This window comes from Talpa europaea, assembly GCF_964194135.1.
Source record: "Talpa europaea genome assembly, chromosome: 4".
In the NCBI taxonomy this organism is placed as follows: domain Eukaryota; kingdom Metazoa; phylum Chordata; class Mammalia; order Eulipotyphla; family Talpidae; genus Talpa; species Talpa europaea.
The window spans coordinates 96,231,560-96,506,753 of NC_140070.1; the positions used below are offsets into that span (position 1 = coordinate 96,231,560).

Here is a 275,194-nt window from a genome sequence, read left to right on the forward strand (position 1 = left end):
TGCTTCTGGAACAAGAGAAATTTGTATGTATTCTTGGAACAACCATTGCCTTTAAATGTTTCCCTTTTTTAGAGTCACTTGGGATTACTAAAGTCATTTTTTGAGATGCCTGCAGAGAATCAAAGTATTGACTCGGTTAGAGGGAAAATGGGCTTTTCTGGATGAATCCCCATAAGCCTACCTTGGGGTACCAGTGTACTTAGGGACTTTTTGATGAAGATTTAATAAGTGTCTGGCTGTGAGCAAGCGACTGCTTTAAAAACTTGAACCCTTGTTCTTTGTGAAATTCACAAAAATGAGTGACAAGTTGAGTATTTTTGTGATGCTTCTTTAAAACTTGTACTTCATAATATACCTCAAAGAAAATTACCAAAATAGTTTATAAATCAAGACTAAAAAATACACAGAATTTAATTAACTGTATGAGTGTGCAATACTGAACAGCAATAAATTCCACAATGTCTAAGTTGTAGTTTTTTCTTCGTTTTCTGTTTAACCCCCCCCCCCAATTATTTAGAAAACCTGCTGTAGTGAAAGTATGTACATGGGCCCACACTCCACAATTTTGTGCAAAAAAGAATTCTCATCTTAAAGCAATGTCATTTCAAATATGCTAACTGCTGAAACAAATGCACTAGATAGGCCTGCTGGTCTCACGTGGAGACTCGCCAGAAATCACGACTATGAACAAGTTGGATAAATGAACAGCTCAGGGACCGTGATGGGCCTTTAAGGGAAGGTTAGCGAATTTGGGGGCGGTACCTCGGTCACAATTTACGGTGGCGAGCACCCCCAACGCCTGTTGCCGAGGTCTGACCGAAGACTGGCCAACCTACGGGTCTCGCGTACTCTGGAAATCCTCGGTGTCCCCGAGTTTTCCTTATTAGGGTCCCCACCTCCCCCGGCCTAGGGATTTGGAGGCCACCCCACCCCCGCGCCGCCCGCAGGCACCCGCGGGGCTGGGCTGGGGCCGGACACCGCCTCTGGGCGGGGCGGGGGTGCGGGGCTGGCTCGGAGCCCCCGCCGGCAGCGCCCGCTCCGGGGAGCCCTCTCCCTCCGGGCTTCCGGGGGCCCAGGTGGGGAGGGGCTCGTCGTCCGACCCCGCCGGGCGGCGCACGTGCGGGCGGGCGGGGATCCCGGCGCCGGGGGCGGGGCACCCGGAAGCGCGCGCGGACTTGCCTCGCCGGGCGGGGCCGGACGGGGGCGGCGGGGACGGCGCGGGGAGGGCGCTGCGCCCCGGCGGCTACCGGCTGTGGTCACAGGTGGGCGGCGGGGGCGCAGGGGTTCCCCGACGCCAGCCTTCGGGCCGGGAGCCCCGCGCTGAAGACCCGTCCACGCCTCCGGAGGAGCCCACCCTTCTCCCCCTCCTCGCTGGCCTCTGGGGGTGCCGGCACAATTCGCCGCAGGAGCTCAGGTAACTTACCTTCCAAGGTCATTCTTCGGGTGGGGCCAAGCCCGCGGCCCGCCCACGTCCTCGGATTGGCAGGGGCGGGGAGGGAGTGAGAAGCTGGGCTGGACGGCGACCTGAGCGCTGCCCCGGCGCCCGCTGATCTCCGCGGAGCGGGACGCTGGTCCCGGCAGCCCACGCCTGGTCTCTGCCTCCAGTCCCGGGGGCGAGTTTCCACCCGCGCTTCGGACGGGGACGGCTCCACCTTCCGAGCCGGTCCCCGCAGGTGAGCGCAGCCGCCCGCGCCGGGCTGTCCCGGGCCGGCCCCGCCGCGTGGTCGGCTGTCGCTATGGGAACGGCTGGTGCGCCCAGGGCGCCTGCCTCGCTTGCAGAGGGACTGTGAACGCTGCTCGCGCCCCCAGAGTCACCCCTAAGCTCTCTGTCGGGCCAAGCCGGGCCACAAAAGCCTGGTAAGAACGGACCCCCTCCCCCTCCTCTTCTCGTTTTTTTGATTTCTCAGGCGTTGGCGGTAAATCAGAGGCGTGGATGTGTTTACAAGATGTAAGTTGTGTTCTTTACCTTCTGAGGGCTTCTTACGCCTCGTGGTGACAGGTGCAAATCATGGCACAGAAGAGCAGCATGAAGCCAGCGAAGAAAAACAGAACGGAAGAGCCTGAATTGGAGCCCCTGTGCTGTTGCGAGTACATAGATCGAAATGGAGAAAAGAACCACGTGGCCGCTTGTTTGTGTGATTGCCAAGATCTGGACGAAGGGTGTGATAGGTAAGAGCGAGTGTCTCTAGATGCTTAACTCCACTAGCCCTTTGGAGAACCACCGTGTATACTTTCAGCTCAGCATTCTAAAACACTAGAACGTGCCCTTGATTCTATATCCAAGGGTCTGAAATGCAGAGTTAGACGTCTATGTGAAATATGAGGATTTTTCAAACATGTATTATGCGGTTGTGTACAGCTATCTGTTCAGCTTAGGCTACTGGGACATTATTATTTTATTTAAACATATGATGACGAGAACAGAGAAAGGCAAGTTAATGTATTAAAAAATGCAGATTAGCAGAACCTGTAAGTTTAAAAAGAACACGTTAAGATGACCAGCCAGAAAGTTCGTACTTCTTAGTGGTCTTGGCATGTAGAGACTTATTTGGGACTGGATTGCACCTGGCCACAGAAGGCTTTGAGGTTTGAAAGACAGTTTTCCTCCTCTTGGAATTGTCTCATCCCTTGTTTCTGGGGCGGAATTGCAGTCAAAAAGCTTGTGCCTCCCCTGGACTGTTTTCAATGTGAAGGCAACAGTGTCTTCACTGATCTAATTGTATTTATTCATTTCCATCCCAGTGATGGAAATGACTAACCAGAAAGATTATTGTTAATATCACAGAAAAAAATTTTATACCAAACAGTAGTAACCTGGTTTTCATCCTTGTTTTAATTAATTACTTTTAAATTGTTGTCATGTGGAAAGAATAAGGTGGAAAGAATAAGAATGTCGGAAACTTGGGCCTCCCTGGCGGTGCAAGGGGTTAAGACACAACCTGTGAGGCAGTCACAGCCACTGCAGCACGAGGTGGATTCCCAGCCAGGGAGCTGCCCATGTGGAGCAGCAGGCCTCTCCTGACTTCCCCGCTGCTCCCCTCAGCAGTGTATTTTGGTCAGTTTGCCTGTTCTGTTCCCCATTCTCTCTGGTGATCCTTTCACCCCCCACACCTCTGGCCTGCACACCAGTTCTTGTATGCATAAATAAATAAATGTGAAAAAAAAGAAAGTTGGAAACTTGCTTTCCCATTAACCTTACTTCTGGTTAAAATTACTGCAATCGCAAATTCTATCGTATAACTTGGTGTGTTAATTTAACCATGAAAAGCTTTCCTTGGGGACTACTGCAGTCTAGTACCAACCTTGACCTCTGAAGACCCTAGAATCCATTTGCAATTCTTCCTTGATAGTGACCTTAGCCTTTTTTTAACCCCCACAGGTATCTTTAAATACAAGCTTTATAGATATAGTCTAAAATTCGTGCTAAGTAAACGGAGAGCTTTGCACTAATAAATGGAGGAGTGATGTTTTCACAACCTCCACCACTTGAGACTTCAGCACTTCCACTAACCTTCTAACTTTTCCTCTCTTCTAGCTTTTGGGATCTGGGCTGTCCCTGAGTTCTCCCTCTGCTCTCTCCATACCCTTCTCTGGAGACAGGCTCGTGATAGTTCCACTGTCCTGCTCTATATGACTCCCATAAGTTAAACTCCCACTCACTTCCAAGTTCTAGCCCTACTTTTTCTTATTGTCTGTCTAAAATCAAAGTTATCATTCCCTAAACTAGCCTAAGTGTGCAGAAAAATGCAACAGGTCATATGTGTACACAAAGCTGTCATTGACTCCTACTGGTTTGACCTCTGTTCTTGCTGATGAGACCCATGCCCCTTCTAGATCATTTACCCCTGGGCCCAGGACAGGTTTTGTGCTGCACACATCTCTCTTCCACTGGGTCGCCTCCCTCCTTTCCTCCCCACCTGCACATATGCTTGGCAGCCATCAGGGTCAAGCACAAATCCCACTTTTTCCATAAAGACCCTTCTGTTGCCTCTACCCAAAGCTTCCCTCTCCTCTGGGCATTCCCTACAGTGTTTGACCAAAATAGTTCACTGGGTAATTTTGCCGTTTTGTCAGTTAACTCATATTTCTCAAATTTCACATGTTATCTTTACAACTAGATTGTGAATATTTTTAGATTGTGTTTGAGTACCCACCCAGGTTCCATACCGTACTCGTGTGGAGTATGTGTGTATTCCTCTATATTTGTTTTGTAGAGAAATAGCCTTCATGTTAAATTTCTACACATTATCTTCTTGTACATATTAAAAAGTGATACATGAATCTGAGAGGCTCATGTTTAGTAATAAGGAAGTAGAATACTTGACTGTCGACCTCTTATTCATCCTGCCGTTTGGCCTGCAGTATTCAGTGGTATTTAATTCAACAGACCCATATGAAGTGCCTTCTCTGTGTTCTTTCTGAATAGATGGATAACGTGTAAATCTGTGCAGCCAGAAACTTGTGAAAGAATCATGGATACAATCTCTGATCGCCTCCGAATTCCTTGGCTTAAAGGAGCCAAAAAAGTCAACATTAGCATCATTCCCCCACTCATCCTGCTGCCTATCTTCCTCCGCGTGGCTTCTTGGCACTTCCTCCTGGGCGCAGTGGTTTTGACCTCCCTTCCCGTGCTGGCTCTGTGGTACTACTACCTCACTCACAGAAGGAAAGAACAGACTCTGTTTTTCCTGAGCCTGGGACTGTTCTCTCTGGGCTACATGTACTATGTGTTCCTGCAGGAAGTGGTCCCCAAAGGGCGTGTGGGGCCCACTCAGCTAGCTCTTCTTACCTGTGGGTTATTTCTGATCCTCTTAGCCTTGTACAGAGCCAAGAAGAATCCAGGCTACCTCAGAAATCCAGCCAGCGATGGCAAGTCTCTAAGCAGCAGCCAAATCGAATGCCTGAACAGAAAAGGGCAGGAGAAGACCATAGGGTTCCCTGGATCGGATTCATCAGGAAGTCTCAACAACCGCTCGCTGAAGGATGAATCCAAGGGCTCTTCCAGGATGTTGGCTGGAAGCCCTGCCAAGGTGAAGGAGGACTGGTGTGCCAAGTGCCAGCTGGTGCGACCAGCCCGGGCATGGCATTGCCGCATCTGTGGCATCTGTGTGCGGAGAATGGATCATCATTGTGTCTGGTATGTTGGAGGCTTACAGCATGCACATTCACTAAGACCGGCGGGTATTTGGTCTTCCTTTGTACATTCCTAAAATTCTCTCCTTCCCAACTTTGCACCTTGTAGATATTTGTGGGCTGTTATGATGTTCCCACTTAGTCATCAGTTTTTCGAGTTTCACAAATTTAGTTCTTTCAGTCATTTCCTGAAGATTTTTTTTTTTTTTTTTGCTGTTCTCTTTTGAGCTGCCCCTCATTTATCTTCTAACAGAACTGACTATAGTTGATTTTTTTTTTTTAAAGAATTTATCAGATTCTGCATAGGAGTGTTCCCCTCTGTATTCCTTTGAACACAGTGAAAGAAAGTGTTCCACGTTTTCCATATATTTTTTTAAAGATTTATTTATTTATTTCTTTATACAAGAACTGGGATACAGGCCAGATGCACGGGAGGGTGACAGAATTCACCAGAGACAGAGCGGGGAACAGAACAGGCAGACTGACAAAACACACTGCTGAGGGGAGCAGCGGGCGCGACAGGAGAGGTCTGCCGTGCCGTGTAGGACCCTCACCAGCCGGCTGGGATTGAGCCGGCGCTGCAGAGGCTGAGGACAGCTTCACAGGGCTGCACTCAACTGCCTGCACCACCAGGGGAGGCCCCATTTTCCATACTTTTATGTGACCTTTGTCCTCTCAAGGGTCTTACATCTATATGGACTCACATCTATAGTCATTTGTGATGCTACCAGTGATTTCTAGTCTACAGGATTGACTTCAGGCCCAGCAGACAACTCCTTATTTGGTTATTTGTGAAGGGATGAGCTCTTTTGGTACCTCCTGACTGGCCAGTGACAAATGAGAACATGTAAGACCCATGAGATAAGAAATGCAACTTTTAAAGATAATAGTGCAGCTTTGAGTAAATCTAAACTAAAAGGGGGAGAGTTGTTTCAGATGTGACTGCTGTAAGTAGCGTGTTTACAGCTTTATTGCTTTTCAGGCAGATATCGTCAATGAATTATGCTTTTTAAGGCTAGGCTTCTGGCCATGTAGCTCCCTCTCATAAGGGCAGGTAGGAGAGGATCCAGGTGCTGAAGGGACAGGAGGGTAGTGGAATGGACCTCAAGTACAGCACTCAGTCCAGGGACCACTCTTTTCTGGACTTTTATCATTAGGAGTAAAGAATTATTTTCATTTTTAGATTTTCCACATCTCTATCTTTGTCATTTTTTTCTCATACATATGAGTTGGCCCACTTATAGGTGCAAGTTTGCAGAAGGCCTGACAGCCTCTCCTAAAAGATCTCTGCCTACGGGGCACCCCCGTTCCCATGTGTCCTGCCCTACAAGGGCCTTGGCATGGACAGGTAGTTTGCGTATTACTGAGTTGGCCTCCATCCCAAACCATCTTTCTAACCTCTTAGGATCTTTTTATTAGTATATATATTTATTTAACATATATTTTCCCAGTCTGTAATACTTCTGATTTAGCACTGATTTGTTTTGTTTTGTTTTTATTACTCTGATAACATTCCTAATCATGGTGATTATAATACTCTTCATAGCTGCTAATGGACTTGCTTGTTAATATCTAGGAAGATCTGTTAGCCAGGTTATGCTTTTTACTCAGTCTTGTTCTTAAACTAGTGATACAATTTCACTTTACAAAGAGCAGAAAATATGAGACTATGTCTCTGAGCAGACAAGGTTTTAATCCCCTAAAATTAAAAAATAAGAGAACTCACTTTAGTAATTGAAATTCACACTATCCTTGTTTTAAGTTTTCTTGTTTACTGTGTGTTAGAGGACTTTTAAAAACATGTTTGTTTCCCTCCCCCCGCTGCTGTTTTGAGGATAAATAGCTGTGTTGGAGAATCAAATCATCAAGCATTTATACTTGCCCTTTCGATCTTCTTGCTTACCTCGGTGTACGGGATAACGCTGACCTTGGACACCATTTGTAGAGATAGAAGTGTCTTCACAGCTCTCTTCTATTGTCCTGGAGTTTATGCAAATTACAGGTGAGAGTGGATAATGGGGTGCCGAGGTCAGGGGAAAAGGAATGGCTGTTGTCATTAATGCCACGGGCTATCATTTGCTGTTAGGTGTGCCTTCTCAACCTAAAGGCTGTAAGGATGCTGGGTATTCTTGAAATTGGCAACAGAACTGTGCAGTGGAGAGGTGCATTTTTGTAGGTTGATATCAGAAGGATCCTGGACCCTCAAAAAGTGAGGAACTGGTGTTCCCCAAGTAGGACCAGACTTTATTAAGGATTTCCAGTGAGGACTCTCATGCCCACGGTAGTGACAGTGAGGTGAAAAACAGTAAGCTAGCAGCCCCAGGGTCGGTGTAGTCTGTGTTGTTATCAGCACCAGCGAACTACTCACTTTATTGTTGCCCAATCTCAATTTACTGTTTCCCCCCTTTTTATGAAATGCTACAATTTCTATAACCTTTCTTCTCTTTATAATCTCCATAGGTTTTTCCTGTTCTACTTTTTTTTAATCACCACTCATGATTACTGTGGTATCTAGGTCAACATTCCCTTAGGTATTGTCAGATTGGAGCACATTTAGATAACGTGAAAGTGTCCACGCTTTGGCAGAAGCTGGGAGTGTTCAGCATTGGCTCCCCTCCCCTGCCTGCCCTGGACTCTCCCTGCCTGTGTCCTCTGTTCTCTTACTTCCACCATTTTCCAGTGACCCCATGGTCCTTTTCTTTCTTCCCAGTCTTTGTTTTCAGAACAATCTCTTTTATCTGCATTGTATCCTTGCGCAGGCATTTGTTTTTATTAGTTGTGGACAGATCTCCCCATTGCGACTATAGAGAGAGACATTTGTGGGCATTATTAGAATTGATTGGCTCTCCTTTTCAGGGTAATTTCCTTTCTGTTGATGTGGAGAAACACATGCATCCTAAAGTGGAGTGTGTCTAAATATTAATAAGCATGGATTTTGTCGACTTTCTCAGAGACCCTTAAACAGAACAGGGGACACAGTCTTGCTGTTGATTTTCCCTGCTCTGCCCGGGCAGTCGTGTTCTAAGACATTGGGCTTCCTCATCTTTATGGTGAGGACAGAGATCTGTGAGGTCCCTTTCAGTTTAACAATTGAAGATAGTGGATGAGTGATTTCCAATTAACTCTTCACTTGCAAACTGTTTGAATGAAAATAATCATTCAGCAGACACTGATTGGCAGCCTTCCCTCCCAGTGTTACTGATGAGATGCAAAGAACTTTTTTGTCCTGTTTGGCTTCAGAAGCTGAGTTTGAAATATGATGATACGCCTACATAGCTAATGAGTGAAATTGGCTTCTTATTTGTGTTCATCAGCATTGAACTGAATGGAGATTAGTAGCTCTAGCAGTGTCCCTGGGCTCCCAGCCACAGCGTCCTTAAACACATGTGTAGAATCTTACGGCACCGTCCTTTTCTTCCGAGTTCTTAAGAGCTATTCAACACTCAGATCCTGAACACTGTTATTTCAGGCACTGTGTTGGTTGTTGGTTGTGTGAATACAAAATACAAGGGAAAAAACTCCAGTCTTTATTATTCTCATATAACATACTAGAAAAAGAGACACCAATAGAGTAAAACAGAGCAAGTTAAGTCATCCGTTAAGCAGGTTGTTGTGCTGTGGCTGGGAAGGTATCTTACAGTGGGATGATTGTGGATGGTGCCAGAGTCGCTAGTAATTAGTACTAAGTGTGTAAAATCTCTGAGAAAGCCAGCGGTCCTGACCAGCCCTCTCCCTCATTCCAGCTCCGCGCTGTCCTTCACCTGCGTGTGGTACTCTGTGATCATCACTGCGGGCATGGCCTACATCTTCCTGATCCAGCTGATAAACATCAGTTACAATGTGACTGAGAGGGAAGTCCAGCAGGCCCTTCGACAGAAGACGGGACGCCGGCTCCTCTGTGGGCTCATTGTGGACACAGGCCAGTACAATCGGGGCTTCCTGCGGAACTGGCACCAGTTCTCCACCCTGGGCACTCACCCGTTCCACCACCCTGCTGAGGACATTGTCTGAAGTGCCTTCTGTATGGCTCCTGGGAGGGACGGCTCCTCCTCTGCTCCCTCCCCCTGTACGTTTCTGTGCCCTTGCAGGATGTTCGTGTTTATTCCCAGTTTCTTAAAGGCATTATAGGGCCATGCTCAGGTTTAGAGACTGGACTGGGAAGAAGTTAATTTTTCTGACTTCACAACTTAAGAGATTTTTATATCGAAGCCGTGAAAGTAGAGCCATTCCTTTCCAGTCACCTTATTAACTAATTCAGTCACCAGAAACTGAAAAGGATGCGGATTGCTAATGCACAAACTGATAGAAGCAATACCCATCCACTGGTCTGCGAGAAAGAGTTTGGGATTAGGATAGTCTCTAGTCCTCTTTCCATTCCTAATAGCCATGTGACCCTTGCGGGGTCACTTCCTGAGTCTCAGGTTCACCTGTAAGTGGGATACCGAGCCTGCCCTGGCTGTCTCACTGCGTGGTCGTGAGGGTCACATGAGGGATGAACTGTGTGTGGAAAACAGCTCAGCGCAGATAATATGAAGTATTATTCAGAAAATGCTAGGACTGAAAAAAAATATAAGTCAGGATACTGAAGCCACTAATACTTGAGTAGTCAGTTTTCAGCATTTCACAGTGAAAAAAAGAATCCCCCCAAATGCCATGTTGTACAGTTGGGGGAATTTTTTTCTGAAGTATTAACAACTCAGACAGGGTAGAAGAGGCCAGATGGACTTATGCTGTCGCCTGATCTTGAAAGGACAGTAACAGCTGTAAAGATATTCGTGCTGGTAAACTGTACAGTGGTCATGAGTTTAGGTGAGGAGTTCTCCTATTTTTCTTATTATCTGTTTATTCTGCTTGGATCTGCTATAAATACCCCCCAAAGGCATTACTGATCCTCCCCCTCTCTATGTTTCACCTGGTAAGCACACTTGTGATAATGGCTGGAACAGGAGAACAGACTCTCCTCTGGGAAACACCCTCTTTCCTGAGTAGTATGGCTGATTAATATCAAGGGCTTTTGTTGTTGTTGTTGATCTGAGTATTTCAAACTCAGTTACAGCTCTCAGTTGAAAGAATCACTCCCCCGGCCTCATATCATTCTGGCATGAACTCCTTTGTGCAGCTGATGGCATCATCCCACAAAACCTGCACATTACTTCATTCACCTTTCTATAAAGCATCTCACTAGGAGAGAACAAACAAGGTATATGTCGTTTCTACTAATAAATGGATTACTGTTCTTCTTTCCCTAGCTGTGCCTAAAAAAAGGTTGTTTCTTTAATTATCTCAGAACTGAAAGTGTTATAAAGGATTAAATATTTATATAGAATAGGTCTGTTTCCCCATAGAATTAAAATGAGGGAATTTTGGATGGGGGTAATACCTTCTTGAATTTTTTGGGTTGTGTACTTGTCCTTTTTCTTGCAATCCCAAAGGTAATTCATGAGCCCTTAAATTCACCTTGGCTTATAGCTTAATATGGGAAAATGTTGCCAGCTTTTTCAGTCTTTCTGTGCATGCTGCTGTAGCGAGAGGTTTATAAATGTTGAGAGGAAATAGTGCTACTTTCTGCAGTTCTCCCTTCTGCAGCTATCACCACCCCTTGTTCTGCCATTAATTGAAACTCTACTTGGGCTAGTCACTGCATTTTTATTTAGCCTTGTTGTTGCTCTCCCCAGAGATTGATTGTTTAGCAAATGATAAACTCTCCTATCCACTGGGATGAGCCAAAGAGCAAGCCTGGGGATGTTAGAGGCTGTGGTTTCTACAGTGATGCCCTCTCCCTGGTCCAGAGTTGAACATTCGTTTGGAATTAATGTTGGATCTGATTTAACAAACTTCTGTCTGTAGATTTGAGATAAGAGAGAGATCATGTTAAGGATGGCGTATGTGGCCAGAAATCTCTAGTTGTAGTGTCTCTTGAATGCCATCTATACTTAACTCTGATTGTCTTGCAACTGATAATAAAATTCATAGGAATGTTAGTATAGTCAGTAATTTTAGCCTCTCACCAAGTCTTTAACGACAATCAAAATGTGGTATGATGAAAATGAGTAGTACCCAAAAGACCAGAGTAATTTGGGAGAATTAGGCAAGATTGCCATCTTTATAACAACCCTAGTAGTGTTACCTGGATGGGGCAACTTATTAGTTCCCCCACTTGGCTAAGGACTCTTTGTAGACTAATATGGCTTATCAGAATTAAGATGCTGGTTTTAAGTTCCTTCAGAACTTCAAAATGGACAGTTTACGGAAGGAAACTCAACTCTTTTTTTTTTTTTATTTATTAGAATTTTTTTATTTTTTAATTCATTTTTTTTTATAAATTTTATTGTTATATTCCCCATACAATTGCAAACCCCCCATTCTGACCCCAATCCCTCCCCTCCCACCCCTGCCCCCCTAAAAGTGTCTCGGGTTCATAGTTTTTTGTTGATTTTGATTTTCACTTTCTTATAGTTATTCATTTTCCTGGTCCCTTATTTAAGTTTTCTAGATTCCTGCTATGAGTGAGACCATCCGGTATTTTTCTTTTTCTTTTTGGCTTATTTCGCTGAGCATGATCCCTTCCAGCGCCATCCATGTTGCTGCAAATTGCATGTGTTTATCTTTTTTGAATGCTGAGTAATATTCCATGGTGTATATGTACCACATCTTCTTGATCCAGTCATCTATTTTTGGGCATTTGGGTTGAGGAAACTCAACTCTTTGATGACATCTGTGGTTTCTGTGGGATTACAAGCCTACTAAGGTATTTGCACCAAAAGCAGCAGCCAGGAAGGAGCAGTGTTCTGTAGGCTCGCGGTCCTTCTTGGACTATTTTCTAAGTATTCTGGGATTTTTAAGCATTTTAATTGGTCTGGAACTATTTGAGGGGATTGCGTCCTTTGAAAGGACAGGGCCTCTATGAAGCAGCAATCCTGGAGAAACATTTTGTTGTGGTGGCAGTGGGGAATTGCCTTACAAACCTATGAACAAGAAGTCTCTTGGCCATAGGAGCAAGACCTCCTACCCCATAATTTTAGGCAAAAGGGACCTTCCCCCCACATTCTCAGCCTCTGTTAATAAAGATGTAGAACTTAGTAAATTATCTACTGGATTCTGATGGCTTGCATTGCTGTCATGTCACTGTGCACTATTCCTGGGGAAGAGAAATGTGTCCATTTGAAATTCCTGGGAGAAATAAAGATGAGGATTGCATGAAAGGAGAAAATCCTTCAATATTTAAAATGTTTCCTTATGATATTTAAAATGTTTCTTATAATACCCAAAGAGTGCTCTGTAGTTACAGCTGTGAAGAAATGACCAGGAACATGTCTTGGGTGAGTTTCCCTGGTGTTGCTAGTCAAGCCTTAAGTATGTTCCAGGGACACTGTGCTGTTCTCTCACCTCAGCCATAAAAGTATCTGTGTTTAGGATACTGTAAACCTTTGCTATTCAAGTAGTATTTCCCTTTGGTGAATGAAGTAATTGTTGTCTTCCATTCTGCCATCTGCCTAGCAGAATGACTACTACAGAGATTCTATTATGCAATAGTCCTTGGTATTTCTAATATTTTTAGCAAAAGAAAATTTTCTATACTAGAATTGTCCACTGCCAAAAGACACAATGCCAGTAAGTTTCTCTGTGCCGCTGCCGTCTGCTTAGCCCCTACTGCCTTTGGATGGGACGTTGGCTTTTATTATAAAGCGCCATTAAAATAAGGAAAAACATGACATCTAGAAGCACAGTTTTAACCAGGATGTTTACAAATTAATGTTGTTTTGTGGAGTTCAGGGTTTCTTAAACTAATAAGTAGGTTTCTATGACTTCATTTTATCTACACATTGGTTACCTGCACGTTAAAAGGAGAATTTCCTTAAACAAGCAACTTTTGCTTGAGGCACCTGTTGAGAATCTGGTTTTCTCATCTTCAAAGCATGCGGTTTTGTATTAAACACTGTAAAGGTGAGGCAGGGGATGAATGTGAGCTATGTTTAACTTAATACCAAGTAAATTCTACTATGTTGTAATGGAGGTTTGCTGTGATTACCAGAAACTTTTTGCAAAGTCAGCCAAATTTAATCCTGTTGCTATTGTCCCTCATCCTCACTGCAGTTGGCACTAAGTGTTTCACTATAGTAGCAGCAGCAGGCCAAAGACTAAATGTTTAATGGAGACAGAATCCTTAGAGGTGCTGGCTGTTTCCAGGTGGGGCTTGTCACTTATTATTACTCCAGCCTTCCTGATGGCACTTTTTACTTCTAGACAATTTGTATTTAAAGGCAAAGCTTTAAAAGCCAGAGCTAGCCTCATCTAGTTATTGATGCAGCTAAAATTCTGTATTTCTCCAGATGGAGCCACTGACAAAATGCCATGTTGTGGAACTTGCAAGCTCAGCTTTTTGTGATCCTATGCTTCAGGTGGTTTCATGGTTTGAGTCGTTAGGGCCTTTAAACCCTTTTGTTTCTGGGTCTGATGTTAAACTTAAAGGAAACTCAGAATATTTATTTAATATAAAATTTCATATTTAAGGTAACTGGCCTGACAACATTAAAGGGGATTTCCGAAGCCAACTCAGCTGTGGGCTAAACTTTTGCACTGTTTCTATATTTGTATCCATAGCCTCTTCTCACCTCAGACTCAGACACAAAGCCTTTTAAATGGAAATGTTAAAAATGACTGCTGTTTATGTAAAATAATGTACTGTGACTGATTGTTTAAATGGAAAATAAAGTGCTTTAACGAAAATAGTTGGTGTTTGTGGTGTGTTTCCTGAACTCTTAAGAAAAGCCTGCATTGTAGCTGAGCTGCCTCTTTGGCTACCTAGATTTCCCCACCAGGTGGACCTTATTTTCCTTACCCCTAAACTATCCTTTTCCTAGGAGTTACTTTTCTAGTCAGATCACTCGTTAAATCCTTAAAGATACACAACGACAGGGACATTGTTAAAGTTCAGTTTCATAATGTTTCGTCATACCTGAGTAAATCATCACACGTCTTCCATAGAAAACTGGTGTAAGTCACTTAGTTGGAGTAGCTAGATATCTCTTCTAGTAAGGAAGAAATAGTAACAGAATGTATATACTGAATAACATGCAGAATTTTATTTTACCAACTCAGATATTCAACTTACCAAATAGTGGTAGTTACCTTTGGACTACAAAGGCCTTTCTGGTTTTACTGTGAGCATTTATCACTATTTGGGTATATTGTAATATGTATTTTGTAATGAAAAATTTTTTTTCTGTTAATTCTCTACAATAATTAACAGGAGGGAGGATTTTGCCAATTGTTACAGTCTTTCAGCCCAATAAAGCTCAAAACATTCTTTGAATTCAAGGTAAGTATGGCAATATATAGATCAAACTCCAATCAAACTGAGCTGAGAACTAGAAGATTGATGGAATGTGTTATTTAAAAGATGCATTTGGGAGCATGAATAGACATTTTAATAAATTCCTAGATTGCTTTGATAGTTATTAGCTTTTGGAATTCTGTACGTGCTTATCAAGATGCACTGAAGGGAGGTGTCTTTGGAGCTTCAATTTCTCTAAAATCAGGATCCCCTCTGCCCTTTGTAGTGGCTGCCTGGAGTACCTTTTGATAGGCGGTTTTCCATGTGGGGTGGGCAGAAGGGACAGGGTTGGCAGAATCCCTGTTGTGATGATCAGTTACTGGAAGACCGACCACTCCCATGCCTCCTTTTCTAAATACTTTCTAACTACTTTTAATTTGTATTTAATTAAATTTACATTTGGCAACAACCTAAGCTATAAGGACACATTTTCTGTCACAGACTCAGGCAGGCTTGGCCTTCTCAAAGTTTACAGTGCTAAAATTATATAGGAGACATTTGAATGGCAGAATTCTAGACTTCCTTTGGATGATCCTGCTGTAATGCATGCTTTAGCGAACTGACTGGTAATTCAAGAGAACTCAAGGAAAAAAGTACAAATTCTCAATTACTTCCTTTGATGCAAGAAGTATTGGGTGAAAGATAAGACAGGTATATGCACATATGTACGTGGGTGGGTGGAGGTAACACATGTAGGGACCAAAAGAGAGTCTATTCTAAGCAACGCACTGGCTTGTGTTCACTGGCCCACCAAGGGCGTGTTGTACACAGGGCCATGTAGCCAGTGATGGGGACCGCTAAGAGTCACGGTGCTGCCAGCACCTGAAAGTCTGGAAGGATTTCAGTCACCTTCCTACGGAGTTGCTCTCGCCTTTCTTCTCTCATTCTTTCCTCTTTCATAAATCTTGTGAATTTCTTCCATGTCTGAAACATGCTCCAGAGAATCTTCCTTTAAGAATAAAAAGGGAAAAAGTGAAACACTAAGGAAAACTTGACTTTCCAACTAAAGTACATGAAAAACTTCACAAAAAAATGATCCTTATGTGCATGAGGCTTTATATAAAAGGTATGAAAATCACAGTTGGGAGTCAAACAGTGAGAAATGCTGTGAAGGAACAAAGCAACAAAAGAGGATGGGAGTGACTAATAGCTCATTTTTATTTTCCATCACTTGGTCAGGGAAACCTTCAGTGAGAAAGTGACATGTGATCCTCTGACACAGCCGTGAGGCACCTCCTCCTCTGGCGGCAGCTGCACTTTGTGCGCAAGACAGGACCAGGACTCAAGGGCTCCAGCAGCCGAAGTACTCAAGGCAGAGATGCTGGAAAACTGCGTGGGGCCTATGCCACAGCTACAGGCACTGAGGCCTGGTGCTTGGATGAATACTGTTTCAAACGCCACGGGTTACCAACCACAAACAGCGGTCTTGAATTTTAGTTGACAAAAGAATAATGTCAACCATGGAAACCAGGGTTCTGGAGGGGTCGCATGCTGAAGCTTAGAGTGTCTGCTGTCATAGGGAGACACGCGCTGGCCTTTTAGGGAAACACAACCACTATCAGTGCCACTGCACTGGGTACTGGGGGTGTAAATGTAAGCAGATAGTCTCTGCCCAAGGAGGCAGTTGACCTGGTGAGCAATCCCCACACAGCAGTGGGGAGCGCCAATGGTGGACATAAACATGGGGTGCTATCTGCTCCGGTGGTGAGGAGCATTAGAGGTTTTTGAAAGATGGTGACTGAACGGAATTTTTGTCAGGCAAGGAAAGGTTTTCCTAGAGTGGTTACTTCTTGAGTAAAGGCAGAGGCAAGAAAAGGTTGGTGTGTGTAAGGAGTAATTATGTATGAGCGGAGTTACATTGTTGAAATGAGTGCAGAGTAAGTAAGTTTATATTTTCACGGTTAGAGGCATAGATGGCATTTATTCTGGCTTCTTTCCTTTAACAAAGTCCTAGAATGCATCTCAGTCCCTGCTAATTTTATGGTTGGTATTGATTGGCTGTTTCTGATTATGTTGGTTTTGATGGTGGAAGTATTACTAGTAAGAAAAACGAAATGGCTTAAGGAATGGAGCTACTTCATTTACTTTCTTCTTTCAGCCACTCAGCCCACCATTCATAACTTCCTGCACTCAGCTATCTGGCCCTCTCCCAGTCCTACATCCCTCACTCTTACCTGCTATTCACACCTTTCTCCTGGTTACACTCCTCCTGCTCTCTGACTTCTACGTTTAATTTCCAGCTGTTCTCTCTAACTCAATGCTCTATCGCCTGGGAGAAATCTTAGATCTTCGGAGATCATCTTTGCCTGCATTTATCTTTCCTTTCTCTGAACTAAAAGGACATGATCACAATCAGTCACTGGTTTGACCTGTTTATAGTATGCAGGAATGCATGTGTGCCTGTCTGTGTGTATATATCTATTTAGTCTGTAATGTTTTCTATTGAATGATGGGGGCCAGGAACCACGTTATTAGTTTTTTCTTGTGCTTGGTGAATAAGTCTTGTGTGTGTATTATGTAATAAGTGTGATTTAAGTCACCAAGGTAAGCATTCCTATCTCAATGTCTACAAACTCCTTGACATTTTGTGTCAACTGTATGTGATGTACTTATGTGCATTTTCCCAGGTGCAGGTACTGACTATCCATACCACCTCAGAGGGGTCTATGCCTCCAAAAAAAAAGAACTACAGAATCAAGGCAGTATCAGAAATATGAGAAGTGCTGGTTCAGCTAAGAGAACTGAGTAAGTGCATAACTGAGTCTAGCTACAGGACTACAAGATAACTACTGATAATGATAGACTTAGGTCTGGAGACATCTCTTAGTCCCCCAAATATAAAATACAGATTTATAAAATTATGAGTCCTTATCTATTTATGAATTATGTCTATTCCATGCCTGGAATAGACATGTAAAATTAAATCTCATATTCTTATTAGGAATTACCTTTCTCAGTGTTACTACAATTTAAAGATTGGGCCTCAGACTAATAGATGGCTCTCCTTCCTTCCCTTTCACCCATAGCTTATCTATATAATATTCTTTAATTCACATAAAATTGAATAAGAATTTGCAATATTTTTTTTAAATTTTTTTTAATTTTTTTTATTTATAGAGGCATGTTTTATTTATTTATTTGTTTGTTTGTTTGTTTTGTTTATAAATGCACTGGGTACAGTCAGAAGCACGGGAGGGTGAGAGAATTCACCAGAGCCAGAGCGGGGAGCAGAGCAGGCAGAAGGACCGAAGTACACTGCTGAGGGGAGCAGCGGGCGGCAGGAGAGGTCTGCGCGCCATGTGGGACCCTCCTCCGGTGGCCGGGGAGCAGCCGGGGATCGAATCGGCGCTGCAGAGGCCGCGGGCAGCTTCGCAACCCAGCGCTCAACCGCTGCACCACCGGGGAGGCCCAGAATTTGCAATATTAAGGTTTAAATGTTAAAGTTCCCTTTAAGAGACCCTGACTTTAAATGATAATGTCACTCACGATAAATCCATCCACTCATTCCTGCACAATATCCACTGCATCCCATGCATTAGGCACTTGTCATCTACAGACAACACAGGAGTGAGCAAGATGTGGCACTTCCACTCTGTTGGCAGGGACAGATGATAAACATGTAAATTATATAGCTTCAGTTCTTCAGTGCCATGAAGAAAACAGGGCAGGTTACTGGAAAGACAGTGATGGAATGTCAGGCTGGTCAGGGATGTGCGTTTGTGCAGAGATCTGGCAATGAGGAGATCCAGGTCTTGTGAAAATGCTGACGCAGGTGTGAGCTTTGAATTCTGTTGGCTAGAAAATATAGCCTGAAGAGACTGAAGCAGGGCGGACAGAGAGGCAAGTGCGAAGAGATGAAGTCTCAGCAATGCTTTTACATCAAAGAGACACTGGCTGAGAATTTCTTAGTGAATCATGGATTCCCATGCTGATTTTATAATTCCAAAATCTGGATAGGGGTACACTATCATACTGTTGTAGTTCACAGTTTACAAATGAGAATGAATTAGAAAAAGAAGAGAGTGGTTTGGAGTCGACCTGACGTGGAATCCGGGTTCTATCATTTCTTTTTTTTTTTTTTTTTATTCTTTTTTTTCTTTTTTAAAAGATTTTTATTTATTTATTTACACAAGAACCGGGGTACAGGCCAGATTCATGGGAGGGTGAGAGGATTCACCAGAGACAGAGTGGGGAACAGAACAGGCAGACTGACTGAAATACACTGCTGAGGGGAGTAGCGGGGGAGACAGGAGAGGTTTGTCGTGCCATGTGGGACCCTCACCGGCCAGCCAGGATCAAACCGGTGCTGCAGAGGCTGCAGACAGCTTCACAGTACGGCACTCAACTGCCTGCACCACCAGGGGAGGCCCTCTATAATTTCTTTGTGTGCCCTGAGCAATCCATTAATTCATGCAAGCATTTCTGCAAGGGCAAGTCTTCTGAACACATTCACTCGTGACTCTTTATTTTAGGACAAAATTAGAACCGATTTTGCTTATATTTTCTAGCCAACAGAATTCAGTACCTGTAAGTTAACAAATGAGCAGATTTTGATGGATTTAGAATCCTGGTGGCAACAAGGTAGAAACACTTTTCTAAAAAATGGAGACACACACACATGCACATACACATAAATGAAAAGAGAGCAACCATAAACGAATCTGAGTGTAGTCAGAAAAGGGGTACGTCTACACCCACACAGCAGTCTTCATACCTTGGAACTTAAAGGCTTATGCCCACTGCATTATGCTATAAGGGATGGCACTTGAAGTACATGATGACAAATTTAGAACATTTCTATCCAAAATGCTTAACTTAGAAAACAAAGGAAAAAAATTACTTATAAGGAATTCCTTGTGCCCCCCCCCAAGAATGCTGCAGTAAGACAGACATTACCGTATTATAAATATCAATATGGCATACAGTGTGAATCCAATTATATAAAGTTCCAAACCAGACAAAACTATAGCTTCTAAGGCTGCATACTTAGGAGGTAAAAACAAACAGAAATGCAAGGAAATGTTCCTCACAAAAGTTGGGAAGGTAGTTTACCTTTGGGAGGGAAGGGCAGGACTTGTGACTGGGAAGGAGCCCCCAGGCCTTGCGGGCACCAGCCCTGTCCTACGATTCAATCTCAGTGGTGCCTTCCGCTTTGTAGAAATTCACTAAGCTGTATGTGTATGATTTACGCAACCGTCTATATTTGTGTTATATTTCACAATAAATGTAAAAAATAGAAACTGAACTTAAAGGATGAATCTATATGACTAATAAAAAATACAGTACGTTTGCTTAGGTTGTATTTCATGTATTCCATCTGCACCATTTATTCTCTTGCCAGTCCCCATGAGGCTGAGAGGACAGGCAGCATCCTCCTCATTTTAAAGATGGAGGTTCTGGAGTTCCAGAGATTTTACTATCTTGCCTTCACCCATGTGATCAGTGTGTAAGCTGGAACAACACCCCTGCCTACTATCTCCAGTGCGCAGCTAGCCTCCACCACATCTTTTCGGACACATTACATGCATGGAACATATTACCAAGCAATTATGTAGTCAGTGAATGAATTTCTTCAGAGCTTAAAACCTCACCTGTTATTATACTCCACAGCAATCTCGTGCTTGCTCTGAGAATCGATGTTGGCCTCCTTGACGATGTTAAACCAGGTCCTGAAGATCTTCTTCTGAAGAAAATGTCTATGTAGTTCTTGTATTTCTATCTCCAAATCAGTCAGGTACTGAGAATGACAGGAATAGAAGTGAGAGAACATCACTGACAAAGAATTAGAGCAAATAGAATAAAAGAGGGAGAGTCGAAACAAACATAAAAAGAGGAACAAAGGGAAAAGGCTAATGTGGCAGCCAAGATAATATCCTCTTGTAATATTAAAAAGTAGTAATGGAACCAAGGGGTAGAAACAATTATAAGACTTGGGGTAAGTTTCTAGTAATTTCAATTAAAATCACTTGAACCATTAAGGGGTAAGAAGCAAGAAATTAGTATAAAAACAAAAGCTGATGCAATGATAGGTTACAGTTTATAGAGATGAACACTGAAAGAAATGTGCTTCAGATTACACACAAACAAAAAACTGATCTGACATTTTTGAATTCCTTTCAAAGCAATGAATTGGATTGACTGTTCAATATTCTTGAGAAAGCATAATGACTATGGACGTTCTGAATTGATTCTAATTTTCTTATGTGGTACTAAGCAGAGTCATTTATTGAAAGCTCCCTTTTCTATGCCCTTACCTGCAGCCAGCTCCGGATGACTTTCCTAAGCAATACTTGGGAATAAAACTGATCAGCCTGGGCTGTCTTCTTAGCCAGACTTTCCTGGCTCTGCAGGAACCAGGTCAGCAGGCATTTCCTCTGTAAGGCCAAAGAGTGATGTTCTTTGGCCACCTGGACATTTTTTTAATGAGAAAAGGAAATTAATTCTTTTATCTTAAATCATTTACCTTGGCAAACAATGCTGTAAACCACACGTAGGCAGTTACCGGAGAATAATCTTTTAGGATATTCGGCCTATGTCCTAAAAGCCTTGACTACTGACCCTATTAAATGCTGGTTTTAGATTCATGTCATGCATAGTCTTTCAATGCTGACTCTCCAAAGACCACAGGGACTTGCTGGTTATTATGGAAATGCCTCCAAGGCCATTATTTCACTTGCAATGAGTTTCAAAGTGGGTGGTTGGCAATATTCTTGGATTGTTCTCCTGGAGCTGGGACAGCAACTCCATAACAAACCTCTCTTTATTATGTTCTTAACCACTGTCTAATTGAAGAAATGCCATTACTTTCAATTAGTTTTCCAGAATGAGCTGTCACCAGCATTGAAATCTAGACATTATCAATAAACCACAAAACCATTTGATAGAAAAATAACATGATAAATTATTTAATGTCTTACCAACTTAAAAGGCTCACAGTATCATTCTATCAAAATAAACACACAACTCAGTTTATAGAAAGCCCTTCTCTCTTAGTGCTCTCCAGACAATTATACATTTTCCTAAGCCTTGTCTAGGCACCTGGCACTGAGTGTGATTGATCCTAGTGAGCCTCTAGGCAGTGATAGTTTTTGGCCAAAATGACCATCACAGGTTGTCTATGTGGCACCCGAGACGAATGACTGTCCTGACTCATCCCAGTCTGGGATCCAAGAGGCTCCAGAAATGCATAACCTTATCCTTTCCCTCCTCTTCATCCTCTAGGAAGCAGAGCCAGGAAGAAAGATTACCAGAAGATTTCTTAAAATTCTAAAGTGGTTAATGGAATAAATGACATAGTATAGGTGAATTTAAGGGAATGAATTAGGGAAAATCCTAATAAGTCTTTTTTAAAAACTGTTATAAATAAGCCAGGGACTGTCTAACTGACCCCTTCTTCCTTCTTAATTTTTTCTCTTCCTGGAAGTCATCTGTGATAGGTGAAGGAGCTATCCGTTCCTCTTTACAGTTCTCTAGAACTTTTGGTTTTATTCTTTTTTTTTTTTTTCAACTGGTGGTTGGCATCTGCACACACCTCTGACTCCTATACAGTCAGACATGCCAGAACTGGGCAGGCTTCTTCAAGGAGGGGCTGCTGAGTTCCATTCTAGCTTTGTATTACCAGGGTCCTTATAACCTTAAGCAAATCAGTTCTCTCTTGGGCTCAGTTCCTTACTTACACAAAAGATGGACAGGACTGTCAATGTTCTAAGAGTCTACTATTTTGCTATCCTAGGCTGAATAATGGTACCTCAGTGATGACCACGTTCTAATTCCTGGATCTTATAAATATCACACCTTATGTGATAAAAAGGATTTTGCAGATGCAATTAAGGATCTCAAAGTGGGGGAGAATGTCCTGGATTATTTGAGAGGGCCTCAAATGTAATCAGAAGGGTCTTTAGAAGGAGGAGTCAGGAAAGACCAGCATCAGTATGAAATATGAGAATGAAAGCAAGAGAAGGATTTAAGGAAGGGGCCATGAATGATGGAGGTGGAAAAAGCAAGGAAACAGATTTTTCTCTTGGGAGCTCCAGAAGGAACTTGCCCTGCTGACACTGAACTTAGCCCAGTAAGTCTGACTTTAAACTCTGACCTTGATAATGAATTTGTGCTGTTTCCAGCCACTAAGTTTGAAGTAAGTTGTTAAAACAGCAATAGGGAACACAAATACTTGTTATTAACTAGTCAAAATGCGGTGCTCAGAAAACCACTAGAAACACCTGACCTGCTTTTTAAAAATGCAGATTCCCTACCAACCCTCACCCCCCCACTCCCTGCCCAGTGCTCCCCCATCAACAACCCAGTTCTGCTGGGAATACCTGGAGGTAGGACCAGAAATGTACAATTTTATAAGTTCTCCAGATGGCTTTATGAAAAGGAAAATTTAGAAATGCTAGTTTTAGATTTGTGTTTTCCTGTTTTATTTTAATTAAGGTTTTCTATAATTGAGTCTAATTATTTTGAGTTCAAATTTCTATTTTTACATTATTATAAATTAAAAAAATTAATTTTGTTATTCACCCATAGATCCTAACTTATTTCTAAATTTTATACCTTTCTTGACTTTACTCAATCAAAAAATAAGGACCCAAAAAAAGAAAAGCTGATAAGAGTGTGAAAGTGAGTCTTTCTACTTCCTGTCTGCTTTTCCTTTGTATATTAATAATTAAAAACAAGGAAACAGATACAATAAAATTAAAACAAAACTGAAGCATTCAATTGGATTGCAAACTATCTGATACAAGTACTTTTCTGGTCGGATACTGTAAATTTCCAGATTTATTCACTCAAAAGCCGGAAGAGTCAATACTCCCATCTCATTACTAGGCAAAAGCCAAAGTAAAACAGCAATGGCCGGGGAAAAGATGGGTCTAGTCCTCCAAATAGGATGGTTCTTTCTATTTGCCTTTACGCCTCCTGTCACAAACTGGCTTCCTCAGCTAGTTTGGTACACTCAATAGTTCTAGAACCCCTGGTAAAGAGGCTGAGAACAAAAAAAACAGGGACGGATTAAACAGTAGGGGAGGGAATTTAGGGAATATAAAAAGAAAAAAAAAGTGAAAATAGGAAGAAAAAAAATGGTGAGTATGTCGCCAGAGTGGAAAAAAAAAAGCCCAAGAGATGCTCACAGAGGTAGAACCTGCAGCATCGCAGAATTCAGCAGATCTCTCCGGAAAGGAAGCAATACTGCTCATCTTCAATCCTGGTTTTCATAATCAAAAACACTAGTCTTTTTACTATCAATCTTCCAAAAATGTCTAAATAAGGATAGTCATAACAGGTATGTATACTGAGCTTATTATTAAAAAGAATTTTAAAGATAACATTTTATCTACTTTGAACTTCCTGATCATTTAGTTGAATGGTCCATTCCATGCAATGGACAAATTTGAATTGCAATGGTGTTTGAGTTCATATATCTGTGTGGTACAGCGAATTACTATCATAGGATTGTACACCCATATTTCTGCATGTGATTTCAGTGTCTCCCAGTAGATTAAGTAGATGGAGCCTCTTTCTCTCCTAAATGACCCTATGGTCCTATGACTTGCTTTGGTCAATGCAATGTAGTGGACATGATATAAGCAGAGGTTTCATATAGGTTCACATAATTTGATATGGCCTCTGTGGGTCTGATATTTGCCAGGTGAAAAGCATGCCCTGATTAACTGCTGGAACCAGAATGAGAGGCTGTGGGAAATCTTGAACCCAATCCTCAAATGCCTGACAGGCATGTGAATGAGAAATAAATGTCTGAGCCATTAATATTTGGGGGCAGTTTGTTGTGCAGCTTTATCACAGCAGAAACCTAAAATGCCTTACAGTGATTATTTTCTCTTTGTTAATTCTTATAGAATTGAGAGAGGCCATTTCTCTTACCTTAGAGGTCTCTAATCAAAATTTGACTTTAGAGTTTTTCCAACCTGATTCAAGTATAGAAGTCTTTCTCTACTTGGAAGACAAAATGTAAACTGTTATCCCCAAATACACACACTCAATTCATTTATCTCTTTGATTTTTAAATTACCAAACAGCTCCCAGAGTCTAACTGGGTATTTATCCTATTTGAAAAGTCCATTTTCTAATTTGGGGGGGTGGGGGCAAGAGTATGACACTGTACCTGCATGTTTTGCTTGCTTTGTATTCTCAATCTCTTCCAAGGCTCCAGACCATTTTTTCTTAGCAAGACCCTTTCATAATGTTCTTTGGCTATTGCTTCCATCTGCTGGTTTCTCTTAATTCTCTTCTGCTTCTCTAGTTCTTTCTGTGGGGAAAAAACAAAGCAACACACACATAAAAATGCCGAGGAGGGATGGAGGGAACAAGATGGTGACAGGAGCTCCTGAACTTTCCTCCTCCCTCAGATGCATTAAATTGTGAAGCTAGACATGGAGAAATTAATTCCTTCTGAAAGCAGTTCAGCAGCTAGCTGAGTGACTGATACATATTGAGCAAAACAGAAAATTCCCACCTAGAAATGGGTAGAAAAAACTAAGACACATTCTTGCCATAAACCACATCCCAGGCTCTGTAATGAGAGGGCAACTTCAACTCCCTGCTTCTCCCTGAGAAGTAAAGGATTTAGACTGCACATTTAGCATCCCAACTTTTGAGACAAAATTCCTGCCTCTGAACATCTAATTCTGAAACACCAAACTCTGAACACTAATGCTTGTGTCTGTGAAACACACAAGATTACAGCAAGGAATCACTTCTTAATGGGTGTGTTAGTACTAGCTTTGCATATGCCCTATCTAGGTCTCAGCTTAGAAGGATCAGGGAAAGAAAAGCCCCCCTCCTAGTCTTTCCCTGAAAGGAGTTTGACTAGATACTTTACAGGCTGCTGTCTGAGAGCCGGGCTTCTAATTCAGTTCCTGTCTGAGGGCTGACTGTGATCCTCCCTAGAGACAGGAAAGCCACTGAACACTTCCCTACCTTTTTCCAGCTTGCTTCAACAATTAAACCAAAAAACACATCAAAACAAAAACAAACAGACAATTATAAATCAGAGACATCCTGCAGGGGAGGAGGAAGGAGAGGGATCAGAGGGAGGGAAGAGCACAGGGGACTGAGGTGATGGTGCACGGGTGCATTGGTGAAGAAAATTCTATGAGGACTAACCTGGTGTGGGAGGGAACCAAACATTGTTTAAAAATGAGCAGTGATGTAAAAAATATATAAAATAAATTAAAAAAAAAACCAATTAAGCCAGATTGTCATCATCTCTCTGGCAGGAGCTTGTGCATACTTCTGATGCCCCAACTTTTGTAGCTGCCACTTAAGAGATAGTTCCTTGGATTGCTTTGCTCTGACAGCCAGTGACGTGTGTCGTCACAAGTCCCGCAGACCACAACAAAGAAGCAATCTTGACATGAACGCAGCAGCATCCCGCCCTGTGGCTCTAAACCTGGGCTCAGTGCAGAGGAAACAAGCAAAAATGTACCTCTCCTAGTTTCTCCCTGGAAGGGGTTTAACTACATTTCAGCTGCTGCCTCTAAGCAGCATCCAATCCATACAGGTGCTGACTATAATCCTGCCCTTGGGACACTGTAGGCTTGGGCATATGCTCAACTACTGGAAGAGACTGAGAACAATGATAGTGATTTGGACAATCACAAATGATTGCGAGACAACCAAGAGCTTGGGCCAGGTTTAACTATAAGGTTCATCTCCTACATGAGACCACTGTCAAGACAGGGAGGAGGGCTGTTTCATCTCATGCACAGAAACCAACACAGGGTGTCAAGGAAAAGAAAGAAACAGGGTAATATGTTTCAATCAAAACCAGTCTTTATGATATGGAGATAAGTGATTTACCCAGGAGTTCAAAATAATGGCCTTAGAGATGCTTGCTGAGTTCAAGACATAAATGCATGAAGAAAAAGAATTTCGACAAGGACAGAGAACCAAGCAGTTATCAAACACAACAAACACAACGTGTTCACACAATGTAGGAGGACAAAATGACACTGAACTGAAAAATTCAACAGAGGGATTCCACAATGAACACTGTGTAAATTATGGTAACAGAACTCTGAAACTTGAAAAAAGGGGAGCAATTCCTCCAATTGTGAGGAAAAGTTAAAAGTTGGTCATAGCCCTATAAGAATTAGGATTATGCACATTCTCAGATTTATTAGTCACTGTCCACAGACATGATTTATGTCTCACCAAGCAACTAAAAAATAAAATAACCAGTTATAATAGCAGTCAGTATTTTCCCTTCAGCATTCATGGAGAACTTAGCAATGCAGACCCTTCCTTTAGATTCTGGGGTAGAGATTTATATGCCACTGCCTTGTTCGAAGTTAAAGACACCTCACTAAAAGTCTAGAAAAACATTCTTACACCAAGTTATTTAAGTGATGAACGATAAGTCAATATACAAGTTAAAGGCATTTGATCATTAAAAGGCCCTTATGCCCCCCTCCAATCTGAAACATTATCACAGATGACAGAAGATCTCATGATGAAAACTGTGGTAATGAAAGGAGAAATCTGCTCAAAATATGAAAGCAGAATTCCTGATTATAGGGAATAAGTATTATATAGAAAGTTTAGAAAATCAGGAAAAATACAGAAAAGGAAACGCCATCTCTCATCCTCCAACCTATAGCTAACATTTTGACATGTTTCTTTTGGGCCCTTTTTATGCTTATTTTAACGTAATTGTAAAATTTTGTGGTGTTCCCCTCTGTTTCACAATAAAATGTGAGTACTTTCCTGCACTGTAAAAAAATAAAAATAAAAAAATAAAAGCTGCTCCCTCCTCTAGGAGGAGAAAGTTAAACCATTCCAGATGATGCACTCAGAACAGATAACCCAACAGAGATATCCTAGCTACCCTAAAGCAGAACTCCACCCCACATAGGCTGCTTGAGAAATAGGACAGAAACTTAATAGTCTACTACACAGATGCCATTTCTTTCTCTTTAATGAAAATAGCCTAAAATAAAGGTGAGAGGAAAAGGATACTACCTAAAAATGGTAAGTGGTAGCAATTGACAACCATTATGAAAGTCACACAGAAAAAGCAGAGATTTCAGACTGCATTCATGCCAGGGGCCTCTAGGTAGTATGAATACAACAACATCGAATTTAAGCTGCTGCTTCTTTATTTCCCATAATTTCACTTCAGGAAAGGGACAGTGGTGTATTACTGATTCTGACAAGCTCCGTAATTGCCTGAGCTTTCGGGGGGGGGGGGGGGAATAAGACCAAGAACACTGTAACATTTCTAATATGGAAGGAGATTTACTCTAAGCTTCTAATCAAAATGATGTATTTCTGGGCAAATTTATCAAGATGAAATATCCATATTCTCTAAAACTGTAAGCCAAAATTACCTTTATAGTCTTTATTTCAGACACTTGAGATGTGGAATTGAATGGCCAGAAATAAAAAATTATGTATAAGAATTTTCTCGTGAGTAGCAAAGGGAAGTCAAGGGCTAAGGAGGAAGGAAAGTAGAAACATCCACTGGGTGTGCCTGTAGCACCCAGACAGCACTTGCGACCTGCGGACAGGAATAGAACACACACCATAACCCTCTGGAGAAGCTCTTTGGCCAAAATAACACTGTTCACAGGCACGGCTAAGTTATGGTGTAACTATCTTCTTAGAATTACATTTCTACGGCTGGTGTTGTAAGTTCCAAAGGAAATTTTTGGATGGATTTGGGGAAAATAACATTTTTTAAAGTTTGCTTTACCATGAGAAAACAGAAAAATATTTAATAAATTAGAGATCTGTTTGAGTAAAACTTGTAAGCATATTTCCTCCCTTAATTAAGGATTCCCCAATAGAACCGACTGTATTTTGTTGTTATTCCCACGTTTTCCATTACCTTGTATACAATATGTCTGTAATAAGACCTGCAAGGTTTTCTGGGAGGACCACATGAAACGATGCAGACTGCTGTGAGACAGCATTTTGTTCACTTAGGCTAAACATGGATACAAAATCACAATTTGTTAATGGCATACCAAAATCTGACTCATTCGAATGTGTACCTATAATCAGTCAATTCTGCTTTGGAAGATCAGGAATTATAGCAACAATTAAGAGTAAAGGGCTTCCCCTAACTCTCTGGCCTCTGTCCATTTACGCACTCTCCTCTCCCCCCTTTCCTTTTGCTCTTGACTATATCTCCACTTATGCAGTCCTGTAACTTACACATTTTGGTCTCTCATATCACAAATTTCTCCCAAACTACTGGCTAATCAATAAGCAAATATGTGCTGCTATCTCTCATCTTTAAAAAACAAAACAAAACCCCCAGTCACCAACAAACAAAATCCTTCTTTGATCCAATGTGGTCCCTATCTGTAGTAATGGTCCCTGCTTCTTTGCCTCTCATGTTCTCCTCCACTCACTGGAATGGAGCTCCTTTCCCAGCATTCCACAGAAAACACTCTTGTCTAGGTCACAAATAACCTCCATGTTGCCAAATCAAAGAGTTTGTCTGTCCTTTTTAAATACCACATAAGCTAGTAAGGTAACTAATGCTGAAATTTTGGTGAATTGCTTGAGGCCAAGGGTGAGTCAGGATGAGAGGGTAGACCTCCTGGGGGTCTCAGTCCTCAGGGACTTCCCACCTTTTTGCCAGTTTTTGCTCCAGAAATCCTACCAGGCTCTCACAGACAGGATTAGGAAGATAATCCCAAGTAAATAATAAGTAAAATAATCCCAGGTAAAGTTCCCACCATGGCTCTGGCTGGGGAGAGGAATAGAAGGTATTATAAAATCTGCTCAGGTCATTCTCCCTTAGGAGACAAAAGGTTCCATCTGTAAGCAGGACCATCTGTGGGCACCAGTGGAATACACTACAGCTGAGGGAGGGAACTTGACTTAGACCCATCCCCCCATCACAGGGAAGGATTTTAAGGTTACAGACTGAAAGTGGTAGATACTGAAAGAAGGGCATGAAGGGGAAGGGAAGAACTCCACCCTTGAAGCAGTAGAAATTCTTGTGAATATCTAATGCTTTGTACTCCACAGACTGAAACTAAATCAAAACTTTAGAGAATGACCCCCGTCATTCACACTAACAAACCTCCATAATAATAGTGCAGTATAACCTGGAGAGCTGTAAGAGACAGACTCTCTGGGGAGCAACACAAAGGGAAGACAAAAAGCCAACACAGGAGACAAAAACAGAGTCGATAGAGAACTGGAGTCTGTGATGCCCATAACAACAAGTCTCAACATGGTAGCCATAGCAACAACATATGTCCTACTAGAAGCTAGATTAACATAAATCTCCATACTAAAGTCCTACTTATCTCAGTTGTATTACCCTGTACAACATGGTTTTCAACAAGAAATAGCGTCTGAAAAGATAAATCAATCATCAGAACAAGACTAGATATGGCAGAGATGTTAGAACTATCAGAGAGAGAATTTTAAATAACTATTAAAGGTTCTAATGGATAAGAGAGTCATCATTAAAGATCAGGGAGGTAGTTTTAGCAGGTATGGAAGCAATGATAAAGATTTAAATGAAACTGACTTCTGTGTCCCTTTGACATGCCCCATCCTCATTTTTTGAGTATTTAACTTTCTGACACTATTCATCTTATATTTTCACTATCTCAACCCTAGAATCAACATTTCTCCAAGCTGCCCTGGTTCTAAATGGTACTTGGAAAGCAAGACCTGAGCAGTGAGGGTGCTTATTGCTACTAAGGTATCATCATTTCTAATGTATACTAAGCCATGTATACATACCTATCTATATTTATTTCTGTATCTATATAGATATATTAATTTAGGTATGAGTTCATACTTAGATGAAGTAAACAGGTGTCAATCTTAAAAGCTTCCACTGACCCAAGATAGCAAATCTGAATAACAAAATAGATTTTATAACTCAAAGTTTAAATAAATATATATATAAGTGCATTGATATAAATGATTAAATAAATGAGTGGAGGAAGAGAAATAAGTCTACCTCACAAAACAATTCCAAATACTATATATTAGACACTCCTCCCTTCAAGAGTCAGAGCTAAACATTCAACTCTTCCCTGCTTTGAGAGTTGTCTGGACTTAATGAATGACCTTTAAAGAATAGAGCATGCAAAGGGAAGAGGAGACACGTCACAGAGGAGGTACTTGTCTTCTGATACTGAGACCATGGCCTTAATCAAGTAATCAAGGTTAACATCACCAGAGATAAGTCATCCTGGGATAAGTCATATATCTGCTATGAGATTGGGAGAGTATTTTACTTAGGGAGTATTCTTTAAAAAACAAAAACAAACTGTAACCCCAGAATACTTATAAGAAAAACATCAGACCAACACAAATTGAGGGACATTCTATAAAATGCTTTGCCAGTGCCTCTCAAAATTAACAAGGTCATGAAAAACAAGGCAAGACTAAGTGCTATGGTCTGGTCTGCATGTGTCAAAAATTCACATGTTGAAATTCTAATGCTCCAATGTGACAGTATAAGGGGGGGGGGTGGCGCTTTGAGAGGTACTTAGATGGAGCCCTCATGAATAGAAAGTGCTGCTAGAAGAGACTCCAGAGAACAGAACTCCTTAACCCCTTCCATCATGTGAGGACACAGCGAGAACTTGGCAGACTACCACCCAGAAGAGGGTTTTCACCAGAATTTGACCATGATAGCATCCCAATATTTGACCTCCAACCTTCAGAATTGTGAGAAATAAATTTGTGCTGTTTACAAGATACCCTGTATTTTGTTACAGCAGCTTCAACAGACTAAGATACTAAGAAACTATGACATGTTTTAAAGGAAATATACTTCAGTCCATAAAGGGGCACCTACCCCAATCTTGGGTGAAGAGGAAAGTGAGGTGCAGTAGGAAAGGCTAATGTAGAAGTCATGTTTGAGTTAAGATCTGAAGAATATGCAGGTTTTCACAAAGGTAGAGAAAAAAGAATGAAGGTGAGGGAAAAGTGTTCTAGACAGAAGTTCTGGGGACGGGAAGGTGTGCAAGGTCACAGTATTACACACAATAAACTTCAAGAAAGAGGTGACTTGCCCAAATAGATACTACTGACCATTTTCTTCAGTTTCTTCTCTTGTCGCTTTTTCTCAAGTTGAGCTTCCTTTTCTTCTGCCTCCTTTTTCTGACGCTCTTCTTCTAGGGCTTTTAACTGGGCCTGATCAAGATTAAAATTCGTAGAAATGAGAACCTCAATTTTTACAGAAATGAGAGCTATACTAAGAAAAATCAAGCATCTACCAACATACCTATCCCGTTCTGGAAGAAGCCTACATTTGCAATAAAAGTAGGAAACCTGACCAACGGTGGTCAGTTGTGCAACTTAAAATCTTATCTAGAAGAATCCTAGTCTACTTAGGAGAAGGTAAGACTAAACATGAATAAGATCATTAATTTTTCATCATAAAAGAATTACTTTTTAGTTCTTATTTTCACCTGAGAAGTATTAAGCCCCAACTATATACAATATGGGAAAATTTTTTTTTTCCCTTTCACTTCACCAAGCCAACCAACCAACCAAACAAAAAACAACCCAACGCCAAACTGTTGGCATATTTACTTTTTCTTAATAGGTGCAAAATTTACATTTGACAGTCTAGGTCAAAATTTACAAAGTATCAGGTTGGACATCAATCTATAATACAAATCTTCCAATTTGTTAGCTCCCTTCAATTCTTCCTTCCTGCTACACTTAGGATGATGAAGATGTTTTCCCCCTTTATTTTTCTAAAATTGTCATAGAGAGTTCAGGTCAGCAGGCAAAAAGCTATTTTCAAAGTTGGTCTAACTCTGTTGTCATAAGAGAGCTAAACAAGCAAGTTTTCATGTTTTAACAAAGACCTATACAACTCCTTTTTCTTGCCTCAGTTTGCATTCTTGATTTATTACCAATTTCTCCTCTTCTTGTTTTTTCTTCCTCTCTGCCAAGATCCGCCTACGTTCAGCTCGCTGAGCTGCTCTCTCTTCCATGGCTAGAAAATAGTAACAGAGTTACAGTATCAAAGATATAAGGAATATTGAAAAAGAAATTTCTCCATTTTACAGTAAAAATTGTTATTGTTAGGATTTTCTTATAAGTTGAGTGTTCACAATTTCAGAAATATACGTAGCTACACATACATGTCTATATACATGTCCGTATATATCATATGTATTTATTTAAATATGTAAATATATAAATATATTAAATACAGCTATATAAGATATAGATACTTATACCCCTATAAATTAAAGAACTATAATCTCATCCTCACTAATGATGATCAATTTTCAAATAAATTATGTTTTTGGTTACATTTCTATCAGAAAAACTGATTACTGGTTTAAATAAGATAATGTATCTAGATGATACTTGTAGTAAATAAAACTTAGACTCCAGGCTTTTAATTTGATGCTCCTGTAACACATGTAGAAAACTTTAATTACATCTAAAAAATATTTTGATAATAGTCACTTCTCAAATCCCATTAAGTTTGTTAATTTTTCCTAAGTCACTATACATATGTCTGTATATGTAACAACAACAACAAACAAACTAAAGTTTGGGGTCACAATGAATACATTTTAAACTAGTTTTAAGGGCTGTATATCCAGATGGGCAGGAAATGGAATTGTACTAGGCATTTGGAGAACTGGCATCTGAACAAATTTGAGTGTCAGACTCCTGTTCTTGACAGTCTATTAAATATCGATCCAAAAGAAGCAAATGTGCAAGATGGTCTGATAATATGACTCTGTCATCAGTCGGGGCTTTCATAGGAAGAGGGGCATGGGTGGGAGGAGTATCAAGTTCTGCTCACCTAAGTCAGCCAATAATTACTTTCAATTCTTTGTGCCATGTTATAGAGAAGAAAATGTAAGTCCAAGTTTTAGGAATTAGTAAACAAAAAACTCGCCAGGCTATTTCTTGCAGATATTAAGTGTCTGCTTTGCTGGAAAAAGAATCGTGGGGGTGCCAGAGAGAGTGGGAATGAGACCGTCTTTAAGGAGGCTGAAATAGACTAGAGGATTAAAGTGAAAGAGTCCTAAGCAGAGTCTCTGGTCATAGGTCCTTTTCCCATCTTTTCTACAGCTACATGAAGGACTACTTGAAAATAGACTGGGGTTCTGAGATATGCTAACTCCTTGATCAAATAGTAATTTGAACTGGGCATTTTCCAATCATCCTCAGAGATGGAAAAAGATGGCATAAGCTGATGTCCTGGAAGTTAATGCAAAGACTGCCAGTCTCTCCATTAGTAGGAACTGAGCAGGGACAGTGTCCTTCAAGTGACATCATTTCTTGTAAGAACAGAGATCTTGCCACAAGTGAAAAATCAGATTTATAAACCACAATATAATTGTCAAAGTACCTAGCACATATTACAAACATGTATACTTTGTGACTATAGCAATGAGAACAATTAACAAATTCAGAAGATGAGTTGTAAAGATGTTTCAAAGCATTATTTGATACAAAAAGGGATTTCTACTAGGTGCATCAAAAAAGCTATTAAAATGTCTGGCATATATTTCATTACTAAAAGCCTATGACCAAGACACAACTCATTCAAAATGATATAATAATGATGTAAATTGCTACAAACTGATCAATACTTGTATATTAACAAAGCACAATGATAGGTGATTATTTTCAGTGTTTATCCTTAGCAGTTTCTCTGAGTTTTCTCATTTGTGTTATTGTTCCATTTTGTTTCTACAATCCAAATCTCAAATTTTAGAAAAATGACACCTTTCAGAAACGTGTGTGTGTGTGTGTGTGTGTGTGTGTGTGTATGTTGGCTGAGAAGGCCAAAAAGTTTGGCAAAAGGGGTAGGAAAAAAGTCTTGTTTCTCTCTGGTAATTCCATTCCTCATGTGTTTACCCATCTCAAGTCTGACAAGGCTCTGCCAAGTCTCAAACCAAAGAGTTGCCAGAATTCAGTCCCAGCTACTCAAAGAGGGAAGACAAACACTGCCAGGCCACCCCCAAGACAGCCCTGCCTTTCAGTATGGGATGGGGTGCCATCAGCTGCCTTGGGTTCCTTCTGGATCCAGAAAGAGAATTTCGGGAGTCACTTCCACTGCCTTCAGTCCCAGGGGAAGTAACAGGCGAACTGGGGAGAAAAAAGCAAAAGAATTCAGACCATAACCAGATTTCTTCAAAGCCCTTTCACCGGAGAAACTCAGAGTTTTCATTAATCCTCACTCTCAGAGATAACTGTACACTATCACACACATTTTATAAAACTGATATAAAGAAGCAGGGAAAGTTGGTTGGCCTGTGTTTACAATGGGAGACAGGTGGTCTAACTCTCCTGAAGTACTTCAAACCAATAGTTACGACCCCTCCATATCCTACGCTTTATCACACATATTATTATGTCTCTGAAACTTTCTTAAATGGCTCTTGAGAAACTTGGACTCTTATTCCAGGGGCAAAGATGTTTACTTTTATCTAAAACAACTACAAATTTAAGCTAGGTAATTGGCCAGCCCAGGGGTGGTTCTATTTGGACCTGATATTTGTTCCACCTGGCTTCTCAGAACTAATATCATCAGAAAATCAGCAATCTAATTGGAGCAAGCAAACCTTTACTGGTATAATAATAGAACTCCTCAGACAAAGACAAGCACAACAATGGTAGCCACTTGCCACTTGTATCTGGCATGAGCAAATCACATTTGCTTTAAGGATTCGCAATAAAAGGGGAGATTATGAAATCTGGAAGGCAGGCAAGAGAACCTCCCAGAGCTTCTTTACCAAAAAAAGGAGAAACCCCTAATAAAGAGTCCAAAGAATGTTGTGATACAATGGACATACTTTGGAAGTAATTGAGGGGTTCTTTTTGGTTCTTCTTCTCTGGGGTTTGATAATAGGCGGCCCTGTGCCTCTGTGACTGCTGCAGCACGCTCAGCTGCCCACCGAGCCTCTGCCAACCGCTGGCTTTCCTTCAATTCCAGAATTGTTTTCTGTTGTTCCTGAAGTTTCTTCTTTTGTTTTTCAATCAGCTGTTGCTGGAAGATATGGCGATTGTGGAAATGACCCATGCAAATAGGTTCTGATTTCTGACTGGTAGTTCTGAGTTTCTCACTGCTGCCAGGCTGTTGGGAGGGCTCAACATCCAGGGTCTCGTGCTGCTTATTGTCAGATGTGTTCTGAGGGACATTTTGGAGGGGAACCTGTACGCTGCTCTTTGTTGGTCGTCCCAATGGAGGGCTGAGCATAAAATCATTGCATTCTGATGGAGGCTTTTCCCACAAATGGGACATGGCAGTCACCTGAGAGAAGAGGAACACATTATAGCTTAGCCAGTTAAAAGGCTATGCTGATGAGCTCCAACTCCATCTAGTCAGCACTGTTCTCTTCAAACAAGTGCACCCCAGAATTGCCCTGTGTTCCTGGCCTGGCTACCTCAGAAGCACTGGTCTTAGCTCTGTGAGTCACTCTTAGCCTGTGCAGTTCCACTCACCGTGCAAGCTGGGTGGGAGGGTGGTTATAGCTGTTCTCAGCATTGCTGTGGGTCAGGACATTTGCAAGAAGAAAAATGTGCTCTTATCAATTTCTAATTTGGACAGTATTTTATTTGTGAATTAGGTAAGATCACTCCAGATATATATTATAGGAGTTTAAATCTGTATGAATTAACTTTGAAATTTGCAGAGAATCAAAAATTTTTTTCTTAAAAATACTTGAAAACTAAGGAATCCTTTTACAGATCAATAATAGCTCTGTTCTTTCAATGACTCTCCTGCTACTGGAAAATTAACCATAGGGTGTTCAGTTATTTCAGGGCCAAGGCCTAAATTAAAGCTTACAACTTCCAGTTATTCACAAATAATTTGGGGGAAGTATTTGCAAGCCCAGAATTATAGGCAAATATCTGTATTACTCAAGAATAATGTTATCTAATAACATTTTGTCTTAGCATATGGTTTAATCATTTTTAAAAACTCTATCATATAAATCTCATTTAAGAGAGACCGAGGTATTCAACTATAAGCTCTATACAGAAGGGAAGAGAACAGAATTCTTAACCAGAAAACTTATCCTGGCCAAAATAATGTCATAGTTAAAATGTCTCTTTTAAGAATGGTTTGATTCCATGGTCTAGGATCTGACCAGTTTTTGATTCTGCCATCTGCAGTGGCATAAGGAGAGAAATACTATGAACTATTTTCTATCTTAGAAACTTCTAGCTTTAATGAGGTGCTATACTGAGGTACTCAAAAAATATTTTCATGATGATGGAAATATTTTCTATAGACTCAGTTAAAGTGAGAGAAGTGATATATTGAAATTCGGACAAGTTGCATATTTTTAAAAATAACCTCCTATTTCAAAAATGTTGGTGGACATTTATTCATGAGAATGAACACCTGCTTAAGTAATTTAGTGTCAAGCAGGGTATATGTTTTAGGCCATTTTAGACTCTGTGGTGGTACTACATTATTACCCCAGCAAGACTAAAAGCCTTGAATACAGGAACAAGATTTCCTTTGGATCATGTTAACTTCTTAAGGTAAAAATAAGAGAATGAAAGAAAAGCTTAATGATACAGGCTGTACTTAATGGGATAGGACTGACCATTCTGGTTTAATTGAAGAAAATCACCAACTAGCTAAGTGATAATTTTGAAAAAAATTCAAGGTATATGTGTTTCTGGTACATGAGTTCCTATGATTGTATAATTAATGAGCACCTGACTAAAGATTTTATATTTTCATTTGTTCATATTATATTCAATACTCTGGAAAAGACCAGACTTTAACTTGTAACCTATGGAGTCTATTATAGCCCTTTATTTTCATTTGCTCTATTTTTTACAATATTATCCTTTCTTGATAAAACTATTTGCTCTCAATTTCAGCAATTTAGAGGCTTTTTTCTTTAGCTTAATACATGTAATAATTTTTCTATTTTATGTAAGTAAAAAAAAATACTTCCTGCTGACTTTTTTTTTTCATATAAAGCTAACAACAGTAGACCTTTGTAAGGTAAAAACTTCCACACAGCTATTTCCTAAGATAGAATATTTGCTTGACTCTCAATGGAAACAAAATTATCTAACTGACATAAAATATAGGTGGAGAAATTGCCTTTATTTAGGGGAAGAGAACAAAATGTTACATAAATCCCAAGAAGGATCCTCACGATCCCCCTTTGCTGGGATACTACGCTTAAATTAAAACCACCCTGCTTGCTAGTAGTAATGAGGATAAACAGCAAGACTGGAGAAACTCTACTGCCCAATTTAACTTCACAAGTCTGAGTTAAGTACTTAACAGTATCATGTGAAAGGATGGAAGGTCTAGGATAGAGGTGAGGGCATAGAGGACCTTCTCCAAAAGGCTTTTCAAACAAGGTAAGTATAATAGTGAAAGGAAAAACTGATAGGATTGATTTTATAAAAAGCTAACTGTGTATACTAAATACCATATATAAAACAAAAAGATAAGTGACCAAAAAAATCGCAAGGTATATAATAATAAAAGCATCACATCTTCGAAAATATAAAAAGCTCCAGTAAACAAGAAAAAAAATATACAATCATGTAGAAAAGTTACAAGGGGCACCAGGAAACAAGTCACTATATATCTATCTTTCCATATCTATTGTCATATATATATGTAAATGGACAATACCCTCCCTGATAATCAAGGAAATGCAAATTATGAATCAATAATAAAATTGAAAATATTTTACCTGTCAACTTGGCAAAAATAAACATATGTCATCAGGTAGGAAAACAGGTACTTCTTTGGTACAGCCTTTCTGGAAGGGCGACTTGGCAATAGCCTTTAAAATGTGCATTCTGGACCTCCCCAGTGGCGCAGCGGTTGAGCGCTGGGTTGCAAGGCTGCCTGCAGCCTCTGCAGCGCCGGTTTGATACCCGGCTGCTCCCTGGCCACCGGAGGAGGGTCCCACATGGCGCACAGACCTCTCCTGCTGCCTGCTGCTCCCCTCAGCAGTGTACTTTGGTCCTTCTGCCTGCTCTGCTCCCTGCTCTGGCTCTGGTGAATTCTCTCGCCCCCCACTGTGCTTCTGACTGTACCCAATGCTTGTATAAATGAATAAATAAATCTTAAAAAAATAAATAAAATGTGCATTCTATTTTCAAGGATTTATCCTAAATAAAGCATTATGGATATGTGCAAAGATTTAGCCACAAGGATGTTCACTGAAGCTTTGTTTACAAACATCTTAAATGTTCGCCAAAGGAGAGAAGGTAATAACATGGTAGCTTATGGTTTATGACAGTGTCATGCAACCATAACAAAATGATGCACAGAATGGCAGTCTTTAATCAGAAGCTGTTCATCAGCTTCGTCTGTGAAACTTAAATTTAAATACAGGTGCCCCACACCCAGAAAATCTGATTTAGAAGGTCTGATTCTGCAGTATACACTCAGTTGTGAATTACTGGTATGGAAGCAGATTTGGTAACATGGAGAATTCTCATGTTACATTGTGAAGATGTAAAAAAAAATTAGAAAAAATGACAATTATATTTTTAAGAAACAAACATGGGGGCCTCCTTGGTGGCACAAGGGGTTAAGAAGCTATCAGCAGCCACTGTAGCACGAGTTCGATTCCCGGCTAGGGAGTTAACCCACATGGCCCAGCAGACTCTCCTGTTTCGCCCGCTGCTCCCCTTAGCAGTGTATTTCAGTGGATCCACCTATTCTGCTCCCCACTCTGTCTCTGGTGAATCCTCTCACCACCCCAACCCACCCCCACCTCTGGCCTACACTCCAGTTCTTGTATGCATAAATAAATCTTTAGAAAAAAAAAGAAACAAACATAGCTTTCCTTTTTCAGTACTGTAGTAGACTAGTTATCCTCAATGGCTTGGCTGAAGAAAATTTAAAAACTGAATGAAATATTAAAGAGGAAAAAATTGCATATGTTTGAGTAAAGACTGGGTGGCTACACAACAACATATTATCAGTGGTTATCACCAGCTGATGTATTTATAAGCTATTTTTCTTTTTAAAGTAATTTTCTTCTACTAAACTGCTACAATTAAGACATGATTTTTCTCACTAGAAAAATAAAAAAACTTAAACAACCCCTTCTTCTAAGCCACAAGCTCATTTAGAAAGGAAGTGTCTGATGATCAAATCATAGGAGTTCAAGAGTTGTGAACAATGCTTTATATATCTGTTCCTGAGCCTTTCACTTATTTAAAATTCCTTCTCTATATTATGTCCCTACCAAGTTTCAAGTATACTAAAGTTTAGATGTGCTTATAAAAGCCCAAGATTCAGGTCAAGAAAATAAACACTGCCTGAAAAAGAAACCTTTGTGCATTTATAGCCCCTCCCATCCTTTGGACAGACTAGGCAAGGCAGCTGGACAAAGGCTATCACACCCTAGGCTATACAAGAGCAAAGCTAAAATGCAAGTGTTTATTAAGGCAGAAGAACAAGTAAAGGAAAAACCGTACCTCTCCATTTCTTATAGGTGGATCCACTGTGGATGTTGCCTCCTCAAGTATACAGAAGCCCGATGACCCATTTGCACTGAGTTTCCCCAGTGATGCTGCCTTCAGCAGCTCATTCATTTTTTTCCTGGTTTCTTCCTTTGCTAGAGTTAGCTCTCTCTTTAGGATCTCTGCGCGATGCCAACGCTGCCATTCCGCAAAGCGCTGTCGGAGAACTTGTTTCCGGTTATACTCAGTGGCCAGTTGTTGTTTTCTAAGCAACAAAGCACTTCCATTAAAAAAGGGGAATCATTTATAGGTTGATAGTAAAAATGAAACAAATCTAAAGGAGTCCCAGAAATGCTCCATTTTATCCTTTTAGTTAAGGTAATAAAATACCCCACTGTACAGGGCTTTCTCTTAGAAGGCATTGATACCTGAAGACATTACCTCAGAAAAAGTCATATTCAATTTTTTTATTATAACAAAATTGTTTTTGAGAGCTTTTGGGAGGGAAGAAGCAAAAAAGCAAAGGTATATAAATACGGATACATGAAGGAAGAAGTTAGTTATGCTAAGAAATCTAAGGAAGACAGAGGTTTGGGGAGAAGAGAGGAACAAGACAAGTGAATGATCAATAATTCGGTACAAGACTTTTAAAAGTCAACGTCAAATTATGAAGGTGGATATTGCCAAAGAAGGGCTTGATAAGGGAAAGGATCTCTAAAAACAAACACTCACTTACTAAACCCATAAACAGAATGAATGAAAGAACTGCCTTCTGAAAACACTTGCTAAACACTAGACATGTGTAAAAGGCAAAGACAAGGCTCTCGCTCTCATGGAACTCACCCAGAGTCTACGGAGGGATAAGGTTCATTCTCTCCTACAGAAGTGTCCCTTTTGATTCCTGGGAATTTCATGAACATTAGGAGACATGACTGAGTGGAGTCAGGAACTGCCAACTACATTCCCTTCCTATTGGAATCTCCATTGGAACCACTTTGATGGCAGCCAGTAGAAACTTCAAGCATACAGGTCCTCGGTCTAACTGTAAGTTGATAATTCTGGCCCTGAAGAATTGAGCTAGAGAGTTTGGAACTTATGTCCCATCAGGGGTCAGTTTTGAGGTTAAAACCTTAATGTTCAGATGCGTGCTTGATTTTATCTTGTCAAAGATGACTTGAATAAGTTCTCTATAATACTATTTGCATATTTATTTCTGTTAAACATATAACGCTTAACTGTCCTCATGGACTCTTTGGGGTCATATAAAAAGTGATAAAGTTCTTAAGTCAAGGAGCTAGGAGAACATTTCTAGAGTTCTTTAATGTTTAAGTGACTTTTAAATATTTTTGATAGCCACTACATTAAAAATTTTACCCTGTGATTCAATACACAAGTTTATGTGTGTATGTATGTATGAAACAAATGCATATCAAACTGAAGCAAGGGCCTCCCCAGTGGCGCAGCGGTTGAGCGCTGGGTTGCGAAGCTGCCCGCAGCCTCTGCAGCGCCGGTTTGATCCCCGACTGCCAGGCAAGGGTTCCACATAGCACGCAGACCTCTCCTGCTGCCTGCTGCTCCCCTCAGCAGTGTACTTCAGTCCTTCTGCCTGCTCTGCTCCCTGCTCTGGCTCTGGTGAATTCTCTCACCCTCCCACGCTTCTGACTGTACCCAGTGCTTGTATAAATAAATAAATAAATCTTAAAAAAAAAAAAAAGAAAAACATTAAAAAAAACCTGAAGCAAAACTTTTACCAAACAATATTTGACCTTACTAACAGAGATGTACTCTGGTAAAGTTCATCTTGAGCCTGACTGATTTCAGGACCTAAAGATGGATTAAAATTCTTAGTTTGAAAAAGACTACTATTTATATTTAACATGGTAAGTTTTATGCTATGTATCTTTTAACAGGATTAAAAATAAAGGTAAATAGAAATTTAAAAAAAGACTGCTTTGAATCACAGAATTTAACCTATCAGAGGAGGTGGATGAAACAACCAATTCGTGAGAGTAGAGTCAATTGAAATAGTGGTTTTTATGATAATCACTAACAGCAACTCTGACTGCAGCATATTTTATTATATTTAATTGCTTCTTTATAATGCATTAATGGTTGGCACTCAATAAACAAATACTTGGTGATTGACCAACTGATGGATTTTGTAATAAAAACATACATGGCAATAAAGATAAATATATATGCACACATATATAGCATTTTACTTTGATGCAAATAAGAAACTGAATAACCTTGAAATAAAAATTTAGAAGAAATAAGAGAAGTTAAGTCAGGTAGCAACATAGGTAAGGACAAAGGCCCACAAACATCAATGTATAAATAGTGAAACAAATGAAAATCCCTAGAACACTTTACTTAGGTAATGGACAATCATAAATTTCCACAGGATAGACGATGTATATTGTTCTAATGTGAAATTCAATTTTCATCACTCTGCTCAGGAAGGGGGAGTATGAAATTTACCTGTTGTGTTAACTTCATGTTTTTATAGCATAAACAAACAAAAGCAACCCTGGGAGGTTTAACTGTCAGGGAATAGATTATTTGCACACTATGGAAGAGACAAAGAGAACAGTATTTCCTTAAGCCTCACAAAAAGACTCAACAGTAAAAAGTGGGTAAAAAATTGTATGTTCACTCCGTAATGGTCAAGGAGGGGATTTAAAAATGTAATTAAGATATCTATGTCTGCGGGTTGAAGAGGAAGGGGGGAAATTCAAAAGCTAGGTTCTACCTCTACTTCTCTGCCGTTCACTTCAGCAGCAACAATATTCTAGACTAGCCAATTTCTATATTTTCTAAAAGATGACCCTAAAAACATAAATACTGTTGAAAAGGATCAATCACTTAAACTTCTTAAAACCTAAAGAAATGGTTCCACTGGTCATAAAATGGACAGAGTTCCCATGTGGAAAATATCCTGCCTCGATATGCTTCCAAGCTGAAATTAGGGGGACTTTCTGGCAGGAGTATGTAAGTTTATCATCACAATGATATAACTTCATGCAGAGAAAGGCTTCTCTAAAGACCTAAGAATATAAAGTATAACAGGATTCGATGGGAATTTAAACATGGACCATGTTGCTCAGAATCAACACCTCAAAAGATACTTGGTGACTGGTGCATATTCTAAAGCCTAGAGGCTAGAAGAACACTAACTCAATCTCACTATATATGGGGCAATGGCAAGCAGCTGCAAGTTTCTAAGCCTCAGATACTTCCTCAAAAATGGTTCTTCCCTTTATAAAAAAAGGTCCTACACTGCCTATATTGCAGGGATTTTTTTTTTTAATGATCTAGTATAAAAGAAGCTATTAAAGAAAAAGAACCTACAAACAGAACAAATTCACACATAGGTATTATAATACCTTAGGACGAGACCACCAGATATCTGAAAGGTGTTTTGATTTTTTTAAAAGGAAATGAGAAGTGATAAATAAATAACCACATACTAGTGATCTGGTTGAGTGCCAAAATCTGACGCTGAACATAAAAACAGCAGTAAGGCTAACAGCTACCTGAGATGAGCAGGTTCAACAGGAATAAGATTGAATAAGCTAATGCATTCAATAATGCACCAGGCAGCCCCCAGAGAAATAGTGGAAGATAAGCGAATTCTGTTTTGTAGTGTGTCAGGCAATGCAAGTCTGGCCTTCTTGCTTCTCTGATAGATGTAGCAGGAGCTTTCCTAGCCTCAGACGCCATGCAGTTTCTAGCCTCTCTTGTGTATACGCAGGTGAGCACAGAAGGAAGGGCAATGGCACATGATTAATAGAAGTGCTCCAAAACTGATTATACAGAAGTATCCTGAAATCAGGAATGCCAGAAATGGGGGATACCTGACAGTCTATTTTCAACCCAGCCTCCACACCTCCATGCTAAACCTGTCAGGTTCACACCAGTCTGCCCATGTGTTGGTTTCCCAGTTTTTCTCTAGAATGAAAAAAGCCTTCTCTTGAAAGGTGGAGCCCATGAACTCCTATTTTTAAGAAGCTCTTTGGGGGATGGTAATGCATGAGATCCAAGTTTATGTCATTCCTAAGTATTTATGGTGCTTTCTGTTGCAATTATTTTTAGTATTTGGGAACAATCTTTGATTTCTCCACTTAGATCAAAAGCTCCAAGAAGGCAAAAATGTTTAGCACTTTTGTAGTCCTCCTCTTACTTAGGAGTCTAGTACACAGGAAGCATCAGTAAAGCTGGCTTAATGAATACACTCTATCAAACAGAATGAGTGAATGAATGAATGAATGAGTGAATGTCAAGGTTTGAGGGATGTCAAGGTGCTATTTTTTCCACTGGCCTGCCACAGTGCTCTCAAATCCCCATCATTTATATTTTGGGTATTGTTTCCAGCAGCTGATTGCTAAAGTGTAAGTTTCCTAGGAGAAATAAAGTATCCCTTTACAGTAACAAGGCATGAAACTCTTTAGGAAAAAGGGGAAGAAATAAAATGCATCTCACATGACAGCATAGAACACTGGGTGCGGGACTGAATGGACAGTGAAGGTCACTACATGAAAGGACAGAGATGCTTCCTGTCCTGAGAAATAAGGGAAGTGAGTCTTAGGAAGGGCTCATGGAGGATGATGAACACAAACCCTGCTTCTTCCCAATTTTGTCTAGGGTTTGCTGTACATCTAGGAAAGAAGGGAAAGGGGAGGAATGCAAGATATGTAAGCAACTTCCAAAGTGAATATGCTGAGGAAATTCAAAATACAGTTCATATTTCAATACCACCATGGCAAAGGGCCTAACATAGTGTGTGTAGCAGAATTTTGTTGTATTACCTAAGTAAGGGAAGCCTCAGTTAGGGCTTGGGATATTTGTTAATGTTGAAGTTGTATTACAAAACTGAATTGAAATTTTATAATACCATTACCATAACTATATATTTTTAAAAGATAGATAAAAATGGAAGGAAGGGAGGCAGGAAGGGACGAAGGAAGGAAGGAAGGAATTAAGCAAGAAGCCCCAAAGGTTCGGCCCTGCATAGGGGACATGCCAGTGAGGAGAAACCCCAGATGGCAAAAGCAAATGTAGATGCAAAAGCTGGAGGATGAGGATACAGTTGACATCTGAGTAATGGACATAGCAAATGATTGCAAGTTGAGGTAGATGAGCCACAGAACCAGCTATGTTTGGTCAATCTGGTAAGAGCTGAGTTACTACAATAAGTAACCAAGTATATAAAAATGCTCTCTAGCCCTTCAGCATGCTAGAAAAAAAAAGTGCTTGAAAACACTATCAAGTTGAATTGCAGAAGAAAAAGGACTGGCTCTTCATTCATTCACTAACACACTTAAGTTCAGCAAGTTTGTATTTGGTATCCATTGAGGTACTGGAAGAAATCCTGATGAGCATGGTAATCCTGGCTCTCTTGACACTAACAATTCCACTGGTATTTGTTGATTTCTACTTGCAGTAACTACCTTTGAGTTTTTCTCTCCACTTCTAATATCCCAACCTTCTCTGAACAAAATCACCCAACTTAATTTCCTAAGCCAATCTCCAGAACAAAGAAAAACATGCAGAAAGCCAGGGATTTTAGGAAAGCAGTACAAAAGACATTTGTGTTAACAGCTCTTTTTTTTCTCTCCTGTGTTTCTAGTATGATGTATCATTTGCTAATTATCATGTCTATTTGTCATCTGTAATCATCTGAAGTAAACTGCAATATAATTGAAAAACATGGCAGTCTTATAGGACCATCAATATTTGTTATTTGTCATAGGAGTAAGGGGTATAGGAAAAAGCATCAGACTCAGAATCAAAAGACCAGCCTCTAGTCCTAGACTAGCTACTCTTAACTTTATGACCTTGAGAGAGTTATTTACCATTCTCGGACTTACTTTTATCGTCTGTAAAATGATGGACTATATCAGATGATCCTTGAGGTGACTTCTTTTTTTTTTTTTTAATTTTATTTTTTAATATTTTTTATAGAGGCATGTTTTTATTTATTTATTTGTTTGTTTGTTTGTTTGTTTATACATGCACTGGGTACAGTCAGAAGCTTGGGAGGGTGAGAGAATTCACCAGAGCCAGAGTGGGGAGCAGAGCAGGCAGAAGGACCGAAGTACACTGCTGAGGGGAGCAGCGGGCGGCAGGAGAGGTCTGCGCGCCATGTGGGACCCTCCTCTGGTGGCCGGGGAGCAGCCGGGGATCGAACCGGCGCCGCAGAGGCCGCGGGTAGCTTCGCAACCCAGCGCTCAACCGCTGCGCCACCGGGGAGGCCCTTGAGGTGACTTCTTGTTCTAAGAATTTTTTTTTGCTTTAAAGTTTTACAGTAAAAAAATTTTTATAAGTTAAATATTTTCTAGCTCCAGCAGTTTAAAAAATGTGTACCCATTCCGAACATTTAAAAATAGACACCTGAAAATAATTCACAGATATGAGACATAAAGTTCTGAGATCTTTAAAAAAAATTGGCACATCATGCCATTATGAAATCCCCATTTAGTACTTTTATTTTAAACAGTTTAATTGGGATGAAACCTCAAGTTCTTCAGGTTTTTCTTCTGCAAGCTTCTTTTGGCATGTAAATCTCACAGGCCACTGTTAACTTGAACACTGTTAACTTGAAATATTCTAACCCTTTATGCCTGTCCTCAAGTTACTTTCTCTTTATAACACCTTCAGTTTCCTGTTTATTTAATGAATCCTGCCCGCCACTCCTTTTCCAGTTAGCTATCATCTGCAATTCCTTTATCAGTCACTAGGATCTTGAGAATTTAGAAATGAATTATGGAAGAATTTTCTATTTTGAGCTCTTTTTTTCACTTAAAATTTCCCCCAAGCATACTTAGGAAAATTGACTCAGTCACTCTACTGCTTAAAAACCTTCAAAAATTCACCTTCATTTACCAAAGAAAACCTAAACTCAAGGCCTTTCACAAATTAATGAACTTGACAAGCACATGCTTAATGATCTCCAGCTAATCAGGATGGCTACACTTCATGCCTTCACTTCATTTGCCTGTCTCCACCCAGGAACATTTTACTTATTACGCAGAACCTAGCTCAAGTCCCATTTCTTAATAAAGCCTTCCTGACATTTTATAGGAACCTCCTCAGTCACAGCACAACTTCCCTCTACTAAGTTCTCAGCAGAATCACTACACAGTTTATACTGCTACTGAACACCTGTACTATTTCTACACCTGTACTATTTTTGTACCACAAAACTGTGAGTTCTTGGGGAAGAAGGGGAAATGCACCAGTCTCCTATGTATTCATCCCAGGGGCTGATTTCATCAAAGGGCTGTACAGCTCCAAGGGGGCCATATCCTTCTATAGAACAATATTCCACATATCATTCAATCACTTTCCCACCCTGAATGGAGTTGCTGGTGAAGAACTGATTATGCATAAGAACATGAACCGGTGCACTCCTCATCATCCCAAATAAACAGATGGTTCCTTCTACATCTACAATTTTGGTTCAAGAATGCAAAGTTGAACTTGGAAATGAAAAGAAGAAAATGCATTTAATTTTAAGATGCTTGAACAAAGAAAGTTTTTTTCTGTGTCATTCACAAGAGACAGCATAAGAACTGATACAAAGGTGTCAAAAACCTCTAAATAAGGTGTGGTACAAAAGACAGGGGTGTGGGAGGAATCACTCTTGGCAGATCTGCCTTCCCAGATGGATGTTCCCTGTGTCCCTAATTAACATTCTGTGTGCAGACAGTGATTTCTATCAATGGGAATTACTGACATATAAACCAAACTGTGTCTTTGAAATGTAAGACAGTCCGAGGTACAATGCTACTAAATCAGAGGACAAGGGAAAAAGCATAATACTTGCTTTCTTTTAAAATGGGAAGTATATACATTAGTATATTTTAATCAAAATGTTTTTGCTTATAATTTTCATGTAATTTTTCTAGTTTGGGATGTAACATAGAAAAACAATGATTACCACATGTAAGTGGATGAGATGATTCTAGTGAACAGCATTTTTAGAATTTATTTCAGGATATTTCAGGAGGGAAGATATCCTTGGTAAACATAATAGAAGAATTTTCATGGTACAAATAATAATACCTGTTTTCTTCCCTAAGCTCATTTTCTATAGCTTGCGTTTCCCGTTCCAGCCTCTGGGATCTTGTGTAATCTCTCCAGGCTCGCAGGACCTTCAGTTGAAACTTCCAGTCGGACAGGGTTCCAGCTTTCCCCAGCTTAATCCTGTGATCAAGAATCAGCTTGTGCCAGGCAGAGAAATAGCGTTTCTGACACTGCAATGGAAACATTTGGAAAATCACCACTGATTTACGCTATAGTGTCTAATATCTAATATCAAAACCCTTCTCTTCAGATTTCCTCCTCCCACTTTTCCGAACAAATCTAGGAACTGTTGTCTTAATGCAAGAGAAACAAACAAAGCACAACTGCTTTATGCTGATAATTACAAGAAGTCTTCAAGTCATGCCACTGCATGTCAGCCTCACCACTGACACTAGAGTACTTAACTCTCACTGTCAGGCACCAGTCATGTTGGGAGCTGGGGGAACAGTCACATCTAAGAACTGAGTTAAAGGACTTGCTTGAGAGGCAATGAAAGACCTGCTGCCAATAGGATTTCCCCTGCCAGGTTATCTAGGAGTTTAAAAAACAAGCATTTAATTCTTGGTATTACTAATATCAATCTTGTCCTGCACAAACGAATATGGGAGATCCCATGAGGATGGAATGGGGTCTCTGATCCTTTCAAACAATACAGCTAAAAACAATAGCTTCGGCTGGGTTACACTGACCATGTTAGGATTTTGACGAGCCAGCCTAGAGAGACAAGGTAGGATGCCTGTAATCTTCCACTCCATGCATCTGACAACAAATCAGACAAGGTCTACTGAACCCAAGGATAACCCCAGAGAAGTACTTTATTCACAGTCCTAAGAAAAAAAAAAGAAAAAAAAAAAAAACAACTTTGAGATCTAATCCTTTCTACATCTTTCTTCACAGCAAACTTTTTGCTCATACTATATCAAATTACTCTCAGCTCTTGGCCTTACACCACTGCACTCTTTCAACTTCGCTATGTTCATACTAATTTCTCCATCCTTCTTCAGCCCTCTCTCTGCCTGAGTACTTTGGGAGCCATTTCTCTCAGGAAGTCCTGCTATTACCAAGTCTCTCCTCAAATATAAGTGCCCTTCTCCTGTGTTCCCAGAGCAACATGAGAACTTTGGTATGAGAACTTTGGTGGAAGTTTAGGAACTCTGAACAAAGTTGTTTTAAGATATAGTCTCTTCTTTTGAGATGTTATAGGAAGAGAGAATATATAAATAAAAAGACCAATAACGTAAGGAAGTACATGTTAGAAATCTTAAAAATAGTATATTTGGCCAGAAATATTTACTAGATAGGAGTCCATCTACAGTCCTATTTAGGCAAATTACAAAATCTTCTTTATTATAATTTCTCACCAGGAGAAACCACAGCAAATTTATTTTAAAAAGTTACTCCCTTTTCATTATGTCAAATGAGGGCACATTTTCTAGACAGTCACTTTAGATCCCATGAAATGAAGGGAAAGAGAGAGAGGGAGGGAACTAGGAAGGAAAAGTAGGATAGAAGAAGGAAAGGAGATTTGTTGAAAACAGGATATGCCTTTAGTGAAAACAAGGAAAAGACATACAGCTGTCAGGTTGAGGGAGTATGCTGTTTGCATTACTATTTACTTATTTATCCCAAAAAATACCTGGAAAAAAAATGTTACTGACCTGTGTGTCATACTAAAAAATATCCTGTGTCTATTTACCAGATTCATATAAAAGACTTCTTGAATGAACTATTCTAGCTATAGCTACCTCTAGTTTTAACTCCTGGAATATTGCTACAAACATAATTCATAATTCATCTTAGTAATAATAACTATTAACAGTGTCCTCAGATTTCTACATTTCTTTTCTATAAAGTTCAAAGCACCTTACATACACTATTTTATTAATTTGTAGACCACCATTATAAAACAGAGAGTCTACAGATATTACCATGATTTACCTTACCAAACTAAATTTCATGAGGAGAAGGGCTGACAACAGAGCCCACAGGGTGGAGAGTCAGGGGTGCACCTGAGGCAAAAACTGAAATATCCTGTTATCCTGATGACCCTAATCTATTGTACAAAAAGTCTCTCCTGGAAAGGAAGAGCTAATTCTTTGCTTTTTTAATAATGAAAAAGAAAGAACATGATATATAACTTGCTACAGTAAAAAAGCACTTCTAGAATATATCTGAATTTAAGAGGGAAAAATCTGTGTTTAAACTTCGAGAGCAAAATGATCAGTTTTTAAGGTCTATAACTCAGTTTCACAATATAGAAGTTAATAACAGCAAAGTTACGGACTTATACAGCAACCACTTTCTTGAAATGTACTTGATATTTGTTTTTTCCTATCTATTCAAAAGAACAATCCCATCAAAATTTAAATAGAAAAAGAAAGGTATGAATCGCGAACAGTCATAGCTATTCTTGATTCGTTATAAACATAATTTAGCAAACAGGTGTTCCATAAATGTGCTTGGAGGAAAATATTTGAGAAAGAAATACACTCCCTCTTTGGGTCTTCTCTGGGAGATAATTTTGTTTAGAAGGCAGAAGAAGGGGCACACTTGCATACTTCTGATCTAGTCTTTTTTTTACTCCTTCCCCTGGTGAGTTCCTGCCGCTCCCAGGTCTGCGCCTCTTCACTCCTTCATTCTCTCCCTTTTGCTCCTTGAAAGAGGAACTATTATTTAATATCACAACTGGGGTGGAAGAGGAACACAGCCTGTTTAAGCCAGAAGAATTAATATTTTAACTAGCTAGACAACTAGTTTGACCTCCCTCCATTTCTATCGTCTTCATTTATTTCTGCACATGTTATTTCTAAAAGATGGTCAAAATACAGTCATGCATTCTTTTACTCTTCCATATCTCTGTCATAGCTATGGTGATAATCAGGCTTGGTATAAATAAATAGAATGGAAAAAAAATTGCTGTGGAAGAATTGTTCCCAAGTATAAAAAATTTATAATAATTAAAAAAATAAAATACTACAAAGTGAAATTTTAAAAGTTTTTTAAGTGAAAAAGCTTTTCTTGCTCAAAATCTTTCTCAAGACATTATTTGGTTGTTAAAGATTCCACTCGAGAGAAGAAATGACAGCTCGCCCTGTTAAATTTATTACCTGCACTGGAGTTGCCCTCGTTTTGTTGGCAAGAAAAGCTCTTTCCTGAAGTGTAATCACACTGCTGTCACTGGGAATGATTGACGTTAGGTGGAACAGCAATTTGCTATCTAATCTTCATTGTAATTCTAACCCTGTCACTAGAGATGCTTCTTCTGATTAATGAAGTGGGTAACTCATCAAAATTCCTCAGCTATTTTCCTTTTGTCAGAAAGCTCAGTGATAATTGCATCAAAATTCTCAGTCATGAAAAAATAAACAATGAATTGTAAAGAGGACAAAAATGTCAACAAGTTTACAATTTATTTTTTCCAAATGGAACTAACTGTAATACAACTAGTGGTCTCAGGGAATTGGGTAAGACTGGAATGTTAGAACTGAAGCTGCACCACGGCCCCCCCAACCGACCCTCTGCTACTCTCAGGTCAAAAGGGACAAACAACCTATTGCTATAAAAGGGAGCAACCCCCAACCCCCAACTTTAGCTAGGCAAAAGACCCTGCAGACCTATGAAGTAGCTGGTGGTGTAAAGTGGACATTTATCTTGGCAAATGAATGCCCCTAGGAAGAAGCAGCACTGAAAAGTAGTACCCCGAAGACCCATCCCATCCCTGATCTTCATAATTTTCTCCAAACAAAAGAGAGATCATTGTTCCTCTTACCCCCAAACACATATACTCCTATAACTAAGTCTATTAAAGAAAATCCATTCAGTTCTCAGTACAGAGTGCTAAGATCTGGACTTGCTGTTGGGGCACAGGAAAAGCCCAGTAGCCTAAACTGTGACAATCATAGCTGTATGTTCATTGGCTGCAGACAAAATGCTACTAATGCTATATCCTGGAAGATGTGATGGTCATTCTATTTCTGTAGTTAATTTTTTTCTCCTTTTTCAAACTTAAAAAAACACATTATAGAAATTTAACTAACATAACCAAAAGTAGAACAGCCAAACAAACTCCTTTCCCAGCTTAAAAAATTATCAACATTCTACTAAATGTTGATTTCATCTCTCCTTTACCCACATTTTTTATTTTCTAGAGTATTTAAAAATAAATCCCAGATACGAGATATTATATCATTTTACTACAAATGTGTCACTTTGTATTGCAAACCTAAGGGCATTTTATAAATTCTTCTGAAGTCTGTTAAGCAGTTCAATTAATAATATTACTTTAACTAATACTGTTTCAACCCAGAAAAACTTCAGAAAACTATTGCTTAGTAAATTCTTAACCAATAAAACTCTCTGGACTCTTTTAATGAAGAATGACCATAAGAGTTCCTATAAGCTGATTATTTATTAGAGTTCTTTCTCAATAGAGCTTTGACCAGTTTCCATGGCAGAGCGGACAAATCTACAGCTACCCATTACCTTGTCAACCCTTTCCTCTTCCCCATCTAGACTTTCCCCATCTCTACTGATCCCCATCCTGACCACTCTCTCCCATCCCTAAGCCACCCCCCACCCCCACTATGCCAAAAATACAGTTTATCTCAGACTATATTAAATAATTGCTAGGTTCACATCTAGGTAGTCTGACACTAAGACAATATGGTATCATTTGTTCCTCACACCTATGGTTCTGAAAAGCCGCATAAATATTCATCTGAAACATCTACTATATAGGAGAAAAGATACTCTACTCTGTATAATTTTAAAGGAAGGGCTTGATTTATGCCAAAGGTTTTTTCTTAGATTTTCAGAAGCAGAGTTTAATCAGTATTTATTTTTCAAAAGACAAAAAAAAAAATCACATATATAAGAATTGAAACCCTGGGATCGAAAAAGATTTCCTGGCACTCTGAAAGGCAAAACAGCAGTCTTTTATTTTGGTAAACTGGCCTTCACTGTCCCTTCTGTGAGAATGGGAAACCCAGATTACTCACAAAGTGAGGAAGAATATAACAACAAAATAAACAACAGCCTCCCTACCAAAATGGTAAAATTTTACTTGGAAAAGGAATAAAAAAATTTTTTTTAAATTATACTTGGAAATTTTCCATGCAGTTGGCTGTCTGAAGTAATATATACTAATGCTTCAAACGCCTCCTAAAAAGCATACCACACTTTGTTTCTTTTCTTTTCTTTTTCTTTTTTTAAAGATTTATTTATTATTTATACAAGAACTGGGGTGCAGGCCAGAATCGCAGGAGGGTGAGAGGATTCACCAGAGACAAAGCGGGGAACAGAACAGGCAGATGGACGGAAAGCACTGCTGAGGGGAGCAGCGGGTGAGACAGGAGAGGTCTGCCACACCATGTGGGTTTCTCCCTGGCTGGCCGGGATCGAACCCACAGTGCAGAGGCTGCAGACAGCTTCACAGTGCGGCGTTCAACCGCCTGCGCCAACCAGGAGAGGCCCCACACTTTGTTTCTTGACAATAGGCTTACATGAATCCCAATATTCTTCACATATGTGCCCAATGTCTCTCTTTCCTTGTACTTTTACTTGCAAAAAGACTCTTCATTCATTATGTTCTACAAATATAAGCCAACCATGCTAAGAGGACAGTTGCTATGTTTCAGTCCAGAAATGCTTTTTCTTCTGTGATGTGTAGGCAGTCCTGATAAAGCTAAGATTGTTGGGAAGGGACCATGCTATATAAATGATGTTCCTAACTAGAGTTTTCATCATCTTGTGAGGGGAAAAAAAAAAGCCAGTCTTCTTTTTAATATCATCTCCAAATTCTTCTAGTTTATTTTGGGGTAGCCTTTTGGAATGTTCTATGCCACAGGATAACATCAACAATGAATTGTTTGAGGCATTATTATATTAAAAAAAATAAGCAAACCAAAACCACTCCCCATAGAATCAAGATTTAGGTTAGTGTCAACCTATCATTCATTGTTCTCTCCAACTTTCACAAGTGGAAAAGATCATAGACTTTCTTATCTTATTAAGAAAACATTAAATATTTTTCAGAATAGGGTGAGAATTAAGAAGGCCATTTTTCCAAATAGTATAAGGATTTTAGTAGTTAATCCCTTGTTGTTTCTGCTAATTAGCAATGACATGTTGACTGCTCAATCTCCCCAAGAGATTTCACTGTAAGATCAAAGAGAAAATAGGATAGACTAGAAGTACAAAGTTTCTATGCAAAACAGATGCTTTTGATAAAACAAAGCAACCAGGCAATGAAATACATGGAAAAGGTACATGAATTGTACTGCACCTGAACTTGTGTTTTGATAAGAGCCTACACTATTTTTTCTCAGGAAGTCTCCTATTAACTGATATGGTCCAAATATAATATTAAGAGACTGTTTGGGGGGAACAAATATAATCCAGAGCCAAAGTGCAAAGAATAACATTGCTAAAGCAACTTCTAGAAACAGATTTTTTTTTAAGATTTATTTTATTTTATTTATTTATTTATACAAGCACTGGGTACAGTCAGAAGCGCGGGAGGGTGAGAGAATTCACCAGAGCCAGAGAGGGGAGCAGAGCAGGCAGAAGGACCGAAGTACACTGTTGAGGGGAGCAGCGGGCGGCAGGAGAGGTCTGCGCGCCATGCGGGACCCTCCACCGGTGGCCTGGGAGCAGCCAGGGATCGAACTGGCACCACAGAGGCTGCGGGCAACTTTGCAACCCAGTGCTCAACCGCTGCGCCACCGGGGAGGCCCTAGAAACAGATTTTTAAAAGTCATTCTGCAAATACTCTACATAGCTGCTTTGGGTTTGAACCAGTAAATGATTTTGAGGGTGCTGACGTGAGCTTCCTACTATCCAGCCACTCACTACAAGCCAGTAAGGCATTTCCCCCCTTTTGATCCTATGGTCATATTTAGGCTGCTGAGTATCCAAGTTTCATTACCTAAGGGCAGCTTTCAGGCTCCTTTAGTACCAGGCTAGAAATGTGGGCTGGGGACAAAATAATGAGCCCAGAGGGTCTGCTACTTCTTGTGGCATTTACCAGAGCACTATCCTGTCTCTGGTCAAGACTATGCAAAAGGGTAGATGGATTTACCCCATGTCTCATTTATACCAATAAGCACTGGAGAAATCTAAATTAGAGGTATACTAACAATCTTACAAGTGAATAACATGAATACTTTAAAGGGGAAGGGGAAGAACAGAACTAATCTGAGCAAAAATAGTTTGTTTAAGGTTGAAAATGAAAATAACTGTACAAATATTTTACTTAGTAAATCTGTTTCCATAGTCTATGGGTTAGCAATTCTGAAACTACTTTTATAGCAAACTAGGATTAAACAAGTAAATATATTTTAGATAAATACTTCCAGGTTTCTCACTGTCAGCCAAAGAAAATACAAATAAGCAAGGGGGAACTTGCAGTGCTGGATTAGGAGTGAAGTCATTAAAAACTCACATTTAGTTCAATATATATATTTTTTCTATATATATATATTGCCTCATTTTTAAAACTGAGCAATCTGTTTTAGGTAGGTCACTAATTTTGTGTGTGTGTGTATGTGTGTGTGTATATATATATATATATATATTTCTGTATCTTGCTTTATATACATATATATATATATAAAGCAAGATACAGAAATAGTTACAAATAAGGAAGTGGAAGGTTAGCATGACCCCATGTTGTTACAATGGAATTCGAGATGTATGAACTCATGGATTTTAATACCTATATACATAGACATAGAAATAAATAAAATGTGTGGTTTAGTATACATACATGCATATATTTCTCAGTTCTGCCTGTGGAGAGGGCTCAGAAACAATGACACCCCAGGAGGAGTGCACACATCTACTACCTGGATCTTGGTTCTTAAATACTATTCTCCAAGTAAAAGGAACCAGGGTTCCCTATAGAAATGGTTGATTCTAGGGCTTGAGCAGGGAAAATGCAAGATGTGGCTGGTGATGTTCTAATAAGGTCTATAGTTTATTTTAGTTAGTAATATTTAATGGTATTGTACTAATGATAATTTCCTAGTAATCTGATAATTATACTATACTTATGTAAAAGTTAATATTGAGGAAAACTGGATGAAGGGTATTAGGGAACTCTATACATTATTTTTGCAACTTTTCTGTATATCTAAAATTACTTCAAAATAAAAACTTAAAAACAATAAAGTATAGGTTCAAATCAAGCAGAATCTGTTACAAAGCAGAGATAATTTGTTCATAGTCTCTCATTTTTAAATATACTAATCTCTCATTTTTAAAACAGAGTAATCTGTTTTAGGTAGGTCACTAATTTTGTAAAACTCTTTACAGATGTCTAAAATTCACACTGAGCACTTACACCCAAAACATATTTTCTTCTGGACAAACCAGACTTTAATAAAATTTAGAATTAATCTTATTGGGAACAAGTGCCATTTACCTCTCTGACTTTGTAAAATATCATGGCACTTTTTCCTATACCTTTTCAAAAACGATCCCCTAAGTAGTTACTTTCCTTCCTAGTTTCTTCTAGAAATCTTAAGGGTTATTGCAGGAGGACCCACTACCTTCATCTGTCTCATGAGGAATGTGGCATCTAAACATCTTTACTAATCTTTTACTGAATGTTAATCCCAACTCTTAACATTTCCTCCTACCACACTTCCTTCTCTCTTCCTAAAGCTACAACTCTGGCCAAACTTATTTCATATCTGAATAATCACTTTTTACCCATCAGTCCAAATGCCACCATCAAATGTGAGGTTTTTTTTTAAAAGTTGCTTTGATCATTTTTCCCCTCGCAGCTTAGTTATTAGTAACACATGCAAACTCCTATTATTAATTTTCAGGGTCTTTGTAAGTCTAACCTACATTTATAAAGCTCCTTCAATGTCTTCCTGACATTCTCTTGCTAAATCCTTTCATGCACACATTCATGCCATTAATCTTCACTAATTTCAGCAATGCCTAAGGTCCTGGGGCAGATGTTGTAAAAGATATACATATATTTATCTTTTTACATCTGACCTCATTTATCAATGTTCCAAGTAATTTCTTTCTCCTGAAATATTATAAGCCCCAAATTCATACTATTATCAGTCTCCCTTCATTGAAAAATAAATTCATGCTTCTGTTTACATGGTCTGGGGAACATGCTCATTTGTCAATTAAAAAATTAGACAGTTAATTTTATGAGAAGTGAAAGTAAAGAGGGAGAGAAGGTTAAAATCCAGAATATTAAAAAAAGCACAAATGTAAGTTTATCATTGTTTTAGTATCTGAATTACCAAAAGACAAGTGCCTTTCTGAATAATTCTTTCGAATAAACCAGAACACAACAGTCCATCAAACTCACTATGGATGCTAAGCTTCTGCCAAAGATCTGCTTTAGCAGCTGAACACTATTATGGAAAGGGTAGTTTAGAATGACTAGAATGACTAGAATGAATCCCAAATTCATACCCTGATTTCCAGGATCACACAAAGTGTATATGAATAGCTTCTGAACAGGGAAGTGGAGCATTATTTGTGTGGTAGGTAAGGTGGGTAGCACAGAACCAATGGTGTGGGCAATTTTGGTATCTGTGATGAGGCTTAGTTGGGCTTAGTGTTACTCTGTCCCATCTCTGAGGGAGCTCTTTGTCATTTATGTTGCAGAATGCTGAATAAAGGGATATTACAACTCTTACCTGCTGATTTTCCTTGAAAGTTTGGATTAATAACTCTTTCAGTTTCTTCTTTCTTTCTTTTGCCAATTTTCCTTCATCCAGCAGTATAGGAACCCTTTCGAACATGCCTTTTTCTGGATTTTTGGGAGAATTTTCTTCTTGCCTTTTCTTTTCTCTATTAATAACAATTTAAATATGCATGTATAAACAACAGACTTAATAATGAATAATTACAACCTACCATATTGGAATGAACACTGACTTTTCCCTCATAAGACACAGATTTTTAGATCTGGCTATAAAAGCAGATAGCAGGGTGTTTTTTTATGAGCATTAGTTTATTCCTTTATGAACACAAGTTAAATAAAATTGTTATGATGTATACTGAAAAGTAGAAAGCACTACAGATATTTTGGTAAAGCATTTTTATAGAGTTTAATAAAAAGATATTTTGGTAAAGCATTTTTATAGAGTTTAATTTTGTTCTAAGTAACTTAGAACAAAATTTGAGAACTGATTTTTCTTTAATGTAGATGTAAGTTCTCTTTCTTACAAGGGGAGGGGGACAAAAGAGGACCCTCAAGTAAGAAAGTAATGAGGTTCTTAGAATAAAGTTTCTCAAGATTTCTAGAGAATAATAAACAGGTATTATTGGGCAAGAAGAGAACGGAATTTACACTAACTAAAATAGCTGAAAAGAGATAAAACAGAACCTACTGACAAGAAGGAAAAGGCCTTCAGACTAGGACCTTGGTCTTTCTGGTCATTCTCTTCCTTACCCATCTAGCTATTTATTCCTTCTTACCCAGATCACCTCTCTTATAGTACTTCCAGCAAGCTCACAGCCACTGACTTCTTACTGAGAGGTATTAAACTATTTAAGTATCTGTATGTGTGAAAAATATATATACTATCAATGATATAGTAAAGATAACACTTAGTCAGGAGTCAGGATTCATGGGCTCTGGCTGCAAAACAGCTGTGAAAACAATGAAACTCACCTCTCTATGCAAACTTCACTTTACAGTTGAGGAAACTCAGTTTGAGAGGGATACCAGAATACCCCATAGACATTGTTATTAATTCTCTTATATCATACAGAGGGCACACAATATTATACCTTATTATTGGTGTTGTTAACCATCACTTGGCTAAGGTTGCATCTCTAATTTAAAGTTACTATTTTTCCCCTAGTAATTAATAAATTGAAACAACACAATGTAGTAGATTTAGGATAGCTTACAAGTAAGTTGAAAGTCATATCAACAATAAAATTATACTGCCTCTCTCCAAACTTACTAATGCCATAACAATGTTATATTTGACGGTTATAGGCAGATCATAGAAGGCATTAAAAGAAATACAGTTCTAATGCCGTCGATATGATTTTTAAAAATAACATTAAAATATGCATCTGTTATGAAAATATTATCTGCTCATTGTAAAAAAACTGTGGAGGTCAAAATGCCATCTAGAAAAAAAACACTGATAACATGTCAGTACTGTTCAATTACACAACCATTTATTAATTTCTCCAATATTTAATAATGTCTGATTATAAATTAAATTATTTAAATTATCTTTCTGCACAAATCTTTGTCTGGATTTCTGATCATTTTCTTAGAGTAATTTTCCTAGCACTGGAATTCACAGGTCAAGATATAATACTATTTTTTATAGCTTTTATTATTTATCACCAAATTGCTTTCCAGAACACTTAAATGAGTTCATCCACCTCGAAATGTAGCATATTATCTGCCTCACTGTAACCACGGCGGTAAGATTTTTAACTTTTAAAAGAAATGAGTGGTGAGTGAACATTTGCTGAGTGCCCACTGTGAGCAGAGCGTCTTGCTACCATCAAATGTTACTTGTTCTCACAATTTATTTTAGGTCAGCCTAGATTTTTCAGGGCTTGAGAGGAATCTGAAAAGCAAGGTTAACCTTAGCAAGAACTCACTAAAACACTGGTGATTGCTTTCTGAAAGAGAGAGCGTCTGGAGGAGGCCTGAACCTGACACTTGAAAGAGGGAAATGCGTCCACTGCCGAGCTGTTTTAAATTGGGTAGAATAAGAGCAATCAAGAACACAGGGGAGAAAAGCTGTGTAGGCTGATGGGGGTGAAAGGGATTATCTAATAGGCCTTTCTGGCCTCTCAGTTTGAGTATTCAGTCACTTCAGTCACGTTGTTCCAAGGCTTTTGCAGTTCATGCATCAGTGCTGTTGCTCAGAATAAATACGTTAGTTATTTCTTTTATAAAGCTCATTTTCTGCTGAGGATATATAATAGTACTACATTCTGTGAGAACTATTTTGACTTCCCTCTTCTGTCAGGTATTCTTTTTCTTTATCAGCGGCAGTAAGGCAACGGTGACTTTCAGAAGATAAGACCGCGAACAATTCACATCAGGATGAGGCACAATTAGTGAATGTGGATACAGGCACATGTTCAGTGTTAAAAATGTTTAGGTAACCAAAGAAATGGATACTAGTCAATATAAGACCAATGAAGAGTGAAAAAAAGATTGAAAAGGATGATACTCTCCAATGCTGAAAAAAGTATGGTAAATTGGGCCACTGTCGGTGATAATGTAAATATATAAACCCATTTGGAAGGCTATTTGGCAACATTTCAAGAGTCATAAAAGGGCCTATATTATTTAGCTCAGTAATTAAACTCCTAAGAATACAATTCAAAAGAATGGGAATGCTTAAGTATGTTCACTGCACTATTATATTGGTGAAAAATTTGAAATAGCTGAAATGCTTACCAGTACGGGGAGAGGGAGTGATGACATAAAATGATGGTACAGGAACTTAATGGAGTAACATGCAGACCTCAGGACTCCAGGCAATGCATTAATTACAATCAGCAAAATAACAAATTAAATGTACTTTATGATTATAATTAAGTATGTAAAGGGACCAAGACCAAGAGGAAACAAGGAGAAATGAAAATAATTAATTTGTTAAGATGGCAGAATAGAGAGTGATTTCTCTTTTGTGTTTTGTTATTGCAATGTTTGTGCACTTAAACATTTTTAAAGCAATGCAAAATGACTATTTAGGAAAGAAAATGCCACACAGCTCATCACAGCTGCTTACATTTTCCATGCTTCTTCCACAGTGCGTTTCCTCTCAATTATCTCCCTCCGAAGCTTCACCATCTCCCTTTGAATCTCCTCTTCCTCTTTCTTGGCCTCCAGAGCCTTTCTTTTTTTCTCGCCTTGCACCAAATACTGAGCCTCTAAGAAGACTGATTTTTTCAGGGTTTTTTCAATTCTCTGCCGCTCCTGTTCTTTCTCACGTCTTAAGCGATTTTCTTTTACCTTAAAGAGAATACAAGGGTGAAGTGCAGCCTTTCAAGTAGAAAGGGATATGCAAAACCCTAGAATGCATTTTGGTTTTATTTTATTTATTTATTTATAAAGATTTATTTTATTTATTTAGGCATCCAAGAGCTGGGGTGTAGGCTGAGGTGTGGGGGGTGGGGGGTGTGTGTGTGTGTGTGTAAGAGGATTCACCAGGGACACAGTGGGGAGCAGAACAGGTGAATTGACTGAAATGCACCACTGAGGGGATCAGCAGGTGAGACAGGAGAGGTCTGCTGTGCCATGTGGGTAGCTCCCTGGCCGGGGATCGAACTCGTGCTTCAGTGGCTGCCGACAGCTTCATAGCGCTGAGATTTAACCCATTGTGCCACCAGGGATGCTCCAGCCTACAACACATTTTGAATTTAGATTGAAAGATTCTCGCTCAGAACCCTACAATTTATCAATAGAGTAGGAGAAATCCACTCACGGGGTAAGAACCAATACAAAATTTTAGATGAAGTCAGGTGAGTCTGAAACAATTTGGAAATGATTTGCATTATGGGAAAGCTGAGAATCTAATGGGTCAGATGTCCAGTCCTGGATTTTTATTTAGTAATGATTTCCCATTCATAAGATTTTCCAAAATGTACATCGCTATTATTTACTTAGGCCCTGTCTGCATATTAATTATAATTTTAAAAAGAAGCACAATAATTTTTACGGTCTACACTGTGAAAGACACAATAATTTTTACGGTCTACAATGTGAAGAGTGATTTATTGCCTTAAGGAGCACCACAACCCTTTATTTATTTCTATAATTATTATTTAAATATATCTGTGATTCTGGAACATATTTGGAAATCAAAAACAAACTTCAAAGAATAAGCACACTTTTTTCAAACCTATTCATTCTTCAGAGTTTGATTAGCTACAAATTAAGGAGTGGTTCTTTCTCTCCTACTTAATTTAACTCTACCCTTATCTACTCTCCAGTTAAAAGACTTCTAGACAACGATTCTCTCTTACTGAACTTTCTTTCCTCCCGTTTGTCATAAATCCAAGCCATTTCTCTAAAATTTGCAGTGCTGACAAGACACACCTTAATGATGTAAAGCAAGCAGAAATTCAGTATTTGAAAAAGATAGCACACAGAAGTATAGACATTAATTCATGCTCAGCCTTAGTTGTGGACATGTGGGAAAGATTCAGTCATTTTAATTTTCTGAAATTCCTCTATAAAGTGATGAAATATAATTTTTTCCTAAAATTTCCAACATAAAAATCTTTTCCTATAACCTATTCCCTTTGAAGAAAAGAAACTTCCCATATGCCTTTCTAATTCAAAACAGCTGAAGTAGATTTAATTCAGATGTCCTCCCTTTCAAATTATAATCACAAAATGAGTAAATTTTTCAGTTGTCTAGAAAAGTATTATTATAACATTCACTAGAATATTCATGACATTAATATATTGATGTCACAATTCAAAAATCAAATTCAAGCAAAACCCAACCTACATATTTAGAATAGGAAATTCCATATCCAAACTAATGAAGTTTTAGTTCACCACTCTGTTGGTCAAAAATCAATTATTCCTCTTTTTTAGTTTTCTTAAATAAATTGTTTCCTATCCTCAGTTTGTGAGCATTATTTTTCTTCTGAAGTTCTTATATTTTATTTTTATTCTTTCTAACCAAACCACAGATGGCACCCTTTTTCATAATAAAGCCTAAGTCTTTATTTAAGCCTATTAAATGTGTTACACAAAGATTGCTTCCTGTTATCCATTTTAATTTTGTTTTTCCCTCCCACCTGCTTATGTCTCATCTCCATGGTAAGACGAGGATCCTTCTGCTGCTTCTTGTCTTGGTTTCCCTTCATTCCAAGATCTTCCAACATCCCAGAATCTACCACATCTTTATGGAACAGATGGTCTATAAATTTTTGAACGGTGGTACCTTCTTCTTCTTCCTCCAAATATCTACATAAATCTGAGGGAAACAGAAAAACAACAAAACAGTGAAAATCAAAAATTTAATTTTAGTATAATTTCATATTTGTATAAATAATCCTGGTACAATAAAAATATAAAGCTGTGAGTGTTCAATAAACAGTAACCAATAATGCCAACCAATACTGGATGAGTATAACCCTCAGCAATTATCTTCAACTGTGAAGATAAAACCTCATAAGGAATTGCTCTCACCCAAATCACGGAAAACCCTCTGACTGCCAAATCTAAAGGATATTACTTCATTCTGAACAATTCTGTTGCTTTTTTAAGGAAATGCCTTTACTGCAATATAAAGTTGCAGTAAATATAATTGACATAAAATAAACTGCAAATATTTTAAGTCTATAAATTTTGACACATACATGCACTTGGAAAACCATCACTATACCGAAGATAATGAACATGTCTGTCAGTCTCAAAGGGGTCTGCATGTCAATTTCTAATCTCTTCCTTCCATTTCTCCCTATGCTTTTTGTCTTATCTCAGGCAATAATAGACCAGCTTTCTGTCACTATAGATCAGTTTACATTTTCTAGAATTTTGTTATCAATTAAATGATATACTATGTACTCATTTTTTTGATTAGGCTTCTTTCACTCATCATAATTATTTTGAGATTCATCTGTGTTGTATCAGTAACATAATCCTTTTTGTTAGTGGTTCTGCCACCTATGGATGGACATTAGGGCTATTTGCAGATCTGGGCTATTGCAAATAAAGTTGTATGAGCATTTGTACAAGTTTTTATATGAACATATGTGTTTTTTTTCTCTTGGGGAAATGCCTAATAATGGAATGGTTGGAACATATATGTTTAACTTTCAAAGAAGTTGTCAAGCTTTTTAAAAGAGGTTGTACAATTTTGTATTCCCACGAGCAAAGCAGGAGTGCTCCAGTTCTAGTTCCTCCACATCTTCATCAATATTTGATATCGTCAGTCTTTTGGATTTAAGCCATTTAAACACATGTATAATATAAAGACTGTCACATGATAAAAAAAATAAATAAACACATGTATAATGGTGACTCATTTTCATTTTATTTGTATTTCTCTAATGACAAATGATGTTGAGCATCTTCTTTATCAATGTTCTGTTTTGTTCCATACATGATTCAAACTGGGGTAATGAAGTCTTCAACAATTACTGTTGAAATACCTATTTCTCCTGTCAATTTTGTCAGTTTTTATTTCACATATTTTGTGGCTTTTCTGTTAGCGTGTGTATTATATATATGTTTATAATAATGATTTCTTAAGGTATTGATACTTTCATTATTATAAATGTGCTTCTTTGTCCTAGTAATATTTTTTTGTCTTAAAGTCTATTTAAAAAATTTTAGTACAGGGCCTCCCCGGTGGCGCAGCAGTTGAGCGCTGGGTTGCGAAGCTGCCCGCAGCCTCTGCAGCGCCGGTTCGATCCCTGGCTGCTCCTCGGCCACCGGAGGAGGGTCCCACATGGCGCGCAGACCTCTCCTGCCGCCCGCTGCTCCCCTCAGCAGTGTATTTCGGTCCTTCTGCCTGCTCTGCTCCCTGCTCTGGCTCTGGTGAATTCTCTCACCCTCCTGTACTTCTGGCTGTACCCAGTGCTTGTATAAATAAATAAATAAATCTTTAAAAAAAAAAATTTTAGTACAGTAGCTCTAGCTCTCTTTTGGTTACTGTTTGCATAGTGTATCTTTTTTCCATCCTTTTGCTTTCAACCTATTTGTGTCTCTGAATCTAAAGTGTGTCTCTTATAGATAAAAAAAAGTAAGGTGTATTTTTTAATTCATCCTGTTAATCTCTGTCTTTGATTGAAGTATTTAATATATTTACATTTAATGTAATGCCTAATAAGGTAGGACTTACATTTCTAACATTATTAGTTTTCTATTATGTCTTAGGTAAATGCCTTTTGTCAGGTTGAGGTATTTACTTTCTATAACTAGTTTGCTGAGAGTTTTTATCAGGAATAGATGGTAGATTTGTCAAGTGCTTTTTTTGTGTCTTTTAAGATAATCACACACCAGTTATTATTTTTGGTAAATATCCTTTTTTAATGATTGCATAATATGGTATGATATTAGATGGTAACAGCCAATCTAACTAAAGGGGTATTACTAGATCTATTAACATATAGAAGGAAGTAATATATATAGTCTGCAGACAAATACAAAGTACTAAAATAACTCACTTTAAAAATGACATTAATAAACTATAAATTATGCATAAGGTAGAAACCAGGATGAAAAGATCTAGAAATAATGTGATTTAAGAACTTCTGTGAGTGCAGTGCTATTAATTTGGGAACACTTATGTATATGAGGAGTCAGATATAATTACAACTCCCATAAAAAAATAAAAAACTGTTATTGAGAGATAATATTTTCTATTGCACTAAAAGGTAAAAGTTAATGAGAACAAAATCCTAATTTTCCTAATTAAAGGAGAATCCCATGAAAATTAGAGTCTCACAACAACTTAATGGGATCCTCCTAAAATTTATGCTCTCTATCCTGGGAGATATTTAGGCTAGACTGCATCACTTCATGTTAGGGACACTCTAGAAATATCTCTACCTGAGAGGGGTGAGGAAGAGTTGAAGAGACTAGCTGATATTGAAGGATTCCTAGGCGTTCATGACTTTGTGATTCCTAACATTAGGATTTTATAGGGCCCTAAGCAAGGGGAATGCCATCAGGTGAGTTCACCAAGGGTATCTAAGTCATGCACAAGGATATGCCACTATCATTACCACACCCTATCAGTATGTTCAGGGAAAAAGTCTTCCATTATTTCGGCACATCTGAGAAATCCTCACAAGTTATTTAACTTGTCTGACACTAGCTTTGTGTACAAGTAATAACCTCCCTTACAAAGATATATGAAGCATTTACTAATACAAAATAATATACAAATGTTTAAATATAGTCTCTATCAAAGCAGTCATCCAACAATACATAGGAAGAGGCATCCTTAAATAGCATTAACTGCCATCATAATTGTAAGAATTACAAATAGTAGAATATTTTAATTAAAAAACATGAATTTACTGAGGATATAGCATAAGCAATTCAAATTGAATAGAGAAAAATTAAAACTAACTATAATTATCATGTAAGTATCATTATTCAAAAAGTTAAAAGACTTCCTTTTAAGATCATTAGATTTAAGAATTGGAACACTCAGATCAATCCTTACCATCAAACTTGTCATATTTCAAGTGGTCATTGGCTTCTGACAGAAAAGGGATACTTGACACAGGGTATCCTTCATCATCACCTTCTCCATCACTTGCTAGTTCCTGTTTAAGTTTGGTATCTAACCAGTCATTGATCAGCTCCTGAGCTATCAATTAAAAAAACAAAAAACATCTTTCCAATAGTTCAACTACTTTAAAGACTTCTTTATTCATTGTTCTTATGCATTCAGTAAATATTAAGTAAGCAGTTATCATGTGTCAAATACTGTTCTAGAGGCTGGAAATGTAGCAATGAATAAAACAGGGAAAATAAATCTTACTAACATGAAGTTTATATTCTAAATAAAACTGGGAAAATAAATCTTACCAACATGAAGTTTATATTCTAATTAGGGAAGAGAGACAATAAGGAATTCAGAGGAAAAAGAAATGGTATTCAAGGAAGGGAAGTTGAGTGTTGATGGTTATACATTGGGTGGTCAAAAAAGACCTCACTGAGAAGATACTTGAACAAAAAGAGGGCAAGAAAGTGAGAGAACAAGGCATATAGCTATGAAAGGAAATTTCATTCTAAGGAGAGAAAAAACAAATACAAAGGCCTTAAGGCAGGAGTGTCTAGAGTGTTGGGGAAAAACAATACAGTGGGTTGGAGAGGGGTCATGGAGGGAGAAAATAGTGGATGAGGTAGAAGACATAATTTGAGTATTAGGTTTAGCGCAGTGGTTCTAGATCAGGGATGATCCCCCCACCCCCCACCCCTGATCTCTTCATCCTTAAACACAGGGGTTCCTCAAGGATATCAGTAATTAAATACTAAATTCCAGAGTTTATGCTTTTGGGAGGTATCTTAAATTTTAGAGTGTATTCACAAGGAACAAAGTTGATTTGTAAACTAGTGGTCAAATTATCTGTAACATAGTAGGTCAAATTAACATGCTGCCCTCTGTGCTTCAGGACTAATGCTTACAACACTCACTAGGTAAATGTGTTACGTTAAACTGCCTCTTGATTCAGTTCTACTCCAGGAGACAAAGTGGACCTTAAATATAGCCTACTTTTAATATTGGGGTGAAATACAGAGTAAATTAATTTTGGGACAGTAGAAAGAAATGAAAATTAAGAATAAGAGAAAAAAAGAAGCTTCCATTCTCTATTGTGAAGTGCATTATGGGTTTTGCTTTATTTAATAAGCTATATACCAAAGAATTGCTAACATCACAGCAAAAATTCATTTCTCACCTTCTGCATAGACTTCATCATGATCCTCTGTTTGTTCAGATGTTTCCATATCTGTGCTTTGGTACCAAAACCTGGATAAATCTGAATTTCCAGCACAAAATGCTTTTGAAACTGCAAATTCTGAGGCTTTCTCCACTCTCTTCAATATAAAAGGGAAAAAAATCCATTAAGATGACAACTTTGTTCAGAGTTAGAGAATTTCTCTCCTATTCAAGAATCCAACTTTCTATCAACTAGTAAGATATTTTCATTTTTCCATTTTTGAAGGAACTCTAAGGTTTAAATATCAACCCCAAATGATTTTCTGGTGTTATTTGTTACTACCAAGTGTTGTTATTTTTTATTTGCTACCAAGTTTTAACTAGTATTTAAAATGTTTACATTCGAAGGAACAGGCCCTTAAGCTTCAGCTAACTTTTGTTGAGAATATTAGTAATGGGATACTGAAATGGGGACATCTTATTTTAAATAAAAAGCATAATACCTTACTAGTTTCCATGCCACTAGGACTTGCATATAAATATGAGCAACAGGGAGAGTGACTAAACTTCCTCAAATTATTACTCCTGTAGTTTCAGTAAAATTGGGGTAGAGTCATTGAACTGCAGTAACCCAGAATATTTTAACTCAGCAGTAAGAATCTAGTAAAAACATGGCCAAATTCATGGGGTTGGGGAAGAGATTGGTGGAAATGATCAAAACTGTCTTAGCATTTTGGCTTATCTAAGCACAAAAGAAGTTATTTTACAACAAAACCCCTGACTTCTCTCCCCACAAACTGTTTTCTGTCACGCCTTCTGTGCTCCCAGTCTTCTGACTTAGGCAGTGATAAGAGTACTCTTCCAGTTACTCTGGACAAAACCCTTGGAATCCTCATTGAACATGTTCCCTCACCCCACCTAATATCTTCCAGGAAATCTCTTGATTCTATGTTTCAAATGTATCTAGAATCTGCCCCTTCTTGTCACCTCTGTTGTTATCACCATGAGCCCAAGGCAACACAATTTCTTGACTGTTTATTCTATAAGAGCCTTTAACCAGGGCAGCCAGAAAGACCCCTTTAAAATGAAAGGTATATCATGTCATAATTCCATTCAAAACCTCTCTCAGAATAAAAGTTGAAGTCCTTACAAGGTATTCCAAGGTGCTACACATAGGCTCTCTGTGAGCTAACTGAACTCCTGCCTGTTCTTCTACCTGACTTGCTCTCCTTCAGCCACATTGACCTCCTTGTTATTCCCCCTTAAATATGCCAAGTATGTTCCTACCTTACTTCCCCTCTGCAGGACTGTTCTCCCCAAGATATCCATGATTCTTTCCCTCACCAACTCAAGTCTTTACTCAACTGTCACCTTCATAGTAAGGCTTTTTCTGACTACATGGAACTGTAACCACCGTCCTCCGGGCAATCCCGAGTCTCCTTCTCTGTTCTGACATTCTTACAGCATTTGTGACTTTATAGCATACATTATCATTTATTGTCTCCCCTAAGTAGGTTGGAAGCAATCATTTTTGTCTTCTTCCTGACTGAAACCTCTAGCATCCAGAACAGTGTTTGGCACAAAGTAGGTGCCCCATATATGTTTGCTAAAGGAATAAATAATATTTAAATATAGTTTAAAAAACTCCATGTTTCCATAATTTATATTGTTGCCTCAACTACTTTGAAAATTATTTTCCCTTTTCACAGGAAGATTGGTAGTATCTCTGCCAAAACCTGCCATGGGCTCTACTTTTTAAATTATCAAATATTTTGAATATTAAGTTTAAATTAGACAGAAGCAAAAGAATATAGTAGAAAAGCTGAGGGTAGCTTGAAAAAGACATAGAAAATAGAACATACAGGCAAAATAAGAATCAGAAGAAATCAGATCTAATCGGGGTTAGAGTCAAGAAAATATTCACTCTGGAGAGATCTGTTTTCCTACATTATTCCTCAGTTTCTGATGAGCCCAAATTTATGATGCTGGTAGATATGTCCTTCATCGGTCAGTCACAATATGCTTACTATATAGTCCTTCCCTTTAGAGTTCTTTTTTTGCAAACTGCCCCCCATCCCCTGTAGGGTTCTTAAATTCTCTGTGTGTGTACATACATTCATGTGTAACTAATATATAAATAAACCAACTTAAATTTTTTTTTTTTAAAGATTTATTTATTTGTTTGTTTGCTTATTTATTTATACAAGCACTGGGTACAGTCAGAAGCGTGGGAGGGTGAGAGAATTCACCAGAGCCAGAGCAGGGAGCAGAGCAGGCAGAAGGACCGAAGTACACTGCTGAGGGGAGCAGCGGGCGGCAGGAGAGGTCTGCGCGCCATGTGGGACCCTCCTCCGGTGGCCGGGGAGCAGCTGGGGATTGAACCGGTGCTGCAGAGGCTGCGGGCAACTTCGCAACCCAGCGCTCAACCGCTGAGCCACCGGGGAGACCCTTAAATTTTTTTTTTAAAACCACAAACAAAGGAATAAATTAAAAAAACAGGATGTAGACTTAGTTTCTCAGACTGTGAATGAAAGAAACAATACTGGGTGATATGTCATCTCTCCTGCATTGAAATTTGTTCAGGTTCTTAACAAAGGAGGTAGAGAGCTTAGAGACAGGAAAAGGAAGGCTGATTTTGGTACTAAAGAAGGAGTCTGGTACTGACAAGTAAGGGAGTAAGGGGTAATGTTTGCTTGGCCTTAACAAGTGTTTAGGATATTGCTTAAAATGAAGATGGGGTGTGGGGAGGAGTATTAGGTGATACTAAGAATTAGAAATAATCTTGGAATTTCCTGTTTTAAAATATTATACCCTATAGGCCTCCCTGGTGGCCTGGGGGGGTTAAGATTCAACACTATCACCGCTATGCCTGAGTTCCATCCTAGCCAGGGAGCTAACCCACATATGGTGCAGCAGACCTCTCCTGTCTTGCCCACTGCTCCCCTTAGCAGTGTATTTCAGTAAAACTACCTGTTCTGCTCCCCATTCTGTTTCTAGTGAATCCACTCACCCCCACATACCTCTGGCCTACACCCCAGTTCTTCTACAAAATAACTAAATATTTGGAAAAAAATAAAACAGTATACCCTTTGTAGGAGGTATGGTCCTATGCCTCTGAATCACATACAATGTAGCAAACCATTGTTAACTCTATTAAAAAAATTCAGGGGGCCTCCCTGGTGGCGCAAGGGGTTAAGACATAACCTATGAAGCTATCCAAAGCCAATGCAACAAGAGTTCAATCCCCGGGCAGGGAGATACCCACATGACGCAGCAGACCTCTCCTGACTCGCCCGCTGCTCCCCTCAGCAGTGTATTCCAGTCAATCTGCCTGTTCTTCTCCCCACTCTGTCTCTGGAGAATCCTCTCACCACCATCTCCCCACCCCCACGCCTCTGGCCTGCACCCTGTTCTTGTATGCATAAATAAATAAATCTTTAAAAAATTTTTTAAAAATTCAAAGAAGAGAAACAATGTATATAGCACAGAGTTAATGGAGGGATGGTGGGGATGGTCAATGAAAGCAATAAACTTGTCAAATAGTGTAAATAAATAAATGAATATTACATTCTTACCATTTTTTCCCAAATAAATATGTAAATAACAGGAGAAGTCTATCTAAAATTATATCTTGGTAGAATAAACATTGTATCAATTTAACAACTTAGAGAGGATTGGGGAGGGAAGCAGATGGGGCACAGGCATGGATCATTTGTTGAAGGGTGAGTGGAACATGCACGTGTGGGAAAAAAATATATAAAAAAAATTAACAACTATTCATTAATCAAGTAGACTGTAGGTTAGTTTTGCTGCCAACACTACAGGGGACCTTAAGGGGAAAACACAAGTAAAATCTCTGATTGCAAAGAGTTCACCATTTTTTTCTGGTGTGTGGGTGGGGGTGTATGGGGGAGGCAGCATCAAATGCCAGGTATACTCAATAAACAGCTCAAGAACAGTTCTTAAGCAATTTGTAAAGGAACTATCTCAGTTATTCTCATGATCTTATAAATGCTCAATATGTGATCCACATATGCCATGTCACACAACCCCATTGTCCACTCTAGATCTCTGTAGCCTATCACCTCTGATGGCAGAAACAGCAGCAATGACACACTTCTTCATTTCCCCAAGGCTGGCAAGTACAAATACTAATTTCTTTATATACCCTCATGTGCAAATTGCATGATCATCTGTAAGTTTTGTGTTGAAGTATTTTTATATATATTCTTTTTATTAAAGTTTTTAATCACTCCATATAGGAGCAAATGCTACAGATATGTATGAATACCAAAATAATTCCAAGGAGAAGAATTTTAAAAGATTGGATTGGGTGACAGAGGCAGATGGTAGGGAGTTGTTCACTGAGAAGGGGCGTCAAAAGCTAAGCTATAAGGGAAGGATCTGGATTCCCCTCCCAGAGAGGAAGGGCACTGGAGTCACAGAGTACCAGTAAAGGGACCATTACACGTAGATTAATAGAAGGCCTTAAATGCTCATCCAGAATTTATAGTTTCATCTGATGGCATGCAGAATCAAGATTCAAGAGGCGAGAACTACATGATGATAATGTTTAGAAAGCTCAAAGTAGCAGAATGCACTGGAGTAAGAAAATGAGTCAAGTCACAATGTCACTCTCAAGTCACAATGTGGGTTAACTGTCGATCATGACAGGCTATTACATTTAGGTGAGCTGACCCAGGAGTCACAATTCTACCCAAGCATCCAAGCATCTGTCTGATTCTAAGTGATTTCAATATTTATGAGGATGACTCACCAATATTTCAGCTTCAAGGTCTGCTCAATCTCCTTGAATCCACTCAATTGCACTTCAGCAACCTATGGACATGGTCATCCTGATCCAGGTCATACAGAATTTTCTACTGTTCAAACCACATACTGATAGCCCTCTCTCCAACAGCAATCTCCTCCTGTTTCTTTTGCTCCCCCTACTCCCCAAAACTGGTGTTGCACCTAACATATAGTTGCACCTCCAGTCACTATATGCTTCTTCCTTCTCCCAACCTATAAGTCCTTTCTCAACCTTTATCATGCTCCACATCTTCCCATATACTTCCCTGCTCTTCCACATAATAAGGTCTTAGCTGATTTTGAGGGGTGGTAGTCCACTCAAGTGGCTTTGGAAGTCTTAGGTCCAGAGGATATCATTGTTGAGAATACACCTGTAGTTGGGATTTATTGGGAATGAAATTAGAAAAGAAGTTAAGGAAGTGAACAGAAAGGTAGTAGGAGAAGCAAGAGAAACAATATTATAAAAAGATAATGGAAAAGAGGATTTCCAGAACAAAAAAGTGATAACTATATCAAACTAAACTTAAAAAGCTTAGGATGGGCAGCACTCCCACTGCCCACCTGTGACTCTGCAGGTGCTACTTTTCACCAACTCTCTCCTCCGCAGGGCAGCAGCCTCCTGTCTGCCCGTGACCTGTCCCATGCCAGGGCTGATCTTCACTGACCTCCCTTAGTGGTGGCAGCTCCCCTCAAGGCTGCCCACCTGCAACCATGCAGGCCCCTCTCAGCAAACCAGTCCCTTTGGGGCAGCTCTTCCTGCCTGCTTGTGTCTAGGCAAGTGTCTTACTCTTTTGTTCCTTTCCCTAATATACCTGCCCTTTAAATATAACAAATGTCTCTGTCTTGTGGAGAAACTCGCCTGGGGAACTCACCGTGAGTTGCTGAAACTGGAGCTTTGGTGAAACCTTTCCCAAAGTGAACCCGCACTCCAAACCCACAGACACCAAAGATGACAACAAAACCAAGAACAATGAAGGAGCGGTTTGGGAGAAAGATGGATTCGAATTCAGCAATAGTTCACGCTCTTGCAGTGTGTGCCTCAGAATCTGGTGGAGGAAGTACCTCAAACTTTCACAGGGCTTGATATGACAGTGAGTGAATTTACATCATTTATATCCAACTTTTGCATTATTCTCATAAGAATTAAGGTCAAGTTTTACAGAACAAGTTTTACAAAACAATGGGCTTTGCAATTACTGGAAGAGGGAATCTGTGGCTCTTGAATTAAAGTTTTTAAATCAAGGTGAAATTAGAGGCTACAAATGACATGTCAAGGTGGCAAAGTTTCACCTGAAGGGGGAATATGATGCCACAAAAGCAAAAACTGCAAGAAATTTTTCTGCAAGAAAAGTGCCTGGGGCCTCCCTGGTGGCACAGGGATTAAGTCGCAGCAGTAGCAAGCTATCATGCTGGCAGCATGAATTCTGGCAGCATGAGTTTGATCCCCAGCCGGGGAGCTACCCACATGGCGCAGCAGACTCTCCTGCCTCACCTGCTGCTCCCCTCAGTACTGTATTTCAGTAGATCTGCCTGTTCTGCTCCCCACTCTCTCTAGTGAATCTATAACAGGGTGGTCCCCAGGAAAAGGGGAAGTTCCAGGTTCCCTGCCCCACCCAGAGGAGAGTGGAGCTGAGCAGGGAGAAGAAGCTTCAGAGGAGACTGAGGAAGGAAGCAGGATGGAGAGCAAGGAGACCTGGAGGAGGCACATGGAGCAGAGACATGTGAAGAAACTGTGCTTGCCTTTTGGTTGTGGACTGGTTGAAACAGATGTGGGTGATTGACCAGTGGGGAGATTAATAATGCCAGCTTTTATCTTGATTTTGATTTTGCTTTTTTCCTCCCAGACTTGTCTGGTTGTTTCTGTTCCTTCTCTGTGGGTCCCCACTGGAAGTTGCTTTAGACCTGTGGCCGGCTTTCAGGCCTTGCTCTGGGCCAGTCCCATTTGGGTGAACTTTCACCCACGAGGGGATGGGTAACTGTGGGTGCTTGATCTAGAAACTATATTCTTTGTCTTTTCTGTATTGTTTACTAATTGTATTAAAGTTCCTTTCCATTAAAAAAAAAAAAAGCTTAGGATGAAGAAAAGACCTGAATTATTTAAATTCCTGAATTTGGTCTGGAAGTCTTTCATGATGACAGTTTCTGTGGAGTGGTAAGTAATAGAAACTGCTGGAAAGTAATTGTAGACATGAGAGAATAATAAAAACACAAGGCAAGGGCTCCAGGCTATGTATCCAAAGACGTTAAAAAAAAAAAATTGTACTGCGATCAGAATGGACTGCAGGGTCAAGTGAGGACTTAGTGATAGTTTTTCTCAAGACAAGGGAGATTAGAGGGCATATAGCGAAAGCGCTGCTGGAGAACTTATGGAGCAATGATAAATGATAAAAATCTAACTGAATCAAGTTGGCTGAACCTAGAATATAAACTGCTGAAATAGGAAAAAGTATAGACAGGCACAGCAGAATCTTATCTTTCTGTTTTACTTAAATCTTCCTTCCTGGAGAAGACTAACTAAATGTGAATGGGTTTGCTACTATAATACTGACATGTAAGCTATGCTTAATGGAAGCTGAGGAGTGATCTTCCCAGAGGCTCACCCTTACCATGGCAATGGATCCATTTCAGGTGCCTTGTAAGCCAAGCCTTCTGTAGGAGCCAGGAAGCCTTCCTGGTGCCAGCTGTATAAGGACTCCCACATGCTTCATTACATCCTTAATTTCCCCATTAGTTTTAAGTAAGCTGAACTAAAAACTGTGGGAAGGCAGGGACTGTGTCTATCCTGTGCACCGTTTTCTCTCCAGTACCCAACACAGTGGGCTAGAACTCAGTAAGTATTTGAATACTGGCTGGGTGAATAGTCGGTTGACAATTGTTACATCTGGCCTAGGGTCCATGTGGCCTGGTGCTCATGTCAATTTCAATAAGAAATAGCTCTTCAAAATACCACCAGGCAGAAGGATATTTTCCCAGGAAAAATGCTGCATGATTTTGGAACATGTGGTACACAAATGAATTGAGTATGGCAGGATGCCAAAATGACACTCAGATGCATGCACCTGAAGTGGATTAATGGCACTTTCAACTTAAATGGTACTTGCACTCAAAAACATACATCTCAGACCTGGATGATATCTCAGGGGTTATTTAACCAAATCCTCCTCTCATTGAATGCTCACATTTATTCTTCATTAGCCCTAACATTAAGTGACTATTTAGAGTCCCCTTAAATACCCCCAGTGATGGAAAACACATCTCTTTATGAGAATGCTCATTCTGTTTTTGGATGGCTCTACTCAGCAGAAAAGGCTTACTCGGAATGCGTGCATAGCTTTTACCTATGCATTGGCCCTACAGGTCAATGTAACCACCACAGTTTTTCCAAAATCTGAGGAAGCCCACACAATTCTCTTCTAAGGCTCTTCCTCCCCATTCATGTGATCCTCATGGCATTTGAAAGGGCATGTCTCCATCTGTTCTCTCCCCACTCATACTGTAATGAACAGCAACAAAATAATGAAAAAAAACAAAGCAAAACAAAACCCAAGGCAACATATATAGTCACACGGGAAGAAAAACAGCAAAATATGTGTACAATAGAACCCTATTAGTATTCCTTTTTCATCTGATTATATCCAATTCTTAATTTTTAAAAAAGATTTATTTATTTACGCATACAAGAACTGTGGTGTAGGCCAGAGGTGTGGAGGGGTGGGGTGAGAGGATTCACCAGAGACAGAGTGGGGAGAAGAAGAGGCAGATCCACTGAAATACACTGCTGAGGGGAGCAAGGGGCGAGACAGGAGAGGTCTACTGCGCCATGTGGGTAGCTCCCTGGTAGGAAATGGAACTCGAGCTGCAGTGGCTGTGGATAGCTTCATGGTGCTGAGACTTAACCTTTTGCACCACTAGGGAAGCCCCAACTCTTAATTTCTTTCTATCATAATTATAAAACATCCTTACCTCAACCCAGTGTTCCACATTGTCAGGGTCAAAAGCAGGCTGTAGAAAATATATACAGACTATTAATACAAGATTAACACAAGGAACATTTTTATCAACTTTGCCACTCTAATTTTTCCTTCTCATGGTAGCATATGGGAAAATGGCCTTTATTTTTTCCCCTGAAGCATGTCATTAACAAGTTCAACAACAATAAAACACAGAATGATGGCAGGAGGATGAAATATGAAGACTTCTCAGGGATACCTTCTACCTGTTTTTATCACTTGCCTAGGCCAACTCAAGGTTCTGATTCAATTGGTCTGGGGTAGGATCCTAAGCATTTTTTTTAAAGCTCCTCCAGGTTAAGAGCCGAGGCAGAGAAATTCTAGATGTAACATTCCTTATATTAAAAAATAAACAACCAAGAATTAATTAATTCATTAAATTACTCAAGTTTCAGGGAAGCAAATTTGCTTTGAGCAGGGTGTGCCCCTCTCATTAGCCCTTTTTTTCAGGGGCTACCTGTAATAAGCTTTCCTATCTTACCTAGAATAGGGATATTGTTTGATCCAATGAGAACTAGGGTGTGGGGTGAGGGATAATCAAGCTTCCAGCATTTTACAAAGAAGAAAATGAGGTAGAAGTCGCATAAATTTCTGCTCAGTCCAGACAGATATTAACCTGAAATTGGAAATCAGACCAGTAGGACATCTCTTTTCTTCACTGTCTGTAACTCTCATAAGCTTACCGAATTCCTGCTAATAGTCATGTAACAAATAGAAGTATTTGCTTTGATAATAATTGAGGTGGGCTTTTTAAATAAATTAGAGACTATCTGAACCAGCACAATGACACATGGGAGAGGTAAGGAATAATAATACACCTTTTCACTTACATAAGACTTCAACTGCAAAGTCCCTTACAGATAACCAATTTATGCAGCTGTACTGCTGAATAGTCCTGTCACTGCAACAAAGAAAGTGCTGAACCTATTAAAAATATAACTAAACTTCAAGAAGCTCTTGTGTTCTTACCATTTTATCCTCTAGGCAGTTGCAATGAACACTAGCAGCAAAATCCTTCCTTGTAGAGTCCTAACAAATCATCCTAAATTCCTACCTTTCAACATCAAGTCTATACTTATAACCAAAGGATTCAATCCACTATGGAGCTGGTACAGTACAAGAAGAATTTTTTGCTTGTTTTTAAAAGCTCCTAAGGGTTAAGAACCAAGATAAATGCTAGATATAATATTCTTTATAAAATGCAAACTCCATTTCCAAATCTCTCTAATGCTCCTGTGTGGGCCCTCTAGTAACTGGGACAAGGTATTCACCGGTGGATTATGCCCAGTGCATTATTTATCTGGTACAGTTAGAATAAGCAGCAAGCACAGTTGCCTAGGGCCCTCAGGAAGGCCACATGTCTACAGGATATTTTTTAAGAAAGTGTAATTTAGGGGTGAAAACAGCTGGTGAAACTGCTCTGGATCTGAAAGCCGAGAAACTGCATCATTTTAGTATTCATTTACATTTAAAACATTTATTTTTGTTAGTGTTAAAAAGGTAGTCTGTGGAAAGCACACACCGTGTGACTCTGACTTTGCACATATCATTGACATGATTCAAGTTTAAAATGGGGCTATCCGAGTCTTTCTTTGGATGCTACTGTAACGTAAGTGGTAAAAGATACGAAGTACTATTTTTTGAATGTTGCTTGAATTTAGAAATTTTCAAGTGAATTAGTATAAATAGATTTCCACATCCACTTACATTTCCTGAATTCATTTTATTGAATGTAAAACTGGGAAGGGAGGGCTATGAGGCAGAGAATTTAAAGTGAAGATCGCCCATCAATTAAGCTCAGAAGATCCTCTATAATTTGCATAACAAAACGAGAAAGAAAAAAAAAAAAAGAAATGTGCGGGTGAGAAGTGGGGAAGAGCTCGCAAATTCGCTTCACCTGGGAGGGCACTACAAATCTCTCCGGTTACCGAAAAACGTCAGATGAAAACCGTTCTTCCATTTTCCACCAAAGCCGTAACGTACCCAAGACCCCAAAGTTCCTAGACCTTTTTCATTTAGGGGCAAAACTGGGGGCAAAGGCAGTCAAGACAGGGGCATGCTAGATAAGGATGCCCCTGCGGGAAGAGGGAGGAATGGAAGGCGGGGCTGCGGCGGGCCTCCGGGCTGGTCCCCTTTCCCCAGAGCTCCCGATAGGGATCCATCACCTTGGGACTCGACTTCCTTGTAAGTCGTTTCCAGCGACTCTGCCCCGTCCTCTTCCTTGAGGAGGACCTTTCCTGGGGCGCCAGCAGCATTGTCCAGGTTCAGGCCCGGACCTCGGCCACAGCTGCAACAGCCGCGCGTTGCCGAGGTTGCTTCCGGGTCTCCCTGGGAGTTGTAGTTCCATTGTCTGCAGGGAAGGCAGGTGTGATGTACCATGGAACCACTACTCCCAGGAGGCTTTGCGCAGGCAGAAGGCGTTAGCTCAGTTACCTAGGGCAACGGCAACAGTCTTGCAGCACCAGAGCGCACTTTAATATTACTTTTGTCTTTTCTGGCGCCCGACGATGACGCAATGCTCCCTGATTGGCTCCGCGTCAAAGGCGGAGGTTTAGGGTACCGGGAATTCTACAAACACGACACGTGGTAGCGGACAGTGAGGAGTTATAGGGGGGTCTTCAGGTCAAAAAAGTTGAGAGGTGTGCAGGTAAGTGCCCCCTTCCCTTGTGGTGGAGGGCTGCAAAAAGTTGGGGAGCCGCGTCGCGCCCAGACTCTTCCCGATTGTTTTGAAGAACTCCCGCCATGTCTTACCTTCCCTTTTGTGGGTCACCAGGTGTATCTTGGCTTCTGTAGTATATGGTGTCCCCAAATTTGTGAGCTTCGCCATAGCTTTCAGAGAAAAGGACCTCATTTCAGCGGGTCTCTGCTCGAGGGTCAAGTTCTCTACCGGAAGTTTGTTTTTTCTGGACTGCCCAGAATACTAGGGAGGTTTGGGACGATTTCGAATGAATGACTGTGCGCGGGGGTCCCTGGGGATGACCCATGGAATAAAGGTAAATCTATCCTATTGATTGAGCCTAGGTTTCCCGGGGACAGATCCTTCTGGGATACATGGGTTCGATAGGTAGAGAAGAGACTTTGGAACGAGCTACATTGTAGTTGTACGACCTTAGCAACTAATTTAGGTAACTTTCTATTTACTCTTCGGAACAATGAGGGCGATAGTACTTAAGTCATTGGGGTGTTTTACTGATTAGAAAAAAAATCAATGTATACCTAGCATTCTGCCAGGAAACTTAGGCCAAAGTAGACTTGAGATAGATGAAAATAAGGTTAGAGAAGCTAGTGCCCTCACAATATTGCAGAGATCATAGAATCTGCACTTGAACCTTGTCACTTGAATGTCCCTCAGAAGGGTGATAGTTTAATAAATTGTGTTGTATCCAAACTACAATATCATGAAGTGGCTATTTTAAAAGGGCAAGTAGGCTCTATGTCTCTTCTTCAGGAAATATATACATTTTGTATTCCTGGGACAAAAACATTGCAGAAAATTGCATCATGTTTAAATGTATGTTTAAATGTTGAGTGAGTATGGAGATAGGTTGTAGAGGCTAAGAAGATGGATAGAGGCAGAGAAGGGAGATAAGGGAAAACAAGAACAGTAAGAACACTATAGTAAAATGAAAAATGTCTTTATAAAATTATGTCTTAACATTACAGTTAATAAGTAAACATTGCATGTGATTATGAACCAGATGGGACTGTTAATAGGCTGCTAGCCTATTAGAGTACAGCTTCAAAAGCCAGATACCTGGTCTTGCCACTTCCCAACTCTTGACTTTACTAGCCTCAGTTTCCTCATCTGTAAAATGCACAAAATAAAAACATCTAACTTATGAGGTTGATTTAGTAATGCATATTAATAGTTACTATATAAAATGGCCAGTAATTTTTAGCTGATACTATTGTCTTTTTTATTTAAGATGACTGAAATTAATGTGTTAACTTTTACTGTGATTACTGACATATTTGGACATATTTTGTATTTCTATTTTTGATGTGTTTTTGGTTTCTTCCTCTTCTCGCCTCTTATTGTATTAACCAATTTTTCTTTATTCTCCCCCATTCCTCCATAACCTAAAGAGTGGATGGGGAAAAGAAAACTTGTTTTTTCTAGCTTTGGACAAAGTTTTATTTTTTAAAATGTTGATATCCAACTGAAGTACATTCTCTTTAATTTCTTCAGATTTCGTAGTATTTGTATTCGTCTTTTTAATACATAAAATCACACCATTTACCTTTCACAAAACATCTTCTGAAACACAGTCATTTGCTTTTTCTTGCTTTCATGACTACCATAGGCAGTCAAGAAAATTCAAACAGCAGAACGTGAATACACAGACTCAGAATTACACACTATGGAGAGAACCAAGTGTTATTTTTCTCTCCAGCTGACCTAGTGGATTCAGATACTAAACTGAAGATTGTGAATTTCATCTTAAAAGATAGGTGGATTAAATTTTTATACATTGCATCACTGGAGAATCCATCTCTTCATCTAAGATTATGGTAACGACCAAGAATTTAGAATGACTGTCCTTGAATTGAAAGTGAAGAAGATTCTGTCTCCATTAAGGAAAGAGTGGGAAGAGGAGATATGAGAAAATGCTTTCAGGATTGAGTGGATGATTAATCACAATAGAGGCTTTTCTGCTAAAAGATAGAGGCTCCTAGAACATGTTCATTCTTTCCTTCCACAAGGATAGAACTGAGACGTTCCCGAGACAAAGATGAGTCTTGACAACCAAGAGTCTAGACTTCTAGGTCTACCTGCTTTTCCCTTCTTGAAGAATACTTCTATGTCCTTAGAGAATCTGATTTTGGTTATATTAAGAGAAACAGTGGGTTTCATTTTTTTGCTTTTATACAATTGTTAATTACATTTCCTATTCTAGGTTCTGTGCTCACACTGTATTACATTTGAATGTTCATGTAGCATCCTGTAGGGCAGAATGCACTAAATGGTCCATTTTCCTTTTTTGTTTCTCAGAGTAAATATGTGCTTTCTGATTTTGTTGTAGTTTCTCAGGTTGATTTGTTTGGGTCATCCTGAAGAAGAATCTGTGCCATATGTGGACAAGATCAAGCTGCAGGGTTGACTAGGCAAAAGGCTAGATCCCAGCCCACCAAGCAGTGCATGCCTATGAAGCAGTGACCAGCGCACCAAGCAGTGCATGCCTCTGAAGCCTTTAAGAAAATAGCAGGAGGCCATTCTTTGAGCCCTTCTTTGAGTTCCATTCTCTTGGAGTAGATTGAAGGGCTTGAGAACCAGTTCCTTGATATTCTACAATATATTTCAGAATAAGGAAGTTGTTCCACAGATTTCATATACAGTTTTGAAAAATTTAATTAGTGGTCATGGTATGCTGCAGGATGTTCTTAAAAAAAAAAGATAGACTGCATCTTGTAGCATGTTTGATTTACTTTCACTTAAAAGATGTACTAAAAAGAGCATAGTAATAAAAAGGGCAAGAGACCTGGGTTCTGGACTAAGATTGAGATTAATCTTGCCTAAACTCAAATATGTTATTGTAAATGACAGAGGGCATTATGATGGTGATGAGGTGTTCTCAGGTTGGGGTCTGTGTTAAAATGGTGGGACTCTAAACTATTTTCAGCTTTGCTGAAGTCTAATGACAATTATACATTACTGGGATGTTAAACAGAGGTTTACTAAAATACTGTATTTATTATTATACTTTGAATTGTGTTAACTCAGCATAGAAAAGCAGACTATCTCATGCTCTTCACAATCTTTGGTTGTCAATCTCTTATGTTACTAAACTGGAAAATCGAAAGTATAGGTTTGATGGAGAGAGATAAATATAAAAATTGGTAGCATTTTAGAATCCTAAACTTTACTTTTCAAACATATTATTTAGTTTTATCTTGTGAAGGCTCTTCCTACTGTTACATGAACTTAATTTCAAAAATACATCTTGAGTATAAATTTCAATGCTCTGCCAACTTTAAACAATTCAGATGAGACAGAATTTCTGGAGAAAGGGAAGGATCCAGCAAATTCCTATCTCTAACCCTTGTGAAATAGCTCCAGACAATACTGTTTCTTCCATTCGCAGGTGTGTGCGAGGGTAGGAGATGATTCAGTGATTGCAGTATTTAATACTTCTGGTCCATTGAATTTTTATTACTTCGTATTTATGTTTCAAGAAGTGAGTGTTCCATATTTGGTTTATTCTAGAATAGCAGTCATATTCAGTCAGAATAACAGAATATTTATTCTGAGAAACAAAAGAGAAAAATGGACCATTTAGTACATTCTGCCCTACAGGATGCTACATGAACATTTCAGATGTAATTAACTTTAAAGTTCATTTCTTATTTCTGTGTTCCCCCTTCTCCCTGCTTCAATTCCCAGAGCTTACTTAGATTGCAAAATGTGGCCTTTAATTTTGCTAAAAATGGTTTTAAAACTTATTAGTTTAAAAAATATTTTTATCACTGGAAATAAGTATATGTGTAATATCTGATAAATCAACATGGAATATCCTTGTGTAAATAATGATTCTTGTATTATATTTCTAGAGTATATTCTTATTAGCTTATAATTGTATTTGTAAGTTTTTTTGGTATAAGCTTTTTTCTTTTAATGCATAATAACATTTTTTAAATAGTTTATTTTTTTAAAGCATAACTTCTTTACCTTAACAGTCTCCATTTCTGTGATTTCCAATAACTTAGTTTTATGTCTCTTATCTTTGCTAACTTGAAATAGTAAATAAAGCTATAGTCATAGAAAATTGATCAGACTTTCCTCAAACACTTAATTCATGTTTAACATGAAATATCTTATTGAACTGTGCAGAAAGTATTATTTCTAAAATTCCAAAACACTGTATTGACTATTTTATTTCAATATCATAATATATGACTCCCCCAGAAGGTAATATTCTCATTCTAGAATATTTTGGATTAATGATAGATGATGCTTATTTGTTTGGTAGCATCTTACACAATGGTGACTTTCAGAGTATGGTAGAGTATAAAACTTAAGAGGACAAGATCTAAGGTTGGAGTCTCTTACATAGTTGTAATAACTTATCTGCTAATAAAAGTGGACTGAACCCAAGTGACAAGAAGACCAAGCCCGGGGTAGTTCCAGCTGTAGATGTGCAATGAAGTATTTGTAAAATGTTGGTATATACAGTGACATTTTGTCAGTATCTGCCAGGCATGGTTACCAAGGTTTGTAGTGCACTTAGAAAGCAGGCCCAGGAATTGTTTCACTGAATGATGATTAACAGCATCCAACGAAGTAACTGATAGTGTTTCCTGATTTTTCCCCCTCTGTGTATCTTTGTAAGTTAGAAAGTATATCTTTATAGTCTTATTTAAACAAATATTTTTCCCTCTTAAATATAGAAGTAATGCTAACTTGTTTATGAATTGCATGTATACTCCAGGTGGTTTCTCACCTCTGTTTGGACACCGTACAAAAATAACTAGAAAATAATACCACCCCTCAGAGATGATGTTTACATTTTGGTGTATATCCTCCTATATATTTTAATAAACCCCAGAATGCTGTTTGGGAACCTGTTTTCTTCATTTAAATAATTAGGAAAATTTGCTGTGTTGCTTAATTTTCTCCGAAATTAAGGAGAGAGGATCAAATCAGTAATCGTTGTAACTTAAGCAGTGTAACTGTGGCTTTATGGTACTTTTTACATGGTTAGTCTTTACTTTTATCCTTCTTTTTGTTTTTCATCAGCTCTGACAAAAATTCCATGACTGAATGTAGATTTGGTTGATGTCATCCTATCGCCCTGGGGTTGTGGGGAAGGCATCATATTCTCTCTTGTGTCTTTTCCCATTCCCCTGTTTCTGATATCTTAAAAAAAACATAGACAGAAATTAATAATAAATGTGCTATCATTTTTTTTAATTGTTTGCTTTCTCTGTACAATGCATAGCCTTTAGAAGCCCTTTCTGAAATGAAACCCCTTCTGAATTAATGCGCTTCCCTTTTTTTTTTTTTTTTTTAATCAGGCCCTAGAGAAATCTCTTAATATGAAGCTGAATCTTACCAAAGTAGTTAATGGCTGTCGTCTAGGGAAAATAAAAAACCTGGGCAAAACTGGTGACGGCACCATGGATATTCCCGGCTGCCTTCTGTACACCAGGACTGGCTCTGCCCCACACCTCACCCATCACACACTGCATAATATCCACAGGGTTCCTGCCATGGTTCAGCTTACACTGTCATCACTGTAAGTAGTAGATTTGATCATTCAATTATCAACTCTGGAACCTTAATAAAATACAGTAGAAAGAATTTTTGCTTATATATACAAAATTTGTAGATTTTTAGAATGAAATCGAAGAGAAATATTAAATATTACACACCATCTGGCCCTAATCTGGAAGTCACAGGCTGCCAGAACTACATGTTAGAACTACTTTATTTTTTTTCCAAAGCAGTGATCCCCTTCTGCCTTCATTGCCATGTCCTCAGGGGTGACAGGGCAGAGAGTGCTCCAGGACAGCTAAACTTGGCATCTAGGGGGCAGTCTTCATGCACCAATGTCAGGGTTTCTTCGGCCTCTGCACAGGTGTTAGTATTAGTTGTTGCTAGTTCTGGAAATAGAACTAATAGAGTTAAGATTATTTTGTGTAATATGCATACTGACTTTATACTTAATTGAAAAAACTAGTTATGATCAAATAACAGCATAATTGTGTTAATGATTTTAAAGGGGTAAGGGGAAGAAGAAAATCCATATATGCTGAAGCAGTTGATTTTTGTCAGTTTCTTCCTTTACAGAGTAACTTGCAATTGAAGACCAGTGCTCTAGCTAATAAACCCAGCTTAATGAGTTGGGATTCTTGAATTATGGTGTATTTTGTTGTTCAAGACTACATTTACTGTCACGTAGCTTGTGAGTAGAAGAGGGCTTCAGTTGTTGTATAGAGTACTTGTAGAATGACTCATTATTATGTTTTTTTTCTGTTTTGCTTAACAGAGCAGAACATCATGAAGTCTTGGCAGAATATAAGGAGGGAGTTGGAAAGTTTATAGGTAAAAATTAAATAACTTATTTGTTATATAACTTAAACAGTATCAATTTGGAGTTTGGAGGTGCTGTTGATTTTGATCTTTCATTTATTCATTAATAAGTATTGAGCATTCAAAAAGTAGGCATGGGGGATTGGAAATTGAAGAGGAAACAGCTGTTGCCCTCATATAACACAGAGCCTGGGTAGAATGGAGATAAACAGGTCATTCTAGTGAAGTGTGGAGACTGCATTTGCAGGACTAGGAGATATATATGTACTGTGAGAGCCCAAAGTGGGGAGCACATAACCTGCTGTTGGATACCTGTCCAAGGAGGTCAGACTAAAGAATGGATTCTTGGAAGAGAAGATGATACCATATCTGAGTCAAGGAAGAGTAGGAGTTAGCAAGGTCAGGAGAGGGGTGCAGTGGTGGTGTTGACAGGTGTGGGCAGAGACTCCAAGCACAGAGCAATGACCCAGAGGTGAAAAACTGCAGGGAAGCATGCCTAAGAACCATAGCTTTCTCATTGTTTTTGCACCTAGAGCAAAAGGCAGACGATGAAGAGTTCATATATTTGATATGTTAATATTATCTTTAGTTCCAGAAATATGCAGATTTTATATGCAGATGTACATGTCCATTTATTTATAGGAAAAGCTTAGCAGTGACAGCTAGAGAGCCAATTCTAGACCACTTTCTGCTGAAGCTTTTTCCCAAAAGTAAGGCTCACTTGCATGAATGAAAATCCAGTTTCCATTGGTTAAGTCCTCTGCTTCTGAAGGAAACTGCATGAAGACTTGTTGGTTGTTAAAGGCCCTATATTTCAGTGGAGGAATTTATGTGATACCGTTTTCCTTTATCTAAGACCAATTTTAATAACCATCTTTAAAACATACAAACATATAATTAAGTGACAATAGCTAATATAAAGCTCTCTAGAGTTAATTATAATAATTGAAATTGTTCAAAATAAAGTGGAAGACTGCAGAGGTTTTCTCTTTTAACATGCTTTTTTTTTGGTCTTTTTTCAGTGAAACCCTTTTTTTTTCTTATGATAATACTGGCTAGCATATGAAATTTAAGCACATATGGTTAGCTAAACATCTTTTTGGATTTTAAAAAAATGATTATCTTTTTGATTGAAGAATCTAAAAAACTGTCTTCTTAAATCAATGAAACTTACTAGAAGTGAGGTCCATTTGCAGTATCTTACAGCTTCCCTGGATTCCCTGGGAACCCATGGTATGGATGGCCTTACTGTTAGTGAGATCACCTTTTAGCCATGTCACTTCATCTTTCTAGTAGCTCATTGCCTTTGAATGGTATCTAGAATGAACACAGTTGACACTAAATTCTTCTTTAAAACAAATCAAGTAGGGACAATGTATCATTCAACACTTTCATCATGGTTCATGCTTTAAGATATACCTTTTGTGGAAACTCATCATTAAACATGAACTTTTGCATTTAATTCTTTTAGATTTATAGGTTTTTAGTTTTTTCATTCATGTTGATATGCTTCCTTTAATTCTAAGATCAGGTAGGAGAAGTTTTCTGGGCTTAGAGTTGCTTTATCCTGTATACACATTATATACCTGCTCTCTGTTATAACACAATGTAATTATTAACTTAAGTGCTTTCAATTGTTCTTTTTTTATTTTATACAGGCATGCCAGAGTCACTGTTATACTGCTCCCTGCACGATCCAGTTAGCCCTTGTCCAACTGGTTATGTTACAAATAAGGTGTGTTCTTGGAAGGCCTCTAAGGCTGCAGCTTTGAACCAGGAAGTCAGCCTTCTCTATCCCTCAGATGCTGGTCTCTGCTGACTGGGATGCTGGCCCTTTCTTGACCCCTTTATGCCTTCTCTTTATTTTTATGAATATAATGGGTTGGGTGGTTTATAGGTATGAGGGTAGTGCTGGCTGAGGATGGGGTTAAAGTAAGGAATGTATCCTCAGCTTCTCAGTTGTTGCAAAAAATTTTGGGGTGAAGAAGGGTTAAGTACATTCCCAAAAAAGAAATTGCAATGGTGGTAGAAAACAAGTCTTTTGCTGCCATGCTTTATTTTCAGTTTTAACAACCTCAGGAAGAGTGGAGAAAGTTGCTGATGAGTGTTATCACATGTATAACTATATATAGTAGAACCTCAATGTAATATTGCTTGCTTCTAGAACAGAATTTGAAAAAGCTGGGTTCACAGCCAAGAGAGCTTAACTAGTGAAGAATAATATCAAAAGGCCTTCATTAAAAGTTTTCACTTTTAAATAAAATGGGGAGACATGGCCTCATTTCATTGTCCCCAGGGACAACATTCTGACAGGGGTTCAGTGTATACTGCTATTTTACAAATGCAATTACTTTTCCGGCACACACTTTATTGATGTCAACTAAATCTGTTAATCTTACCTAAGATAACTTTTAAATTATTCTTCTGCCTTATACTCCTTTTTATTTTATAATTTGAATTCAGGAGGAAATATTTTAACCTAATTTATCTATCCCATTTGTAAGGGAGAAAGCATTTATTTAAATAGTATTTTTTACTATTTATATTAGGACAGAATTCAAAAATGAGATGCAACCTCCCCATCTATTAAACAATATTGTGTGAGACCTTATATTCTGCTTTAGGGGCACAGATATGAACTGGGATGCTCTAGTAAGACAAATATACATTAGTGCGATAAAGACTTTTTTTTTCTATAAAAGAAATAAGCACACATTTATGTAAGAGCTTAAAAGAGTGAGTGATTTGTTTTTATCCATGAAGATTTGCAAACTCATTAGATGATATATGAACTCCGTGTCTTGAAGGATGCATAATATTGTACCAGGCAAGGAAGTAGGGGAAGGGTGTTTTATTTGAAAATTAAAATGTTATTAAAGGCCTCCCTGTTGGCACAGGCGGTTGAGCACAGCGATGTGAAGCTGTCCGTAGCCTCTGCAGAGCTGGGGAGATACCCACACGGCACAGCAGACCTCTCCTGTTTTACCCGCTGCTCCCCTCAGCAGTGTTTTTCAGTCAGTCTGGCTGTTCTGTTTCCCGCTCTGTCTCTGGTGAATCCTCTTACCCTCCCGAAATCTGGCCTGTACCCCAGTTCTTATGCATGAATAAATAAATCTTTAAAAAAAATAAAATAAAATGTGATTAAAGACTGAAGAATCCAAGTCTGTTGTATATTGAGGAACAGCAAGTGTGGTGAGGTAAGGGAGAATGGAAGACTGAACTAGAAAAGTAGAACAGAATTCTGAGGTGTCAGTACAGAAGCAGGCTTGTGCAGCCATTGAAGGATCTCTGAGCTGTGACGTTTCTATAGAATTTGGAATATGGTACAGGAAACCTTCTATACCCACCATGTTTAGGATACTCAATTGCCACCATCTCTCCAGTTGCAAAGAGGAATTAAATTCGGTATTACTTTATCATTTTATCTTCTTTTTATTTGCATTTTACTCTTTCTGATTCCTCATTATCTTGCCAGTCTGTGTCGGTTTGGGGTGTTGGAGGACGAGTAGAAATGACTGTTGCCAAATTCATGGCAATTCAGCAAGCACTACAACCAGACTGGTTCCAGTGCCTGTCAGATGGAGAGGCATCTTGCTCGGAAGCAACTTCCATAAAAAGAGCCAGAAAGTCTGTTGACCGATCACTTCTATTCCTGGATCATTGTCTTCAGCTACAGGAAAAAGCTGAGGTAAGTCTGCACCACTTACTACTGCTCCTGTTTCTTAGAAACTCTCCATAATTGACATTCCCTAGTAGCACTTTTTCTCTTCCTCTGCCTAGTTCTCTGCACTTCACTTCTTGCTCTCTCTTGCTCTCCTAGTTTTCCTCCCTGAATTGTCAGGGTTGCTACTCTCTAGGTTCGGTCTTAGGCTCTTTTTCTATTCAACTCCCTGTATTCTTCCTGGAGCCTCCTCTTGGTTTAACTGTTGACTAATTCTAAAGTTGTATGTAATCAAGTTCACGCTGCTAAACTTCATAATTATATAAAAGGGCCTTAGCATGTTCTGTCACTAGACTATCCTTCATACGCACCTCAGATTCAGAGGTCACCAAATTCTCTCTCTTGTCTCCTCAAACGCTTCCTTTCACTCTCCATCAATATTTTCTCAGCTCATGGCATCTGCTAAGTTCCTCAGCCCAGAAATCTGAGTCTTTCAAGATTGCTTTTACTTTATCATTGTTTAATTTTTTATATTTATTTTCTTACATTGTTGTTAATTTTTGGACAGTATTTGATTTCTCCCCTCAGATATAGTCCTCCACCACAGCACCCAGAATCCTTCTCCACGGTCCCTTGTGCTCTTCCCTCCCCTGTTTTGACCCCTCACTTTTGCTCTCCCCTGCTGTATGCCTTGGATCTATGGTCAGCTTGCTTGTTTTGTCAAGACTATCTTTAATATGCAATTTATTCACTCCTTTGATTCTATCTACCTAAATATATCTACAGTCTGTCCCCTTCTCATCCTTCTTACTAGCACCTTGAGGCATAATAACACCATCATCTTTCATATAGACAGTTACCATTCTCTTGTCCGTACTCCCTCTGGTCTCAATTCTATCTAATCCGTCTCTGGGCCTGCTATCAAAGAGATCTTTGGAAAGCACAAATATGAGTGTCCTGCCCACTTCCCTAAAAGAATTGAATGATTCTCCACTTTGGTTTTTCTGCAGCATGGGCAGCCTCCTGTGACCTGGCCTCTGCTCACTCCTCCAACCCAGTGCTGGTTGCTTTCTCTTGTTGCCAACACTGTGGCCCGTCTGAGTTACTTACAGTTCCCTGAGGTCTTATCTGATTTTATTTCTTCGTGCCCGTACACAGACTTCTTTCTAAACTGTTTCTCCTTTTCTCATCTCCAGCCATTTTCCTTTTCTTGCTTTAAGATCCAGCTTATTTCATCCCATTCATCATTCTTGGACTCTATCCTTGACCCTTCCTGGAAGTTCTGTCCTCCCTTTGCCACCCCTTTAATTTGTATGTAGCTATAGAGTAGCCTCACTCTTTATGTACTTATCTTCGCGTGACCTCTTAAGCTTAATTTCTGTGTGTCGTTTTTCTGTCTTTATCACATAACAGAATGCCTGACACATCCTAAGCCCTCAGTATGTGCTGCTGATGGTCAGTTGTTATGGTGGAGTGCAGATGATGAAGCTGTAGTGGTAAATAAGGGATCCTGATAGCAGAGTTAATGAATTAGGGAAAGGTTGTGTTCATTAGGAGACAACAAAAGTGGGAGAACAGAAGACAGTCATCAGGAGGAGAGTTTCAGTATCTGAGATCATTCACGTGGCACAATCCTGAGCATCAGTTAGTTCCCACTGTGGCAATGTGCTTTGAGTTGAGGAATATTGTTTTCTTTGCGTTTAGCAATAAAAATTTGGGTAGTATAGCTAATATACATGAAATAATTAGAAGAAACTTAGTTGTTATTCTGAATAGAATGCTTAGTAGCAATGTTGGCTTAGTATGGTAGCATTCTGAATTGTTAGTATTGCTTCTGGCAGTTGTTTTCAGCCAGTAATTATCCTAGTAGCATGAGTGATGTTTGGATACATAGAAAGGAGGATGGAGTGTGACAGAGCATGATTACAAGGATGGCCGGATGAGTTCCTCTTCTGTGTTATAATCAGTGCCATCATTTCACACAATTTCTGTGTATAGGTTGAATGTTGGGGCCTTTCTCTCTGTTCCCCTTGCTTACATTATTGTGTTGACAGAATGCCCTCCTTTACTCTTCAGTGTGTTCCATTTTGGACAATACAATATATGATCATACTTCTTTCACATATGAAAAGGAAGTTCCCAGATAGGGCTGTGCCATGTAAAGAGGCATGTCTGTATAACTGTTTGCTTTGTGTGTCTGCATACATCTTCCTTCTTATTCACTAGATCCTCTTGTTGATTCCCCTAAATTTTGAAGTTCCCTAAGGCTCTGTAGTTGGGTTCTGTTCTCCATATATTCCCTAGACCAGTGATAGCAAAGTTTCATATCTCCTCTTCACCCTATTTCCAGCCACTGCTTTCATCCTCATATCTCACCCAGATTATTCAAGTTGTTCCTTAGCCCACCTGTTAGCCATACTTACCCATAATTCATTCTCTACACAGCCGCCAAATGTTCTTTCTGGAGAAATAGCCTGATTGTAGCCTTCCTGCTTAAACTAAGAAATGAAATTGTCTCTTCACAACCTGTCAAGCTCCCTGCTCATTCCTGTCTTCTACCAGAGCCACTGTTCATTTGGGGTTTTCCTTGCAAACTTTATTTTTTGAGCTACATACATATGGTATCACATATATAGGAATACCTTTATGTAGTTTTAATTATAGGCGTGTGATTGTATTTTCAAGTATTTTCTTGGGAAACCAAACTATGAATATACCATGATTTATTTAAGTCTTTGCGCTATTGATGGGTGTTTAGATTGTTTCCATTGTTTTGTTATTCTAAAAATCTTTGTAAGTATGCCTTGGTGCATATGAATGAATTTATTTGTAGGAAAGTGTCTTAGAAATGGAACTTTAGGATATAAAGATAAAAGCATTGACATTTTGATAAGTGTTGTCTAGTTGCCCTCCCAAGAGGCTGAACTAATTGTACTTTCAAGTTATCAGGGTGTGTAAGTGCTGTTTCTCTAATACTTTCACCTCCACTGTGTTGTTATCTTTTTTAACTTGTTTCTCACTGTGATGGGCACAAATGGTATCTAATTGTTTTCAATTTGCATTTCCTTACTGGTGAGGTTTAGTTAGTTCTCCATGCGTGTACAGGGCAGTCACATTTATTTTTCTGAAGTTCTACTCACATATCTGCCTGGATTTCTATGGGGTTGTCATTTCCTTAGAGGATTTGTTGGAGTTTTTTCTGTGGTGTAGGCCTTTATCTGTTTCTCCAAAAAGTAAGATTTCTTTCGCTTTTGTTGATGGCATAGTCTACTAGTGAAGTTTTAATACTTAACAATGTTAGCTTTTCCTGTAAGCTAGGAAGGTCTTTCTTATCCCAAGATTATACAAATATTCAATATATTCTTCTAATATTTGTATAACTCTTTCTTTTTTATGTGTAGGTCTTAGTGCCATCTGAAATTTATTTTTGAGGATTGTAGCTGTAAATGGATAGTCAATTGTCCTGGCCAGACAATTCCCCAGTTCTTAAGGTTATCTTTGAAGAGACTTGAATGTAGGCCTGGGCAGTTACTTAAACAAGTTAAAACCCATTCCTTTTGTCCCTGCTTAGTGTGCATTTAATGTAATCTCAGCTAATCTAAGCTAAAGCATGACTACAAACATCAATTGCCTCAGTTTCTCCCCAGTCTTTTCTGTTTTTTTTTTTTTTTTAATATATAAGTTTTTTTTTTTTAAGATTTATTTATACAAGTACTGGGTACAGTCAGAAGCGCGGGAGGATGAGAGAATTCACCAGAGCCAGAGCAGGGAGCAGAGCAGGCAGAAGGACCGAAGTACACTGCTGAGGGGAGCAGCGGGCAGCAGGAGAGGTCTGCGCGCCATGTGGGACCCTCCTCCGGTGGCCGGGGAGCAGCCGGGGATCGAACCGGCGTTGCAGCAGTTGCAGGCAGCTTCGCAACCCAGCGCTCAACCACTGCGCCACCGGGGAGGCCCTGTTTTTTTTTTTAATAATACAACTTTTTTTTTAAAAAAAGATTTATTTATTTATACAAGCACTGGGTACAGTTAGAAGCGCGGGAGGGTGAGAGAATTCACCAGAGCCAGAGGGGAGAGCAGAGCAGGCAGACTGTCGAGGTACACTGCTGAGGGAGCAGCGGGCGGCAGGAGAGGTCTGCGTGCCATGTGGGACCCTCACCCAGCGGCCAGGGATCGAACCGGTGCTGCAGAGGCTGCAGGCAGCTTCTCAGCCCAGCACTCAACCACTGCGCCACCAGGGGAGGCCCTCCCCAGTCTTTTCTTACCTGTTTGAGTGGCTTTCAAACTGTGTTCTTTGGAGCTCTTATTTTTCTTGGGGTGGAGGGAGTGCCATTCCCCTGAACCCTGCAATTGCAGCAATTCTGAGGTCTCTTCTGTCCACTGGGCATCCATGTAAGGTTCATTTAAACAGGCTTCTGCTACTGGAAATGGTTCAAAACAGCCTATTCTTTTGTTTCCCTCAGGGCCTACAGAAAAGTACCATCATTGGCGTGATTGAAGGTGGAGACGTGCTGGAGGAGAGGCTGAGATCAGCACGTCAGACAGCCATGAGGCCCGTAGGTGGCTTCCTTCTGGATGGCTTTCAAGGGGATCCAGCAACCCTGGAGACCAGACTGCACTTGCTGTCATCAGTCACGGAGGAGCTGCCAGAGGACAAACCAAGGCTAGTGTTCAGTTAGGATGCAGGCCAGGTCTTGAGGGCTACAGAGCAGGAGTGCTGAGGATAGTAGTGTGAGTGTGTCCTTTCTAGACTGAGGCCTTTCTGCTGAGGCTGACTATAGGGGGAGTTTCTCTCAAGGCCTTCCTGCCCTTGATTTCAGACAACAGGCCAGAAGACAGTTGCCATGTGTTCCTCATTGTAGGTGAAAGCAAGTATTACACTGATTCCCCTCAATTTTGTAGCAAACACAATGCTTGTTCTTTCTCCCTTATGATGTGGTGCCTGGGGACAAGTATAAAGTCATGAGGAATTCTGGCCTTAATCAGGAAAGGTTGAAGACAAATCTGGGATGCCTTAAGGAATGAAGATGGGCTCCACTGATAAATCGGACTTTTAAGAAATTCTTGTATTTGAGACAAGTAGTGAGTGGTGTCATTTTTTTTTTTTTTTTAAATCAAGGGAACTGGCAGCACTAGGAGGATTGTTTCTTTCCATAAAACCCAGATTCACAATGTGAGAGATGATCTGTGAGATTCAAAGCTACAAATTCCAAGTTTCTGAGTGTGGCTGATATCCTATTAGGCTACCCAATTCTTTCTTCTTTTATTTAAAAAAAGACTAGTCTTTTATACCACTTGATGTGAATATACTTGCCTTTTCCTGCAGATATATTAACATGTTTAATTAAGAGGTGCTACTTTATAATTTAGGACTAGTGTGTAGTATTATGTCATTTTATTACTTTTTTTAAAAATCCTTGTATAATTTACAACAGAGTATGTGAATCTTACCTATAGCTCAGTGAATTCTGACACATGCATATGCTTGTGTAAACAGCAGCCAGGATGATATATTTCTATCATCCGAGCCAGCATCTGCCCCCACTTTTAACCTAGTTCTCTCTGCTTATTTCTCCCGCTCCTGTGCTTATGTCTTTCTGGTGCAAACAACAATTCAGCACTAGTGTTTCTAATCATTTTTTGCACTTCTTTTAGGTAAGTGCTCACAGATGTTTGTTACTGGATTTGAAAGCTAGGATTGTTTTTCTTTCTATAAGTATGTAGAAAAGCCAGTTTCAGTTGGAATGGAGTCCTAGAACTGTAGTTAAAAAAAACAGCATAAATTTAAATGTTATGGTTGTTTAATATTACATAAGCCCTTTCTTTGACTTCTTTAAGATATCAGGAAGTTGATAAGTTTTTCTCTTCCAGTTCATAAAAAGGGATTGTGGATGGGTAGAAAAATAAGCATTAAAAAAACAGTACCAACTGGCCAACCCTGATTTAGTGAATCTCCCCATTTTGTGTCGGTGGCAAAACCTGGTTGAGTGTTAATAAAACTCTCAGGATGCTTTACCCATTACCTCTGAGAAAACCATTTCATTCTACTGTGCAGACTTTTTTATTCAGGGAGAAAATATAAAGGAATCCAACTACATTGTTAAATCCTATGGCCAGAGTTGAAATTTGGAGAACAAGAGTTGCTTTGCAAATAAACCTATGAGGAATACAGTAGATAAAACTGACTTTCCTGAACCAATTATTAAAAAAGAATTACAGGGGCCTCCCCGGTGGCGCAGCGGTTGCGCGCTGGGTTGCGAAGCTGCCCGCGGCCTCTGTGGCGCCGGTTCAATCCCCGGCTGCTCCCCGGCCACCAGAGGAGGGTCCCACATGGCGCGCAGACCTCTCCTGCGGCCCACTGCTCCCCTCAGCAGTGTACTTCGGTCCTTCTGCCTGCTCTGCTCCCCGCTCTGGCTCTGGTGAATTCTCGCACCCTCCCGCGCTTCTGACTGTACCCAGTGCATGTATAAACAAAATGAACAAACAAACAAATAAATAAATAAATAAACATGCCTCTATTAAAAAAAAAAAGCCTATTTAAAAAAAAAAAAGAATTACAGCAAGATACAGCTAAGGCATGGAAAGTATTTGAAAGTGAAAAAAATCACACAGCTTTGCACACTTAAAGGAATCTATTCTTTGGGTACATAGGCTGTATGGTTTAATATAAGACTAGTGTGAAAAAGAAATTAATTTTTTAGGAGTTTCTCTTTGGGGGCAGAAGCTACACTACACTTTTTCAAATATCTCATTAGTCCTTAGAATGACTCTATGAGGTATGTATTATTACTTTTGTTTTTAAAATGAAACAACTGAAATTCAGAGAGGTTAAGAAACCTTCCTAAAGTTAACACAGCAAGTAAATAAAAGGGCAGAGCTAGGATTCAAATCCAGGTCCTTCTATCTCCAAAGCCCAATTTTCTTTCCATCACACCTTATGATTTGCTATCTCACACACTAACTAACCATGACTGGATTTTCATTTATTATTACTTTTATTAATAAGATCCTCTGGGAAGACTCTTAAGAACAGAAGACAGTGATTAGGAGGAGGATTTTAGTGTCTGAGATCATTCATGAGGCATTGTCTTTGTGTCACTGTTCTTGTTATTTTCACAGGCTCATCTGTGGAATTAGTCGGCCAGATGAAGTGCTTGAGTGTATTGAAAGAGGAGTGGACTTGTTTGAGAGTTTTTTCCCTTATCAAGTGACAGAGCGGGGATGTGCCCTAACTTTCAGCTTTGATTACCAGCCGAATCCTGAAGAGACATGTAGGTCTTTTGAACTTAATCACTGTGTTATCCTTGAGTTTCTTCTATTTCCTCTTAATTTTTGGCTTCAGTCACAAGTCAGAAATATGTGCATACTATAAAGCCAACCTTTTATAAAATAACATCTTTGTTTCTTATCTGTACGCCCTGGCATGTTGGCACACAAAAGTAGGTACTTAATACTATACATGTAGCTCATCAGTATTAGGAAGTGATTTTGTAGTGAGCAGAACCAAGAAAAACAAAACCTCTTCTATTAACAACCTGAAAAAAGAACATTCAAAAGTGAATAGTGATGAAAATCTTAGAAAAGAAAACCTTTGAACTGCTTGGTAAAAGTTAATTCGTTTTTCTACAAGAGAGTTCTTGTTTGCTTTTTGCAAACCCCATGCTATTAAAATACAGGGAGTCTCATTCCCTCTGATCCCAGCATTACTTTGGGTTTTTTTACACAATGAGATGTAAAAGCTGTTTTCTTCTATTATTTCTTTGAAGCACTGCCATTTTCTTTTATTGTTTAGTTATTCTGAACTCAGGAAAATCAGTTTCAGATTCTGACATTTAAAAGGCAGCAAGAAAGGAACTGGGATACAGACTTTGGACTGAGCGCTCTTGAAATTTCTCCCCAGTTTTTCAGGAGAAAGTAGCATGCCTGTGTTCCTTTTGGGCCTCATGGGACTTTTCCTGCTGTCCTTTAACTCTTCCTCTGTCAACACCAACCTTAAATTCATGCAGAGGCAGAGACTTCTTTAGAGGTCCATTTTATTCCCCACAAGTGATTACAGTTTCATTCAGAAGATTCTACACTTTTATAAAGTAATTTAACCATTAATCTTAGTTGAATTATCTCTAGAGTTAAATCACGTTGATGAAATTCTTACACATAGGTCAATTTTACTGTTCTGTAGGCAGACCATTATATAATGTGTATGTGTAGGCATACCATGGACACTTTATAAATGTTAATAGCTTCATTTACAAGCTTAATCATTTCCACCAGGACATAGTAACTGTAAGTCATTGAGTTCTCTGTAACAAACCAGTTTTTTTTTGGCCAGAGAATGCCACTTTTCTTTTCTTTTTTTTTTTTTTTTAAAGATTTACCTATTTATTTATTTATACAAGCACTGGGTATAGTCAGAAGAGCGGGAGGGTGAGAGAATTCACCAGAGCCAGAGTGGGGAGCAGAGCAGGCAGAAGGACCGAAGTACACTGCTGAGGGGAGCAGCGGGTGGCAGGATGGGTCTGCGCGCCATGTGGGACCCTCCTCCGGTGGCCGGGGAGCTGCTGGGAATTGAACCGGTGCTGCAGAGGCTGCGGGCAGCTTCGCAACCCAGTGCTCAACTGCTGCGCCACCGGGGAGGCCCAGAATGCCACTTTTCTTTATGATTATAAAACCTAAAATGGTCTGAACATTTTTTGAAGTTCAGTCATATTTAGGTGTGTGTTTGTATATGTAAATCAAAGACCTTTGCCAATTACAAAGCAAAATTTCCAAAGGCATAGATAACCTAATATAGGCAGCAATTCTACCTAGTTAGTGATAAGGATTTTCCAAACAGTTTATTATGCTTTCCCACATCAATATGCAAATGCATGGTGGCAAAATTTTAACAGCTCTATGCTCAGTGCCCCAGACACTTCTCTTTTTCTTTTGACCTGGACAGAATTACTTTCCTAGGACTGTGTGTCCATTCTCTGTGTGCCAACTCTGAGATTGTTATAACTTGTTCCCAGAAGTAGTTCTTATCTACTTGCCCCTGTTCATAGCTGCCGGCTCTTTGTATAGTGATTGATGCTTCTTTTGCGGCTTCAGGAAGGTTCTTTCTTAAAGGGGAAGGTTCAAGGGAACAACTTGAATCCTTGTTTAATTCTGGATAATCTGCATTTCCTTGAGGTCCAGATTTTCCACAAGGAAGACATAAATTAAAACCATATTCCACTCTAATCTAATTGGAACATAAGCAGTTCTAAAGCACAGTTAATTTGTACATCATGATGAGACATTAACTCTAACACATGCTCATTCTCTCTCACATACATACACAAAAATATACACACACAACTGTTTTATAAAATTATTCTTTAATAGTAAGATATTCTTATGTACTGGTAACTATGGTTTGCTTAGGTATTGTCGAATCTCGAAGTTTTGATATTATCCACATTAGGTCCATATTTCTTTTTTTTTTTTCTTGTGTCATTTTCTCAGGTTAAATTCTCAAGAGTGAAATTAAAGGGTCAGAGAGCATGAAATAATAATTAACATTTCCCAATGGCCACTCTTTCTGATCTTCATTCAAGGCTTTTGTTGGTTTGTCCTTTAGTACTGCAACAAAATGGAACACAGGGAGAAATACAGTTTGTGGATCAAACAAAGAAAGTTAAAACAACTGATTACAACCAAGAAATGACATCATTTGAGATTAATCTGAAGGAAAAAAAGTAAGGAGATTTTTTTAAAGTTTAGATTTTGACTTCTGATCTTTTAAAAAAGTTTATGTAACTATTCTCTTTTTGGTTGATAACTTCATAAAATATTTACAGTGGGATATTATTGGGGATTTTTTCAATTCAATTCTGGAAAAACTTTTCTGCAGATGGATTTGTATACTTTGTTTTGAAAGAAAACTAATACTAGATAACTATTTTTTAGAAAAGTTGTCAAACATTAAATGAAATCCATTGCTTGGTGTATTTTACTGTTTCTGATTGTTTTAATGACAACAAAACAAGGATTTTAAGATAAAAAATGATAAAGTTTTTAAAATTTAAGGAACTTAAGCAGGGTGTTTTTTGTATATAGATACTCATACATATAAATGTATCTAAATAAGTCTAAAATATATGCTTCTCTAAAGAATGAACTGTGTATTTTATAAATTTGCATTTGGCCAAAAGTGGTAATAATCAGTGAACCAGTGCATGTTTTTTGTGCTCGGGTGTTTTGATCTTCTATGACTGGACATTGTAGGGATTCAGACTGGTCTAACTAATGAATGGAGTTGAAAATTTGTCAGAGAATGTGACGGTCCTCGTTCTTAACTATACAGTTGCAGAGTAGATGAAGTTATCAGGCTTTTTATGCCCTCCCACTGTTAGCATCTATGACCAGCACCTGCAGTCGCACACCTGTAATTATGGACACCTGGGCCCAGAGAGCACAGGGCATGCACATATGTAAGTGAGGACACCTGTGCTCAGGGGCTTTAAGGGTGGCATCACTCTGAGGTGGGACTGCAGACGGGAGGAGACAGCCAGGAAAATGCTGAGAGAGATGGCTGGTCTGCCCCCTGATTAAGCAGCAAAATCTACCAAAGGCTCCAAAGCTCCAAAATTATCTTGCTATCGGCAAGAACTGACAAAGAGTTGTTTTTGTTTTTTTTTTAAAGATTTATTTATTTATTTATTTATTTATACAAGGACTGGGTACATTCAGAAGCGCGGGAGGGTGAGAGAATTCACCAGAGCCAGAGCAGGGAGCAGAGCAGCCAGAAGGACCCAAGTACACTGCTGAGGGGAGCAGCGGGCGGCAGGAGAGGTCTGCGCGCCATCTGGGACCCTCCTCCGGTGGCCGAGGAGCAGCCCGGGATCAAACTGGCCGCTGTAGAGGCTGCGGGCAGCTTCACAACCCAGCGCTCAACCGCTGCGCCACCGGGGAGGCCCTATAGGGGCTTCTTGATTGTAGATCTGAAATGGTGATGTTTACCATATTTAACTTCTTGAAAAGTTGCTAAAGTGATTCATTTCTTCTTTTTGAAATGGTAGGCTAATATAAATGGCTACTACTAAAATTCCTCTTCCGTTTTAGATTTAGCTGGAAATTGCATTTTTTGTATGATCAATACCTGATGTGAAGTTGGACGGTCTTGGAGTTCAGATCCTAACATTGTTCATACGTCAGTGACCTTGGCCATTATTTAATTCCTTTTTTACGCTGATGACAGGCAACACATATGTAGTGCTTAGTACATGCTCAGCAGTATTTAAGCCCTTTACTATATATATGTATATTAACTCAATTCTTGCAACAACTCAATAAAATAGGCCCTTTTATTACCCTCATTACAGTTGAGAAAATGAAGGCGCACAGGGAGGATAGGGACTTGCTCAAGTGAGTATTGGAGCCAGGAGTCAAATCTTGGCATTGTAGCTCCCTCTTAACCTCTTTAGTAATCTTCATCAGTAAAAAGACAATAAAAATGCCTATCTCCAAAGGTGGTTGCAGAGATAGAGTGAGACTGTGTTTGTAAAAGTGCTTTGTGCATTCAGAAAGCCAGCAAGAAAAAGGTTGCACCGTATCTTCTGATGCTAGTTTTGGTGGCAAGTCAAAGAGAAGTGTCATTTACCGGAACACCATTTTCTGACGTTTTGTGTCTTTACAGTGTTACTAACAATGCTCCACATAAGGGACCTGAGCATATGACCTCTATGTAGCTCTCAGTCAAGGAGACTGTCATCAGAAGACATCTCCTGAGTCACCCTGCTTTGTTAACTTTTGACCACAGTGCTATCACATTTGCCAGTGATGTTTTTGGCTATTGGTTACTGCACCAACAGAATAGATAGCTGAGGATGTGGATTTCTTGTGTTTACTTCTGGAAGGTTTTTGTAACTTCCTTTCTCAGGTACCAGGAAGACTTTGACCCGGTGGTGAAAGGGTGTTCCTGTTACTGCTGTAAGAATCACACTCGTGCATACATCCACCATCTGCTAGTGACCAAGGAGCTGTTGGCTGGGGTCCTGCTCATGATGCACAACTTTGAACACTACTTTGGATTTTTCCACTCCATCCGGGAAGCACTGAAAAATGACAGACTGGCAGAGCTGAAAGAGCTCATTCGCAGGCAAGCATCTTGAGATGCTTGAGATGAGACTGGTGGCTGCAAGTCTGACTGTCACATTGCACCTATACCACTGTTGCACTATGGGAAGAAGAGGTCACAAAGTGGTCTTAGCTTTAATCATTCATATTTGAGAATAAGGTCTGTTCAAATCGGGAATATTTGTACATGTGGCTGAAGAGATTTCCTCTTGGGACTTAAATGACCTGCATTGATCAGAAAGAATGAATCCTGATCTTTAATATTTCTGTGCTCTTTTAGTCAATAGAGATTCATTGAGTCAAAGACACTAGATGTGAAGTGACACCCTTGAAGTAAGGGTGATGAGATTCTTAGGGTTCACTAACTTGAACTGGAACCTGAAGGGAGATGAATTGATGAGTAGCATGGCTTCTCTGGACTTATGTTTGTTGACTGGAGAAGGAATCTGATTCAAGAGTTTATTGTAATCTTTATATCCTCAGGAGCTTCTTTTGGACACTTCTGCCTTCCAAGCTGCCCAAGCAGTGCAGTCAATCAGAAATGACTCTTGTGACTTCACCAGCATTGCATTCCTGGTGGAATATGGGGCTTACACTTTGCCCCTATGACCGGTTGGTCCAGGGCACACTCTTTTACTTGGCCACATGGCCTATGCAGTTGCCGTTAGAAGCTGAAAGTTTGCCTAACTACTTTCCTCTAATCATAGAGATTCATTATGGTCTGCCTTTAATAGTTTAACCACATGATAACTGTAGCCCCAGCAATTGGGGAGATTCATTCATATTGCATTCACTTAGATGGAGCCCTGGCCTGGCAATCAGAGAATCAAATTTCAGTTCTACTCAGCTGTGACATGTAGGCAGATCATTTAACCTCTCCATCCTGTTTCCTCCTGCATGGGACATTCATGATGGATAGGACTAAATAAACTTCTGTGTTTCTATCTAGTTCTAATATTTGGGAAACATAGAGTTTTAGATGAGGGACATAGCCTTACTTGTCCTTATTTATTGATCACTATTGGCTTGATGAAAAATGAAGCAATGTCAGGGATCAGACAACAGTAGTGGCACTTGAAAGCCTGAATAGGTTTGGTTTGTAGATTTTAAAGCAGTTGCTAAATTGGCAGCAGCAGATCTGGAGGGTGGAAGACTTTTCCAGATCATCTCTGATTCTATAAAATTTTCTGCTCTAACCAATGGAATAACATTCATGTTGATGATGTGCTAGGTGATTTTTATTTTCTTGTGCTTTTCTATATTTGTCAGATTTTCTATACAAAATACAAATATATATACACATGTGTACAGTTTTTTTAAAAACAACAAAACCAAAAAGATGGCTTGTTTGTCACGTTTATGTCCCACTTTGCTGTTTGTTCATTTTAGTGGCCATCATTGAACATTGCTTGTAATTGTTATGTGGTTACTGTATTTTAATGTGTTGAGTGTCCATCTGATGGTTTTCTCTTATTAGTGGCTTAAGAAAGTGCATGAATTTTTGAATCTCCTGGACATTCTTATAATCTCTCCACCAATGGCAAGGGGTACTTATGGAAGACAGTTTCTATTCTCAAAGATCTGATTGTTTTGAAATATACTGGATTGGGCTTGTCCTGTGTTTATATTCCTGTTTAATGCCAAATCCACTGTTGAAGGGATAATAATAAAAATCCCAGAATACATATAAAATTGGTGGGTTTTATTTGTGTTTAAAACACTGAAAATTCTGCCTAATATTGTCCTTTTTTCCAGGTCTTATTAGAACATTTGAAAAATATTTCTTTCCTATAATGTAAGTTTGTTACAGTCAATATCCAATAAGCATTTTTAATTAAAAAAATACTGTTTTGCTTCCTCTAAGTAGTAGCAGGTCTATTAAACAATATTAAATTTCCATGGTACCAGAAATGTTCTAGAAATTTCTTACTGGAAAATTTCTTTTTCTACATTTATCCATCAGCTGTCATTGTTTTAAGAGCACTCACGCTAAGTGCAGAATCCAAAAAGGAAATGTTATTCAGTAATACAGCTTTCTCTTTAAATTATATGATTTGGGGCCTTAAGGCGACGGTGACACATAATAAGAATAATAATAACCACAATCTGGAGCATTTTTTAATGGGCTGGGCCCCTTAATAAATGCTTCCCATTCATCTCACTGACCCTCAGAGCTTGCTGTGAGGTTTAAGAAATGTTTCAGAATAATCTTTTCTCCTATGCTAAGAACTGAGTTTCAGGAAGTTTGAGTATCCTGCTTGAGTGCCTCCCAGGAATTTCTGGAAGAGTGACTAGTTGCCTAAAGGTCTATCACAAGTCAGCTTCCAGGTTAGACTTCAGATCCTCTGAAGCTGGGACTAAAATGCAACAGTTAAGCACTCAATAGCTTCTTGTGACTTGCTTCTGGGTTGAAAGGGCTAAGAGCCATGAGAGGGCCTCCCGGCCCCCAATGAAAGGGTGCTTCTGGAGTTTTCCTGCAAGTCAGCACTGGCTCTCAGCCTCCAGTGGGGAATAGCTGGCACTGGCGTGTGTAGCCCATGGCATTGTAGGTCTGTCGTGCTAAGTGTGAGTTTCCATTCCATGTCCCTAAATCCTTCCCAGTCTCAGAGTAGGGACTAATCATACCCTGAGTGGTGCTGAAAGGATTTGGGTCTGTGATAAAGTGGATTTGGGTAATCAATAGGCTCTGAGGTCTACTTGCCTTGGGGGAGGGATACTTTATTATTCTCTGGGAATAAAGGGAAAAGATTATTCTAAAACATTTCTTAAACCAAATACTTTGTAATCAAATCATTTTAATAAAAATTTCAAACAAAGACCATTGAAAGGTCAAGATTAGAGTGTGTAAGCAACCACGTTAGCCAGAATCATTTTTGTTTTTTTTCTTCTGCAGAGGCAGCTTGGAGCTCACTGAGAATCCACAGAGTTAAATGATTATCCTATGCCTTCCTGATTAAGAACAGGCTGCTCTCTGCAGTTTGATTAGTCTCGCTCGTAGCTACGGGATTACAGCTTATTAAAACTGACAGTGCTGTTATAAGGCAGGGAGCCAGGAAGGTCAAACTCACATGCTGAACCAGTCACCAGAAAACCTCTGCAGTTACCTAAAGGTTTGGTGTCACTGGCATTCATTTCAATATTCCTTTTTCCAAATTTCCTATCTTTTCCTGTTTTTGTGCCTTTTCTCTCTCTTCTTGCTCCTGAGATCCCCTGTTTTATGATCTCATTCCCCACATAACAGTGAACAAAGAAAAATGAAGCAACTCACAGTGTAAGCAATGTGAATTAGGGTAACCCTACATCCTCATTGCTTACGACAATCCTGCTTTATACCTGTGGTCCAGGAGTAATTATTAACACTATCTCTTTACTCTCAGAAGTGCCCTAGTTTGGATAATGAGTTATTGGTCATCTAAGGTGAGGTAGAGGTGGCCAAACTAGAAAGCAAGTGTCCATTTAAATGGGACAATGGCCAGTCAACCACCCACCTCTAGCTCATTGCTGCTGTGGGGCCTGTGTTGTCAGATCTCCCCATCTGGATTTTCAGGTGAAATGTCATGATTTAAAAATGCTGTATCATTTTAGAAATATAATCTAGCCAAATAAAACCTAGGTGTGTTTGCAAGCTTTGGTTTAGAATCTGGAGAGGAGGCTTTCGCTTCTTTAGCACTTAATTTCTCAATGACTGTTCAAGCTATACGGAAAAAGCCCCTATTGTTGCTGGCTACTGCCCTTGATTACAGATTACCACTTTTAAGAGAACCCCACGTTGTCCTAACTCCATGGCATGATCCCTGGATAAGTCCCAGAAGCATTCTAAAGCTGCCCAAGAGGGAAGTTATGCATCATCTTGTTCAACCTTCTGTTTTATGGGTGAGAACTGTTCAGCCTGGAGCAGAAAGACTAGCAATGTCTTTCCTCTTAAGGAGTTTAAGTAGCAACCCAAGTATGTGTCAGTTACCGTTTTGACTCTCATACATTTTACTTTAATTTCTGTTGGCCTGTGCTCTTCCAGGGTCAGCAATGATTTCCCAGTACTCTCCAGTGGTCCTGTCTGACTTCGTAAAACCAGTTGGATATGTTATTGTAAGCGCTCCTATAGCACCTTCCCACGTTAATAGCAACAGTCCTGACTGACACAGTGAGAACTCAATTACTGTTTGTCAAATGAAGGAATATTCTCAGAGCAGCTGAGGCATTATCTTCAGATTTTAGCCAGCTGAGTGTTGGTTAGAAGTGACTCGCACAGCAGTACGTGGCAGGACCCACGCTGAATGTCCTGTCAGTGGTGGTTTTACCTCACTTTAAGCCAGGCAAGCTCCAGGTGACCTGACACATTTTTTTTCTTCTTTTACTGGCATCGGTTCTGCTTTCTACCATTATCATCTTCTATTGTTGTCCTCAAAGCAATTCCCCTGCTCTGACAAGAGAAGAAAAGTGAACTTTTCTTTTGTTCTCATTCCTCACCATCCACTTTGAGACCGGGCCCAAGTTGCCAAGGAGTTCAAACGGCCGCTGCTCAGCCAGTGTGATTCACAGGGATTAGCACGTCCTCTCTGCACACTCTCCGTAATGTTCTTCTCTTTCCCTGAACCAATGTCCCCTGCTGTCTGCTCCTTTGTCTGTGAAACACATTTTCTCTTATTATCGCCTTGTTCCCTGCCTGTTTCAGATGGCTTCAGCTTACCTCTTAACAAAATCAAGATGTTGCTATTAATGGTCTTCTTTCGTAACAGCTTAAGGTCCTTTTCCCCTTCTCTCCCACACCATATAATAATCTCTGCTTCAAATAAGTTCAACAACCATTTCATAATCACTGCTTTATAGTTGCTACCATAAGACACAAGAGGGAGGCGATAAAAATAAAAGGAGAAAACCCAAAAGGTAGAGTGAGGGTTACTCAAGTTATTGAGGAGCAGGGCAAACATCTTCAGGAGCCTTCTTTTATGAAGAAATTAGGTAAGCTTAGCCTTCAGTGAGACTGGGTGTGATAAGCTGAAGTTCTCCTCTAACTTTTGTGACTGGATGGGAAGCTGGTCTCCCCTTTGTCGATCTGTACTTCCAGGCAGCTAAAATATCACTGGGAGCCATTCCAGTACCATTTATGTTGCTCATAAAAAATCCTTCCATAGACTCCAACTACATAGATATAAGAGTTTTTCATATCACATCCCCAAAAGCTAAAATATTTACCCACATTTTCTAGCATTTTCCATTTCCTATTCATTTTTATTTTGGTTTAACAAACATAACATTTCCATCACAATTCCATTTATTGTTCCCCATAAAGCCAACTGAAGAAAACTATGCAAATATACTCAGTTCCACACACAGTAGTATGCATCAAAAGAGAGAAAAAAGCAAGTGACATAGTATGTCCACTTTTTTCTTCCTTTTTTTAAAAAAAGATTTTTTATTTATACAATAGCTGGGGTACAGGCCAGGAGAGGTCAGCCACACCATGTGGGAATCTCCTTGGCCAGCCGGGAATTGAACCTGCACTGCAGAGGCTGCGGACAGCTTCACAGCACTGTGTTCAACCCGCTGCGCCACCAGCGAGGCCCTGTCCAATTTTTTCTTTTTTAACCTTGTATCTGATTTTGGTTAGATTTTAATTTCACTTTGTTTCAGTAGAAAAGTCACTTCCTGTCATATTCAAAAAGTCAGTTCGACTTTACTTTTCTTCTTGAACATTCAGCTATTACTACAAATCTAACATGTCAAGAATCAGATTAATTATCTATCTTCCTTCAATTCAACTAGTGTTCCACTTCAACTTCCTTGCCTCTGTTAATGGCACCTGTCTGGCAGTCAATCTGACTGGATGACTTATTCCTTGAATGAATGATATAATTCATAGAAGACACAGGTATAAAATACTTCAAGGGAAAGATTAAGAAAACTTGATGATTGGCTCAGAGGACGCAGTTAAGTGATGATCTAAGGCAAATTAGCACTTATCCGGCCCTCATATTTTTCTTGTCAGTCGATCTGCTGTCTTCCTCCTTTCATTTTACTCTTCACTGCTACTAGACTAAGTTGTCACAAACACGATCTTCTTTGGGATCCTCCCTGACTGAAAGCTTTTGATGGCTCCCCAGTGCCATTCAGAGCAAGACTAAACTGGCTGTGGGAATCTCTAAGCCTGTCTTTCCCTATCTAATCACTGGGGCTTTCCTGCCTTTCCTCTATGGTCATCTTCTAATCCTTCTTCAAGTCCAGCCCAAGAACCAAATCTTCTATTAAAACCTTGCTTTTCTTGAATTAGAAGAGGAGAGGCTTCTATTCTGGCTTCCTGTGTTCATAAAGGCACCAACAACCCATGTTGTAGGCATTTGGTTTGCTCTGTCCTTCAGTTCTGTAATCCTCACCTCCCAACCAGACTATCAGCTCTGTGAGGGAAGGGTAATTCCCCAATATTCTCCCCATGTGTTCGCTCGCTTCTGACCCAGCTCACAACAATGTCTCCACTGAAATTATTATTATTATTATTTTTTTAAATAATAAATTTTATTTTTATATTCCCCCATACAATTGCAAACCCCCCATTCTGACCCCAATCCCTCCCCTCCCGCCCTCCACCCCCCAAAAAGTGTCTCTGGTTCATAGTTTTTTGTTGATTTTGATTTTCACTTTCTTATAGGTATTCATTTTCCTGGTCCCTTATTTAAGTTTTCTAGATTCCTGCTATGAGTGAGACCATCCGGTATTTTTCTTTTTCTTTTTGGCTTATTTCGCTGAGCATGATCCCTTCTAGCGCCATCCATGTTGCTGCAAATTGCATGTGTTTATCTTTTTTGAATGCTGAGTAATATTCCATGGTGTATATGTACCACATTTTCTTGCTCGGGTCATATTTTTGGGCATTTGGGCTGTTTCCAAAGCTTAGCTATTGTAAACAGTGCTGCTATAAACATAGGGGTGCAGGTGTTCTTTGGAATTGATGTTTCTGTGTCCTTTGGGTAAATACCTAGGAGTGGAATTGCTGGATCATATGGAAGCTCTATGTTTAGTAGGTCCAGAAATCTCCACACAGCTCTCCATAGTGGTTGGACCAGTTTGCACTCCCACCAGCAGTGCAGGAGAGTTCCTTTTTCTCCACACCCTCGCCAACATTTGCTGTTGCTAGTTTTTTTAATATGTGCCATTCTCACTGGTGTAAGATGGTATCTCATGGTAGTTTTGATTTGCATTTCCCTGATTACAATCCACTGAAATTATTAAAGGGGGGGTGTGTGGCTGGTTTTCTTCTCCTACCTGCCTATAGTGCTCCCTCTGCTCCTCTATCTTTAACGCATCGTTTGTTCCATTCTCTTTTCAGTATAATTTGTTAACATGTCCCGTGCTTTAGCATAATGCCTTTTTACTGTGCATGGTAAACCTCTGAATTTGATGTTCTCCCAATGACAGAGGAGAAACTGGGATCAGAAAGATTAAGTGACTTGCTCAAGGATACAAAGCAGGAGATTCAGGATTTGAGCAGGGTACAATGACTTGAGAAAGCTTAGGATTTTCCCACTCACTCCCTGACCTCCCTAAACCATGTTTTTCTTAAGAGTATCTCCTTTCCTCCAAGAACAAAGGCTAGAGGTAGGTGGAGACCGTGTTAGACAAAGCTTCCTTGTGTGGTCACCTCTCCTGGTTGCCCTCTGGGCCACCCCCATAATTACTCTAGGACACTAAGGCAGATAAGTCAGGGTGATTTAGTATCTGTTTTCTTTTCCCCTTTTTGGTCCCTTAAGTCTGCAGTTGCATTTTAATGATGAGAGGCTGAGGAGTGACCTAGAGATGGTAATTTTGTTTTGGTCAAAGGCTCATACATTTACATACAAATGAAAAGCAAAGGATATTTAAATTGTAGAAAGGGGGAAAATTAATTTAGCCTTTCTCCTTGTCAGAAAGAGCATTCTTCGGTGACTCAGAAAATATAATTTTAGAGCCATAAGGAAGGTCACAGATCATCTATCCAACTCCCTGATTTCATAGAGACTGAACCAAGAAACTGTGTGACAAACTCAAGGCCCAACAGGAAACGAGAAGCCAGGCTGGAAGAGGAGTCTATGTTTTCTTCTCAGTCACAGCCCTTCTCCACACCCCTATCTCTTGTTCTGCCTCCATGCAGCCCCAGTGTTCTCAAGAAGCTCCTTCATCATATGCTTGTGATGGTTATTTTGTGTGTCAACTTTACTGGGCAAAAGGATGCTCAGGTAAATGGCAAAACATTTCTGGACCTGTCTGTAAGGGTGTTTCTGGAAGAGATTAGCATCTGAATCCATAGACTAAGAAAGATAACCCTCGCCAGTGTGGTGGGCATCATTCAATCTACTGAAGGTCTGAATAGAACAAGATTTGAAGGATAACTTCAATCTCTTGCTTGAGCTGGGATGTCTGTCTTCTGCCCTCTGACATATGCACCCCAGATTACTGGGTCTTCAGATTCGGATTGCATTTTACAACATTGACTCCCTTGGTTCTCAGAACTTTGGGTTTGGACAGAAAGTGCACTACCAGCTTCTCTGAGCTTCTGGCTTGCAGATGGCAGATCAGATTGTGGGGTTTCTCAGGCTCCATAAGTGTGTGAGCCAATTCCTATAATCTCCTCTCTCTCTCTCTCTCTCTCTCTCGTTGCTTCTACCTCCATGGAGAACTCTGACAGACATTATTTTACCAATTTGGCTATGGCTATAGCCACCCCAGTAGGTGAGAAAATACTCAACTTCTAGTAATTTACTAAAACGTATCAATTCAGGGCCTCCCCTGGTGGCGCAGGCGGCTGAGCGCAGTGCTGTAAAGCTGTCCGCAGCCTCTGGTGCCGGTTCTATCCTGGCTGGCCAGCCGGTGAGAATCCCACATGGCGCGCAGACCTCCTGTCTTGTCCCTGCTCCCTTCAGCAGTGTATTTCAGTCAGTCTGCCTGTTCTGTTCCCCGCTCTGTCTCTGATGAATCCTCTCACCCTCCCGTACATCTGGCCTGTACCCCAGTTCTTGTACGCATGAATACATAAATCTTAAAAAAAAATCCTTTAAAAAAAACATCAATTCAGAGTTCCTACCAGTTTATGTTATAGTACTTTCTGCCTCAGGTAATATCAGCTGTGATTCTCTGGATTGGCCTCAATTGCTAGAATTTTAGGTGGGACGCTGCCCAAATTTCTGATGGGTCCGACAATGTTGAGTTTTAATTTGTTCAGGTTTTTTCTTGTTTGAGAGTAATATCTTTCAAGCTGTTTACATATTAGAGCAAAACCGTAAGTCTTTCCACATTTATTTTAAATGCCTTTATGATCATTATATGTCTTGGTTTGTATAAAACCAAGATACAAAAAAATCTAACACTTATTTACCATTAGGCTATTCCCATTTTTTTTTAAACATTTTTTTTTAAACATTTATTTATTTATTTATACAAGCACTGGGTACAGTCAGAAGGGTGGGAGGGTGAGAGAATTCACCAGAGCCAGAGCGGGGAGCAGAGCAGGCAGAAGGACTGAAGTACACTGCTGAGGGGAGCAGCAGGCGGCAGGAGAGGTCTGCGCGCCATGTGGGACCCTCCTCTGGTGGCCGGGGAGCAGCCGGGGATAGAACCAGCGCCATGGAGGCCTCGGGCAGCTTCGCAACCCAGCGCTCAACCACTGCGCCACCGGGGAGGCCCTAGGCTATTCCCATTTTATGAAAATTCCTCATGAATTATATTTTAATTATTTTGCAAATCCCTGAATATTCTCTGGACCAGTGTAGAGAAATAGAACTTTCTTCAGTGAGGAAAATGTTCTAATGTAGCTTTTCCAATATAGTAGCCACTGGTCATATGTGGCTATTGAAGAGTTGAAATGTGACTTGTTCAACTGAGGAAATGGAGTTTTAATTTTATTTAATTTCAACTCATATAAATTTAAGTAGATATATGTAGTCAGTGGCTGCTTTATTGGACACCATAAGTCTTGACTCACTAGTCTTCCCTCTGAGTTTTCTGCAAAGCTTGAAGTTACACGTGTGTTTTCCCCTAGGCACCTTCATGTATGTTCTTTGCTTTGTATAGAACAATCTTCCCCAGGCTCATTTTGTGGAAAACTAATTTCTATCTTGGAAGCCTCTCTTAAGTATCCCTTCTTCAGATTGGTCTTGCTAGATCTCTCAAACTGTACTAGATTAGCCTACCCTATTATTCTTGCTCATAAAAGCCTCCTAGTTTCTTTCATAATATCCCAATTTGTAATTATACATTCGTGTATAATGCATCTTTATGTAATGTCTGTCTCACCCTGATGTCAGCTCCATGAAGACAGAGAGCATACTATCTCTATCATTCATCACTCTATCTCTGGGACCCAGCACAATACCTGGCAAATATTAAATTTTAAATAAACAAAGGCAAAGTAGTGAGTGGGGCTAAAGCCATAGATGCTCTGGGAATAGACAGTGGCATCTGGGACCTTCAACAGATGCTCCTTACTTTTTTGAAAATTATGAGGGAAACAACTCGGTTCATTTTATGAGGCTACTATATCTTTGATAACAGTTATTTAGGGAAGAAAAGTATATCAATCTCATTTGTGTAAACCAGACATAAGCATTCTAAATAAAAGTAAACTGACTGTGCATATGTATGTGTGTATATACATATATATGAAATCTATGCATATATATATATATATACTCCTGACCAAGAAAAATTGACTCCTAAGAATGAAAAATAATTTCACATCAAAAAAATCTCTTAATGTATATTATATCACACAACAAATTAAAAGTGGAGCAAACACATGATCAACTTAGTAGATATAGAAAAAGCACATCTGACATAACTAAACATTTGTGCGTTCTCTTTTTTCATTTGAGGGGGCAAATGTAGCTAATAGAGTAAGTGTTAGGCAGTGAACAATTGCTATTTTATATAAAGTTTGGCTTTTATAGATGATATTTGAATCAAGACTTGAAAGAAGTGAAAGAGTTCATCCTGCTGAATTTTGGGGGAAGAATGTTAGAAATGCAGGCCTGAATGGGCGCATATGTAGTGCTTTTTAAATCATAAAGAAACAAACAACTAAACTCAACACCTGTAAATAGAAGGAAACACTTTTTTTTCCCAAAGATTTATTTATTTATGCATACAAAAGCTGGGTACAGGCCAGAGGTGTGGTGGGTGAGAGGATTCACCAGAGACAGGGTAGGGAACAGAATAGGCAGATTGACTGAAATACACTGCTGAGGGGAGCAGTTGGCAAGTCAGGAGAGGTCTTCTGTGCCATGTGGGTTGCTCCCTAGCTGGCCAGGAATCAAACTCTTGTTGCAGAGGCTGTGGACAGCTTCATAGGTTGCGTCTTAACCCCTTGAGCCACCAGCGAGGCCCCAAAGGAAATACTTTTAATTGGACAACAGGTATCTATCAAAATTGTGCAGAATGCTAAAGATAAAACTTTAACAAACTTCTGTTTCACATTCTGCTGGACATCCTAAATGATGCAAAAAAAAAAAGTTACAAAAATTATAAAGATGTTCCAAATCAGATCTTATTTTCAGTAAACATGTAGGGAATCTAACGGAATCTAAAAACTACAAGTGTTAGTGTCATTGAAGGTTGTTGGATACAAAATCAGTATAGAAAAATCAATTATTGTGACCCTCCCTGGTGGTGCAAGGGCTTAAGCACAGCACTGTGAAGCTACCTACAGCCTTTGTTGCACAAGTTTGATCCCTGGCCAGGGAGGTGACACATGGCACAGCAGACCTCTCCCTCACCTGCTGCTCCCCTCAGCAGTGTATTTCAGTCAGTCTGCCTGTTCTGCTCCCCACTCTGTCTCTGGTGAATTCTCTCACTCCCTGCACCTCTGGCCTGTACCCCAGTTCTTGTATGCATAAATAAATAAATCTTTAAAAAAAAAAGAAAAATCAAATTTCTATATACCGATAACAAGAAAATTACAAATTGCAACAGATGTCTTATCATTAATAACAATAAAATTATAAAGTGACTAGGAAGAAATCATATTTGTGAGGTTTGCAAATTAAATAGTTAATAACTCAAAAAATTGGAAGGAATGTGGATAAATTGGAACTCTTATACACTAGGAATGGAAAAGTAAATGATATAACCACTTTGGAGAAGAATTTGATAATGTCTACTAAGGTAGAAGAAGTCCAAAATTTTTTGCCAACAATTTCTCTTGTAGGTTTATATTCTAGAGAAAATTCAGCACACATGCTCAAGGATATACGTGTAAAAATATGTATTATAGCTTTTCAAAACAATAGAGATTTGAAAACAAATTAAATGATTAGCAACAGGAGAATGATATGTTTATACAGCAGTTAAAATGAATGACTGAACTAACCTACATGTATCAATTTTCGTGAAACAAGATTATTCAGAAAATAGTACTTATGTTTATCTTGAAAGAATAAAATATAATACTATATACATGCCTATGTGGCAAGCATAAAACATGCTGAAAATGATAAACATTTAATGCTAGGTAGGGATTCCTTCTGGGCATGGAAGGGCGATATGATATAGCGAAGATTACTTTAAGTGCATTTGTAATGTATTTTTCGTTTTAGAGATCTGAAATGAAAATAGCTGCATGCTAACATCTGAAAAAGCTACTAGGTGCAGGTATTATTCTCTAAAGTTCTCTGAGTGTTTGACACATTTTATGATTTTTGTTTTCAAAACTGAAATAAATGATTTAAGAAGACAACATTTTAAATCTTATTAATCACTCCCAGGGTGGCAGACCTTGGTGTTTCTTCCAATTGGAGGTTCCAACTCCCCTCTCTTATTAGTTCTTTGTCTCCCCTTGAGGAGTTAGTGTGAGGTCTCGTGTGTATAACTACCAGGGCAGCCTAAAAACCAACTACCGATTTGTTTTCCTGATGTTGGGTTTATTTTTCTGATAGAAATTAAAGTTCATTTTCTGATTTCCACCCCCATGATTTTGCTCACCCATGGACATAATTAAACAAATATTTTAAGGAATTTGATATTGTGCTTACATTTCTTGAGGGTGTGAAACTGGACAAAGGTTTGAAGGTGATGGTAGTGGGCGTGGGTGCAAAGATGGGTGGGAGTGGAGCTTCCATGCAAACTTTGTTTTCTTAATTGAAAGGAATGACTACTCCTTGCTTTCTAGCTTCTCACTGAATTCTACTTACTTTCTCACTCATAACTTCTTGCTCATTTTTTCTAAACTATATTTTCACTTGATAAAGCCATGCTCCCATTTTCTTTCTATTTCCTCTCTACACAGAACAACTTCACTTATCTCCCAGAATCATTGCTCCCTCACTTGACTTCCCTTTGCAACTCCTGAGCAAATCTTACCTTTGCCTCTAGTTCCCTTCCTCTGTCCCAGTCTTCTCGACTGTCTTTATAATATTTTCTAAAGTGAAATAAATGACCAAAGAAGACAGTAACATGTTATCTCCTGAAGCACTCCTGATATATATATTTACATCATTGTTCACTTTTAAACAATGTTTGCTTCCCTCCCCCCTCAGGTGTAGACCCCCCAGTGTTCCTTCCCCAAAGCACCTGTGTACCATTAGCACTCCTGCTTTTCAAGCCTTTCCACTTTGCCCATTTGTGTGGGGATAGTGCAGTTCTTGGTTAGAAAAACTCAGTGCTCAGTGCTCCCGGATCACTATGAAACCAAAAACAATTTGATCTCATACTCAAAAATCCTGGGCTTGGTTTTCAGGCAATATATCTATTTTTAAGCACAATTAGTAGATAATATTCTTTTATAGACAGATCTTGTTTTACAATTGAGATTTTCTTACATATGATTTCCCTCCAGTAACTCTGTAAACAGAGATCATTGCCTTCATTTTAGTCCTGAGAAAGCTGAGGACTAAACAGAGGCATAGACAGATCACTCCTTAGAGTTTGCCATCTAAGAAGGTGGACTTCACTGAGTTGAAAGGAGAGTTAGGCCATGGAAATGCCCAACTATAGACAGAGCCAAGGCCTGGTAGGAGTACTGTCTTTGCTTGGCTCTGCTCATGGACTTCTTTGGAGGCAGGCAGTAGGTGAGTTTGGCTGGCATAACAAAAGTTCCCTGTCCAGCACATGAATAGGAAGTAAGTATTTCAGTTCTACCAAGCAGAGTCTGTAAACCCCCAAAGCCCAGGGGGTTTACACAGATCCTGAAGAAAGCAGGATAAGAATCAGAGGGGAAAAGGACAGAAGGAAAATGGGAGGGGAAGGAGAATGAGCGACAAGGAAGGGAAAAGGTGTGAAATAATTTGCCCCTAATTTGTCTTTATGAAAATTTGATATATGAAAATTCCTACTTGAAAATGAGATAAATAAAGAGGTAATTATTTGCATTACAAATTAACTCTTCACTTCAAAAGAATATTTACCACAGGTGTGATTCTGTGATGTGAGACTTTAGAAAGGGATATATCTTGGGGGAGGTGGGAAATTTAAACAATAAAATCCCAATTATAATATAATAGAAAATAATCCAGTGATAAAGGGGAAGACATCTAAAGCAGGAGGAGGTTGTACAGGGAGCTCTCTGCAGAGCTCTGCATGTTCTTAAAAGGACATGAACAAAAGACAGAAAGGGGATTATAGATAAGCTTGAACACAAAAGACTATCATGAACCTTCAAGAACAGAATAAAGGAGACTAGAGTCAGGAATAAACCTAGCTTTACAAAAAATGCCAAAGGCTGCTCCGAGGCCTATAAATGCTTTACTTGGAGTAAGGAGAAGTACAAGGAGCAACTTACTCTTTGAATAAGTAAGGTGGAGTGATGTTAACAAATTAAATAATTCTTACTATTTTCTGTTGTTTATTTTGCTTTTGTCTTTTCCAAGCTACAAAAAATGGAGAAAATGTATTTCTTTTTAGAGATGGCATAAAAGGAATATTGATATTAATCCACTTGGGTAAGGAACAGAAATCCCCAAGTTCTGTGCATCCAAGGTAGATTTGGGATTCCCCAGGCCAAATTTGGGAGAAAGATGGTAAGAAAATAGAGGCAAAGCCAGGAAGACAGTGATGTGTTCCGCTTCCCCTTCCCAACCTTGCTCAAATCTTTGGTAAATTACACTAAAACTTACAAATTGCTTGGTGCAAGTGGATTTCTTATGGAAATAGAAGATGGAACTCAGTTTACTCCCTACAGAGCCTGGAGAAAATGAAAGTCAACTTTCAGATGCAGAGAAAAATGACACCAGGATATGCTTAACCTTTGATTGAGGCTATGCATGGAGTAAAAATATGGGTTCCCAGTTGCTTAGGGTGATCTGCCACTGTTGAATATCCAGTCTGTTAGTCACAGACAGCGGCACTCCACTCCTGATGTGGTGCCAATTCTTGAAGACAGAGCTGGCACTTTTATTACAATGCATACTTCCATCTTGTGATTCATTTTGATAGAAACTGGCCGGAATGGACACATTCCAGTATTGGCTTGTCTTTCCAACTCATACAACCTCAATCAGACCATGTTCATGTAACATTTGATCCACTGGAATAGACTCCTGTCAAGCACTGCATCAGATCAAGGTAACTGCTTATATTAATGGAGGTGTGGCTTGAGCATGTGGCCATGAGATCCTTTGCTTCTATCACATATCATGCCCACTAGAAGCTGCTAGCATAATGGAAAGTGCAAAAGCTTTTTGGATGCACATCCGAGGCATCAACTTGGAGATGATACCTTCTGATAATGCGAAACAGTATGCAATTTAAAGTTAAGACCATTATTTGGTGCTGACCCAGCAAGTAGAATACATGAATTTGGGCAACAAGATGTGGAAATAGAAGTGCCCCTATTTTGGAATTTAAAAAAAAAAATTTTGTTTTTGTTGAGAGTTATTTATTTATACAAGCACTGGGGTACAGGCCAGAGGCTCGGGAGGGTGAGAGAATTCACCAGAGACAGAACAGGGAGCAGAACAGGCAGAAGGACCGAAGTACACTGCTGAAGGGAGCAGTGGGCAAGACAGGAAAGGTCTGCTGTGCCATGTGCGAGCTTAAGCTCCTAGGCTGGCAGGGGATTGAACTCGAGCTACAAGGGCTGTGATAGCTTCATAGCTCTGTGACTTAACCCCTTCCACCACCAGGGAGGCCCAGGGTTATTTATTTTTAAGTAATAGCTTTATTGAGGCATATTTTACATAACATAAACTCACCTATTTCAAGTGCATATTTTACATAGCATAAACTCATCTACTTCAAGTGCCTAATTCAATGATTTTTGCCAAGTTTACAACCATTGCAGTAAATGAGTTTAAAAACATTTGTTACTTTCTCAGTTACTTCTTGTGTCCTTTTACTGCTGATTACCCATGACAGGCTACCCCTAACCTATTTTCTATCTCTAGAGATTTGCCTTTTCTGGATTTTTGAGAAAGACTGAATTAAATACGTAGCTCAATTTGGAGAGAATCACCATATTAACAATACTGAATCTTCTAATCTAAGAACATGGAAAGTTTACCTGCTTGTTCTTTGTATTTTATATTTTTTGATTAAAAAATTTATTGAGGGCCTCCCCGGTGGCGCAGTGGTTAAGCACTGGGTTGCAAAGCTGCCCACAGCCTCTGCAGCACTGGTTCGATCCCCAGCTGCTCCCCGGCCACCGGAGGAGGGTCCCACATGGTGCACAGACCTCTCCTGCTGGCCGCTGCTCCCCTCAGCAGTGTACTTCGGTCCTTCTGCCTGCTCTGCTCCCCGCTCTGGCTCTAGTGAATTCTCTCACCCTCCCGCACTTCTAACTGTACCCAGTGTTTGTATAAATAAATAAATATTAAAAAAATAAAAACGACTGACAGGCTGCCTGTGAGGGCTCTTCAGGCTTGCCTGTATTTTAAAAAAATAAATAAATAAAATAAAAATAAAAAATTTATTGAGGTGAACCTTATATAATAGAAAACTGATGATTTTATTTTATTTTATTTTTAAAGATTTATTTATTTACACAAGCACTGGGTACAGTCAGAAGCATGGGAGGGTGAGAGAATTCACCAGAGCCAGAGTGGGGAACAGAACAGACAGACGGACGAAATACACTGCTGAGGGGAGCAGCAGGCGCCGCAGGAGAGGTCTGTATGCCATGTGGGTCCCTCGCCTGGTGGCCGGGGATCGAACTGGGGCTGCAGAGGCTACGGGCAGCTTCGCAGCCCAGCGCTCAACCGCTGCGCCACCGGGGGAGGCCCCCAAAACTGATGATTTTAAAGCAAACAATTCAATGACATTTAACACATTCATAATATTGTGCAAATACACCTCTATCTAGTTCCAAAATATTTTTATCACCCCAAAAGAAAATCATGTATCCATTAAGAGTAATTCCCCACTCCCTTTTCTCCAAACATTGGAAACCAACATGCTTCTTTGTGTCTCTGTGGATTTATCTATCTTGTCTGAGTTTTTTCATTTAGCATAAGGGTTTCAAGGTTTGTCAACACTGCAGCATGTATTAATACTTCATTCCATTTTATGGCTAAGTAATATTCCATTGTCCACACATACCACAATTTGTTTATCCATTTATCTGTGGGTGGACATTTGGATTTTTCCAAACTTTTAGCTATTGTAAGTAGTACTGCAAGAACATTTGTGTGCAAGTATTTGTTTGAATACTTAGAAGTGGGAGTTGCTGGAGCATATCATGATGCTACGTTTAACTTCTTGAGGTAAGAATCCTTGTTTATGAAAGGAGAAATATATGCTGTGTATTGTACTGTACTGTATTGTACTGTAATCAAATAAAGCTAAGATCATTATCCTGACAAGGATAATGGAACACCATTCATCATGGGAAATTAGGGGTGTTGTTCCACAATGGGGTCAGATACATTTGGGAAAGAATACTTTGGGATCTTGGTGATCCCTGAGACGTCTCTGTATTCCCTTGTGAAATTTTAAAGTATATGGATGAATGCAGCATGCAGAGCCTGAGAAGGTCACCATGTCCCTCAGGGTCACTTCATTAGGTAGACCACCCAGACTTGTTTTTTAGAGCAATATCACCATATTTTATGGATTTATTTGTATTTTTTCCAAAGAAATGTTGAAATTTTGCCTTCCAGAACCTGTAAATGTGACTGTATTTTGAAATAAGTTTTTGTACTGTAATCAAATAAAGCTAAGATCATATTGGATTAGAATCTCATCCAATAATTTAGAAAAAGAGGGATATTTGCACCCAGACACACAGGGGGAGCACCGTGGGAAGATGGAGGCAAAGGTTGGAGTTTTGCTGCCACAAGCTAAGGAACACCAAGAATGGCCAGGAAACGCCAGACAGGAGCAATGAAGGATCCTCCCTAGAGACTTCAGGACAGTACGGTGCTGCCAGCACCTCAGTTTTGGACCTCCAGCTTCTAGAACTGTCAGAAAATAAGTTTCTGTTGTTTTAAGCCACCCAGTGTGTGGCACATCAGCCTTAGGAAGTGAAGACCCTGAATCCCACGCACTTCTCTCAAGCAGGAAATGATGCAGTAAAGAACATTTGGTTCAGACATCAAGAGGGAAACAAATGCGAAGTCTTGAGGAACACAGGAGCCGAGGAGCCAGGTCACTTTTAGAAAGCACTTGCCATCAGCATAGTGTGAGATCAAGCTTTTTTGGGTACTCGGCAGTGTGAAAAGGAAAAAGTTGCCCTAGGAGGACAATCCAGTTGCCTAATAATCTGACTGCAAATTTAACCAAGTATCCTGGCATATATTTTTTTAAAGATTTATTTTTTGTTTATACAAGAGCTGGGGTACAGGCCAGATGTGCAGGAGGGTGAGAGGATTCACCAGAGACAGAGCGGGGAACAGAACAGGCAGATTGACGAAATACACTACTGAGGGGAGCAGCAGGGGATACAGGAGAGGTCTGCCGTGCCATGTGGGATTGTCACCCGCCAGCCGGGATCAAACCCACGCTGCAGAGGCTGCGAACAGCTTCACAGTACAGTGCTCAACGGCCTGCGCTACCAGGGAGGCCCTCCTGGCACATTTAGAGGCTAAAATACAATAAAAAACTCAGATTTTGTGTGGGAAACTGAACAGCCTAGTAACTTGAGACAATTAGGAAATAAGTGAAGAGAAGGAAAGGTAGTCTGTGAACCAGAGTGGTGTGAGAGAAACAACTGCTTAGGGGGGAAATAATAATAATAATAATAATTATTATTATTAATATTCTTTTTATTCATTAAAGTTTTACAGCTGACAAAGCACTCCTCTTACACATGATATCTAATCTTTTAATCATTTAATGAGGAAGGTCAGACCTTTCTCACTAAAGTTTCCCTTTTCACCAATGAGAAAACAGAGGCTCAAAGCGGTTAAATTACTTGCCCAAGGTCACTTGTCTGGCTGGCGTCAGAACTCCAGTCCCTGACTTGCTTCTGTCCTTTGTCTTTCCCAGAAGACAGCAGCACCACCTTGAGTTGAGCCCAGCTCACTCTGTAGGGCACAACTATCTTCAGAGGCCTGGGCCGCCTCTCCGCTCCTGCCAGTACCAGCAGGCTCTGCATAAAGCAGGGACTTCATGCACAGTGATGGAAACTGGGTGATTAATTGAGGTGAGGGTGGGGAGAGCAAGAGGTCCCAGGTCTTGTGGTTGGCACAGACTCCTGGTGCCGCCTCCGCCAGTGTGTGCTACACAGCGGAGCTGACACTGGCATCACCCTCAACGGAGTCTCCATGTCAGGAGGTAGTCATGGAAACTCACTCCCTTTGTAAGCTGATGAGGAGAGAATTAGGTGGAAAGGAGGAATCAAGTTAATTGCCTGTCATCCCCTCTCTGCTCTCTGTGTGTTGATTCAAATTAAGCTTTTTCAGTTTTCTGATGTCAGCAGATACCAAACGATCAAAGTACAGGCCTGGGAATCAGGACCACCAGGAAATAACCAGTTCTGTGCAAATTACTTCACCTTTCTGCGTCTTTGTTTGGTTGTAACCCACACACACATTCAGGAAAGCAAATCTTTGCATGACCTCCCTTGGTTTCTGACCCGAACTCTCTGAACTGCCTTAGTTTTAACTATCTCTGACTCTACAGCCATTCAGCTAGCCCTTCTAACTCTTAGGAGCAAAACCTTCACATTAGATTCTGCATATATTTGGATTCATAGTAGCTCAGATAGAAGTAGCAGGGTCAGGCAGGGATAGTTGTTCTGTGATGGTGTTGACCACATGAAGGGAAGTACAGGCAAGATCAGGAGGTCTTTTTTGAGTGGTGTCACCCAATTCACTGCCACCTGAGCAAACTGGAGAAAGATTCCAAAAATGAGGAGGCCCTTTTCCTTCCTAGGGTCTCTTCTCTACAGATTGAAGCTATAATTTGAGATTCCTTGCATGCTCTTTGCCTGTTTTACTCTTTAAGCTCTTCAGAGGTTTTTTTTTTTTTTTTTTTGCCTGGAACACCCTTCCTTCTTTTTAGGTGTGTCTCAACTCTATTAATATTGATCGATCACCTTCCATGTGCCAGGCACGGTACTCAGTGGTGGGAAGTATGATTGAAGAAGAGAGTCCCTGTCCTTAGAAATATGTAGTCCTGTGGAGAGGTTGAATTTATGTGCACGGTGATCACTTACCTGCTTATTATCAACTCTATAATGCTCATCTGGGACACCTTCTCAAAACGGGAAATGGGACTTCCAAACACATGAACTTCCTTTAATGTAGATAGCAAGCAGGTGATCATGGTGCACATAAATTCTACTTCTCCACGGGACTACATGTTTCTGAGGGCAGGGACTGTGTCATCCTCAATCATACTTCCCACCACTAAGTACCATGCCTGGCACATGGAAGGTCATTGGTACTAATAGAATAAGGGATTCATTTAGCAAATGAATAATGAACAGAGTTTTGGAGGATGGTTTTCTAAAATACGGAAATATTTACTTAAGTTCTTGAGTGGAATGTTGGTTATATTCTATTTGGATTGCCATACTCTCTGCTCTTCACCCAAGTAGTATGGGTGACTGTGAGGCTTCTTTGGATTCCAGAACTGCTTTGTTCCAAGAAGTCTTCTGCTGCATTCATTCATCTCTTTTAGAAATGCTGGCTCCGAAAATAGAGCACTCTAAAATTAAATGTGCTGGTTCCAGTCAGGAACTATAGAGTTAGGAGAGGTAGAATGAAGAGTCCCTGGATGAAAGAATGAAGTGAGTGTGTGGGAGATGTGTTTGAGATTGTCTTAGGAGATTCTACCTGGACTGGGAGAAAATCTGGGGAAGAAGTTCTGGGAGGGAGGTACTGTCTGGAATTAAGGATAATAGACACTGTCTAGGAAAAAGACGTTTTAGTTTAAAGGTGGAGTTGACAAAATGACTTTTTCTTTGTATCTGTATGAAGTTTATAGTCTTTACAGGACTCGTGGGGCTTGGTAAAGTAGAGCCCTGGACTAGCATTTAGCACATTTGAATGTTTATCTGGCATTAACCCATAATCATACAACAGTTCTGGGCCTCACTTTCCTTTTTAGTAAACGAAAGACAGTGTAAACCCAAATGCTCTCTAAGGTCCACTCTATAATTCTAGGAGAATAGATTATAGATTTCACATATGACTGTTTTAGAAACTGAACAGAGCAGAAGGGGTGAGAGTAATGTCTTGGGTTGGGTTTTTCCCATGTTCTGTGCCACCACCACCCCTTTATTTCTTCGCTGGGAGGCGGTGTGCCACAGTGACTGCATTGGTTTGGGAATCAGATAGAAATACATTTGAATTCCAGCTTTACCCCTTTACTGCACGGGACCTAGGGCAAATTCTTAATCCCCCTCTGCCTCAGTTTTCTCATTAAGAAAGTAGAACTTACCTTCCTAATGTTATCATAAGAGTTGAATGACTTGAAATAAAGAAAGTATACAAAATATTTACCACCATTCCTCACAAATATATTAATGCTGGTGCTCTTTTTCTATATTATTGAGCTTCGATTTTGTCATGGAATTCTGTGACATTTTTAAACCACTGTTCTGTTCGCTGCTTATTTTGCATGGAAAAACTTAGCAATCATGTACTTTTACTTCTTCAGATATTTAGTTGTTTCAGCATCCAGTTGTGCTTATGTCATAAACTTACTGAGCAAGATGGCGAAATGTAGAAGTACTCGGAGAGTGAGTGGGCAGACAGAACACAGACAATGACATTTAAAACATGTTGGCATTAAAAGCATTCAAGAGTAACAAGTCACTGACTAACTAGAGGTATATATTCCTTCTTAGACACTTAAGGGTTAGAGGAACAAAGATGGGACTAGGGAAGCCTTGGATTCCTTGCAAAGTTCTTATGCACTTTAAAGTTTTAATAGCATTGCAGCAGGTATCTGTCACGTCTGTGCACTAACAGCTCTTAAGAGTAGATTTATTGAAGTTCAGGGTGATAGAAATTCATAAATTATCCATAAATTATATCTTGACTCTGTAATCAATAAGAAATAGCTTCTGTAGGTGAAAAGGTAAATGGTGAGAATATTCAAGTCCTTTCTAAATGCAATTTTAATGACATTTACAAATTATTCCTATTATACCATTAATCTCAGTTGTTGGAGTGGTGACGGTTTAGCATCTACACTAGGATTTTACAAAGACAGTCCACGTGATGACTTTGGATAATATTCTGCCTGGGGCATTCACTTCTGAGTCTAGGCAGTCTAGGCAGGCCCTACCACCCACTGAGAAGTAAATCGGGCAAGCATACGAGCAGGTGGTGAGCTCCTGAGGGTAGGATCTGCCTTATTCATTGCATGTATACGGAACCTGGAAGAAAACTGACACTTTGTAGACACTACTTAATGGGTTGTAAGGTCTGAAAGATTTGGGTTTTGTTAAGCAGAAGGTGAAGATACCCTGGGCAGGAAAACCTTATAATGTTATGAAAAGCCTGTCAAAGGTATGTTCTGAACTACACGCTTCAGCAGTGCTACTACAGTGGGAATTATCATTCCTTTTCCACTTAACATCCCTATCTTGAATTACTATGGATTACTCTGAGAATAAGGGAATAGAATTGAAGGAACTTCTTAGCTGGAGCTAAAATACAGGAATAGTAAGGTTTAAATGATGTCCAGGTCCCAATGTGGGACGCTGTTTCCTTTGGGGTGTGGAATTCCTCTCATCAGATATAACCATTCAGATTCTACAAAGCGGTAGAAGCACTAGTCTTGTCATTATATTTCAGGACACAATGAAAGAGAAAGGGAGTACCCCAAAGGGATTGGGACCACAAAAGGACAAGGTTAGCCTGACAGTTAATTAGAGGTTTGAAGGAAGAGAGACTGGCTATTCTGCAAGGTAGTTTACTGGCTGAGATTTCAGATTACTGACAAGTAGAGAATTATGAGATCTGTTCATTCATTTTTCCTTCACTGTTAATGAATCACACTTCTGATGACATGTGTGTACGTGTTGTGTGTGGATTTGTGTGTGTGTGTGGAGAAAGTCATGTTTTATCAGTTTCCTTGTGAATTATTGCTTACCACTCAGGTCAACAACCCCCACCCCACTCCACATCCCCCAACCACTTGCAGATTGCCAGAATACAGTCTAATCAGTCTGATTTTCACTGGGGAGGTAGAACATTCTGTTTTGGAGGAAGCAGTTGGGTTACACCTGTCACTCAGGGATGACAGATTCTCTTCTCTATGCCACAGGAAATCACAGTCTTTCTGAGCAGGCTCTGGTTAGTGGTCCCACAGCCTGGTGGCTAGAGGTGGGCAAGGGCAAAATTTCCCTCCTCTCTTCCTTTAGCAAGACAGGATCTTGAGGAAGGCTTTGCGGAACTCGACATTAAAGGTGGTATAAATCACAGGGTTGAGGGCACTGTTCACGTAGCCCAACCATGTTGTAGCACTGTAGAGCTCTGGAGACACGTGGCATGCTTGGCAGTGGGTATTGAGAACGTGGGTCAAGAAGAAGGGCAGCCAGCAGACAATGAAGGCCCCTGGGTTGCAAAGGAAGAGAACAACTGGGTAAGGGGTTTGTTGAACTCTTTTGTTGTAACATAAAAAATGACTCACATGGTCATTTAATTTTACACTAATCCTATGAAGCAGGAGTGATTAACCATATTTTATTTATTTTGTAGATGAGAAAAATTTCATACTAATGATTTTGATTCATCTCAGGCCTTTTTCTTAAGTCGACTTTCTAGTTTGCTCTTTAGGTAGTTCTTTACTATTCTTTTCTACTTTCTAAATTCGATGCAGATGCTTATATATTGTCTATCCATGCATGAAATCCTCCTAGGCGCTGACAGGGAAGAAGACTTTAAAGACTCCATTGACATAGGTCCTGACACTGAAAAGATTATAGCAAGGGTTTTAGTAAAGTATCTAAGGTATGAGAAGGTTGGGGCTTTTCACAACAAGTAACAGTGAACAGAATGCACTGTACTCACTACCTTTCCATATATCTTCAACTTGCCAATTTTTTATTTCTTTATTTAAATACATTTCTTTTTTATTATAAAAACTAGCCTTGATTTTATAGTTGAAAAACATACAAAAGTAGAAAGAAGAAAAATAACCACCCACTGCTCAAAGGCAATCACTTTTGACATCTCAGTGGATTTCTTTTCAGTCTCTCCTCCCCATATTTAAAATAACCTAGATGTTATCATACCATATGACAGTTTTTTAAATTTAATATTCCAAAATAAGTAAGCATTTATTAAGTATGACATTATTAAGTGACAGGCATTTTTATTGAATCATTATCTTATTTATTACTTGTTATCCATTGTAACTCTACGTGATAGGCAACAAACATAGTAGATAAACACAGCTCAATTAGATGACTTGCTCAGTGTCAAAATTTCAGTTTAAGTTTAAAAAGATTCCACCTGAGTTAACATTTATACACAGACCCTTTTCAATTGTATTATAATCATTTATAAATACAGTCATTGAATTCCAGTATTGGTGGAATATAATAGTACCCACAGGCAACAATACTGAACTCAACCTAACCTAGCCAACCCAAGCTCACCGAGCACAATGGCCAGCATCTGGGTCGCCTTCTTCTCCCGAAGTGGCACTGCTCGCGGTTGCAGGGGCCCCAGCTTCAGGGATGTCGACAATCTGCCATTACTGAGTTTTCGAACTTCTAAACTGAGCTTGGGTGCCAAGGTGGGGCTAAGGGAGTTTCGAGTCCTCCCTGCCCTTTTCAACTCTCCCTCCCCTTCCTGAAAGCCTGGTCGTCTCAAGGCAGTGTCTTGGCAGATGCTGTAGTAGCGTTTCAGCTCCATGTGTGCCCGGCCAGGGGAGAGAGGCTGCAGGTGTGACAAGAGAGGGTCCTGAAATTTCTGGGGATATTGTTTATCTTCTGAGTGTTCCTGAAGGGAAAGGGGAGGCGAACCATCAGGGAAGAGAAACCATCATTGTGTGAAGCCTGCAGAGAGCCCATCTAACAGCAAGGAGGAACCGCAGAAATTCAAGTTAAGTGAAATTTGTTTCTGACTTTCTGGCTAAAAAGCACCTACCTCATAGAGAATGTTTCAGAATGATGTGAATCCCTCAAGATGGGTAAAATAGGACTATAATCTGGATTTCTTTGAGTTAGAAATTGACCTGGGTATACAGAGCAGTGTGTTAAATGATACCATGAGTAAGTATATAAGCAGCAAAATCTGGAATGTGGGAAACCATCAAAAAATTGACTCAGTTTCTTCAATAATCAATTGCAACAATAACATTTCCTACTTTCAAAGTTTAGGTCTTATTTGAGTTTAGATTCAAAACTATAAAAGATTTACTATAAAAGATTTACTATAAAAAATTTACAAGGCATTTGGGTATATTTGAATTTGATTGACACTTAATATCAGAATTATTACTTTAGTGGCTCCGTGGTTATGTGTTTTATTTTAAAAGTTTTTATTCTTTAGAGAATGTTTTAGAAATATTTTCTTTGAAATGCTACCACATTTTGGATGTGCTCCATAACCACCCGGCTGGGCATGTGAGTGGGGGAGCCTAGGTGAACTAAGATTGACCTGAATGGATAATTGCCGAAGCTGGTTGATAGCTGCTAAAAGATTTCTACTCTTTGTCTTTCTATTTTTTTTTATTCTTGAAATTTTCCATAATAAAAGGTAAGTAAAAAAAGAAAACCTAGGGATTTCATCTCAGGACATATATTCATGGGAAAGTTAGTGACATGTCTTTGACCATTACTTGTAAAACAGAAAACAAATTGGGAAAACAGGTTTGGGATGAATAGACTCAGCGAACAGAAAACTGAAAATCTGTGGCTACTGCTGATATTTTGGGGGATGTGTGTGTTTAACATCTGAGCTTCTTTCCCTGTTTGAAGACTCAGACATTGTGTCAATCTTAAGTGGCAGGCAGGACTCCCCCGCTCCCATTACTGATGGCAGTTTTTTGTTTTTTATAAAAATGTCCAGATATTCATTCTCCCCCACATCCCACTGGGCAGCTAGAAATCTGGCACATGAACCAAGTCCAGCTAATTGGAGATTCACACCTAGGCCTTCCCATTTATTCTATGAGCTTCTTGACATCCTTCTAGTAAATTTCCCTTTTATATGCCAGTCAGTTTAAGCAACCAGAAACCTTACCACTGTCTCCTTAGTACAAGAAATCACAAGTCTTCCAGATATAAAGTGCTGGTACGCTGTGCACACTCAGAAACATTGTTGAATGAATGAATAGAACCATTGAATACAAGGGGTCTTTGAGAAATATAGTGCTTTTAAAATTGTGCTTCACAGAGGTATGGAATCTAACATATTTTTAAAAAATTTGGTTTTCATTTTGAAGGCTTTTCTAATAATTAATTTTAGCATATTATCTTTTATTTGTGATTGAAGTGGCATCTAGTGACCTTCTAAGTGTGACAGTATTGAACTTCTGACGCATTATTCTGAAAGGAGGGGTCTGGGGACACATTCTTGAGAGTGTTTATAAAATCTTAGATTTGAAAACACCAATAAAGTGCATTTTATGTGTGGAAATTCAGTCTTTTAGAAGGGAAGTGATTCTTGTAAGATTATATTTTAGTGAGTGCATATTCCACTCTATAAATAAAACCTACCACTACCCCATGACTGACATGAGGAAACACTCCCAGACGGGAGGATAGAACCTAATTTTCTACACTGCTGGTGTGTCCAGCATCTTGGTTCTCCAATATCTCCTTTCTAGTCACCACTTTTTTTCCTTTTGGCCTTGGAGTCTCCCCGGACTTTAGATCTGCTATAGACAACTTTAAATCTCTTCTGCTTTTATAAAATCATTTACAGCAAGAGTCTCCAACTACTTGCTACAATATGAGGCCTGTATAAAGAGTAGTTAACTGTATAGAGATTAAACAAAGCTCTGGTCTTCATCATTATGGGTTTTTGAAGCTTTATTATACTGTTTACTTGATTGTAGAATTCAGGGAGAGGACTACTGTTCTTATATTTATGACCTTTGGGCTCCATTCTATATTTAGCTTGCTCGGGGAGTCAGGTATACCTTAAACTGGAAGGGCAAGGATCAGGGCAACCATGAAATTGTCTTGGTTTTCCCCACATTTAATGGCAAATAAGGCTTGAAAGTCTCTATCAGTTTCTCTGTTTTTCTTGGCTCTGCTCATGTCGGATGCCCCACTCCCTCTAATGCAGGTGGCTCTGGATGGCATCTTCACATCATGAGTCTTTGGCTGTAGTCACTGGGCTCTCGCCCAATAATAGCAGGCTTTCTGAACATCATTTGATGATTTCTATTCTAAAGCGCAAATCAGGCAGGACTTCAGATCTGTCATATATATAGATACAAGTATGGGATTGGGGCTAGCTTCCATTTTGGAAGGGATGTGGAATCAAGTTAAGCCAGAGAATATCTTGAGAAAAGTTCACTTAACCTTCTCCTACAATTCAAAGCATGGCTTACTTACCATTTTCCCTGTGGCGTCTGATGGAAATCTGGCCCTTATTGAAAATTGCCGAATGGGATGTAGCCTCAGACAGGAAGACTAGGGTTGAAGGAGAAACAGTGTGGTTTAGCTCTACATAGTTGTAAACCATTTAGATGAAAATGCTTTATTTATATATTCATAGCTTCCCATCATTGGGTCCTGACCTTCTGTTTCATGGGGAATATTCTTATTAAGTTGGACTTCCACTTTGAGAGTCTATCTTCATTTAGGTCATTGTGGCTTGACATGACATCCAAGATCAGATTCAGTTCTCACTCTATCTGTGAAGTCCTTCCCTGAGCATATTGGCCTCTTTTTTCTCATAACCTTCAAAGCACTTAATATTTAGGTGCTTCACTGTCTTCATCTCACACTTGACAATATCCCATTCAGTTTTGGAATGTTATTAACTTTGGGTGGAGGTGTACTTTATTTGCTTGTCTAGATTTTAAACTCCATGAAGGCAGAGGCCGTATGCTATTCCTGCTTCCCTTTCCTAGAAGATTGCAAGTGATAGATATTCATCCATTCATGCTTCAAGCATGTGCCAGGCACTGGGATAAGTAGAATTTACAGTCCAAGCAACTGGAAGATCATTGTTGAGGCAATGACCTTCCTTTTCAGAGCCTAGAAAGACCTAATAAAATATGCCATCAATACCCCACCCATTAGTTGGCCACAGAGCCTCCACACAGAGGCAGACTAATAAGGGAATGCAGTTTCATGGACCCCATAATTGCTGATAGGAATGGTCTGTCCAGAAATCAGCCCTGGGAGTCCATCAGTGATGGGTACAGCTGACATACAAAAACCTCAAATCCTGCATTTCACGTAAACTGCCAGGCATTTGGGGAATATGAAAGACTTTGAAGGGAAGCAGAACAAGCCCAGAAATGATCCTCTCTTTTTCCCAAGTAATGTAGACTCTAAGGAAGACTGTCAATGCACTTTTCAAATTGGATTTTCTACCTGAAATGCACAGTCAACACCAGGAGATTAGAAGGCGTGTGCAGAGGCTATGTACGCAATGAAGCAGTATAGCCAAAAGCATACACAGCTGGACACAGGCTGGGCAACTATGGTTTTGGGCGCTATCTTCCCTCTGCCCCTCCAGGGTGCTTACTTGTTGGGGGAAACCAGGCCTGACACTGAAGCACTGACTGTTCTGCCGAGTTAGGAACCGTTTTCGTCTCCTCTGTCTCAACACCACATAGATCCTGGCATAGACGAGGACAGTCACTCCAAAGGGCAGGTAGAAGGACAGTACTGAAGAGTAGATGACAAAATCAGGGTTGGAGATGGAGCAGACTCGGGGGTCCCCTGTGAGAGAGAGAAGAGGAGAAAGCAAAGCAGTTTGCCAAGTATCACACCTCAGAGGGAAGCACAGAATATGACTCCATACCCCACATGGTGTCTCCACCATGTGATCGGCACAGAACTTAGAGAAACAGGGTTTGCGAGTTCCCCCCCTCCCCAACTCCATCATCTCCCAGTTCAAATGGGATGTGCTGCCTCATCTGTGGAGACTTTCTCATTTGTCAGTCAGAAACAACTCTTACTTCCTCTGTGCCCCATTACCCTTTACTTACCTCTTTTGTTTAGTTAACGCACACGGGCCGCTGAGTTGTGCGGATGCAGGGAGGCAGTCTCACACACCTACCTGGTAAGCTCCCCGAGGATAGGTGGTTTAATTCATTGTATCACTCATGGTTCACTTAAGAAAATTTACCAAAGATTACATGTCAGACACAGCTGGACACTGGGGCTTCAGGATGAATAAGACATGTGTCTGCCCTTGAGGGAGCTCACAGTCTAGCTAGAAAGATCCACACGCTGTGCTAAGTGTCATCAAGGAATGTGATCAGTGAGGCTGGGGGTAGGGGCTCCTGGGAGGCATGCAGTCCCCAGGAAAGGGTCTGCTGCTGGGGAGGCATCCAAGGATTATTGAATGCAATGGAGAGAAAACTCTTTGCTGAGAATGCCAGGTCTCCAATCTGAAGGCAGCATAGGCGGCGGGCGGCAGCTGATTAGGGGACAAGCATTTGATTTTCCAGGGAGTCCAAGCATTGGTTAAAGGTGAGAGTAGAGGGGAGCAAGTAAGGAGGTTGTCATCATGAACAACATGAACTGAGGAGTGTTCTTATCCTGCTTTAGTTCCTGAAATGCTCCTGTCACTCATCTGTTGGGAGGTTCCTGTAGCTTTGCGTTCTTATCTAGCAGACACTGAGATGCCTCCAGTGCCAGGACAGGGCCCAGAACTTGCCCCATTGTGGAAGAGAAAAGGAAGGGAAACTAGTATCACAATATCTTCCTGGTGATGTGCCAAGGACCTTATGTCCATTATTTTACCTAATCATTACAGTGGCAATAGGTGAGGCAGGAAGCATTACTATCTCTTCTTAGATGAGCAGGCTAAGTTTCAGAGAGATTTAGCAAGTTGCCCGAGTTTGCATAGCATGAAAGAGGAGAGCCAGGACACAATCTTCCAGCCACTCTGCATTCATACCCCCTGCCCTGGGCCCCCAACCAATGTTCTTTCCATGAGTTTGACTCTCCACCTCCCTCTAACTGAGACATGGCACATTTGTGCTTTGTCTGGCACTGTCAGCAACAGCTGTTGGTACATCTGGGCAATCTTCAACCCAAAGCCTGGCCTCAGAAGAGGCAGCCTCAGGTGTGAGCTGGTGGGGTGGGAACATTGGCCACATAGGCCCCTTGTTCTGCTTCTTAGTCTTCTAGGGTAGGCAGAGGGCAGGGAGCATGAGTATGAAAGCCAGTCCTGCCATTTATTAACTGTGTGGTCTTGGGCACATTACTTCACTATGTCAAACCTCAGTGTCATTATCTGTAAAAGAAAAACAAAAATACTGTCTCATATAGCGGTTGTGAGAATTAATGAGAATAAATAGCTACTGTTATTTTTATTATTTATTTACTACAAGCAGTCATTATTTACTCTCTCTGAGCTTTTTGAACTGAAAAGGAATGGTATCATTTGGAATGGAAATTTGGAGAGAGACTTATAGGGAGAGAAGGGAACCACAGCTAAGAATTAGAAGGAAATAAAAGTGTGCTCAGTGCTCAGAGGTGCATTTTAATGACAACCCTGCCTCTGAATCTGTAATTTCCTCCCAAATTCTCTGATTGTCCTGGATAGGAGGTAAAATTAATGTCACCTCATGAAAGCCTGTGGCAGTGTCTTTCAAGAAGTGGCTCATAGAATTTTGAGCAGTGGTCACCAAATGGGCCCCTCCTGGCACTCTGGGCAGATGTGGCTGCGGGTCAGGCAGGGTGGCCGCCGATGGGCTTTCTGAATCTATACGGAGTCACTTCGGCAGTGACCACACCTCCCTTGAAATCGGCTCCCCTGTCTGTCTTTTTTGAGGTGACGGGAGAACAGGGTGACTGCGGCAGCCGGAGTAATGGCAGGGCAGGCATTTAGAAAATTTCTTCCACTCTTTGACCGAGTATTAGTCGAAAGGAGTGCAGCTGAAACTGTAACCAAAGGAGGCATTATGCTTCCAGAAAAATCTCAAGGAAAAGTGTCGCAAGCAACAGTAGTAGCTGTTGGATCAGGCTCTAAAGGAAAGGGTGGAAGATTCAACGAGTTAGTGTGAAAGTTGGAGATAAAGTTCTTCTCCCAGAATATGGAGGCACCAAAGTAGTTCTAAATGACAAGGATTATTTCTTATTTAGAGATGGTGATATTCTTGGAAAGTATGTAGACTGAACTCAAGATTGAAATGGCATCATGTGAAGCTGCCCATTCCACTGAAGTTCTGAAATCTTTCATCATGTAAATAATTTCTGTGTCTCTTTTATAATAAACTAATGCTATCAAAAAAAAAAAAGAAAAAAGAAATCAGCTCACCTGTTGTCAGGGTCTGACCACGATTTACATGCTGGCTGTAATGAGGGGCACCTCAGTGCATTTTACTAGTGAGAAGAGAGCCACAGGGGTGGCAGGGCAACTTCCTCACTATTCATCCTGCTGCTGTCCTTGGTGTGCTGGATACTCCCCATCTGTCCCTTCAGATATGCCTCTCCTCCACCCCACTCCTCTGGGTACTGGAAGCCTGGCTCAAAACTGTATATATTACCTACAACTTTCAAAAAGCTAGAAGTGGAAGTAGCAAGTGGTTCTGTTCATATAAAAATGGATATGTGGTGTATGTGTTTGCAAGTGCTTGTTTCAAGCATTATCTTTCAAGAATATTAGTGTTTGGTTCTAGAAGGGAGAGGGGGACTAATATTTCGGGAAGAAGGGAGACCTCCAGTAAGTATGCATATGGATGCTACTACACCTTATGCTTTATCACATGCAGATCTTTATTTTTCCATTGAAAATCTTGAAAACATATATGAGAGTGAAGAGAAAGCGCACAGTCCTTTCAGGACCACTGATCAATGAATGTCCTCAGCAGATAACTGTGACTGCTTTCATGCCCTCTCCCCTAAAAGTAAGCTGCTGCCTTTCCTTAGAATAAGGCTCTTCCAGACTCTCCCCACCCTGTGCAGTCCTAGGAGCACCCTGCAGGCACTGGAGGCAGGCTGCTGGTGCTGGGGTCCTGCCCCAGGTCCCTCCAGACCTGGGCTGGGTGTTTGCCCTATCGGCAGAGCAGAGTGAAGACCACATAGCAGAGATTCTGAAAGTTTCTCTCTGCTGAGTCCTAAGAAGGTGGGGAGGGCAATGAGCTCCCCCATCCCTATACCCCCAAAGAACTGAGGTGCCTTGTTTTAATAATTTAGCCAAAACTGTGCTGTCAGAAAATAGTTATGAAGGGCCTCCCTGGTGGCGCAGTGGTTGAGCGCTGGGTTGCGAAGCTGCCCGCAGCCTCTGCAGCACCGGTTCGATCCCCGGCTGCTCCCCGGCCACCAGAGGAGGGTCCCACATGGCGCGCAGACCTCTTCTGCCTCCCGCTGCTCCCCTCAGCAGTGTACTTCGGTCCTTCTGCCTGCTCTGCTCCCTGCTCTGGCTCTGGTGAATTCTCTCACCCTCCCGCACTTCTGACTGTACCCAGTGCTTGTATAAATAAATAAATAAATAAATCTTTAAAAAAAGAAAATAGTTATGAAATAAACTATGAATGATGAAAAAATGAGCAAAATGGACAGTCAAGCATTGTACATAAGTATTAAGCAGTCATTGGCTTAATGGGGAAGGCCTAGAGGTTATGCATTCTCTGCCATTGGGAATGTTTATCAGAACTAATGTGTAACTTAAATGGAGGAAAGCATGATGAGGACTCATCCACTTCATTGATAACAGTTTATGGAGGACCTACTATGTTCAAGGCAAAGTATTCAGTGACAGAAACAGTACGTAGTTCTACAAAGAGGCCAAAGGCTTCTGTGGGCTAATTGGGGGTTCATAAGACCCATGGTGATGTGCCCTGAAAGGCCAAAAGCAGATTGATTTGAGAGGATTCATGAACTTCAACCTTGTTGAAAAAGTTGTCCTCAACTTTTCCCCAAAGATGGGAGAGTCTGTTGAATCTGATTTTAGGATGAACCTGTTATTCTTCTAATTTTGTGCTTTTCAACCAAGGTCCCTACCTTTCCCCATTGTCAGCATTCTGAAAGCCAGGTGAGCTGTTCTTTTGCTAAAATCTAAACAGCTTGCTGCCATTTCCCCTTTATAAAAGGAAAATTAAGACACTGGATAATATTTTCTTTAAGTTTTTCCTCCTTTGAAAATTTCTTAAACCTTTGTTGCCAGTTATTGCTTATTCATTCTAGAATTTTTTTCTAACATAATAGCTTTCTAATTTAGCAGAAATTTAAGTGCTAGTTTTTTTCTTATCTGTGATTTGAAAGCCTTGGGCTTTAAGGGAGCCTTGCTCCCTTAAACATGTCGAGGGTTTCCTCTCACACCTGCACTTCTTGCTCCAATGCCATCTGGGGCTGTTGATGAGGAGGTATTTGGCTAGACCACTGGGCCTCTGCTAGGAATGGGGGCCACACTGATGAGCCCATGGAAATTTCCTTGGATCAACCTTGGAACTCTGCCCTACCTGTACACCCAGAAATGCAAGTTGCCCATTTTCTCAGATAATCAGGGTGAATCCAAATTGGAAGACACTGACGTTCAACTTTTCTCCACCTTATGATCTTTGATAATTCACAATCCCACGTGGCAGTCCATTTCATTAAAAGAAGAACTCTGCCAGAAAGTCCTTGTTTGTGTTGTACTTCTTGGTGAAAGGCCAGTCACTTCCAATATCAAGAATCATTGACTGTATCCTGCCTGGCACACCTCTCCTTTACACAGAAGTAGGAAAAAAAATCACTGAGAGCAATTGTGCACCAGGCTTTTGAATCAATTTGCCCGCTTCCTCACAGACGCAGAGTGGCTGGAAGAACCCACATCTGTCTGGATGATGAAGCTGCACTCTGAAGGTCAGATTGAGGCAGAGAAGGACAGGTGGACATGCCCACCTTGAGTTCTTCTCACTGACTTGTGCTCCCGGAGCAGCGGATTGGGCTCTGACTTCAGCAGAACTACCACTGTCTAAGTTTTCCTGGGAGCAGGTGCATAACTAAATTTTAAGACACAGAAACCTTTTCCAACACACAATAACAACAAAAACACTAGCTGAGTTTGATCAGGTTCATATAGTGAACTTGACATTTTGGCACAATACATGAACAAAAGGTTTGCTATAGTCTAGTTAATAAAGTTAAAAGCAAGTAATCGTGTACATCCTAAATCATGGGCCTTTTTTTTTGCCTTCTCCATTCTGTATTCGAAAATCTTTTTGTTTGGAAAGGTTTTTCTGAGGTTTGTTTCTGGAACAATACTGATCTTACTGATGGCAATAACACTGCAATTAGCTCATCATTCTTCCTCACTTTAGATGTTGACATGAACTGGGAACTCTGTCTAATGTCAGATTTTGAGACTGTTTTAACTATTACCAAGGGATGTGTGTGTGTCTACGTGACAATGAATAAGACCGCCTCTGCCAGCCTCCAAGGATGAGTAAGACGACCGCTCAGCCCAGCAAATGTTGGGAGGAATTTGCTGCTCGCTGGGGATAACTAATGCTTTGGTTTAGCAGTAGCGTTGTTTGCCCCATACTAGAAATTTGAATTTAGAATACATTTTCATATGGAACTGGGGTTGAGAACAGGTGGCTTAGTTATCAGATTAAACAAAAAAGTGCATTTAACACTCATCAAAAAATGGTAGTGTAGTGCCAGAGTTAGTCTCTGCAGTCATTTAGAGAATATTGCTTTGGGGTGTGTGTATATGTATGCACATGCACATGTGTGTGTATAAAGTGTCACTCACTGAAAATAACAAAGTAGTCAATGGTAAAGAGTAATGCAAATGACAACATCATGTCTTAGGAGCACCCCGAATTAACCAGGAAACTGTTTTCTGGATACCTGTCAACACAAACTTTACTGTGTCAGAGAAACAAACCTCACCTTGAGCAAGTGGTATGTGGTTGGCATGTCTGTGTATGTTATCCCAATTTAATCCTCACTTAATTGTAAAAGAGAAAAGAAAACAACTCAGTGAAGGAGGAAGAGTGAAGTTATATGATAAGTAGGGTAAGATTCTAAAGTCATTGAGTGAAGGAAATATATAGAGAGTTGAAATTTTGCTTTTGAAAAGCAAAAGCAATATAAAGACATGCATGGTTTTATTACAGCCCTGAAGAGTAATAAGTAAAGATGTCTGATACATACAGTAATATGTGATATATTATAAAGAATTCAAATGCAACATGTAATGCTAGAGATGAAGTGGCTGGGCTTATTTGCAAGAGGCCATATGTAAAAATAAATGTTGAAAACTTCCTAACTAAATATATAGCCAATTGAAGATGCATCCTGTGAACACAATCATAGCCAGAATTTTTGTATCTTGTAATGATTGAAATGCAACCTCCAATAATTTAAGAATCTATACTAGTTTCCAAAAGCCAGAATGATACTTAATGAATAAAAAGGTAAAAAACATATATCTTATTTGAGGGCTCTGATGATGTGTTTTCTGCCTTGGTAGTCTGTTATGAATTGTCATCTTTTCATTAGCAAACCTCACCTGAATTTTAATATAGCTTTTTTTTTAACTGGTGCATTTCTTCAAATGAAAACAGTGACATTTCTTACAAAATAGAGCTAAACCAGACTTTTCACTAATTGAGACAGAATTTTACCCCTGTGCCATTAATTGATGAGGTTTTGCTTTATATTTTATTTATAATCAACAAAGGGCAGAGCTTTGCAGTCAATGGCATCCTCATCTGATTGCTAAGCAATGACCAGGCCTGGGAAATCTCAGGACTGAACATTCTCTCACTCAGGTGTGCCATGAATCACCCCATGTTGGAAGTCACGTCATTATTGTTACCTGTAGTGTTGAAGCCAAAGAGGAGAGGGCAAGACACAGCAAAGGCCAGGACCCAGACGGCTGTAATCATGAAGGCCACGCGCCGGCAGGAGCTCTGTCCTGTGCCGTGCTGGTAGTGAACTGGCATGACCACTGCAGTGTACCTGTCAAAGGAAGCAGAGAAGGACAGACATAATGGAAGGAATGGAGGAACTGTTCCAAAGCAAACACACTGTAGGATGATATTAGAGAAATAATCAGGTTGAAATATGTGGCAGGAGCAGAATGGTTGGAGAAAGTTGGAAAGGAAAGATGAAAATTGTAGAAAGGCTGAATAAGATAGATGAACATGCTGAGGGAGGTGAGCAGAGAGGGAGAAAAAGCCAGCAGAGCAACACTGGATTCTGGGGCCTGACTTTACCTCTACTGATTGATGGCTTGTGGGGCTGAGCTTTGTGCTTAACCTTGACCACTCTGGGTGCTGGTCCTGTGTGCCTTGACTTTTTCCCACAGCTTTTCAGGTATGATCAAGGTGTGCCCAAGGAGAATGTTTACCCCTTGTCGTTCCTAATATAAATTCTAACCATCATAGTGACAACTCTTCCAAGTAGCAGAGATTTTGAGAATAGAGATGAGTAATAGCTAATAAAGGCTTATTTTAAAATCTAGTTTTCATGCTATCTTAATCTGTTCAGCCTGCTCTATCAAAAAATACCATAAACTGGGTGGCTTAAACAAGCATTTATTTGTCACTGTGCAGAAGACTGGAAGTTCAAGATCAAGGTACCAGCAGATTCAGTATCTGGAGAGTGTCCACTTCCTTGTGTGATGGCTGTTTTCTTGCTGTATTCCCACATGGTAGAAGACAAGTGATATTTTGGGGGTCTCTTGCACATGGATATGAGACCTCCACCCTCAAGGCCTAATCATAACCCAATTCCCCTACTGTTTAATATCATCACTTTAGGGGATAGGTTATCACATATGAACTCTAGGGAATAAAAAAATTCCATTTACAGGGCGTATTTTCACACGATCAAGCACAGTTCCTCATCTGGCTGGACATTGTTGTCATTTCTGTGGTACTTCCTTACCACACATTGGCAGTTGCTTTTTGGACTTACCTGTACTATTGTTCCATGGTCTTTTTCTTCTCAAGGTTTAGTATCTGAAATAGACCTCCTAACACCCTCCATCCCTTACTCTGGTTCCACTTCTCTCCTTTCTTCAAGATATCCATACCCAATACTCAGCTCTTTTGATTCATTCTAGACCCTTCCACATTTTTTATTTATGTAATATTTATTGAGGCACCAGCTAATTATAGGCCAGTTCTTATGCTGGAAATATAGAGATGTATAAATGGGATGTTTTCTTTGTCTTATTTAGCTAGGAATTGAGTGGAATGGATAGACAAAAAAAATAGTATAAAGTGAAGAGTATAACAAAAAAGGGCGGTGATATGTTAGAGAAAAATGAAGGCTGTGAAAAAGAGGCAAATCAACAGAGTGGGCAGGGGAACGAGTGGGGTAAAAGGAATGCAGCTGTGAGGTAAGGAAGAGGAATAACATTTTAAGCAGAGAGAGGCAGATCCTATAAATGTGCACATTATGCCATCCCCATCCATCCACTTGTCTCTCTCCTACCAGTTGCTTTCTGTGATAGCCATGGCCTCCTGACTGGTCTCCTACTGTCAGGCTCCATAAAATAAATGTCATCATGTCACCCCTCCCCTCACCCAGCTGAAAGCTAACTGAAATAGGCAGCCTTGGAAGATGGCCCCCAAGATTTCTGCTTTGTATACTCCCCTCCCACTAAATATAGGATGAATCCGTGAATATGACAAAATAGCCCTGTGATTAGTTTACTAATCAATCAGATTTGATTTAATCAAAAGGAAAATTATTCAGGGTGTGTCTTTAATTAAGAGGTAATTAAACTCTTAAAAAGGGCTAGGTACTTTTTGAATTCAGAGGGCTTCAAAGCATGGGAAACTATCCTGCTGACTGTGAAGGAAATGAATGCCATGTTTTGGAAAAGATGATTTGTCAGTGAATGGCAAAAGGCTATAGGAGCTGGGAACAACATCCCGCTGGCAGCCACCAAGGAAGTGGGGACCTGAGTCCTGTAACTATGAGGAACTCATTTCTGCAAGTAACATGAATAGGTTTGGAAGCCAGTTGCAAGTTCTAAATGAGGACATAACCCAGCCTATACCTTGGTTTCAGCCTTGTGAGCCCCGAAGCAGAGAACCTACCTACACTGTGCACAGACTTCTGACCTACAGAAGGGTGAGATAAGAAATGGATATGGTTTAGGCAATTGAATTTGTGATAATTTGTTATAAAGCAATAGAAAACAAATGTATCGTCCCTGTGGCAGAGACTCTAGTTCTCCACCTCCCACCCTCTGCCTTGTCAAACTGAACCTTCCTGCACATGATTCCTTTCTTTCTTTTTTTTTTTAAAAGATTTATTTATTTATGCATACAAGAGCTGGGATGCGGCCAGAGGTGCGGGGAGTGGGGGTGGTGAGCGGATTCATCAGAGACAGAGCAGGAAACAGAACTGGCAGCCTGACTGAAATACACTGCTGAGGGGAGCCGCGGGCGAGACAGCAGAGCTCTGCTACGCCATGTGGGTTATTCCTGGCCAGCCGGGGATTGAACTCATGCTGCAGAGGCTGAAGATTACTTCATAGTGCTGTGCAGATTGCTTCATGGTGCCCTGCACCACTACGCAGGCCCTTCTGCACATGATTTCAACAAGCCTTGCCAACCTAACTCCACATTGGCCCCTGACACGCATAATCCCAGCTAAACTGGCCTTATAGTTGGTATTCTTGAACAGTTGGAGACTGGTATCTTTGCTCAATCCATTGTCCCTTCTCCTTTTCAAGGTAGCTCAATCTTGCCCCCCATTAAAGTCCATATTAGCTCTCTAGCAACCTTCCCAGTCCCCACTGAACAGAGATCTCTAACTTGCAACACCACACACTCCTGCATCAATCCATCACGTCGCTCTTCAGGTGCAGTTGTGTTAAACTATCCTCATGGCTGAAGAGAGACAGGCCCCAAGTGATGTAGTTCACTTGATAGCTCCAGTTATCTTAAAGCTTTTGTATTTCTCAGAGGTCCTTGCACAAAACAAGGAGTAAAATACTGTTGATTAATTGTGGCATGAACCCTGAAGGCCTCCTTTCCCAGCAAAGGAAAATTCTAATCCTCACCAGGCTCAAGGGATCTTATGTCTAGAGCCAGTTCTCTGGCTTCTCTGTGTGCAGGGAACATTGAGCCAGATTCAGAGCAGGAGCTTCCTTAGCTCCTCTCGCGTATCTCAAGGCTTGGAACTGAGGAAGGAAGGAGAGACCCGGGGTTGGAGAGGGTGGGGCAGTGCTCCTGATGCTCCTTTTCTATGTCCAGTCCTACCTAAACCTCTGCTTCTGGTGAATCTCACCTAGAGTTCATGTCTTACCACTAGAACCCCAAAAAGCAGTTTCAAAGTTAGCTCTGAGGGCTGAGACAGAGGTAGACTGTGCAGGACTTGACCTTGGTGCCATAGAGATGGCTTCTTTCTTTAGCAATACGACATTAAGGTTCTACCATCTGGGCCTCCCTGGAGCCAAAAGGGGTTAAGTATCAGCACTATGAAGTTTTCAGCAGTCACTGCAGCATGAGTTCGATCCCCAGCCAGGAAGCTATCCACATGGCGCAGCAGACCTCTCCTGTCTTGCTCACTGTTCCCTTCAGCCATGTAATTCAGTCAATCTTCCTGTTGTGCTCCCCACTGTCTGGTGAATCTTCTTACCCCCGCACCTCCGGCCTGTACCCCAGTTCTTCTATGCATAAATAAATAAATCTTTATATATATATATATATATATATATATATAAAAAGGTGGTGGTGCAAGGGGTTGAGACGCAGCCTATGAAGCTATCCACAGCCACTGCAGCACAAGTTTGATCCCTGGCTAGGGAGCTACCCATATGGCGCAGCAGACTTCTCCTGGCTTGTCCACTGCTCCCCTCAGCAGTGTATTTCAGTACATCTTCCTGTTCTGTTCCCTGCTCTGTCTCTGGTGAATTCTCTCACCTCCCCACACCTCTGGCCTGTACACCAGCTCTTGGCATAAATAAATAAATCTTTAAAAAAAATTCTACCATCCACCCCTAGAGAGGCCCATGACAACCTAGTTCCTTTCTCATAATGTACATATACTGTAAATTCTCCCTCAAATCCCTAACTTGGTGATAAGGGGGCAGGTCAACTAGTACCTGGCATCCCTCCAGGCCTCTCACTCTACACATGACTTTGGACTCTGCTGGAGCAGTGGGATGGGGCTTCAAGTCAAATATGTCAACGAGGGCACCTTGGAGGAGATGCTGGGCCTTGATCCCTATAGCTCACATGGCTAAATAGATATTGAGGGTCAATGGAAAAGGTATGACCTTTTTTCCTATGCAGTTGGGCCCAGGTCTTTCATTAAATACTGTCCTTTGATATAAAGGAGACTTCCCATCCTATACATTCAGTGATGGGCAGCTAAGTGCTAACAACTGGCTTTCTGAGGTGAAAAAACTGCATTTCTGTTGTATCGGCATTCCCATCATTGCCCATTCCAAGCTACCACCAAAGGTTTGATAACTGGTTCAAAAAATTACTAAAATCTTGCCAATCAGGTCTCACTAGGCCTGAAGACCTGGCTCCTCATGCAGCCCTGGGAGTGCATGCTTTCCTAATATGCGTTAACATTCAGCAACTCTTTGGAAGTTCCCATTAACTCATTGAGTGGGGGCACCAACTCTTATAAAGGAGAAATAGGAGATCTAGAGATGGACCTAAGGTCCCACAATTGGTGGTGACAGATTCAGGTGTCCACACCACCCCCACCCATCCGTCTCTCTCATGGGTGCCCCACTCCCTTCAAAGACACTGAAAGTCCCTGAGGCAGAGTGGGCACAAGGGATGTTGGTATGGAAAGGCGGCTTGTACTCTGAGAGCAGTTGATGACCAAAACCGAGTTTCTCCAGTTAACTTGATTCTATCAATTGCCTGAGGGTTCTGTTAAGAGACTGATTCACAGTCTATACTCCCGGATATTTTGATTAAGCATTTCTGAAATGGAATCCGGAAATATGTATTTTTAATGAACAAGTACATCTTATGATTAGAGAAGTTTGACAAAGTCTGCATTAGGGAAAATTTCTATGTCAAAAATTCTTGTTAACTTGGGGAAGAAGTGGGAGATGAGACAATGTCTACCACTGTTACAGCACACGTTTTCCTTATTATTTTTTAAACATAATCGAACTTTCAGAATGAGTGAGGCCCCCACCTTTGCTTCTAGCTTTTTCCCTTAGGAAGCTTGCCTGTGTTGGACTGAAACACAGAGGCTGTTCTGGAATTAGCCATCAGAGGGCACCATAATGCAGCAAGACTGCTGCCAGCTCCGCAGGGTGAGAAGTTCACTGCTCACCTGGGGGCTCTCCTGGGTGGGTGGGGAGTTAGGGAGGGAAAGCTGTTCACTCCCAGGCCCCTGGAACCCCGCAGAGGCCCCGATTTCCCACGCAAACAGCCTCTGATTTCTGCTGTCAATCTCAGTGACTGCTGGTGAGGACGGGGCAAGTCTAGCCGAGCCTCTGAACCTGACCCCCGACTGTGTTCATCTGAATGTTCCAGGTGACCCCAACCAGCCAGACGCCCTTGTGTACACATCCTCAGCCCCTCCCTTGCCAGGTCTCCGCCCCTTCTTTTGAGTATCTAGTTCTCAGGCCAGAACTCCATAAAATTCCAGACTGATTAATATCAGAATTTCAGTTTGGCAGTCAACTAATGTTTCCGTAGGCCAGAGATAGGACTTCTCTAGACTCAGTTTCCTCGTCTATACAAAGGGAATAATGTTTCAGCTAGATAGGGATGTTATGAATATTGAATAAGATTATCTCTCTGAAGTTTTTTTTAGCACAGTGCCTGGTACCTATCAAGCATTCAAAGAATGTTATTGTGCCAGCCCAAGGGATGTGTGATTGTTTGCATTAGTGAGTTTATGGGTGTCTACCCCCTTATTCTGTCAGGAAACATTAAATTTATCAAGCAAACACATTTATAGCACTTCCGATGTGCTTTATAAATATTATCTCATTTTATCTTCGTACAAACCCTTTTGCTATTATCTCCACTAAACAGATAAGGCGCAGAGAGGTTAATTGACTTGCTCATAGTTCTATCCCTACGATGTGGAAGAGCCAAGATTTTCAGGCAGGAGTGTGGCTGCAGAGCTAGGGGGCCCGGAGTGTGACTAAGCGTCTCTGCCTAAGGCAGTGTGCTGTAAGAGAAAGGGGCTGACTAAATCCTTACTCATGCCCTACCAGCCTGTGAGCTTGGCAAGCTCACTATACAGTCTAGCCTCAGCATCTTTACTTGTAAAATGGGGAGAATACACCTACTTTGCTGGGGTTGCAAGGGTTAGCGATAATGAAAACTGTGTGCCTGACACATAGTCCTGGCTAAAATAAAGGCAGCTCTTTCTATAGTTGTTGCTTTTGGATGCATGCAAATAAGGTTTAACACAGAGGTGGCCGGGACATCAAAGACTTAGGAAGTGGGTCTCATTTACTCCAAGGAAGTAGCGCTGACAGGTGGGCTGTCAGTATGCACAGCGGTCTCTCCGTCAGTGCCCCATCCCTGCCTCCACCAACCAAGGGGCTTCCATCCCTGCCTCTGCCAACCAGTACAGACAGAACTGGCAGAGTCAGGGGTTCAGGTTCTAGTCCCAGACCTGTCTAAAGGCTGTAGGACTCAATGTACGCACAGATGAGTTCAAAGCGATGTTCCTTCTGACTCCCAATTCTCTGGGCTGTAACTCCATTGTAAGCCTCAGGAGCCTCACAGAACTCAGCCTCCCTAGAGTCCTGTCCTGAGTGGGGGGGGTGAGTAGTGTGTGTGGGGGGTAACTGATGAGGGTACCTCTAGAAGAGGCTACTGTGAGGAGGAAAGAGGCAGGGCTGGGTGGGAGGATCTGAGTCTAATGCACCCCCACCCCCTACTTACCCCCCAGCCCTGGGTTTAATGAGCCCCTGAGTTCTGTGAGGGCTGCTTTTCACCACCTTTTATTTGGTCAGACAGGGGGCTCAATAAATCTTTAGTTCTGTGGACTCCCTTCGTGGAATTGTTGAAGGAGAAAGCTTTTTGCAAATGACTGGAAAGCCCTTTGCAAATATAAAGTGCTTATTTAGATGCAAACTAAAAATCCAAGGTGCCTGTGACTCATCTGGTACCTATTGTGCTCTCTGCAAAGACGCGGAGGCTTGCCTGTGTGATGGGTGCCATTTGAGAGCCACTTAAAGAACTCCCTGGTGAATGAATTTGGTTGCATTATTCCTGGGCTCGTCGCAGAGGACTCTAATTCTCACCACTCGGATCGTGTCCTCCTTCCCTGACACTTTCTCAGCCCTCTCCCTGAGTTAGTTCTGACCCAGGATGTGGTGGGAGGGGGCTGACCTGATGGGGAGGCAAGGAGCCAAGAGGGTTGGGAGCTGGTGCTCACCCACTTTGTTTTTTAAAAAAGAAAAAGAGGCATTAATCCAGGCATCGAGCGCTATGCCTAAGAATCTAATAACAATAGTATTACTTGCTTTCAAAAACCCTTTTATCATTTCTTTTTCTTTCCTATCTCTTACTACCCTGTTATTAGAGACCAGGGCTTCATGACCAAAAAATGCTGAATCCATTTGGTCAAGTTTGTCAGACTGGTGACTAGCATTGTGTGAAGACCAAAGGTCTGCATGAATAACTGCATTTTTAATGAACTGACCAGCGATTTGGCATCCCATGAACAGAATTTAATGCTGTGTACTGCAAACTGCTGTGAAGGATAATGGAGACAGCTTTTCCAAGGCCTATTTTCTTTCCTAGAATAGGGAGGAGGCTCCATTTTGAGGCTTGTTGAGAATTGGTTCATACAGAAATACAAGCCAAGAAGAGAGCTTCCTTCTCCATGGGGGTCTAAGGCACGGCTTTCCCCTCTGGTTTTCAGACAGGTGAGCGCTATGCCTTCTGGAGTTCTCCTACATGGAATGATATTAGTTCCATTTAAGGTATATACTTGTCATTTGTGTCTGAAGATGTGCAAATAGACGTGTGAGTTAAGCATGGCTACTTGCCAGCAAAATGATGCTCTTGTGCAAATTGGAAAAGGGGACCCTCTCCTGGCTGGTGAGTTGCAAAAAAAGCATCCTCTCATGGCCAGCTCAAGGGGCTATGAATCACTGGCTGATTCCCACATCCTTGTGCTGGGCACAATCTGCACAGCGTCAGCCTCCCTCCACCCCCTGTGTCTGCATGCATGTGGGCGGCGTGTATGGGCACACTCACTAGAGAGCAGAGAGGAGGGTGGGGACACGAGGCCTGGAGGAAGCTGTCCTGGAGCTTCTCTGAGATTCTTTATGCAAGTCTTACCTGCCTCCTCCCAAGGCTGACCTCCTGTTCCCTCAAGTTCTTTCTGACGGTGAATATTTGTGATATAAACAGTAGCTACTCTCAGGCAGGGAGCACTGAATTCAGTTTAATATTTTTTCTTCCAAGCTCTATGATAGACACAGTAGGGAGAGCCATTGGTGATAGGAGCTAGGACTAGTACAAAGGTTTGGGGTAGTGGAGGTGATAGCACAGCAAAACCAGATGTAGTTCATTGCTCTTGTAAATGTGATGTATGTTCCTGAAAACATGGGCTAAAGGTCCAGAAATCACATAAAAGACTTAGATTTTCTAAGAGGAGTTCTGTTCCCAGAAAGCTAAAAATATAAAATCCCCTTCACTTTTTGACAGCTTTATCAAAATGTAATTCACGTACCACAAAATTTATCCATTTTAAATATACAATTCAATATTTTTTGGTATATTTACAGAGTTATGCAACCATATCTCTTTATTTTTAAACATATATAAAGTGATATTCGTTCCAGCGTCATGACACTTTCTTTCATTTCCTTCTCAGCCAGATAGTGAAGTGATGGAAGTCAAAAGAACATCCACTTGACTGGTTGGCTCACAGTGACACTACAGGATAGGGTTTTCATGTCCCATCTTTGGTTATTGTTCAAAATTCCTATTTCAGCACATAAAAGGAAGTTTGAGGTTCCTGATAGAGAGGGCAAAGCTGGGCCATGTGAATTTTTAAATGTGAAGAAGTAAGGAGGTTCCTGTGTTAGGATCTCTAGCAAAAGACAGACTAGAGGTGCCACAACAGAGTTCCCAAGAGAGCACTATGGGAGTTTAGGGGTGACTGGATCAAGCTGTAGAGATTTGGAAGTGTGTCATAGAGAAGGCGGCAGGTGGGATAGACCTTAGAGCATGCGAGGGGGAAGCAATGAGATTGCAAAGGTACATTAAGACCCTCCTGGGGAACACTTTGATTCCTAGACTGTGAAGGTAGGTTTAAATTTTTTTCCGCAGGCCAAGGAGACACAGAAAGGTTCTGAGCAGGTTTGGGGTTGATTTTAGCGTGATCTGAGAGTGGTGGGGGAGGGCTGGTTAGGAAATCAGAGCAAAAGTCCAGTTGAGAGGTCATAGGAGCTTAAAATAAGTAGGTGGAGTAAAGAAAGGAAAGTAGACACAATTTGGGGGAAAGGTTCCAAAAATAGAGCCTCTACGCATTGACTGCTTAGATGTGGGACATGGGGAAGAGGGAGCAGTCAGCCACAATCCTGCGATTCCTGGGAAAATCACAGTGCCATTAAGAGCTCACTGGGTTCAAATGGTTTGGTGCTTTGACAGTTTGATGGTTTGTTTTTTTTTTTTAACATTTTGCCTTGCTTAAGACAAGGGGATATCCAGGCAGTGATGTGGTCTGGAACTCAGGGGAATGGAGAAGCTGAAGGTTTGAGGCCACTGGGCCTCCCTGGAAGTGCAGGGGTTAAAGTCTCAGTACTATCAAGTTATCGCCAGCCACTTCAGGGTGAGTTTAATCCCCAGCCAGGGAACTGACCACATGGCACAGCAGACTTCTCCTGTCTTGCCCATTGCTCCCTTCAGCAGTGTATTTCAGTAGATCTGCCTCTTTTGCTCCCTACTCCTCACCCTGTCTCTGGTGAAGCCTCTCACCCCCACTCCTCCGCACCTCTGGCCTATACCCCAGTTCTTGTATGCATAAATAAATAAAATAAATCTTTAAAAACAAAAAGATTTGAGGCCGCTTAGTACAAAACCCAAGATTATTAAGTAGGAGTCAGATAAACATGAGTCCAAATCCTGACAGTGTCCCACAGTAGCTGTGTGACTTTGAGTAAATTCTTTAATTGCTCTAAGAAGCTGGAAATGAAGATAATAATAGACCTAAGTGCTATTGTGAAGATAAAGTGGATGAAGGCATGTCAAAACCTTAGGATAATGTGGTAAATTCTCCGTAAATGGTAGATCTTATTTGGGGTGACATATTAGGGCTATGGAGTGGATGGATGATAATACTGATGAAATGTAGAAAGAGAAGAGGCAGAAGGGGAGAAAGGAGGGCGAGGACTCTGGAAAGGAAGGTTGAGGGCTCTTGACCAGCAACAGAGACCACAGGCTGGACACACTCGGTTTCTCAGGGTGCGTGGGGGCGTCTAGTCCTGTCCCTGGGAGCCATCGCAAATCTAAGGCTCAGACAGGTGAAAGAGGAGAGGGAACAAAAAGTGAGGGGTAACAGAGTGGCCCTAGAGTGCTCTCTTAGGGGTAGAAGTGATGGTACAGGTGGCCCATGCAGAGTAGAGTGAAAAAGATCACAGAGCTCCACCTCAGCAAACAAAAAGCAATTTAAGAAACATTCTTTGCTTGTTTATCTTAAACTCTATGAAGGAATAAATAAATACATGACATTATACTTTGTAAAATGGCCTCTCTCACATCCACTTCTCTCCTCCCTCACAAATACTCACATGCTTTGCTCTCTCTCTCCCCTTCCTTCTCTCCCTCCACCAAAAACAAAATAATAACCAGAAGATACCCTTTCCACCCATGTCAGCTCACCTGTCACCTAGTCCTTGCCTCCCTTTTTCTCCCAAAGAGGAATAACATTTCCTCCCTCCACCTCCCAAGAGGATGAGAGAAAAACAAAACCAGAATCTTCTTTAGGTATCTGGTGGGAAGGAAGGTCTAGGGCAGGTTATAGGGTAGTTATTTCTCTCCTGTTCCAAGGCTTTCTTCCTCACTCACAAACTACAGTTTAAAAGAAAATGAGAGGAAAGAAAGTGTCCCAATGGGAAGTGCTACTTGGCAGTGACCCTGGTGCCTTCAAACCCAAAGCCTGTGGCAAGAGCAGCTGGTGGGGTGGCGGTGGAGGGCCCGCTTCCCTCATCACCAGGTCTGGGTCTCTCTCCTAAGTCTGGAAGGGGGAGCTGGGCCCTACCTGTCGATGCTGATAGCACAGAGGTTCAGGATGCTGGCTGTACACATCATAACGTCCATGGTGACGAACACATCGCAGCAAGCGCGGCTGAAGTTCCAGACTCCTCCTGTCACCTGGGCATCAGAGACGAGGGTGTCAGTATTTCTGCAGCTAAGGGACCCAATCAACCCTGCCACCTTCCCTACTTCCCTTGTCCCATCCAGACGCTGCCCTCCCTCCTGGTAGGTGCATCCATGTTACCAAGAGCAGGCAGACCTAAAGAGAGCAACAGGCTGCCCATATGGTTCATAAGAAAGGACACATTCACAGAATGTTAAAACATTAGTGCTGAGAGGGATCTACCACAGCAGTTAGTCCAGTGTTTCTTAAAGTTCTGTCCCCTGTGGGACATTCATGGGAGACAGAGTCAGAATCTCTGGATCTGGAGCCCATGAATCTCCATTTTCAAATAAACACCCCCGTCCCACCAAGATTTGAGAATCACTGATCTACTTGAAGTTTGGGAGGCAAGTCTAGCTCGTTGTGGGTAAGTGATGTGCCCACACATGTATGGCTGGCAGTGAAAGAGCTTGGGTGACCACCAGATGCATGCGTAGTGCCAGCACTGCCTCTTGAAGCCCTCCACCCAGTGGAGAGCCCAGCGTGCCCCCAGGAAATAAGCTGGGGACACATTTTTCGTAAAACTTACCTCAGAAATGAAAATCTATCTGGTTTCTGGTTTCAAAGCTTGGAAAACTCCTGGAACAATATCTACAAGAACCCATTAAAATAAGTCTGTGCCAATGCACCAACTTTTGACATGGGAGTCCCAGTCACCAAGAGGTGGGGAGAGAGGGTTGGGTCAGGCATCAGAAAGGGGTGCAGGTCCTCTCTAGTGCCCACAGGGTAAGTGAGGATGCTCCTGGCCTCACACATTTAAGTGTGTGTTCCAAGCTCCATAACTTCCTCCAAGTAACACATATAAAAAGTAAGGGATTTAAGTAATTTTTACTTTATCTTAGTACCTTTCTAGTTTATTTATGAAATGTTTATACAACCTAATTGGACTAGAAAGATGTCCACACACCTGTTCTTCGGTCGGGAGGCTTTTGGGCATCTGCCAGCTCACTGTTTGTGGGGGACCCATTCCTCAGGAGCGGGTTCTCAGGGAGAAGCCTGTGAGGCCCTGTGAGGCCAAGTGATGTTCATGGCGGTGGTGTTCATGAGCACCCTGCTCAGCAGGCCCAATGGCGAGTAAAGAGGATGAGAGGGTGAAAGGTAGGTACAGTGGCCTCTGAAGCAGCTTCCAAGGGAAAACAGACACTGTCCACACGATGGGGCTTAAGGATGTATTGCTCCTCTCTCTCATTTTCTCATCCAAGAATCTGGCGAGAGGACCAGGTCTTTTTCCTGCTGGCTCTTGTTTAATGAGATTAAAGCAAGGTTTGGAGTGGCTCTCTCCCTTTCTCCTTCCGAAGAACTTCTCTCCCTTTGGATTTATTTCCTTTTCTGCATCTGGTTTTGTCCTTATATTTGGTCATCTCCAGACTCTATTCAAAAAAACTCTGACTAGAGCTTTCTGGTGGGAAGCAACGATTGAAAAGCTCAAGCTAGAGATGAAGTCATCACTTTCGCTCATTTTGTTGTGGATCTACTTTCTTTCTTTTAGTTTAACCATTTAGCTCTATATAAGTGATGGCTTAATATGAATTTACAGGAAATCCAAGAAACATTTTTTGAAAGGGAGTGTATAATTATAATGCAATGATTTAAGGGAGCCTGGAGAATAAAAGACATTTCACTCAGTACATAGGCCACTGTAAAAGCTTCTTGCAAAAGTTGAATTTTGTATGCTAATTCTCATTTTAACACTTCTACTATGCAATTTATTTCTTAAATTGGAGGAAAAACACTTTTTAAAACAATTGTGAATGCCTGTTTGTGTATGTATGTTGGGTGGGTGGAAATGGAGGTGAGAAAGGATAGTTAGAAAAATAGGAGACTTCTGTGCTTGCTGACTGTTTACTTGTTCATTCATTCACTCACTCATTCATTCATAAAGCCAGTGCTTATGAAGCTCCTAACAGTTCTTAGAAGGAGGGTGTGTTTAGGGTTTTCAAAGGTCTTAAAATTGTACCTCAGGCCTTGTCCTTGAACAACTTTTAGAGTAAGGCATTCTTAAATAAAATAAAGTAAGGCATTCTTAAATAAAATAACTAGAGATCATGAGATCCTAATATTGTTAATGCATCTAACATTTATTAAGAACTTACTCTACCTGAGTCACCTATTCATATGACCCATTCCAGGAATTTTTATAAGTTGAAACTTCAGAGTCTGAAAACTGAACTTTTTTTTTTTTTTAACTGTATATGCTTTTAAAGCTTTATTGAGAACAAATTATACACTCACTTGGTAGGAGATTAAATGATTGTTAGTTAATCAACTCCATAGGAGCAGGGACTTTAGCTGTTTGCTGCTGATCCCTTGGCTCTGAGCAGTGGCTGGCACGCAAATATATTATGGAAGAATGAGTGGCCTCTGACATAATCTATATTAATACTATTAATTAACACTTATTGAATGCTTACTAAGTGCCTGGCATTCTACAAAGCACTTTACCTACATAACCTTTATTGCCAATTGTAATCCTGTGAGAGAGGACTATTGTTATCTTCATGGCAGAGAAGAGGCCAAGTTTAGAGAGGTTCAGCACCTTGCCTATGGTGGATGGCTAGAGAGTCAGGGCATCAGGATGTAGGTTGTTACACACCCTCCTGTATCAAGCCAGGAGGGGACAGCTGTTGGAGAGATGGAAGTGGGTGGACGTAAAGCTAAAGGAGAAAACGTGCTCATCAAGCAGTGTCTCTCTGCTGTGACAACCTGCAGTGCCTCTCTGCTGGGGAATGCTACGCCCTCCACCTGATTGCTGATATCCCAGGATTGCAGAAAACAGTGCAAAAGACAGTGGAGGCTGCTGACTTTGAAGCCTAGTGAAAATATACACCTGGCAGCTACCTTTGGCATCTGGTTTCTAGAGACCCTAAGGTCCAAAACCTCCAAGCTGTGCTCTGGCTCCCGGGCCCCCACGGTGCCACCCCATTCTGGCAACCTTCCTTTCCTGCCTTTCATTCTGCCACCAAAATTCTCCTGCTCGCCTTGATCTCAGCTAAGTGTGAAGAAGAAAACAATCTGTTTAGCTGATTAAAGTAATCCCCACTAAGGTGCCATCACTTAGCCTCCCCTAGAGCTGACTCATTAAAAAGAGCCTCTAATTGGTGGCATGTGTAATGGAAAATAATGTTTTTGTACTGGAGTCCTCCACACCAACAAATAATAGTAAGCGATCAATGAAGAACAGGAATGGCCAAGAATGTGCTAAGTAACTCAAACATTGTCTCCTAGCAACCCAATGTGGTAAACATTCTAATATATCAATGAGGTACACATATCCACGTGTAGATAAAGAAAGGGGAATGGAGGGGTTAAGTAATTTGCCTACAGACACATAGTAAAAAGGGCTGGAAATTTAAATGCTTAATGTTAATCATTACTCTGGTTTGCCTCTCAAAGGTCTGCACTTTGACACTTGGCACTGAGGAGGTATATAATTTAACTCCATTCTACTATCATAGGAGGAAGAGGAGTTGGCATGTGTCCATCCATCCAAATATCCACTATTTACTGAGTGCCTATTATAGGCCTGATACTTTGCTTCGGTGGGTGTAACAAAATAAATTAAAACCTGTTTTTGTCCCCAGACCTCAGAATATAGTGTGTGCATGTAAGGGGGAGAACTGTGTGAATGGCTGTGGGTGAATTGAGGGCCCAGGAGACAGAATCTAAGAAAATAACTATGAAGCAATGAGATAAGGTCTGACAGTGACATAAGTACAAAGTATTGGGATAACATAAAAGGTAAAGTGATTTTTGAAATGAAAGCAGAAAAACAGCCAAAAATCTCTGATTGACTTGAGGCTCTTTAGAGACATGATTCTACCTTTCTCCTAAATTTTAATGAATAACTCGCTTTAGAATTATACAGCAGCCAGGTGGTATTACTCCCACTTGCTAATGAATACAACTAACTCCCTTTGGCAATACAGAAAGGTGGGAGTGAGCCAGAAAGTGTCTTCAGGTACTGAAGTTTGCTATTGATTTCCAACAGACACAGCCTAAGGCAGCATTTCTCAAATTTAGTGATTGTAAGCAGTATTTCCCAAATCCCCAGAGGCTCTTTTTAAACAAAGTGATTCTCAGGCCCCACCAAGAATTAGAAGTCCCATCAATGATTCTTACTGTGGGGTAGGTGTGCTAAAGGGTGGGCTGAGGGGTGGTGCTGGGGGCACATGACCTTATCTTCAGAAATGGTCATCCCTTAAGCAGGACTCCTTAAACATTCCTTACTCCATGGAGACCCTTTGCCTCCTTCTTAGAAGAATGTTTTTAAGTACACACAATAAAAGACAATGGACCACAGAGGATGCCAATTATGTTGAAATATAGTTACTAAAGCATTTTAAATATATGTGTTTTTTAAATAATGCATTAAATAACAAGACCTAGTGGCAGATTCAGAATTCCTGTAATTTCAAGGTATGGATGAGTAAGTGTAAATGGTGTTTCAAGAGATCTGCAACAACTATAACGCAATTTGAAAAAATAAATGGCTGTCATTTCCACTGGTGACACTAAGGATTTCTGCTGTGGGTTGATGCCTACATTTATAAGGAGGTGCTAATTTCAGCTTCATAAGAACAAAGATTTTATTTACATCCATGTTGATGTACTGCCCACATTAGGAACCCTTGTTCTGAGTATTGTATTTTCAGTTTTGTGGGAAATATCCAAGGGGCAAAGATGGAATTTCTACTCAAATTAACCTCATCACTTCATTTCTGCTTGTCACATTTGGAAACATTTTTCTTCAGGAGGGAATTTCTGTGGGACAAGAGAGGATAACAAAGAGTTTTTCACTTCTCAGAATCCCAATTTCCCTATCTGTGAAGTGGGAGTTTTACACATTAGTGACTCCTAAGTAAATGTCAGTTTCTATCTGGCTATACCAGTTCCCAGGGGTGGCAGTGGGATTGGTGCTGCAAGGCTTGGTTACCGTTACTATAGACTTCTAGAAGCACTCCTGAAAATTTAAATTTGGTAGGGCTGAGATGGTAGAGCTATTGGTCTCAATAGTCTTTAATTTTTTTTGAGGTAACATTGGTTTATAATCATTGTATATGATTTAGAGGTATAGGATCACCCCCTTTAGATAGATCTTACTGCACCACACCCACCACCAAGGCACCATATTCCTTCATATTTCTTTCCATTTTTAGAAAACATCTACTAAGGAGCGTCTTTTCAATAAATGGTGTTGGGATAACAGGAGAGCCATATGTAAAAGAATGTGGCATTAAAAATGAGGACTCTGAGTCTCATCCCCAGAGAACTCCTTTCAGTAAGATGCGGTCAGGAATTTTTTTGTGGTTGGATCACACTTTAGAAATGACAGCAGAAACAATCTCCCTGTCCCCCCAGCTTGAAAATCTATGGCTTTTATGCAAATTCAGACTTTAGTGAAGAGATTGTGAGACTCTCATGTTTTTATTTTCCACTGGGAAGGTCTTAAATTGCTTTCATCTGGGAGTTTTTGAACTATGGTAATACTCTCCTTTAAAAAACAACATTTTATTTTTAATAATGTAACAAAACAGTATTCTTTCCTGTTGGCACTGTCTGACCTTGATGACTCTGTGGTGTTTCCCTGCTGGAACCCACTGTACTCCCTTTTGCTCTCTCCAGGACTTAAACCTCTTTGCTCCTACCTGCACTGGGACCCAGGTAATCTGAGTTTGTATTCCAAATGCTCTCCTGGTTGTTCTGCTGCCTTTCAGCTCTGATATAAGTGCATCAAACATCACAAAAGATGCTTAACCAAGTGGAACAAAACGGGATGTTTGTGCTTAGCGAGGGAGCGCCAAACAGACTGCAGCTTCTAAAACAGGAAATTAAAACTTGAGAGGGAATCTGAGACAGAACTATTTGGTAGGACATAGAAAAGAATTTTCCAGAAAATACTGCTAACTAACTTCAAGTGACAGCCAGACCAGGGTCTCTGGTAGCATGACCTCCTGAGCAGTCGCCTGCATGCTTTTTTATTCTAGCTTGTCTACTTAGGCCCAAGGAGAGAAAAGGAAAGCAGGTCAATGAATGGCCCCACTAGCCCACCTTTATATGCTGCCTAAGTCCAGGCTCCTGTGAGCTGAGTGATCAACCCATTATCAGTGAAAACCTCTGGAGTGCACGCTTGCTTATTGTCCTCTTGTTTCTTCCCAATAGTCCTAGGATTCCACTGGGGAGCCCATGAGGTTCCCAACGGTTACTAGAAGGAACACTAGGGCTGTACTAAAGTAACTCTTTTATCAAGTGAGTAGTTCAGAGAAAATCTTGTATCACTTGCCAGTCTGATCAAAGCACATCTTTACATTTCCACCAGAAATTCTGGGACACAGATTTTTCTCTCTTACTGTGTACAGGTGGGGCCTATAGCTTGCCCTTAGCTGTTGGATAAAGACAGTAGACAGAAAAAAAACAGCTGAGAGGATGTGGAAAAGTGGAGCTGGAGCTTATTTCAACTGTGCCTGCAGTGCAACCCACCACAGGCCTTTTTAAGTTCTTGGTATGAGAGCCAATGCTTTCCGTTTATCTTTTCTTTTACTTATAACTAAAAGTATCTTAACTGAGGTTTTTATATTTCACAGTTTTTAACATATCAAAGCATTCTCTCAGTTGATGACAGGTGAGCCTAACACCAACCTTAGAATGTAAGGAAAGTGTAGTTGTCACCTTCATTTTATCCACTTATTTTGGTGTCTTTTGACTCCCAGTGCTGATTCTTTTTCATGATCTGACCCTGTTTTGGAATGACATTCATGCCAGTAAATTCCAGCAGAAACATGCTGTTACGTGACATTTTATTGCCTACCTCACCTGCTTATCTTCTCTTTTAATAAACCCACATTTTCTTTTTCATCCTCCTTTGTAGTTAAAGGTGACTCTATGATCCAGTGATGACCAATTAGATGTAAGTGAAATCCCTTAGAGTTGATCCAAGTCACTCCCCCCATTGTCTGCTCTCCCCACTCATGCTAGTCTTGACTACAGCCATGAGGCTGGCTGCCAGCCATCTTATGAGCAGCAGGAGGAAGTAAGCCAGCTTGCCACGGAGGTAAAGAGAAGGTTGGAGAGTCTGGTGCTTGATGACACCACAGGGCAGCTGAACCAACACTAACAATCACCTTCCTTCATTGTTTTGGCTATATGAGAAAAATAACTCCCATTTACTTAAGTCATAGTCAAATTTTCCAAAATTTATAGGCACAATATTCCTAGCTCATACATACAAGCACCTCACAAAATGAGTCACTTTTCCCTCAAAGGAAAGTGTCAGTCAATACGAGCCAACATTCCCTTCAAAGAAGATAGACATACTCAGTCACAGCATGGGACACTGAGAATTTGGCAGCTTATTTGGCCTCCACATAGTGCTATTCTCACATATGTTCTATTCTGCAGGCCCTGAAACCTAGAGCAGCTTGGTGGTCAACACTGAACCCTTTCTGCTTTCCAAGGAAGCTATATTAGGTATAATCATGTAATTAATAGGGGTCTCCCTGGTGGTGCAAGAGATTAAGATGCAGCACTATGAAGCTTCCCACAACCACTTCAGCACAAGTTCGATCCCTTGCCAGGGAGCTACACACATAGTGCAGCAGACCTCTCCTGACTTGCCCCTGCTCCCTTCAGCAGTGTATTTCAGTCAATCCACCTGTTCTGTTCCCCACTCTGTCTTTGATGAATCCTCTCACCACCACCCCCACCTCTGGCCTACACCCCAGTTCTTATATGCATAAATAAATCTTTTTTTAAAAAATCATGTAATTAATAGATTAGCTACTCAAACTGCACCATCAGTAGGGCAAGTGAGTGAGAGTAACACTACTCTTTTCTGAGACACATGGATCTATGTGTTCATGGTTTCCTTAGCGTTGAAGTTGCTCTTTTCTTTCATTAAAGTATCTCAATTACTTAGGAAGTCCACAAAAAGCAGCAGGCATTTAATACTAAGATAAAAATAGGCTGGTATTAGGTAGAGAGGCTTGATACTTAAGACTAGACCCTTCTAATATCATAGCTGGTTATTTATTGCAATAGATCCTTGTGGACTTTGGAGAAAGTGAGGCAGAGATATTAAGTTGCATTGATTAGAAACTTGTAGCAAGCAGGTTTGACCAAAACAAAACAAAGCAAAAAAAAAAACAACATTCCATTTGCCAGTGGAGAGATGTCTCTTCTCCCCCTGATTTTTTTTTATATGATTGCAGACTTATTTGACCATGTTCTTGATTGCTATACACCTATACCAAATAACCTGTTGGATAGAGGGCATAGTGGCTTTTATGAGGGAAAACCAAGAGCTCCAGTGGAGTTCTCCTGGGAGAAAACCAATAAAGCCAACCTCCAGAGTCCACAAAGGTCTTGTACAAGATTTCCTGCTGGCTCTCTGCAGGCTCAGCAGTAGAATGAGCACATCATTTATATTGGCAGGTGTGACTAGGATGGGGTCTCTAGCATGGATATGTCACAAAGTCCATCTCCTGTACCAGTATTTATAGAGGTTTTCCAATGTGGTCCAACCAGAGTCCTGGAAATAATCACAAATGGACAGCCAAAGAGTGCCCTGAATGACTTTATTACAGGTACCGAAAACCTAGCTTCTTTTCAGAGAGAATTGAAATGCTTATTAGAATGAAGTTCCTCTTCCTGATTTCTTTCTGATATTCAACATTCTGGAAGACTTAAATAAGAATACTTGTAGGGGCCTCGCCAGTGGCGCAACAGCTGAGCACAGAGCTGTGAAGCTGTCCACAGCCTCTGCAGTGTGGGTTCCAGTCCTGGCCAGCCAGGGAGATTCCCACATGGCGCGGCAGACCTTTCCTATCTCGCCCGCTGCTCCCCCAGCAGTGCTTTCGGTCCGTCTGCCTATTCTGCTCCCCTCTCTGTCTCTAGTAAATCCTCTCATCCTCCTGTGCCTCTGACCTGTACCCCAGTTCTTGTATAAAAATAAATAAATCTTAAAAAAAATAAGAATACTTGTAACATATAGGGTTGGACAGAAATACTTGGGGTGGGGGGGAGCAGCAAGGTGATATGTATCATTGACTAAGCCACGGTTGTTTGCAGCACCTAACCGTGACCTTACTCTTAAACAGAAATATCATATGCTTCTAACTCCTTTTCGGTCTCATTATGATTGGATGTAAAAAAGTTAAATATTTTTTTTGTAACAATAGATATAGCTGCAGAGAGTATAAGCAGAAATTGCCCATCTGATACATACATTGCAGAACAGATTCATTTAAGGCTTCATATAGCAAATATTTATTTAGCACATATTATGTGCCAGATGGTGTGTATGGATTACAGGAAGAAAAAGAATAAAGACATAGTCTTACTTCAAGGAGGTGTCAGCCTGGTTGTGTTGATAGGAAGTCAAGATAATTATAAGATCCTTTGTCATCAGCATTCTCCTAACTGGGAAGAATATAAACACATACATCTACATTCCCTCCCTGTACTCATTTAGCCTTTAAATCTTTCCCATTCTAGTTTTCTTATTTTCCCTTTCTTTCCTATTTTTCTTGATTCCTTAATGTCTTCCTGTTGAGATCATAAATCTAATTTTAGTATTCAGCCATTCTTAATATGGATACTAGCCTAGGCAGTCGATGTTCCAGGTTTTTGCTCTCCTGTGATATGTCACATTTAATTAACTGTCACCTTCACTATTAATATTAACTGAGATATTAATTTGAGGAATTTTAATTTCTCTTAATCACAGCATCATTTTGATCTCTCATTGGATACCGCTTTAGAATGCTACACTGTGCAGAGGAGAAATATTAATAGCATATTACGGTATTTTAAAAAACTCTTTAGTAATTGCATGTTTTCCTGATAAGAATATCTGTTTCTTGAACAGGTGTAGACACCCTGATTTCTTTGTTAGCAAATGGATATTTTGTCTTGATCACCTCTGACTCTGTTTTGTGCTTCCAAATGAAAATACTTTCAAATTGAAGAACTGTTTCTCTCCGGAAGAATTCTCCAGGGTCTGCTGTATTATCTAACTGGTGAGGGTTCTGTACTATTAATGGAGGCATCAAAAATATAAATTTGCAGGTTTTCTCTGTTCCTTCGGTGGCAGTGTGTGGAGAACTGGTAGGCAGGAGGAAGATGTAGAGTCCAAGGACAATTGAACCATTAAAAGAAGTCTGATCTCGTAGCAGATTATTCTTACTTTTTTCCTCTCATTCATTAAAAATACTTTTTTTGTTTTAATTAATTCCTCTCCCCATGCCTCATCCCTCCCGCACACCCTGACCCCCATATATATTGAAACCAATGAAGATGCCCACTGCACTGCCTCTCCCACCCCCTCAAGTCTTTGAGAAATGAGTGGCAGACAGTAAACCTGACACATTTTTAGGAAGAGTCTCTGGATGCTGGAGATCTGAGGACAGAATCATCCCCAGCTCCCTGCTTCTGATGTGAGCAGGTAATGCTGCAAAGGGGCTGCCCACCAGAGCTTCAGTTCTCTCATGAAAGGAGAATATCAGAAGCTCCCCATCATTCTCCTACCCCCAGATCACGGCAGGGAAGGCCAGGGAAGATAAATACAAACACGGCTGTGTGGATAGTCAATGCTTGGGGGCCACTCACCTCCAGGTATACCACCCAGGGCATCACCAAGGTGGCCACTAGTAGGTCCGCCACAGCCAGGCTCACTACCAGGTAGTTGGTGGAAGTCTGCAGGGCCCGTTCCCGCAGCACAGCCACACACACCAGGCCATTGCCGAAGACGATTGCTAGAATGAGCACACAGTAGGAGAGGGCGTAGTAGGCATGTGGGCGGGCCCTGCTGACGCTGGTGGAATTCTCTGCCTCACAGGTGGAGTTGATGTGGCCACTCAGTTGGCTCAGAGGCGCCATTATCCAGAAGGAGGGTGTGACCCTAGAGGTTTCCTGGGAGGAGAAGGAAAGGAATATCAATAAAATCAGACTCTTTGGAGCTTGACTACTTGATTTCATTTTTTTAAAAAGGTTTATTTATTTATGCATACAAGAGCTGGGGTACAGGCCAGATGCGTGGAAGGGTGAGAGGGTTCACCAGAGACAGGGCGGGGAACAGAACAGGCAGACTGATGAAATACACTGCTGAGGGCAGCAGGGGCAAGTCAGGAGAGGTCTGCCGCGCCATATGGGATGCTCCCTGTCCGCCTGGGGATCGAACTTGTGCTGCAGAGGCTGTGGAACAGCTTCACAGTACTGCGCTCAGCCCACTGTGCCACCGGGGAGGCCCTTGAGTTCATTTTTTATTTCTTGCTTCTATAAACACTGAATGCTTCCTACAACTGTTGTAAGCATGGAAATATAGCAACTGACACAAGAGATGAAAATATCTGCCCTCATGAAGCTCCATATTAGAGGAGAAGATAATAATAAACAAGATAAATGAAAGACTCACTATGTTTGATAATGATATGAATTTTGGAGAAAAATAAATCAAAGAAGGGGGACAAAGAGGGGGGGGATTATGTGTGTGGTAGGGCATCTGAATGCAATTTTTAACTAGGGTAGTCAGGTAGTCTTAGTGGAGAACTGAGTCAAGACCTGGAGGACACGAGGTGGGTGATCGTGCAGATGTGTGGGGGAGAGGTGGTCCAACCAGAAGGAACAGCAGGTACAAAGGAGGATGGGCTGCCACTTGGAAGGGACAGTAGGAGACAGTGTGGCCAGAGTTGGGTAAGCAGGAACAGTGAGGCAGGGACTTCGAACTTTGAATGGGAAAGACTTTGGAGCCACAGTGACACAGTCTGTCAAGGAAAGCCCAAAAGAGACTCTGGGTGCTTAGAACTAGGTTTGTGTGTACTTTGGGGGGAATAGAAGACAAAATATAGAAACGCCTGTGTTACCAAGGATGGCAGTTCATTAAACCATGTGCTGGGAGAGACACAAGGCTTGTAGCCACAGTATGACCCAGAGATGTGGGTAAGAGTGGCTCTTGTGGCTTGATTTGTGCTTTATTTTTATTTTTTAAAAGATTTATTTATGCATACAAGTACTGGAGTGTAGGCCAGAGGTGTGGGAGGTGGGGTGAGAAGACTTATCAAAGACAGAGTGGGGAGCAGAACAGGTGGACTGACTGAAATACACTGCTGAGGGGAGCAGCGGGCAAGACAGGCGAGGTCTGCTGCACCATGTGGGTAGCTCCCTGGCCAGGGATCGGACTCCTTGGAGGGCCACTGCTCTGGTAGCGCTGAGACTTAACCCCTAGGCCATCAGGGAAGTCCTTGCATGGAACTCTTATTAAAGACCCAGGAATCCTAAGTTCAAACCTGGCCTTCCAGGCTGTTACAAAGGTATATTTTTTCAAGGAAGATTAAACATTTTATTCAGTGGTTTATTGGTTATGACTTCAAAATGGCTACACATGGTGTATATGGGCCTCCATGGGAACTCCTGCTCTGAGTCCTGGCAGAGGAAGAGGCTGGCTTGGTGGTCAGAATTTGCTCTCAGTCCCTGAATATGCAGTTCTCCGTCAAACAGGAGATTGACCCAATCATGGCTGTCAGTTTGCACCTCATTTTGAAATATTTCAGCCTGTGAATGTATTCAAATGAACAAATGATTTTAACTGGTGACCGACTTGGAATGAATTCAGAGCATTGTTTAAAAAAATTGTTCTTTATCTTGGCACACTGTATGCACTCAATATATTTTAAAACATAATAATAATTTTTGATAATAATTATAATTTTCTCATTATTCCGAGAAGGGCAGCCGCTACCCTGGAGATAGCAGTGCTGCTGCCAAGAGCTTTTGGGAAAATACAATGCTTTCTGATTGTGCGAGGATAATTCCACCTTTGAGGCAGGCTCAGGCCCAGAATGCCTTTCCTTCTGTGCAGGGCCACCTCGAAAAGCAGTGCCCAGAAGTCACTTTTCCTGGGGTTGATAGTTGGCTAATGAAGCCTTAGCCTTCTCTCACCTGTCAGGTGAGGGAAGCATACATCCTAGGGATATTTGTTATCATAATACTGGACTTGTTACTCTGCTGAGGTTTGACAGCTACCTAAAAATAGTACAGCTCAGTGTCAATGGCTAATTATATAAAGGAAATCCTCAATTCTGAAAATCAGTTCTGAGCTTGATGTTGGAAACAAAATTGCATGGATTTCTGATGTATTTTTTCCCATTGTGCTGTCTCTGCTCTTACATTCTTTAGCAGCGGGTGGGGGTAAGCCAAAGTTGTCCAGACAGCTCCTGATGGGTTGTGGGTGTGGGAGATAAAAGCAGAAAATGAGGGAGATGTTAGCTGACTCCTCACCTCTCAGCTAATTATTTCAACTTCCTCCTTCCTTACATTCCCCCCCCCTTCTTTTTTTTTTAACCAGCATTGCTTATATAACACAAAGTTAGGCTGGACTTTCTTCTTTCTTTCTCCCTCTGATAGTAATACTAACATACTAAACTAGTCTCAGGTAGGAAGAAGCAGAGAACCTTGAAAATTCACACACTTAATAATCATTTTCTAATTAATTAGGATGATAGCCTGGTTTTCTCACCAGCAACATGAGGATAATCATACCCGCTCCATAAGCTTATTATGAAGATCAAATAAATTTATCCATGTAAAGTTATGGCACTGTTGACAACTTGGGCTGGATAATTCTTTATTATGTGTATGTGTGTGGGGGGGGCGTTGTTCTATGTATTATGGGATGTTAATCAGCACTCCTGACATCTACGCACTGGTATCAGCATTCCCCTCCCCATAGGTTGTAACAGCCAGAAATATCTCCAGACATTGTCAGATGTCCCTTGCGGGATACAGTTGTTCTTCCCACTGAGAATCATGACTGTAACATAATGTCTGACACATTAACACTTGAGCTTTTATTGTTGAAGGAAAGTGGGAGTGGGTGAAAGGGTCAAATCTACAAATTTAGTGTATCTAATGGCTTTGGGAATTAGGAGGTCACTGGTGGCCTCAGCAAGAGTGTTGGTAGCTAGGAGCGGATGGGGGTGGGAGAGTGAAGAAGAAAAGAGCTAGATGATGGCTGATTTTACTTTTTTTTTTTTTTAAAGATTTATTTATTTATTTATTTATTTATGCAAGCACTGGGTACAGTCAGAGGCGTGGGAGGGTGAGAGAATTCACCAGAGCCAGAGTGGAGAGTAGAACAGGCACAGTGACGAAGTACACTGCTGAGGGGAGCAGCGGGCGCAGCAGGAGAGGTCTGCGCACCATGTGGGACCCTCGCCAGGCGGCCAGGATCAAACCAGGGCTGCAGAGGCTGCCAGCAGCTTCGCAACCCAGTGCTCAACCGCTGCACCATCGCGGAGGCCCTGATTTTACTCTTTTAAGATTTGTGACTTATAACACTACAAATAACTATTAATGAGCTTTTGAATTTCTTGAAAGGTATTGATTTTTCTTGGTCTCTGTGCTGTATTCTTGCATCTCTTTGAGTGACAGAATAATGTATTTTTTTTTTTAAACAAGATTTTTTTTTTTTTTTTGAAGATTTATTTATTTATTTATTTATACAAGCACTGGGTACAGTCAGAAGCGCGGGAGGGTGAGAGAATTCACCAGAGCCAGAGCGGGGAGCAGAGCAGGCAGAAGGACAGAAGCACACTGCTGAGGGGAGCAGTGGGCGGCAGGAGAGGTCTGCGCACCATGCGGGACCCTCCTCTGGTGGCCGGGGAGCAGCCGGGGATCGAACCAGCGCTGCAGAGGCTGCGGGCAGCCTCGCAACCCAGTGCTCAACCGCTGCGCCACCAGGGAGGCCCCAGAATAATGTATTTTTTTTCAAACTGAGGAACAGAGAGTGGTCAATTACCATCAGCTAGGACATATGTCCTGATTGCTAATAATCAGTCTTAAGTTTTGAGCTACAGTCTGCCTGGAATATTTGTGGGGTGCCTAGTTCCATACTAAGCTCCAATTGAGTATGTTAGGAAGATGCCAATTATGATTTAGAGGATTTTAATTGTTCCCTTTCCTTAGGGATATTGAATTAAGCAAAGAACAAACACACCAAGAAAGAAAACATGTTGAATTCTCATCTTCTTCTGAAGTCAATAGTCACTGCCATTGTATTCTGGGCACTGGTATTTTACATATGTTATCTCATTTTAACATTTACAAACTGGTCCCTGCAGGTAGATAGTGCTGTCTTTCTTTTGTAGATTAAAAAACTTAGATCGAAGCACAGTGGCTTTCTCAAGGTTACACAGTGTGTAAAGGATTATGGTTAGCCCAGCTTTGATCCTGGGTCCTGCAAAATATCAAACTCATGACTTATTTAGTGGGTCTATGCTGGACCTGGAAATTGATGTGTGAGTCATTTCCTGGTATATATGGTTTTTCCCACACCCAGAAAAAAATAACCAGACAGCAGGATTCCATGACCAAATCTTTGCTTGTATCTTAGATCCCTATCTTTTGCTGTCTTTAACTTTCACTTAGTTACATCCTGACATTTAGTCTCTAGAACTTTTCTCATTCTCAGCATCAATACAGACTTGCTATATCACCTAAATAAATATTAATTATAGCTAACATTCATGAGCACTATCAGACTTAAATCCTACAACAACCTGATGAAATGTTCACATTATTTTCATTTTTGCAGATGAATAAAGTAAGTGACGTAAAGGTTAAATGTCTTGCTGTGGTCATAAACCAGTAAATGATCTTAGTTCAACCCAAGATCTCTGTTTCAGGAGCTCCTGTGTTTAACCAATTGGGGTGAGGGAGATATACCTAAAATGTGAACTAATTTTAAAGCCTTGCTTGTTCAGAGTATTTTGTGCATATCACCTGATCAAACTCAGTGAAGTCAATGCAGGTGCACACTGCACATAGAACCAGTGGGAGTTACATTGTCATTATTATTAGAGGTAGTCTTTAGCATTTCTATGGCAATTTATTCTTGCAAATTGCTGTCTAGCTTATTTTTCTAATGAAGATTCTCAACTGTATTGAAATACATAGCATATTTATATTTGGGTACATTTATATTATTGGCAAATGTACAGAGAAATACCCTATCTGGTTTTGAGATCCAGCAGTTAAAGTCATGTGGCTTTTTTTCTAATTAAACCCCATAGTACAGCAGAGCATCCTCACTTTTTATCACAACCTCTAAAGACTGAGCATCTTATTCTAATTTGAGATAAAATGGGGAACTCAATGATCAATCAATCAGTAAGCAAATATTAATTAATTACAAGCTTCAGTGCAATAGAAATTGAATTTGATATTGAATAAACTCAATTTGGTATTTGCTTTAATTCATATTCCATAATAGCCAGCTTTCTGTATAGATGCTTTAGTATCAGGCATTCATTTGGATACTCTCACATATTTTCCTTGTTCAATAACCCTGTTAAATGCTAACCATACAAACCCTTGAAAACCATAAATAAATAAGTGAATAAGAATCTTTCTCATATTGGATCTGTTTCTGTTTGACTCCAAGAGATCCCAATGCTGTGTTTAGCAGTGTTCTTCACTCTTATCCAAGGACAGACATCTTACTATCCTTTTAGTGTCAATAAGCAAAGGTTTTCACTTATAAAGTACAAGCAGGCATGCAGAGTGAGTTCAGAATCCAAGTTTCACTTTGCCATTGTTGCATTATTATATGTGCTTGAATTTTGATAGTATTTGATTGAACTGAATGCATGAGCTGGAGCAAATGCCTAACTGCAACAACTTCCATTGACCCAATAAGCTGTAGTAAGTAATGAAAGTTCCTCAATTAAACAACAATAATCTCAAAATCATATGCCATTATTAAAGAAAACATACACAATCATCATCTCAAGTACTGAATATCTCTGTTGGGAATAATTGGATTCTGACTTGGAAGCAGCCTGACTTTAAATAGACCATTAAAAACAGTAACTCTCCAAACGCTCAACCCTGGATTACAAGGGAGTTGAATTGGGGAGTTTAAAATAACAGACCCTCACAATTAACTAAAACCCTTAAGAGGAATACAATCAACTTCATACAAATCCCAGGAATAGAAACAGCATTTTATTTCTCTTTTAATTCTGTTCTGATATAGCTTCTAGAGCTCGTGAAGATCTAATCGTGGGGGAAAAAATAGAAAAATATCAGGTTTCTACTGTCCAAAAAATAAGGAAAAATTGAAACCAGTTTCAAGGTTTCATATTTTTAAATTAGAGGTGGTATAGAGTTTTAATGTATATTCTTAGAGAACCACAGAGCCCCAAACTGATTAAATAACCTTCCTGGAAAAGCCTATGCATTAAATTAGAAATGAAAAAAAAAAGATTACTTACCCTGAAAATTTCTTCTGATTTCTGGAGATTGTGGAGTTTAGCACCTCAGCTCCTGCAGCCATTTACTGACAGCAAACATGCTCAAGCCAAGCAAAGTTTGCCTTTCTCAGGACACAGAAACTGTGGAAATGAACAGAAAGAAAACCACCCATTTTTGCCTTTAAGGTAAAATCACTTGTGTGATGCTCTTTCAGCTTCCCTATTAGACCTTACTGCACGTTTCATAGCTGCTTTTGAATGCATCCTTTTTCTCTTGAGGGCTTGGGAGGGACCCTAAACTGAATGTTCTTCGGGTCAGCCCTTCAGAGGCTCTGTCCTTGGTGCTGAAAGAGAGGTGGAGTAGTTAGAAGAAAGATCCGTTATCTACCTCGTTCTGTCTCCCCTCTGCGCTTCTCTCTGCTCCGTGCTATGCTTTTCAGTACATTTGTATTTTTCTCCTAGTGCTCTTTTTAATCCCAGTTTCCCACCGTCTTTTCTCCTATCCTTTCATTTAATCTTGAATAACTCTCTTTTTCTTCGGTTCAATTGTCTTCCCAGCTTTTGGTGGGTGTAAAAATGATTGGTTCCGAAGAAGGAACTGATCAACAAATTGATACCACAAGTAGTTAATGCAAATCAGTACAATGTAAGGCATAATTGACAGATAATTGAACTTGGAGGTGTAAGCCTGTCTGGGAAAAGAAGGTTAAAGGAAATATATTACAGTGGAAGCAAAACTGAGGCATGGAGTATAGTTGGTGATAAGAATGAAATAAACTTAAAACCATGAGAAATATTAAATGTTTATTTAGCAGCACTTATTTTTTTCAGAGAATTTTACAAAAACATTTGCGGGTTCATTCTTCCTGCTCCTCTGTAGTATATGTGAGTAATTTTTCTGAACTCAAATTTATAGCAGACTAAAGGCAATACTGTGTGAGGGTCAGTTTCTGAAGCAGCACTAGAAATCAGACAATCTTAATTCATGATCCTGTAACATTTTACTATGGACTCCTAACTATTCCTTGTTTTCTTGCTTTTGATTTCTTCTCCTTCCTTCAGACAGGGTGGTAATTCTTTCACTCCTTTCTTGCCTTCAGCAGATGTGCCTGGACAGCTGCAGTACTGCCTGTCCTGGGGAAGCTAGTCCTAGTTTGGCTGTGGTGGAGACCTCTGCTGGCTGAGTAAGAGGCCACGACAACAAGGTCTAAATACCACTATTTATAACAACCATTGTTTATTGAGCATGTACTATTAGCCAGTCATTTTAGTATATTCTCTATTTTAATTCTTTCAACAGTTTCATAAGGTTTGCACTGTTTTTACCATCCCTAATTTACGTGTCGGGAAATTGGCACTTAGAGAGGTTAAAATACTTTTTGAAGGCCACACATAAGTAGTTGGGTCAGGAGTCACATATAGTAGACATTTTAATTCTGGAGCATATTTTCTTAACCACATTCTATAAATCTTCCAAAGGTGGAAAATTTAGATTTCACAGGTGACTGACAATATCTTACAGAGAATAACAATTGCAATGGCAAAAAAATGATAATATCAATGACACAATATTTGTATGGTGACATAATTTATGAAACATTTTCTAACTCATGTTCTTGTCGGCTTCTTACATAAGTCCTCATGATACCTATTTTTAACAAAGGTTGTTTTGGGTTGAATTGTATCCCCCTCAAATTAACATATTAATGCCTAATCTCAATATGTGACTATACTTGCAGATAAGATCTTTAAAGAGGCTATTAAGTTGAAATGGTGAGCTCTATTGTAATCTGACTGGTGTCTTTACAAGAAGAGAAAGAGACACCAGGGAGACATCGCAGAGAAAAATCCATCTGAGGACACAATAAGAACAGGGTCACTTGCAAACCAAGGACAGAGGTCTCAGGAGAAATAAAATCTGCTGACATGTTGATCTTGGACTTTTAGTATCCAGAACTATCAGAAAATAAATTTATGTTGTTTAAGCCACCTATTCTGTGGCATTTTGTTATGTCAGTCTTGCAGACTAATTTAGGGGCTTAGAGAGATTAGATGCCATATCTAAGGTGGCTCATGCTTTATAGGACATAAATGTACTGTTATGTGGTATAACTATATAGAACAAACCCTAAGACTGGATCACCCAGCTTGAATATGAACTCCCACACTATTATTCCCTTGGTTCAGGGGATTGTTGCTTGGGTTAGAGATTTTGTAAAATCAAGGTTGGGACCTCTGTTGTTGATATATATATATATATATATATATATATATGAATGTGTGAACAGAATGAAACTGAGACATATTAAGGAGTTCAGGTCCTTAATTGCTCATTTTCAGCATTGTGGTTTCACCTTTGAGTGTCTTGTTTATTTTCATTGCCATTTGAAGATATTGTATGTGATGAAAATGCTGCCCTGATAATGCATGAACGTAGCAGGGAAAGTCCGTATCTCTGTACTTCTTATGTTGACATCACATGGTATAAACTCACAGGGTAACTATAAATGTTGCTGCCAGAATTTTCCTCAGCATTTCTGTAATACCTGTCTTTGGCAAAGATCAAGGAAGATAAAGTGGAATATTCTAATTTTACATAGGAGCAACAGATAGGGCAATTAATTGACGTGCGAAGTCACACATCTAAGCAGTTAACTCAGTGTCCAATCAGCTATCCCTCCAGTAGAGTTCCTGACTGCCTCGGGTAATAGGAAGGGGCTGGTAAGAGAACTGGAAGGGAGGGCTATGTGTGAAAGAGATGGTTCTTTCTTCTCAGGATATCGGCAATTACTTCTTTTAACATGGTACTTTTCATTTCTCCTCACAATGCTGAGGAAGTTTCACTCTTTCACTAAGTGGAACTCTGTTTTTCAAAGATTTATTTATTTATGCATACAAGAACTGGGGTACAGGCCAGAGGTGTCAGGGGTGAGAGGATTCACCTGAGACAGAGTGGGGAGCAGAACAGGCAGATCTACTGAAATGTACTGCTGAGGGGAGCAGCGGGCGAGCCGGGAGAGGTCTGCTGCACCATGTGGGTAGCTCCCTGGCTGTCTGGGGATCGAACTTGTGCTGCAGAGGCTGCAGATAGCTTCATAGTGCTGTGCTTAATCCCTTGAGCCACCAGGGAGGCCCCACTAAATGAAACTCTTATTGATGATTGGCATTGAAGATTTTGAGATTTGCCTTCTGGGAAGAACTCCAGGACGCCTACAGAACAGACATACTTGGGCAGAAATCAAGACAAATACAAATCATTTTCTTCATCTTCCTTCCAGGAACCCGTCTCAGTAGTATGAGTGGAACATTCTTGCGTACTAGCCAACTGTTCTTCATCAGTGAAATCCTTATCTTCTGAACCTTAAGTAGGAGGTTTAGAGCATGAGTTTAGAGGTAGTGGTTTTCTTCATGCTCAGGGGTTTTGTTTGAAAGGGAACTAGTGTTAAGTTTGTGGTGGAAATTGTCCCTTTAGCCTTTGACATGCTGCTCCAGGGCAGCCATTCTGTGGTTTAATCACAGGAATTGTGCCTTCAGAGCCAAGCGTTGAATTCAACATGATGTTCTCTCCAACTTTAAACCTTTAGAGCTCTACTCAGCAGGGAAGTGTGGAGACCATTTGGAGCAGAGGGCAGCCAATTTGTAAGGCTTTGTATTAACAGAGGGACATTTTTCTTCTATGTTTCACCATAACTGGCATTTCTGACTGTGAACTGTAGATTTGATTATCATAATCATCTTAAATTGTATGAATACCCATCATCAGAAGAACAGCTCCTCAGTGTGCTTTTCATCGGAATCAGACCTCAAGGAGTAGAGTGCAAATATGTCAGCAAATGTAACATGTGGACCAGGTAGTATGGTTGCTTCTCCCCAACTCCAGAGCCCATTCTTCTCCAATGACTTTGTGGTCTTGCCAGAGATGAAAGCTGTCTGACAAAGCCATAGGTTTTATGTTTGGATTCATTTTGCTGCTATAATAAATTTATTGAAAGAGAAAATAGCTCAACTAATTTATTATCATCCAGAACTAGACTCTAATCTTGCTTCAGAGAATGGTACCAAATAGCAGAAAGAAGCTTTTTAATTAATCAGATCGATATTCATTCTAGAAGTAGCAGGGTTTAGTAGGAAACAAGTAAGTGATTTTTAAAAATATTTCCACTACTTTTCTGTGTATGAGCATCTTTTTACTTCCTTTTCTACTTTTTCTCCTACTCTCTTCCTGTCTTTCACCATCTTCCAACAGATAATCTTCTACTTTTCTACCTTTTCCTTAATTTCTTATAATCCATGATATATTTCTTTTCACCTTCCATAAAATACATATTAAAGGAGTGGGGATGTGTATCTTATTTATTTATCATGTCTATCTTATTAATTTATCATGTGCTCAAGAAGGATTTTGGGTTGGGAGATATGGCAGGTTGTATTTTGCAAGGATGATAGCAATTATATTTCCCTCATGTGCTTCTAGAAACTTGCCACTCTGATCAAGAGACAATCTTATGTCTCTCTTCTTGAAAATGGTTGGCTTTTGTTTTGACTAGTAGAATAAGACAGAGGAGATGCTACATAATTTCCAAGACCAGGTCAAAAAATGCCACATACTTACGTTTTGTTCTCTTGAAATACTTGTTCTTGGAACTCAGTCACTATTATATGAGAAAACCCAACCAGGCCCTGGAGGAGACCTCATGCAAAGGAAGCAAGACAGTTTCCCACAGTCCTGACTGAGCTTCCATCGGAAATCCAGCTTCAACTTGCCAGCCATAAGAATGAGTCATTTTGAAAGTGGCTCTTCCAATCTGCAAATGAGCCGTACCAGTTAATGCCATGGGGAACAGAAAGCCATTATCTCTGCAAAGTTCTGCCCAAATTTCAGATTCATGAGCAAAAGAAATGTTTGATATTATTTTAAGCCAATAATTTTATTATGTAGTATTGCTACATAAGAGATACATTAAGATTCAATTTCTCTAGAGCTTGTCATACTTAGTGCTCTGAAACAGCACATCTCAAATTCTATCAAATCCCATCACGTTTTGAAGCAACTGACATTTAATTATTTAGTGTGTTTTGTTTGAATCTCAGATGCTGTCTTACAAATTTTATAAAATTTTGTTATCCAAATTATGGGCCACAGACAAGGACCAGCAGTATCAGTTTTACTTTGGAAGTTGTGAGAAATGGAAAATCTTGGGCCCTGATCCAGACTTATGAAACTAGAATCCTCACCTTAACAAAATGCCCCGGTTACTCATTAAAGCTTGAAAAGTACTGGTATAAACAAGCTGTAAAACAGATGCAGCTATAGAGACTAGAGGAATAATTTATTATTTATTTTCCATTTGCTTTTATTACCCCTCTGGAAGTCAAGAGGCTGTATGTGTGGGGGTGGAGGATGAGCGAGATGGAGGAGAAATATTATTACAGAAGCAGAAATGGCTGGGAAGGTCCCCAGAAGGGACCTAGATACTCTAGTCTGGGTGAGACATGTCTCAACTATTTTACTCAAGGGGGTTCTGGACATTACAGGGAATAATATGGAGGGATAGTAGAGGTACTTCAACTTTTTCATAGTTGACAACATTCTGTCATATGCTGTGCTCTTTTGAAAATGTCTAAGTATATATGGAAATATATATATGTATATTTATTTTGTAGAAAACAATTTTAAAATCCTTTCAAATTTCCCAGGGGGAAATGTTCTCTAAGATTAGAAGTAGACTATTATTATAGTTGCCATAAGTTTGGGGTTTGAATGTTCACATACCATGCCTCTCTTGAGAAAGTGCTTTTATAATGGTGTGAGCCCTGCTCTAGAACACAAAGAGGCTCTTTTATCTTTATATTTGAATTTTTAAGATACTCAGCATGTAAAAAATATATCAGCAGTCCATTTTTTATAGGCTACATTTTCTGATTCTCAAATATTCAGTTCTCCCTAGTAATCTTATAGAACTTTGTATGTTAATGACAATAATCTTGCTTTCAGTGTCATTTTTTTTGTCCTTTCCAATACCGTTTGGCAAACTGCCATTGATGTCCAGATATTGTACTGTACTGCCATGTTTAAAATATAATCACTCCCAGAGTAAAAGAAAAAAAAATGACAGATTATTACCAAGTGGCTGGTTTGGATAAAGATAAATACAACCACCTAAACAACGGCATTTGGTGTCACTCAAACTCTTGGGGAGCTTAAAAAAAGTCAGATTTATTGGATGACATACATATGACTAGAAATGCCTATTTCTTCCTCTTCTTTATTTTATATTAATAGAGAATTTCTCTCTTAAAATAATTCCATGTCTTTATGTTTTAAAGATGCCATGTAAAAGTGCTGATGGTTATCAGATTCTGGTTATGTTAGGGTACTTAGTAGAATCATAACTGGGAGCTCAGGTAAATGGGTTGTACTTATATCAATCCTGATTACATCCCTAAAATAACACTCCACAGTATTTCAATGTAGTTATGTTGCCTGCACATTAGGAAGAGGAAAGACGAGGAAAATACGTGAGTATACTCCTCTCTTCATAAAGGTGTTAAAGTGTGCTTTCCAAAACACAAGAGAGGAGAATCAAGTTTATTATTTGAATTTTTTGGCAAGCAACAGAAAATACCCCTTTAAAAACTGAATTATGTCACAAAAACTGATTATGTCACAAAGAAGTCCAGAGACAGAGAGATGTCACCAAGAGGATGTTAAAGGAGACTGTTTGTATTGGTCTTGAGAGAAACACCTAGCAGTTAATGAGAGGAACATTATACCTAAAATGTCCCAGGTCAGCACAGTGAAGCAAATTATCATTGAAGAGACACCTGGGCCTCCCCGGTGGTGCAGTGGTTGAACGCTGGGCTGCGAAGCTGCCCGCAGCCTCTGCAACTCCGGTTCGATCCCCGGCTGCTCCCCGGCCACTGGAGGAGGGTCCCACATGGCGCTCAGACCTCTCCTGCCGCCTGCTGCTCCCCTCAGCAGTGTATTTCTTCAGTCTGCCTGTTCTGTTCCCCACTCTGTCTCTGGTGAATCCTCTCATCCTCCAGTGCATCTGACCTGTACCCCGGTTCTTGTGTGCCTAAATAAATCTTTAAAAAAATAATTGAGGTAACATAAGAGTCCTTCCTATGGGGTATTGCCACTGAAGTAGACACACCACCAAATCACTGGTAGTCCACTATCATAGTCCATTGTGCTCTTCTCTCTTTGTTCTTATTCCTCCCTCACCCCAAAGGATCATTTGTATCATTCTGCTTTGCCAGTCTCACCATGTGTGTCTTGTCCTGTGTCTATTTTGCCTCCTGGTCACAAAATGGCTGCAGCAGCTCCAACTCTACATATTATCACAGAAGTGGAGAAAAAGACATGCTTTTAAGATTGAGGATACTGTTATCCAGTAGTCCCTCAGCAGAGTGTATTTAATTTTGTTTGCCAAATTCACTTCACATGTCCATGTGTGAACCAATCACTAGCAAAGGGAATGGACATATTGCTATCAACAGATTTATCAGGCTATAATTCTGAGTCACATGGGAAAAGACTGAATGCCTGCGCAAAATATGGGGTTTTGCTAGAAGGGAAGAAGGTAGTGTTAATAACAAAAATAAACCAAAATTCATCTGAGTAAATTAAAAAATCTAATCGGCTTTATTAAATAATTAATCAGTTGGACAGCATCCCATCTCCTAGAAGAAAGGAGAACTGAGTAGCCATAGAGAAAAAGGTCTCCATAGATAGGAGGATGCAAAATAAGTAAAAGAGTGGATTGTTTTCCCTTCTGTTGGGGGAGAGCAGGGTCTATCAGGAAGACTGGGAATTCTACACAGACTGATTGAGCTTACATTCCTCAGAAAGTGCTGAAATTTCAGTCAAGTTATGTGGTAAATCTTGGTTTGAAGATGTGGGGCTTAGAAGTAGTGATTCCATTTGAGCCTGTCCTCTCCTTTTTTTTTTTTTAAGATTTATTTATTTTATTTATACAAGCACTGGGTACAGTCAGAAGCGCGGGAGGGTGAGAGAATTCACCAAAGCCAGAGCAGGGAGCAGAACAGGCAGAAGGACCGAAGTACACTGCTGAGGGGAGCAGCGGGCGGCAGGAGAGGTCTGCGCACCATGTGGGACCCTCCTCCTGTGGCCGGGGAGCAGCCGGGGATCGAACCGGCGCTGCAGAGGCTGCGGGCAGTTTCACAAGCCAGCACTCAACTGCTGTGCCACCGGGGAGGCCCTGTCCTCTCCTTTTACTAGGAAGAATTAACAAATGGCTATGCTTGAATTAAAATGAACCCCCATGGGCCTTCCTGGTGGCCCAAAGGGTTAAGCATCAGCACTATGAAGCTATCTGCAGCTACTGTGGCACAAGTTCGAGTCCCTGCCAGGGAGGTGACCCACATGGCACAGCAGACCTCTTCTGGCTCTCCCGCTGCTCCCCTCAGCAGTGTATTTGTCAGTCCACCTGTTCTGCTCCCCACTCTGTCTCTGATGAGTCTTCTCATCCCACCTCTCACACCTCTGGCCTACACCCCAGTAACATGATCTTTAAAGTAATAATAATATTTATTTTACAAATTTCATTGTAGTCTTTGTCCACACATATACACACTTTTACATTGTGGAAACCTTAATTTTACAGTCTATGTTTGCCATGTAAGATAATGGCAAATATATTTGTACACCTTTTACATTGTTGTTATCGTCTTTACCAACTAACTTTTATTGAGTGGATGGAGCATTTTATTTCATTCTCTATCATTTGAACCTTTTACTATTATTAATATCACTGCAATAAACCTTTAAGGGTGACATTTATATTAAGCAAACATGAAACCTCTGATTGCTACCTACACATTAAGAAAAGCAATGGGAAGTAACTAAAAGATCAAAAGACATGGAGCTGAAGACTCAAGCTATATCTTAACCCTGCCACATATTTGCTGTGTACCCTTTGCTTTATCTACCTCAGTTTCCTTACTTACAGATGAAGATGGAAGAATAAATTCTAAGATGATTTCCAATTCCAAGTGTCCATAATTTTATGATTCTAATACCCTTTGAAAAGCTTAAGTGCTTGGGCCTCAGGCGAGGATATAGACTTAACAGGGGCAAAGGGCTTGAAAACTGGTAGCCACCAGTTTTTACCAGTTCTTTTATGTCTGTAGAAAACTTGGACTTAACTAGCACTTTTGAAATGTAAAATGAATGCAAATGCTTTTTAGATAGAGCAGGCACTACCCATTTCAGCCACGTTTTCTGTACTCTGTTGTTTTATACCAGGAAGCTTCATACTTGTAAAGTACCTGACTTTGAGTTTAAGAGCTTTGTGTTTGCAACCCATGTAAGAAAAGCGAGACTGTGATGATAAATACATCACCCACCTGAACCCAGTACCTAGGTTTCCATGGAAGTCTTCCTTGGAGTATTGTTGAAAGACAGCCTTATTTGTTCGCAGGATCTAGTGATGGTTTCCATGTTATGCACATAAACACCTTGTCAGGCACCAGAGACAGGTTGGAGAGCATGATTGATGGGAGTGGGCTTGTGAAATCACACCTGCTGTCACAGCAGATGGAGAAAAAAGCCGGAGTAACCTGTGGAATTGCTGATCCTTTTTGAAAATTCACTCCTGAAAACATTATTTTAGCTCTTTTACATACTTTAGAAAGAGCCATTATCACAAAACAAACTCTAGGGGAGCAAGTACTATATGAGTTTTTAGGAGTATAATTTCAAAAAATAGCAAGAAGCCTTCACCAACCAGGTGAACGGCTATTTGAGCTCTGGGGTGGCTAAGCAACTCTTTCTTTGCCAAGTGAAAGAATGTCATTCAAGCTGCAATTCCTGGCTGTCTGCCCACTGGGCATATAGGCCTGTCCTCAGTGAATGTTATCCCAATCTATGCATAGCAATCCCTTTGGAGCACAGAATGCAACCTAGGGAGAAAAGGAGTTGAAATAGACTTTGTACAGAGCAAACCAATGAATGGACAATGGGAAACATGGGTCACTTCCACCAACAGGGAATGGCCCCAGAGAAAGGCTCTGAGGTATTAGTTTTGACCTCATTCTTTTGTTGGTTCTATCCTGTACTGTTAGCATTATGCTATTCTCATTTTACCTGATAATGCATCTTAAAAATTATCCAACTACTACGTACTGAATTTCTGTTATGTTTACTACTCTGTTTTGTACAAGGCACAAAGAAGTGTGTTTGGGTGGATAGAACACATGCGTGTGTTCAGCTAAGAAGTAAGGGGAAGGTTTAAGAGGATCAAGCATCAGGCTTCAAGAGTGAGGCCTCAAGATAAGCTATGATCAAGTCCAAATAAATCCTCCAGCCAGGTGTATAAGAGGACAAGGGTAAGGCACATCACCTGAGTGGAAAAGGATGGATTTAAGCCTGAGAGTGTGTAGTTAGGCTTAGGCTGGGGTATGGTGAGGGAGAATAGTTTCACTTCCAAGAGTCCAAAATCTCAACTTAAAAACATATTGAATGTCAGTCCTGTGCCTGGTTTGTTACAGGTCTAATGATACAGTGGATAATCATGAAAGAGCGATCCCTGTTCTGATAGAGAAAGAGAATAAACTCACTAACAAAGGAAAGTCTCAGGTAGTGTTGAACATTATGTGGAGAGGTAGAACTGGGTGATGTGACATTGATTGGGTGACTATAGTAGAGTAAGTGCTTTCTTTGCTTCTCTGAAGAGGTGATGGCTAAGCTCAGATCTGAATGATGAAAAGCAGCCAGCCATGCAAAGGTCAGGAGGAAGAACATTCCCAGCAGAGGGAACAGCTGGTGCAGAGGCCCTGAGATCGGAACATGTCTGGCACATTTGAGAAGGCCAGTGTCACCAAGAATGTGCATGATGGGAGGGGTGGAACAAGGTGAGGCTGAAGAGGGAATATGCCAGATGGTATAGGAGTTTGGATTTTATTCTAAGTGGGATGGAAGCCATTTGATGGTTTAAGCAGAGATATGACATATTTGATATGCAAATTCCTCTGACTGTGGTATGAGAATCGATCATGGCAGGAACAAGAGAGGAGGTAGAGACCAGGGAAGAGGCTACTCTATCAGCATATTGGTGGTTCCTTGGACTTGAGTGCTTGTATGCAGATGGGGGAGAAGTGAATATATTTGGATACAGAGTTGACTGGACTTACCATTAGATTGGCTGTAGGCAAAAGAGAAATAGAGTTGCTAAAATATCCACAGAATTGGACTCAGTTATGAAGAATGTGCTGGTTATTCTGAAATACTTACGGAAGCTGTCACTGAGCACTGACTCTCTAAACAAAAGTGAACATATCATGGAAATAAATGAAGACCAACGAAATGAGTAAAGCCAAAGGCTATTTATTCAGAGCTTGCTTATACCAAAGGAGTCAGCCACTGTCCCTTGGATGCACAGTTAAGCACAGACTTTACTGTAGGCAGCTTTATGGTGGAAAATAAGGAAGGCTTCAGGTTTGCCCTGATCGGAGGCTGCTGACATGGGGAAGATACAGTAGGGCCAACCAGAAACATCTGGTGCATCCTGTAGAACTGGGTAGGGGTACATATTTGCCTTTTTTTTGTTGACCCTAAGTTGGAAGTGGGAACAAAAATTGGAGAGTTGTTACTTCCTAATTAAGCCTCTGCGTTTGGGCTGATTGGTACATAAGTAATTGTTTAGTTTCTGGATTGCCACTAAAGACAGTGTTAGCAGTCAGACTGAGTGGTACCCTGGGACCCCCAAATCTACACATTCTAAAGGGGTCATGAGATCCATATGCATATAAAGACAAGACATACTGTTAGTGAAAGAACTTTAATAGGATTAGTGTGCATAGAAAAAGAGAAGAAAGAATAATAGTTTGCTGGGCCTGTCCGGTGGCGCAGCGGTTGAGCGCTGGGTTGCGAAGCTGCCCGCAGCCTCTGCAGCTCAGGTTCGATCCCTGGCTGCTCCCCGGCCACCAGAGGAGGGTCCCACATGGTGCGCAGACCTCTCCTGCCGCCCGCTGCTCCCCTCAGCAGTGTACTTCGGTCCTTCTGCCTGCTCTGCTCCCCGCTCTGGCTCTGGTGAATTCTCTCGCCCTCCCGTGCTTCTGACTGTACCCGGTGCTTGTATAAACAAATAACTAAATCTTTTAAAATAAATAAATAAAAGGACTTCTATAAAAAAAAAAGAACAATAGTTTGCCAATGAGACGCTCAAATCTACCCATTCCCTCGTTGGCAAATGCCCAGCTAAACAGGGTTGACCCAAAGTGGAGCCACTGATATCCAAAGGCTTATCGCAAATCCAAGGCACCTTCTAGTGGGGAACAATAGGAAAGAGGCAAAAGGGACCAGGCAAGTCTAAGACAAAAGGAGCAAAAATTAAAGTACGAATCAAGATAAAGGCTACAATTGTCAGCCTCCCCATGTATTTCTCACCAGTGTCTCTTTCAAGTATATCTATGTGTCTCAGCCCCAAGTGTCTTTTCAATGTCCCTCAAACCCTGCAGGCACAAGTCCAAAGCTGAGAAGCAAGTGCACCCTCTTTCATGTGTCTCCCTGTTCCACATTTCTTTCCCCCTTTGTCTCCTCCGAGTCTTCTTTACCTTCACCTAGCTGCTCATTCATTTCTATATTTCTTTATCCAAGATCCTGCAAATCTGTTTTTCTTTATCTCTTCATTGTTCCCTGGGTCTATCTCTGCTCCATTTTCAATTTCCCATTGGAGGGTAAATTTTCCTACAATTGCTTATACTGCTCTCACTTCTTCTAGGTGACTATTTTAAGATAGATGTTAGTTGAGTTTCCAAACCTAAGACACAAGTTTGCCTGCTGACTTTTTATGTCCACCTATTTCAATTGTTAAAAGAACATTCTCTGAAGTTCAAAGTACAATTTTCCAAGTGGTGTTAATAGGTAAACTATGTCACTGTCTGAGTGAGATTAGATAAATACAGAAATTGAGAGTATGCATTCAGAAACATTTATAGCAGTTTGATAAAATGATTTTATATCTTTCCAACTTAATATTCAAATTATAGACTTGTCTTCCTTTTTTTTTAATCAATGCAATTGGAAATTAAAAAAGAAAACCTGGACTTTCAGAGAACATAGTTTAGGGAGTACCCTGATAGTTTCCCTACAAAGGCCAGAACTAGAATAACTGGAGAGAGAAGAGAGCGGAGAGCAAACAGTTAATGTTCACACGTGGTGTCAGAGATAGTGGCCAACATGACTAAGGGAGGCTCCCATTCTCTTCTTCTGACAGGGGTTCCTGAGTCAACCAGGGCTGTACTGGACTTCTGTTTCACAAGCTTTGCTAATGCAGAGCACCCCTGATGCAAATGAGGGGATCTTATACAAAAATAGGGTGAGGGATGTGGGAAGAGGAGGCACACACCTGCCTTGTATCTTAACTAGGACTTTTCTCATACACCTCACTTCTCCTTGTTGGCCTTATGTGTAGCTAATAATGGGTCTTGGATTCCATCAGACATTAAAGATAGAGATATACAGTATCAAAAGCGAGTAAAGGAAATCTTAAAATAAGTATTTGGTAAGCTTCAGATAGTCAACTTTCATGTGCATAAATGAACACACATGCACATAGTTTGTATGTATGAACTAGTTTCCATCAGCTTTTTGTTGAGTTCACCAAGTAAAATGTAATTTAGATTGGTTTGCTCTATATTCTCTGCCAACAGGGTGAATTCTGTCATTAGTTTTTCCATGTGATGGACTTGAACCTATTATGTATATTCTCTCTTATAAGTAAATTCCTATCACTTAATTTGTGTGCTGTGTTCTGATTTTTGGTTCATAAGATATGGTCAAAGTTGTCCATTAGCATTTAGTCCTGGAAAACTGACTGCCCGAGATACGATGCCCTAAGTGAGTCCACAAAGCCTGTATGGGATTAACTCAGGACATCACTTCCCCCTAACAAAATGACTCAGCCAATGTGATTTTTGTCCTTCTCCAAGTCAGTGTTTTATACTCAGTTTCCTCATTTTGTTTCCATCCAATTAGTTGTGTCTCAGAAGTCATGTCCTGACAGGTCCTGTCTGAATTTTGAATCCATTGTAATCTTCTTTACTCTCTACATGTGAAAAGATGTATGGGAATCCCAGCTTTTCTGATTTTACAAAACCATGGTGAGTTCTGTCATTAGTTTTTCCAGGTGATGAACTTGAACCTATTATTTATGACCTGCTTTTCTCTGTTACTTTGGAAGCAAGCATGCTCTCTAGTCATAAAAGTCACTTCCTACTTTCTCTCATTCCACAGGAATTTTTTTCTTTTGAAATCACTCAAGTAAAACCAAATCTCTTCTTGATTTCAAATCATGTATCACTAATGTTCAAAGCAAACCCCGTTTCTGGTTCTCATCCACATCAGCAGAGCAACTTTCCTAAGAATTGACGGAAGCTTGTGGACTCTCAATTCTTAGGAAATTTCCCCAGGCAGGTATCTCCAATCAGTTTTAATTTGCTCATCAGTGATTTTCTTTCAGAAGGAACCACTTGAGGCTGAGCCAGAAGCTTGTCAAGTGTTTTAGGCTTTGTGGTGAACAGCAAGTAAGGAATGTAGGATGGGGGAGCAGGGGAGACTATGGAGGAGTTTCAGAATTTGCTTCTAAATTCCAGGGGAACATTTACTGGAGGAAAACTGGAAGTTTAAGGGGGAGAATGTTATTTCATGTAAGTTACTTTTGTCATATTTGCAGTAATAGGGAGATACTTTTAGAAATCTCTATAAAATGAAGGCCCAGTCTATGTAGTCCTAGTCCAATGTCATGCCAAGCTGACATTGTGTTGGCCACCAAGCATGTCCCAGAGTGATGGCATGCCCTGAAAAAGTGTAAACATCAAAACTAGGCTATGTTAAATATCTGCAAATCACATAGTCAATAAAATGTATAGCACTACAAAAACATTTCAATTATGTCCAAGTTAGCCAAGCAAAGTAAGTTTTATAACCCTCAGAATTACTCATGTAATAACAGAGAGTGGTGAATAGGCAAGACCTAAAGTGCCTTTTAAAAATTATTGGTCAGGCCTCCCTGGTGGCTCAAGGGGTTGGGATACAACTTATGAAGCTACCCATATCCACTGCAGCACGAGTTTGATCCCCTGCTAGAAAGGGAGGTACCCACATGGCGCAGCATACCTCTCTTGACTTGCCCGCTGTTCCCCTCAGCAGTGTATTTCAGTCAATCTGCCTGTTCTGTTCCCCACTCTGTCTCTGGTGAGTCCTCTCACCCCCCATGTCTCTGGCTTATACCCCAGTTCTTATATGCATAAATAAATAAATCTTTTAAAAAATAAAAATTATTGGTCTAGTGGTTGTATCTAGATTGTTTTACTTTCAGGTTTGAAGTCCATTCAAAGTGGTGAAAGAGGCCATGAAAGAGGACGAGAAGGGAGAGAAGCGCAGAACCCTGCTCCCCTCCCCCGCCCACAAAGTCGGCACTCTCCGACCAGCAGAGACGAGGGAAACAACAAACCAAAACAGCCAACAAGAAAAACGGACGCAGCAAGTGGGACTGTGAGAGGAAAGGAACTATTTCAGCCACCACACCCCGTGAACGGGAGCTGTGGAGAACCCTGCAGGACCTGCCGCGGAGGTGAGCTCCAGGCGCCATTAAAGAGAGCCCCGCCCCCCAGGAGGAGACCAGCACCAGCACACAGCCCCGGCCGCCTGGTAAGCTTGCGCAGAAAGCGGCGCGCTGATCCGGATCGGATCGCAGCTGCCCAGGTCCCCGCGCCTGTGACCTAGGCTTGCGGGGAGACTGCGGAGGCCCTCCCTGAGTGAGCAGGAACCCTGAGTGAGCAGGCGCCCAGGCAGGGAAGCGGGATTCAAAAGGCGCCATTCCCGCGGCACTGATCTGGGCTACAGCCCGCGTCCTGGAACTGAGGGCTTTGGAACTGAGACCCGGGGCATGAAATTAGGGGCGTGGGTTCCCCACGACGGTGGGGCACAAGGCAGACACAGCACCCAAAGCCGTTGAGGTGTACCCTACCATCCCCGCTCTGCTCCCTGTCCCACGGGGTGGAAAATCAGCTCCCCAAGGGCTCTAGGAGAGATCTCTGGCGCCACCTAGCGACTTGAAGCCAGAAGAGGCTCCTGAAGGAGCTAGTGGCCAGCTGGGGAGTTAGCCCACACCGGGCCCCTTCCAAACAAGTAGTCTGAGCCCACAGGGAGAGCGAGCACCCACAGCCGGGGCAGACCAGGCGCGCAGAAGAGTGTGCCTGAGACCAGACGCGCAGGGAGTGTGTCCCACATCACCATTTTAGAACAGGGATATTTCTTCAGTAAAGACTACCTGCAGAAGGCTTCCTCAGGAGCCAGAGGTGAGCGGGGGAAGTTCGCCCACACCAGACCCCCTCTGGCCTGCAGTCCAAGCCCAGAGGGGGAGCAGGAACCCACCGCCGGGGCAGACCAGGCGCACAGGGGAGTGTGTCCCCACATCGGCATTTTAGAACAGGGACCTTTCTCCAGTAAAGACTGCTTGAAACTGACAGATGACTCCTGGAGGAACCAGAGGGGAGCAGAGAAGACCACCCAAGATGCCGGCCAGTCCCAACAACAGTGTCCCAACGCATACGGCAAATTAGAAAACAGACAGTAGGGAGGAGAAGAACCACACGCAACCTAGCAACTCTCCAGAGAAAAAGCACACCACAAAAAGAAAACCAGCCCCCAGATTGCAACGACAATAACTTGGAAGAATTTCTGAGCCTTCCAGAAAGAGAATTTAAAATTGCCGTGATTAAAAAGCTGACAGAAGTCATAAAGGAAAACAATGATAAGGGAAAAATAATCAACGATCAGAAGAATGCAATTGAGTCCCTAGAGAGGGAAAACAATGGTCAGAAGAAAGAAATTGAGTCCCTAAAGAGGGAAGTAAAAGAAATGCAGGAGATCAAAGAATTAATGGAAGAACTAAAGAATTCTGGGGAAAGCAATGAAAGCAGAATAGATGAAATGGAAGAACGAATAAGTAATCTTGAAGACAGAAATAAAAAGAACCAAAACAGAAAAGGAAAGAGAAGTACGAAGGAAAAAGAACGAGGAAAGACTTCTGGAACTATCTGACTCCATGAGGAAAGGAAATATAAGAGTTATAGGAATACCAGAAGGAGAGGAGAGAGATGTAGGAACAGAGAAAATATTCAAAGAGATAATTGAAGAGAACTTCCCAAATGTGAAGAAGGAGCTGAAAATTGATATACAAGAAGCAAGAAGAACACCAAACTTCCACGACGAAAGGAAAAATACAGCAAGACACATAATAGTAAAGCTCCCAAGAATCCAGGACAAGGAAAAAATAATGAAGCTGGCAAGAGGGAAGAAACAGATAACATTCAAAGGAAAACCAATCAGGCTGACATCAGACTTCTCCGAAGAAACACTACGGGCAAGGAGAGAGTGGAGGGACATAGTCAACAGACTCCAAGAAAACAGATGCCAACCAAGAATACTCTATCCCGCAAAGCTCTCCTTCCTCTTTGAAGAAAGAATATGGACCTTCCCAGACAAACAGAAACTCCGGAATTTCATTGCAACTAAACCCCCACTCCAAAAAATACTACAAGGAGTCCTAAAGCCAGAACCTCAGAGGGACGAATAACAATGAAAGAAGTCCAAAAAAAAAAAAAAAGTTATTAAAAGAATAAATAAATAAAATCAAAGGAAAGACAAACACAATGGCAAATACAGATGTTAACATATCAATATTAACTCTAAATGTAAATGGACTAAACTCTTCAATAAAAAGACACAGAGTTGCAGCCTGGATTAAGAAACAAAACCCAACCTTTTGCTGTCTCCAGGAAAAACATTTAGCTACAAAAGATAAAAATAGGCTCAAAGTTAAAGGATGGAAAACAATCCTACAAGCAAATGGACCAAAAAAGAAAGCAGGAACAGCTATACTTATATCATAAAACAGATTTCAAACTCAAAAAGATAAAAAGAGACCCCAATGGTCACTACATTATGATCAAGGGGACAATACTTCAAGAAGAAATAACACTCATTAACATATACTCACCAAACGAAGGAGCACCAAAATATATCAGACAACTGTTGTCCTCTCTGAAAACAGACATCAGAGAAAACACATACGTAGCGGGAGACTTCAACACACCACTATCAACAATGGATAGATCAACAAGACAAAAAATAAGTAAAGAAACCAAAGCTCTAAATAAGGACCTAGAGCAATTGGGCTTAACAGACATCTATAGAACACTAAACCCCAAAAAAAACGGAGTACACATTTTTCTCAAGCGCACACGGATCATTCTCCAGGATCGACCACATACTGGGGCACAAGACAAACATCAACAGATACACCAAGATTGAAATCATATCAACCATCTTTTCTGACCATGAAGGCATCAAACTAGAAATAAACCATAAAAAGAAGGCAAGGAACTTTCCTACCTCATGGAGATTAAAAGCCACACTACTGGAAGACCATTGGACTAATGAGGAGATCAAAGAAGAAATTAAAAAATTTTTTGAATTGAACGACAAGGAGGACACCAATATCCTAAATGTATGGGATGCAGCAAAAGCAGTAATAAGAGGAAAATACATAGCAATAGAAGCTCACATCAAGAAACAAGAAAGAACGCAAAGAAATAACCTAATCTCGAAGCTCAAAGATCTAGAAAAAGAACAACAAAAAAACCCCAAAACCAGTAGAAGAAAAGAAATAATAAAAACCAAAGCAGAAATAAATGAAATTGAAACTAAAAAAACAATCCAAAAGATCAATGAAACCAAGAGCTGGTTCTTTGAAAAAAATCAATAAAATAGACAAACCCCTAGCCAGGCTCACAAAGGAAAAAAGGGAGAAAGCACAAATAAACAGGATCATCAATGAAAGAGGAGAAATCACAACGGACACAGCAGAAATCAAAAGAATAATCAGTAACTACTATGAACAGTTATATGGAAACAAGTTTAACAATCTAGAGGAGATGGACAAATTCCTACAACTCTACAATCACCCAAAGCTAGATAAAGAAGAAATAGAACACCTAAACAGACCAATTACAATTAGCGAAATTGAAATGGTAATCAAAAACCTCCCCAAAAACAAAAGCCCAGGACCTGATGGATTTACAAATGAATTCTACCAAACATTCAGAGACGAATTAGTGCCTATCCTTCACAAACTCTTCCAAAAAATTGAGAAGGAAGGGACAATACCAAACACGTTTTATGAAGCCAACATTAAACTAATACCAAAACCGAACAAGGACAACACAAAAAAGGAAAACTACAGGCCAGTCTCCTTAATGAACACTGATGCAAAAATCCTCAATAAAATTTTAGCTATCAGAATCCAACAATGTATCCATAAGATAATTCACCACGACCAAGTAGGATTCATTCCAGGGACACAAGGATGGTTTAACATCCGAAAATCAATCAACGTTATCCAACACATCAACAAAAAGAAATATGAAAACCATATGATAATATCAATAGATGCCGAGAAAGCTTTCGACAAAGTGCAACACCCATTCATGATAAAAGCCCTTGAAATTCTTGGGAGGCCTCCCCGGTGGCGCAGCGGTTGAGCGCTGGGTTGCGAAGCTGCCCGCGGCCTCTGCGAACGCCGGTTCGATCCCCGGCTGCTCCCCGGCCACCGGAGGAGGGTCCCACATGGCGCGCAGACCTCTCCTGCCGCCCGCTGCTCCCCTCAGCAGTGTACTTCGGTCCTTCTGCCTGCTCTGCTCCCTGCTCTGGCTCTGGTGAATTCTCTCACCCTCCCGTGCTTCTGACTGTACCCAGTGCATGTATAAACAAACAAACAAATAAATAAATAAACATGCCTCTACTAAAAAAAAAAAAAAAAAGAATTTAAAGAAATTCTTGGGATACAAGGAACATACCTCAACATCATAAAGGCCATCTATGACAAGCCAACAGCCCAGTATCATTCTCAATGGTGAAAAGCTGAAAGCAATTCCATTAAGATCTGGAACAAGACAAGGATGTCCACTCTCACCACTGCTTTTCAATATAATACTGGAAGTCCTAGCCAGGGCAATAAGACAAGAGAAAGACATCCAAGGAATCCAAATAGGAAAAGAAGAAGTCAAACTATCACTATTTGCAGACGATATGATATTATACATAGAGAACCCCAAAAACTCCACAGAAAAGCTAATTCAACTCATCAATCAGTTCAGTAAAGTGGCAGGATACAAAATCAACACGCAAAAGTCAGTAGCCTTCCTATACACAAACAATAAATCTGAAGAAGAAGAAATAAAAAAAACCATCCCTTTTGTTATTGAAACAAAAAAAATCAAATATTTGGGAATAAATCTAACAAAAGAGGTAAAGGACCTATACAAAGAAAACTATAAAACACTGTTAAAAGAAATAGAAGAAGACACAAAGAAATGGAGAGACATCCCCTGCTCATGGATTGGAAGAATAAACATTATTAAAATGGCCATCCTTCCAAAAGCAATATACAGATTCAATGCTATTCCAATCAAAATTTCAATGTCATTCTTCAAAGAAATAGAACAATTATTGATGAAATTCATATGGAATCACAAAAAACCCTGAATAGCCAAAGCTCTCCTGAAAAAAAAAGAAGGGAATGGAGGCATCACACTCCCAGACTTCAAACTATACTACAAAGCCATAATCATCAAAACTGAATGGTATTGGAACAAGAACAGACATACAGACCAATGGAATCTAATAGAAAATCCAGAAATAAACCCACAGATTTATGGTCAACTAATCTTTGACAAAGGAGCAAAGAATATGCATTGGAGCAAAGAAAGTTTGTTCAATAAATAGTACTGGGAAAACTGGGTCGCTACATGCAAAAGAATGAAGCTTGACCACTACCTCACACCATACACAAAAATCAACTCAAAATGGATTAAAGAACTAGACATAAGACCTGAAACCATAAAATATATAGAAGGAAATATAGGCAAAACACTACGTGATTTGCACATCAAAGACATCTTTACAGACACATCACCCAAAGCAGTGATAGTGAAGGCAAAGATAAACAGCTGGGACTACATCAAATTAAAGAGCTTTTGCACAGCAAAAGAGACAATAACAAAAACAAAGAGAAACCCCACCAACTGGGAGAACATTTTTGCACCCAACACTAATGATAAAGGACTGATCACAAAAATCTGCAAAGAGCTGATGAGACTCAACAACAACAAAGAAAATAATCCAGTCAAAAAATGGGCAGAAGAGCTAAAAAGAAACTTCTCTGAAGAGGAAATGCAAATGGCCAACAGGCATATGAAAAAATGTTCAACATCACTTGTCATCAGGGAAATGCAAATCAAAACTACCTTGAGATACCATCTTACACCAGTGAGAATGGCACATATTAAAAAAACTAGCAACAACAAATGTTGGCAAGGGTGTGGAGAAAAAGGAACTCTTCTGCACTGTTGGTGGGAGTGCAAACTGGTCCAACCACTGTGGAAAGCTGTGTGGAGATTTCTGGACCTACTAAACATAGAGCTTCCATATGATCCAGCAATTCCACTCCTAGGTATTTACCCAAAGGACACAGAAACATCAATTCCAAAGAACACCTGCACCCCTATGTTTATAGCAGCACTGTTTACAATAGCTAAGCTTTGGAACAACCCAAATGCCCAAAAATAGATGACTGGATCAAGAAGATGTGGTACATATATACCATGGAATATTACTCAGCATTCAAATAAGATAAACACATGCAATTTGCAGCAACATGGATGGCGCTGGAAGGGATCATGCTCAGCGAAATAAGCCAAAAAGAAAAAGAAAAATACCGGATGGTCTCACTCATAGCAGGAATCTAGAAAACTTAAATAAGGGACCAGGAAAATGAATACCTATAAGAAAGTGAAAATCAAAATCAACAAAAAACTATGAACCAGAGACACTTTTAGGGGGGCGGGGGCGGGAGGGGAGGGACTGGGGTCAGAATGGGGGGGCTGCAATTGTATGGGGAATACAACAATAAAATTTATAAAAAAAAAAAACAAAGTGGTGAAAGATAGATACTACATTGCAGTGTTGGATAGTGCAATTAGGGTTCAAAAGAGTTAAATAAAAGCATCTATATTTATATTACCACAAAAGAGTCTAGTATTCTAAAGTATCTTAGTCACATATAAAATAGCAATTTATCTAAGTAAAGGATGGGGAGATCTGATTTGACAACATTTGTGGGACTGAGACTTAGTAAAGGATGATGAATTTACAAGGACCTAGTGGTCTGATTAAAATAAAGGAAACACCCACAAACTTTAAAAAGTGCAACTTTAGGGCCTCCCCTGGTGGCGCAGCGGTTGAGCGCTGGGTTGCAAAGCTGCCTGCAGCCTCTGCAGCACCGGTTCAATCCCTGGCCGCCGGGTGAGGGTCCCACATGGTACAGACCTCTCCTGCTGCCCGCTGCTCCCCTCAGCAGTGTATTTCGTCAGTCTGCCTGTTCTGCTCTCTGCTCTGGCTCTGATGAATTCTCTCACCCTCCTGTGCTTCTCACTGTACCCAGCGCTTGTATAAATAAATACATAAATAAATCTTTAAGAAAAAAAAAAAAGAAAAAACTGCAACTTTAGGCTGTGCAAGCAAAAGTACACTAAAGCCATGGAGGAAACATTCCATTCGTGCTCCAGACTGTCCAGGTAACCTCTGGAGTGTCATTATGGAACAAGAGTTAACTGTGAGGAGGATGGCCTTGTTGGAGGAGGGATTGATACTCATGATATATGACTAGTGCAGTGTCTCTCATGCTAACTACGCATCATAATCACCCCTAGAGGTTTTATTTTTTAAATTAGAGTATAATTGATAAACTGCACATATTTAAAGTATGTAATTTGATAAGTTTTGACATAAGTTTGACACCCTTGAAAACAACACCACAGTCAAGACAGTGAATATATTCATCACCCCTGAGAGTTTCCTTGGACTCTTTTTTTTTTTTTTAAAGATTTATTTATTCATTTATGTAAGAACAGGGGTATAGGCCAGATGCGCGGGAGGGTGAGAGGATTCACCAGAGACAGAGCGGGAAACAGAACAGGCAGACTGAAGAAATACGCTGCTGAGGGGAGCAGCGGGAGAGACAGGAGAGATCTGCAGCACCATGTGGGACCCTCGCCGGCCGGGATGGAACCCGTGCTGCAGAGGCTGCGGACAGCTTCACAGTGCCGCGCTCAACCACCTGTGCCACCAGGGGAGGCCCTCCTTGGACTCATTTGTAATCTCCCAATTATCCCTTTCTGTATCTAATCCTTACCCTTAAGCACTCTTCTCCCTTTGACCATAAATTTGTTTCATTGTTAAAAATTGTATTTAAATTAAATCATAAAATCATGAATTATATTTAAAATATGATCTCAATACATTTTTTAATCTTTCACTTGACACAGTTACTTTGTATTCATTCTGTTGTATGTATCAATAGTTTATTTCTTTTTAATGCTGAGTAGTTTTCTATTGTTTATCCATTTTCTAGTTTTCAGCTAAAAGTAAAGCAACAACGAACATATACACATAAATCTTTGATGGGTATGTGCCTCTTTTCTCTAAAATAAATAACTGGGAGCAGTGAAATGGATGGGTAAAAACAGGTGTAGAACAGTTCACATCATTTTTCAAGGTGGTTATACAATTTTATTCCCACCACCAGTATCTAAAACCTTCCAGGTCTCCCACATCCTTACTAACACTGAGGTGGTTAGTCTTTTGAATTTCATTCATACTAATAGATATGAAATGATATCACTTAGTGGATTTGTATTTCCCTAATGAATAATAATGTTGAGCATATTTTTATGTGCTTAATTACCATCTATATACCTTTTTGTTGGTGATGTGTGTATTCAAATCCTACCCTCACTTTATAGGTGTTTGTTTTCTTATTATTGAAATTTGAGAGTTCCTTATACATTTTGGATATAAGTCCTTCACCAAATATCTGATTTTTAAATATATTCCTTCCAGTCTAGATCTGTTTTTTCATTCTATTTTGCAGTGTGAACGTTTTAAATTTTGATGAAGTCCCTCTTCTAGATTGTGTTTTGGTGTCTTCTATAAGAAACTTTTGCTTACCCCAAGGTCTCAAAGGCTTTTCTTCTGTTTTTTGTTTTTTCTAGAAATTTCATATTACTAGGTTTTATATTTAGGTCTATCATATATTTTGAGTTATTTTTATTTAAGGTACAAGGCATGGGATGAAATTCTGTTTTTGCATAGTGTTGTTCATCTTTTTTTTATCACTTTTTGTTGAAAAGGTTATTCTTTTGCTATTGAATTGCTTTTGTACCTTTGTCAAAAATGAGGATCCATCTGGACTCTCTTTTTCATTATATTGATCTATTTGTTTATCTTGACTCCAATAAAACACAGCTTTGATTACCATAGCAATGTAAATCTTGAAATCAGGTAATGTCAGACCTACTTGACCTTGCCCTTCTTTTTTAGTTGTTGGCTATTCTAGGTATTCCACATTTCCATACAGATTTTAAGATCAGTCTGTTACTTTCTATCAAAAACTGCAGGGATTTTGGTTGCAACTCATTTACCATATAGGCTTTAGAATTTCTCCTGTAATTCGTTATTGAATCTTTCAACACAAGGACAAAGGCATATCTCTTCATTTATTTAGGCCTTTCTTCCTTAGTTTTTCTCAGCAATATTTTGTAGGTTTTAGTGTATAGGTCTTTCACTTCTTTTATGAGCTATAATAGCCTTAAGTATTTCATATTTTAATGCCATTATAAATGATATTGTCTTATTTTCAATTTATGATTGTTGCTAGTATATCAAAATACAATTGCTTTTTATATATTGATCGTGTGTCCCTCAATCTTGTACTTATTATTCTAATACTTATTTCACTTATTAGTTCTTAGGTCTTTTTCTGTAGATTCTTTTAGGTTTTATACATAGATGATCATGTCATTTGAAAATAATGGCAGTTTTATTTCTTTCCAAACTGACTTTTCTCTCTGTGTGTATCCCTCTCTGTCCCTCTTTCTCTATATTTTGAATATATGCATTTAAAAATTCTTACTATTTCATTTTTTATAGTGTCTGCTTTTATGTCAGTCCACTGATCTTTTCTTTGTAATGTCTAACCTGACAGACACCACCAACAAATTTTTCAGTTCCCATTTTGTAGATTGCATGTCTAGAAATTCACCTTTTTTTCATCTTTTGCATTCTATTACTTAACTTTTTGAATATTAAGAAAGCAGTTGAATATTGTTTTAATGTTCTTATCTTCCATGTTTAACATGTGTTAGTTTGGATCACTTTTGATTGATTTTCCCCCTCATTATGGGGAATTAGTGACTATTGGAAGTAACTCCTGTATAAGATTTTAAAAAGTATTAGTTCAACAACTGATCAGAAAATCTAAAATTAAGCAGTTCAAATTATAACAAAATCAGAAGATTCATGAAAATTCCCTTCAACGAGAAGTACATGTATATAGATCATGAATTGATCCATATTATGTATGCTATCAATGAGAGGAAGATTAAAAATTCTGAATGAAAAAATAACAGCAGCAACAACAAAGAAATACAATTAGAAATTCAGAGAAAACTGAGTGCCTACGAGAAAGTCATGTTATAATAATGAAGTAAATTACCCAGAATGATTTGAGCAATTGATGGAAATGACAAAACAGTGTTTTCTGAAATAATGAAACAAGATTTCAGATACTTCAGGAAGATGAAGAAGACCAACTCATATTTTTGTATTCATGTGTAGTTTCTTTGGGCTTGTCAGAATTACTAGATTTAATCATATTCCTGTGATGTATTTAGTTTTCCCCTTCTGAAACTAATTGGTCTTTTTTTATGGGCTGTTTTTTCTCCTTTCAGAGCTGCCTGTCTTTATTAATTTCCTTGAGAAGTTTTAAACTTTGTTCTTTTCTTAAAATTAAAAAAAATTTAGTTCTTGCTGTTTACCCTTACTAATTTTTCAGATACTTAAGAGAGAGTTGATGAAGTATTGTTTCTTGAAAAGTTAAACTGACATCCATTAAGAAACACACTAAAAATCTTACACAAACACTTAACCTTCAATGTTTTTTTCTTAATCTTGTGTGTGTGTGTGTATACCTCAAAGAAAATGTTTGATGAGATCGTTCCTATTTCAAAGAAATAATTTTCTGAATTTCAATATCTCAGGCTTCTTTTTAGTTCATTTTTCTTCTCATATTTAAATAAAATTGTGTCTCATAACTTTTATTTTAAAAGAAAAGAAATATATATTGACAGCCTCTGTGCTGGTTGAGAAATTTATCATTGGTTTGCTTCTTTCCTGTTTCCTCTACCAAGTCTTTTAATTTATTAATAAAATCAGAGATTTTATATCCAAATTTTTGCTATTATCTTTAGATTATGTATCATCTTTCTGACTAAAGAATTGCATTATTGTGACTTTTTAAAATAGTGAATAGCAATTCGTTTTTATTATAAGGTACCATAGGCAATTTTCGCTAGGAAGTGGCAATGGAGGTGCATCATAGTTTCTTCCTTTTTATCATTTTTGGCTTTGGTGTCATAGATAAAATATTCTTTCTTGAGAATTAATAAAGAAGCAAGAATATTTTAGGAAAATTTCTCCTTGAAAGATTTCTTTATAGAATGATCCTTTTCTTTGGAATTATTTATATATGTTTAGAATTACATTTTAATTTATTGGCTTCTAGGTGGGCTAAACTTATTCTCCTAGTTGCTACAGGGTTTATATTATACATTTTATATTTTCATTTTGTTAATATTGCTCCATTTCTCATGAAATGTAGAAATTTTTCAAGCTTAAGGTCCAGCTATTACTGTCCCTCCTCCTTATGTTACATATATTTTATCTATGTACATTATAAACCCCAACAAGTTAATAATATATATATATATATAAATACATGCTTTAAACAATCTTATGTATTTTAAGAAAATTGGGGACATTAACAATCCTGTATTTTTGTCAGCTATTAACCATTTCTGATGCTCTCTGTTCATTGCTGGAGTTTTTATTTCCACTTTGTTTCATTTTCCTTTATCCTGAACTTCCTCTGTACTTTTTGGTAGTGCACGGCTGCTGAGTTCTTTTCATTTTCTTTCTTGAAGGACAATTTTACTGGATATAGAATCCTGGATGCTACATTTTTTTTGTTTTAGAACTTTAAAGTGATTCTCTCTTTTTCTGTGATATTTGGTTGTTTGTGATGCAGCTACATATGTATCCTTTGTATTTAATCTTCCTGGAGTTGCATTTGTCTAAAATTGATTCTGTACTCAATTTTAAATTAAAAATTTAAATTTAAATAATATAGTGTATATATTTCACCAAATTGGGAAAATTTAAAAAATATGTTTTATGCCATCCCTTTCACATTTTCTTCTTCAGAGAATCTAATTATATGCATGTTAGATGTTTTGATATCATCTCATGGATCTCCGAAAGTGCGGCTCATTTTTTTTTTTAAGTCTTATTCTCTTACTTCAAATTGGGTAATTTCTGTTGACTTATCTTCAAGTTAACTGATTCATTTGTCATATCTCTTTCGTTGTTAGGTCCATGCAATGATTTTAAAAAATGTTTCATTTTTCATTTTTTTGAAACATTTTTTTGAAACATTTTTTAAAAACAAACAGTAAGTCCTCACTTATCATTGATAGGTTCTTGGGCACTGAGACTTTAAATAAAACAAGATAAAGCAAGTCAAATTACTAGAATAATGTTATTTTATTTAAGATCAATCAGTATTTTTTTCCTCATCAGGGTTATATAATGAAATCATATTGAACAAAGCATCATTCAAGGACCTCTTAGTTTCAACTTCTATACTGAGATTTTCTATCATTTTAATCATTGCAAACATAATTTAACTTAACAGGCATAGATATAATTGCTGCAAATATAACATTTTAATCATCTTGGAGTTATTCTTCCTGAAAATTCTTTTTTCTCTTGGGAATATTTTCTTGGTTCTCTATATATTGAATAAATTTGCATTTTTTTCTTGGATGTTGTGAATGGCAGGTGTCAATTCTGTCATATTCTCCTCAAAATTTATTTTTCTGATATTGTTTTATTAAACAATTGACCTGATTGTACTCAAAATCAAGCCTTTTCTTTTAGGTGGGACTCCAAATCTCAATTCATTTTTGTCTTTAATTGTATTTTGTTCCACAGGAGTCAAACAGAGATTTAGGCAGAATTTATAAACAGAATTTGAGATCCCCCTCTCTGACTCCTTTTCTGGAATTTGTCCCTCAATTTCCAATGGCAATGGTTTCTCCAATACTGTTTTCTGGTTCTTCAGATCAGATGGGTTGTGATTTTTCTATTACAGTTTTAGCTGCTTTGAGCAGCTACTGAGTACAGCCTTCCTTCAAGCTAAATATCATGAAAAAAGGAAAATCATCATGTGTTCATTCCTTTTACAAGTTTTGACACTCCTTCAGAATGTACCTGCTTTTGTTCACTCTCTAGTGCCTTCAGATTGTTCACTTTTTATATTTTGTGCAATGTTTACAGTTACTACCTGTAGGAAATCATATGGTTGGACCTTACTTTGCCATACCAGAGTGAAACCAAATGTCTTTTTACTTCCCTCACAGAAACTTCATGAAGAGACAATAATATTCCTCTGCTTACCCAACCATGGGAAGTCAACTTTGGCTTGACAATTATGATCTTACTGTGAAATAAGAATTAGAATGGGTTCATTAAGAGATTGAGGTAGGGGCCTCCCTGGTGGCACAACCTATGAAGCCATCCCAGCCAAGGCAGCACGAGTTTGATCCCCAGCCAGGAAGCTACCTATGTGGCACTGCAGACCTCTCCTGACTCTCCTGCTGCTCCCTCCAGCAGTGTATTTTAGTCTATCTGCCTGTTCTGTTTCCCACTCTGTTTCTGGTGAATCCTCTCATTCCCTCCCAACTCCCCCCCACACACACACACCTCTGGTCTGTAACCCAGTTCTTGTACATGTAAATAAGTAAATCTTTTTTTAAAAAAAGAGATTGTGGTAGTCAGTCACTGAAACCCTGGCTTTGAAATGAAGAGAAAATTATAAAGTGAAAGTTTATTTATTTTGTAAATCTTTGTTGCTAGTATAGGGAAGCTGAAGTCTTAAGGGAGTGGAGAAGTAGCTGCAGCCAGGAGCAAAATCTGTAGGGAACCTTTTCTCTGTGCCAAAGGGCATCTCCTCCATATTTGGGATGGGACAGCCTTGGCAGTACCTCTGATTTTTGCCTGGCAGGGTGACCTATGCCAGATGTGATGTTGGAACTAAGCCTCATCAGTTCAGTATATGCATAACTTTCTAACAGTTAGGGTTTGCCAATACTGAGCATGATCCCTCATAAATAATGAGTTACCTATTACTGAAGTCATTCAGTTTGAAGCTTGATGATAACCCATACTTATTATTATCACCTCTATTCTTACTATCAGAGCTAGTGGGAGAATATGTTACTGTTTTCTCCCTGGCATATAGTATGCACTCACTAACTAAAGAATGCATAAACAAAAATTTATGAATTCATTGCATCCATTAATGAAAAGTTTTTCTATGTTGTGAGAAGGTACATTTTGCATTCCAAAGAGCAAGAATGAAAAAATTAAGATAATTATTGTCTACAGCCTATAATTTAGAATATTTTGGTCAAAGGAGACATGGATAGGGTATTATATTTTAAAAGAAAAGCAACTGATTACAATGCTGTATAAAACAATCAGTGTATAACTGGCTATTATGATAATTCTTTTAAAATAATTTGAAGTTATCCCTGTAGGAGAATTTTTTTAAGGTATATTTATTTATGCATAAAAGAGCTGGGGTGCAGGCTAGAAATGCAGGGGGCGAGAGAGTTCGCCAGAGACAGAGTGGGGAGCAGAACAGGCAGATCTACTGAAATACATGGCTGAGGGGAGAAGCAGGCGAGACCGGAGAGGTCTGCTGTGCCATGTGGGTCACCTCCCTGGCCAGAGATCAAACTATGCTGCAGTGGCTGCAGATACCTTCATAGTGCTGCATCTTAACCCCTTGCAGGGAGGCCCCCCTGTAGGGGAATTTTGTGCTAGAGTGGGATGACTCATGGCAGGCTCTAAAATAATACTGGCTACCATTTTTAGGCATTTTCATACCTCCCAGCCCCCTTCTTATATATGCATTGTTTCATTTAGAACTTTATAATACCCTTTGAGCTAGGCATTGTCAAGCTCATTTTATAGAGGAAGAAACTGAAGCATTAGAAAGATTGGGTAATAAGCTTAGGATAAGTTCTCTTTTTTTGTTTTTAAAGATTTATTTATTTATGCATACAAGAGCTGGGGTACAGGTCAGAGATGCGGGGGCTGAGAGGATTCACCAGAGACAGAGCGGGAAACAGAACAGGCAGACTGAGTGTAATACACTGCTGAGGATAGCAGTGGGCGAGACAGGAGAGGTCTGCTGCACCATGTGGGTACTCCCTGGCCGGCCGGGGATTGAATTTGTACTGCAGAGGCTTCAGATTGCTTCATAGTGCATTGCTTAACCCCTTGCGCCACCAGGGAGGCCCGGATAAATTCTTAAGAAGCTTTAGAGTTGGGATTCAAACCCCAGGTTGTCTAACTTCTAGTCTGAGCCCTTAACCACTGGTCTAGATTGCCATTAGAAGGTAACCAGTGTAGATATATAAACAAGTAATTCTAGAATATTCTTTGATCACCTCAAAGCCTGGTAGCAGCTGATGCAGAAAGAAGAAGAGCTACGAAGGTAAAATTTGCTTTTATTTAAGTTTTACCTGAGACCAGCATGTATATATTTCCCAAACTGTCATAGGGCATATAGGAATCTCTCCTCTAATTCCTTCTCACATAATTAAGGCTAAGAATTTGTGGGAAATGTCGTTTCCCAAATATGGCAACAAAGGAAGTGACTGTTGGTGGGAGAGAATTTGACCTTCCTAACCCACATTCTCAGCTTGTATCATATTCCAGATCTGGCAGTGCCATAGTTTGAGACATTTAAACTATTGCCTACATGTCTCTGCTGATGGTTAGTATTTAATTCTACAACGTTGAGCACCTACTATTCTATACTATATTATCTTTAAGAAATTATGGTAAGATATTTATTTATGTAATATACACTGCTATTAAAATCATTTTTAAGTGTACAATTCAGTGACATAAATATAATTACATTTACAATGTTGTCCAACTATCACTCAAAGAGAAATTTTGTTCATTGAGCAATGAATTCCCATCCCTCCCTTCTGCCCAGAATCCCTGGTAACCTCTATTGCATTTCCTGTCTTTATGAATTTGCTTATTCTAGATATTTCCTATAAGTAGAATCATACAGTATTTGTCCTTTTGTGTTTAGATCACTTCACTAGTGATAATATTTTCAGTTATCCAAGTTGTAGCATGTTTCAGAACTTCGTTTCTTTTATGGCTTAGTAATATTCTACTGCATGTTTTATACCTCAGTTCATTTATCCATATATCTGTTGATGAATATATAGGTTGTTTCTATCTTTGGTCATTGAGAATAATGCTGCTATACATATTGAAATCCAAGTATGTGTTTGAATCTCTGTTTTCAGTTTTTTGTGTGTATATTTAGGTATAGAATTGTTGGGCTATATGGTAATTCTATGTTTAATTTTTTGAGAAACAAGATCTCTTCCACAGTGGCTATATTATCTATGTTCTTATGAGCAATATACAAAGATTGAAATTTCTCTACATCCTTGCCAACACTTACTATTTCCTCTTTTGAAAAAAATAAATGTCGTAGTATGTGTGAAATGGCATCTCATTTTGTTTTCGATTTGTATCTCCCTTATGATTAATAATTTTGAGCATCTTTTTATGTGCTTTTTTGGCATTTATATATTTTTTGTTGGAGAAATGCCTATTAAAGTGCTTTGCCCATTTTTAAAAATGTGTTGCTGTCTTTTGTTGTTGAACTATAGAAGTTACCTTCATTATCTTCAATCTTTAACCCAACCCTGAAAAGTAGGCATTATTACCCTAATTTCACAAAAAAAGAAAATCAAGACTGAGAAAGGTTGGATCACTTGCCTGGGGTCCAACAGTAACTGGCAGAACCAGAATTTGAACATTTGTATGGTAAGCAATCTCTAAGCTGGCTCCCTATGATTCTGTCTTCCTGGTATTCATGCTCTCATGTAATCTCCTGTGATTGTGGGCTGATGTTAATGACTCATTTATAATAAATAGAATACAGCAGAAGAGAGGGGATACCACTTCTGAGATTAGCTGCAAAAAACTGATATCCATCTTGCTTACTCTTTCATTTTTTTAATTATTTTCTCTGAGGGAAGCTAGTTGCCACGTTGTTACCAGTCTGATGGAGAGACTCACGTGGAAAGGAACTGAAGGTGCCCTTTGGCCAGTAGTCAGTGAGAAGGTGAAGACTGTAGTCCAGAAAACTGAGGAATTGACTTCTACAAACAACTATTTAAGGAGTCTAAATCCCTCTCCCCACTCCAGCTGGCCTATTGTGAAGCTCCTTTGTGCTGTTTCTTCTCTGTCTCTGTCTCTCTCTCACCATACCCCCTAATTCCCCCAACACTTAGGGCAAACTATTATTGAACACCCCTGATAATATAAGAAGAGACTGGAAAATTCTAATCTCTTCTCTAGTGTCAGAATGATAAACAATTAGCATTGAATAAGGAAGACCTCTAGTTCAACATCTGCATTATCTTATACAGTCTCATTGAAACTCCAGTGTTGAGGAGTTTCTATCACTCTTGGAAAGTACCTATTTCATTGTTAGATAACTTTTGTTGGAAATATCTTTTTTTTCTCTTTTAAGTTCTCTGTGTTTGCAGTGACTTTCATGCACTGGCTTTTGTTCTCTCCCCAAAACAGCCCTAGGGTTTTTTTATTTCTTCTTCCACATTGGCAGCTGTTCCAATAATTGAAGACAACTCTCAACTCAAGTTACTTTATTTTTATTTATTTATTTTTAATCCTTGAATTTGAATGTCATTCCTGACACTATGTGTGATTTTGGAGAGATTATTTAATCTCTTGGTGTCTATTTCCTTGTCTATAAAGTAGATTTAACTAATACCCTGTAGTTTTTCAAGTAACTTTCAAAGTTATTCATGTCATGTTTTGAATCCCTCATTTCATCTAACCTGAGAGCATCTAATTGTCTGCAGCAAAAGAGAGTGTTTTTCTCCTCATCCCACATGCTTCCTGAAAAGAGTTAGATCCATAAAGTCTGCCTTCCTCCATCAAATTGTACTGTGATTTATATGTGGGGAGCTCTAAAGGTTGGGGAGATGTTATTGTTATTCTTACACATTATATTTACATATGTATGTGTGCATGTTTACATATATTATGCTTACACACACATATACCACTACTAACAAGTATTAATGTTAAAAGACATACTGAGGAGAACCCTGGGCCCCCCAAACCTTACGTACTCTAAATAGGTTCTGCCATCTGCCACATAAAGATAAAATATACTTTTAGTGTCTAAGAACTTCATAGAAAAGAAATTTAATAGAATTTGTGTGCAGCAGAGAGAAAGAGTAGAAAGTAAGTATATCATTGATAGTTTCCAATTAAACACCCAAAGTTATGCATCCCCCCCTCATAGGTAAATGCCCAGCAAACAGGGTTGGCCCAAAGCAGGGCCACTGAGGCCCAAAAACTGGTCACAGGTCTAAGGCAGCTTCTGGAGGGGAGCCATAGGAAAGAGACAGAAGGGGCCAGGCACACATGGAAAGAAAGGAGCGCAATAAAAGTACTAGTCAAGGTAAAGGCTGCCATCATCAGCTTCCCAACAGTCCTCTCAGTCATGGCTCTTCCCTGGGTCTCCTTTCATGTCCCCCAAGTCTGTGGTGCAAGTCGTAGGTCAAGAAGCAAGCATGGCTTCCTCCAAATCTTTTTTTTTTTAATAGTTTTTTTTTTTTTAAAGATTTATTTATTTATTTATACAAGCACTGGGTACAGTCAGAAGAAGTACGGGAGGGTGAGAGGATTCACCAGAGCCAGAGCAGGGAGCAGAACAGGCAGACTGATGAAGTACACTGCTGAGGGGAGCAGCGGGTGGCAGGAGAGGTCTGCGCGCCATGTAGGACCCTCACCCGTGGCCAGGGATCCAGCCGGAGCTGCAGAGGCTGCAGGCAGCTTCACAGCCCAGCGCTCAACCGCTGCGCCACCAGGGGAGGCCCCTCCAAGTCTTCTTTTCCAAGTCTTTTTTATCTTCCCCTCACCATTCGGCTCTACCCCTCACTAGGTGGGGCAGGGACCATGGAACCTTCCCGTCATGGACATTACACTGCTACATTAACATCTAATTTCCCCACTCCATAAAGATATTCCAATACCATAGAGATGTCTTACTTTACTATCGACATCATAGGAGTGGAGGCAGAGAGAGCAAAACATTTATTTTCAGTCCCATGGTACATGATTAATATAAGGGTGTCAGATAGCAATATTCTATGCTTAGAGTTGATCAGAGTACCCTTAATTTGATTGAAAGTGAATTTCTTCCCTCTCAGGACAATGGAAGCTTGGAATAGATTATATGATTAAAAAATCATGTAAAAAAAGGAGGTATAATGTTACTTCACACCTGGAATCTGTGGAGTAAAATTCACACCACTACTTTTGAGTATTTAGTTATATCTTGTTTATAGAAGTTTTCATAGCAGCTGTCCAATTGCAACATCAAGGGACTTATCCATTTCAAACTTGTACCTAATTGTGGTGATTTCTTATGAGACAGTATATTGTCTATATTCTTTCAATCACTATCCTACATTTTATAGATTAAAGTAAATATCAAAATTAATAAGCAACTATAAACCAGAGACACACTATGATGGGGGGAGGGAAGGAGGGATTAGGGTCAAAATAAGGGGAGTGGGAATTGTATGGGGAATATAACCAAGATGAAAATGCATACATTGTGCAAAAATGAAAAATGATGTTAATATATATATAAAAGATTAGAAAAGAAAAAAAGGAAAAGAAAGAAAGAAAACAAGCAAAGCCTCAGTGAGATCAAGGGACTTTCCATGTCACAGACTTGGGGAGTGGCAAGCAGGACTTGAGAGACAGGTTTTGGAATGTGGGATTCTGAGCCTGCAGTGTGATCTGTTATGCACACAGAGGACACACAGGGAGTCAGGCAAGCAACATCTAGGCTCCCCTTTCGCAAGTGGTACCAGAAAGATAGGTTTGAGGTGCGTAATATCAGAATTGCCCATCTGTGGCCTCCTGTAGGTGAAAAAGAACAGCTTTTTTTTATAATGAAAGTATAATTTACATACAGTAAATGCATAGACATTAAGCATACATTTTGATCAGTTCCGACAAATGCAGACATTGATGTAACCCACATCTGATCAAGATGTAGACTATTTCCATTACTTCAGAAACGTTTCCATCGTTTTGTGTCCCTTTTCAATCACTCCCAGGCTCAATCTCTCCCCTGGCTCTCCCACAAACCCTACCAAATAGCCTCTTCCCCTGCCAAATAGCCTCATCTGAAGTCTCTCCCACAGTTTTGGGATCTGGTTTGAGATGGTGCTGCTTTGGTCACCTGTGGGAAAGGCTGGACCAGCAGTTCTTGTAGTCTTTTTTGGTTGTCATGGTTAACCTAGACCAGGTTACACGCGAGCCACTTGGCTAGGTCTGCCAGCTTATGTCACTGAACAGGCAGTGTCTCTGACAATTCCCCTCTGCATTCACTAGGCAGCGAATGACATTTAAGCAGCTTTGAGACTCTGCCTGAGGCTCTTTTTGGCTTGTACATAACATACCACTGGAAACAAGTTAATGTGGAGACAAAGTAAAACGTTAGCCCCAGCCCATTGCATCTCTGGGGAAAGCAGGTTATAAACTCACAGATATCTACTCTGAGGTCCTCCCTCAAGAGACAGACCCCTCCCTGCACACTGGGCTGAGAAGACTGAGTCATGCTCTAAAGCTTTTAGTGAACATCTTTGTCTTCGGCAGTGCAACCACCAGTGCTTCCATTTATTAGCTATGATTCCATGGTGACTCTGTGTAGGGAAACTGCGCATGGAGACCACTTGTTCGGTGGGAATTAGGTTTGGGAAACTGGACTTAACCAGAAGGTGCCAGGTAAGTGACTGAATTCAGCCTTTCTAAGGCTGATTCTAAGAAGACTGTGTCCTATACCCGAGCCCATTTCTAGCCTCTTTCAGGAGGTAGGACAAACTAGCATGGTCCTCCTGCCACACCCACACCTGTCCTTGACTGTTCCCCCCAAGGTCATTCCTTGCCTGCTTCTTACACACATACCACTTGAATGAGTACATTCTACTTGGGGTAGCTCATTTGTTTTCCCCTCCTTGGCTGAAATCACTCTTCCCTGCTTAGGAAAAGCCGCTCGGGGAAGCTGGTGTGTGCACCCTGTCCAGCTGAGCTGGGAGCAGCAGCTAGCAGGAGTTATTTCTTTGGAAAGTGTCTACTACATGCTCTTCCTGTCATGCCAGGGCAGTGTAGGGGTGGAGAGCAGTTCAGCTGCACATTCCTGGTGATGAAGGAAAGAATGGACCTAGACAATACCTTGTTTTCATTTGTGATTGCTTATCTTTGCCTCCAACTGGCAGGCTGGAGTGGAGCTGGCACTCGGCAACAGCAGCAGGGAGTCACAGCCTTTTCATAAAGGCACGGAGTAGCGAGGCATCAACAGGTACAGGGCATAGCAGCTCAGGTGGGGGAATTTTATGATCTATATAAAGGTTCCAGAGTCTTTTTTCTTCCTTGCCAACTGATAGTCAATTTCCCCAGTCACTTCTCTATTGCCCCCATCTTATTCATAACTGCACAAATTCAAATAGCTCTACTTCATCTAGACAAAACACATAAAAAGAAAAGACAGTCAATCAAAATTCTGCTTGATTAACATCTTGGGAAAAAGCTAACCTGAGCCCTCAGGGATGAAAATAAATGGCTCTGAATCTGGGCTGTGGTCATACGGTTGACCTTGTCACTACCTAAGGCCATGGGGGGAATTAGAGCTCTTGTCCCAGTGTGATTACAGTTGTACCCTTAGCAGGACATGCCGTGTTTTTTGGCATTCAATTATGTTTGCTGTGTGTGCATGCATACACTCACACACTCACACAGGCAGAGCTAGAATTGAAATCATCTCAAGTGAGAATTCTTGTGATGCATTTAAGGGGCCTGCATTTGACAGGTTGCTACCTAGTTATGGACTAAAATCTCACCAGGCACCCCCATAGCTTATCGCCTGTCATTTCAAAACAAAGACATCCTGCTTCCCCTTACTGTGTCACATCTCATCGACTCATTCTCAGCAGAATCTTACTTTCATTACAAGCTCGGTGCCACCTCCCTGACTTTCATCGGATGAGAACTTGAAAAAAAGAAAAAAGAAAAAAAAAATCCCATTCCATGTTTTGACTTGGACTCTAGGTGTTATTCTCTCAGTCCAGCTTGAAAGAGAACAAGCCCACCCCACGAGGGGGCAGGCCTGCTTTCCTGTCTTCTGCCACCACACAGCCTCTGAAGTGTGTGAAGAAGAGAGGAAGAGACAATTAACACTCAGCACCAATCTGCATTTCCTTTTTAGCTGCCATTTACACGCTGCTCAGGTTTTGAAAACCAGCATTTCATGCTACTCCCCAGAGAGCCAGCACCAGCTTCAGCAGGATCCATCTGCACAGCAGTCACATTGCAGAAATCTTCAGCCAACCCAGAATTCATTTATTTATTTTTTGAAAAATGAGAGAGAGGAAGACAGAGTGTGAGCGAGCCAGCCAGCCTGCCAGCCAGCGAGCTGGGTGCAGAGAGAATAGATTAGAATCTAGTAATATTTAACGCGCACGTTTGACCGGTCCCGTGCTGGTCTAGGCAGGGGTGAGTCAGTGGAATTTTTCTTTGATCATCATCTAGATTAGTGTGAGCAGCGAGTGAATGAGCACGAGCCATGTGACAACAGGGGATGACAGGCTGTGAGGTTCGAGGCAGGAAGGACACACTCGATAAGTTTCGGCACCGCTCGTCAGCTGCGTGTCAGCACGCTCTTGCTGATGGGGAACAGCAGGGAGAAAAGCCGTCCTGGGAAGTCACTGCTGGTGTGGCACAAGCTACACAAGATGCTTCTGGAAAAGGGAGGAAAGAAATGTGTATCAGCAGCTCCTCAGATCTGGCCAACTTGCCCGATTTCCTCCAGCCCCCATTGGGTTGAGGATGAAAGCATAATAGCTTCAATAACGTTTGTTATTTTATCATTAATATTTTTTAAATGGAATTCACCACCCCAGGAGGTCCCAGAGTCAATGGTCACAGCTGGCTTTTAAAAAGGGGTTGAGTCACTTTATGATTGGTAAAACAGAAACCCCGCTTGAGATGAGGGCAATCAAATTCCTGCTTTAAGGCATCAGTTGATCACTCCAGGGGTCAGAAAGAAGTGTTTTTCTCATGCAAGTCCTGGCACAAATATCCAGGTGAAGCAAAGAAAAAAAAAAAAGATCAGCATTTTTTTTTTTTAAGAGAGAGAAATTGAGAAGGGTTGAAAAACTCATCGTTACTTCAATAGACCATTGAGTGTATGTTCTAATTCTACCTAGTTTTGCTCAGATGGGGAAAATACCTCAGGACAGGGGTAGGAGTTGCGGTGAGCATATGGCAGTTAGAATAGAAGTAGGTGAGTTTAAAAAAAGGCTGATCTAAAACCTACTATGATCTATATATGCAGTTGACATGTCAGGTCAAACCATGTGTTCTTCAGATATGAGGGTTTTTGTATATCTCATGATAACACAGATGTGTAACTTGGGCTTCTCAGCCTGCCAGAGAAAAGAAGGTTATGGTAAAAAGCTTTTGTTTTGCTGGCTCTGCCCTTACTAGGTAGGACCTTCAATCCTCCAAATTCACTAATATTTCTTAGAGTTCCCAGAGACAGGGGTGTTATTCTTCTACTGTTCTGACTCAATGCTGCTGGAATGAGACCGCCTGCATTCAAATTCCAAATTCACTCAGTCAGTCAAAGCTCATTTAAAAGGCGTGTCCACTGTGAAAGCAATACTTTTCCAGATGCTGAGGAAAGCTTCCAAGTTCTCATGTAATTTAGGTCCAGCGAAAGGAGATAAACAATGAAGTACACACAGATAAAAGCTATGGAGAAAATACACTGGGTTGGGCGGTGGGGGAAACTGCTGGTAAAGGTAGTGGCATTTTGATATTAGCCTAGCTGAGCAGTAAAAGGCTCGCTATGACTCCTTAGTAGTGACTGAAAGGAATAAATCATCTGGGGAGAAGGAATCAGGAGCAGCAGGCATAGGGCTAACATGGCTGGAGTGTGCTTGGTGTGTCCCAGAAACAGTGACAAGGCCAGTTGGGAGATGTCTGGGGGTGGAGGCTGTCACCTAACGCAGGACTGTGGTCAGAGGAAGGGAGAGATCTGAAGACTGAAACCCCAGGGGATTCCAATACCTAAACATCGAGGGATACCTAAAAAATACCTAAACAAGAGTGAGGAAGACTGAGGTGAGCAACAAGTGAGAAGGTGGTGTCCTGGAAGAAAAGTAAAGAAAACAATTTGGAGGGGAGATGTGAGCTCCTGAGACATATACTGCTGGCAGCTCATGGTAGAACGAGAAGTCACCACTGCCTCTAGCGATGTACGGTTATTGAGGACTTAGACAAGAGCAGTTTCGCTAGAATGGTGGCAACAAAGCTCACTTGTGTTATATTCAAGAAAAGACAGAAGAGAAGAACTGAAGAGATTATAGGCAATCATTGTAAAGAGTTTTAGCATAAAGAGAAACAGTAATGGAGTATTAGCTTGATTAAAAATTTTTTATTGAGATATAATTGATATTTATCATTACATTAGTTTCAGGTATACAATATAATGAGTTGCTCTTTGTATTATGAAATGATCACCACAATAAATCGAGTTAACATGTGTCACCATGCAAAGTCATGAATTTTTTCTTGCGATAAGAGCTTTTAAGATCAGTTACGATATATGCGCCAGAATTTATTTATAACTGGAATTTGTACCTTTTGATCCCCTTCACCCATTTCTCCCCAGCCTCTGGTAACTGTAAGTCTGTTCTCGGTGTCCATAAGCTTGGCTTACATGTGGGGCCAGGGGAAATTGTTTGTGTTTGTCATTGGAGAAATACCATCACGTGTGTGTATAGATTCAGTAGAGAAGGAAAGCTGGTACAAAGGAAATGCTGTTGTGTAGACACGAGGGGATAAGTTTTGGTGCAAAGTGAAGGGGTCAGCTTTATTTTATTATTATTTTTTTAAACCTTTTTTTAAATTTTTAAAAAAAAAGTTTTTTTAAAGATTTATTTATTTATTTATTTATACATGCACTGGGTACAGTCAGAAGCGCGGGAGGGTGAGAGAATCCACCAGAGCCAGAGCGGGGAGCAGAGCAGGCAGAAGGACCGAAGTACACTGCTGAGGGGAGCAGCGGGCGGCAGGAAAGGTCTGCGCGCCATGTGGGACCCTCCTCTGGTGGCCGGGGAGCAGCCAGGGATCGAACCGGCGCCGCAGAGGCCACGGGCAGCTTCGCAACCCAGCGCTCAACCGCTGCGCCACCGGGGAGGCCCGAAGGGGTCAGCTTTAGATGGAAGCTGGACATTCATTCCAGTCACAGGAGGAAGGTAAAGTACATGGACATGCATGCACAAAGACAGGTTGATGTGATGGTGAAAACTTGTGCAAATTCTTCTGATTGTTCCAGTTTTCTCAGCGACATGGGAAGTGAAGTTATCAGCAGAGGATTCCTGAGAAGGAAGAGAAGTTCTTGGAGGTTTGAAGAGAGAAAGGAGTAGGTGACTTAGAACTGGGAAGTGAGTGGACTAGGGAAAATATGGTGGACTGCCAGGTAGCCCTGGGGGCCCACTTGAGGTTTGTGGTCATGACTAAATTGAAACTAGTCAGCATGGTAACTTCCGTCAGTCAGGCTTAGCTGCTTAAGTGCTGGTGCCTAAGTAAGGGGAACATTGGTTTGAACTAGGCTCGAGGTTTTTCCAGCTGAGGATGATGAAAGGAGAAAGGGTTGAGGTAGTAGAAGGCATACAGGGGTCACTGGTTATACAGGGAAGGTGAGTTGGATGGAAGGAGATGGTGAAGGGGTGAACAATGTTTCATCAGTCCTGGTGTGATCCAAGGATGGTTGGAAGCTGGGAGATTGCAGTTTCAGTGGCAGCTGTTGGTGCCGTCTAGGTGAAGGCTTGAACATGGGTGCTTTACCAAGGTAGAATCGAACAAGATCACAGGAGGAGAGATGTGAAATGATTAGGGGTCAGCACTTTGGGAGGAGCACCTGCTTGCGAGGCAACTACACTCAGGGCCCCCTTCCTGTTGTGTTTTATGTGGGTGGTATGTCCTGGAGCCCAGCAACCTGAAGTCTAGTCAGATGTTGAAAGCACCAAGAATTATGACAGAAGTACATTTGGAAGGAATCCAAACAGAAATAAACTGAAATATCTCCAAGGAATGAACGGGGGGCAGACAGAGGTCAGAAATAAGGAGAGGGCAGTAAAGAGGAAGCCCAACTCATCCCCCAAATGGAAGTGAAGACAGACTTCATTGCAGGTGCGCTGTTAGTGATGTGACTTTGGGGTAATTTTTTAAAACTCCTTGTGCCTCAGTTTTCCCACATGTAAAATGGACATAATTAATTATACCGCTCTTACAGGTGGTTCTGAGGACTCAGTGAGATAATGTGTGAAAATGTGCTCATTACAAGTCTTTTCTTTACTTCTTTTTAAATTGAAGCAATTTTATTAGTTGGGTCACCAGAGCTCCTGCATTTTTGTAAGGACAGGATGAGCCCTTAGCAGGTGCTGGGGAACAAGGAGGGTGAGGAGCAGGGTTGAGACTGGACAAAGATTCTGACTTAGCCACTCGAGGTGAGTTTCAGAGAGGAGGGGAAGAAAGCAGGCCCACTGCCAAGCTGGAGCAATTAAATATGTAGAGGGCTGAGAGACTTGACAGAAGAAATGGAAGTAAAGCACGCTTCTAATCAGAGTCGTGATGAGGGCTGCCTGGAGGCTCTATCGGTAATTGATGTGCCTCTGACAATAATTAGAAACAATTTCTGGGGACTTACAGGATAAAGTCACCTACTGATATTATTTACCACGGAGAATAGTGTCTGGAGTGAAAATGGATGTTATTGTTTCCTCAGAACACAGAAGAAGATGACTTCGTGGTGAATAGATTTTTCAAGGTATTTGACATTCACTGACTTTCTATTTAACTCCTCTTAGTGACAGAGGCCATTACTGCAATGACAATACCTGGCTTTATCTCTGTTAATGGCAGAAGATCTGTGAGAGAGAAACCCTCCCAGTTCAGGCCCCCACTGGTCAGGAGTTTTACCTCTGTGCACTACTGAGACACCTGAAGGATTTGGGGAGTGCCTCAGGCCCAGAGCAGTTTCGGGTCCACAAGAGACTCACCCATAAAGGACGAGGGATGGGATTAGCATGGATCATTTTGCTTTATCTTAATGTGAACTTTATTTTATGTCATTTGGGACTAACTGTGAAAAGGTATTGCAATGCTTAGCAAAGAGCACATAGCATGCATCCAGTATTAACTCATTAATTACTATTTTCTTGGGTTCTTCTGATAAACTTACTCTAACCCTTAAGGGCAGGGTTAGGGTTGGGGGAGAATCAACGGCATTATTTGGCCTTAGAGCTGGTGAGCTAAATTTGCCTTAGGAGGTCCAAGTTTCAGTGATTTGAGTTTTCACTCAAATTGGCTTTTCTTTGGGGATAAGCTTATAGGTCAGATGCCAAGTGGCAGTTCACCAGCAAGTCATAGGGACTTAAAATCAGTTTTTTAGACCAGACAATAAGCATTTGCTTCCACCCCCTGTGCACTGGTAGCCAAAGGATCACTGATGTGGAGTCAGGGAAGAAGGCAGGGGCTGGGACCTCCATGACGGCCAGTTAGCTCCACGGTAAAGAATGAAAGGAAATCCTGACCGCTCCCCCGACACTCTAACCGGCTGAACGTGACGAGAAACATCATTACAGATTTGTTGAGGCCCAAGCCCTACAGTTGGTTCTGAAAAGGAATGATAGTGGCATTTTTGGAGAGATAATCCTTTGGAGGGAGCATCCCAAGCAATGCAGGATAGAGCACCAATAGGCACTGTACTAATCCAAAAGACTCCACACATTTCTCAGTCTCGCCAGGTCAAGAACCACATTAGGCACAACATGGCTGAACATCCATAGTGAAAATATGCCTGTACCCCAGCTATGGGCCAATCACCTGCCTCAGGGGGTCAGTTTCTGATCCTGGTTCTTGAATTAGAGATGCTGGCAGAGCGAGCTCTCCAAGTTGAACAAATATTTAAAGACTGCAGATCTTGACTGTTTCCTCCTTGGGAATGTCACCCTCTCTCTCTGAAAGGACTGTGTTAGTCACACTCCCTGCAACCATGCAGAAGTATCTATTTTTATTGCATCCAATGGTATAGGGAGGTTTTCCTAGAATTAATGGAACTTACAATTCAGAGCCTCTTCTTTGGTTTATAGATGAAAGAAATTTGAAAAAATCCCTAAATTTGAAATAATCCTAAAATGTTCTATAACATCACTACTAAGACCTCATTTGAAAAGTTTGTGGAATGATAATAAGAATAGTTACAAATTATTACCAGTCTGTGTGCCAGATGCTGTGCAGCAGGTGCTTTCAACAATCCTGTGTGTTCATTTTTCATAATTGAGGACATTGAGGTCCAGAGAGTTTAAAATTCTGGCTTTAAATCGCATAGCTAACGGTGTTAAGAATCAGGATTCAAACACCCAAGTTTCTGATCCCAAAGTCTGGCATGGTCTGTATTTAGCATTGTCTCTCAGGATTTGCCTTTGTCTAAAAGTGGGCACCCTGGCTGACAGCAGAGGGTCTCTGAGGAGATGGGCATTTGCCCCACAGAGCAGGGAGTGTGAGCAGACAAAGGAGAATAACAGGATAGGGTGAAAGCCGTCAAGAGGGATGCTGAGTTTGAGTAAGCCCCGATCAAACTGGAAGTTGCTCATTCTGAAAAAAAAAAAAAAAAAAAAAAAAAACCAACAACAAATAAACAGCGCCATTGCCCTCTTCTTCCTGCCCAGAGTACACTGAGCCTCAGCTCACCAGAGCTGAGCAGAGGCAGACCAGGCAAACAGAATCTGCAGCAAGCGTTTCACCAGGGCTATTGGAAGGAACGTTGGTTTGTGGAGAGTTGTTGGCAAAGCTTTGGTATTTGAAGTACATCTTGAACAAGTACAGGTTCTGAAAATGTACCTTTTCAGAAAACAGTCACATACACAAGAAAGAGTTATCCCAATGTGGACTCATGTGGGGCAGGAGCAATGCTGAGCTGAGAAATCTACAGGGGCCTCAGAGACTTCATTTTCTCCCCTACAACAAGGGAAGGTATTTCTCTAGTTTCTTAGTGAGGAAGAGTTTGAAATGTACCCAAGAAACCCTTTTGATATCCTTTATTCAGCATTACATACATTATGCTTAAATAAGCTATGTGTGATTTTCATTACCTAATGCAGATTCAACAACCCCCTCTTGTCATCATAAAGTAAGAGTTAAGGATTCGCTGGGTGATTTGACAATTAGCAAAATGAAAAATACACATGTTCTACAGGCATCCTGTTGGAATGTATCTCATAGAACTACTAGTGAGATATGTGGGCAAAGATATTCTGTTTGAATCGCTGATAGCCCAGCAGACATGGATTATTATGCATTCATTAAAAATGTTTGAAAGGATGTTATATTAAGTGGAAAGAGAGGAGTGCAAAATAATTGTATTTGCAATGTGCAAACGGTCTTATTATTAAAAATCCCTGATTATATGTGTACATATATGATTACCCACATTTGTATAGACATTAAATTAAAAAGTCAAAGGATAGGGTATACATCTGAGAACTGAAGTTAGAAGTAACTTTCTCAGTTTTTACTTTATAACTTTTCCCTAAAGGTAGGCTGGGATTGTGAATGATTTTTATTTTCTTTTTGTGCCTTTTCTATATTTTCCCATTTCTTATGCTGAAACTGTGTTGCTTTTATGATCAAGCTTCATTTCTGCCTGGGAAGCAGCAAGGTGTGGAAGCTAAGCCTATGGGTTCTGCAGCACAAAAGTCTGGGTTCACATCCCAAATCTATTGCAGGAGGATGATTGTGGATGGATGACTTCACCTCTTGGTGGCACCATTTTGTTACATAATAACTGTTTGCTCCCAATGAAATCGTTGGAAGGATTAAGTGAGACTAGAATTTGTGGTCAGGATTTTGGAAGTATTGACCATTATTGTTGCATGTGGACCTTCTCACAGGAAAGATCAAGTTCAGAGCCTAGGTAGATCAACTGGTGTTGAGCAAAGGGCTACACTGTCTTCATATAGATTGGACAGCCAGGTCCCAAGTGGAGGCAGAAACATGATGATGACATGAGTGTAGTGGTAGAAACTTGTTCACAGTGCTTTTCTTTCTCAGGGAAAACATCCAGAATTACCCTTTGAATTGCCCACCTTTCTTGTGGTCCAGCAAGATTTTTCTCCCTCCTGCAAGCCCCCAGCCAGATTTTCTGAGAATGAAGTCTGAATATTTTAGTAGAAGTTTTGCCATCTACTACTCTTCTAGTAGGTGAAGACAAAGGCTTGCCCTTCCCCTCAAGATCTGCAATCCCCTTAGAAAACTGGCCAAACCAGACCTATCTCTGAGTCTTTCCTCAACTTTCTTCATTCAAAAACTTGAACAAATGATCAGACACCAGGAGTTGTTCTCTGCCCACAGTGGAGATAATTTCCTCAGAATTTCCGGTTTGCCTTTAGAGATTTGGTTGTGATTCCTCATGGCCCCATTGTGATTCCTTTCCAGATAAATTATAAGACTGAGCAGCATGTTGAAAATCACAGTGACCAATGCAGATTTCAGTATGTTTAAGCTCTTTGCCTTGATTGGTTAATGTAACAGAAAGGTCTCTGTGTATCTGAAAATGGTCACATGGAAGGAAGCCTTATAGGAAAAACTACACACTGTAGAACAACTGAACACTGTGGAAGCTTCACTCATGAAAGCAGCCCCTGTCTCTTAGTAAGCTGGGCTGCAGTTATGGCTGTTTGCTTCTTGAGGTCACATCCAGCTCTCAGAATTCAGGGGAAGGAACATATGGCCAAGACGCCTCACTCTTTGAGTCATTACAGCCAGTCTTACTAACCAATTTCCCTTCCTTTCATCTATGCCATCTGCCCTCTCGCCCTTAAGTCATCATGAGACTCGCTTACCTCTAACACCCAAGAAATGTTTGCCCCTTCAAGCCAACTCATGGTTTCCCATCTGCAGTGCTTTCATGTTGCTTCTTTGATTAGCTAATCCCAGTGCATTCTCAATGACCTGACTCAACCATAACCTGCTTTATAATGTCTTTTGAGTTTCCTACAGAGAATTAGTGACCTGCACTTTGGTCCTTAACAAAGGACCAGAGTACTTTTTTCATACTTACCTCTCTTAGTTTTTTAAGATATTAGTGTATTTATTACTTATTATATACTTATTATATCTTATTTATTATATTCATTTCTCCTATAATAGTGTGTTGTATACTTATGTAATAATCCTAAACCTCAGTGGGAAAAATAATTGAAAAGCAGCAGCAGCAACAACAATCTAACACAATGACAGGTGGGTCTAGAATTGGAAAAATAGTGGACTGACAACTAAACAGGGCATGCATCATAGATGACTGGGTCCTCTCTACCAGATGGGACCTCCTATTTAGTGACTGCAGTGGAGCCTGGAAATATGCATGTAGTAATGATTTATAACCCTGGGTGATTATGATTCAAGTGGTGAGAGACACACTCTTTGGGTCACAGAGTAGTAGAATTATAACTTGTGTGAATTCATGACCATCACTTATAGTATTGCTGTAGTATAAATTTGAAGTCAAAGTGCTCTGAGCCTGGTAAGTGAGAACAAGTCATTTACTTAGCGAGTGCAGCTAATTAACCATCTGGGACCCTCATCTTAATGATAGTTTATACTTCTCTTCCAGTCTTTGAATAAATGGTAGAGTATTTCCTAAACCAGAATACTAGAGAACTCGATTCTTCTATACCTGGGAAAATGTGTGAGGTGCTATAATTTCCGGATAAAAAAAGCATTATTGGGCAACAGAAGAGGGAGAAATTAATTTTGACTGGGATAATTAATTTATAGCTAGCAGTTGAATGAAATGCCAAAAGCAAACAAACACACACAGGTGTTCAGGATTGTTTTTCTGACACCATTTGCTGTTCATTTGTGTGCTGCTTGCTCTGAGCAGGAGCATGGGTGTGGCTGGAGATCTGTGAATGCCAATCTTCAAGACGAGGAGCTGCCAAGTAGGACTTTGATAGGGTCGAAGAATTTTATTTGCATTTCAGAAATCTCATTAATTGTACTTTAATAGACTGTGTTGTGATATATTCAATGCTAAACCCAAGAAAATCTTAACATGAGGAAAGGGTTTCATAGACGCTACACAATAGCATACCTTTTTAGAAATTTGACATTCCTTAAAGAAAACATGAAATTTCACAATTTTTATGTGATTGATCAATTCCAGAATAGTCTACTCCAAGCAGTGAGCTTTTGGCAATTATCTCTCTCCCTGTAGTAGTGTTTCATAGATTGGCTGAGGATTTAGTAAGAGAATCTGGGGGAAGACTTTGGGACTTAGCAAGAAATATCACAGTTACATGAGACATTTATATGTTCATTAACAAATTCCGGAACTATTTGTTGAACATCTACTATGTGCCAAGCATTATGTTGAGCGCTCAGAGTCAGTACACCACAAAATAGGCCCTGGCCTCACTCTCACATAGATGCAATAGTGGAGGGTTTCAGAAAATTAAAGAACTCATTATAATACAAGGTGTTGAACTCTACTTTGGAGACTATACAATCTATGGGACACATGAAAGGGGATCATTTTTACATTTGAAGTAACTGGTATAGTAGTTTAAGACTTTGTTTCATATACCAGAAGTAAGGGTAATGAAGAGCTCTTCGGGAAAGTCCCTAAGCTGACTCATAAAACAAACAAAAAAGAAAATGCACAGTCAGTATATAAAGAAAGCAAATAAAGCAATTAGAGATAGCTATGTGAGGACTGTCCTCAAGAGGAATTGACTCACTCTTCCTGGGAATGCTCTTTCGGTCAAGCCTTGCTAGGGGCTGGACATGACTTTGCTCTGTGGTATGCTATTTTAAGGGTGTTACCCAAGAACTAATGCTCTCAGATGCAAAATGGCATTGACCTGAAACAAGACCTCCAGGCAGACTGAATAAGTCTATGCCTAGTGCCTCGGAACCTTACAGTTCACTTTTTGGACATTTAATTAGTAGATTCAGTGTCATACAGCAAAGAACACTTAGCAAATTTTAGCAGAAATATTACCAGATACTAAGTGGTTAAAAATTATCTGTGGAATTGGAAGAGTTGCACCCTAGGATTAGCTTGCAAGAACATTCCAGCCCCCAGAGTCATACAAACCTCAGCCATAATCACAGAAGTTGCAATTCTGTTGTAGGGGGCCAGTGAGTTGGGAAGCTGCCAGTGAATTAGGAAGTTAACTATAAGACATGTTGCCTCTGTCTCAATCCATGCCAGTAGATGGTTGGGTGTCCTCTGTCTTCCTCCTGTCAAGTTTCTTTGGTGAAATCAGAGTCTTTTTGGAATCTTAGCTGTAAGAAAGCCTGAAAATTTAGGGGTTTTAAAAAATATTTATTTATTTATGGATACAAGAGCTGGGGTACAGGCCAGAGGTGTGGGGATGAGAGGATTCACCAGAGACAGAGTGGGGAAGAGAACAGGCAGATTGACTGAAATACACTGCTGAGGGGAGCAGCGGGCGAGTCAGGAGAGGTTTGCTGCGCCATGTGGGTTTCTCCCTGGCTGGCTGGGGGGTTGAACTTGTGCTGCAGTGTCTGCAGACAGATTCATAGGCTGCGTCTTAACCCCTTGTGCCACCAGGGAGGCCTGAAAATTTAGTTTTTGACTTTCTGGTCTCTTCATCCCAGACAGGCACATTGGGAAGAGGTGTCATAAATTTGGATCAAGTCAATTGCAGTATTTGCTACCAGTGTCTATCCTTCAAGGGTTAAATCAGGTGCTACTGTGAGATTTTTAAGCCCAAAGAATTTACTCAATTCCCACTCTTTTAATTAGTAGGATGAGTATTAGTAATGAAATATTTGATCCTGCTGGTTCTGGAGGGTCAGGGACTTAGGGGAACTTGGCTACTTTTTGTAGAAGGTATGGGAACTGGAGTACAGCCATTGAGTTGAAGAAGATGTGATGGGAAGGGCTGAGCACAGCCAACCAATTATTAAGCGTGCACTAGGAGACAGGAGAGGAGGTAGGGAGGGGATATTTAGAGGGTGGCTGAACCTCAATGGCCAGAGAAAGCAGCTGAGATTTCAACAGCAGGGACTCAGGAGTGGCCAGTTGGTTATGCTGATTAATTCTGCTAGAAGTCATGATGGTAACCCAATGCAGAATTAACCAGGAGGGCATATGCGTACCACCGAATCTTCCTGGCTTTACTGGCCTATAGTGTCATTTATTGGTGGATTTTAGCCTCAGGATTTCCTGGGGGACACAGATCACTCAATCTGATGGCCTCGACAGGCAGTGTGCCATCTGAAGTAGGTCTTGCTTTTGTCTTCCCCCTGAGGGACTGGGTCATGGGCCCTACCTGCAGATCCAGTTTCACTCAGATCCTGATTCTACTGTGGCAGAAGCAGGAGGATTCAAAATGAAGAGTAGATGTCAACAGGCCTGACACCTGGGCCATCTTGGAGTCATTTCTTTCTTTACTCACTGAACCGTTCCTCTCAAGGCTCTGTCACGCAGTAGGCACGTGCATACTCTGCACAGGTGACGCAATGACAGGCAGTCTGAAGAGGAGTTCGACTCCTTAGGTGGGGAGTGATGGAGATGTCAGGTAGAGAGTACAGGATGTGCATAAGCCCTGTGACTAAAGCAGGAACTATAAGAGGCAGTGGGACTGGAGGGATGGACAGGGCTGTGCTGGCTCCATTAGGGACTCCTGTCTTTTCTTAAAAGTAAATGAAAACACTGAAGAGAGTTTTAGGTGGGAGAATGAACACGATCAGAAAATTGTTTAAGATTTTTTTTTAAAGATTTATTTATGTGTACAAGAGCTGGGGTACAGGCCAGAGATGCAGGGGGTGAGAGGATTCACCAGAGACAGAGTGAGGAACAGAACAGGCAGATTGACTGAAATACACTGCTAAAGGAAGCAGTGGGAGAGTCAGGAGAGGTCTGCTGTGCCATGTGGGTGTGCCATGTAGCTCCCGGGCCATGTATCTCCCTGGCCAGCTCCCTGTTCCATCCCGCGGATGGAACTCCGTGCTGCAGAGGTTACGCATTGCTTCATAGAGTGGTGCTTAACCCCTTGTGCTACCAGGGAGGCCCAATTGTTTAAGAATTGTTTTAAAAATTACTCTGGTAATTTTTAAAGATAAAGAGGAACAAAACATGCATGTTTTATTTTATTCTATTTTTTTTTTAAAACATGCATGTTTTGTTCCTCTTTATTTTTAAGATAGAGAAGGGCAAATGTGGATGCAGGAGGGTCAGTTAGGAAGCCTTTGCAATAGTAGTGGAGGTAAGAAGTAATGATAAATTAGAGGCGTGGTGGTGGTGGCAAAGAAGAGGAAGGGGCGGGAAAGAGCAATTTAGAGGAGGAAGAAGATGCTATGAAAAAGAAGAGCAGTTTTGGGCCTCCCCAGTGGCACAGCGGTTGAGCACTGGGTTGCGAAGCTGCCTGCAGCCTCTGCAGCGCCGGTTCAATCCCCGGCTGCTCCCCGGCCACCGGAGGAGGGTCCCACATGGCACGCAGACCTCTCCTGCCGCCCGCTGCTCCCCTCAGCAGTGTACTTCGATCCTTCTGCCTGCTCTGCTCCCCGCTCTGGCTCTGGTGAATTCTCTCACCCTCCCGTGCTTCTGACTGTACCCAGTGCTTGTATAAATAAATAAATAATTTTTTTTTTTTTTTTTAAAGAGCAGTTTTGTTCTTTTCTTTTTAGTCACTTCAAACCCTATTCTCACTTTCAGACTTGGTTTTCTTTTGTTTATTTTTTCAGCTGGATCCCAGCAGAAGAAAATCAAAGATAATGAATTGACTTAAAAAAGATTCGTACTGGTCCTCCCGGATGGCGCAGTGGTTGAGTGCTGGGTTGCGAAGCTGCCCGCAGCCTCTGCAGTGCCGGTTCAACCCCCGGCTGCTCCCCAGCCACGGAAGGAGGGTCCCACATGGCGCGCAGACCTCTCCTGCAGCCCGCTGCTCCCCTCAGCAGTGTACTTTGGTCCTTCTGCCTGCTCTGCTCCCTGCTCTGGCTCTGGTGAATTCTCTCACCCTCCCGCGCTTCCGACTGTACCCAATGCTTGTATAAATAAATAAATAAATGTTTAAAAAAAAAAAAAAGATTCGTACTACTGTTTGTGATTATTTATATATATCCCCTGCTAAAGACTTTGAGGTGGTATAAACTGTATAATAGAGAGAGCCAAGTTAAGAGTAAGGATTAAGCAGACAGAATATTAGCTATATGACCCCCAGATGAACTAGTTCATTTTTCTCAGTATCAGTTTCATTGTCTATAAAATGGGGATATTAAAGTACCTCACTTGTTGGGTTATTCTAAGAATTAAATGAGGCAATCCATACAAAACCATTCACATAGAGTCTGGCAGGATGAAAATGTCACTGTTTGTTACTAGTGTTGTTATTCGTAACTTTTAGCTGTATCTCCACACCGATACTCTTGCAGGCCTTCAGAGACACCACTAGGCACTGGACAAGCAATTATGTCACCACAGACATTAAGTGCAAATTGCAGGGACTCAACATATTGAATTGAATTCTGTGCTTTCTTCCAAAGCTGGGTTCTGCCTCTGGGACTGTGTGGAACTTGTTGGAGAGAGCTGGTGGGAGGATGAGAAGGAGGAACTGGTGAGGACTGGTGAGGGAGAAGACTCTGAAGTGGAAGAGAACAGGATTTCTACTTCAGTTGAGTAATCTTGATAGAACTTTTATTGTGGCTCATTTTGTTTTCTCATTTCTCATTCATTTAGGAAAGATTTACAGTGTGTCAAGCACTGTTACAGGTACTGGGGATATAACCATGAACAAAACCCCAACTTCAATGGGCCTCAAATTTTGGTGGAGGTTATCTCCCTTGTCAGCAAATTTTATTCTCCTGGAAGTCTTAGCTGTCCCATATGTCTTCCTCTATGATAAGAATGAAGAGAGCCAGGGTGGGGGGCAGGGAAAGGAGGGATTGGGGTCAAAATAAGGGGGTTGCAATTGTAGGGGAATATAAAAATAAAATTAAAAAAAAAAGATAGGGCAAGAAAGGAGGTCACTTTACTACTGGAATCTTGGGTCTAAACGAGTTTGGGGAGTTGTTCTTACTGTGGCAAGTGATATATGCTCCTTGAACATAAATTGTTCTAAGAGCAAGGACTTTTCTGATAATTAAAGAGTCATGACACCTCGGAAAAAAAAAAAAAAGAATGAAGAGAGCCAGTGGCACATATTGCCTGTTCTAGATCCATATTGAAAAGAAAGTTTTATTACATGGAGTTTGGGGTTTACTCCTTACTTCACTTTCCAGGCTTAAATTTTTTTCTTTTATAAATTAAAAAGATACACACACACACACACACACACACACACACACACACACTTGAGTTTTTGTTCAATTTCAAACAAAAAAAAATTAATGACTTTAGTTAGCAGTGGCCTGTTGCCAGTAGTTGGAATTTCTGATTAATAAATTATACAATGAACACATTTTCACATAAACTAGGCTTCATGGTGACATGGCCTAGGTTCCCAAATGCCATGAACCAATGATGGTCTAAGACAAAGTTGTCACTAACCTCAGCAAAATGCAAAATAAAGCAAGTTAAAGTCTGCTTCTCTCATAATCTGTCTTCCTAAGTTACCACTATGGAGTAAAGGCAGTAGTAGGAAGTAGATAAGTTTTTGTTTATTTGTTTGTTTTGAACTGTTATTTCACAAAATAAGAAATTCACACACCTAAGTCTTTAAATTATTTTTGGTTAAAATTTACTATTGAAATGGTAAATTCAAAAGGTTGGAAAAGCCTGATTTAGCCAACTAAATGAAAAATACAAGTTTTGTTTCTGGCAATATGGAATGCTAGATATTAAAACAACAACAACAAAACTCTTCTAGTGCAAAGCACCTGAAAAAGAATATAAAATTGGAAAAGTTATGTATTTTAAGCATTGCATAGTTGTATTGACAAGAAAGGGAAATTCTCTGAGGCCAAAAGTGACAAGAAAGCACAAATACAGAGAAAACTACATTTAGGGGAAAGGAGACAAATCTCAAGGTGTGAGCAAGGTGGCAAATAAGATTAAAGATTCTTGCCTAAAGCTAGTGATCCTGAAAGGTGACTTCCTTGGTGAAAAGAGAAAATAGGGGGAAAAAACACCCTTCCAAAGGAGCTCTGTAAATACAATTGCCCTTGGGATGCTCGAAAGTATAGGTTTCTGGAGAATAATTCATAGCTATGAGTTTTTAAATTTCATTGGATTTAAAGCTAGAATTCCTGTTACTAATATTTAAGCTGAAAAATTCCAAACTGAGAATTCAGAATAGCCCGAGTTGGGTATTGCCCAGGTGCCTGTTAGGGGCAAACAAATGTTCTCCAAATGCATGCATCTTGATTTCAAAGAATTCCTACAGTTGTAATTCCAGATAACATTAGCTCAAAATTAAAAATTACAAAATAAATAAGGAAATAAGTTGTCACAAGGAGAAATCAAGAGAATCACCAAAAAGCAGAATCAGAACTTTTAAAACTTCAGATATTAGAAACATCTGATACAAACTATAAAAGAGGTATTAAAAGTATAAGAATCATCATGCATATTTAAAGAAAAGAAGCAGTTAGAACTTGTATAAATTAAAAATATAACCACTGACTTTAGAAGTTTCTGTTATACAAATGAAAAGAGTTAATGAACTGGAAGATAGATATGAAGTAATTACTCTGAAAGCAAAGAGGAACAAAGAGATTGAAATATGGGAGGTAAGTTAAAAAAAGGGGAAGATAAAGTGAGAAGGTACAATATACATCTAATTGAAATTGTAGAAACTAATAATAGAGATCATGGGGGTGATGCATATCCAAAGTTACAATGTAGAAAATCCAGAAATAAACCCACAGATTTATGGTCAACTAATCTTTGACAAAGGAGCAAAGACTATGCATTGGAGCAAAGAAAGTTTGTTCAATAAATGGTGCTGGGAAAACTGGGTCGCTACATGCAAAAGAATGAAGCTTGACCACTACCTCACACCATACACAAAAATCAACTCAAAATGGATTAAAGAACTAGACATAAGACCTGAAACCATAAAATATATAGAAGGAAATATAGGCGAAACACTACGTGATTTGCACATCAAAGACATCTTTACAGACACATCACCCAAAGCAGTGATAGTGAAGGCAAAGATAAACAGCTGGGACTACATCAAATTAAAGAGCTTTTGCACAGCAAAAGAGACAATAACAAAAACAAAGAGAAACCCCACCAACTGGGAGAACATTTTTGCACCCAACACTAATGATAAAGGACTGATCACAAAAATCTGCAAAGAGCTGATGAGACTCAACAACAACAAAGAAAATAATCCAGTCAAAAAATGGGCAGAAGAGCTAAAAAGAAACTTCTCTGAAGAGGAAATGCAAATGGCCAACAGGCATATGAAAAAATGTTCAACATCACTTGTCATCAGGGAAATGCAAATCAAAACTACCATGAGATACCATCTCACACCAGTGAGAATGGCACATATTAAAAAAACTAGCAACAACAAATGTTGGCGAGGGTGTGGAGAAAAAGGAACTCTCCTGCACTGTTGGTGGGAGTGCAAACTGGTCCAACCACTGTGGAAAGCTGTGTGGAGATTTCTGGACCTACTAAACATAGAGCTTCCATATGACCCAGCAATTCCACTCCTAGGTATTTACCCAAAGGACACAGAAACATCAATTCCAAAGAACACCTGCACCCCTATGTTTATAGCAGCACTGTTTACAATAGCTAAGCTTTGGAAACAGCCCAAATGCCCAAAAATAGATGACTGGATCAAGAAGATGTGGTACATATATACCATGGAATATTACTCAGCATTCAAAAAAGATAAACACATGCAATTTGCAGCAACATGGATGGCGCTGGAAGGGATCATGCTCAGCGAAATAAGCCAAAAAGAAAAAGAAAAATACCGGATGGTCTCACTCATAGCAGGAATCTAGAAAACTTAAATAAGGGACCAGGAAAATGAATATAAGAAAGTGAAAATCAAAATCAACAAAAAACTATGAACCAGAGACACTTTTAGGGGGGCGGGAGGGGAGGGATTGGGGTCAGAATGGGGGGGCTGCAATTGTATGGGGAATATAACAATAAAATTTATAAAAAAAAAAAAGAAATAGACAATACTAATAAAAAAAAGGTAGACATCTGAATATGCAATGAATTAACTGAGTCATGCAAACTGTCACCAACAAACATATTTAAACTCACTGATAAAAATATCAAATTAAAATAAAACACAGAAGCACACGTATCAAATTGGCAAAGATAAAAATGAATGAAAGAAGAAAGACAAAGGGATAATGGCTTCTTGGACTTTTCCCTGCCATAGCCATTCTTAATGAAAATACTTCCAACCTTTCTGGGAGGTAATGCGGCAAACTACAGCTGCAGTATTAAAAAAGTGTACATTCTTACTCTCTACAATAGCATTTTGAGGTTTATTTCAAATAAAATATTAAGGATATTAAGGATAGATACAATTATTAACTTCAAGGATATTATCTCAAATTTGGAAACAAATATTGCATTCAAAAATAAAAAAAAAAAACAAAGTTACAATGAATTAAAAAATTTCCAGAATTGATAAAATTCAGGAATCCTTAGATTCAGAAATCCTTATGGGCACCAAGCATGATAAATCAAAAAACCACACCCAGACACACCATGTTGAAATGATAAAATATCAAAGATAAACAAATCTTGAAAGACACCACAGAGCAAAAGAAACTGCCCCATAACATTGATGGAAAGAAAGTAAAGGAGAGTGAACATTCAAAGTCCTTCATTGAAAAATAGTTAACAAACCAAATGTAATATCTAAAGAATTCTTTCTCCAAAAGGCCTACATTTTATTAGCCTTAAGAAAATACTTCAAGGGCCTCCCTGGTGTGCAAGAGGTTAAGACCCAACCTATGAAGCTAGCCACAGCCACTGCAGCATGTGTTCGATCACCAGCCAGGGAGCTACGCACATGTGCAGCAGACCTTTGCTGATTCACCCGCTTATCCCCTCAGCAGTGTATTTCAGTCAACCTGCCTGTTCTGTTCCCCACTCTGTCTCTGGTGAATCCTCTCACCCCGCCACAGCTCTGGTCCGTACCCCAGCTCTTGTATGAATAAATAAATAAATATTTTTTAAAAACCTAAAAAAAAAAATACTTCAAACCTATAACTGGGTTGAATTGCCCCATAAATCTTAGAATTTAAATATGAGTATTTACCCCTTTCCCCCCAATTAGGCATTTGATTGCTCACATGTGTTCCAAATACCTCATTATCAGGAAGCACAGCATCTTCTAAGCATCTGCGCACCTTAAGTCGGATTAGGAACATTGGGCACTTATTTCAAGTGCGTTAGTCCTCTTCTAAGGTCAAGTTTAGAGGGAAAGGACATTTGGTCAGTTTATATCAGCCAGTAGAGTTACTTTTTCAATGCTACTATATGTACCACAATTGAATATTGTTTTGAAAAATATCTTGGATATTTGTCCAGTATGAGGACACTTTGATGGTTCAATTGCAGAATCACAATGAGACCCTACTTGTGGTCTCTGAAATGACAACTTTCTTCAGTTGGTTGAAAATCATAACCTCCCAGGGAGTCGTGGGTCTCATTAACCACCCTCAGATGGACCCTCAGTCACTACCACCCTCAGATGCAACACTACTTACCCATTTCTCAGGGTATGCACCTGTTTTCTGAGTGGAGGCAGGGTTTAAAACCATAGGGAACACCAGAGGTCTTTTATTTATATCTCCCAGGGCAATCAAACCTGTGTAGTCTACACTTAGATCACCAAGGGAGACTTCTCAGTGATTCTTACAGAAAAGAGATCTAGGTGATATTTTCTCCTCTGTTATGGACAGAATGTGTGTACCCCCCATTCATGTGTTGAACCCCAATGCCCACTGTGATGGTAGAAGGAGGTGGGACCTTTTGGAGATGATTAGGTCATGAAGGTAGAACACTCAAGAATGGGATTAGTGTCTTTCTAAAAGAAGCCCCAGAGAAACCCCTTGTTCCTTATGCCATTTGAAGACACAGGGAGAAGATGGTTGCTTATGACTTGGAAGTAAGTTCTCACAAGATACATAGCCTTTAATGTCTTGATCTTGGACTGGTCAGTCTCTAGAATTGTGAGAAATAAATTTTTGTTGTTTAGAAGCCACTCAGTTTACATACAGTGTGCTGTTATAGCAGCCTCCAAACCAACAATTCTCTTCAGCCACTAGTCTCCTCATTCCCCATTCATAGCCCACTTTCAGACACAGACCCCAGATAAGCAGAGTCTACTTATATCACAACATAGTTGCCAGGTTCCCTCACTAGTGGAGAACAAAACACAGATCAAATGTCTTGTGGATCAATTCTATTGGTCAAACTAGTACAACTAAAATGCCTAGAATTTTACCTGTGGATTATAGGTTTACTTATGGGAAAATCCCACTCCTCATTTATTTCTAAATAAGGAAAATATTTTTGATGGTAAATGAGTCTCAATGCAATGATGTAATAAATATTCACATATATGGTGAGGGAGAACATAGACAAAACCTAAGGAAAAATAGGCAGATATCAAACTGATCTCCTTAATAGCAAGTAGGTCTGGCATGGCTATTATGTTGGAAAAAAGCAGCCACACTTTTCTTCATTCAGAACACTAACATGTATCACAAAGTCTGAAAATAAATCTGAAGGTAACCAAACTGCATTCATTCAACAGCACACATTTAGAAATCGTCGATGGCCAGCAAATATGTGTGTGTGGGCACATAAAATTCACTAACATTAACTGCAATGAAAGTGTGTTTCTCATATCAACTCCAAGAAATAAAAACCTGGCACCTAAAAGCTGATCACTTGCAAAAGGGAACTTAAAATAAGGATTTTAAAGGAAATGAATGTCCATTGAAGATGTCCATGCTGAACTCACATTTGTCTTTACATATATTTTTCTGCAGATATGTTGATTCATTTTTAAACTACCTTCTCATGAGTTAAGTGTGGCCAAGTGGCTCTGAAAATTTCATCTCATAATGTCAAGACTTAAAAAATTTCTGTAAAATTAATACTTTATAAGAAATAATACAAATCACTTTTATTCCAAGTTGCCATTTTTATTAAAATATTTGAAACTTTTATTACAAAATAATACATGCTTTTTATTTTAAAGATGCAAACATTGCTGAAGGATATAAAGTATACACCAAAAGCTCTCAACCCCGGCCCATGGGACCATCCCATTCCCCATAGAGACTGTTAACAGAGTTGTATGTTTCTCCCTCCAGGTCTAGATTTCCTGCAACCTGCTCTTTTACCTTACACTTTATCTAGGGATGTTTTAACATCAGTACATATAGAGATACCTTATGGTTTTATAGTATTTCATAAACAGATGCAACATAATTTATTACCTTATCGATGGACATGTAGGTTGCTTTCAATTTTTCTTATATGAAAACACAAACTCTGATTACTTTGTACATGTTGTCTCTGCACATTTGTGAAACTAATGTGCTAGAAACTCAAGGCTAGATTTCTAGAAATTGAACAAACATGTCAATGGATCTACATGTTTTACATTTGAATATGCAGTATTCATTTTTTTAATTAGTTTTTTCTGAGATCTAAGTATTAGTTTAAGTTAGCTGTGTTTTATTTAGATTGTTTTAGCCAGAGTTTAACCTCTAGAAAACTTCTGACATGGCTTTGGAGAAGACCCTGTAGGCAGAACTGAAAAAGCAGAAGAAAGACTTAAAGTTCATCTAGAAAGCTACATACGTCTGTAATCTTCCCTAGCTTCCTGAGAAAATGAATCAAAACAAATAACCCCATCAAAGTCACAAAATGCCAGTGTTCAAATCACGTGAAGAAAGATTTAAAAAATTTAAATGATTTTAAATTGAATAATTAAAAATTAAATTATCTTAAATGATGCATAAAATGTCCCCATTTATGTATGGATCCTTATCTCTTTAAATGTAAAATAATTTCATGTGGCTGTATTTTTAGTGTTCTTATTTCTTATAAGTTTCAAGATTTTTATGACATAGGCCTTCCTGTTTCTCACAAAGACTTATGTTTCCCAAGACTAAAGATAATGTTTTGGCACAAAAATTGCTTCCAATATATCTTACAGCGCTGCCCTCAACTGTCCAACTCTCATTTCACTAGCTCACCAGCTTATAATATATTTATGAAATGTACACTAACAAGAATTAAATACATTAAGGATGTAGACACACATATGTAGATAGATAGATATGACAAATAAAGGGGTAAGGCCTTTTGATCTTTCAGTGATGCCCCAAATAAACAAATTCAAATTTTCATAGGCATAGCTTTCAAAGAAATTTGAAAGGAGTTGTATATGCCTTTTGTTTTGTTTTGTTTTCTTTTCTTTTCTACAGCTTCTCTCTTCATTCTTTAAAAAATATTCCTGAGGTGGCTCGGTGATACAACCTAAGGAGAGAACCATAGCTGAAATTTCTTTTAAGTGCACATAACCAATGGGTCTCTCCTGGGTGAATTTTCAGGTGACAAGTGAGATGTTTCCTGTGGTCAAAAGATTTCCCTTAGTAGTTACATTCAAAAGTTCTTTTCCCAGTATAAGTTCTATGATGTTGACTGAAGTAAGCCCACATGCGAGAGCCCTTCTGGCGAATGTTACATTCACAGTTTCTCTCCAGCATAAATCCTGTACTGAGTGAGGGATGACAGGCGGCTGAAGGCTTTTCTATTAGTCACCGCATTTAGAGTGCTTCTCTCCAGCATGTCTCCTCAAGTGTCAGGGGAAAGAAAAGCTGTTACAAAAGATTTTCCCACATTATTTGACTCAAAGTCTTCTGCTCCAGTGTGGATTTTCTACTGGACAAAAGTGGAGCGGCAGGCAAAGGCCTTTCCACACTCAGTGGACTCCGAGGGCTTGTCTCCAGTGTGACTCCTTGTGTGTGGAGTGAGGGAATAGTTGTAGTTAAAATCTTTCCCATACTTTGTAGTATAGTTTGAAGTCTGGGAGTGTGATGCCTCCATTTCCTTCTTTTTTTTTTCAGTAGAGCTTTGGCTATTCGGGGTTTTTGGTGATTCCATATAAATTTCATCAATAATTGTTCTATTTCTTTGAAGAATGCCATTGAGATTTTGATTGGAATAGCATTGATTCTGTATATTGCTTTTGGTAGGATGGCCATTTTAATAATGTTTATTCTTCCAATCCATGAGCAGGGGATGTCTTTCCATTTCGTTGTGTCTTCTTCTATTTCTTTTAACAGTGTTTTATAGTTTTCTTTGTATAGGTCCTTTACCTCTTTTGTTAGATTTATTCCCAAATATTTGATTTTTTTTGTTTCGATAATAAAAGGGGTGTTTTTTTTGATTTCTTCTTCTTCAGATTTATTGTTTGTGTATAGGAAGGCTACTGACTTTTGCGTGTTGATTTTGTATCCTGCCACTTTACTGAATTGATTGATGAGTTGAATTAGTTTTTCTGTGGAGATTTTAGGGTTCTCTATGTATATTATCATATCATCTGCAAATAGTGATAGTTTGACTTCTTCTTTTCCTATTTGGATTCCTTGGATGTCTTTCTCTTGTCTTATTGCTCTGGCTAGGACTTCCAGTATTATATTGAAAAGCAGTGGTGAGAGTGGACATCCTTGTCTTGTTCCAGATCTTAATGGAAATGCTTTCAGCTTTTCACCATTGAGAATGATACTGGCTGTTGGCTTGTCATAGATGGCCTTTATGATGTTGAGGTATGTTCCTTGTATCCCAAGAATTTCAAGGGCTTTTATCATCACCCAAAGCAGTGATAGTGAAGACAAAGATAAACAGCTGGGACTACATCAAATTAAAGAGCTTCTGCACAGCAAAAGAGACAATAACAAAAACAAAGAGAAACCCCACCAACTGGGAGAACATTTTTGCACCCAACACTAATGATAAAGGACTGATCACAAAAATCTGCAAAGAGCTGATGAGACTCAGCAACAACAAAGAAAATAATCCAGTCAAAAAATGGGCAGAAGAGCTAAAAAGAAACTTCTCTGAAGAGGAAATGCAAATGGCCAACAGACATATGAAAAAATGTTCAACATCACTTGTCATCAGGGAAATGCAAATCAAAACTACCATGAGATACCATCTCACACCAGTGAGAATGGCACATATTAAAAAAACTAGCAACAACAAATGTTGGCGAGGGTGTGGAGAAAAAGGAACTCTTCTGCACTGTTGGTGGGAGTGCAAACTGGTCCAACCACTATGGAGAGCTGTGTGGAGATTTCTGGACCTACTAAACATAGAGCTTCCATATGATCCAGCAATTCCACTCCTAGGTATTTACCCAAAGGACACAGAAACATCAATTCCAAAGAACACCTGCACCCCTATGTTTATAGCAGCACTGTTTACAATAGTTAAGCTTTGGAAACAGCCCAAATGCCCAAAAATAGATGACTGGATCAAGAAGATGTGGTACATATATACCATGGAATATTACTCAGCATTCAAAAAAGATAAACACATGCAATTTGCAGCAACATGGATGGCGCTGGAAGGGATCATGCTCAGCGAAATAAGCCAAAAAGAAAAAGAAAAATACCGGATGGTCTCACTCATAGCAGGAATCTAGAAAACTTAAATAAGGGACCAGGAAAATGAATATAAGAAAGTGAAAATCAAAATCAACAAAAAACTATGAACCAGAGACACTTTTTGGGGGGTGGGGGGCGGGAGGGGAGGGATTGGGGTCAGAATGGGGCGTTTGCAATTGTATGGGGGAATATAAAAATAAAATTTAATATTAAAAATAAATAAATAAATAAATAAATGAAAAATTAAAAAAAAAATCTTTCCCATACTCTTTACAGTCTCGGAGCTTATGTTTATATGGGCCATACCATGTCGGCCAGAAACAGTTGAAGGTGAAAGCTTTTCCACATTCATTGCCTTTGTAAGACTTCTTGCCAGTGTGTATCTCCATATGTTGAGTTAAAGAAGAGGTGTAGTGAAAGGTTTTCTCACATTCTTTGCACCCAAAGGGTTTTTCTCCAGGGTGGATTGTAACATGCTAGATAAAAGTGCGGTAGATGTTGAAGGTCTTTCCACATTCACTGCATGCATAGGGCTTCTCGCCAGTGTGAATCCACTGGTGATAGAAGACGTGGCATCTAGAGTTGAAGAATTTCCACAATTCTCACACTTAAAGTGCTTCTCACCATTGTGAAACCTCCCATGTGAACAAGGTCTACCTATTCACGAAGGCTCTTCAGCACTCCTAGCATTCATAAGACTTCACTACAGTGTGAATCCACAGATGTTGAACAGGGAGGCAGTTCTTGTTAAACATTTGCCCACATTCCTTGCCTTTGTAAAGGGTCTACTGCTGCAGGCTGGGGCAGGGGTGGGGGAATTGGAATCTTCACAATATGCCTTGTGGAATCCTCAAAAATCAGGGGAGCAGCAGTGCAGGCCCCTCTGGAAATGGTAAGGAAACTCTTCCATCATGTAGAGGATGGTGACAGTGGCTTAGCAAAAACCTGATCCACTGCCTTTCCCAGTGAAGAAGAGGATCTTGGAACTAGAGAAGGAGAGACAAATTGGAATGTTCTGCTAAGCGCTAGAGAGAAGAAGATTGCCAGTCATTGACTCTGGGTGCTGGAACTTACTTGGCAGGTGTTTAGAATGTTCTCTGAGAATTTGAGAGACTTGTAGAGGCTAAAGAGGAGAGACTGAAAGATGCTGATATTCCACCTTCCAGGGAAGATACTTCTAGTGAAATGACCTGGCGAGCTGATTTTTAGTCAATGCTTAAATATTTTTTCAAGATTTATTTATTTATGCATACAAGAACTGGGGTACAGGCCTGAGGTGGAGGTGGTGAAAGGATTCACCAGACAGAGTAGGGAGCAGAATAGGTGGATCCACTGAAATACACTGCTGAGGGGAGCAGCAGGTGAGACAGGAGAGGTCTGCTGCGCCATGTGGGTCACCTCCCTGGCCGGGGTTCGAACTCATGCTGTAGTAGTTGCACATAGCTTCATAGTGCTGTGTCTTAACCCCTTGTGCCACCAGGGAGGCCCCCTCAATGTTTAAATTTTGTTTTAGTTTTCCTGTCCTCTATACTGGCCAGAAACTCCATTTACATTGCTAAAGAGAGGGGTGGCAGCAATTTATCTTTTTATTTTCCTGATATAAAAATTATTTTCATATTTCATAAATGAGAATGCACTTAGTATAAATGTTGCTGATATCACATGCTTGATCACTTCCACAATATGTAGTAAATATTAGGGTCAAGGAAATGAAAGTCCAGGTAGACCACCACCTAGGGAACCCAAAAGATTTTTCTCACTCAAGGAATTTGGTGGAAATCAGGGCAGTCAGGATAGAAGATAAAGAGTTCAGCTGTGTTTCCAGACAGCAGCACTGTCCCCAGGGTGGAGGTAGAAGCACATAGCCGTGACTCAGGCAGCTATACACGATTTGATGTAAAGAGGTGCTAGGCTTTATCACCTGGAACAATCTCAGGATGCTACACATTTGAGATAATGTCCTCTCGAGCAGTGGTTCTCCAAGTGTGGTCCTTGATCTCAGCCATAGTTACTGTTCAAATTTCAAGGAACACTGACTAGTGAATACCTTCATCATAATCATGATAATGTGACAAATTACATAGTGAGTTAGCTTTGCTACTTGGAAAAAATCTAATTTTTTTCTTTGATGGCTCTGTTCTTCAGTCTATGGTTTTAAAGATAGGTAGCAGTTTACAAAATGATTAATGCCTTCAATCATTTGAGCCAATGCTATTAAATAACCTAGATCTTTCAGCAGGATTTTGGTACAAATTAGGTCACACCCATAGCTATATTATACACAGAGTTCACTATCTAGGAATTCTCTGGGGACTTCTCATGAGGCCTCCTGTGTCAGGTTGGGCTCCTGCAGGTGACTTAGCTTTAGTGAGTGTAGACTGCTACCTCCAATTTTTGGTCCTTGAACATACCCATGAGCAGAGTATCCACTGCCATTCCTCTGAGTTCCTTTAACTCTGTAGTTCAAACAAGCACACAGACTTTTATCTCTGACATTAGATGAGACACTGAGTTTGATACAACCCTGCTGAAGTCTGGGGGTTGCAGAGTGACTGTCACACAGAGAATACCTTACAATGGGTACTAGTTATGGCTGTTCTTAGAGCTCCCAGTTTCCAGTACCCGGCAACTTCATAGGACTGCCTTTCTGTTCAGAGCCATTTTTTAAAATTGAGATTATATCAGTTTACAATGTCATTTGAGTTTTAGAGGATCTTCCCCTTCAGGTGTTGCTACCATCACATCTACCACCAAAATACCGACAGCCCACTGCCATAGTCAAATGAATGGAAGTACATAAATCTAAAGAAACAAGCACTGAAATGAATAGATACCCCACCAAAACATTTGAGATGTCACATATCCAACTTGGGTTGATTTTATTTTTGCTCCCTGAGGGGAGCAAAGATCATTCAACCTGCAACACTTGGAAGAGTCTAAATACTCATGAAGTAGAATTTCGTCTGCTACGCAGATAAAGTTCCACAGGGTCACATGGGAGATTTAGTTCCTTGGAGCCACAGCTTCTCCATCACCTCTGCTTCATTGCGGTTTCAATATTTTCTAGTAAATATTTCCACAGGGTTTACTTTCCATTGGTGAGCTCTGTGTTTCACTATTTCAGAAAATGTGTGGGTTTGGGGGTTTTTTGGGAGGGTATATCTGTTATGTTTCCAGCAAGCAGAAAGAGAATATTCCCATCGTTTAATCTCAGAATCTGGTCTTTGAGTCCAGTTTTGGCAGCAAAGGATCATGTTCCATCACTGAGAAGACCTGAAATAGGTCATTTCCACGTGGGAAGTCCCTGAGCATGGCAGGGTGCCCTTAGACTTTCTCCCATCAGCACTAGGTCCTGCATGGGTTCATCTGTGCTGATAGTTCTAGAATATTCTCCAAATTTATCCTATACTAATGTACAGGTCAGGAAAACCTTTCCTCACACATGGGTGCTTTCATCTGAATCTGTGTAAAACATGGAGAGAGGGAGGGGGAGGAATTTACTATGAGCACATACAGGACCATGTTGGAGAGTCACATCCTTCTCTTCTTTTTATTTTACCGGTGCTGGTTGAGAGGAAGATTCAGATCTGGGAAATGGAAGAGCATGCCCTACTCAGAAACTCTCTTCCTGCTGCTGCCTAACCCACACCCGCTGTCTGGTGGGTCAATCACTTGTGCCCTCCGTCATGTCTGAAAACAGTGAAGGCCATTCCTCCCACCAGAGCCAGCCTGTGAAGCTGGCCCTTTAAATGATTCTGTAAGGAAAAGAAATGAAAAGCTGATGGGCCCTGGGCTCTTAGCAACAGGGTCCCATGACATACAGGCAAGAAAACGAAAATCAAAATAGTGACTTTTGAAGATACTGACATGGGTACATTTTCTGCCTTCAGAAGAAAAAAAAAAAAAGCAAGTCTAGGAGAAAAGAAAGGTCTTGAAAAATTTTTAGAGGTAAGCTAAAACAGCTATAAGAGCTAGTGGTCTTTTTTGATGTTCTCCTTCTCCATCCCATGCTACTAGGGGAAGGAAGCCTGGAGAGAGTTTAAGGTTGTATTTAAAGTGTCAGAAAACAAAGAAACAGATAAATCTCCTGAGGCATTCCTGATGATCAGGAGGAGTATAGAAATTTATTAACTCAGTTTCCTTCTTCCACAGGTCTCTTGATGTTCTTATCCTTTCCAAACTCATGTGTGCCCACCTGCCTTCAACACTTTGCTTGCCCCTCACCCTGACTGGAATTTTGTGTGCCTTCTCAAAAGATCCCAGGTTCAACTAAAATGTCCTTTTCTATAAAAATACAGATTCCCTCTATTCTCCATGTTAGGCATGAACGTTCCATATTTTCCTCGTCCTTTATTCTTTATCTTGTTAAAAAACAAAAATCTAACCAAGTTGATTTTATTATTATTAATTATTATTATTATTTTAAAGAACATAACTTTTAAAATTTCTTCTTGAGATACAAATGTTCACTTGGAATGCTGAGAATGAGCCAAGTACTAGAGAAAATGGCAAGCTCTTCCATTTGTTTCAGTGAATTCAAATGGAGAAAGAGGCTGAGTGTGTTCTAGACTGATTTGGTCATTTAATCTTTAGCTTATAAAAACTGCAGGCTGGTACTTCTGAAGCAGGACTTTCCCATAATACTGGTATGAAAGTAGTTGAGGAGGGAGAGGGAAAATATGGAGACTTCACATGGATGTGAAGTTTAGTCTGATAACCCATATGATCTATAAAATTTCATATTTGGTCAGAGCTGGGACTAAGCTCAGGGAGCTGGGCCATTGTTGGCCCACTGCTCCTCTGATTTTGCTTCACACCTTTCAAGGGTGAGCAATTCAGATCCTCTGGAAGTGGTGGGGGCCATTCCCTTGGCAGCTTGCTGGGCTAACCAGTACTTACATCTTTTGGTCTTGGGCCTCTCAGAGTCCACCACAGACATAGGCCCTTCACAGTATCAAGTCCATTTACTTTCACATCAGGCCAGAAACCCCCACATCTGATGGGTTCTTCTGGTAACCTCAGTGTATGTGGGAAAACCACAACACCAAGATTTTGGAGAAAGTGACATGTCTTTCAGGGTTTAGTTCCCATTTAATGTTGTTCTTCATTCCCACGTCTCCAAATGACAACTTCTCAGAAATTTCGCTGTCATCTCACCAGCTCTGGTCCAGATCTTTCCTAATTTTCCATCTTGCCTCAGCAATTTCTTCTCTCCAAACAACCTCTTGTTTTCAAGGGATGCACATATAGCTGGTCTTTGAGGAAGTAGCCAATTATGGCCCACAGATTTCTTCACTGAGCCATCGTCCTAGACTCCAACTTCTTCTACCACTTGCATGAAGATGAGCTCCAGGTTGCCTCTGAGTTGATATTTTGAGTCCTCCACCAACTTGTAGATGCCATTTTGTCAGTTCAGCCACCACTTTTGGCCCCCACCAGCACTGGTCAGCTGACACCTCCCACCAGCACTCACAATGGCTGTGCCCCTGAAGTAAAAGAGCAGGAGTGGCGCCCAAGACAGGGGGTGTTCCTTGCAGGTCAAGGCTGGAGTAGCACCTGGACTATTCAAGGTAGCTGCTGAGGGAACATAGGCAGCAGAGCTTGGCCTGGGGCCTCCGTCATGTTTCCCTGTGAAGGCGAGTCTCAACCAAGTTGATATTAAAGGTCTGATTGACTTTATTAATGATTCATGAATTGGGCAGCATCCCGTTTGCAAGCAGAAGAGAACACTGAGACACTATACAAAAGGAAAGATTTTTTTTAATATTTATTTTTTCATGCACACAAGAACTGGGGTACAGATCAGATGTGCGGGAGGGTAAGAGGATTCACCAGAGACAGAGCGGGGAACAGAACAGACAGACTGACTGAAACACAGTGCTGAGGGGAGCAGTGGGTGAGACAGGAGAGGTCTGCTGTGCCATGTGGGTCTCTCCCTGGCCAGTCGGATTGAACCGGTGCTGCAGAGGCTGTGGACAGCTTCACAGCACTGCACTCAACTGCCTGTGCCACCACAGGAGGCCCCCAAAGGAAAGACTTTATAGTCAAAGAGAAGGCAAAAGAGAAGAAGAGGGAATTATTTAAGATTTAAGTAACCTATGTATGGTGCATAGATAAAGGTCTTGTGACAGATTATCTCATTTTTCTGTGGGAAATGAAGAAGTTACTTCATTGGTGTTGACCAGAAAATTCCATACTTACCAGTTAAGACTACATTTCTAGGGGAGGTTTGAAACTGCAGCTCAGCTAGGTATTAAGTCTTGGTGGGCTTAGCATAAAAGCCTCCAATTTGGAACTGCCATTTTCTTATTTTAATAACTTTATAACATTACTTTGTACCTTCTGCCTGTTGGTAAAGGTAAGGATGTATGCAGCACACAAACTCTTTATAAAAGAAATCCTGTTGAATTAATCTTTATAGCGCACATATTAAGAAACACTGCCTTATATGTGGTGAAAGAGCAAACACTTGTCTAATGTAATTCCTTTTATAACTCAAAAAGAGGTGTTTTATACCCTCTTGACTACGAAGACATGCGAGAGCCAAAGAGAACAATGACCTGCCCCTGGACAATTCTTTCACCACCGCTCATTGCTTCAAACAATATAAAGTCTAACAAACAACAAGCAAAAACCTCCAAACTCAAAACCTAGTAAAGCACATCTGCTGGTTATCTGTTTGGGGAGCCAACTTCCCTTTGTGGGGGACAGTTCTGTTTCTGCCTCATGAGGATCAGTCCACTTCCAATGCAAAAGCAAATCATTACTCCTGCCACAATTTTGAGACCAGTTCTTCCTTTTCTGCTTGTGGGAGTTGCCTCGGCGGGGCCCTGGGGCTGCTGCGCATGAGCTCAACACCTGCTCTGGATGCCCAGTGGATCCCGCAGTCCCTGCTGTAGCAAAGGATGAGTTTCTGTTTTTCTCCAAAAATATTTTTTCTGACTAAAGGTTTCCCATGTGTTTCTTGTCTGTTCTACTTGTCTACTATTTGCTGACAGGTTGAGGAATTATTCATCTATATAAAAATAAATAAATAAGTAGATTTACTTATTGACATGTTTCCCATTACCAGGCCAACAGCAAATCCTACAGAGTTTGTTAGCAGATGTCAAAGTCTCATTCTATAATAACCCACTAAAAAAGATTCAGGAGTAGGAAACAAGGTTGCATTGTTTCTTGGTCTAGGAGGGTTTGGTAATTCAGAGCCAGGAGGCCTGGGCTGAGATAGAGCTGGCTTGAGATAGGGCTGACTTGTTGAATGACCTTGGGCAATTCACTTCACCCTTCCAATCCCTGGAAAACAGGAGATTAGGAGATTAGGTTAGATGATCCCGATCTATGCAATGCCTCTCACTTTTAGGCTGTCTCAGTTATTCTACAGCAGAGTATGGGATATAGGTCATATATTCCACCCAAGTGTGAAAAAAATCAATATATCTTAGGGTAAAAGGGAATATTAAAGGGAAAATGCTGTCAGAAGGGGGACCTGTTAGCTCATAGACTCATGATTACATTTATAACTAAATTAGGATTAAAGGGGCAAATATCAGATGGACCACATTGTTTTTCATTTTATTTATTTATTTATTTAGTTTTGAAGAGACATGTATTATTTATTTATTTGTTTGTTTGTTTGTTTGTTTATACATGCGCTGGGTACAGTCAGAAGCGCGGGAGGGTGAGAGAATTCACCAGAGCCAGAGCAGAGAGCAGAGCAGGCAGAAGGACCGAAGTCCACTGCTGAGGGGAGCAGCGGGTGGCAGGAGAGGTCTGCGTGCCATGCGGGACCCTCCTCAGGTGGCCGGGGAGCAGCCGGGAATCAAACCGGTGCCGCAGAGGCCTTGGGCAGCTTCGCAACCCAGTGCTCAACCGCTGCTCCACCAGGGAGGCCCCTGTTTTTCATTTTAGCTCAAAATATCTTGGGATCCCCTACCTCAAAACTCTCAAAGTCCTTTGCTAATGCGTGACCCAGTTTTGTCAGTCTCTAAGTTTCTGGCCGTGAACGATCAAGCCACCCTAAGAACTCATTAACTCACTCTTCCTGTCCCCATCCTTCCCCATGAGCCGTTCCCAGTCACTGGATGTGGGCTGAGGTGAGGAAGGGGGACTCTAAATACTCTAAATACAGTCCACACTAAAGTCTACGTAGGGAATGTTCTAAACCCGCCTTCCCTTCCTGGGCTGCACTGGTCCTTCCCCTTGTCTCTTGTTTTCTTGTACAGTTAGAGGCTGCTCTGTACTGCTTGAACTCTCATATTCATGACTGGATAGGAGTGGCTGTTAGTATGTGAACACTTCAACTGTCCCTCTGAAGATTTCTCAACCTCCCTTCCACAGGGGAGTAAGTGGAACTCAACTGGGGATGTTGTAGTGCTTTTTTGACCTGCAGTAGAGGTAGGACTGATGACTGTGCGGTTGCAAACTGGAATCAGCCTTCTACAAAAAGCCCAGTCCACTCTCTCCCCAGACTCTTCCTAAGACACACTCAGTTTTATTGTGTCCCAGAGTTTGACATGCCCCCTTAGGAGCTGGTCGAAATAGCTGTTTATTTCTACAAAATTTGGAGACTCCAGAGCAGGTTTTCCCTGAGAAACCCTTTCTCCAGTATTCTCCATAGTAGACGGGTAGACATCCTGCAAATACCCAACTGGTCTAGTCCCTAAGTATTTCTCAAGTGATCTTGATTTATTTATTAAAATCTAATAATTGATGGGATGAGTTTCTGACCAAGACAGTGTAACTCCATTTCTCACTAGTTCTCCTTCTTATAACTAAAAATCATCCCAGACACAAAACAACAAATACAGGAAGACTCTGAAAGGTGGAAGGAAAAGGGTATACTGCTGGAGCTTCACGACTTGAGCAAAGGCACACTGGTGAGTTCCAGAATTTCCCTTTCACTTCCAATATGTCCCAAACTGCATGGAGATGTCTTCAACTTGGAACCCACACGAGGCAAAGATAGAAAAATCTTCAAGAAGATTACTATTTCTCTAGTCAAAAGACTGGGTAAAGAACAGTCTAGTACAACAGAAGATGCTTTTGATAATACCTAACCTACTCCAGCCAACCACCAAATTAAAAACCAGAATCTGTTTGTGGTCACAGATGTGTCAAACACCAAGAGAGAAGGAAGAGAGAAAGACTGAAGACATAAGCAGGGGGTATATGCATGGAGGGCCTTGAGAGTGATATGAAGAAGAATTTTTTTTTTAATTTTTTTTAATAGAGGCATGTTTTGTTTATTTATTTGTTTGTTTGTTTTGTTTATACATGCACTGGGTACAGTCAGAAGAGCGGGAGGGTGAGAGAATTCACCAGAGCCAGAGCGGGGAGCAGAGCAGGCAGAAGGACCGAAGGACACTGCTGAGGGGAGCAGCGGGCGGCAGGAGAGGTCTGCGCGCCATGTGGGACCCTCCTCCGGTGGCCGGGGAGCAGCCGGGGATTGAACCAGCGCCGCAGAGGCCGTGGGCAGCTTCGCAACCCAGTGTTCAACCTCTGCGCCACCGGGGAGGCCCTGAAGCAGCTTTTTAAAGTATCTTTGGATTCTGATTTTTTAGATTTAGAAGAATTTGTATGTTATTTAAGCAGATAATAATGGATTCAGATTTGAGTTTTAGATAGGTCACTCCAAGGGCTAACAGGAGGCAATTGCAGTATTTCAAGTGAGACATGATGAAAACTTCCCTTTGGGCAGGAGATATTTGATATGTAGAGGTGGGAGAGGTTCTGAAAATTTAAGAAATTGGTAACTGGATGTGAGGCACAGTGGTGCCAAGGAAACAAGGTGTCAGGAAGGACTCTTAGGTTTCTCACTTGGGTAATTTAGATGGGATGCCACCAACTGAGATACAGAGCTCTGGGGAATGAGCAGGTGAGGGGGTGGAAATGTTGAGTTTAGCTTTGAATGTGGTGAATTTGAGGTGCCTGTGGGCCATTCAGGGAGAGAATTTCCCCTATGTCATCAGCCTCACAGGTCTGAAGGGAGCTGTGTGGTGGAGGAAGTAGATTAGAGTCTAATCAGCATGTCACTGTCAAACCAGGGTTCCTATGCAAATGAATCTTAAGTGCCTGTCCATGACTCACCCATAATTTCCCCCTGAAACACAGGGTTATTTGGTTCAACTAGGACTTTTCTTTTTTCTTTTTAAAATTTATTTATTTTTATTTTTTTTACTTCATTATTCATTTTTTAAAAGATTTATTTATTTATGCATACAAGAACTGGGGTACAGGCCAGAGGTGTAGGGGGTGAGAGGATTCACCAGAGACAGTGGGGAACAGAACAGGCAGGTTGAATGAAATACACTGCTGAGGAGAGCAGTGGGTGAGTCAGGAGAGGTCCGCTGCGCCATGTGGGTAGCTCCCTGGCTGGGGATTGAACTCTTGCTTCAGTGTCTGCGGACAGCTTCATAGGCTGCGTGTTAACCCCATGTGCCACCTGGGAGGCCCCTCGACTAGGACTTTTATGTCATAATTTTTCCTTGGTGTGACTCATCTGAGAAAGAGCACAGTATTTTCTTTTTAAATACCTGGGAAGCCAGTATTATACAGTATCTTTAAGTTAAACTCTCAAGGAACTGAATAACTATAAGAAAGTGAAAATCAAAATCAACAAAAAACTATGAACCAGAGACACTTTTAGGGGGGCGGGGGTGGGAGGGGAGGGATTGGGGTCAGAATGGGGGGACTGCAATTGTATGGGGAATATAACAATAAAATTTATAAAAAAAAAAAAAAACTCTCAAGGAACTCTTGTTTAACTTGAGCTCTTTAAAAGAGGTAAGGATTTTTTTAAATACCTTTCAAATGGGAGCAACTCTCTCCCAACCTGCAAATACCTCTCTAGTTTCTGGCAGGAGAGAAAAAGAATGAGTCACTGCTATAACACCAGACATCTTAAATGAGAGCTGGATAGGGCATTAGTTTTAGTTGAGCTGAGGAAAGAAGGAAACTTTTGCCTATGAAAGATGAATGCTTCTATGAATTGACTGTTATGGATAGTGCTGATATGAGCATAGGAGTGACAGATAACTGTATAAAGAAATTGTGGACTCTACACTCTGTGGAATACTACACAGCTGTTAAAAAGATTAAATATGCCTTTTAGAACAGAATGGATGGATCTTGAGGTGACTATGCTAAGTGAAGTAAGTCAGCATGAAAGAGAGTTACCAGATGGTTTCACTTATTTGTGGAATACCAATAACCAAAGAACACATACTGGCAAAATACAGAAAAACAATCCTGGTCCTCAGAGGGAATGGGAGGTGTGAGGGGATAGGGGATGAAAGGAGGTAAGTCCCTGGCACTGGAGTATTGGTGAATGGTGGGTGAAGCATATGCACATATGTAGTGTGAAAATGTACCCCAGAGTTATATAAATCTGTAAGTAACCAACCAATTAATAATAAACTTAAAAAGAAGAATGGTAACATTCAATCTGTTCTCACCTCCCAATCCTTACTACTGTCATTCTGTGGTGACCAGAAATAGCCTCAACAACATGCCTTTTCCTGAAGACTCAGGAAATCTGGAATAAGTTCATTCACCAGGCCTGTCCATAGAGGCGGCCAGGGTCCAGATCGACAGATATGTAAACATCACATTTAGAGCTCAGGCACTCTGCTTCTAAACCACCCAGAAACTCCTATGGGTGAAGATACAGGGGAAGTACAATTCATACTCATACCCCCTCATAGAAAGACAGTCACTGGGAAAGGATGCATACTCAGGCACCAGAGTCCCACAAGGCAATGGGGAAATTTAACAAACCAATCATTAATGCTATTTGTTAACTCAGAAAAGAGATAAGGTGATGGGCTATGAATTTGAGAGATGATTCAAGATGAGGGAGAATAGGATGGGGTGGTTTTAAAATTAAATTGGTTACTAATAATTTATTAAGTCCTAGTAGTTTGCTAGGCTCTGCAGTTGATTTGTGAGGGAATATGAAGGTGACTAAGACACGGTCACTACATTCAAAGGCCTACAGTGTGGTGGGGAGAGAATGTATATAGATGGAAATGATGTCTAGAAGTTTCTGTTACAATCGTTCTTTGCTCTTTGAAGTCACAAAGGATAATGTCAAAGGCTTAAGATATTTAGTATTTATGTAGTGATCTTATTCATTTTAAGTCATTTTAAAAAATTGATTCTTAAAATGGCCTGTGAGATGAATGAGTATGTGACCTAACAAAAAAATACAGGTGAATAATCCTAGTTCAGAAAACTAGTACCTGAGGTCACAAGACTTAAAATTGCAGTTGTGTGCAAGGACTTGCAGCTCCTTGCTCAGGACTCATGGAAGTGGCTTGCTAGTAATATGCAAGGAGAGACCACCAGGTCTGAAGAACTCTTGTCTACCCAGGGGATGGAAAAGGACAGCAAAACAAGGAGAGGGAGAAAAATTGTGGCTTATGTACTTACTTGAGTTTCCCAGGCCCCTTCTGAGGACTTGAGTGTTGGGCTGATTAACTTAATAATGCAAATCACACTCCATTTTGTACCTACTTGTCGGTGTACATTTTCTGCCCCTGGAACATTCCCCCACAGCTATTTCTCGGGACCCTCCTCCCCGAGTATCACATGGACTCTCTATGCAGGTGAGAACACGCATGTCACAGGGAATAGCCTGGAACCTCTCCTCCATGAAAGAGTGGGAGCACACCCTCTTTCTTAGTGATACACTCAGTTATAAGTGCCTTAAAGTATGGAGAGGAATAGATCTTTCCGTTTTTATTTAAAGCCCTGTCTCTCACCAGGATCCAGGATCCAGATTGTGTCTACAGGCTGGGAGCTAGGATGGATCCATGTGACACATGCATTCAGCATTTGACAGGAGCAGAGATTCTGAGAACTGAGACTTTTTTCTTGAGTCAGACTGTCAGTGTTTCGTGCTTTCTCCTCTTAGGGAAACTTCTCTCCTGAGTTTTCCAGTCTCTCAAACAAATAGGTTTCTCACTGTGCGGCCTTATCTGGGTCAGACATAACCAAATTTCAATTTTTTTAATAATAGAAGGGCTGATAAGGAGGAGGCAAGTGGCATGCAAGATACAAAATGGTAGCTATGAAGATTAGGAGCTAGAGGTCTGAGCTGAGTAGAATAGTTCCAAAAGGAATACAGAGGTGATCACAAAACATCTCCCAAAACAATGGAGGAAGAAGGTGGGGTTGGAAACTGGAGGAAGTCAGGCCCGCCTATAGTTGGTAAAGGATTCACCATAGCCATGTTGGTGAAGGATTAATGAGATCAGATGGCAGAAGGGGTCAGAAGGAGACCATTTGATTCTTATCAACATGAGCCACCCCCACGAGTCCTCAAGAAGCAAAGAGGGATGCAGAGGGTTGAGATTGTTAATTGAGTTCTTCTCATCTAGGTTAAGGAGACTGAATGGAAGGAAAGTTTGTGACTGGTATGGCTGAGCTGTAAGCAATTTATAGCAATACAGAACATGGCTGAACATTCTTTGAGACTCCATCCATCTACTTGTGGTCCATATCTCCTCTTCTCAAATCTGGACGCAAGGTTGTGCCTGCTTTGATGAATAGAGCACAGCAGAGCTGGTACTATGTGAGCCTGTGTCATAGAAGGTCAAGTATGGTTCTCCTGGGCACCAGTCTCTGCAGCTTACTAGCCCAAAACAGCCAGGACAGAGAGCCTGTGAGAAGGTCCTCTGGTCAGTAGGCACAGCTGAGCTCAACTTTCCAGCCATTTTTCACTGGTACATCAGATATGTGATTGAAGATATTTGGGACCCTGTCCACCAGCCCTTTTGCCAACAGAGTCCCAATGAGTGATGTCAGTGAAAGCATAAAAAGCAAAAACTCATGCAATGGTCAGAACTATACTCCCCAAATTCTTGTGTTGAGATCCTAACACTCCCGTACGTCAGAATGTGACTGGGTTTGGAAATAGGGTCTTTAAAGAGGTTTTTGACATAAAATGAGGTTACATGAGTCAGTCCGAATCCAATATAACAGAGTCCTGACAAGAAGAGGGGATTAGGACGTAGACACACACAGAGGGATTAGGACGTAGACACACACCACCGGAGACACACGGAGAAGTTGGCCATCTACGATAGAGGCCTGTTCAAAAAAAATTTTCCACAGGCAACTTAATGATCTAGTAGGCTTTTATTCTGATTCATGTATCTGACAATATCCAGTATGGCAGAGGAAAGGAACTCCAAGGAAACAATTTGTACAACAAAGCAAGAGGGTTTTATAGACCAAAGTGAGCAGAACCGGGAAATTGTTAATTGATTAAAGCAGGGTTACTTTCCTTATATGGAGCAAAGGGAATCTTAGAGTTAGAGCAGGTAACTTGTGTTAAGTAGGCAAATGTAAATTGCTGGACCCAGACCTTTTTTCTGATACTGTTGAGCATAAAAACTTAATTAAGTTTTGGTTTGCTGATATGGGATTTAGCATGAATGGCTCCACCTTGGGCCTAATCTGGTTATTTAAATAGGCCTTAGAAGAAATTAACCTTGCAAATGCCTTGGTCTTACTCGAGTATCTTCTAGAACTGTGAGAACACTAACTTCTGTTGTGAAGCCAACCAATCTGTTGCTTGTTATGGCAGCCCTAGCAAATGAACACTCACCCAGCTGAAAATCTAAAATTTTGAATGGCGATAAAATGGCTGCTCTTTTATATCACCAAACTTTTAGATAATTTGTTCCACAGCAATAATAATATGAACAAACTTGGATTTCTGAAGTTTCCTTCCTCTAGTGATATACAGTTTTCTACTACATGATCTGTTTAGCACTGGCCAGCATGGACAACCTCAAAGAACTGATACCACTAGGAAGTGAGGGTGGGTGAAAGACCAGTGAGCTCAGACTTAGGACCTTGTGGCACTCCAGAGCCAGAAACTTTTAGACAGTGGTTTAAAAATATTTTCTCATTAGTTTGAGAAGCTTTGAAAAAAAGCCTGCATTTATAGAGTGGCTTTATATAGCTATTTCATGGATATGCCATTTGGTCAGATGGGATTGTTGGGAGAGAGAATTACAGTACCAGATTGCAGGCCGAGGGCCCCATCTGACCTAGATTCTGATTTTTTAAAAGAGTGATTATAGCTCTAGAGGCAGGGGTTAGGTTTCCTAGCCTCCACCAGGAAGCACTTTGCTTAGCCATGGGGGATATTACATTATAGCTAATTACAGGCTGTCTGCTAAGATTTTCTAATTACTTCTTTTATATTAGTTTTGCCTTCCTAAGGAGCATAAAGTGTAAAGCAGCTTGAGGGCAGGGGCACACTTCTTTGCACTTTCAACTGTACTCAGAGCCCACTCCAGTGCCAGACACTACATAACGAGGCAGGAAGGAGAACATGAGTCACTCTAGCATGGACTCTTGGGTCACCCTGGTTGTGTTCAAATATGAATTTTACTTCTTATTAACTATATGAACTTGGGGAAAATGTCTGAGGCCTCTAAACCATTTCTTTATCTGCAAAATGGGGATACTAATAGTACTTACTTTATAAAGCAGTTGGACTGAGTCTGGCACCTAGTAAATGCTCCATTCACAATCACAAATACTCACACATTAAACATATTTACTTCCATTTGGCTCTGAAAGTTCAAGTGCTCTTAACTAGTTGTTGCTGTCAGGGTTGGGGCTTACATATGGGGAGGGGAGCAGAGAGATGGGGAGGCAAAAGCTGTAACAGTTAAAGAATATGGGTTTTGGGGAGATCTAAATTCCAGCTCCCTATCCTCATACCATTGGTGGGAATGTAAAATTGTGTGCCCATTTTAAAAAACAGTATGGAGAGTCCTCAAAAAAATGAAGATCCAGTTATCCTACTGTTGGGTATTTATCCAAAGACTGAGAATACTAAATCAAAGGAATATATGAACCCCCATGTTTAACAAAGTATTATACGTATTGCTGAGAGTTGGAAACAGCTTGCGTTCATGGATGGATGAGTGGATGAAGAAGATATGATATATACACACAGCTATTAAAAAAAAGATGAAGTCTTGCTATTTGTGACAATATGATGGACCTAAAGCCTATTATGCTTAATGAAATAAGTCAGACAGAGAAAGTCTAACACTGTATGATTTCACTCATTAGTGGTGAGTCAAGAACAAATACAAATGGTTAAGAGAACACGAAAAGCAGATTTTTAGATTACAAGAACAAAATATTGGTTATCAGAGAGAAGGGAAAAGTGGGGCTGGTAAGTTGGGTAAAAGGGGATCAACCACAGGTTGAAGGATGGAAACCAGACTTAATCTAATATAAACCATATGTTGATATGTAGTATATACAGATGTTGATATGTAAGTCTGTGCATCTAAAATCTATGTAATGTTATAAGTCCGTGTCACTTCAATTAAAAAAAAAAAAAAAGGATAGGGCCTCCCTGGTGGTGCAGGCGGTTGAGCACATTTCTGTGAAGCTGTCGGCAGCCTCTGCAGTGCTGGTTCTATCCCTGCCAGTCGTGGAGCAACCCACATGGCGTGGCAGACCTCTCCTGTCTCGCCCACTGCTCCCTTTACCAGTCTATTTCAGTCAGTCTGCCTGTTCTGTTCCCCACTCTGTCTTTGGTGAATCCCTTCACCCTCCTGCACATCTGGCCTGTACCCTGGTTCCTGTATATATACATAAATCTTTAAAAAAAAAAAAAAAGATAAAGAATTCCGGTTCTCCTTTGCATGGGCTGGATGAATTGTTATTTGCTCATATCTTTGACATAGGTACACAAGGCAAGGATTTCTAAGGCGTAGCGCTCATTCTTTCTCTCCCCACCTATTTTCACCCCTGAAAGACAAACCCCAGGGGACCATCTGGCTTCTGTATCAGACCTGGAGACCCCAAAATCCAGAAGGACTAAAGATCTACCCCAGCCATAGCAAGAGCTTGGAGAAATTAAAAAGGAACACGTTAATTAGAAAATGCTTAATTAGGAAAGCAGCTCCCTCACAGAAAGGAAATTAACTGAAAAATAGACCTGAATCAAGAAGCTTTGGGCACAAAGACACTGTGTTGGAGTTGGCTAACACTGTTGTGTTGGAGATGGCTGTGTGCTTCCCGCTTCCTGTTCAGTGACATCATGTTGGTAGCTTGAAGTCACCACAGTGGGAGTATTTACACCACTGACATTGACAAAGGCTACAAACCTGGTTCTCTTTTCCCTGGAGATCTGTTAAGTACAAGTGAAAAATCTGACTTGTACTCCTGGTCAGAGGGCACATATATCCCTGGGACTAGAAGGTTGCAGTGGTAGCCAAGCCCTGAAATGTCTCTTCCTTTAAAACTGATGTCTCCAGAGAAATTGCACAAGATGACTCAGTGTGGTGCATAAAGAAGTTGTCACATTTGTCATGTAATTATCTTTACCTAAACTTTGGCTTTTTCTCTCATGTAAGTATATAACATATAATAATACATACATTCATATGTATACATACTTTATTTTTTTAAGATTTATTTATGCATACAAGAGCTGGGGTACAGGTCAGAGGTATGTGTGGGTGAGAGGATTCACCAGAGACAGTGGGGAACAGAACAGGCAGACTGACAAGTACACTGCTGAGGTGTGCAGCAGGTGAGTCAGGAGAGGTCTGCTGCACCATGTGGGTTATTCCCTGGCCAGGGATCAAACTCGTGCTGCAGAGGCTGCGGACAGCTTCATAGGTTGTGTCCTAACCCCTTGCGCCACCAGGGAGGTCCAGTGTACATACTTTAAATATGCATTTTGGGGAGGTTATTGTTTAATTTTTTTTTAACTGATGGGGTGTGAAATATAATTGGAAGAACGTGGATATCACTGTTTTAAGGTAAAAGAGAGTTAGTTAGAATTTCAGACATGATGATACAGGAATAGTGTACGTGAGTGTGGGGGGTGACATTACAATTTAGAGATGAAGACAAAAGGTAGAAAAGCTTCCTCATTGCTGTTTTTGAGTAGGCTATTTTAATAAATATGCAAGAAGGAAGGTGGGTCACGACTGTGATGGAGACAGTAAGACAGGCTGCCCTCTAAGGTCTGGGAAAGAGTCTGTAGATGGGTGTCAGCACCTGCTTAATCCCCAGGAGGACAGTCTCCAGGTAGACTCTGGGTACTCCCCAGAGTTGGACTCACTAGATCAGACATGGGACCTAGGAATTTGCCTTTCGGTCAAGTTTTTAAGCTTAAGATGCAATGGTTCTGATCCAGGCCCACGCTTCGAACCAGTGGCAGCATGGAAAGAGCACAATGGATAAGGTGTGCTCTGGCGGTGGTGTCTGTGATGGCTACACCTGAAGGGGAGAGCCTATCCTTCCAAAACACTAGCAAGGAGGTAAAACAATGGACCATCAGTTAAAACAAACAAACAAAAAAACAAAAAGAGTTTAAAATGAAAGGGGGGCCTCCCTGGGCTTAAAGATAGTGCTATCAAGCTAGCTCCAACCACTGCAGCACGAGTTCAAGTGGAGCCCCAGCCAGCCAGGCAGCTTCCCACATGGCACAGCAGACCTCTCCTCCCTCAGCAGTGTATTTTAGTCAGTCTGCCTGTTCTGCTCCCCACTCTGTCTCTGGTGAAACCTCTCACCCCGCAACTCTGGCGTACACCCCGGTTCTTATATGCATAAATAAATACATAAATCTTTTTTTAAACAATGAAAGGGATGTTGCTGATGACATAACATCCAGTGAACAAAATGGGAGTGTTTGGAGTGGGGAAGGTCAAGGAGGCAAGAAATCAGATTGGATTAGAGCCTTAAAGGAGGGGAATCCCAGTAGCCAAGCATTGAACTAGGAGGCTTGGATGTCTAGTGCTGGTTAACTAGGCAGGAATATCAGCCATGTTGAGCTTAGCCCTGCATAAATCTCCTCATCAGCGGGGTCTTTACTGTAGATTGTAACAGTGGTTTGGCTTGGTGGGAGGGGGTTGCGCTAGGTCTAACTGAGAACCAAATAGAATCTGGGGGTCTCACCCCTCTGGCAAAGTCTGTGTGCTCTTGGTTATTCACACTTCAGATTCTACTTCACCTCTTTTATTATTATTTTTTTTAAAGATTTATTTATTTATTTATACAAGCTCTGGGTACAGTCAGAAGAGCGGGAGGGTGAGAGAATTCACCAGAGCCAGAGCGGGGAGCAGAGCAGGCAGAAGGACCGAAGTACACTGCTGAGGGGAGCAGCGGGCGGCAGGAGAGGTCTGCGCGCCATGTGGGACCCTCCTCTGGTGGCCAGGGAGCAGCCGGGGATCGAACCGGCGCCGCAGAGGCCGCGGGCAGCTTCGCAACCCAGCGCTCAACTGCTGCGCCACAAGGGAGGCCCATCTTTTATTATTTTTTTTAAGTGGAGGAAACATTGGCTTACAACCCTGTGTATGATGCAGAGGTAAACTTCACAACTGCTATGTTGTGAACTGTATGTTACCACACCACATCCAACACCAAAGCATCCATTTTCCTGCACCACAAACACTTTGCCCTTTGCTTGACAACGTTTGGGTGTCTCACCTCTTTTTAACATCTTCTCTTAGACACTGGAAGGATAGCTTCATTCCTTCAGGTGAAGAGAATGTGTATTTTGGGCCTCCCCGGTGGCGCAGCATTGAGTGCTGGGTTGCAAAACTGCCCGCAGCCTCTGCAGTGCCGGTTTGATCCCCGGCAGCGGGCGAGGGTCCCACATGGCACACAGACCTCTCCTGCCACCCGCTGCTCCCCCCAGCAGTGTACTTCATCAGTCTGCCTGTTCTGTTCCCCGCTCTGGCTCTGGTGAATTCTCTCACCCTCCCGCGCCTCTGACTGTACCAAGTGCTTGTATAAATAAATAAATAAATCTTTTTTTTTTTAGAAAAGAAAACAACAGCAACAAAACCCAACACAATTACTTAAAATAAGATTGAAAAAAAAAAAAGAGAACGTGTATTTCTTTGGAGGCGAGGTGACTGGGATGGGGGGCACAGTCTGACAGCTCCACTCCTCCTCCAGCTCCACAGAAGGTACATGTCCCTCTGTACTTTTACAGGCGCATCGAGCATTTGTGTTCCCCGCTTGACCTGCATGAAGGAGGGGCAAACTACATACATCTACCCCCATGAGGCAAGGTGTGTACTTCTGAATCAGTAGCCCCCCTTTTTCTATTGACAATTTGATCAACAATTCCCTTGAGGGCCTCCCTGGTGGCACATGGGGTCAAACACAGCACTATGAAGCTGTCTGCAGCCTCTGCAGCATGAGTTAGATCCCTACCCGCCAGGGAGCTACCCACATGGTACCTCTCCTGTCTCACCTGCTGCTCCCCTCTACAGTGTATTTCAGTCAATCTGCCTGTTCTGTTCCCCACTCTGTCTCTGGTGAATCCTCTCAGCCCCTGCACCTGTGGCCTGTACCCTAGTTCTTGTATGCATAAATAAATAAATCTTTTTTTTAAAAAACCTTCCCTTGAGCCATGACACAATCCACATCCATAATACACCGTGTTTCTCATATGTTTGTAAACATTCAGTCTAAGCATGCCTGATGTCCCATCTTATTTCTGAGGTGTTGCCTAGGAGCCCTCGTTCTGGGTATGTGGATTAACGATGTCACTGAGACTCTGTCTCAACACTGGCTGCATGCCAATGGTTGTTACTACTTCTGCATTTGTCTTTATAATTCACAGATCTATCTCCTTGCTCTGAGATTAGGTATTCCTGCTTCATCCACACAACTGCCTCTTTCTCCTATTACCTGATACAAATGATTATTCTGTAAATCCACCTTCACTCATCTATACCTGTTTTTTCCCACTGAGAGCCTGCTTTATATGTTACATTATTTCATTTGGATTCAAACTTTCTATCTACCTTGTTAACTCCTTGGGTAAACTTTTTCTTCTTTATATCAACCCTAATGCCTAGCATAGCAGTTTTGCAAAGTAAGTGCTCAATATTTGTTGATTGATTGACATGAAGAAATGTGTTAGGGCTGTTAGATTTGTTATGACAGAGAATCAAGCAGTCTTAGCTCAGACTCAGAACTGCCTATCCAATATGAGGAATTTGGCTAAATACTGAAAAGCTTCTTTAATTATTGTGACATTTAAAATTAATTATATATTTCCAGCTGTATTTTTCTGTTGTATTCATAGTTATTATTATGCTGAACAGTATTTATACTTAAATGTTTAGTAGTTCATCTAAGAGACTGAAATTAGTGATTTTTTCAGCCAAACCAAACTTCTTTTGAATTGTTCTCTTGTCCTAGCCTTACAATTGGCAATTCTTCTGATGCAATTTAATTGTAATCCCCTATATCATGTTCAGATGTGTTAAAAGACAGGCCCAAGTTCAATCTCACCGCAGGCAGGGGTCTCTTGTAAGGGGCCTTCCTCTGGGTCCTTTGTCCTTGACCTGCCCCATCCTGGCTGGCTCCTTTTATCTTTTTCTTGCACTTGGATGCTTCCTTTCTTTTCATTTTGACTTGTCACCATGAATTTTGAATTAAACAGAAAAGTAGAAAGATAGTGATTAATACCCATATTCCCATCACCTGAATTGAACAATCAATGTTTTGTTCATTATATTTTTAGGATTTCAAACTTATAGACATTATAATATTTCACATTTTAAAATTTTATTAGAAATGTTTAAAAACTTTTCTCCCGTATAACCATAATGTATTCATTTGCTAGCGCTACAAGAGCAAAACATGACAGACTGGGTGACTTAAACAATAGAAATTTAGAGCCTCCCTGGTGGCGCAAAGGGTTAAGCACAGCACTGTGAAACTGTCCGCAGCTGCTGCAGCACAAGTTAGATCCCCAGCTGGTGGGGAGATACCCACATGGCGTGGCAGACCTCTCCTGTCTCCCTGCTGCTCCCCTCAGCAGTATATTTCAGTCAGTCTGCCTGTTCTGTTCCCCACTCTGTCTCTGGTGAATCCTTTCACCCCACTGCACCTCTGGCCTGTACCCCAGCTCTTGTATGTATAAATAAATTAATTAATTTTAAAGCATAAGCAATAGAAAATCATCTCTCCGCTCTGAAGTCTGGTTTGGTGTCTCCTGAGGCCTCTCTTTGGCTTTTACATGGCCACCTTCTCACGATGTTCTCACTGGGTTGTCCGTCTGTCTGCAGGTCTCTCTGTGTCCAAATGTCTGTTTTATAAGGACACCAATCATATTGAATTAGAACCCACTGTAAAGACTTCACCTTATTTTAATTACCTTTTTCAAATACCTTATAAAGACCCCACTTTAATTACCTTTTCAAGTACCTTATCTCCAAATACACTTATGCTGTGAATAGTGGAGATTAGGACTTCAACATAGGAATTTAGGGTAAAGGAGGATCGAATTCAGCCTGTAATAAACACTTAACAAAATGTGCAGTAGTTTATCAAAATAATTGAATGCCAGACCCATATTTGGTTTCTTACAATTGTCCCCAAAATGTCTTCATTCAAACCAAGGGTCAATCAAGGGCCGTGAGTGGCATTTGACTGTTAGGATTCCTAAATTGATTTTATTCTAGAATAGTCCCTCTGCCCTCTTTTTTTCCCATGACATTGTCTTGGTGAAACACATTTTGCTTTTTTCTCTGCTTTGCAGTGGGGTAATATAATTAGTTTATGTATCTGATTAGATTCAGGTTAAACATTTTTAAAGATTTATTTATTTGTTTGTTTGTTTATTTGTTTATTTATATATAAGAATCAGGGTACAGGCCAGAGGCATGGGAGGGTGAGAGAATTCACCAGAGACAGAGCCAGGAGCAGAACAGGCAGACGGATCAAAAGCACTGCTGAGGGGAGCAGCGGGCAAGACAGGAGAGGTCTGCCATGCCATGTGGGTATCTCCCTGGCCGGCTGGGAATCGAGCCATGCTGTAGAGGCTGCAGATAGCTTCACAATGCAGCGCTGAAACCGCTGTGCCATAGGGGAGGCCCAGGTTAAACATTTTTAGGCAAGGATATTTTCAACTGTAGATGAGACTACAGTTCATTTTGGGCCCCATTAGGTGACACAGTAAGTCTGGTTGCTCAAATTGCAGTCATGTTTTGATTACTCCATGGACTGAAGTGAGGACAGCTTTGCCCCACGTTTGAGCAGGCACATTTCCTCCTGTGGGAGCACAAGCAATCTGGGGCTGCTCTTGCACCTTGGCATCCATGCTGTCATTGCTTTTCACCTAATGGTTTCAGTTTCCACTGAGGGTGCCTAAGTCAATTGTTTCATTAGGGTTTACATGCTTTATTCCATAGTTACTAATTGTAATTATTCTGTAAAGAAGTGCTTTCTCTCACTCACTAGGTCTATTTAGTTATCCTTAAATACAGTTCTGAATGGTAAAGCAAGATAAATGCTGTCAACTTTACTAATCTTTAGTAGTAGAATGAGGAGATGGTGTAATACTTACCTCCAATAGCAACAAATGAATTTTGCTTTGTTTAGAGTTTTCTGGTTTTGAAGTGTCATTTATAGATTTATCACATTTAATATAAACTTATAGTCATTTTTCTTTTTTCATATTCTCATTGGTATAACTTTTGCCGTTTGTGATCCCTGTGATTTGGCCTTTTTTTTTTTTTACATGAGTGAATTAATCTTTGAAAAATTCCTTATTTCTCCCAAGAATAACATGCATTTTGTATTCTTGCATTTTGTATTCTTTGCCCCAGACCTACAGTCAGTCATTTCTTGCAGAAACCCTGGCTCTACAAGTGTAGAATGACTGTAGAAATCCTGCTTGTAGGGATACTCACTGCTGCTGGAACATTGTTGTTTTATGGTTGGCTTTGGTGGGCTAGCCAAGATATCTCTCTCTCTCTCTCTCTCTCTCTCTCTCTCTCTCTCTCACACACATACACACACACCATTGTTTTATATTAGAGTTCAAATTCAAATCTGTAATGATAATGTTTTACCAAATTATTTGAATTTATTCTTCTATTTTCTCTTATACTGAAAAGCTTGGTTTCTAATGACATTGTTACTTCCCAAATAGCAATACAATAGAATGAATAGATATATTTTTTATCCTACCCCAAATTCAAAAGGAAATACAAAGTGCTAAGTTTTAAACTCAGCTGAAATAATTATTTGTTCCGTATGATTGTTATTAATTTGATATGCAATTAGGTTAAGTTGTTTCTTTTTTCCTTCAATTTTAGGGATGGCTTTTCTTTTCCCTTTTAGTGTTACATTTGCATAAGAAACAGTTACAAGTCTTACTTAGTTCAAAACTAGACCCAAAGAAATTTTTCTTCCATTCCAATCCACTCTCTCCCCAACTCCATTCATATTACCTTTCATTAACCAATTTTTATTATTAATTTCTGATTAATTCACATTTTTTAAATTACAAATATAGTCAAATTTGTCCTTCCCACTAAGGGAACATAGCATACCCACTTTTCTGGCACCTTGCTATTTTTCATTTAACAATGTCTTTTGGACATCACTCCACAGCAATGCGTTGGTTTGTCCTCATCTTATGGTTACCTCGTTCTCCATCACATGGAGGTACATAGCTTTTTCAGTGAGGTACTGGATATCATAGTGTATTTAACTTGGTTCCTATTGACAGCCATTTGGGTTGTTTCATTTTCTTTCACTAACATATGGATACCTCCATGAAAACTCTGTGCTTCAGTCATCTCGTATTTGTGCAGTCATGTCCTTAGGAAAGATCTCTGGAAGTGGGTTCCTGTGTCAAAGAGTAAACACTGTTGTGATTTTGATCTTCCTCCTTTGTATTCTTTTTTTTTTTTTAAGAGAGTTATTTATTTATGCATACACGAGCTGGGGTACAGGCCAGAGGTGCAGTGGGGGCGGTGTGAGAGAGGAGTCACCAGAGACAGAGTGGGGAGCAGAACAGGCAGACTGACTGAAATATACTGCTGAGGGGAGCAGCAGGCGAGTCAGGAGAGGTCTGCTGCACCAGGTGGGTGGCTCCCTGGCCTGGGATCGAATTCATGCTGCAGTGGCTGTGGACAGCTTCCTAGGTTGTGTCCTAACCCCTTGCACCACCAGGGAGGCCCCACCTTGTATTCATAACAGTGTATGACTTGCTTCTTCACAGTTTGATCAGCAGTTTAGCAGTTGGTTAACAGTTTCACCAACACTGTTAAAGTTTTGGTTTTGGGGGCCTCCCTAGTGGCATACAGGTTAAGTCTCAGCATTATCAACACTGCTGCCTGAGTTTAATCCCTAGCCAGGCAGCTAACCCACATGGCACAGCAGACCTTTCCATTCTCACCCACTGCTCCCTTTAGCAGTGTATTTCAGTCAGTCTGCCTGTTCTGTTTCCCACTCTATCTCTGGTGGATCTTCTCAGCCCTGCATCTCTAGGCCTATACCCTAGTTCTTGTATGCTTAAATAAATAAAAATAAATCTTAAAAAAAAGTTTTGGTTTTTGTCATTATGGTGGGGAGAAATACACTACAGTGCACTTTGAATGGTAGCTTTCTCTTATGACTGGAATTTTAGGACCTTACCATACATTTAAGGAACACTAATATTTCATTTTCTAAGAACTATCATTTTGATCTGTTTATAGTTATTTGTGTTTTTCTACTTGATTTCTAGGAATCACTTGTCTGAGAAGTTCCAAAATATTCTTTCCTTGTTTGTCATTTGTCTTTTGATCTTCGTGGGGTTTTAAATTTTTTTATTATACTTATTTATTTATTTTCTTACATCGTTGTTCACATTTATACAGTATTTGATTTCTCTCCTCAGGTGTAGCCCCTTCCACCACCACAGCACCTGTGATCCATCACCATAGTCCCTTGTGCTCTTCCCTTCCCGCTTTTGTTAGCCTCCATAATTTTTTTAATAAACATTACATACATATTTTAAAGGTTTATTAATTTATTTATACAAGTACTGGGTACAGTCAGAAGCACGGGAGGGTGAGAGAATTCACCAGAGACAGAGCGGGGAACAGAACAGGCAGACTGACAAAATACACTGCTGAGGGGAGCAGCGGGCGGCAGGAGAGGTCTGCGCCCATGTCGGACCCTCCCCGGCTGCCGGGGATGGAACCGGCGCTGCAGAGGCTGCGGGCAGCCTCACAACCCAGTGCTCAACAGCTGCGCCACTGGGGAGGCCCGACCTCATAATTTTTTAAAATTCAAAAGCTTTAAAAAAACTTAGTAGTCAAATTCCTCACCAAATTCTATTAATGATTCCAGATTTTGAGTCACCATTAATAAGGTTTTTGCCATTTCCAGGTTTTAAAGGATTTCATCCATGCTTTCTTTTGGTATCTGTGTGGTTTCATTTAAGAGTATACTTGGAGTGCTGATTCATTGGAATAAAGTTTTTTTTAATGTGACTTTCACATTTCTTATTAAATGTATTCTTGAGTATTTTCCTTTTTGTTGCTTTTATAAATGAGAATTCTCTTCCAAAACATTTTCTAATATGTTAATGATTATTTCTAGGAAGCCTATTGTTTATTTATATTAATTTTATATACTGCCAGTTATACAGAATTCTATTTATGGTACTTTCCCCCCTGATTCCATTGGCTTTTCCACATATATAATAATAGATCATTAGAGATAGTTTCATGCTCTTATTTTTAACTCCTATGACTCTTACTTATTTGAGATAAGTTATACTGATAAATTCACTGTTCAAGGCAATAGTGGGCATCTGGTCTTTATAGTGGATATATTTCTAACTTTAGTGGGAATACCTATAGTGTTTTCCCATCAAAAAAAGATTTTGGTTGTAAGATGGGTGTGTGTGTGTGTGTGTGTAATTATGTTACACATGCTTATTTAATAAAAATTTAATATTATTGAATATTAAATTATTTTATTAAATTAAATTAGTATTGTTTATTTTTATTTAATAAAAATAAAATGAATAAAAGTATTTATTGATTACTGTTTTATTAAGTGTTTTTTAACAAGTCATAGGGATTGAATTTTGCCTTATTTCTTTTCAACATCATAGGAAATGACCATATGCTTTTCTATGTAGATCTAGTATTTATTTATTTATTTATTTATTTAAAGATTTATTTATTTATTTATACAAGCACTGGGTACAGTCAGAAGCACAGGAGCCAGAGCCAGAGAGCAGAGCAGGCAGACTGACGAAGTACACTGCTGAGGGGAGCAGCGGGCGGCTGGAGAGGTCTGCATGCCATGTGGGACCCTCACCCCGTGGCCGGGGATCGAACCGGCGCTGCAGAGGCTGTGGGCAGCTTCGCAGCCCAGTGCTCAACCACTGCACCAGCAGGGGAGGCCCCAGATCTAGTATTTAATATCAATGAATATCCTGGTATTATATCTTTCTTGTAATCTTAGAAAAAGATCATTATGTATTTTGTTCAGTATACTACTGGAGTCTGTATAATAATATATTTTTTAAGAATTATTTTTATTTATTTATGCATTCAAGAGCTGGGGAACAGGCCAGAGATGTGGTGGGGGGCGGTGAGAGGATTCACCAGAGACAAAGCAGGGAGCAGAACAGGCAGATTGACGAAATACACTGCTGAGGGGAGCAGTGGGCGAGACAGGAGAGGTCTGTGCCATGGCCGGCTGGAGATTGAACTCATGCTGCAGAGGCTGCGGATTGCTTCATAGTGCAGTGCTTAACCCCTTGCACCACCAGGGAGGCCCTGTATAATAATATTTTATTTAGATTTTTTTATCTCAGTATTTGTGGGATTGGAATCAGATTTCCTATTTTGTGTGCAATCTTAATTATTTTATAACAATTTTAAATTTACTTCATAAAAGTAATTTGGAATTTTCCCTTCATGTTCTATATGTTGTAAGTGACATTGAAATCATATGTTCTCCAAAAGTTTGTTAAAGTCCCCCTGTGAAATCCTAGGCCTGGCATTTCTTTTATCAGGGGAAGGAGAGCTCTGGATGATTGTTATGTTCTTTGAGTGATATGTTCATCTATCTGTACTTCTACCCCAATCCTAACTCTTGTGGATGTTGAGGGATCCAGGCATTAGGAAGTAGGAAGTAAGATTCCAGGGGTAGAAGATACATTTCCCAACAGAGATAGGGGTAGCTCATCTAGGCTGGCACAGGGGAAGGATAGGAGTGATGTTGGTTGGTGCAAGGGCTCTGAAGGGAGGTAGACTGAGAGATCAGTTACTTCTTCCCAAAGACTTTTCTTCTGACTGCGTTCTACATCTCCTGGGAGTGTGTGTCCTATTTTCACAGCTGGAAAAGCAAAGGCAATTTCCCATAGTCCACTGAACTCTTTGGCAAACTTTGTGGGGAGGTCTTCAGAGTCCTCTCACTGGACGGCGGGAGTGTGGACTTAAAATAGTCATCAATCCCAGCCCACATTCTCCGCATTTGCATTTGCCATGGCCAGGTTCGGTCAACAAGTCCTTAGCTCACAGACTTAAAAAAAAGCTAGAGATTGTGTCATGGACATTCTTTTCATGTTGAGCCTTAGATTTCCCAAGGCAACTCTCTCTACAGGAGGTTTTGGAACAATCAACTCATTATCAGATGGCTGGGCTACTAAGTAGCTTAGTTATTGCAAATGGCAGATGGGGTGAGTGGACACAGAGCAGATTCTTCCAAGCACTCAGAGTGACCATATTTGCACCCCACCCCCTTCCGCAGTCCCAGCTCCACCTGCCCACTGTGAACCTGCAGGAGGTAAATTTCTTCCTCCCCTTAGTCGTAACATGAGCTGCCAGCAGGAGGCATTGTCCACGAGGCAGTGAGTGGGAACTCCTGGCTGATGCAGCTCACAGGATGATTCTCTTTGGAGGATTGAACGAGAAGGAAGAAGGCAGTTGTGATATCCTCCTCCTCCTCCACCACTTCTGAGCCAGAGTCGTGGCTCTAGAGAAGATTTTGGAGAAGCTGACTCTCAAAGACACTACTGAGAGATCGGCCTGTGCCCTGAGAAAACCCTAGGTCATGCATCCTGCTTACAAGTCATGGGCCTTGTGGAAAACATCATCCCTCGCCTTCCCCTTCTCCCAGTTCTATGGTTCTGGGTGTGGGTTCATTTGGGGATTGCAGGGTGAGGGGAAGGCTGGGCTGTGGAAGATCTTGATGGGTTTGGGGAAGGTTCTGAATTCTCGACAGCATTTCTTCTCTCTTCACATGCAAGCAGAGTCCCTTCCCTGCCACCCTCACCCACCCAGTGTGTCAGGCTAACCAGACCTGTACAGCTCACAGCTCCAAATGCCAGGAGAGAAAAAATGGTGATATCTCTCTATCTCTCTATCTCTGCCTCATTTTTTTTTTTTTAAAGATTTATTTATTTATTTATTTATTCATACAAGCACTGGGTACAGTCAGAAGCGCGGGAGGGTGAGAGAATTCACCAGAGCCAGAGCAGGGAGCAGAACAGGCAGAAGGACCAAAGTACACTGCTGAAGGGGAGCAGCGGGCAGCAGGAGAGGTCTGCGTGCCATGTGGGACCCTGCTCCGGTGGCCGGGGAGCGGGAATTGAACCGGCGCTGCAGAGGCTGCGGGCAGCTTCGCAACCCAGCGCTCAACCGCTGCGCCACCGGGGAGGCCCTCTGCCTCATTTTTTATTGAGGCAACATTTGTTGACAACACTGTTTTGTATTCTGGAGTATAGGTTCTTACTTCGTCAAACATATGTTGCCACAACACTTACACCACCAAAATGCCAATAACCCCCCACCACAGTTCACTTGGCCCCTCTACTTTACCTCTACATTGGATCCCCCAACCCTTAGGTTTTACAGCTGGATCACAAAACTTGGTTTTGGGGCCTCCCCTGGTGACGCAGTGGTTGAGCACTGGGTTGCAAAGCTGCCCGCAGCCTCTGCAGCGCCGGTTTGATCCCCGGCCACCGGCGAGGGTCCCACATGGCGCGCAGACCTCTCCTGCTGCCCACTGCTCCCCTCAGCAGTGTCCTCCTTCTGTCTGCCTGTTCTGCTCCCCGCTTTGGCTCTGGTGAATTCTCTCACCCTCCTGCACGTCTGACTATACCCAGCGCTTGTATAAATGAAAACAAACAAACAAAAACTTTGTCTGTTCCTTGCTTTGTTTCTTTATATTCCATGTAGAGGTGAAATCATGTGGTATTTGTCTTTCTATTTTCTGACTTATTTCACTTAGCATAATCCCATCCAGTTCCACCCATGTTGCTGCAAATGGCAATATCTCATTCTTCTTTCTAGATGAATAATATTCCATTGCATATGTATACCACACCTTCTCTACTACTCATCTGTGCTTGGGCACTTCACTGCTTCCATAACTTGGCTAAATAGTGCTGCAATGAACAATGGAGTGTATAAATCCATTTGAATTGGTGTTTTTGTATTCTTTGGGTAGATACCTAGGAGTAGAATTCCTGGATCGTGTGGTAGATCTGTTTTTAATATTTTGTGAAATATCCTTACTATTTTCCATAGGTGCTTGATCAGTTTACATTCCCATTTACAGTGTACAGAGATTCCTTTTTCTCCGTATCTTGGCCAACACTTGTTTTTTGGTTTGTTTTCTGTTAAATTATGGTTATTTTAATTTAATTTTTTAAATTTTTTTTACATCATTGTTCATTTTTAAGCAATATTTGCTTCACACCCCACCCCTCAGTTGTAGTCCCCATAGAATTTCCTTCACCATGCACCCATGCACCATCATTATAGCCCCTGTGCTATTCCCTCCCTCATTCTGATCCCTCTCCCTCCTCCTCCCTTGTAGGATGCCGCTGGTTTATAATTGTCTGTTTTTGTTTTGTTGTGTTTTGTATTGTTATTATTTTTTTTACACGCATGTCTTATTTGGTTCCCCTATATTCCTGCTATAACTGAAACCATCTGATATTTTTCTTTTTCCTTCTGACTTATTTCACCGAGCATAATTCCTTCTTTCTCCATCCATGGTGCTGTGAATGGCATGAGTTTATCTTTTTTTGATTGCTGAATAATATTCCATTGTTTATGTATACCACATCTTCTTGATCCAGTCATCTATTTTTGGGCATTTGGGTTGTTTCCAGGTTTTACCTATTGTAAATAGTGCTGCAATAAACATGGGGGTACAGGTGTTCTTTTGAATCAATGTTTTTGTGTCCTTTGGGTAGATCCCTAGGAGTGGAATTGCCAGGTCATATGGTAGCTCCATTTTCAGTAGACTGAGGAACCTCCAGACAGCTTTCCACAGTGGTTGAACAAGTTTGCACCCACACCAGCGATGTAGGAGAGTTCCTTTTTCACCACACCCTCGCCAACATTTGTTGTTGCTTTTTTTTTTTTTTTTTGATATGTGCCATTCTTACTGGTGTAAGGTGGTATCTCAATGTGGTTTTTATTTGCATTCCCCTGATGATAAGGGATGTTAAAAATTTTTTCATATTCCTGTTGTTGGCCGACATTTGTGTCTGGTCTTGTTGATATGTGCCACTCTTGCAGGTGTGAGATGGTGTCTCATTGTGGTTTTATTTGCATTTCCTTGATGATAAGTGATGATGAGCAAGAATTTTTTCATGCACCTTTTGGCCATCTCTCAGTCTTCTTTGGAGAAGTGCTATTCAAATCTTCTGGGTGATCTTTTAGAACTTTTAAGTGGAAATGAGTCTGCTCTTGGCTGACCACAGAAGTTCATGCTATGCTACAGGAACTGCTGACTGGCCCCAAAGGCCTAGGGTGGCCCTGGGAACTGCTCCTCACCTACCGTTTCTTACTTCCTATTCTGTTAATCACTACCTTGTAGACACCAGTGATCAAAATAAACTTGACTGTATTCCTCTTTGTACTTATTGCTTAGAATAAATAGAATAATTCTTTAGCTACATATTTTTAAAACTCAGTTTCTTTGGAGTTCTCATAATAAAAGGCAGGTCCAGCCTCTGTGGCTTCTACCCACACCCACCAGAGAAACACAGACTGTAAATGTTTTATAGCTTATCCTCCAGGATCCACCTTTCTCTATTCTTAACTTTTCCACCTCTGACCCCTCTGCCTTGCCAGCCAGTTTTGGAAACATCCCACCAGTTCTACCTCAGCACCATCCATTAGACCCATGTTATAGCTCCCTCAGTCGATGGCACTGTGATTACTGAAAAGGGTGAGGGTGAAGGAAATGTTTCTTACTGTGAAGCTTGATAGGCAAGTTGGATTTGGGTAGAAAGAGAAGTTTGTGAGGTATATATTGTGTCGAAGTCTGGAGATGGGCTGGGGGGTGGTATGGTTCAAGGGGTAGAGTTGGGAATGAACAGAATCCAAGGCAGGGGGTGGGAGTGGGAATGGTTTGAGATGGAACATCTTGCAGGGGAGAAGTCACCGTCATGTCTCTAAAGTTTTGGTGCTGAATCTCATGCTTTGTTGGCACTTGGAGACTTTCAAAAGAAAGAAGGGAGAGCAGGAGGGAAAGGGGAAAGAAGGATGGTCAACAGCAGGACCTGATGATGAGCCGGGCCCTTCAGACAAGTATCAACCAATCCCTTTCAGGGTCACGCCACTGGAATGTGCCCTTCTCTGCACTCCCCGGTCTCATGGACTCCCATGAACGAGAAAACTCACTCTTCCGGTCTCCTCTGATTCGCCTGGATCAAAACGACTTAGTCAGAGTTCAGGACAGTCATAGTCCACATAAATAAGGCACCAGAAATAAGATTCAAGTAGAGGCCTCAAGGAAATTTGCTGTTTGTCCAATACCTTGTCTTGGCTCCCAAATGAGTGTCTCTTGTTCACTAGCTCTTTAGACTTCAGGTACAATTCTTGGCCTTTAAGTGAGAAAACTTAGGTTTTCTCTAACCCCATTGGTAACAGGTTCTTTGGAATTTTGGGCATTACACAGATCCATTTATACCTATCTAATGAGCCCTTCAGCTGGTTAGATGAAGGCTCATTAAAGAAAAGTGCATTCAGACAGCATTTAAAAGTCAGTAGACTGAGTAAGAGGAATCTGAAGACCAATCCATTTCTAACTATATTTTTGTTTATTTTTTAATGTGTTTCCTTCGTGGTCTTTTTTGTGGCTCATACTACGTAGTTTGTGTACTTGTGTATCTGACTTTGACATTGTTTTTGCTGTGCTCAGTTGTTCCAAGACCCTCTTTCCTCACAGGTTCAGTTTCACTCTCCCATCTGCCGTGAGCCAGTTTCAGTGGCAGAAGTGGCCACATGTGCTTCCTGTAGGCCGCCTGGGCAGAAGAATGCAGTGGTGCTTCCTCTTGCTCTGGGCCGAGGGACTGAGGCAGGCTTCCCTCGCTGATGCAGGTAAGGTCTAAAAATGTAGCCTGTACCTAGAGAAAGAAGGAAGTCAGGGAGGAGTGTGGGGAAGCTCAGGCAGGGAGACTAGGTGTGAAAAACACCTCTGTCGGAGAGAAGGAAATGCTGTTTTCAGAGTCCTGCACCCAGTCCTGTGAGAAAAGGCAGTCTCAGAGAAGAAGGAGCAGTTCTGTTTGGGGCAGCAGAAAAAGGCCTTGGCTTTAGGGGTGTCTAAATGGCAAACCCAAGGTAGGAAGCTCAGGGAGAGAAAGGGACTAAGACAGAGGTATTGATTTGCTTGTACAGTTCACTCTTGCTGCGTCATTCTTTCTTCTGGCCTGGGGAACCTTCTAGGAAAACACATTACATTGTCTGTGAATCAAAAATACCTTCCTTATAGATGCTATATACCATTATAGATTGAATATATGTTAAATCTATTTCCTTCCATATTAAAAATTATAAACAAATGTCTGGAGGCACGCAAGTATTTCTACGTTGTAATATATGTTGATTTTTGGAAGCACCCGAGAATGGAGAGGTGCCCTCGGGGTGCTGCTGGATATGGATGTTGAGGAGGGTGCTTTTGCCTGGGAGAAACAGACTTTGTCTCTCAGCCTTCTTTCCTTTGGGTGTCTCGGCTTTCCCGAAGATTTTTCCAGGCAGTCAACCAAACAGTCAGCCTTTATTTTAAAGGGTAATATACCCAATGTAGAACTCGGCTACTGGAAGCTACAATTAAAACAGAAATGGTGTCTGACAAGAGCTTATATTCTAGGCCGGGAGACAAAGTAAACAGATGAAAGTAATCAATGAGCTCTTCATGGAGTGTTATATCAGCAGATTATGCTGAGAGGCGGAGGTCTTAAGTGTCGTAGCAGTTTGTCTATATGGGGGAGGGACGGGGTGGACTGCAGAGACTATTATTTCAAAAAGCCAGCTCTGGCTTCCCAGCCCCTTAGATTCCAGGAGGTTGAAGGTCAGCCTTTGGCCTAGGACTTATACATGCTCTTCCTCTTCCCTAGGAGCTGTGGCAGGCAAAATAGTAACAGCAGGGAACATTTCTGCAGAGGAAGGTGGCTCTGTCACCTTACAATGCCACCTCTCTTCCACCACTGCCAAAGTGGTTCAGGTCAACTGGGAGCATCAGGAGCAACTTCTGGCCGTTTATAATGCTGACCACGGGTGGCACGTTCAGTCCTCCTTCATCGGCCGAGTGATTCCGGGCTCTCACCTGGGCCTTGTTCTACAATCGCTGACCACGAACGACACAGGGGAATACATCTGCATTTATTATACCTACCCTGATGGGATATACAAAGAGAGACTCTTTCTACAGGTCCTGCAGAACTCAGGTAGGCCCTCTGGAGCAGAGTGGCTCATGGCCCTTATCTGCTGGGATAGAAAGCGTGATTTTTGCCAAACATGCTGCAGAGCAGCCTCTCAACACTGGCCCACTTTCCAGTCACCTGGAGCTTTTCAATAGTCCTGATGCTGGAGCCCATCCCAGACCATGTCCATCCGACTCTCCAGGGCAGAGCTGGGGTGGAATACAGGCCTCGAGCCTCCCTGGGGGATTCAAATGTGCAGTCAGGATTGAGAACTGCTCTTTTGGGTAAGAAACACATCTTATGTATATTTACTAAGAAGACCAGTTGTTAGGGTCATGTGAAAGGATTATTGCTTATTAGTTCAGCTTTCATCAAGCAGATTAGAATTAACCTCTCAGTTTAAAAAAGATCAGAGCTGGTTAAAAACAAAGCACAGTGTGTGCTAATTGTAAATGTATGCTAGCTTGTTTGCATTTGTACATTACCTCATAGTTACCAAAATGTCCTCACATTCGTTATCCACCCGGACACTTCAACTGGTTCTCTGGAGTGTGGGAAAGGATTATGCAGAACTCTGTATAGCAGAGTGGTTGAGAACTCAGACCCTGAAGCCAGACAACTTGGGGGCAAATCCCCGTACTGCTGTTGACCTCAGACAAGATTATTTAACCTCTCTGAGCACTGGTTTAAAAATGAAGAGAGGGCCTCCCCGGTGGCGCAGCGGTTGAGCGCTGGGTTGCGAAGCTGCCCGCAGTCTCTGCAGCGCCTGTTCGATCCCCGGCTGCTCCCCGGCCACCGGAGGAGGGTCCCACATGGCGCGCAGACCTCTCCTGCCGCCCGCTGCTCCCCTCAGCAGTGTACTTCGGTCCTTCTGCCTGCTCTGCTCCCCGCTCTGGCTCTGGTGAATTCTCTCACCCTCCCGCGCTTCTGACTGTACCCAGTGCTTGTATAAATGAATAAAAAATAAATCTTTAAAAAAAAAAATAAAAAAAAATAAAAATGAGGAGACATGTAAGATCTTATGAAGTACTCAACGTAAGACTGAATTATTTCCTATAAGAACATGCCCTTAAAGCAGCACTAAGTGTTAGCTGTGCTGATGATTCCTAGTTGACTGTTTGATGGAAGTAGAAGCTGAGGGGTGGACTGGCTCAAAGTGGGATTGTTAATTTTAGCAGAGGTGTTCTGTTTCCACTAAACTATATCCTCAGAGCATCTATTTACTACCATTAATTACGTTGGAGACAGAGTTTTATGAATCAGTAAAATGTGTGTGAACTGAAAAGATGAAAGGTTGCCTCAAAGTTTCCTATCAAATGCTATTTCTTGGCTGTCTCTGACATAAGCCAAGGGACATCAACAGCAAGTGGTGAATCGCTGTACCATTCTCTGGTTCTGTGGACACTGTGGACACCTTGGGGATCCCCTCTGAATCCCCTGCTGCTGAGTTCTCTAAGACAGCTTTGCTTTCCTTATATCCTCTCCCTCACCCCCTCATCTCCTACCAAAGCAGGGAACTGAGACCTCAGGGCAGGAGGAATATGTTATAGGGAACTGGGGCTCCGCCCACATCCTGGTCTCTGTGGGTGTCATGGGCATTTGTCCTGTACTAAGGAATTGCAGCCCTTGGCTCCCTTTTTAAAAATCTAACCTTTAGCTGGAGGAAGGCCGGGCCTCTGCTATACCCTTCCCCTGGCAAGACTTCCCTGGGCTGTGCCTGAACTCCTGGGAGGAGGGGTGGGCCTGGGATGAAATGGCCTGGACTCCCTTCAGCTACAGCAGAGCACATATCTGGGCAAATGTGTTGCTCTCACATCTCCCTGGATCAAACACCCACTCATTTCTTCAAAGCTTCCCTCCTGCCTCTTCCTCCTGCCAGTAACATTTTATGTCTTAATTGAAATTCACTCATTCATGTTTGGATTCATGTAACAAATATTTTTTAAGCCCTTGTTATGTGTCAGGAGTGGGGTAAACAGCAAAGGGTAAGATTTCACAATGGAGCCTAAATGGAGTAAGTCCTATAGGCTTAAGGTGCAAGGATATATGTATGCTTTTTGACATTTTTTGTACATTTAATTGTAATTAAATATTTTTCTTGATATAGTCCAAACCAAAATGAGCTTAATCTAGCTGGTTTTTTTTTTTTAAGTGAACAGGTTTCTATGTGTTTTAAAGGCTAGTATTAGTACATGTATAATGTACCCTTTAAAATTTCAAGTTTTCTTTAAAAAAATTCTCTAGATTTTTTTCTTAAAGATTTATTTATTTTATACAAGAACCGAGGTACAGTCCAGGTATATGGGAGGGTGAGAGGATTCACCAGAGACAGAGCAGGGAACAGAACAGGCAGACTGACAAAATATACTGCTGAGGGAAGCACCAGGGTGAGACAGGAGAGGTCTGCTGCGCCATGTGGGAACCTCACCAGACGGTGGGGATCAAACCGGCGCTGTAGAGGCTGCGTACAGCTTCACAGCACGGTGCTCAACCACTTGCACTACCAGGGGAGGCCTAGATTTTTTTTTAATTAAAATTTTTTTTCCAAGTTAGCACTGACTTTTAGTGGTTGAAGAAACTTCTCCCTTGGGGCCTCCCTGGTGGTACAAGGGGTTAAGACACAACCTATGAAGCTGTCCGCAGTCACTGCAGCATGAGTTCATCCCTGGCCAGGGAGCAACCCACATGGCACAGCAGACCTCTCCTGTCTCGCCTGCTGCTCCCCTCAGCAGTGTATTTCATCAGTCTGCCTGTTCTGTTCCCCACTCTGTCTCTGGTGACTCCTCTCACCCTCTGCACCTCTGGCCTGTACCCCAGCTCTTGCATGCATAAATAAAAATAAATCTTAAAAAAAAGATACTTCTCCCTCCCCCACCATTCTATATACCTCTTTGACCCCTTGTTCCTTTCCCTTTCTTTTTAAACTCTGAAACCTAACTTTATTAGTGACCACTAGGTTTTGTATTTTGCTTTGTCAGATCGTCTACTGTGTAGACGATTTGTCTCTGTCACTCACTAGCTTTCCTACATGTAATATCCTCTAGCTCCTTCCACTTTCCTTAAGGCTGACTAGCATTCCATTGCGTGGATATCCTGTGTCTTCTTCATCCAGTCTTGTCAGTGGGCATTTGTGTTACTTCCATGTTCCAGCTGCTGTAAATAATGCTGCAGGAAACATTTTGGAGCATATAATTGTTTGAGTTGATGGTTTCATGTTCTTCAGGTAGATGCCCAGGAGTGGGGTTGCTAGGTCATATGGTATTTACATTTTTAGTTATTTAAGAAGTCTAGTTGACTCTCCAAAATAACTGCACCATTTTACATTTCCACCAATGATGTATTAAGGTTTCTCATTCGCCACTTCCTCTCCAGCACTTGTTGGAGGTCTCTTAAAATATAGGCCATTCTCATGGATGTGAGATGATATCTCATTGTGGTTTAGACCTGTATCTCCTTATTAAGAGTGGTGATAATATTTTTCCATGTATCTATTGACCTTCTGTAGATCCTTTTTGGTGAATTGTCTGTTCAGATCTGCTGCTCAGTTATTAACTGAGTTATCTGCTTTGCTGTTGTTGTTAAATTGAGTAGTTTTAAATATTTTGAATATTAACCTCTTGTCAGTTGTATAATATATAAATATTTTCTCCCATTCAGTAGGATGTCTTTTTAATCTACTTCTATTTCCCTGCATAAGCTTTTTAGTTTGAGGTAATCCCAATAGTTTATTTTGGCATTTATTTCCTTTGTCATAGGGGTTGGGTCTCAAAAAAATTTTTAATTTTAAATTTTAATTAAGCTTTTTTCTTATGGTGTGATTATAAAGTTTAATAAAAGAAAATATTCACTTTGGGGTTATTTTTTCCGGGATGTTATTATTGTTTCATGATTTTTACTGAAAGTGATTGTTGAATTCAGGAAGTGAATGCACCACCCCTGGTGGTGCAAGGGGTTAAACACCTCACTGTGAAGCAGTCTGCAGCCTCTGCAGCATGAGTTCTATCCCCGGCCGGCCAGGGAGAAACCCACATGGTGCAGCAGACCTCTCCTGTCTCTCCCGCTGTTCCCCTCAGCAGTGTATTTCCATTGGTCTGCCTGCTCTATTCCCCGCTCTGTCTCTGGTGGATCCTCTCACCACCCCCACACCTCTGGCTGGTACCCCAGCTCTTGTACGCATAAATAAATTTTCAAAAAATCTTAAAAAAAAAAGTTTATATGGAAAGCTGTGTGGAGATTCCTCAACCTACTAAAGATAGAGCTTCCATATGATCCAGCAATTCCACTCCTAGGTATTTATCCAAAGGACACAGAATCATCAAATCAAAAGGGCACCTGCACACCTATGTTTATAGTAGGTGTTTTCTTTTTTGTGTGCAACTGTCAGTTCTTTAAGAAATTATAATGAATTGTAGTTTCATACTGTTATATGAGAACACGTTTTGTGTGAGGAAAATAAAGTGCTGCGGTAAATTGGAAAAATAAAATAAAAAAAAAAGTTTAAAAAAAGTTGTTTGTGGCATAACAAGTGTGTGAGGTATGCTGCTGCTTCAGAGATGAGTGTGGTTTCCTGATGGGTCACAGGGACACTCTGCTGACCAAGGAACTTGGCGTACAGACTAGAGTCCTGTGGCTACAGAGGAGGCCTGCTCAACCTCCAGGCCTGCCTTGCGACCTGGTGCTCAGGCATCCCCGGAAGAGCTGCCCTTTGCTTTTACCCTCCACCAATTACTTCTTTTTTTTTTTTTTTTTTTTTTAGTGTTATTTATTTATACAAACACTGGGTACAGTCAGAAGCGCGGGAGGGTGAGAGAATTCACCAGAGCCAGAGTGGGGAACAGAACAGGCAGACCAATGAAATACACTGCTGAGGGGAGCAGCGGGTGGCAGGGGAGGTCTGCGCACCATGTGGGACCGGCGCTGCAACCACTATGCCACCGGGGAAGCCCCAATTACCTCTGTTTTGTCCTCCATCTAGCCGCTGAGTGGCGCCCTAGCTTCCAGATCCTGTTGCTGGGAGCCCTGGCTGCAGTGCTGGTGGTCGTCTGCACAGCTGTCGTGGTAGTGGTTGCTCTGGCCAGAAAGGTAATGACTCTGGGTGCCCATCTCAGTCCTGGGCACTCCACTCCTGCCAGCCTGGTCCTTTCTGGTGTCTTTTCTGACCAGAGAGAGACCTGCCATTCTTTGCAATTTTTGTGGTCCTTGTTCCGCCTTTTAGTGAAGTTGTTTATGCTCTTCTTCTGTCCCCTCCCTTGCTTGGCAATTATATCTCCATATAATGTGTCTCCATTCTTGTGAAATTTCCTCTTCTTCTGGAACTCTCATTTCCTGAAAGGGTTATTTTCACTTTTTTCTCATGTCTCTTATTCTCTTTTTTTGGTAATTTCTATCCACTTGTCTCATCAAGTTTTAGAGTGGGATTCTTTTTTGATATTTCTTCCACTTTACTTTCTTCTTCAATCTTCTATCAAAACCTATCCATTACGTTCTTAATCTTAGTTAATATATATATATATCTCAAGAATATATAAATACTCTTGTCAGCTGCCTATCTTTATTTCTAGTCAGAATGCTGTGTTTTGCTAGTTTCTCTGTAAAGGACCAGACAGTAAATCTTTTAGACTTTGTTGCATTGTCTGCCATTGTGGTGTGAAAGCACCGCAGACATATGTAAGGGCATGAGTAGGCCTTGTTCCAAGAAACCTTTATCGATCAACTCTGAAATTTGAATTTTATGTAATTTTCAGGTGTTATGAAATATTATTCTTCTTTTGCTTTTCCCCAACCACTTAAAAATGTAAACTCCATCTTAGCTTGGGAGCAGTGCAAAAAGCCAACAAAATGGGCCAGATTTGATCCAGGGGTCTTAGTTTACCAATACCTCATTTAGTCGATTATATTGGGAAAAACTGTTTTTTTCCCCCTTCATTTCTACTCTTAGCAATCTGCAGAGCATGTTTGACACTACGTATGTGTGTGTGGGTTTGTGTGTATGTGCGTTTTCTTGTGCTGACCAATTTTCCTATACCATGTAGGTGTCTGAACGATTCAATTCAGTTCTGAAACTATCTGCCCAGAGTTAGTGTTAGATTCCATAAGTTAAAGTCTCAGTCCTACAAAACTGCCCTCACTTCAGATGACAGTTGCAAGTCCCAGTTTGTCACAACTTGCTATGAATTGGGTTTTCAACACCCCCTCCCTAGGTACTATGTAAGATGTATCACTAAACTCAGGGGGATACTTGCTTACATTTGCTGGTTTATTATATAATAAAGGTTATAATATAGGATACAGATGTACTCAGCAACCTAGAAACGCTCTGAGGCCTGTACTTTGGGGGTTTTATGGACACTCCTCATGCAGGCATGAGTAATTATTAACTCATTTCCCAGTTCCCTCCTCTCTCCAGAGAATCAGGGGTGAGACTGAAAGTTCCAAGTGTCTCATCATGATTTGGTTTATATGGTGACTAGCCCACAAAAGAACCAGCCACAAAAAGTAGCCTTGTTCAAACAAAAGATCTGCCTATCACATAGGAAATTAAAAAGGGAGGTGGGAAATTCAGGAAATCACAAGGGTTGAAGAAACTATCAGCAGCTGTGGTCAAAAACCACATATCAGTACCCAGGCGTAGAGATCAACATATGTGTTTCTTACTATGCACAGATCCATTATGGAATTCCCCCGTCTCTGAGGATTTTTTTTGCTTTCTTCCATAGTCTGCCAAATCAGTGGTGGCATTTCTGTTGACAGCAGTGTATTGGATATTTCTCTTGAGGACTTTGTGAGGGCGTTAACTGAAGTCATGAAGCCTGTCCCAATATTGACAAATGATTCTTCACCTAATCTGATATTCAGTTTGCCCACTTCTGGTCCATTCCTCTCAGGATTCACTCTCAGACATACATTCCCAGTTTCTGCAGGGAGATGCTAACCAGGTCCTTTAGTTATAATCTCTCTCTGTCCTTGGCATGCCTACAATTCCTTAGATTAGTAGAGCTGATATTTGACACCATTTATGGGGTTGATGGTCAGTAGGGGAAGTGAAGGCAGGTCTGGGATGGGCATTTTGGGAGCATCACACATAATGTCCTGTGGAAAAGGTAGTGAAATTGAGGACTTTCTTGCCAGAAGAATGCATCCTTATACAATATTTTTCATGCAATTCCGACATCTACCCTGACTCATAGAGGAGGTTCAACATCTTACAGACAATGGGCACCATCTAAGGGGTTAGGCAGAAGCAGGTGTGACCAATTTCCAGTTTTTCAAGATTGCTTTGCTGGTAGCCATGAAAAAGCTGTCCTTGGGTTAGGGTATTTAGAGACAGATGAGTATGGAAGTGTAGGTGAGAGAAAAGACATGGACGTGGGCAGGGAAAAGAGGTGATCAGTTTTAGAGCTACTGAAGAGAAAAATTAGATGGAATTTTATGATCAACTGCAGTTTAACACTAGGCTCCAGGTTTCTGGTCAGCCGGTGCCACAATCCAGAATAACAATGCAGGGACAGGAGCAGTTTGTGGAGTAGGGAGTACGATGGTTCCATCTGACACAGGTCCCGCCTGAGCTTGCTGTGGGCACCAGGGGGTGAGTCCCATTTAAACAGGTGACAGATTGGGTCTGGAGCTCAGGGCAGGAGCCTCTGCTTGTCTGGACAGACATTTGGGAAACTTTAGGGGACAGATGGTGGTTGTAGATACCTATGAATGAAGTGACTTGGAGAGAGTATGGAGCATATGAAGAAATTGCAGGACCCCTATTTTTGGGGAGCTGGTACGTAAGGTGATAAAGAGCAAGCCTGGCAGAAGATGAAGGTGGGGGTTTAAAGGAGGAAGTGAGCCACACGATGGTCATGTCATAGAAGCCAGGAAATGGGGATGTTTCAAAAAGGAGCAGATCAACAGTGTCCAAGGCAATGACAAGTGAGAGCACTGGAGCTGAGTGAGAAGATGAGGGCTGGAGAAGCAGCCGGCACAGTGGTGTGTGTCGTGTCATTTCAGTGGTGTGGTCAGTATTGAAATCTGGCTGTGACAAGGTGGAGAACTGAAGGGTTAAGAAATTGTTGTTTGTGGGGCCTCCCTGGTGGCGCAAGGGGTTATGCACAGCGCTGCAAAACTATCTGCAGCCTCTGCAGCATGAGTTCGATCCCCCGGCCAGCCAGGGAACCACCCACATGGTGCAGCAGACCTCTCCTGTCTTGCCTGCTGCTCCTCTCAGCAGTGTATTTCAGTCAGTCTGCCTGTTCTGCAACCCGCTCCGTCTCTGGTGAATCCTCTCATCCCCCACATCTCTGGCCTGTACCCCAGTTCTTGTATGCATAAATAAATCTTTAAAAAAAAAAGAAACATTTTTGTTGGTTAGAGCACAGCTTTGCCTCTGTGCGTGTATGTGTCTGTGTGAGTGAATGGAAGAGAGTGGTCATGATGACTAGACATCATGTTGGGGAGTAACTTTTGAATAATACTTGTTTTTCAAATAACATTTATTTTTAGAACAAATCTCTCAGAACCCGTGCTGTGGAAAGAGACCTCGGAAGAATGGCGTCTGAGCATGAGAACAGAAGTTCCCCCAGTTTGTCCTTCCCTGGAAGTTGTATCCAGGCAGCAGCTGCCCCTGTCAACCTGTGCAGAGAGCAGAGTGAGGATGATTATGCTGAGCCTCACGACTACTTCAATGTCCTCAGTTACAGGAGCCTCGGGAGATTCAGCTTCCTGCCAGAGACTGGTTAGCTCCTGGAGGCAACTCCGGGAGACACATATCTGGTTGTTATTACACATGAGGGTATAAATGTCTATGCCCTCCGTCATTGCTCTGTGTGTGTGGGGTGTGTGTGTGTGAATGTCATAATCTTTTCTCACTTCCTCTTCCTTTCCCTCCCATTGTGGCAGACTGAACTGAGCAACTTGTATCTGGTTATGAATGCAAAGCTGAAAAAGAACGTTCTGAGACATGCAGTCCTCTGAACAACACTGGGCAGGGTTTTGGGCACCAGGGTTTTGTGGTGGGTGATGATGATGATAAGATTGCAGAGCCCAGCTCATCTTTCCACTGTCATTGTCACCAACATTCATGTGTTCAGGGCAGTTCATGAATGAGGCATGGTGTCAGCTTCTGTGGGGAGATTTGAGGATGACTAAACCATAGTTCTGATACTTTAAAACGTGCAGTTGGGTGGGGAGATAACATTTATAAAAAGGTAGTAAGAGATTCAAGCCACAGGCCTTTAGGACAAGATGACGGTTGTGCTGAGCTGGTTGGGGTAGGCAAAGCTTATCTGTGGCGAGTGATCTGGGAAGAGGTGGGACTTAGGTAAGAGGAGGATGAAGGAAACTATGAGGCTGGTCTGGTGTGAGCAGATTTGTCTCGGGAACTTTTTTTTTCAGATTTATCTATTCATGTATACAAGAACCGGGGTACAGGCCAGAAGCGTGGGAGGGTGAGAGGAGTCACCAGAAACAGCGGGGAACAGAACAGGCAGACGAACCAAAATACACTGCTGGGGGGAGCAGCGGGCAAGACAGGAGAGGTCTGCCGCACCATGTGGGATTCTCACTAGCCGGCCAGGATCGAATCTGCGCTGCAGAGGCTGCGAACAGCTTCACAGTGCTGTGCTCAACCGCCTGCACCACCAGGGGAGGCCCTGTCTCGGGATTATGGAAAGTAAGATTGGGAGCGAAAGGCCCAGCTGAAGACCTTGTCCCCAAAGGAGCCAACAGGACCTCAGATTTGATTCTCTGGACAGGCAATTCAAGTGTCCTTTTCTTGGATGTAGCCCAAGTCCAGTGGTGCTCACTACAGAAGTCTCAGGTCTATGTAGTTAGATGTGCTGGGGAACTGGTGCATTTCTGGTGAGGGAGCTCCATATAAACGCTGGGCCATAATCTACCTTTTTTTCTATCAATCCACCATGGAGATTTGAGGAAAGAATCTGTTCACCACCAAAAGGAAAATTTGCATTTTAAAAATAGGGATGCTTCTTAGGAAAAAAGGGAAGGAGATAGAGGCTTTGAAAAATGAACCAGTGGACATCTAAGCATCCTGAGGTCTCTGGGGTTAAGGGGATGGGGAGGGGAACGGGGAGGAATGGTGGGGGAGAGATTGTTGGATGATGGGGGAAATTAAAAGGTGTAAAAAAATAAACACCCTTAAGCTAATTGCTCTGTACTCATAAATTCACCCTGGCCTATTTGTGCTGGGGTTAGAGTGGTATTTGAGCTGCTTATTTGCGTTTACCTGGCATTCCCTCTGTCTGCCTTAGAGGAATGAGGAGGGAGGATGGATTTATAGGTGACTGATTTTCTTTCATGGGCACTGGAACCGAAGAATGTGAAGCAAAGGTGTCCTCTGCTAATGGTTCAAATAAAGTATTGCCTGCTCTCTACGAATTAGGCTGGTTGAGCAAGAAGACAATTCAATGCTGACTCCACCTTGGATTTTTATTTTAATTTTCCTCATTTTTCTACTAAACAGATATGTAGTTAGGGATAATGAGCTGTAAGTTGTCCAGAGTGCCAAGTGCTCTGGAAGGAATATAGATATAGTAAAATGCTGTTATTTGCCACAGCAGTTCACAGCATTGTTCTTGCAAAATGAGTGCAAATTTGTTGGGACTAAAACATAGTTGACAGATCAGAAATGAATGAAAATGTGATGACATGAAGAAAAGGTATTTTGATTTGGAGGAGAGTACATTAGGCTGGTGTTAGACTGAGGGTTGGGTGTTACTAGCATGGTTGTGCTAGTTGGGAAACATTCACAAATACCATTTGGAGGGACCCAGGGATGTTATAAAGGGGCGAAGTAATTAAAAGGAGATTGTATTTGACAGCAAATAAATTTTAAAGTGGGATTTATGGAACTAGATGTTCCTTGCAGAACCAGAGAAGACAATCTACTAAAAGTCAGATTCCTGGAATCATGAGCTGTCCTGGAAGCGAGCTACTGTCCTTGGGCAACAATCAAGCACGTGAAGGGGGCAGTCCACCCTGAGATGTGCTGTGCCATAAAATAAGGTATAAAATACTCATCAGATTCAGCAGACTCGACATTCCTCATACTTAAAATATAAACTATCTCATTAATAATTGAAAAATACTGATTCCATGTCAAAGTGATATTTTGGATTAAATAAAATATACTATTAAAATCACTTTAACTTGTTGATTTTTACATTTTTATTGTGGCTACTAGAAAGTCTAGAATTGCATGTGTCTCCCATTATATTTTTATTGAACTGTGCGAAATTAAACTCTACACCTAAACCAAACTGTTACCTGTGGAAGGTGTCTATTTTTGACTGGTGGTCTCTGCATTTTTCTCTGTCATTCAAAATAGGGTTTGAGGAAGCTTTTCCTTCTTATTATCTCTTTTGAGAAATACACAGGGTAGGATCACAGGGGAGACTGAGGTAGGGGACTACCAAGTACAGACAGGAAGTGACCTGAAGCTCCCTAGGATCCCCTCTTGGGTTCCCTAACAGAAGAGGAAAGTAAATGAATCGATGAATGGTAGTTCAGGGAGAAATACATTTAATGATTCTGTGTCTTATCAAGAGCACATTCTCAACCTTGGCATAAACATTCCGATCTGTAATCCAAAGAATTATATTGAACGTGTCTGAAAGAATGAGAAGAACTTCCTAAAACAGAAATACTAACAAATATAAAGAAGACACAATAGGAAACCAAGAGAAGAGTTTTTTTTTTAATTATTCCTTCATATTCAAACTTCACAAACAGTGTGAACTTGTACAATACCTCGGAAAGTGAAACTTACAAAAAAAGTGCTGGTAACATTTAAAAAAAAACAACAAAAACCCCAAAAACAAACATCATTCTTAGCAACATCAATTACTCTTCCACACAAAACAGAAACCTTGTAAAATTTATTTTCGTATTTTAAGGCGTAATACTTCCGTATAAAGTATATGCAAGAGATAAAACTTCACAGTATTCCAAAATGTCACAATAATAATAATAATATAATAGTATAATGAAGCGCTACAGTTAATTTTTCTTTTTTTGAATGTTTTTTTTCCTGTTTAAATAACAAATACAAGTCACAGGTAAATATACGTGAGAAAAATACGAGGCTAATATTAAATGGCAGGTAAGGATACTGTCACTGTAAGAAAAAACTGGCAGGATGTGTGTATTTAGTCTATATTTTAAAGCACTTGATAGAAAAGGCGTATGCAAGGTTTTTCAAAACAATTTTTGTTTGTTTGTTTGATAACTGACAACAATTTAAAAGTATAATGAGAAAAAAAAAAGGAACAAACTCCCTCTCAAAACTATTGACCTGCTCATCCCGAACCACGTCTCTATTGATGGATGGCTGGATGTGTGTGTTTGTGTCGACAGGGTTTCTATGGTACATGGATCGATACAAGCAGTGTTCCATGCCCACCTGCAAAGGTTGGAGGGTACAGTCTCTGCAATCACTGAGCCCAGGTTCCTCTTGGGACATTATTCTTTCAATTTAAAGCTCTCTCTTTCTTTGCTCTCCCTTTTTGCAAACTCGTCCCCAATTCCCAGGTCTTCGGTCTGAAAAGACAATCTGGTTAGAAAAGTTGCCCTCCGTTCAGAATTCACTGGGAGATAGAAACTGCATCAACAGTGACACCCACACAGACATTGAAAATACCACTTGGACGAATGAATGTGTGTGTGTGTGCGTGCGTGCGTGTGTGTGTGT

General features: G+C 40.5%; 6 protein-coding genes and 1 pseudogene across 10 annotated transcripts; 4 read left to right on the forward strand and 3 right to left on the reverse strand.

Annotated features, from left to right (window-relative positions):
• Positions 1-2,008: 2,008 nt before the first annotated feature.
• On the forward strand, positions 2,009-9,144 carry ZDHHC23 (zDHHC palmitoyltransferase 23; the record flags this gene model as incomplete). Of its 2 annotated transcripts, none has more annotated exons than XM_084231644.1 (4): positions 2,009-2,169; positions 4,427-5,137; positions 6,968-7,135; positions 8,877-9,144. In XM_084231644.1, 4 exons carry the CDS (start codon positions 2,009-2,011, stop codon positions 9,142-9,144), a joined length of 1,308 nt encoding a protein of 435 aa, XP_084087770.1. The 2 variants fall into 2 exon arrangements, with proteins under 2 accessions (XP_084087770.1, XP_084087771.1); XM_084231645.1 differs by having other exon boundaries at positions 6,977-7,135.
• A 6,127-nt stretch (positions 9,145-15,271) lies between these two features.
• Positions 15,272-78,406, reverse strand: CCDC191 (coiled-coil domain containing 191; the record flags this gene model as incomplete). 2 transcript variants are annotated; one of them, XM_084231708.1, is made up of 17 exons in its annotated part: positions 15,272-15,416; positions 20,059-20,204; positions 20,722-20,874; positions 24,588-24,731; positions 31,502-31,603; positions 32,335-32,417; positions 34,428-34,540; positions 35,248-35,705; positions 39,875-40,124; positions 47,927-48,117; positions 57,619-57,772; positions 60,703-60,926; positions 62,726-62,904; positions 66,109-66,255; positions 67,349-67,487; positions 76,105-76,143; positions 78,317-78,406. In XM_084231708.1, 17 exons carry the CDS (start codon positions 78,404-78,406, stop codon positions 15,272-15,274), a joined length of 2,757 nt encoding a protein of 918 aa, XP_084087834.1. The 2 variants fall into 2 exon arrangements, with proteins under 2 accessions (XP_084087834.1, XP_084087835.1); XM_084231709.1 differs by lacking the exon at positions 76,105-76,143.
• A 5,767-nt stretch (positions 78,407-84,173) lies between these two features.
• Positions 84,174-100,971, forward strand: QTRT2 (queuine tRNA-ribosyltransferase accessory subunit 2; the record flags this gene model as incomplete). Its single annotated transcript, XM_084231563.1, has 8 exons — positions 84,174-84,385; positions 85,139-85,194; positions 86,841-86,917; positions 88,658-88,870; positions 93,304-93,503; positions 95,960-96,111; positions 98,439-98,556; positions 100,740-100,971. The coding sequence occupies exons 1-8, from the start codon at positions 84,186-84,188 to the stop codon at positions 100,969-100,971; spliced, it is 1,248 nt and encodes a 415-aa protein (XP_084087689.1). The 5' UTR covers positions 84,174-84,185.
• Positions 100,972-124,642: 23,671 nt separating this feature from the next.
• On the reverse strand, positions 124,643-166,029 carry DRD3 (dopamine receptor D3; the record flags this gene model as incomplete). 2 transcript variants are annotated; one of them, XM_084231479.1, is made up of 8 exons in its annotated part: positions 124,643-124,839; positions 125,886-126,231; positions 128,799-128,876; positions 129,943-130,139; positions 137,185-137,327; positions 148,545-148,657; positions 159,306-159,608; positions 165,968-166,029. In XM_084231479.1, 7 exons carry the CDS (start codon positions 159,573-159,575, stop codon positions 124,643-124,645), a joined length of 1,344 nt encoding a protein of 447 aa, XP_084087605.1. The 2 variants fall into 2 exon arrangements, with proteins under 2 accessions (XP_084087605.1, XP_084087606.1); XM_084231480.1 differs by lacking the exons at positions 128,799-128,876; positions 165,968-166,029 and having other exon boundaries at positions 125,886-126,168; positions 159,306-159,575.
• LOC311169491 (10 kDa heat shock protein, mitochondrial-like) lies at positions 132,242-132,875 on the forward strand (the record flags this gene model as incomplete). Its single annotated transcript, XM_084231481.1, is given in 2 exon segments — positions 132,242-132,413; positions 132,416-132,875. Coding segments are annotated over 2 exon segments (306 nt in total). The 3' UTR covers positions 132,550-132,875.
• Positions 166,030-232,788: 66,759 nt separating the features above from the next.
• On the reverse strand, positions 232,789-260,246 carry LOC311170286 (large ribosomal subunit protein bL9m-like; annotated as a pseudogene). Its single transcript has 3 exons — positions 260,241-260,246; positions 256,719-256,811; positions 232,789-233,412 (listed from the first exon to the last, which is right to left on the reverse strand). The product of its transcript is annotated as a large ribosomal subunit protein bL9m-like (transcript).
• Positions 260,247-261,114: 868 nt separating this feature from the next.
• Positions 261,115-271,227, forward strand: TIGIT (T cell immunoreceptor with Ig and ITIM domains; the record flags this gene model as incomplete). The annotated part of the gene is made up of 4 exons (XM_084232667.1): positions 261,115-261,178; positions 262,195-262,524; positions 267,476-267,582; positions 270,991-271,227. The coding sequence occupies 4 exons, from the start codon at positions 261,115-261,117 to the stop codon at positions 271,225-271,227; spliced, it is 738 nt and encodes a 245-aa protein (XP_084088793.1).
• Between the last annotated feature and the right edge of the window lie 3,967 nt (positions 271,228-275,194).